Genomic DNA, 288,358 nt, shown 5'->3' on the forward strand with positions numbered 1-288,358 from the left:
TTCCATGCGCCTCCACTTTTCTATCAGAATGAATGACTGTGGTTCCAGGAACTCCTTGCAAAGGGATTTCACTCCTGGTTCTCCCCTCTGCAAATCTAATACTATGTACGTCCATTCAGAAACTTGCCAAAATATTTAGAAGGCTCATTTTCAGGCTTTTGTCAATTGCAGTGTTTTCACCAGCTGCCCACTGGAATTACCATGAGATGTTTGACTGCAAAGTACATTTCTATTGTAAAAGCCCACAAATCCCTTCAACAATACATCAAGCTGAATATTCACAACAGTTCAACAATATGCCTGAATTAAATTAAAAGGAAATTAAAAGCAAATGCTACTTTTTCTGTTGTGTTGGTGGAAAAGCTATCGCAATGCTTTTGTCTGGTATTGTTATTCCAATTAGATATTCCTCGCATGTACACAGAAGGAACTACTGCTGCTTGAATCTTGCAAAGAATATAATGTGCTGGAGTAACTTAATGGGTCAGACAGCATCTCCAGGGGACATGGATTTTTCGGATCGGGACCCTTCTTCAGACTGATTGCTTCCAGCTATCTCTCCCCTCCTCTTCCCCCCACCTCTTTTTCAGCTTTCTCTCCCCTACTACAATCAGTCTGAAGAAGGGTCCCGATTCATATCATGGGCTATTCATATCTTCCAGAAATGATCCCTACTACAGATATTCTTAGAATTTGCATACAAATAGCAATCTAAAAATGGAACATTAATCACTATTATTAAACTGTAAAACTGTACAAACTCTAAATTAGAAAAGCAATGAAATCAAGCATTTTCTGTGATGAAAATGTAGCATTTGAGACTACAGGGATGGAAATGTGGATATTTAGTTTAATTTAGTTTGGAAATACAACATGGAAACGGGCCCTTCGATGCACCGTGCACACCAACTACTGGTCACACATTCACACTAGTTCTATGTTACCCCACTTTCTCATCCATTCCCTACACATTAAGGGCAATTTATAGAGGCCAATTAACCTACAAAAACCTGCATGTCTTTGGGACGTGGGAGGAAACAGGAGCACCTGAAGGCAACACACATGGTCATAGGGCAAAGTGCTAACTCCACACAAACAGCACTGAGGTCTGGATCAGGCCTATGTCTCTGGCGCTATGAAGAGCAACTCTACCAGCTGTGCCACTGTGCCACCTTCCTAAAAAAATCTCTCAGCATTTTCCAGTGTAAACCTTGAGACTGTCTGCAACGTTCTATCATCCACATTTTTCCTGACTCCCAGGGAAGTTCCACAGAAATACTAATGTCAAGTGGGATTTCCTTGGGACTTCCATCAAAGCTGTGGGTGAAGATTGGGAGAAACTGAGAAAATTCCAAATTGGATGCATGAACAAATTCATTAATAGAGACTGATGTTGGTAAGGGAGAAAATTCTGTTCAGAATGATAGAAACCACTTAACCAACTGGCCTAAGCATGTCTTCCAAAGATGTTGTCTTACCCGCTGAGGTACCCCAGCACTTTGAGCTTTTTTTTAAACAAATAAAGGTTCCATTATAAAATGTTCGGAATTCATTCTTTTAAAAACAGAGACTGGCACGTGAAATCCTAACTGGGAGGAACTGGGGGCATTTTAGTGCAATTAAACAGTTGTACACAGGGCGGCAGTGCTTCCGGAGCTCACCGGAGTGTCGCTCCAGCACCTCTGCAAAAAAAACAACCAAAATAAACAGCAAGGAATTTAGCAGTGGAGAATTTAGCAGCGGCTGCATATTAAATAAAGGGGATTTTACGGAAGCGAAGGTGGGGGTAGATAAGATAATAATTTATGTAAATTCAACCTCCTTTATATATCTTATATATCTAAAAACTAAACAGGATTTATATTGGTCTACTAATCATGTAATACCCCACGTGTGAGGATATTGTGAGTATCGACACGTACACGTTCCTGTCCAAACATTTCTGCGAGAGAAACAGTACGAGGCAGAGTTGCCAACCTACCGCTTTTGATACTAATATTCTGCGATATTCGTGGCTTTAGCAATAGTTCATTAGACGTTCTTTATTCTTTATTCACACTTGATTACTTGGTTGAGTAGGTTCCAATTTAGTTGGCTAAAATGCAAAAAACCGTATTTGCTTTATTTTGGTAAATTCAGTTACTTTTATAACTGCAGCTTAGCAACACTGCTGAGCGTTGCGGGCCCTGCTGCCTGCTCTGACTCAGTCCCATTAGTAAGGCTACATCTGTGGTAAACCGAGCTACTTCGTAGATTATTCTCTAATACTAAAGTTAATTTTTCTCACTAACAGCCCTATGGCTTCTACACAAACAACGTTAACTTCTTTCTTTTGTAAACAAGCAGAGGAGTGTAACAAGAATAACGTACAAGAGGCTGATAATAGTAAAGGTGACAACAGCTGTGTTTTGCCTGCTTCTAGTTCAAATTTTCTAACCGGGTTCAAATGTAGTTCTGAAAGTGATGATTTTTTGAAGTATAACCAAATAACCATATAACAATTACAGTGCGGAAAACAGGCCATCTCGGCCCTTCAAGTCCGTGCCGAACACTTATTTTCCCCTAGTCCCATCTACCTGCACTCAGACCATAACCCTCCATTCCTTTCCCATCCATATACCTATCCAATTTATTTTTAAATGATAAAATCGAACCTGCCTCCACCACTTCCACTGGAAGCTCATTCCACACAGCTACCACTATCTGAGTAAAGAGGTTCCCCCTCATGTTACCCCTAAACTTCTGTCCCTTAATTCTCAAGTCATGTCCTCTTGTTTGAATCTTCCCTGCTCTCAATGGGAAAAGCTTATCCACGTCAACTCTGTCTATCCCTCTCATCATTTTAAAGACCTCTATCAAGTCCCCCCTTAACCAGCCTTAGCCTTAGTCAGGCTTGCATCCCTGTTCAGGTGTTTGGACTGAAGAAATGTGGAAGAAAAAGAAAGAAACTTATCCCTGGCTAAATATAAAGTACGTGCAAACATCAGCAATCTGACACATTACGTGTTGAAAATAATGCTAGTAAAGATGCTCTTGGAAAATTATGTGACACCATCATTGCTTCGCATCTAAAGGCAACTTGTTCAATTTTTTGTTCTGCATTATTATTTAGCTCAGAATGACAAATCATACTTTGATCACTTTGGCTTACAGGATCTTCAAAACAAAAATGATATTGACATTGGAATTGAACTGTATTCCCGCACTAGCGCTACAGAGATCATTAACCACATAGCCATTAATATGGAAAAGAAAATTTACCAGCATATCAAGCAGATAAATGGCAACATTTCTGTTCCTATTGTTGAAACAACAAGCCTGAGCATCAAGACGCCCTAATAGTTTGAAATGTGAAAGTGATAAGGAAGGTGATCCCCATTTCATGTTTCTACTGCCTGATCAGAAAGCTGCAACTATTGCTCAGCATCTGGTGTTGCTACAATTCTCAAGGAACATTACCCTGCTGTGATAATTTGGCACAGTCTTAATCACAGGTTAGAACTTGCAGAAGGTGATTCGGTGATTCATGGAATTAATCATTTTCAATCATTTATGGACAAATTGTACTCTGTTTACAGAAGATCACCTCTAAATCAAAAGGAAGTGTCTGAATATGCCTCTCAACTAGAACAAATTTGCAAAATAGGCCGTGTTCTGGGCACCAGGTGGGTAGCAAACTCGTTTCGAACAGTTTCAGCAGTGTGGCAAAATTATGAAGCACTGTGTCTTCATTTTGAAAAAGTAATGAAGGATGAAACAAGATCTGGGAGTGACAGAAAAACCTATGTCGGTCTGTTGACAAGACTCTCTTCAGAACAGTTTCTATTGGATTTAGCTCTAATGTATGATACGTTGCATGAACTAGGTTTATTGTCAGAGTGTTTACTGAAATGCACAACTATGATTGTTTATGCAGACAAACTGATCCAATGGAGCATAAGATCACAGCATGAACTGAAAGAGTAACCTGGTACAAAAACTTTAGAAGCTCAAGAAGCAGTTGAAAAGGGGAGTTTGGAGAAATTACCTTAACAAGCAACAATAAAATCGTCTCCATTAATTATCAGCCGTTTCTTAAAAACTGTCTTATAAACAATTTGTAGCACCGTATGTGTTCACGACAACATCCTTGAAAGTTTCTCATTCTTCGGAACCTCATAGTATGTATAAATTCCTGCTAAATGAATTGTGTGTCCATGATAGATGTTGTTGGCCTGCTGAAATACCACCTAATTACAGAGAAGCTGCAATATCATCGCTCTGTAAGTTTAAGCTTTCTTCTTCCTCTGTAATAAATGCCTTCAGAGATTATGTGGAGGATCGTGGATGCCACATCCCCCAAGATATACGCCCATTACTGAGCTGTTCACATTATTCCTATTAGTACTGCTGAGTGTGAGAGGGGATTCAGTCACATGATAATAACACCAACACACTCAAGAATTCTCATAAATCATCTATCAGCACTTATGTTTGTTAAACTACACGGACATCGTCTGGTTCAGTGGAATCCTGAGCCGTACGTCACATTGTGGCTGCGGTCCCACAGATCAGCTGAAGACACCAGGACAAGAGTTGCTTCAGACCCCCAAACACATATTATGCCTGACCCTTTGTGGGAATTATTGTGAAACCTCTCATTGGTGGCATTTGGTAAGTAGGTGATCCCTTGTAAATTGGTAAAATACATGATTTACGTCTTTTTCTTTACCTGCTTGATAATTATATTTCATGATGATTAGTGAGTGCAACCGTGCAATATTTTGTCATATTATTAAATTAAGTGTTATATGTTTTATTGTACTAGTTATACACTGGGATGTAGTGATAGGCTATAATCATGTTTGACTCTTGGGAGACTAGCTTGTTCTCCCCCCCCCCCCCCCCCCCCCCCCCCCCCCCCCCCAAAACCTAAAATGAAATGCGCCCCTGTTTAACAGCTCCGGCACCTAAAAAATCCCCACTGCAACACTGGTTGTACATCTAGTAAGATGGGAGTGTCCCTTGACTTCCACCATTGCCACAGACCACAAAAAGCTCATATAATGGGCGGCTGTGCCTAGCTCTTGTGAGAATGTGTGAGGCAATAGTAAAAAGAAATGACAATGCTATGAGGATGAATTGAAATATATTACCACTAGAAGAAGTCAAATGCGTCTAAAAATTCATGGAAAATTAGGAAGAGCACTAGACCAAATGGTTTTTCCTTAGTAAGGAATTAGTATAATTAATGGAAAACCCTTGTGCTGGCAGATCGTAATTAGAACATTTTGGAGTTTCATTGTTCTTTATTGATTACAGTTTAAAATGTTGATCAAAGTGCTTCTGAGCAAGAATTATCTTCATTATATAGTAAACTTGCATTCATTTTTGTCGTGGAAGGTCCTTTGAAACAAGTAAATGAGCCAAATGGAGGCCAAGTCATTCTGCTCCACAGCAGGGAATGTCCCTGCTGTCACCTCACATCTTTCACACAGGGTCTGATATTTTTCATTTGCTTCTGAGAAAGAAAAGATAACGGCAAAGATCGTGACTGGCACAAATTTGATTTTGCCTGTGTTAATGGAATTATTGAATGCAGTTTGCTGCTGATTTTTGTAAATACATCAAAATATCATCTGCTTTGTAAATTAATGTTTTTTCTAATTAAAGTGCTGTTTCCCCCCCATTGTTATGTAATAGACTGGATACCACAATATACCACAGAAGTAAGGCTCCCTATTGTTCTAGCATATTGGAGTGCTGACTGTTAATTGGTTCGCATCACAGCCTGTAGCCACAAAATAGATTTCTTATTTTAACCTTCTAACAACCAAGCAATAACATTCAATTCAAAATATCCATCCCCTTTCTTTTGTGCTGCAAGAACGATATTTACTGACTCCTATTCATACCAATTATTTGTTTTTTACGAATACATATGCTTGTGTGTGTGCGCGTGTGTGTACACACACACACACCAAACTTTTTTTCTCATATATTATATTGTTTACAGTGTACTATGTTTATATATTCTGTTTTGGCTGCTGCAAGTGAGAATTACATTGTTCTCTCTGTGACATATGACAATAAAACACTCTTGACTCTTTTGGAACAAGAGAATAAACCTGAAGTATGTTTCTGAATTTAAACTGATTTTCCAAAATGAGCTCAAAATATTGTGCAGTTTTTAAAAACATATTGGCCTTGCCTTGATTCCAAACAATTACTAAAATAAATGATATTTCTTTCCAATTCTTTGAAATAAACAAATGCCTCAAATCATTCAATTAGACATTTTCATTTCTACAACAAAGTATATTAAGCTATATCTCATGCTTATTTGATTCCATATTACTAGGGGGCAGTGTTGCTATACATGGAACAGTCTGAAAAATAAAATGTCCTTTAATAAGATTATTGAAGTAGCCAGTGAAACAAAAACAAAAGAAACACATAAGAAATGAGAGACAATTACATTTTTATACATCGATGGAAATTGTAACACAAAATATGTCAAAGTATCATGCATAGATGGAGAGATAATAGTTTGTTGGTGAAATCTCAGATATATTTGCTCAGCAGAACAAATCATTAATACTGCAAAGAGCCAGATACTTCAGGTAACTAGAGTTTAAAGTTCTTCACAACAATTCATGTTATGGTTAAAAACAGAACAATACATTTGGTAATAAGCACTATCAGAGGTGATGTCTTAACAACACCCCAGGTCCCAACACACTAATAATCCTTTGGCATTTTCACTAGAATATCCAACCTCTCTTTTCCATCTGTGAGAGCATTAACTCAATAAGCGAGTTCGGTATTCAGAAAAATGCTAGGAATCATGGGATTTGTCAAAGGTTACTCGCTATAAAGAAAAAGCGAACAAAGCGCAGGATGTATAAACTGTGTATAAATTCTTATCTTTATTCATGATTTATGTGTAAAAATATATTTAATCCAAGGAACAGTGGTGCCGGGTAGTGGGAGAGCGGGGTGTAACAGCGAGAGAGAGGGGGGCAGATGCGAGTGGGAGACATGGGGAGAGACTGGATGGCAGAGAGACATTCACAGCAGCTGCGCGCACACAGACCCGCACCTCAACCGCAGCCAGGATCGAACCCGTGCCCCAAACAGCCACTGGACTGTCCCCCATTCCCTGTCCCCGTCCCTGTCCACATTCCCCCAGAGCAGAGCCGAGCTGGAATGATTCCTAGCATTTAGCCGGCTGCAGGTTTGGGGCCGCCACCGCTCCGGGCTGGCCCTGGACTGCCGGCCAACCCAGCGGGACAGTCCAGGGCTGTCCTGTCTGGGGATGCCAGGGCCACTCTGGGCTCCTCCGGCCACCCCCGGACAGGGAGGGGACCCCCAGGACTGGATGGGGATGGCCCAGCAGCAACTCAACAGTGCCCGCAGTGCCTGAGACCCCGGGACCTGGGCCCGACTCTGACCACGGGCCAAACGCACGCTTGCACGCAGCACAGTACCATAGTTGCCGAGAATGTTTATAGCGAGTGACCTATGACCTGGGCATGTGCAGTCGGAGTACCGAACTCGCTCATATTAGCCCCCATTCAGTTCCCAATTTCCAGTAAGAAAATTATACATCAACACCCAAAGCAATGCTCACAACTGACTAGCGTAGAAGGTGACCCTAGTTTTGTCTTCAGAACCGGAGCAGACCAGCTGGCAGCAGTGACCTCTCCTTACCAGTTTACATCGTTATACCAATCCAATTAACTTACAGTACAAAGTTGGAGTGTGGGAAGAAACCGAAGAGTTTGGGGAAAACACATATAGGTCACAGAGAGTACGTCCAAACTCCGTACAGTCAGCACCCGTAGTCAGGATGGAACTCTGGTCTCTGGCGCTGTAAGTCAGCAACTCTACCGCTGTGTGCCACCGTGCCACCACATGGTGCCTGCCGTGGACCTTTTGCCTAAAGATAGGCAAACTGCTAACAAACTGTAGACAAGCCAAGGCTGTCTGGGTTAGCTGGAGTTAATGTGTGCCATCAACAGTCTCTTAAAGCACTTCATGGTATGGATGTCAGAGCCATTAGACAGTGGTCATTAAGGCATGAGACATTACATTTCCTTGGTACAGCGATGATAGTGTCAAGAGTCAAGAGTCAAGAGTCAATTTAATTGTCATCGGTGCAGAGAGTTACTGATGCTTGAGATGGACATGGTGATTCAAAGAGCCAGTTTTTTTACCATGTCTCCATGAGATCCTTTCACTAAATCAGTTGTGTGAGTATTTCTACTATAATGTTGCCATGTTTCACTTCAGATATCAGAGCAGCAAACGAGATATTTGGTCCTCAAAACAAAGTCCTTTACAGTATTGATGCAGTGGGCCGAAAGGCCATTTCTGAGCCATGCCATTCTGTGAACATTGAATACAACACATTTACGACTTTTACCAACTTGTACAGATATATCATATAAACATACTGTTGTGTTGCATTACAGTTTGGTTTGGGAACAGCTCTGCACAAGACCGCAAGGAATTGCAGACGTGCTGTAGATGTAGCCCAGTCCATACCCAGATCAGACTCCCCACCATCGGCTCCATCCGCACCATGCTTCCTCAGGAAAGCAGCCATCATAATTAATGACCTTTTCCATACATTCCCTCTTTTCTCCAGTCCCAGAAGGGCAGAAGATACAAACAATTTAAAGCATGTACCACCAGACTTAGGAATAGTTTCTTCCCCTCTGTTATCAGTCTTCTGATCGGTCCTCCGATAAGCAAGGATACAATCTTGATTTTCCGACCTACCTCATTGTGGACATTGGACTTTTTCTCTGGAACTGGTAGGTTTCAAGGCTGAGACTACCTTCTGCACTCTGGTATTTTTATCTTCGCTCATCCTGTGTATTTGTTAATGGTTTGATTGCATTCATGTATAGTATTATCTGATTTGATTGGATAGCATGCAAACATTATACATTATCTCAGTACACGTGACAATAATAAACCTAAACCAAATGCTCTGCCAGAATGAATACCAACTCCAATTTGCTTTCTGTATGTGTGTACCTACACCGTCTAATGTGGCGATACTTAGCTTTGGACAGAAGGCAATGGGTTTTTCTTTTTTATATTTGTACGGCTCTTGTGAACACAGCCAAAGGCAACTTTTAGATTGGATCAGTATGATCATCAACGAAAAGAGATATTGTTAAACTAGAAATCTGAAACAGAAAGAGAAAATCTCTCAAATATTTCCAATTTTGATATCAGTTATATTGTCTGCTGCACCATTTCAATTCAAAATGTAATTTTATCATTCAGTTGCATTTCTTTCACCCTGAAAAACAAAGTGGTGAATCTTTGTATGAATGGCAACATGGCATTTCTCTTCAACATAAAGCCAGAGGCTTGTTTAGAATCAATTCAGAATGTTTGTTGACATCCTTAAGTAACTTCATCTCTCCTGCTACAGGCTAGTTACCTTTTGCTCTATCTACCACATGCTTTTTTCACATAATAACCATAGCCAAGGGTGCCTGCAATGTTCTAACATTGATTTCTGCCACTTTCTGTTTAACTGCAACCTGCATTTGATGAGGATAAGTTATCAAATTAGACAAGGCCATTTGGAACAATAATAGCCACATACTGACAAATCAAATTTCAATCCAGCAAGAAATTCCTCATAATAAACAATTGCAGTTGAATCCATCCCATTGACATTCAAATATTACTTTAGCTTAGGACAATGGGTCTGGGTTTAAAGATTTTCTTCTTAGAAAGTAACACCAGGCCTACTGATCAGCCCTAAACACTGGAGAAAAAAGATGTATCCAAGGGGGATGTGAATTTATTACTATTGATGTTACACATATGGTGTTCCCTAATTTGTCAAGTCATCTTTTTCTCCGTAATTTTCAGAGCATTAAGAAACTCATAAACTAATAAAGGCTACTGCATGTGTAGCCCCATCACAATGTTAGCAGCAATGAATTCTCCAATTTCAAGTAATGTTCCACCCCACCCTGATGTGTACATACCATTTTTCAACCATCATCCCCTACTGTTTTCCCCTACTTTGTGTACTCCTCTCTCATCCACATGTACCTTATCTCCCTTTTATTTCCCTCCCTCTACCTCTCCCCCTGGTTGCATTCCCACCTGTACCTCTCCCCCTGGTTTTACATTTTGTTCTTCCTCTTCTCTCCTTATCTCCCCTTTTGTCTCCTTTTCACCTCTAGCCTTTGCCACTTACTCCACCCATCTGCCAGGCAAAAAATGCTCTCACCTCCACGCCACACTGATCACCTGTTCACACTAGTTCTACATTATCCCACTCTAGCATCCACTCCTTATACACTTGTGCCAATTCCCGGGGCCAATTAACCTACAAACCGGCATGTCTTTGGGATGTGGGAGGAAACTTGGGCACCCAAAGAAAACCCACAGTCCAATGTGTCAATGGTTATTTGATCTGTATTTTATGAGTGGTTACGATGAGGGATTACGTGAAAACCCTGTCCAGAGAGAGTGAACCCCCTTTGAGGTGCTGAATTGGTGGCAAGTTTCCTTAAATTCAACTTATCCTTGAATACTTTTTGGTATATAACTACCAAGTGTGATAGTTCTTCATGCTTTCATTAACTGGTGTAGTTCCCCCCCTGTTAGCAGAATTCCCTCACCTTAATGTGATGGTGGGAGCCAGACTCACCTACCTCCACTGTTGTTTTGGTGGTGTTCATCCTTTCGTTTCTGGTTCCTTGTCTGTCGGGGTGGTGATGTTGGGGGGTGGCGCATTTTCCATGGGGCCCGCTCTGGGCCGTCCGTTAAGACTTGCGGGGCTGGCATACGGGCCCCGAGCTTTCACCAGTACCATGAAGTAGACGCCTACTGGTGGATGCATGGAGGTACTGCTGTCTGGTTTTTGTGTGGTTTGCTCATTCCAGGTCCTGCCCTCATGAGGCCGAATCTCTTGGATTCTTTGTCCAGTTTTTAGGCTTCATTTGGTAACTTTGCCAGATAGCAGGATCTGTGGTTCTGAGGTCGGCGTTCTCACAGTCCTGTGAATTTTTTAGGTTGAGGGCAGGTTTTATGACTTCCTTCCAGAGGTTGCGAATCACATACTGTGTTGTACAGTAGGGTCAGGGTCTACCCTGCCCCTCTGGGATGAGCATGTGAATGATAGCAGACGTCAGGGGTATCAATATTGCAATTTTAAGTTTTGGGGTTTTAAATGCCCTGCTCAATGTACCCTCAGTAATGGTTGGCACTTTGAGCAAATGCAATTTTGGGGAGGCGTGATAAAATCCAACGCCTCAATGACTACCTGTCTTGGAGAGGTTTAAAGGACAGGTAAACTGGCTGCCAGATTAGGCTGTAACGGTCGTCTCGCTCATGGTGTAGCCACGTAGCGGTATCTCACACCCAGCAGCTCTTCCTGGTCCTGTACCTCAAGCATACTCCCGATGTTGTTCAGCCAGTGACCCCTTTTCTTGACCAGCCCAGCCCTGGTCGCCAACAATCCCCTCTAATGAGGGAGATGCGATGGCCAATGCTGTTAGTGCACTGGAGCGGGAGTGTTTGTGCTCCCTTGGCGAGCTTGCCCCAGCTCCCGAGGCAAGTCTCGCTGGAGTTTTTGCTCCATGACCCTTCCCTAAGGCTTGAAAACAGACACCTTCTCACTCTCGGGCGGTAGTTTGCAGTGCCGGCTCTGCTGAATGAGCCGGCCTGTCCGTCTTCCGTGTGCCTGTCTCCAGCCCGCTGCGATTGGTTACCAACTTTGCTCAGGCGGCTGCCTCTGTCGTTGTCGCGGCGAGTCTCCTTGTCGGAGTATTCAGGGATTACCGGTCGGTCTGAATCTTGATTTGCCTCCAGTCCGCTGCTGTTGGTCAGGCAGCGCTAGCGGACTGGGCTCGGCTCGGTATCCGTGATTGTGGACCGCAGCGTGTGCGGTCCAGGTGCCGCCTCTCACCCCCTCCACTGATGGGACGCTCCTTCCCTAGAGTCGAACGGGGGCGGTATTTCCCTGTGCTGCTTTGCTCTTTCCAGCTTTCAATCTGGTGCACAAAGAAGAGCAAAGTTTGTAAATTCGAACCTCTGGGTAAGTACATACCTGACGGTCCGTTCTTTCAAGCGTAGCGGGAGCGCCTGTACTCCCGTTCGTCGCTGTGCACTGTGTGCACACTCTAGTCGTGCATGCATGCTGGATGGGGTCTTCACGTAGTCACTCAAGTGACTCCGAAGTAAAATTCAGTTACACAACCCACATAAAGCACAAACGCCATATTTTGGCACAATTTACAAAGAAAAAAAGCCCAGGTAAGCCCCAGGCTGTTGCAGGCCTACGGCCCAATCTTCCTCTCCTCGTCTGACTGCCTCTGTGTCCCTGGGGGTGCCTCCTTGATGGCAGCTGACCTTGACGGCACTTGAGGAAATATCCCAGTCCTGATATTCCTTCAACCTTCTGATTGGGAAAGAACAAGCTCAACTTAAAGAGGAGTTTGTTCTCATATCCACTCCACCCTCAATGCCAGCTTGCAATTCCCCAATGCCCCAGCAGAGTCTGAAAAAGCATCCCGACCCGAAACATCGCCTGTCCATTCCCTCCGCTGATGCTGCTTGACCCGCTGTTACTTCAGCACTTTGTATTTTTCTCCACATTCCAACATATGCAGCTTTGTGTTGCCATTCCCCAACACCAATGAATGGCAGATGCTGGAATGGATCCAAACAGCTGGAATGCCAAACCGCCCCCAGGATAGGAATCCAGAAATCATCTGTTCTATACCATTGTGCAATAGACTTTTGTAACTATTTAATTTGTAATTCATTTAACATAGAACAGAGAACAGTACAGCGCAGGAACAGCCCTTTTAGCCCACAATGTCTGTGTCGAACATGATGCCTAAACCAACTCTTATCTGCCTGCACATACTCAATATCCCTCCATTCTCTGCATATCCATATGCCTATCCAAAGGTCTCTTAACTGCCACTATTGTACCTGCCTCCAGCTCCACCAACAGCAGCACAGGTTGTGGTAAAAACGCCTTGCAATCTCCTTTAAACTTTGCTACTCTTATCTTAAAGTTATGCTTCTAGTATTTAAGGAAGAACCAAAAATTATTTGAGATTTATTGAAGAGCAACATAAAAGGCAGCAATTGGCAATTAAAGGTTATGATAACAAATTATGTTTAAAGAAAGAAAGCGTAATTTTTGAAATAATTCGGGAAAAAATATTACTCCCAGTATTCAAAGTCAAATTACTTGAAAATTGCTTCGATACATCTTGAATTAATAAAAATACATTGAATAATTTAACGATTAAACCTATTTTCATTTTAAAAGGGTTGACTGGTCTTTACTGGTTTAGCTGCTATTCGTACAATCAATCAAAGATTAAGGTAAGCAACATAAATACGTCCATCCATTTCAAAATATGTGTGCAGGTCTTGTTTGCAACTGCTTGTGGTTTTTAGTTTAGTTTCATTTAGTTTATTGTCATGTGCACCGAGGTACAGTGAAAAGCTTTAGTTGCGTGCTAACCAGTCAACAGAAAGACAATACATGATTACAATCGAGCCATTCACAGTGTACAAATACATGATAAAGGTAATAACGTGAATAACAAGCTCCCAGCCTTCACCTGTTTAAGCAAAAGCAAGTAAAGGGCCTGTCCCACGGCGAAATTTTTCGGCGACTGCCGGCGTCATATCAGTGTCACCAAAAGATTTCAAAATCCAGCAGCGACAATAAAAATGTTGCGACATGTGAAAAAACACCGCGCGTCATACGTCATCACGCCGTGTCATGCCGCATCACGCCGTGTCATGCCGCATCATGCTGCAAATTTTCGGTGAACAGATACATCAGTCAATGATGCCGGTAGCTGCCAAAAAAATCGCCAAGTGGGACAGGCCCTTAGGTGCCTCTGAGCAAGCCTTGCTAAACCCAAAGATTTCGGGTCACTGCTTAAAGGGCCTGTCCCACTTTCACAACCTAATTCACGACCTTTTTTACTCGTGGACATTTTTCATCATGCTAGAAAAAAAGGCCCGATTTACTTGATGCCACGTGCACCTACGACTATGATCACGGCCTGCTACACCCTACCCACGACCTCCTACGACCTTGTGACGACCATGCTGAGAGTATGAGTCAAGGGCAAACTCGGCAGAGGTCGTGAATTAGGTCCTGAAAGTGGGACAGGCCCTTTAAGGTGAGAGGATCAAAATGTAAAGGAGATGTGTGGGGCAAGTTATTTTTTCCACAGGTAGTGGGGCCTAGGATGCTGGTAACATAGAAACAAGGTGCAGGAGTAGGCTATTCAGCCCTTCGAGCCAGCACTGCCATTCAATATGATTATGGCTGATCATCCAAAAATCAGTACCCCGTTCCTGCCTTTTCCCCATATCCCTTGATTCCGTTAGCCCTAAGAACTAAATCTAACTCTCTCTTGACAAAATCCAGATAATTCAACAGATTCACAACTCTCTGGGTGAAAAAGTTTTCCTCATCTCGGTCCTAAATGGCCTAGCCCTTATTCATAAACTGCGACCCCTGGTTCTGGACTCCCCCAACATCGGGAACATTTTTCCTGCATCTAACCTATCCAATCCCTTAAGAATTTTATATGCTTCTATATGATCCCCTTTCTTCCTTCTAAATTCCAGTCAACACAAGCCCAGTCAACCTATGCTGTCAAGAGTCAAGATTCAAGAGTGTTTTATTGTCACATGTCCCAGATAGAACAATGAATTTCTTACTTGCTGCAACACAACAGGATATGTAAACATAGTATGATATGATTAATGAGAGAGAGAAAAGAAAAGTTCAGTGTGCATATATACACATACTCACAATATATTTATATATATACTAGACCAAGTGGGACCTGTTGGGGAGGGGGGGGGGGGTGGCATCACACAGCAGGGCTGGGGGTATGGAGAGAAGGCAGGTACGGGATACTGAGTTGGATGATCAGCCATGATCATATTGAATGGCGGTGCAGGCTCGAAGGGCCGAATGGCCTACTCCTGCACCTAATTTCTATGTTTCTATGTTTCTATGGTCCCCGGACGCGGCGTCGGCTTTCACCCCAGAGACAAGCTCCCCCCGGAGCCAATCACCCGTTCCCCCAACATAACCCGTTCGCCCAAAGCAATATTCGTCCACTCACCCACAGCCCCCAACTGCGCAGGCACGGCTCATTTTCCCACATCCCCCAACACTCCCTCCCCCTCCTCTTCACCCTCCCTCTTCTCTCCCCTCACCTCCTCCACTCCCTCCTTCACCTCTCCCTCCCTCTCCTTTCCCCTACCCTAATTCACTCCCTCCCACCCTCCATAACACCTCTCCCCTCCCTACCCCCCTGACCCATTGGGCCCTGTTTCCCCAACACAACCAGTTTCCCCCAATGCAATCGATCCTTCCCACGTGGGGGGGGGGGGGGGGGCAAAAATCTCACTCACTCCTTACTCCCCTTGAAGATGCTGGTCCCATTGTCTTTCTGTCACCTCTCCCTCCCTCTCCTTTTCCTTACCCTCAGTCACTCCCTCCCTCACCTCTTTCGCACACCCCCACTAAAGACAATGTTTAAATAACATTTCTTCTCCTCACATCCCCCACTCCGTCAAATATCAAAGCTTGTGTATTGGCAGCAGAGATCACATTGTGATGTCATTTTCGGATTTTGGAATGTTCACTCCAGTGTGTGCCTGAGATCCCATTGTGATGTAATTTTCCATTTTCGGAATGTTCGCGGCAGATTATGTAAATGGCTCCCATTGTGAGTGGACGACTGTGAGATGCCATTGTGACATAATCACTGGAAGCTGCTAGAAAAGTCTCCCACTCGCAGGCAGTTATTATTTTCAAAGTTGGCTTTTTTTAAACATTAAATATCAATACGTGAAATATAACCAAATGTGAAGAAACTTGATACTAACGACCACAGGAAAAAGCTGAGTAAGATTCTGCAACATTATTTTGCACTATTGGGTACTGTTTTGGCGTAGTTCCTTGTCGAGGTAGGAGTTGATACGTGCCATAATCAACCTCTCAAAGCACTTCATCACCACAGACGTTAGTGCCACTGGTCGACAGTCATTGAGGCACGTCACCTTCTTCGGCTTGGGCACCGGTATTATTGATGCCCTTTTAAAGGATACATTCACATACACACATATTCAAAAAACAAACAAAATAGTGCAACAATAATAATAATAATAATAATAGTCCATTGTAGTGCAGAGCTTATATGAGGCTGTGGCGTTTAATAGCCTGATGGAACCTGGAATATGTCAGTCTCGCCATCCCGGGAATTAACCTGGTGAACCTTGGCTGCACTCCCTCAATAGTAAGAATGTCCTTCCTCAAATTAGGAGCCCTGTATAACTGCAGTAGGACCTCCCTGCTCCTATACTCAAATCCTCTCACTATGAAGGCCAACATGTCATTTGCTTTCTTCACTGCCTGCTGTACCCAACCTATCCAAGTCATCCTGCAGCCTCACAGCGTCCTCCTTGCAGCTCACACTGCCACCCAGCTTCGTGTCATCCGCAAACTTTTTACATTTAATTCCCTCGTCTAAATCGTTTATATTGTAAATAACTGTGGTCCCAGCACTGAGCCTTGCAGCATCCCACTAGTCACTGTCTGCAATACTGAAAAGGACCCATTAATTCCTACTCTTTGTTTCTTGTCTGCCAACCAGAGATCTATGTCAATACCCTACCCCCGATACCATGTGTTCTAATTTTTCACACTAATTGTGCACACTAAAGGCAAATACAAAAGCGGCGTGTAAGAGCCTTTTGGATATGTACATGGATATGCAGGGAATGGCGGGATATGGATCGCATGCAGGCAGAGGAGATTTGTTTAACCATTCAGCATGCACATTGTGGTTCATGTGCTGTATTCTTAATGTGTTATGGGTAGAGTTTCCTGGGATGCAACTCCAATGCCTCAGCCACCTGTTTTATTGTGTCCCAACAGGCCATAGAATTTAAAAAAAAATCAGGTTTCTGAAATGAAAAAAAAATGAAATGATTCAATTAATTGTCATTGTCAGTGTACAGTACAGAGACAACGAAATGCATTTTTAGCATCTCCCTTGAAAGGGAGACACAGGGCGTCGCGGTGTGCCCGCGCCTGCCGCCGTAATTACATTCCATTACACACAGGCAAAGGTGGGTGAAGTGTCTTGCCCAAGGTCACAACGACAGTATGCACTCCAAGCGGGATTTGAACCGGCTACCTTCCGGTCGCCAGCCGAACTCTTAACCCATTGTGCTATCTGTCGCCCCAACTCCCTTACAAGAATTATCTGTTGAACTCCCTTACAAGAATTATCTGCCCCCAAACCATAGAGATACACCACATAAATGCTGGCCTACTGTATTTGTTCACCAGGGTTGGGGGACTAGCACTGGGACCCAGCGCAGTCAAACCCGGGGTAGTGGGTGTCTGCAGCGTGGAAACTCCAGGCCCGGTGCTGAGTCCAGGCTGCAGGTAAGGCGACGGCTGCGGGCTGCTGGAGGGCGGTGGAGTGGCCAGGGTCAGTGGGCAAAGAGTAGGAGGTCCCGGTGGGCGGATGGTCGGTGAGGCAGCGAGGTTCGACTGGTCCGGTGAGGCAGCGAGGTGAGTAGCCCCCTAGATCTCGAGACCCTAAACTTAATCTTGTCTAGTTTATACGTAAACCTGGCCCTGATTGTCGGTACATATGATAATTACACTGATGACTCTTGACTATCATTGCGATTAGAGTTATCGCCACACATGAAGTAAAATACTATCTACCCTGTCTATTCCTCATAATTTTATAGACTTCTGTCAAATCTCCCCTAAACCTCCAACGCTCCAGAGAAAACAATCCAAGTCTGTCTAATCTCTTTTTATAGCGAATACACTCTAATCCAGGCAGATTTCTGGTAAACATCTCCAGAGCCTGCATGAAATGCTTTATAAATTGTACATTCAACCTTCACAATTCTCGTTCAAATGTTTGTTTCATCTGTCACCAGCTTTATATTTATTGGGAATGAAAGCAGGGCATCGATCAAGAGTCCCCACGTTTTTTGATGCACGTAAAGATAAGAGGCACCGGTCCATCTGGAGCGGAGTGCATGCTCTTTATCAGCGGCTGCAGCTCCGAGGCGAGGTGGGACCCAGCTGGCTGGCTGGCCATTCTCACTGGATTATCAACACCAACTGCCTGCCTCCAGCTTCCATTCCCACTGCTGCTGCTCCGATAACCCCGACGCGTCCGCCGGCGAGATAATGAACAGTCTCTCCACATGGGAAAAGGCAGGGAGGCATTCCCACGATCTGTGAAAAGGCGCTATCGCCATCTCGGTGATTGCTGCGATGTTATTGAAAATTCTGATTCACAACAGTAAACTGCCCAATTTCTCCGCAGGATACTGTTTGCTTTGCGGTTTAATTATTTGGCCATTGTGGTGTGAGCAGGTGGAGAGGCACCAAAGCGCTATCTTCCACCAGAATAAAAGACACCTCAAATGATTGCAGTGAGATTATGGATGCCTGTAGAAACAAGGAACTGCAGATGCTGGTTTATAAAAAAAGACACAGTGCTGGAGCACATGGACAGATCATGAATGGATGCATGTGTAGCACTGATAGAGGAATCGCTCTCTGTCGAGATGCGACTTAAAATAAATGCACCATCTCGGCCATCTACAAGGACCCCGGCGCTATCTGCGTGGGAGCTGGACTGAAACAATGATTAAATCAAAGCAATCTGTAAAGTGAATAAAGGCGTTTAATTACACCTATTACATCCATAATGAAAAAAAATAAACAACGTTTGATTAATTTCAATGGGACCAGCAAAGATCTGACGGCGTTACAAATTAAAAGGCTGCAAGATTACCAAATATTTATCTTGTTTGCAATTTAATGAAAATTAGAGGCAACCGTTCCCTGCGTGCAATCTACACTAGAAGCCACAAATTCCCAAGCTTCAAACTCTGGCAACACGCAGCGGTGTGACACAGCTGCAACTAACCGGCGACCCCATCTTTCAGAACAAAACATCTCTTTCTCAGATGGAAAGTGGCCTCGACCTTTTTCAGAACTGACCGCTTTTTCCTTTTACGGAAGACGCTCCATCCACCCCTGTGTGTGTTCAAATATAGAAACAAGGAACTGCATTTGCTACTTTACACAAAAGGACACAACGTTCTGAAGTAACTCAAAGAGACTGTGGAGAGTGAGGAATGATTCCATGTAGACACAAGGAAGTGCAGATGCTGGAATCGGGAGCAAAAAATAAACGGAGTGCTGGAGGAACTTAGCTGGTCAGGCAGCATATGTGGATGGAAAGTAATGATTTGGCGTTTTTGGTCGAGACCCTGCATCGGGACTGAGAATGACGATGATAATACCTAACTTTGAAACTGAAAGTTAGTGTGAAAGTATTTTGTTAAATTAGGGAAAACTTAACAAGGTGCGTTTGTAGCATTTGAACGACCACATTCACGCAATGCCATACCACTGGAATGCTGCGCGATTCGCGGTGATATTCTACATAGTCATTCCATATACATTGTTCAAGAACAACATAACGCTGCTCTTGCACAATGTGTATGGAATGACCATGTAGAACGTTCGTTTTGGAGGGTTGAACATTTGTATTTTAAAAGGGCGCAAAGTAAGGCCCACAATGCATTAAAATAAATAGCATATAGATATAATAAGGGCATCCAAGCATAGATCAAGAAATAACAGCAAGCGCATAAATTGCATGCCAGGAATGGGATGATAGAGCAGGAAGTTTTGATAGGCATAGGTGAAATGTCAAGTCAAATGAATAATATGCACGAGAGAGTGCATGGGGTATAATGTAACTTTAATTTTCTCAAGAAGAGGTCAAGAAGTCTTTAAATGCTGTCGTGGGAAAGCAGCAAACACATAAATCTATGAAGGCCCTTCTGCAGTTTCAGAAAGTGCAGAGCCATAGTGAAAGGAAATGTGTTAATTTGTGGAACAAATCTCTAGGATGGCGTGTTGCCTCCCTGGAGCCAGGGTTCAAGATATTCTGGAGCGGCTGCAGAACCCTCTCAAGGGGGAAGGCCAGCAATGGGAGGTTGTGGTGCATGTTGGCAAAGATGACATGGGTAGGAAAAGGGATGAGGTCCTCCATTTTAGTTTTCACAAGATACAAGATACAAGATACAATTTATTTGCCATTTGGACCCCTTGAGGTCCAAACGAAATGCCGTTTCTGCAGCCATACATTACAAACAAATAGACCCAAGACACAACATCATTTACATAAACATCCATCACATTGCTGTGATGGAAGGCCAAAAAAACTTATCTCTCCACTGCACTCTCCCCCCCCGATGTCAGAGTCAAAGTCAAAGCCCCCGGCTGGCGATGGCGATTGTCCCGCGGCCATTAAAGCCACGCCGAGTGATGCAAGGTCGCACACCGGGTTCTTGATGTTTGAGCCCCCGGCGGGCGCTCGCACAGTCCCGCGGCCATTCCAAGCCGCGCGGGGCGGTGCTGTAAGGCCCCGCTCCAGGAGCTCTTCGACCCCGCAACTCGGGCGGGAGAAGTCGCCGTTGCGGGAGCCCTACTGAAAAGCGGTCTCCCTCCAGGGACCCGCGGGCTCCCGGTGCCGCCGTCCACCAGACCCGCAGTTGCAGCCTCCGAATCTCCGGAGGTCGGGCCGCAGCAGCAGCAGCGCTCCACTACCGCTCCACCCACTCCAGACTCGGCCAGCTCCGCGACGGTGAGGTGAGTCGTCGGCACCAGAGCCCCTGGTCTTCTCCTGTTGGAGGCCGCTCCTCGTTGCAGCCCCAACGACAACGGAGACCCGACAAGGAAAAGATCGGGTCTCCCGTGCAGGGAGAGAATTAAAAGTTACCCCCTCCCTCCCACCCCACCCCACCCCACCCCACCCCCCCACACACACACCAACAAAAAAATACCAAAAACTACATAGAAACATAGACAAAAAATAATAAAAACGCAGACGGGCTGCAGAGGCCGCTGCTGACTAGAGTCGCGCCGCCTACAAGCGCATGGCTGTGTGTGTAAATACAAATAATAGCAAAACCCAATGTATCAACTCGAGGGATGTTCAAAGCCCCTCCCAGTCGTGTTTATGTTGGCGTTCGACTATTTATCTCTCATTAGAAACAATAGCAATTAACAGGATCGTCTGATACAATACGTGGTCTGAAGAAGGGTCTCAACCCGAAACGTCACCCATTCCAGAGATGCTGCCTGTCCCACGGAGTTACTCCAGCTTTTTGTGTCTATCTAGATGGCAACCTGGACGTGCTAATGCTCTCTACACCAAATCGTGGAAAAGCTATTATCCGAGTTCAATTAATTCGCTCGCGTTGAAAAATATAGGTTGTAAACAATGATTTGGATACCAAACCAATTCACCTGGTCAGGTCTCCAGCATCCATCGAGAAGCCAAGGAGTTACAATTTGTTTTGGCGAAGGCATTGGTTTTTATTATATTATGACCTAATCTCTGTTCGAAGGTCACTGTTATTTTGTGCTTTGCAGAGTGGGAAAGAGTTCTTCCACGGCGCCTTGTAGAAACGACTGCCTGTGCACCTCTCCCTCTGCCTCATTAGACCAAGTCCTGGTGCGCAGAGTATGGCTGAGTGGCGATAGATTTTGTGGACAAGTGACCCAATGTTGTTAAACAGGATAGACCCCTCCATTGACGAGAGCGCATCATAGAAACATAGAAATTAGGTGCAGGAGTAGGCCATTCGGCCCTTCGAGCCTGCACCGCCATTCAATATGATCATGGCTGATCATCCAACTCAGTATCCCGTACCTGCCTTCTCTCCATACCCTCTGATCTCCTTAGCCACAAGGGCCACATCTAACTCCCTCTTAAATATAGCCAATGAACTGGCCTCAACTACCCTCTGTGGCAGAGAGTTCCAGAGATTCACCACTCTCTGTGTGAACATTTTTTTTCTCATCTTGGTTTTAAAGGATTTCCCCCTTATCCTTAAGCTGTGACCCCTTGTCCTGGACTTCCCCAACATCAGGAACAATCTTCCTGCATCTAGCCTGTCCAACCCCTTAAGAATTTTGTAAGTTTCTATAAGATCCCCTCTCAATCTCCTAAATTCTAGAGAGTATAAATCAAGTCTATCCAGTCTTTCTTCATAAGACAGTCCTGACATCCCAGGAATCAGTCTGGTGAACCTTCTCTGCACTCCCTCTATGGCAAAAATGTCCTTCCTCAGATTTGGAGACCAAAACTGTACGCAATACTCCACATGACTTTGTGGTCACACCAAGACCCTGTACAACTGCAGTAGAATAGTAAGATTAAACGAGAACTTACCAGTTCGAAGTTTGATCATTATTTTATGAGGAATACGTTGAGGGAATACGTGAAGAACCCCGCCAGGACGCATGCGTGTCATTCTTCAGCGGTGTGAAATCACAGATAACTGTAATGACTTAAACATAGTAAGATTAGAGAAAGAAATACCAGTTGAGTATATGATCATGGGTGGGAGCGGAGGGCACTTATTCCCTCAACGTACTCCTCATAAAATAAAGATCAAACTTCGAACTGGTAAGTTCGCGTTTAATCTTACTATTTTACTTCGGAGTCACGTGAGTGACTGTGAAGATTTCAAAGCTCTGTGATTTCATGCCGTGGAAATGAGTCCATGCATCACATCTGCCTTAATGACTGTAGGAGGAATTGTGTCAACATAATTTAGACATGAATCTGACATTAAAATCCATGAAATTTATTAACACAAATTATAACCCCTATTTATGGGGTAAATTAAATTACAGAACTTAAAATTGTTTCTGCAAATGTTCCAGGTTTCATGACTGGTTTATTATAAAATAGTTGGAATGTTTTTTCCCCTGACCATCCTGCTGCCTTGAGGATTTGGTCCATTGGTACATCCAACTGCATAGCTGCCGATGTAGCTGCAGCCCTGGTGGAATGAGATTTAAAAATAGTAGTATCCACCCCAGCCTGTGTTAGAACCTGTTTCAGCCATCTTGAGATGGTCTGGACCGTCACTCTTTTGTGTGGTTGCTTATGGCTGACTAAAAGTGCCTTCTCATTGCCTCTGATGATTTTCGTTTTCTCCATGTATAACGACAAATGTTTTACTATACAGAGACGATCATCTGTTGGGTAAGACCTAAATTCTATATTGAGGCCCGCTGATCCCTGTCTGTTCTGCTTTACTAATTCATAAATATGAAACGTAATATTTTCAGATGAAGAAGTCATGTTGTCCAGTCTTAATTTATGTAATGACTGTACCCTTTGTGCCGTGACCAATGCCATTAGCATGACTGTTTTTAATGTCAGTCTATGTAGGGACAGAGCTGTTGCTGGAGACCAATTCCTGAGCATCTTCAGGACAATTCTCACATCTCATATTTGGGAGTACCTGGTTCTTGGGGGATTGTTATTAAAAATTCCCCTCATAAGTTTTGTGACCAGTGGGTGAGTTCCAACAGAGTGACGCTCTGTTCCTTGCCATAGATAAGTTGATAGGGCACTTCTGGCGCAGTTGATGGCACTATAACTGAGCCCCTCATCATAATGGAGGCCTGCCAGGTATTCCAGAACAGACGGGATGTTAATATCTCTGTAGGTGATGCTGTTTTTGTTACAATACATCTCCCACTTCCTGATATAGACCAGATACTGTTTTTTGGTGGACTGTCTTTGGGCCGCCAAAATCATATTCACTGTTCGGTCCGTCAGTCCCAGCTGTAGTAGAGGTATTTTTAAACTCTACAAATTAATAAATTCAAATAGTTATGGCATGGGTGGCTATCCCTTGTTACGGGATGAACCAACAAGTCTGGTCTATTCGGGATGGTGATACATGGTTCTAATACCATGTTCAGTATCACTGGGAACCATGGTTGAGTAGGCCAATCGGGTACTACCAAAATACCAGACGCAGAGTCCTGCTGTATTTTCCTTAATACCCGACTGATGAGGCAGAAAGGAGGGAATGCATAAATAAACAATTTCCCCCAATGCAGCGAAAATGCACCTGTCGCCGCTGCCCCAGGGTCTGGTTCCCATGAAACATAATTTGATAACTGGTGATTAAGCCTGGATGTGAATAGATCGATATCTGGTGTTCCATATTGTGCTGTAATATCAGCAAATACTTTTTTATTCAACATCCATTCGGTGCTTTCATTAAATTTGCGTGACCTGGTGTCTGCCACTAAATTTATTTTACCAGGTAGGTAAGTAGCTGATATCCAAATATCTCTCTGGATACACCACTGCCAAATTGTATTAGCCAGATTGTCACATGATGTTGATTTGTTTCCACCCATGTGGTTGATATATGCTACCACGGTGGTATTGTCAATCTGTAGTCTAACATGCTGGTGATATGACCCAATACAATATGACTTTAGGCCATATAATGCACCCAACATTTCCAGGTAGTTTATGCCCAGTGTGAGTAATAATGATGCCTCCTGAGCAGTCCATCTACCTCCACAGCTGGAGATGGAATTGGTGGCACCCCAACCAAGTGCACTGGCATCAGTTTGTAGCACCATAGAAGGGTTGCTGATAATGATTGGATTGAAACAAAGCCAAATGTTATCTATCCACCATTTTAGTTCCATTATAGCTTTGATTGGTAGCTTCATTGGTCTGTCAAAATGACCAGCATTGATTTTGAGTGCTTGTATTTTTGCTCTCTGTAAATTTTGGTAATGTAAAGGTCCAAATTGTGTGGCTGGAAAGGCAGCCACCATTTTGCCAATTACTTTTGCTACCAATCTGATGGATGGTTTACTGATGTCAATGAGGTTATTGCAAGCCTCTATTAAGTCTATAGCCTTTCCCTTTGGCAAAGTCACCGACATGTGAACTGAGTCAATGGTGAACCTCAAATAGTCCATTGTAGTGGAAGGCGTTAATTTAGATTTAATTGGATGGATAATAAACCCCAGTTTTTCAAATAACTGTTTTGTGGCTGTTACAGTTTGTTTGGCCAATTCCAAAGTTTTGCCCACAATAAGTATGTCATCTAGATATGCCATCATCATGTGTTTTTCGTTTCCGTAGAAACGCTAGGGCTGGTTTCAAATTTTTTGTGAACAATCTGGGGGCTGATGTTAATCCATTTGGCAGCGCTCTATACTGCCAGACTGTCCCATCCAGTTGAATTTTAAGAAACATCTGTGGTCACCTCGTATAGGCTCTGAATAGTAAGCATCTTTTAAATCGACGCTAGCCATGAAGTAACCTTTGGAAATCAATTGTTTAGCAGTAACAAAGGTTTCCATTTTAAAATGAATATATTGTACAAATGTATTCAATTTGGTCAGATCTATGATGATGCGACAACCACCATCTTTTTTGTTTTTGGTAAATATATTGGACACGAATTCTAGCGGTTCGTGTTGGAATTTTTCAATTACACCTTTTGCGTAAAGCCTCTCCAGTTCAGCATGCGCTTCTGATTTCTCTTTACCAGAAAGTACGAACATCCAGTTCGGTATATGTTGAACTGGAGGGCTGTACTTGTGTATAAATTCTATTGTATATCCTTGGATACTGCTTAAAATATAAGTATCGGTAGTTAACATTCTCCATGCATCCAGAAAGGAATGTAATTTCCCCCCTACCTCCATGCTCCCTGTATTTTGTAGGGAACCAGACCCACCTACCTCCATAGTTACCAGTGGCAGGTTTACTTATTTTTGTAAATCCTTCATTGATGTTGAGGCGGTGGTGTCTGGGTTTGTGGTTTGGTTGATGTTGGAGGTTCGCGTATCTTCCAAGAAGGCCGGCCTGGGCCATGGCCTAAAAGACTCATGTTTGGTGTACCGGACCTTCGAGCTTTCACCAGTCGGTCTTGCTCTACTGGTGGGTGCGTAGGGGTGCTGTCTATGGCTGTAGTGGGGTTTTGATGGAGTCCTTTTTATTATTTTGCTTCCTCATCAAGCTCCTTGACTTGTTTCGGTAGGTTGCCTCCAAATACTAGTATCGGTGGTTTTATGTTCCCAGGTTTGCACAGACCCGTGAATTTTGGATTTAATGTGGGTTGGATGGCACTCTTCCTGATGTTATTTATCTCATATTGAGTGTTGCAAAGTAGTGCCAGTGCATCTTGTTGGTCCTGGGACATGTCCTTGTTATCCACTTTGCGGGCAAATGCTGTTATCCCTGCTGTTAGAAGTTTCAGTACTTTTTGTAGTTTGACATCCATACTTGTGACTCCTATTCCAATATGTTTCCATATACAGGTATTTACTACTGGAACATTCAGGGATATGCAGTTGCCCGGTGCCAGGTGTCTTGATGCGGTGTCCAGTACAGCCTGTTCTTGTAACTGGTTGAGAGACATATAGTCTATACTGGCAGCTGGCTTTTGCTCCAGGTTTTGGCCAGTCTGGTCTGGCTGTTTGAAGTTGGACACCATGTCCAGTAGGTTCTCTTGTTCCTGCACCCCCTGCACACTTGACTTTTCTTCTGCGGACCCCTCTTCCAGATCAGCCCAGAACTGACCCGCAGTGCTCCCCTCTGATGAGGTAGAAGCACTGTGCAGCCCTTCAAGAGGTACTGCTGTGGGTTTATCATAGGGCCCACTGTGACCCGACTCCATCTCCTGGTGCCTGTTACATTGGAGCAAATGCTCCACACACCGCTCCATCCGGCTCCGGCGCTCTCGGTCGCTGGCTACCCGCGGTTGTTCAAAGTCGGACTCCTCTGAGTCCACGACTTTGTTTGTTTTCTGTCTTACCTTCCTGCCCGGCCGCGTGGATCTGGCCGGTGCAGAGGCGACATCGGGCACAGCTGATCCCATTATTGGTGATACAGGTTCCGCTGGCTGCTGCTGGCTGCCCGCTACTCTGCGGTTCTCCCTCACGAGCTTTGTCACAGCCCTTGTTTTCTTCGATTTGTCCATGTTCCCCACCTGTAAGTTGGTATAGGGAACAAAAAAGACTGCAGAGTAACTCTTACCCTCAAGTTCCGGCTTTTAAATTGCTGCTGCGGGGGAACGTCGTTCCACCGCGCCTGATGTTTCGCAATGTGTGTAGCGATATGGCACGCATGCGACCTGGCGGGGTTCTTCATGTAGTGACTCACATGACTCTGAAGTAAAATCTCCCTGCTCCTATACTCAAATCCTTTTGCTATGAAAGCTAACATACCATTCGCTTTCTTCACTGCCTGCTGCACCTGCATGCCTACTTTCAATGACTGGTGTACCATGACACCTAGGTCTCGCTGCATCTCCCCTTTTCCTAATCGGCCACCATTTAGATAATAGTCTGCTTTCCTGTTTTTGCCACCAAAATGGATAACCTCACATTTATCCACATTTGCCCCATCATCCAGCCTATCCAAGTCACCTTGCAGTCTCCTAGCATCCTCCTCACAGCTAACACTGCCCCCCAGCTTCGTGTCATCCGCAAACTTGGAGATATTGCCTTCAATTCCCTCATCCAGATCACTAATATATATTGTAAATAGCTGGGGTCCCAGCACTGAGCCTTGCGGTACCCCACTAGTCACTGCCCGCCATTGTGAAAAGGACTCGTTTACTCCTACTCTTTGCTTCCTGTTTGCCAGCCAGTTCTCTATCCACATCAATACTGAATCCCCAATGCCGTGTGCTTTAAGTTTGTATACTAATCACTTATGTGGGACCTTGTCGAAAGCCTTCTGGAAGTCTAAATACACCACATCCACTGGTTCTCCCCTATCCACGCTACTAGTTACATCCTCGAAAAATTCTATAAGATTCGTCAGACATGATTTACCTTTCGTAAATCCATGCTGACTTTGTCCAATGATTTCACCACTTTCCAAATGTGCTGCTATCCCACCTTTAATAACTGACTCTAGCAGTTTCGCCACTACCGATGTTAGACTAACTGGTCTGTAATTCCCCATTTTCTCTCTCCCTCTTCTTAAAAAGTGGAGTTACGTTTGCTACCCGCCAATCCTCAGGAACTACTCCAGAATCTAAAGAGTTTTGAAAGATTATCACTAATGCATCCACTATTTCTGGAGCTACTTCCTTAAGTACTCTGTGATGCAGCCTAAAATCATATAACCATATAACAATTACAGCACGGAAACAGGCCATCTCGGCCCGACAAGTCCGTGCCGAACATCTTTTTTCCCTTAGTCCCACCTGCCTGCACTCATACCATAACCCTCCATTCCCTTCTCATCCATATGTCTATCCAATTTATTTTTAAATGATACCAACGAACCTGCCTCCACCACTTCCACTGGAAGCCCATTCCACACCGCTACCACTCTCTGAGTAAAGAAGTTCCCCCTCATGTTACCCCTAAACTTCTGTCCCTTAATTCTGAAGTCATGTCCTCTTGTCTGAATCTTCCCTATTCTCAAAGGGAAAAGCTGATCCACATCAACTCTGTCTATTCCTCTCATCATTTTAAAGACCTCTATCAAGTCCCCCCTTAACGTTCTGCGCTCCAAAGAATAAAGCCCTAACTTGTTCAATCTTTCTCTGTAACTTAGTTGTTGAAACCCAGGCAACATTCTAGTAAATCTCCTCTGTACTCTCTTTATTTTGTTGACATCCTTCCTATAATTGGGCGACCAAAATTGTACACCATACTCCAGATTTGGTCTCACCAATGCCTTGTACAATTTTAACATTACATCCCAGCTTCTATACGCAATGCTCTGATTTGTAAAGGCTAGCATACCAAAAGCTTTTTTTACCACTCTATCTATATGAGATTCCACCTTCAAGGAACTATGCACGGTTATTCCCAGATCCTTCTGTTCAACTGTATTCTTCAATTCCCTACCATTTACCATGTACGTCCTATTTTGATTTGTCCTGCCAAGGTGTAGCACCTCACATTTATCAGCATTAAACTCCATCTGCCATCTTTCAGCCCATTCTTCCAAATGGCCTAAATCACTCTGTAGACCTTGGAACTCCTCTTCATTATCCACAACACCCCCTATCTTGGTATCATCTGCATACTTACTAATCCAATTTACCACACCTTCATCCAGATCATTGATGTACATGACAAATAACAAAGGACCCAACACAGATCCCTGAGGCACCCCACTAGTCACCTGCCTCCAACCCGACAAACAGCCATCCACCATTACCCTCTGGCTTCTCCCATTCAGCCACTGTTGAATCCATCTTGCTACTGCATTTATACCCAACAGTTGAACCTTCTTAACCAACCTTCCATGAGGAACCTTGTCAAATGCCTTACTAAAGTCCATATAGACAACATCCACTGCCTTACCCTCGTCAATTTCCCTAGTAACCTCTTCAAAAAATTCAAGAAGATTAGTCAAACATGACCTTCCAGGCACAAATCCATGCTGACTGTTCCTAATCAGACCCTGTTTATCCAGATGCTTATATATATTATCTCTAAGTATCTTTTCCATTAATTTGCCCACCACTGAAGTCAAACTAACAGGTCTATAATTGCTAGGTTTACTCTTAGAACCCTTTTTAAACAATGGAACAACATGCGCAGTACGCCAATCCTCGGGGACTATTCCCGTTTCTAATGACATTTGAAATATTTCTGTCATAGCCCCGGCTATTTCTACATTAACTTCCCCCAATGTCCTAGGGAATATCCTGTCAGGACCTGGAGACATATCCACTTTTATATTTTTCAAAAGTGTCAGTACTTCTTTTACTTTGAAACTCATAGTATCCATAGCTACTCTACTAGTTTCCCTTACCTCACATAATTCAATATCCTTCTCCTTGGTGAATACCGAAGAAAAGAAATTGTTCAATATCTCCCCCATCTCTTTTGGCTCTGCAGATAGCTGTCCACTCTGTCTCTCCAATTGACCAATTTTATCCCTCGTTATCCTTTTGCTATTAATATAGCTGTAGAAACCCTTTGGATTTACCTATCTGGCCCTGGGAGATTTATCGGCCTTTAATCCATTCAATTTACCCAACACCACTTCCCGACTAACCTGGATTTCACTTAATTCCTCCAACTCCTTTGACCCGCGGTCCCCTGCTATTTCCTGCTATTTATGTCTTCCTTAGTGAAGACGGAACCAAAGTAGTTATTCAATTGGTCTGCCATATCCTTGTTCCCTATGATCAACTCACCTGTTTCTGACTGCAAGGGACCTACATTTGTTTTAACTAATCTCTTTCTTTTCACATATCTATAAAAGCTTTTGCAGTCAGTTTTCATGTTCCCTGCCAGTTTTCTTTCATAATCTATTTTTCCTTTCCTAATTAAGCCCTTTGTCCTCCTCTGCTGGTCTCTGAATTTCTCCCAGTCCTCTGGTATGCTGCTTTTTCTGGCTAATTTGTACGCATCATCCTTCACTTTGATACTATCCCTGATTTCCCTTGTTATCCACGGATGCACTACCTTCCCTGATTTATTCTTTTGCCAAACTGGGATGAACAATTTTTGTAGTTCATCCATGCAGGCTTTAAATGTCTTCCTTTGCATATCCACCGTCAACCCTTTTAGAATTAATTGCTAGTCAATCTTGGCCAATTCACGTCTCATACCCTCAAAGTTACCTTTCTTTAAGTTCAGAACCATTGTTTCTGAATTAACAATGTCACTCTCCATCCTAATGAAGCACTCAACCATATTATGGTCACTCACTATAGTCATATCTCTACCTTCAATTATATTCCTCATTATCATTTTCGAATTGATTCCTTAATTCTCACAAGTTTCGTTTGATTATTTTCTGGTTTCCAAGGAAACTGTATTGTAATCAATTCCGTGCGGTTATTGTTTGCCGATATCCGCAAGTAGTTCGGACATCCCAACTTTATTTCATTAAGGACAAAGGATGCAGATTGATACACAATCTTTTCTTAGAAAAAAAACGGTTACTCCCTTTTAATCAGCGAATGCGTTGGTGATAGCTGGCTTTGACTCCTTGATCCCCGCCTGGACACACAAGTCCGACGTAGCTATAAATCCTCGTGTAGAAATATTTTAATATGCTGAAACCCGAATACTCACGGACGTGGAATGATTTGAGTCAAGTGGAGTAGCAGATTCTTGGTGGAGTTGATGGGGGTCCTAGATCCTACACTATCTGTACAAAGAGCAAAGACAAAGTAGCAGCTAGATCATAATCTCTGTCCCCTTGTTTCAGCCGAATAACCTGTGGGGCGGTGATCTGATTTCAAATGAATGGAAGGGTGTTTTAAATATTGTTTTACTACTGTAAGGCGAGGAGTGATCAGAATGAGTACAGCTGTATGGAAATAAAGCGCTGGTGGTGAGGCGGAGATGGCAAATTACTGGACATAGATAACGGAGCAAACTGGCCATTTCCCCAAACACCCCCGCTTACCGGTACAAATATTGATTCAAGCACGCAGATATTCAGCCCTTAAGATCCGACGTTTATGATATCAAAGTAAGCAAGTTCGTCATTTCTACAATCCTGTTATCCTTATTTGACCACGAATGATCGTATAGGAGCTGCATAAACACCTTTCCTAAACGATAACATCAAAGGGAAATATATGGCAGGTTAAAAAGCGGCGCGCGTCATTAATACTTACAGCGACACACTATGAACAACAATAAGCAGGCTACCCAGAACAGTGTCCTGATAAATCCAATTTATTTGACAACTAACTTAGATTGCGTTATACCATCCCACGAAAATGCGACGTGTGCATGACTTCATCAATGCGCTTGATTGAAAGTGTCGGTCTGAATGATATAATCCAAATGTTTTATAGTCTGGGCAGTATAACTGGAATACGAAAAGCGTCGTTGCTCTCTGTACATCGAACTTAAACACGGTCGAAATAATACATATATCTTTACTTTTTTGAGTTTGCATTTAAACAGTTTATTTAATCTATGGAAAATTCACTTTAAATAACTATATTTCTACAGCGTTGCCTGCTCTCAGCTTTACGAGTATGTCAGTGGAAAGACTTCAGATGTAAAAAGACTCTTTTATCATTCGGCACATTGTACAATTGTCAGTCCACTGCCTCCCGTAGACACATGTTGTATTCATTTTCTTGTTAAAAATGGGCTGCTAACAATGAGATATTCTGCAGATAGCCACAAAATGCTGGAGTAACTCTGCGGTACAGGCAGCATCTCTGGATACTCGGTGGTACAATCATACAATTTAACCGTACCGCTTGTTAACACATACAGGTACACCTCATTGTAAAGGACAGTTTACCAAACTAGACTAAGAATAAGCGAATTATTCCAGATGTCCAGAATTATTGTATAGTTGACCAGTAGTTTGATGTTTGGAAACATCTAAAATATATTTCTATCTAAAGAATAAGTGTTATTGCACACAGTCTGCTCCCAGCCGAATAGTATACTGCCGCATATTGTAACGCACCTGTACCAACAATTAAACAGCAGCCACAAGGAGCTTCATACGGTGAATTCTTATTATTAGACCGCAAAGCGCTGGAGTAACTCGGCGGGTCAGTTAAACACGTTCAACCTTAGTATAGAAATCCAGCAAATGTATATATTTCAAAGCAATTCTTAGACCGCCGAATCGTCCTAATCTAAAATGATCTGATGACACATCGTAGTTACAAGGCTTTAAGAGTTTGGTTCATTGATTGATCGAAAGATGGAAACAGGCCCACTCCGACCATCGATCAACCGTTCTCTCTAGGTCTCCGTTAACCCACTTTAGCATCCACTCCCTACGCACTAGGGGGAATTTACAGAGGTCACAACCTATAAATCCACACGTATTTGGGATGTGAGAGGAAACCGAAGCGCCCGGAGAAAACCCACGCGGTCACAGGGAGCATGTGCAAACTTCACACAGACAGCACCAGAGGTCAGGACCGAACCCGGGTCTCTGAAGCTGTGAGGCAGCGGATCTACCAATTCTCACCAAGGCGCAATAAAAAAAGGCGATATTTACAAAGAACGAAACGTGCATGTTGCTGTTAGCTGTGGCTGAAATGCGAGCAACCAACAGCGTCATGGCAACAACTCCCCATTTAGGCATTGTTAGTGAAGAGAATCAGGTAGGGTTCGGCCTGTGGCCCGGTTGCTGCTCGTCTGTGGCCCTGTTGCACGGCGTATCAATTTAGATACACTGACTGGGCAGGTGGACAACATGTTATGTCAACTCTGGCAAGTGAGAAAAAAGAGAACGCATAACTTCGTTAGGAGAGGGACGATCTTCCTTTTCGCTGCTCCTTTCTCTGCATGTGATGTTGGTGCCGACTGTCACCGCACCTCACGCCGCGGTCCACCCACTGTCTCCTCTCTCCTCCCTCCCTCCCTCCCTCCGTCCTCTGATTGGACTATCTCTATTCTAAACAAAAGACTCCACTGTGATAAAAGGCAGGCAGGCAGCCATGCCGAGGCCAGTCAGTGCTCCTCTCTGCTCACTGCTTTGAACGGATTGTCAGTGCTGACATGCAGCAAAATACCGGACTCGTCGCCTGAAATCTCTTCCTTGCACTCTCCAAATCCAGATTGACTCACCTTTGGAACAAAGTATCCTCGACAATTTAAAGATGCCAAGAGGGTTCTTAGTTAAGAGGAACATTAAATCGTCTCCAGTTTCTTATAGGATTCGGACTGAGGAGAGGGGGCCTCTGGCAATTGCTCCTGTAAGCGGGAATGTGGGGGAAACCGTACATTCACTTGCCCTGCCAGAGCCGAGCTCCCAGAGACACAGCACAGAGCAGTTTAAAGATAGGTTTACACGCGATAAAATGTTGGGAGCTGCCCACAGAATCGGCGCGCTAAAAGAGGAGCATGCTCCTGATTCTTTCTACACTACGTTTCCAGAATATAGCATCTCTGGTTGGGCTGATGTCTCTTACACGCCAATCAAACCTATCGACAAGAGACTTGACAACGATTTCTGTGACACATGTTTAAGTCCATCTGCGTCAGACGAACCATTCGGGGCCGCAACCCCGTTACTCTTGCTCCAGCCAGCGCTATCCCCTGCGACTGCCAACTGTGGAGGCCTGGCTCACCTCTGCTCGCCTTTCCACGGGAGTAAGCCGCGAGTGCCAGAATCCCGTCACCGCAAGCACAAGAGCAGCCCGAAGAAGCCCAAAGTAACCAGGAGACTGAATTTCGAAGACGAGGTGTGCACTTCCCCGGTCTTGGGTCTACGGATCAAGGTGGATCCCAGGGACTGCAAGCCGTCGTTTGCGCGGGTGAACAAGCCCCTTGGGGAATTCATCTGCCAATTGTGTAAAGAGCAATACTCGGACTCGTTCTCTCTGGCCCAGCACAAATGCTCCAGGATCGTCCGTGTGGAGTACCGCTGCCTTGAGTGTGATAAAATGTTCAGCTGTCCAGCTAACCTGGCCTCTCACCGGCGCTGGCATAAACCCCGCACTGATCCAAATCCTCAGTGGAGCAGCCAGAAGTTTTCGGTGGAGCCGGGTAGCAAGGAGAACTCGGGGGAGCCGGACTGCAGCACTGGGACCATGGACAGCGCCAGCAGCGTGGACTCAGCCAGGACCGCGGACAGCGCCAGCATCGTGGACTCAGCCAGGGCCATGGACTCAGCCAGGACCATGGATAGCGCCAAGGAGCCGGGAGCCTCTGTCCAGCGGTTGGACGGGCGTTTCCAATGCCGCTACTGCAGCAAGAGATTCCGCCGGCAGGCTTACCTGAGAAAGCACCTGAGCGCCCACGAAGCCGCCGGACCGAGCGTTCGCTGTCAGATGGAGTCGGCCCGGATCCCCTTCCCTTGCCGGCTGTGCGGACTGGACCTGCAGACGGCCGAGACCCGGGACAAGCACCTCCTCTGGCATGCGGTGAGCAGTGGAGCGTCGGCTGTGCTCGGGCCCGGCTGCGACGAGGAGCACTCCGATAAGGGCGACCTCAGAGCCTTGGTCTTTTGCTGCAAACACTGCCCGTCGACCTTTTTCAGCTCGCCCGGACTCACCAGGCATATCAACAAGTGGCACCCGTCAGAGAATAGGCAGGTCTTGCTTCTGCAGCTGCCTGCCTCGGCCGGCTGCTAATGTTACCGGAGCCTGCCTTCCCCATATTCCATGAATCAATTCATGACGAAGAATTCTCTTAAGGCCAATTTTTGCTCATTGAAATGTAATCTAAAGCAGCGATTTGATATTATGACAGTATTATTCCACTTAGTGAATCTCGAACTGTTCGTTGCATGTCAACCAATGCTGTTTAAATAACATTTCCAATTTTCTGAATACGTGTTATACTTTTTCCACTATTGGGCTTAGACATCAAACACTTGACAGAACATTATGTTGCTTTTATTTTACGGTTGACTGGATGAATGCTCCAATCATACAATCGATATTAACGGATAATGAGGAACAGCGGCGAAACATATTTCAGATAACTGGTAAAATATTTGGTCGAATCTGTAACATAATTTGATTCAACATTATCGTTGCGTTATTCCACGTTACGATAAATATTTCATATTACGGCATTTATTTAGACTTTAGCTCTTTTTCAGCTCTCTGAAACAACATACGTCTAAACAGTTAAGACTTTAAAGAACAAATCAGATTGTAATTTTCTCAGCTGGTAATTGCTAATTTATTTTAATTGGTTGTTTGTTGAACTCTGTAGAATATACATTGACGTCCGAGAAATAGATGATATTGTACCTGTTCTATAATCCTTGGAGTACTGTTACCTGAATTTGATTAACTACAAATTCCACGGACCGGTCCGAATATCAGATACCAAAGACGCGCTTTCATTTCATAAGGCCCTTTCATTGCGTTTTAGCCACAGCCACCGATGGGACCACCGCAGATGCCATACTCACCGATGGCCAGCTCACCCATGGCCAGGTCACCCAGTTCGACAGCACTGCAGTTTGCTCCTATTAACCTTCTTTTGCGTAAAAAAAAAAACGGCTTGCTTCAATATGATGTTCTTTCTAGTCTAATTTTAAATAAATAAATTATTTTTTGTTAAAGTTATGGTTCTTCATAGATTTATTATAGCTAATTTCAATTCTAAGGTGATTATTATATTTCTGTATGCACCGTAGTATGCACTTAACCTTGTGTTGTTAAAAAAATGTTTGTTTCAATATCAATAAAGGAAATGCTTGATATGTTATGCCAAATTGGTGTGTGAAGATCTTTGCGGTGAAGGTACTTATATCAGGCTGTTCGACGGTTAAATGAGGAATAGCCATACAGTTCCAAGTAGTGTTCTCAAGTAACAATGAACTCAGCGGCAGATGTTGCTAGTAATGGAAAGTTCTATCAAAGAGGCTTAAATAAGCTACTGCATTGCATCTTGATCATATAGCACTGGTTCTGGAGAGCACGTTATTCAGTCACACACTTGACTGTGATTGTATACGATGTCATGGCTTTGTAATGTCAGGGAGTGTGTACCACATCACACAGTATTCTGCTTCTGACCTGCTCGTGTGACCACAATATTTAGATACTGGTTCAGTTAAATTTTTCATCATTGTATTTCACAGATGTTGGTGGTATGGGATTCATAAGAGTAATGTAAGTAAAAGTTAACTGGAATTGCTTAGAACCTGTCTTATTGTTGATCATTTGTCTTTGGCTTGTGTGGCACCAATGTGAAATAACCTATTAACTCAAGTTTGAATGATGCCTAGTACTTGTGAATGAAGGCATTGTCTAAAAAATGCAAAGATGGAACTGACCACTATTCAGTAATCCATGAACATTGTCATACATTGCCATATGTTGGAAAAAGTCAGTGATTAATGGACCGAAGATGGACTAGTATATTGTCATGAGAAGTCCCTGCAGCAATGTCCTGGGTTGAAATGATTGGCCTTCGGCAGTTTTAATCAGTGTCCTTTGTACCAAGTTTGACTGGTCAATGGAGAGTTTCCTCAAAAGGCTTCTTTCCTTCTTTCGGCTTCAATTTTACTATGGATTTTTGATATTTCACTGTCAAAAGTCTGCCTTGATTATACTTCCATCATATACCACAATTCCGCTCTTTTCCCCATTCTCGGAGCAAGGTCACAATGAGATTTGAAGCAGAGTGGTCCTGACAGAGACCAAAGTGGAACAGAGAGAATGAAACAATAAAGAAATGATAATTGATACTGCAGTTAACAATCCCGTTCATCATTTTGCTGATGACTGAGAGGAAGGTATGGTAATTTGCCAGATCAGATTTATCACCCTCTTTTGTGGACCTGCTGGGCAATTTTCTTTTGCTGCGAAGTCCCTTGTATTATAACTAAACTTTGTCAGAAAATACCTCATTGTTTTAGTCCCATCTTCAGTACTGCAGATTTCAGGTACCTAATGTGCTCGGCTATAACTTGATTACACATGGAATGAGTCATATTAGCTGAAGACTGGTTCCTGTGGTAGTGACTAAGATAGATCATCCACTCAGACCTTCTAGTTCAATATGGTTATGATCACTTTCATTCCATCTTTTGCATTTGCATGCTGGATTCCACGACTGTTGAGGCTGCCAACATTATTGAAACAATTTTCTTGTATTGTTTAATTATTCACAACCATTCATGACTTCTTGCAACAAGACTGAAGATTTTCAATCTGACCTGTTCATGATTGCTATGATCCACTGACGGTATACTGTTACCACTCTCCAGCTTGCAGCCAAACTTGTTTTGATGCCACACTAAATTTTAGGAGTGATGTCCTCGGGGTAAGCATTGTGTACTACACTAATCACTGAACCAGGATGGGGCCCCTGATTTGATGTTAATGGTATAGTTAAGTGGTTCTATACAGTATATGCTGAGCCATGACGTTACAGGGATGCTCAGTGCTGAGCCATAGCGTTAGCACAGTGGTAGTACCTCGGAGTGCATAGGAACATGAATTTGGTGTGAAGATAGGACATTTCCACAACCATTATACATGTACTCTCCAGATTTATTTAATGGATTACATTTAAAGTTACCAGCTGCTGTGGTGGTATTTGAACATGGCTCCAGATATCACTTCCCCAGTTATTTTTTCTTCTTTATGCAGCCCATCATATCTGCATTTTATGCACATAACATGATGGTACACTATTCACTATTTTTCCCTGGAATACTCAGTAAAACTATTACAATTGACTTTTATAGTCCAACCCCCCAACTCGTAATAAATAATGTAATTTATTTAAGCACTCAAGCCCCAATATAGACCTTTGTGTCTCCGATCAGATACACACACATCATATGATGCTAGTATCTTCTATAGGTTAACAATGCTTTGTCAATACATTTAAATATGTGTATTATTTAGTATTTACAGCTTCAGGATTTAATATATAGATCAGTTTAATATTAGTTTTTCAAAAACACATACCATATTCCACTCCCCCTCCCCTCACCCCACCAGTCACATCTGTGGAGTCTTTTAAGTTCCTTGGAACCATCATCTCCAAGGACCTTAATTGGGGGGCTACCATCGACTCCACAGTCAAAAAGACACAACAGAGGATGTACTTCCTACGGCAGCTGAGTAAGCACAATCTGCCACAGGCAATGATGGTCCAATTCTACATGGCCATCGTAGAGTCTGCTCTCACCTTCTCCATCATGGTCTGGTTTGGCAGCCACCAAGCACGACACCTGGAGGCTGCAGCGAATCGTCCGATCAGCTGAGAAGGTTATTGGCTGCAACCTTCCGTCCATTGATGAACTGTACACTGCATCTCTGACCCCTCTCACCCTGGCCACAAACTCTTTGAATCACTTCCCTCTGGAAGGCAACTCCAGACAAAGCTGCCACAGCCAGACATAAAAACAGTTTTTATCCACGAGTAGTTGCTCTACTCAACAGCCAAAAATCTGTAGCCTCCCTTTGATCTGGTATTTTGTTGGTTCACGTGCTTGATCAATGGTGTTTTATCATTAATATTATTATTATTATTAATGTTTAGTGTTTTCTGAGTCATTCATAACTGTCACTATGTCATGTTGTTACTTGTGGGCAGAGCACCAAGGCAAATTCCTTGTATGTGAATACTTGGCCAATAAACACTTACTTTATTCCTTTAATTACTTTTAGTGTTTTTCAGTGATCAATTGCTTTACAGTGATCAATTAAACATTAATTTTTATCTCCCCAATGCTTTGCTTTTGCATGCAGCACGAGAACATATTTCTTTCAGTGCTTTTATTTTGCCATTGAAATAAAAGGAAGTAAATTAAAAATCTTTAATATTAAAATTTAAATATTTTAAATTTAACAATATAGTTTCATGTTCTTATTTGGTAACTATTCCTTTGTATTGTAATCTGCGACAAGATTATCATTTATATTCAGTAGTGGTCTATTAATGATGGCAATTGCAACTCTGAGAATGCTGTAATAGGAACAAGTTGCATTTGAAAACTGACCTATTTATTTTAGCTAAACTAAAATTCAGCACACTTTGTGTAAAATAAATACAATTATTTCATAATTCTGCCAAATCAAATTTCTGCTGATTCATTTATGCCAGGCTTCTAATCTCAAATAGAGGGAAAATATAGTCTACACAGTAGCAAGAAAACATTATAAAACAATACGATTGGGATACAATGAATAAGCAAGATATTCCCATATCTTACAAGAGATACTGAGGTGTGGTAGTTCACTACTGGAGGTCTGGTCCATTATTTCAGGGAAGAGTTGAATTCCACAAGGAATACATGTGCAAGTAATTGAATACTAGAGGACAAAGGTGAAGAGTTTAAACATGTGCAGGGCAAGTTTTGTTTTACACAGAGGGTGGTGAGAGCCTGGAATAAGCTCTCCGGGGAGATGGTAGAGGCAGATACGTTAGAAACATTTAAGAGACAATCGAATAGGGATATGGATATGCATTTTATGTGGATGGATAAGATTTGGTCTTGGAATCATGTTCGGCAGGGACATTGTAGGTCAAAGGACCTGCGTCTGTGTTGTACTTTTTTATGTTCTAATAATTCTGTGATTTAAAAAAAATATCAATCTCAATAATGGAAAACATGGAACTAACAGATTGTGTTAAAATATACTTGGTTCACTCATGTCCTTTAGAGGCATGTCATTCTTCCTCATGTTGGTCTAGAAGTGACTTAAGTCTTTCAAATATGGGGTTATGGGCAGAACGCAGGCGGATGGGGTTAGGAGGGAGAGTTAGATCAGCCATGATTGAATGGTGGAGTAGACTTGATGGGCTGAATGGCCTAATTCTGCTCCTAGTGCTTATGACCTTATATGGTTGATTCTTAACTGTCAGTTCAGTTCAATTCAGGGGCAATTTGGGGATTGACAATTAAGCTGACTCATGCAACCATGTTCACATCTTATAAATAAACAAACATACTCTCCTGTGGAATATACATGATTTATTGCCTATATTGAAGGTTTGATAAGGATAACCATACATACTATATTTAATTCTATAGAGTGGTGTAATTTATGTTATCAAGGATAATCGTGAACTGCAAGTTCTGAAAACCATTAAAAACATCTGCAATTAAATATTTTTCACATTTAGGTTTATGTATATTTATAAAGTATGTGCCATACATGATGTAAATGATTACACATTTGCAATTGTTTGTTTTGTGCTGAAGTAGAATCAAATTAGATTCAAAATGTAATATTTCAATACAAGTAGACTGTCAGTGATTCATACACATGAATAGTTTCTATTCCATTAATTTTCTTAAACTGCTTTATGTCACTTAAGCTATTTTAATAAACAATTGCTTAAAATAATTGAATTAGTGATGCTGTTAATATTGAAAGGTGAAAAATGGATATAATTAACTTTAATGCTTTACAACTGAGGATGTGGTTAATTAGTACATGGTTAAATTCAGGAGGTATATTACAGAACATAAAGACAGGGCAGTGTCATATCATTGGAAGGGAAAGGCGTTTAATTTCCAAAGATAATCTTTAAGACACTGAAAATTAGTGAATACTAATTTTATAGGTTTTCCTTTGATTCTAAGAATATTTACAGCTATAAACAATGAATAAATATTGAAATGCATTTAAGTTTATACCTTATGTTGAATCACAAATTTTCAAATCATGGGAATTTTCATTGCCCAGGAAATGGATGAAAATAGACTTGACAAATGTGTTGGTATAATAAAATAAAAACTCTATGATGATCAGTTACAAGCTCTGAGGGATCATTATTCAGTTGCTATTTTTGCCACAGTAGCGCCGTGCAGATTAGAGTTCTTGCAATTTCAATGTTTTGGAAGAAATGCGTTAGGACTACGATAAATGACCAGGTTAATTCCACAGATTATCAATATAATTTTATGTAGGAAGTGAATTTTAAGATTAATAAAATATGCTTAACATGGTCAAGTCTGAATTGTGTACGAATTCTTAAGACTGGAAAATGCTTTTGAATAGAATTTTTTAAGTTCGCAGTACTCTTGCCCAATATCAACTCTTTGGAGTATGAATTTGTATTGATATTAAAAAAAAAAAGCAATACACCAGGGCGAAGTGCAAAACCAAATGATCTCATGGGATAATTAAAAAAATACAAACCATATTTAAAACTAAACTACTTTAACAGATTTCATCATGAATTGCCAAATATGACAGCTATAGGTTTTGAATTAGGACATAATTAAACAAAACAATATGGAATAGTTAATTATATGGGCCATAGTTTTTTTTAACCATCAGCAATTAAGAGGAACCAATGAATAGGAGGACATTATACTGTGGTTCATCATACACAAGCTGGTCACTGATGTCCTGTTTTCAACACATTGGCTACATTTTAAAAAGTACTAAACCGTCTGCATTAAATAATACGTTATCAATGTAATACTTTTGAACTGCATTAATATTTCATTATTTTGAAAGAAGATGGATGTATAAAAAGTAGTAAACATAATGAATGATAATACTTTACATAGTTAAATGCATTCTATTTCATAATATAGGAGAACATTTACAGCCACTCAAAAATGAATTAGAACTTTAAAAAAAAAAAGATTTCTTCAAAACGTGTGGTAAGAATATTTTTTATTGCAATATTCAACAGCACATCTTTCTTCAGCCATTACAAATCTTATAGACAACTACATGGATGACATTACATAATATATATATTTTACCTTATGACCTATTTACACATGCAGTTAGTACTGATATCATGCTACATACTGTTAGTAGTAACATTCCAATTTACCTACAAAATTTGAATAATGGTTCCTCTTCGGAATATACATCAAAACAGCTGGAATGTGCATTAAAGTGCACCTCAGCAATTTAGCGTTGACTCAATTCAAGTCCAATTGATTATACAGACACTCTTGATGATCCCTTTTCTCTTCAGTGAACATCACAGAAAAATGAAAATAGAGTGCAAGTCCCAGCACATCTAAATACTTACAGAATTGTCAATGTTTGAATAATAGCTTTCACTTTGGAACTCATCTGGTTTCACTTTCTATAGTTTCCTGGTTGGAAGCCATGCACAAAGTAAATAGTGTAACTCAGCTGCATTTTCAGTGTATCAAGTGTGTATGTATGTCTATATATATATATATATACACACACACACACATAAGTGTATATATATATTATATATATACACAAATGTGTGTCTGTGTGTGTCTGTGCGCATGCACGCACACACGTGTGTGTGTGTGCGTGCACATATGATATGTCAGTGCTTCAAATAAAAAGCAAGTCTATACATTTCAGCATAAGAGGTTAATTTTCTTTATAAGCTTATCTTTATAGTTGAAATGCTGAGCGGCCATTTACATTCATTGGGAAAATTCATATCTTATAATTAAAAATGAAAATATTCTGTACATGTTCTGTGCCACAAGAGTGATTTGGTGAATATATTCTTAAACATAACTTTACATTTACGTACAAACTGAAAACTTACTTTACATTCTTGAATTGTGCACAAGAAATCTGAAATGTTTCTACTGTAAAATCAAAACTATGTACAAAGTAGATAATATACAAGTAAGCAAATATATCATAATTTCCAAATGACAATACCCAATAACTAATGGGCTATTCAGTTTAACTAGCCGAATACAACATGACAATAAATATACAGGTAAGTGAGCAAGTGGGTGCAGGGGAGCTGTACAGAAAAAGCATAGATTGCTAAAATATATATTTTGTTAAGCTAAAAATAGAACTCCAGTGTTCTTAATTAAAAAAAAATGTTTACAAAGAACAGGTTTCAAATGAATATGGAGTGGCAAATACACATCTAATAATTAGCAAGTGGCAAAACATTTGGTTTAAGCAGCAACATAACAGGAGAGAAAAAAAAACATTTACAAGGCTAATTTGAAGAGTGTAATTATTTGTGATGAAGTGGTCATTAGGATTTATTAGCTGAACCAGAAGAACGGCGCAATTTCATGGACATACGACTCTTGCTAGCACGAGGTGACATTGGAGAGGCTAAGTCGATCTCGTCCACCCCCTGTGCTGCAGGACTTTCGACCTGCTGATTCTCTGGGCATGAGCCTACAAAACAGTGGAAAAGAAAGTGATATTTGTATGCAAGATAATCTTGTGGCTCGTTCTTTGTAAATATATTAAATAAAACTTTTCATATAAGCTGTAGGAGACCAACAATGTTTTTTTCAGAAACTACGTTTTTTTAATAGTGAAAAGGACAGAATATATTTGGAAAATTACATTAAGTAGCCGATTTATACATTAAATTCTGTTATTAAAAGGAACAATGGTGATGCATGCTTCAAAGAAAAGTAGTGAAAATGTATTATAGTAAGTGAGGAATCGGGTAGCTTTCACCCCATACCCAGAAAAGTACAAGCGTAAGAGTATCATTCCATGTTAAGCAGTGATTATGCAATTTAAAATGGACCAGTCCTGGTCTAGTGAATATGACATTTTTCTGCAGGGCTCTGTAGTCAGCAGAATTCATTAATGATTAAAAATGAGACAATTGGGTCATCATGTCATAGAAACATGGAAAAATAGGTGCAGGAGTAGGCCATTCGGCCCTTCGAGCCAGCACCGCCAATCAATATGATCATGGCTGGTCATCTAAAATCAATAACCCGTTCCTGATTTTTCCCCATACTCCTTGATTCCTTTAGCCCTAAGAGCTAAGTCTCTCTTGAAATGTCATTGAAATTAAACCAAATAAAAATGCTTTCCCATTGTGGGTGGAAGGTAAAGTAAAATCTATTTATAACAATGTTGAAAATAACATACCACAAATACCAACTTGAAATTAAGAACAATCATTCAGTATGTTAAATTAGAACTACTAGTCTAGCACATTGACACTGAATTGAGACTTAATTCAAGTTTATAACATGACTGAGGCAAAATGGGAGCTTGATTAAATCTGCAGCTTAGCTGAATGTAAACTAAAAGGACAAATTAATTTGGACTGATGAGATGCATTTGAAAAATATAATAAATAATAACAAGACATATGTGCTTAGTTAATTAAACTTGGAGGGATATCCAATTTAGGATATAAAATTATTCTTGATGTAGAATACAATTGAAATACGTCTTCAACAAAAAGCAGTCACCTTAGCTGCACAACCTAATTTCAACCCGTACTTATTAAAAATGAAATTTTGATTTCAAAATATTTTAGCAAGAAAAATATTTAACATTGTTCTAGTCCAAATTGAAGCATTATTTGGACTGGAAATGTAATTCTAAGAAACATTCAAAATTCTATAAATATAATGAACACATTCTTTTGCACAAAAGTATTAAAATACATCAATTATTAAATGTTAATTGAGAAATTAAAAATGACATGTTGGAACAATTGAAAAAAAAATTTGCACAGCATACCATTCATAGCTAGCGTGAATGACCTTCCGTTTCAAGCCTTTGCCCTTTACCTTGATGAGCCCAATGTTTTCTAGTGGAGGTTTAGGAAGAAGAAGAAATATCACAGCATTTCTTTCTTTAAAATGAAGAAAATGAAGCAAAAAAAAGTGAAGGACAAGAATAGGAAAAAGGGAAAAAAGAGAACAGGTGAGAAGTGACACAAATACTAAAGTTGAAGGGTATTAATAATTAGAGCGAAGAACAGAGATAATGAGCGGAAATCCTGATGCCATACTTCAGTAGTTTGTACTTGAACACCTTTTAAACAGAAGTTAAGCTGTTAAATACTGTAGGAAACGAGGATATTGAGGAAACCATACACATTTTGAATACTGAACATTGAATAAAGAAATCCTACGAGGTACTCAACAGAAAAGCACTTTTAGACCTTAAAATCAAAGAAGAGCTATATGTGAATAATTTAGACTTAAAGAATAATTGTTGTGATTGCTGTAGGTGGAGGGGTGGTTTGCTGTCGTCAATTCAGTTATATTAAAATATCAAATACAAACAGGAGATCTCTCTGTGTGAAGTAAATAATACTGGAACAAGCATATATGTAAAACGTTTAGCACTACATGTGTCACACGACAATTGGTTGTATATTTATGGGAGCAAAGACACAAGTATAAAATTACATTAACTTCCCACCGGTCCAGAATTGCCTCATTATAATGCACCCCTTCAATCTGACTGCAAAGTTAATGGATGGGTGGGATCTCCAAAGACTGTGATTCACTGTTTGCCAGTTTTTATTAAATCAAAAATATAATATTATGTTTTACATTAAAATCCCTGCCCACTGCACTTTCCTTTCAAATACTGGGTATGAAGATACTCGGAGAGGCAGATAAAGCGATAGAGGCACAGAGGGAGAGATCACAGAATGATAAAACGTCATAGCACAGGTGGCAGGTATTTAGCTAACTGTTTTCAATGTCATTTGAGAGAAAAAGCTTTTTAGAATAGTTCCTAGCTTTCAATCACTAGCCCCAAAGATTATTGTGTCTCAATGCTCAAATAGTACATTTTGAATACAATGTTTATTTCTGCCCATTAAGTTCTGCAGCTCCATCAATTTCTAGGTATTTATCTACCTCAATATCCCTCTAATTCTTTTAACACCTACTATGTCCACACTTCCATTCAATGGGGTGGGAGATTGCAACCTTCACGAGGTCCACCCTGTATCAACGAATGCAATCAACCTGGCGTGCACAAACAGAAGATCAAACAGAACAAGTTGTCTTACAACTTTAGGCTGTGCACGCCATATGCAAGAAGAAGACTTCCATTTAGTGATCTATCTGCTCTTGGAAGTAAATAGCACGTTTATCCTGTCTCGGCCTGTCATAATTTTATACACCGCAATTAACTTTCACACACATTTGTTTTCAAGGAACAACCTGACCGAATGAATCTCTCCTCATAAAAAAAATGTCCACTTGTGTAACTTTTATGTAATTGCTTTGAATCCTCTCCAGTGCTATCATTTCCTTTCTGTAAAACTGACTAGAATTGTACTAGAATGGCCCACAGTTTTATACCATTCAGGGAAAAATAAAATATACTTTGGAGGCAAACCACCAATAGATATAAATCTGACAATAAAAGCTACTTCAAGTGCAATTAAAAAAATTGAGACATCAAAGTGACTATTGGCCCAGGAGAAATTAAGTTGGGGAACAAGAAAATGACAGAAAAAAAAAGTGCTGGGGTAACCCGCAGGTCAGGCAGCATCTTTAGAGAACATCGATATCTTGTTTCATACCGATTTTTTTTGTGTGGCGGCGATGGTATTCATTTCCTTTATTGTACTTGTGTAGTATTAATGGGATAGTTATCCATGTTTTCCAGAGATGCTGCCTGACCTCTTGAGTTACTCCAGCACTGCGTATTTTTTGTAAACCAGCATGGACTGGGGTATAGAGTGAAAGAGACTATGGACATCATTAATACTAAAATAAAATATATAGGGGGGAAGCAAATACAAAAAAAAATCAATATTAAGCAAAGTAATTGGGCTGAAGGCTGATAAGTCTCTTGGACAACGTTTATATTACACTTGTAGAGATAGCGTGTAAACAGGTCCTTTGGCCTACCGAGTCCGTGCCAACCAGCGATAACCCCATAAACTAGCACTATCCTACACACTAGGGACAATTTACAATTTTTACCAAACCCAATTAACCTACTAACCTGAACGTCTTTGCAGTGTGGAACAAAACCGGAACTCCTGGAGAAAACTGATGTGGTCACAGGGACAACGTAAAAATCCCATACAGATGGCACCCATAGTCAGGATCAAACCACGTCTCTGGCGCTGTTAGGTAGCAACTCTACAACTGTGTACCCTATTGCATCCTAGCATCATTAAAAAAAAGTTACAGAGAAAGTGGATGTTTTAACTTTAATCAAGGTGTATAAGATTATGAGAGGAATATATAGGGTAAATGCACAGAGTCTATTACCCAGAGTAAAGGGATCAAGAACCAGAGGAGGTTTAAGTTTAGGGGGTGGATTTAATAGGAACCCGAGGGGCATTTTTTTCTTTACGCATAGGGTGGTAGGTATATGGAACAAACTGTCGGAGGAGGAATTTGAGGCAGGTACTATCACAATGTTTAAGTGAATATGGTCCAAACACAGGCAGGTGGACTCCTGTACATGGGGCATGCTGGTCAGTGTGGGCAAGTTGGGCCGATAGGCCTGTTACCATTCTGCACTGTGCTAAATAAAAGTTGAAAACTAAAATAAATTTGTGTACTTGCTTTTTTCCACAAATTCCATGTGTGAATTTCAATTCATTTCTCAAATTTTGGGGTAGGTTTTTGTGAATTATGCAAGGGCAAACTTCTATTATTCATTGGCGTTAATGCAGGAGTCACCTATATTGGGGACCCAAGAACATTTCCTCCAAGATTCCTCTGTTCCAGACACTATTTAGTTCTGTTATTTATTGTGTATTCCCCTGCCTATTTTGTTCTTCCCAAATGCTGCACCTCACATTTCTCAAAATGAATTACATTTGTCATTTTATTCCCCCACTGACAGGTCCAGTGACATCTTCCTTTAACACGATCCAAAATACTGCCAGTTTGATATCATCTGCTCCTTATTCAAGTTGATGTAATTAATATTAAGATATGAGATACAAAAAATACTGCATACTGACTCACAGCGAGCAAACAGATTAGGAGAAAACAGTTTTGAAGATATCCATGCTATGTTGACTTACAAGCTGCAAAGAAATGCTTTGTGGCAAGATGTCTCATTACACAATTATATTATTAATTTAAATACATTCCTTGTAGTAACATCAAATAATTTTGTTTACAAATCCTAGTCATCTTAAATTAATGGAAGTTTGAATTGCAACATTCCCATTTCCTTGACTGACTTGAGTATTGTAATGCTACAAGGTAGAAGATAGAAAACAAATCAAACTGTACCATTTATTGAACTACAAATGTCAAGCAACAGTTAAGAAATAAATAATTTATTTAACACAAAATGGCCCACAGTGTCTTCAACAAGAGAATGCTTCATTCACTGTGCATGCAGCAAGCTCCATAAACAGCATTATTACAAAGACCAGGATCCTACTTGAACCGGCCCAGTGCTAGTTGCTTATGCTCACCCCAGCACATGCCTTGTTACTGAGCTTCCTTTGTGCGGGGTGAATGAGCTCGAGGCTTCACTGCTGCGTTAGTACTCTGAGGCATCGTAATACACGTGGCAACTCGGCTTCAACTGGCACATCTCAAAGCCCTGCCCAGGGACCATTATGATGGCCTTCTGACAACTCATGGTCATCAAAGGCATTTGAACTGATGTTTTAAATGTATTTGATAATTGCATCAGAATAAAAGGATGTACCTTTAGTAAGGAGAAGAGGAGGAATTTGAGGAATTTTATTGTCATCTGCTAACTTACTGGGCATGTCACCCTCATTCTCATCCAAATCATTAATATAAATAACGAACAACATTTCGTACCAATCTCTGTGACAATTATAGGCCTCCTGTCTGAAAAACAACTCTCCATCACCACTTTCTGTCTCCAACCTTCAAGCCAATATCATATTTAACTGACTAGCTTACCCTGCTCTCCCTTACTATATCTTGCCTTTCCAAATGCAGTAAATCTTGTCTTTCAGAATCCCCTCCAATGCCTTGGGCAGTACAGTAGTGCAGCGGTATAGTTGGTGCCTTACAGCACCAGAAACCAGAGTTCGATGCTGACTACGGGTGCTTGTCTGCATTCAGTTAGTCGGTTCTCCCTGTGACTGCGTGGGGTTTTCTCAAGAGTACTATGGTTTCCTCCCACACTCCAAAGACATACAGGTTTGTAGCTTAATTGACTTCTGTAAATTGTCCCTCATGCATCGGATAGTGCTAGTGTACAGGGCGATCGCTGGTCAGCGCGGACTCGGTGACCGTTTCCATGCAATATCTTTAAACTCTAAAGTCTAAAGAAAAGTCACCACCGAATTTAGGTTCACCAGTCTAGTTTGCAGATTGTTCCTTGCAGCCTTTCTTAGATGTGGTGTTAGCTCCCTCCAGACTTTTAGCATCTAATCGATGATACAAAATGATACAAATTTCTGTCAGGTGTCCTGCAAATCTTTCCCCTAATTTCCCCCAATGTCTTAGGATAGACCCGGCCTGGGTGAGAGTTCTAGATGGAGCAAAGGTTGTGAGACAGCTACAGACACACAAACATAGAAAGACACATTTCAGCTACAGTTACAAAAAATTGTGCTCTAGAAGTAGCTGCGCCTCTCACCACTCTAACCAGCAGCTACCTCAAAATAGCCATTCACAAAATAAAACAGGTCAAATCCAATCCAGTTAATCACTGCCAAAGCAGTAAATCTAACCCTCTTGAAACATCCAACGAATTGGCCTCCACTGCCTTCTATGGCAGAGAATTCCACAGATTCACAACTCTCTGGGTTTTTCCTTATCACGGTCCTAAATGGCCTACTCCTCATTCTTAATCTGTGACCCCTGGTTCTGGACTCCCCCAACATGGGGAACATTTTTCCTGCATCTAGCCTGTCCATTCCTTTAAGAATGTTATATGTTTCTATGAGATCTCCTATCATCTTTCTAAATTCCAGTGAATACAAGGCCAGTCGACCCATTCTTTCATCATATGTCAGTCAGAGCCGCCATCCCGGGAATTAACCTGGTGAACCTACACTGCGCTCCCTCAATATATAAGAGAGAGAAATATAAGAGAGAGAGAGAGAGAGAGAGAGAGAGAAAGAGAGAAAGAGAGAGAGAGAAAAAGAGAGAGAGAATGGGAGAGGGGGAGGGGAGAGGGAGAGAAAGAGCCTTCTGCTGCCCAGTAGCTACCCGCCAACCACCACCTCCACCGGTTGCTCCTGTGCCTATGGGCACAGATTAAAAATATCCGCTTTCCGCGAGACAGTGGGTGTGGGACTGATGATCGTGGGCACCGATTGGATGAGAGGGACGTCAGTCAGCAGGCAATGGTGGGGGTGGGGGGGGCAGGACATGATGATTCAGCGCGATGATTGGAGGAGGGAGGTGTCGGTCAAAGGTGGAAGTAGAGGGGTGGGACTGAGGATAGAGTGCGGTGATTGGAGGAGGGATACGTGCTTGTGGTGCAATGATCATAGAGCGGGGCTTTAATCAGCCCGTTCGCCGGGCCTTTCATCACCTGGCGCGGCTTAGAAATCGGCTGCGAGATTTTCCATTGCTCCGCGGTCAAATTGCTGCGTCGAGGCGATCGAGGCTCCCGTGGCCAGTTTTAAGTCGCGCCGGGCGATGAAAGGCCCCGCGAACCGGCTGATTGAAGCCCCACGATTTGGGGCGGACGAAGCTGCTGTTGCTGGAGTTCGGAGTCGGTCACCAACCAGATCAGCTCCCGATGGTATCGTCCACAGGGTCCACGGCCTAAGCCGTGTGTGTGTGTGTGTGTGTGTGTGTGTGTGTGTGTGTGTGTGTGTGTGTGTGTGTGTGTGTGTGTGTGTGCGTGTGCACGCTGCCCCCATGGTTTGATAGCGATTTCCGCCCTGCCTGTGCTGAAGGACACCGTGGCTGGCTGGCGGGTGGGCCGGCAGAAGGCGCTTAGGTGGTGGTCGGTTCCGCTGTCCGGTTCCGGCGGACGCTCGTAGCCACCCAGGTCGGCTGAGTGCCCCTGCAAATGGCTGCAGTTCCCAGGTCGGCTCGCTTGCCCCAGGTCCGGCTGCAGTTTCCAGGTTTGCTGCATGCCCCGGGAATGGCTGTAATTCCCAGGATGCCTGCGTGCCATGGGACTGGCTGTAGCACCCGGGTCGGCTCGCTTGCCCCAGATCTGGCTGTGACACCCAGGTCGGCTGCATGCCCCACAAATGGCTGCAATACCCAGGTGGGATCGCTTGCCCCAGGTCTGGGTATTGCGCCCAGGTCGGCACGCTTGCCCTAGGTCTGGTTGTTGCGCCCAGGTTGGCTGCGAGCCCCAGGAACGGCTGTAGCACCGAGGTCGGCTCTCTTGCTCCAGGTCTGGATGCAGTTCCCAGGTCGGCTGCGTGACCCGGGAATGACTGTAGCGCCCTGGTCGGCTGGCAGGACTGGCGGTAGCGCCCATGGCACCAGTATGCCCCGGGACTGGTTGCAGTTCCCAGGTCGCGAAAACGAATTTAAAAAAAAATGTCTGTAGGCCGGATGAGTTCGGGTTACCGGCCGGATCCGGGCCGTAGGTTGCCGACCCCTGTGTTAGGCCTTATTGTGTCCTCTCATGTTTTAAAAGCCTGAACCAACAAATGTCCTAGCAGGTTGGAATCACTGAAAAATCAACCACATTGATTGAACCAGAAATAAAAATAATAATGAATTAAGCTTCATTCTAATTTCTACCCTTTGACTAGTTGGAAAAAATGAGCAAATGTAATTTGGTAGAAATAAAGATAGTTGTTCCAATGGTGTTAGCACAGCTTAACTTAAAGACCATCCACAGTCAAGACTCCCACGACAAATTACTGTGTTTTTAGCTAATATACAGGGCAAGCATTGCTGCCAGTGTCAATAAAACATAGTCTGAACCACTAGCTTTAAGACAGAAAGCAGAACATTAAGTGTGGAAAAAAGTTGAAATTAAGAACTTTGATTTCACCTTTTCTGGCCACTGCCACCCAATTTCTCTGTCATTACCCTAGAGTTACCATTAAATTTAATTGCATTATATATTCAAACATATTGTCTAGGGTGGAAGGAAGATGAGAAGGAAATTGTTTAAAGAACTAATGAATTTTCGGCTGTAGTATCAACCACATATTTCGTTTTAAACCAATATGATTGCTTATTACCTATGCACAAAGTTAAAATAACCCTTTTACATTTTATGTCAAACACATGGTGTTTAAATTCACAAAGCAAACATTTGCAGAATATAGAAAGGGAAAATGTGATCCAAACAATATTTTTGCTGCAACACTCCAGTTCCTAGATACACAGATAGATTCAAGACATGATAGCATGCTTTTGATATTAGTTTTTCATCGGATTCATTCTGAGTAAGAACCGATGCACTTCTTTACATCCTTGCAACCAACACTAATATGACATGAAGATCAATTGACATACTGAGGAAAGGAGATAAATCATGTATGTGATACTTTGCACCTCAACAATAAACATTGCAATACGTTGCAAAAAAGTGAAGTAAGCTTCTGAGCACTTACAATACTTTGGTCATCTTGCTTAAATAGAATAAACAAAAGTGTTGCCAAGTCTATCATATTTAATTCTGTTTGGGATGATGCAAGTTGGAATCTTAGCGAGTCCCCAATGAAACCAGAACCAGGGGCCACAGTTTAAGACAAAGTTAAGGCAAACCATTTAGAACGGAGATGAGAAAACGCTTTTTCTCACAGAGAGTTGTGAGTGTGTGGAATTCTCTGCCTGTGTGGAGGCCGGTTCTCTGGATGCTTTCAAGAGAGAGCTGGAGAGGGCTCTTAAAGATAGCGGAGTCAGTGGATATGGGGAAAAGGCAGGAACGGGGTACAGATTGAGAATGATCACATGATCACATTGAATGGTGGAGCTGGATCGAAGGGCGGAATGGCCTACTCCTGCACCTATTGACTATCGAAACCATTTATATAAATTTTTCTTCCCTAAAATAGGGCCGAGATGGCCTGTTTCCGTGCTGTAATTGTTATATGGTTATTATATGGTTATAAAATAACCAACAGTGCATCTCAACAGTTTAGTTACAGCATTGAATCTGTATATAATTGCAAATTTTTCTGAATATTACTGTAATTTTAAAGTGTAATCATTTTGAAAATCATTAAAAAAAAGTCTAATCACTGCACTGAAATTTAATTGAAGTGCTGTTCTAACTTAATACTCGAGGTACAACAAATTGGCTTACTTTCCATGGTTACTAATAATTTATTAGCAATTAGGCAATATAATATTTGTTGAACCAGTACTAACATTTTATTTTCTAACCAATGTTAAAAAAGTATAATCTGCTTGTTTCAAATTGATGTCACAAAAATTGGTAGCAGAGTGGACAGTGAGCAAGAATAAGTAGGAACTAGATTAATTGGGCCGAGGAATGGAAAATGGAATTTAACTCTGACACTTATGAAGTGTTGCCTTTTGGTATGTGAAAGTAGGGCCTTAGAAAGTATTGCGAAATAGAGAAATCTGGGAGTGCATGAGCAAGGTTCCCTGTAGTGGAGACTCAGATAGACAGCATGATGAAAACAGCATTTCTTTGGAAAGGGATTGAATACAAAAGTTGTGACATCATGATATAGCTGTACAAATCAGTGGTGAGACTATATATGAAGTACCGTCCACAGTTCTAGTCACCAAGCTCTAGGAAGAATGTCATTAAGTTTGAAAAGCTGCAGAAAAGATTTACCAGGATGTTGCTAGGTGTTCAGACGAGCTATGGAAGAGGGTGGATAGGCTGAGACTTTTCTTTAGACGTAGGAGGTTGAGGGGTAACCTTATTGAATAATATAAAATCATGAGAGGAATGGATAAAGTGAATGCTCAGTCTTTTTCCAACGGCAGAGGACTATAAAAATAGGGGGCATAACCTTAAGGGTAGAGGGAAAAGGTTTAAGTGACCTCAGCGGCAACATTTTCACTCGGTGGATAGTTCATATCTGGTTACAATAACAAATTTTAAAAGGCATTGGGAGGATATATGGATAGGAAGGGTGTCATGAGCCATGTGCAGGAAAATAGAACTAACCCAGAATTTGTCCACTTGGTGACGTGGACAAATTGGACCGAGGGCCTGTTTCCATGCCATACTGCTCTATGACTTCCAAATTGAGTATATAGTTATGTGTGATTATGTACAATTAGGGACCACGTGATTTCTGTCTTTGGCTTCCGAGTGGTTCCTCAGTCATGTTTAAATTTATTTCAAAACCTTTTACAGAATAGATGCTTTTACTCGAAATTCATATAAAAACCAACAGGAGTGAGCTATTTTCTTAAATACATATTATGATCAAAGTAGAAAAATATATCACTTTGTTCCATTTACTCTCACTTTTGTACATTTATTGTAAAGGTATGTTATTGGATTAATTATGATAACTTGCTTTGAGAAATTATAACTTGTGAGAGCGAACTTAACTTATGGTTGTTTGTTCAGTCACTACTTTCTCTATATAATCAAATTCAGTAACTTGAAGAAATCTCCGTTAATTTATTAGCATTCATTACTTTAAGAAAATAAATTCAGAAAAAAGCACGTTTCTTTAAAATCATACATGTTAAAAGACAGCCGGACAATGATATATCCAATTTTTAAAAATTGCAGTTACAATCAGATTTTATAGCATCTAAACCTTAATGTCCATGTTGCATACCTACTGCTGACATGAGAGCCAAACAATACGTACATTTGTTAATGCTATTGCTTCAGATTCATGCAAGAAGGAAATAAAAGGGCACAGAGATGTTATTTGTCCAAATTAGCCTGGATTATTAAAGATATTTCAATGTTGAAAGGTTAGTTTGACGTGCAGGCCTGGTTAGTAAACTATAGTTGATGGAAATACTTAATAAAAGCACTTCGGGAAATCCATTTTAGTGTGAACAAAGCATTGAGAGAATCAATTTAAACCGTTAAGTATTCAGTGTTCTGGTAAGAAATCACCTGAACACAAACTCTCTCACTGAATCTTACCTTGGACTTACAGAACTGACAATTAATGATCTGAAGGGGAAAATAAAACAATAAAAATAATCACTTTGATACAAAGTTGATTTGCACAGGATAGGAAAGCTCCGAGTTTGCCATTTCTACAAATAACAATATAGGTTGAAAACACCTTTCGGTATCAATTCCACCAGTAAGTCAATGCTAAAAACAAAATTTATGAAGGACCACCAAATTCTTACTGTTGGGGAAAGTTTTAAAATAAAGTTTGTATTTTGTATTTCATATTTTGTGAAATACTAGCATCAACAATTTTAGTCTTGTTTTGAAGGGCACATACAAGTCTTACTCATCCAATTTAAAACAAAAATGCAACACCAGAAATCCCTTCTCATAAATGAAAAAACATATTTGAACATTCCTCAGAAGGACAATTTCTCTTGCCCACTAAAGTTCAGACATAGATTACTTGATAAACCCATAACAATAAACTCCAGTTGCTAATTCATCGGTCCTTTTTCAATCCAGACACTTAATATCACAATTCAGTAGAAATAAGTAACATATTTGAGAGGAATGCTTAAAATAAAGTAACACTATTATGTTCAGTAATCAAATGCTACAAATCAAATATATAATATTCAACTGGTATGGAAATTTAATTATGAATTCAAACTTGAGAAAAAGTATTTGCAATTACCTGAGTCAGATGGTGAATGATGACAGGGAGCCGGACAAAAAACCTGTGCAGCAAAATCCTCAAAAGTGGTTGGTTCTTGGTGGTGTTGTACAATTGTTTCCAGGTATCGAGCCCTCTCCTCATAGCTGACATTCAAATTAAGTGTAAACAATCTAATTAAATTAACCAGCATAACAAGTTTATGATGGCAAAGTAGTAAATATTGTTGTGTAAGAAAAAACTGCAGATGCTGATTTTAATCGAAGTTAGACACAAAATGCTGGAGTAACTCAGCGTGTGAGGCAGCTTCTCTGGAGAGAAGGAATGGCCGATGTTTCGGGTCGAGACCCTTCTTCAGACTCAATAGTTAATATTGTTATCATTCATGTCAACCAAAACATTTGTATTTTCCACATAAAAATAGTTTGCAAAGCATCTTGGCTTTGTACCTCGTGAGAGCTTGGTGTAAATATTTATAAAATTTAAGTGAATGCAAGAGAAAAATCAGACATCCATCCTCTATCCCTGAATTTTAAACAATTTAAAATGAAATGGCATTATTTATATGGGGGAAAGCTTTGGCAATATTCTCCTGATAACACATTTAATTTTCGACTGAAGAAAATGCGTGCTCATTCGTGGCAATTTCCAGTTCTCATACTAACTGTTACAGGTTTTCTAGTTCTTGTACCTATATTAACTATTTGGTCTGTAGTTAAGCATAAAAATTACTGAGCACCATAGAAAGTATTCTGATGGAATGCATTGCAGCCTGATATGGCAACTGTTGACTGCCTGTACAAGCAGAGTGGAGAGCCCAGTCCATCGTAGGCTCTTTGACAGTAAACAAATCTGAAATGTAATGTGCAATAAGCAACTTTATGCTGGTGATTCAGAAAAGAGAAATAGTGAATTTATAGTTATTAAAGTGAACAAAGTTAATAGAGCTCAAATTAATTTCATTTGAGGGAAAAATAAGATCCAAGATTTTGAACTTTACTCTCTCATTAATCTCAAAAGAAAACCACTTATTTTGAAAATAACAGATTTTGTAGGATCAGAAAAGAGCACTGACATTTCAAAAAAATGAGTAATATAACAGTGTTTCATGTTTTGAATTATCACAATAATTGATGACTTTGGGGAAGAATAAGATGCTAATAAGCATTAGATAAGAATTTTATATTAATCACAAATACAGAAAGCAACCAAACATCACATCACGTATAATCTAGGATTACACGCCTCAGCAACTGTTTACACTGGAACAAAATAAAGAGCAAGTTTGAATGAAATTAAAAGGCAATGGTAGATTAGTTTCCACTGTCACAGATATATACAGACTACAATTTGTCTACTGCCACAATAGATCAATGGAGGATGCGATCTTGCTGGCTCTCCACTCTGCACTGGACCACTTGGACAATAAAAGCACATACGGCAGGCTAGTGTTCATAGACTACAGCTCAGCGTTCAACACCATCTCCTCCTCCAACTTCGTTACCAAGAACAGGGAACTGACTCTGTCCATCCCACAACGTCCTGCGCAACTGGATCCTCCACTCCCTCATTAACTGAACACATTCAGTATGAATTGGCAACGCTTCTTGCTCGATAACCATCAGCACAGGGGCACCTCAAGACTGTGTGCTCAAACCTGCCTCACCCACTTACTCCAGCATTTTGTGTCTACCCTCATTCTACTCACTCTATACTCATGACTATGTAGCCGATACAGTTCCAACTTCATTTTTTAATTTGCCAATAACGCCACCGTTGTAGAAGAGAAATTACTAAGATCAGATACAATTGCTATATATAAAAGAGGTATTTAAACAAATTGCCAGGATATAGAAGGATACGTTCCTAATACAGGCAAATATAATTATTGTCGATGGGCAAAACGTTTAGCATACTGGCACCTCTAAAAAGTTAAAATTAGATTGTTGTACAGCAGCCAATAGCATCCTGTGAACTGTTATATGCGTATCGGCACTACTACAAAAGGAGCACATCAAGCAACATTGGCTTGCAAAGAACTGAAGATGTAAGTCTAAAAAGATTTGATGAGTATATGGCGACAAAGTATTTCCAATTCAAATCAGCAACTTTCAGATCAACTAAAATGTGGAAGATAAAATTACAAAGCACAATTGTCTGTAGATGTGCTGGCAAGGTGATCTGGTAGAGAACCGATCTCTTGGTTTTGGAGTTCGTTTTATATGGAATAGAAACAGGTATAGGGCAATTAGCACGTCATACTCCTCCATAATTCAATAAGATAATTGGTAATCTTTTACCTCAACACCATTTTGTTGCAATAACCCCATAGCCCTCAAATTCCTTATTATCCAATCTCTGTTTCAACATTAATATATACACCGGAGGAGCCTCCAAAGGTTCCTTGGGTAAATATTGCCAAAGATTCACTACCTTCTAGGTAAATAAAAGTCTTCTCAACTCAGTCTTGGGACTGAGTTTGAAATTGTTGACCTATGAGACACAGAAAACATCACCCTGGCACCAACCTAGTCTAGCCCTACAAGAATTTTGTTGTTTCTATAAGCATTGCTTATTGAAATACTGCTTTTCCAAACATAAGTATTGGCCCAGTCTTTTCAAACATTCCCAAAGGTAATGCTGTGATCCACCCACCCATCCCAGGAATCAATCTGATGAACCTTCATTGCACTACCTCCATCACAAGCACATAATTTCTGAGGGAGGCAGGGAGGAAGAGGGAGCAGGGTGTGAGGAAGGAGAAAGTTGAATGCTAATCATTTTCAGGGTATGGTCATTGGGGACATATGACAATAAAACACCCGTGACTTGCAGAACAGAAACAGGCCCTTCAGCCCACTAGTTTCAGGCTGATCTTTTGAATATTCGCAACATGGAAAGTGACTATCAATTACTTGTTCACAACTCCAATACTTCCATCAGGAGTATTTACCACAATTATTCAAATATTGATGTGGAACTGCCCATCATGAACCTGCTTTACTGGTAGCACAGCTGCTTGGCTTTACAATTTTTAACAGCACATCATATTAAAACCTTGACTATCTGCAACTAGCTGATGTGTGAATGACGAGCAATAGCCATTACAATGCAAACTAAAGCTAGCATGTGACGAGTGGCTTGGATCTTTTGAGCTTATCTTTTAATCCTTTATCTGTTTTTAATGTTCCTGCAACCATCCATTGAAGAAGTAAAACCCAAGTAGTATTAATAGCATTTTTATATCCTTTCATTCTCGTATTTATCTTGACTGATTTTCCTTAATGTTACTTGTTTTCACATTAATTTGCATGTGCTTTTTAAAAAATAAATGACGCAGATCAAATAACTAGAATAGCTTACGCATTTTATAGCTTTATTTAAATTAAGTTTTTCCCATTGTAGCTTTAGCTAATAGTGCCCTTTGTACAGCAGTGCCTCATACATAGGGAATAAGGTCTCTTGCATTATCAGAAACGATTTTTGTGTTTTCCAGAGGGAAATGAGGATTATTGAAGCTTCCACCTGCTGTGCTTTTCATTCTGTTGATGCAGACTACTGAGAGCCATCTCTCCAAGTACATTTGAGGTAAGTGTACAAAAAAAAGCTTGTCAGCACATTAGAAATGCAGTATCTCAGGGTTCCTGAAAATTCCCAAAGGAGTGATAATCTTTGTATACGATAGTGCACATGGCTTCCCACGTGAACACTCTTTTCAAGTACGAGGTTCCCAAGAACGATTTAATGGTCTGCAGGATAATATAAAAGCAAGCATTTCTGAAGTCCATCTGACCTCATGGGCAATTATCTTCACATATCAGGTAAAAATTTATAATTTTCGTATTTGGGAATGATCCATATTCCGTTGTGGAAATAGTGAAAATGGTTTCAGTTACAAAATATAAATTGTGCTAATTGCTACTTGATAAAAACATCCACCCATCCATAACTAAAACTCCGATCTTGTACTCTTCCGGTTTGCGGGGTTTTTCTATTTGCGCAAAACGGTACACGGTAGCGCTAGATTTTTCAGCAGGTTACTCACCATTCTCCTGTGCTGCGAGTGCAACAAGTTTAGTTCCGATCGGTGGTATATTGTAAAAGTTATCGAGCTTTAAAAATCTTTAAAAATGCACGTGCGCATTCTTTCAGGCAGCGCCAAGCAGCTTGGTCTCTTCTCCTGTTAGTCAATGCCACGGCCGAGATGGCGACGCCCCTTCCTGCCTGACTCACAAACCCCTCTCTCCCTTCCTCACACTAACTTGTCTATCGTCCCCCCCACCACATTCAGTGGAGGCCCTGGTCCTGTCTCTCTCTCCCTCATCACCCACCCCTCTCCTCCACCCGCCCTCTGTGGCAATGGCGGTCCCATCTACCCGTCCCCCCGGGTCCGTCTCCTCCACCGCCGCGGTAACTCACCCTCACGGCCTTCTCAGAGATCTTCTCCACCAGCTCATCGAAACTCGTGGTGCCCACCGTGTTGCACATCGAATCCATCCCCCCCCACCGCCCCGCGGCGGCAGCAGCAACAACAGCACGCAGGCAGGGCCGGGCCGTGCAGCAGCAGCGGGCGGGGGCCAAGCGGTGGCTGAGCCGGAGTGGGTAGAGGGCGGGAGGGAGGGAGAGTCGGGTTGCAGGGTGGCCGAGCAGTTTGAGTAACTCACACACACACACAATGCAAACTGGTCCAATCGTCCAGTCAACGGGATCAAAACCACAGCTTACAATGAATGACCTGTGGAGGAAGGAACTGCAGATGCTGCTTCTTATGGATGGAGGGTGGGAGTGACTGAGGGTAGGGGAATAGAGAGGGAGGGAGAAGAAGGGGTAGGGAGAAAAGGGGAAAGATCGGGGGGATTGAGGGAGAGGAAGGGGAAGGGAGGGAGAGGGGGAAAGTGTGGGAGGTAAGTAGAGTGAGGGGGAGGGAGAGGACGGGGGTAGTGGGGGAGGTAGGGAGTGGGGAATAGAGGGAGAGGGGGGCAGTGGGGGAGATCAGGAGGGATAGTGTGGGGGATAGGAGGTGAGAAGTGGGGGATAGAGGGATAGGAGGGGATAGGGAAGGGAGATGAGTTATGGAGGGAGGGATTGACTGAGGATAGGGGAAAGGAGAGGGAGGGAATGATTGGGGGAGGTGGAGGAGGAGAATGGAAAGAAAAGGGAGGGTGAAGAGGAGGGGGAGGGAGTGCTGGGGGATGAGCCGTGCCTGCACATTTGGGGGCTACGCGTGAGTGGTGCAATATTGCGTTGTGGGGAAGGGTTGCATTGGGAGAAAGGGTGAGTGGTGGAATATTGCATTGGGGAACGGGTTGCGTTGGGGACCAGGCCTCCCGTGTGACTTAGTCTAGTATGAATTAAATTGCAAGAGGTGAAATAGTCTGTAATTACTACTGCCAGTTCTTCTGCCTGAATCACTTCTAATTTTGCAAAATCAAGCTGGGCTACCTTGTATGAAGACCCACCTCCTTTTTGATATTGAGCGTGCAGTTTATGGGTGTCAGGTTTTGGATGCCACTGAACATTAATTCTTTATTATAACTCATCATGATACGCAAAGTGTTCCATCAACATTGTTAGTAAACAGGCTTAATTGTTGAATCTTGGTTTTTACCACATTCAATAGAATGAATGCTTTGATTCAGCAACGAAAGGAGACTGTGCTAATCCATGCACATAAAATACAACACATATACTGCTTATAATGTGGGTCAATTAAGAATTAAGCAGAGCACCTGGTACTTCTTTAACACAGTTCTTGGGTTGCCAGATGACCAAAAATGTATGACAGATGCTAAAGCACTGCAGTCACCGATTGTTAACAGTTGGTAGAATCAGCTTTAATGAGCACCTTGTATATATTTTTTCAAATGTGGCAATTATTGAGTAGTTGCCCGAGTAAAGCGCATCAGGTTTCAAGAGGCCTTTATCTGGTGGATGAATTGAGCACGAGAATTGTGGGAGAATCTTGAAACAGAGATACCCGTTTAAAATAAAGGCGTTGTAATTTAAGACAGACTCGAGATAATTTCTCTCAAAATATGATGAGTTTTTGGAATTCTCTCCCTCAAAGGATGGTGGAACCAGTCTAAATATTTTCATAAGACCTTTGGAAGCAACCACTATGCGAACAGGAAATGATCTTTAACAGTAAGACCACCTTACACACACACCTCTGTTTAAGCAGCAAAATAGCACAATCATGCTTCAAAATTCAGTCAATCCACATCAGAGGAAATCAACATTAATAGCTTATGTTCTAACATTCATGACATTGGGGCAGAATTCGATCATTCGGTCGATCGAGTCTGCTCCATCATTCGATCTTGGCTGATCTATTTTTTCCTTTCAACCCTATTCTCCTGCCTTCTGCCCGTAACCTTTGTCACCCTAACTATTCAAGAATTTATCAATCTCCTCTTTAACAATACCCAATGACGTAGCCTCCTGTGACGTTGCCATCTGTGGCAATGAATTCCACAGATTCACTACCTTATGGCTAAATAAATTCCTCTTCATCTCCATTCTAAAGATGCGTCCTTTTATTCTGAGGCTGTGCCCTCTGGTCCTAGATTCTCCCACTACTGGAGACATCTTCTCCACATCCACCCTATCAAGGCCTTTCATTATTCAATAGATTTCAATGATAGTACACTCCCACCCTTCTAAACTCCAATGACCACAGGTCCAGAGCCATCAAATTGTGAGCCTCAAAACTGCTCACAATATACCAAATGTCATCTGACCAGCACTTTATAAAACCTTAACATTACATCATTTATGTTATATTCTAGTCCTCTTGAAATGAATGCTATTACATTTGCCTTCCTTACTACTGACTCAACCTGCAAATTAACCTTTTGGGAATCCTGCACCTGCACTCTCACCTGCATTCAGAAAAATGTGGTTTATGGTCACTCTCTGCTTCCCATGCTCAGAATCATTATATGCTGTTTATCTTTGCCAAATTTCAATTCTCTGTTTGCTGCTATATTCTCAATAACATACTACCTACTTTCCGTTGAGCCCATTGTTCCTACACTGCAGGCTTCAATATAAGGGAAACAATCAGATATTGCATATGGAAACCTCTGGCCAGCACATTGGGTTGGAGTCCCCAAAATGTGTCCCTACTTAAATGTCATGTACCCCCCTGCAGGTACTGTTGAACATCAGCCAGTCTAGTACTTCTGACTCTTTCGGAACACTATACTACTCCCTTCCCATCACTGCACCATTCATTTAGTAGCAACATTCTATGCAGCTGTAAATGTTTAAGAGCTGGCTGTAAAAAATAACATTGGCTAAGGTACATGCTGACAACTACAGGAGGTTACAACACATCAGTATGGAATATCATGCTGAAATGAATGTCAGTTTCAGCACCAAATTACACATAGAAATCCTGCAGATTGTCAATCTTACATTTGAAGTCCTTGTTTTTCAAACCACATACACAAGGATTCCACGAACCGTTCCACAAAGTATAGTTTAAATGACTTTTTCTTCAAAGTGGACGACATCCCAAGGAAAACATTACCAGGATGCATCACAGCTTGGTTTGAGAACAGCTCCAACCAAGATCGCAAGAAATTGCAGCGAATTGTAGATACAGCTCAGGCCATCACACAAACCAAGCTCCCTTTGATTGACTTGATCAGCATAATTAATGATGAGTTGTACCCTGGCCACTCACTCTTCTCCCATCTCCCATCAGGCAAAAGGTATAGAAATGTGATAACGCACCCCTCCAGATTCAGGGACAATTTCTTTCCAGCTGTTATCAGGCAACTACCACAACCAGAGCAGTGCTCCCTCTTTGGTGACCTTCGGGCTATCCTTGATCGGACTTTGCTGGATTTACCTTGCACTTATTCCCTTATCGTGTATCTATACACTGTAAATGGCTCGATTGTATTGTCTTTCTGTTGACTGGATAGCACACAACAAAAGCTTTTCATGTTCCTCGCTACACATAACAAACTATACATTCCTTTATAACTGTGCCTTTTCAAGTGCAAGTTAGCTACAATGTCCCACATTCCTCTCTCAAAGCAGGGTTGAATCATCGACATAGCCTCTGATCTTATCTGACATTTTGAGGAAAAAAGTACAAATTGTCTCACTCCTAACAATGGATTGGGGAAGTTCCATAGATTTCTACTAAAGACGTATGCTTGTCAGCAAACAGCTCATAACAGTTGAGTGACACTTTTCAGTCTAAGAAACTTAAAACTGAAAAATTGCAAGCAATTTTCAACATCAATAAATATTATGCCAATATTCAAACTATCTGTATTCAAAGAAAAAAAGCACATCTGAAACTACACTAAATGAAAATATACCTGGATCACTGGAAAGCAACTATAAAAATAGTTAAACAAAACATTTTTAATACACCACATTGCACAATATTAAAAAGTAATATTGCTTAATCTTGCTCTTTAAAGAAGCCATCAAATTACAACAGAAACTGGTTCGAATTCTACCAATTCTGAAAGTTAGCCACAAGGTCTTCTCAAACAGCTATATAGCCTGAGAAGCTACCGTTCAAAATAATTCAAATGCAGTTAAATGGATCATTTCTGCCATTTGATTTGAGTTCAGTGAAACAATGGTAAGTTGCCAGGTTTCATTGTATGAATTAAGATGAGTTAAAGCCAAGGAAGGCAATGACCCAAGCTCCCTATCACGATAAACCATATGCCAAACCTTTCATCATTGATACTTTATCACAAGGAATCAGAGGCCATCGTTTGCTTGTGGAAATCCTACTTCACATACCCGCTGTGCACAAAGCTACTTGTCTGGGAATGTGTTTGACAATATTGCCTTTTCACAATCAGTATGAACAGATGGAGGTAACAAATGTGGCTTGGCAACTGAGAGTTATTAAAATTTAATAGCTTGCACATTAACAACAAAGATAGAAATTTATAGGAAGATAATGGCAGCTTACCCAGTTACCACTTCATTTGACAATGGAGAGTTCTGAAAGGGTGTGTGTGGGGGGGGCTGGGGGGAAAGGTAATCAGAGCTCATGAACGGAGAGGAGCTTTAAGAACCTTTTGCTTGACTAATACTAAACTGATTGCTCCAGTTCTTTTGTCACAATGTGATTTTAAATTCCTAACCTTAAATTAAAAGCTATGAAATTATGTGCCAGGGAACAAATTTTAAACTGGATAGGCAACAGGTCACAGATCAGTTTCCCATCATGCACTGTTATTTTCTTATACATTGACTTAAACAGCAATGCACAGGACCACATAATGTATATGGCACATAAATGAGCCATTTGAACCTATTCGTCCATGCTGGCATTTGTTCTTTGCTCAAGCATCCCCTTCAAGGCAGAATATTTTAAGGTGACACAATTTTGATAAGACGAATGGTGGCAAAAAATACAAACGCAATTGTGCAATTTAAACAGCATACAGGAACAGAGACATCGATGGGAGCTTCGAAAGAATCTTTGAAGTATCAGGGCAGATTAATAAGTAATTAAGAAAATACTTGAGATATTTCACTACAAAAATTAAGCCACAATGTACAAACTACTTTCCTAGTTTCAGGTTTAGTTTAGTCTAATAATGTTCGATTCTCTAAAGAGGTAGATGGGAGAGCAAGACCGCATTCTCGCTGATGAGAGGATCGTTCAGTTGCCTGATAACAGCTGGGAAGAAACTGCCCCCGAATCTCAAGGAATGTGTTTTGAAACTTTTGTACCTCTTGCCAGATGGGAGAAGGGAAAAGAGGAAGTAACTAGGGTGAGATTGGTCCTTGATTATCCTGGTGGCCTTGCTGAGGCAATGTGAAGTGTAGATGGAATTAATGGAAGGAGGCTGGTTTGTGCGATAGTATGCGCTACGCCCACTACTCTCTGCAATTTCTTGCAGTCTTGGATGGAGCTGTTCCCAAACCAGGCTGTGATGCATCCCAATAAAATACTTTCTACATTTGACCCATGAGAAAAGATAAAGCTGAATGGAGCTACACTAAGAATTGTGAAGAATGTCAGATGATCTCATTGAAATACACAAAGTTCGCATTGGGTTTGACTGACTAGGGTTACTAGAATAGGGGAACATTTAGAAACATAGAAATATAGAATATAGGTGCAGGAGTAGGCCATTCGGCCCTTCGAGCCTGCACCGCCATACAATATGATCATGGCTGATCATTCAAATCAATATCCCATACCTGCCTTCTCTCCATACCCCCTGATCCCTTTAACCACAAGGGCCACAGCTAACTCCTTCTTAAATCTAGCCAATGAACTGGCCTCAACTACCTTCTGTGGCAGAGATTTCCACAGATTCACCACTCTCTGTGTAAAAAATGATTTTCTCACCTCGGTCCTAAAAGACTTCCCTCTTATCCTTAAACTGTGACCCCTGGTTCTGGACTTCCCCTGCATCTAGCCTGTCCAACCCCTTAAGAATTTTGTAAGTTTCTATAAGATCCCCCCTCAATCTTCTAAATTCTATCGTGTACGAGCCAAATCTATCCAGTCTTTCTTCATATGAAAGTCCCGCCATCCCAGGAATCAATCTGGTGAACCTTCCCTGTACTCCCTCTATGGCAAGGGAGAAGGGAAAAGAGGAAGTAACTAGAGTGAGATTGGTCCTTGATTATCCTGGCAGTCTTGCAGAGGCAATGTGAAGTGTAGATGGGATTAATGGAAGGAAAATTTCCCTCTATTAGGACTGAGAATGAGAAGAAATCTTAACCTAGAGCTCCGTGAATCTTTATAATTCTCTACCAAAGAGGTCTGCGGTTGTTCTGTTGCCGTGTACATTTGCAACTAATTTTAAGATATTTTATTTCATATCTTAAGAGAATCCAGCAATGTACCGGAAACTGATCTCAGCTTATCCGCGACCTTACTGACTGGCAGAGCAGGGCCATGGTATCAAATGGCCTATTCCTGTTGCTTATTATCTCAAACCTATAACCCTCTTGATTCCAATCACAGCTGGATTATTGCATCCAACAAATTTTGAGCTTGTTTAAATTAGATTTTCAAGAAAGATTCCAGGAATGAATGAATAACATTGCCTGGACAGAATGGGTAATCTAGGTTTTTACAACGGTATGGCACATGAGATTTGAGAGATGCATGAAGTCAAAGGTTGTGAAGAATGAAACAGTTAGATTGTCTTGGATCTTGTCTAACTTCCTGAACCTCCTATTAGGGGGCTTGCTGTCTACAATAACCTGTTCAGAATTCAGAGGGCGCTGCCGATAACTAAAATGCATCGCACAAGATAGGCTTTGTACATTGATGCTTTGACCATTTGCCCCAGGAGAAGCCATTCAAATGACATGAATGGCCTAACATTGTTGTGGGGCCTGATAATCCATTCTGCATATTGGTGATCTGGCATAGGGCTCAGTGGTGGGTCCAGTGATGATAGAAACATAGAAAATAGGTGCAGGAGTAGGCCATTCGGCCCTTCGAGCCTGCACCGCCATTCAATATCATCATGGCTGATCATCCAACTCAGTATCCTGTACCTGCCTTCTCTCCATACCCCCTGATCTCTTTAGCCACAAGGGCAATGAGTCTTGCAATTTTACACTTAAGCATGCACACATGGAAGTAAAAGGCAGCGCAAGCTGAAACTTGGTCAACAGATTGCTTGCAGCTTTGTAAAACTTAACTTGCATTATTTTAAATATATCTAATAACTAAAATGGAGCCACAAAAGACTAGTTGCTGGAATCTTGAGCTAAAAACAAATTGCTGGAGGAACTCAGCAAATCAGACAGCATCTATAGAGAGAAATGGACAAGCGACGTTTCAGAACCCTTCTTCAAGACATCGAAATGTCATCTGCTCAGTTTCCTCCACAGGTGCTGCCTGACACTGAGTTTCGCCAGCTGTTTGTTTTTTGTCCAATAACTTAAATGCCAATTTAACAAAATTGATAAAAGAAGGCAACATGATGAAAATCTATTTTTATATGATGAGCAGCAAGGATTTAGAATGCAAAACAGAAAATGCCAATTCAGCAGGTCAGGCAGCATCTATGGAGGGAATGGGCAGACAACATGTCAAGTTCAGGTGTTTATTCAGACTGCGACACAAGTGTCCCCAACCAAAAATGTTGTCTATCCACTCCCACCAAAGACACTGCCTGATCCATTGAGTTCATCCAGCATTTAGTGTTTTGGTCAAGATTCCAGCATCCGCAGTTTCTTGCGTCTCATGGATTTAGAACGCCCTGTTTGGTACGACGATGGAGAGCTTCAATAAACCTTTCAAAATGATTTGAATAAATTGGTAAAAAATTGCAACAATATGGAAAATGATCTAGACATGGTTGAACACAATGTTCTTTTAAAGTGCTGAGGAGATAAGATAAGCTAAATTATCTCCTTAGTCATTTCATAAGAAATTATTTTAATTTTTAGTTATACTCTGATACAGAGATTGACCAATTAATTATGAAATTCCAACTTTTTTTTGTTTTATTTCAATCTTAGCATTTGGAAGGTTGCCAGTGAATGTTTATGGGGGAAAGTAACCATATTTCCTGAGGTCTTCAAAATTCACAATGCTATTCATATTTCTGAACAATTCAGGTTTTAAGAAATATATCAATTCTAATCTGCAAAAAACCCCCACAAACCAATTCAAAAAAACCCACAAACCAAGTTTATGCTTGTTCTTTTCCCAAGAACATTTTTTTTTGGTTCAGGAGAAGTTTTCTTCATCCTCTAGTGGATCAGCATTTTAATTGCATGATCATTAAATAAACTGGGAGTACAAGCTTCATTAGTTCTTTCCTCTCGACAAAAAAAATCAAAACATTTAAATGTCCAGATTATCACTGTCATGATACCCAACGAGAAGCCACAAATATATCAGAGCCAGATATCAATAATACCAGATTACTATTATTTTGATTGTCATGAAGATCTATCAATACAACATGTGTCAATCAATAATGAGCAAAACAAGACAAAAAACAAAGTTGCCCGCTTGTACATGTATGTCAGGCTGTTGTTCATTGACAGCACAGTGGTGTAGCTGCTATGGCTGCTATCTCATATTGCCAGAGATCCGGGTTAGATCCTGACCTCAGGAGCTATCGGTGTGGAGTTTGCACATTCTCCCTGTGAATACATGGGTTTCCTTTCACATTCTAAAAACGTTTACTGGTCTCTATAAAAAAAGTTGCTCCTAACGTGTAGATTGGATGACAAAGTGGGATAGCATAACATAGAACCAGTGTGAATGAGTGATTGATGGTCGGCGTGGATTTGGTGGGCTGATGGACCCGTTTCCATGCAGTATTTCTACAACCACAACAAAATTACGCGAACTCAGTTGAAATTCCCTGAGAGGTCACAGATGGCATTGCAAACTGAATGCGAATGAAATGACTTGCCAACCCAACCCTGGCTCCGACCATCTCCCTGGCTGTTTAGAACCCCAGCATCTGACTGCACTCCCGACTTGCAGGGTGCACCAGCAAATCCCTCTCACCTGCTGATTCTTGCTGTCGGTGGCTGCTATGGTCCGTTATACAAGGGTTTACTGTAAACAGACCATAGGAGTGGTGGCTGTTATTGCCCATGACTGCAGATGACAAAAGGACATCAAGTGCTGGAGTAATTCAGCGGGTCAGGATCGCTGGAGAACATGGATAGGTGACAATGGGACCCTTCCTGCGACTGATTTAGTCGGCTGAGTTACTCGAGCACTTTGTGTCATTTCACTTTGTGTCGTTTGTTAACAAGACCAATGAGCTGGTTATTGACTTTAGGAAGTGAAAGCTGGGGGCCCATACTCATGATTATAATCGGCAAGACAACGGCAGAGTCAACAGCTTCAAGCAGGGCTTGCACATCACCATGATCAGTCTAGGTGCAGCACCTTGATGTAATCACAAACAAAGCTCACCAACACCTCTACTTCCTCAGAACTATGAGAAGATTTGGCATGTCGCCAATTAAATGTTTCGAGAGGGTGGTTATGGTTCATTTCAATTCTAGCGTCTCAAACAGCCTTGATCCACTGCAATTCGCCGACTGTCACAACAGGTCCATCTCCCTGGCCTAACACTCATCCCTTAAACATCCAGATAATAAGGACAATTTATTGACTATAGCTTCATCTTCCAAACTACCTCCAAACCTCTGGACCTGGAACTCAGCACTTCTCTCCACAACTGTATACTTGAACTTCCTGACCCACAGACCAGTTACGAGGATAGACAAATATCCACCATAATAGCAAATCCTCTGAGTGCTATGGCTGGTGATGGAAGCAATAAGTAGCATCCAGCACCAATTATTTCAATTGTTTATTTTTGTACTACAAAATAGTTTTCTACTGTTCAATCCAAGGCATTCCAACGCAACATTGAACACACAATGGTCTATAAAATAGTGCTTGTAAAACACAACAAAACAATACTAAATACAGAATGTGAAATCTTTATACCTTCTTCACTGTAGGTTAAAATCCCTCAATTTTAAGTAGCTAATCTGAGTAAAGGAACACGTAATAATCACATCAACACTTCAACTGCTGGAAACACTCAACAACTCAAATAACTTGGGTCGATGTGAAATTGTAATTTTTTTCCCCCACAAGTGCAGTGTGAGCTGCTGAGTGTTATTTGTTAAAAGAGAATTGTTTTCACAATTCTAATACATTAAATTTTAGTTTTACCTTTGACCTGGAAAAACTGACTTGCTCGGTGAGCAAATTCTATTGAAACATCAGAAGCATAAAAAGAAATATCATTTTTTATATCTATCCGAGTTAAGAGGGCTTATGTAACAGAAAAGGCCAATTTGATGAAATAGTACAAAAAAAGGATACAAATTCTGATACAGTGGAATTAGTGATTTTAGTGCTCGACTTGCATTGATTGCTGTAGCTCGTACTAGACATGGTAAGACTTTTCCATCCACAATTGCTCCATCAAAAAGTGGGCCAAAAAATGGAACCTGTTTGAGAGATGAAAGTTTTATCATGTCACATAAAAATTCTAGCTTAAAACAACTACATTTAGTTTGCAAACAGCAAGTTATATATTTAATTGTAAACAACAAAATTTAAGCCGATTCAGATCCAAATATTTACGTAAACATGTCCCCATTTGCCCATTAATATTAAAGCAAAACACATGTAACTGCATGAGATAACATGTTTCCTGAAGTAATTTCTCTCCAGTGGAATCCACATACCACACTATTCAGACGCAATGCCTTAATATTTGGTAAATCAAATCAATCATAATGTGTCGTATAACTTTTGAGATTGCTATAGGTTTTAATTAGACAAAAATGCTAGAGAAACTTAGCGAGTGAGGCAGCATCTCCATAGTGTCTCCAGCATTTTTGTCTACCTGATTTTTCCAGCATCTACAGTTCTTTCTTAAACATAGATTTTAATTAGTTCTGTTATAAAAAGCAAACAATACAGAATGAGCTGTTTTGTTATTTCTGGGAACTACCTAAGGTGAAGCCGAGGAGGAAAATTGTACCCAAAATTGTTCTAGCTGTAATTCTTAAATATAACCTCGACTAAAAAGTGTGCAAATATAATGATATTATTAATTCCGTTCTAAGTAGGCATTTAATATATGAGTATTTTCTTACCTCAGGTTTCTTCATTACATGGATACTGAACATATAGTTTTTCATTGGATATATAACAATAAGGACATCACCAAACTCTGTTGGAATTATTCCTCTTCTGTAGTCTCTTGTATGTTCTGACCAAATTATATGTACTTCATCATTCCCTAGGTGTCTCAACTACTCAAAAAACATGAAGCAAAGCTATGGATAATTATTTATAATTATGTACAAATATCAATACCTTTGTCATAACATGGCGTCATTTCTATTTTTTCTGAACTCGGAAGGAGATGGCAATATGGTACTTAACTACTTGAATGGAAATACGTGGAAAATCTTCCTTACTTTCTTTCTATTGATTTTAACAAAGCTCTGTCTGACGATGCAAGAGCTAATGGGCACTTCACAAGATACAAATAGCCTGTCTCAGTTAAAGTACAATGCAGCTATTGAAGGCTGTGAAGGTGGGTGTGATGGGCATCTACTCTTGCAAAGGATTTACAGCACCATAGCCTTTTTGAATTCAGGAGCCATAAGTAGCCAAAATGTTGGATCAACTGAAGTTATATCCAACAGGCCACTTTAAAACACTTTAGGAGGTATAATCACAAGGAAACATTTTAAATCTTACCTGTGATTGAATATTCTATAAAGGTTTATCCACTATAACCATATAACAATTTCAGCATGGAAACAGGCTATCTCGGCCCTTCTAGTCCGTGCCGAACACTTACTCTCACCTAGTCCCATCTACCTGCACTCAGACCATAACCCTCCATTCCTTTCCCGTCCATATACCTATCCAATTTATTTTTAAATGATAAAATCAAACCTGCCTCCACCACTTCCACTGGAAGCTCATTCCACACAGCCACCACTCTCTGAGTGAAGAAGTTCCCCCTCATGTTACCCCTAAACGTTTGTCCCTTAATTCTCAAATCATGTCCTCTTGTTTGAATCTTCCCTACTCTCAATGGAAAAAGCTTATCCACGTCAACTCTGTCTATCCCTCTCATAATTTTAAAGACCTCTATCAATTCCCCCCTTAACCTTCTGCGCTCCAAAGAATAAAGACCTAACTTTTTCAACCTTTCTCTGTAACTTAGGTGCTGCAACCCAGGCAATATTCTAGTAAATACCCTCTGTACTCTCTCTATTTTGTTGACATCTTTTCTATAATTTGGCGACCAAAATTGTACACCATTCCTCAGAATTGGCCTCACCAATGCCTTGTACAATTTTAACATTGCATCCCAACTTCTATACTCAATTATCTGATTTATAAAGACTAGCACACCAAAAGCTTTCTTTACCACCCTATCTACATGAGATTCCACCTTCAGGGAACTATGCACTATGTGACTGGAAAAATGGCAATTCTAAAATACAATGCAAAACATTTCTACTGCAGCTGACAACCAATGATAAAGTAGTTGTGGAGGGAGCTCCTGGTTCACCCACCCCAAACCACTCATGCCCCAGGCAATTTCCCCCTACAACCGCGGAGATGTACCACCTGTCCCTATACCTCCTCCCTTGCATCCCTCCAAGGACCCCAGCAGTCTTACCACATGAGACAAAGGTTCGCAAGCACCTCCTCTGACCTCATCTTCGGCATCTGGTGTTCCCGATGTAGCCCCCTGTACATCAGTGACTGCTTTGCCGAACTTCTGTTCAGTCCGCCAAGGCCAATTGGATCTGTTAACCATGTTAACTCCCCTTCCTATACTGATATTTCTGTTCTGAGCCCCCTCCATTGCCAGAGTGAGGTCACACGCAAATTAGAGGAACAGCAACTCATATTCCGCTTGGGCAGCTTGCAACCCAACATTGAATTCAGGCAAGGATTGAATTCTCCAATTTTAAATAACTAACCCACAAACAGCCCCCTTCTAATAATTTTAATTGCAATCAAAATGGAATTTTATAGGTGCCACCGAAGATCCTGATCAAAATCGTGTACAAATAGCAGAAATGCCAGAATTATATTACAAAGCATGTATTTAGCATTTAATTTCTGATTATTTTTGAACATATTTTGCCTTAAGCATATGTGTATTCCAAAAAATCCAGTGCCTTTCATCCCTTTTTATGAAAAAATAACTAGATCTTAATTTTATTTGAGGGTTATGGGTGGCAACAAGTTGAAATGAATTTAGGACCAGCAAGTTACCTTTGCAGTTGCAGCATCTTGTTCCACAATGGGTAATAATGAAAATAACTCATCTTTGAAAATAAAACTTTTATGAAATCTCAGACTAGTAACAATCAAAATGAGGAATTTGAAAAATGTACTTTTTTTAAAAACAAACACTACAATGGAAACAAGGCAGCAACCATAAATAACCCATCAATTATGAAATCTGGCAATATACTAGTGATATCAATTTAAAAACTAGGTTCTTATAAATTAAGACGAGTTTAAGAAATAATACATAAATATATTTTTAATGTTAACGTACCTTTTTTGTTAAAGAATCATCTGAATCAGAAGGCATTCTTGTAGATACATGAAACATTGCTTCTACAGTCGAGGTAGCAAAATATGGAGTTGACAGCCCAGTGCTCTTATTTTTTTGTAGTCCACCCATGAAACCACAATGATTGGTAAGGTTAACCTTAAACAAGAAATTAAGACACGAGTAAAAATGATTAAGACTATGAAAATGCATTTTAGCTAGTTAAATGCTTCATGCACAGAATGTGAAAAGGAAGAACATATTAAGTTTAACAGTAAATATCCGTGCTAAAGATGATTAAGCTGCAAAATGTCACATCCTTAATAACATTTGTGACGCTGACCAATTAGGAATTTTGGTTGCACATATTATGTGCACTGGATATCCCATATTATGCAACTGGAAGCGAGTGGCATAAATAGGCATTTATGGAATTAAATTTTGGTAAGTGCTAGGAACACATTCTTTCACAGAAAATCATTAAAACCAAGTTAATAAGTTTGCATAACCAAATGCATCTCTCAATAATTCTAATTCAGCTCAGAACATAGGTTGCAGAACAATGTAGAAGCAGTCCTGCAAACCATTGGAAGTTAGTTTCTTGGAGACAAAACAGTAGTTGTATCTCGCCACCAATTGGTTGTTTACATTTCTTTTCTAATGCCATATGAATGTTCAAAACTATGGTATGGAGCACAGGGACTTGTGGATATCCTTGGAATTGTTAACAAGTGTTTTTGACCAGCATACCTTTACTCTGACGGTATGATGCCATTTCATTTGTCTGCACTGTGACACAGCGGGAGAGTTGCTGCTTTAGAGCGGCAGAGACTCGCGATTAATCCCAACTACCGGTGCTATCTGTACGGAGTTTGTACATTCTCCTAGTGACCATGTGGGTTTCCCCCGGTTTCCTCCCACACTCAAAAGACATACAGGTTTGTAGGTTAATTGACTTCGGTAAAGATTGTAAATTGTCCCTAGTGTGTAGGACTGTGCAAGTGTTTGGGGATTGCTGGTCGGTGCGGTCATGGTGGGCCAACCGGCCTGTTTCTGCACTGTATCTCTGAACTAAACTAAACCTTTGACGTTAGTCTCACCAGCCTGTAGTTCCCCTGGCATGTCCTTGCTGCCCTTCTTATATATTGGTACAACATTGGTAGTCTCCCAAAACCAGTGGTTAAAGATGATGCAAATATCTCTGCAAGGACCTCCAGAATTTCTTCCCTAGCTTCCCACTATCTAAGAATACACTTGGTCAAGGCCCTGAGGATTTATCCATCTAAATGAGCTCCAAATTCACCAATTCCTCCTCTTTGGTAAGACATCACAAATAATATGCCTCCATTTCTTGGCTTCCAAGATTTTACTGTCCGTAAAAACTGAAGACAAGTTTAATAACTCTCCCATCTCTAGTGGCTTGGCACAAAAATGACAATGATGATCATTATATTGGACAAATCTCACCACTGCAATGCAGGCTTACAAGCATCAACCAAAGCCAGCATCTAATTAAAGATGTCAATTAACCCAATGTTTATTTATGAAGAGAGAATAATACTTCAATGAAGCTAATGGCAAACATCTCAAGATAACATAAAATTATAGTCATCAAAGAGCAGTCAGTTTTGAGATTTATAAACATAGTATTATACAGCATTAGTTAATACCAAAACATTTTCAATGCGAAAAACATTAATTTGTAGTTTCATTAGGAGACCTTGAAAATGAATTTAGAAATGACATGACGTTTTACCTCCCAACCAAGACCTGCCACAAAATCTTCATAGGATTGGCTCCCTCCAGTATTTGTTAGAATGGAGTGCTTATCTTCCTGTCCTTCAGCAACATAAAACACTGCTATTTTGTGTGTTTCTCGACTGCAAGACAAAAGATGGTTTAAAAAAGTGAAAAATATCAATATAGAATGTTTATTTTGCTTTAATTTCTATGCTACTACACTGATGAATGTCAAGACTTACTAAATATTTCAAACTCTAACGTAAAAAAAGTTACTGAACTTATTCAATGACTTTGTTACAGTAACGCTTACATAAACAGATCAGAGCAAAAACACGAATATGACAGAGTTCCCTTGACATTGCCAACATAAAATGTCAACGTTTATTTAGCATCAACAAATAGTCTTTATACTAAAGAACAATTTGCAAGTGATCAAATAGATTAGTATATTTTTATTGACTTTCAGATTAGTGCTGAGTTACTTGAATATACTAGAACATACTAAGAGTCTGATGTATAATTGAGAATTTCAGGTCATCCATCTCAGCTCCTCCAAAAGGTTGCCATGATATCAGTTTCTGGCTGAATCAGTCCACTGAAGACTCAATGTTAACATCTTGTTATCATGCTCAAGCCCCACTTTAACACAATTCTGACACCGACTTCCTACACTCCAATTAGTGTAACTAAAAAGGCATAGAAGGTTCCAACAAATGACCAACAATGAGGGATGCTGTTATAGCACTGGAAGTACTGATGTAAGTATGTATGATTGGGTTCCTTATTCCAGCTCTACTTGGTTTTCATAACATATCTTCCTTAAAAATGGACAAATGAGTTGCATTCGCAATAGTTCAGCTATTTGGTGCCTAATAGCTGAGCCAGTAAAACCCCAAATTCAATTGTCGTATTTGTACTAGGTTAGTTAATTCAATTCAATTCTGGACACATAGCATTAAAATTGACTATCTTGCAGTTTAAAAAACTGGACTAATCATCCAGTGAAGTGACTTCACAGCCCAGCACACTCTCTGCTAATAAAGCTAAGTAGACTTGAGCTTTAATAGCCAACATGGTGAGAATGTGCTGCAATGTGATATTCTTTTGCCTCTTGCCTTTATGGAGAAAAAGCTCTTACATTCATGCTATACATTAATGAAACATACAAGAACAAAAGTGAAGGGTATCACAAATAAACATTCACCATTGCCTAGAGTCTAGATTTTTCAGTTCTCGCAAAAGCTTTTCATTTTTCTTCAGAAGATGGAAACTGGTCCTACAATTAAACAATATTAAAATTAGAATGGGCAACATAATTTGTTCCCCAATATAGACAAAGCTTACTGCAGTAAATCAAAACCAGAATACACTGAAATATTAATAAAAACATCAGCATAGAAAACATAATTTACAGCAAATTAATCCAATTTGTTTATTGTCCATTAATTTTTTCATAATTTAGAAAACTACAGGGACCATATAATAGTTGTTGTCAAAAACATAAGTACATTTTTTGTATATTTTATTTTATGAACATGATCTAACAAGGACACACTGCTTTAATACAATATGGAAATAGTTCAATAAAAAAAACTCAAAAATAAAGTTACACATTCTGAAATATCTTACCTTTTGTCCCAGGAATTCATGCCAAGAATATTTAACAGCATTCTGCAGTAGTAAAAGACAGACTGAGGTTCCTGTGGGCATGGTTCCTCCTGTTCTGTAGCTTTCATACTCAGGTCATTGCTGTGTCTCTCCACAAATTCCTCCTCTTCAGTGTACTGTTTTAGAATTGCATTGATTACATCATTCTCCTGTTTTTCTGAAATACAAACTGGAGGGGGAGCAGGGATATTGAGTTGCACACCAGCTCTCTGGAGGCATTCTGGACTAGTGGAACCCAGATACTGCAACATCTCATCCAAGGCATCTTCATCATCATGAATTGCATCCCAAGACGGCACAATTTCTCTGCACCTTCTTTTTGTTCGCGGTACGAGGTAGTCTTTTAAATCAACATCAGTAATTTCTGTTTCACTAAAGACAGGTTCAGACATTTGTTCCTCGTTATAAACATTTGTCAACTTGTGAGTTTGCCTTTGTTGACAGCAATGAGGCGGTCCATATAAAATTGCAGAATCCCAGGAGTACTTACCAGAAATATCACGCATCACAACTCTAACATTAGAGGTAGCTGTTGAAAGTCCAGCTGACATCCCTCCTCCTGGGATATTGCCCTCAATTGGGATTTCCAAGTATGAGATAAGAGTAGAACTGTTCAGCACAAAAAACTGAAGATTTGGATTCTCAAAAAGTTCAGGGGAAAGTTCAGTACAGTCAGTGAAGGGATTGTCATGGTTTTCACTTATCAAACTGGTCAGCATTGCTGGACCTCCACTCAACGGATAATGGCCAACATGATTTACCAAATGTATTATCACAGTTCGGGCAGCAACTGAAATCAAACCTTGCTGAATGCGACTCCTCACTGTAAAATAAGAGTGGAATGATTTGTAAAAGAACATTTTTGATTAATTGATAATTTGAATCACAGATAATAATTATAAATTAAAAAACTGTAGTTTAATCAATCATGTATGGTTCTTTCCTACACACGTATGGTTCAATTTAAACACATTCTCTCAAGATACAAAGATTGTGTGGTTTGCTTGAAACATGTTTGGGTTTCACTCTTAAATGGGAATTCCGTGCATTTCTCTGCACAAGTCCTCAAACTTATTAGCACATGTACAAATGCAAGTTCCAAACTTAATGGCTAAGCTTTGTTGACTCTTTCTGGGTTGTACTCCTGCACAGGACGTTACATCACTGATGATGTGTTCAGGAGCATCAATAGATGTATTTTTATCAATCAATCACATGGAGTCCAGTAGTAGAGCAGGAACTTGCTGAGATCGCCCATATGAAACTAGGTGATCTGCAAGTCACAGATTTTAAAGGGGATTGTAAAACCTTGAAAAAGAAAGGGGAAAATGGTTAAGTTCCTTTTTTAATCTAATTATTTGTCGCTGGTTTAATATTTTAACTTGAAAAAAATGTTTGCATTTTCATTGATTTTAAAGTAAAGTTTTTGAAAGGTTTCTTAATGTCAGGGACAATACAACGTACAAGTAATTGTACTGTACATTTAATTTATTATGTTACTAGACTCAGAGATAACAATGCAATTAGGATTAAAATTGAAAAATCGTCAATCCATCCAACAACATCTTGGTGAAACTATATTTTGTCTCAAACTAGAATCACTTCAGCTGCATCCAGCCTCTAATGAAACACAATTTCTGGCTTCATACCAATATGTTTTCCCAGATTTTACAGACGGTGATTCACTATTTAGTCACCACCTGTCTGAACTCAACAGAGGCGAATGAAAAATCCTGTTTGTCCATGGATGGATTCAAGTGGTAAGGACTCGAGTGACGACACTGATGACATTGATGTAATGGAGTGATGCAGACGTATCAGAACAAATGAAATTCAGTAATACCTTTGAAAACAGTAAAACCCTGCCTCCTGCTAAGCTGGCTATCACATATCTAATGCCAATTATCTCTAATATTCAGAAACTTATTAAAATGAATTAAGATTAAAATTTACAACATAAAATTAGCAATTAGCAAAAATCAAATAAATAACATTTTATTTTATTTTTTAGCTGACAACCCCTCAACCCAATGGTCTGTGCCAGACCAGAGAGCATATTCCACAGCATTGGCGTTGGAGAAATCTTAAAAATATTCTGCTTTGCTTCTTGACTCCATGGGGAGTACAGTATGGGACCAAGGAATTGCATGGAAGTGCCTAAACCTATTTGCAATTAGGCTGAGGAATGTCAGCATTTTTATGCAGAAATGTCTGCATTCTCCAACAAAGTCCAGGCCATTAAACTACAGAAAGTCACCCAAGACAATACAAATAGCTTGATTATATTGCTTTGGTTATTTTTAATGCTCTCTCTCAAAAATGTTCATCTACTTTGGAATTTTATTATGGCAGCTTTATAACATAACATTTTCCAGCCAACACTCTCGCTCCAGCTTGTTATGTTTTTTGGTTTCTGTTAAAGTCAATGTCAATTGAGCAATTTAATAAATGTTATACAGCAAAAGTTTGAAACTTTAAAAACATTATTTGAATATCAATCTATCAGATAGACTCATTGCCATTGTCAATGGCAGAGAGAACACTGAAGGATGGAATCTAAAGACACACGTATATTTGGTTCCACGGGCCACCAACACTGCATGTGCATACCTGGAACCCCCAGTTTGTTTCAGCACCGCAGTGGAACCAAGCATATGTATCAAATGCTCTAATAGTCATACAGCTTGTAAACGGGGCCATTGGCCCAGGTTTACCACGCTGACCAATATGCCCCATCTACACGAATCCCACCTGCCCTCGTTTGGCCCATATCCTAATGTTTCAGCTAAGCACAAGGCTGTTGAAAGAATACTGGCAGCAACCATTTCTTTATCAGCTCAAGGTTCGCTTAGAGAGCAGAGTGGAGAGAAAATGCTAAAGCTTGGTGGAATTGGGAGATTGCGAGGCTTTAGGTTCAGGAGATGACAGCAAGTTATTGGAAGGAAAGGAGATCTAGAAATGACAATCAAAGAGCAAGAATCATGGAATCAAGATGCTAACACGGATTACACAAAAGCAGTACTCAAATACACTGGCAACTAGTATTTAAAAGGTCTGTTAGTCAACAATAATGTCTCTTTTCAAGGTATAGTTGAGTGTTCATTTTGAGAGGCACGTGATCAAATGTTCAACTAACTTTTGCCAATGAATATCAAAATCAGCAAAACCATGGATTATGACCCTTTCAATTTCCTATACCAATGATAAGCAGTTATACTGGTAATTAAAAGCAGGATTAAATACAATTCCTTATCAGTGTAATAATACTATCATTAGTGTAATAGTGCAGATAATGCGAGGATTGTCTGTACTGAGTTCAGAGAGTACTGCGAATACAATCTGGAACAGGCAATCCTTCCATTATGGGGAGGTGGGGGGTAAGGGGAAAGAGGGGGATTGCGCTCCTCAACATGGTCTGTATTGTAATTTCCCATTTTGCGAAGCATGTTATTTCTGCATTCTTTGAGAAGCAAAATACTTTTTTTTAATAATTCTGGTTTGAGTGCAGCATAGGTTTACAAGGTTAATTCCCAGGATGACGGGACTGCCATATGCTGAGAGAATGGAGCGGCTGGGCTTGTATACTCCGGAGTTTAGAAGGATGAGAGGGAATCATATAAGATTATTAAGGGTTTTGATATGCTAGAGGCAGGAAAAATGCTCCCGATGTTGGGGGAGTCCAGAACCAGGGGCCACAGTTTAAGAATAAGAGGTAAGCAGTTTAGAACGGAGACGCAGAAACACCTCTTCACACAGAGAGTTGTGAGTGTGGAATTCTCTGCCTCAGAGGGCGATGGTGGCCAGTTCTCTGGATACTTTCAAGAGAGAGCTAGATAGGGTTCTTAAAGATAGCGGAATCAGGGGATATAGGGAGAAGGCAGGAATGGGGTACTGATTAGGGATGATCAGCCATGATCACATTGAATGGCAGTGCTGGCTCGAAGGGCCAAATGGCCTACTCCTGCTCCTATTGTCAATTGTCTATTGTCTATCTATTATCTAATTCTGTTTCTCAAATTTTTGAATAGTGATTAATGAATTCTGTAGCGGCAAACATCTGTGAGCCAAATGGCTGTAAACCTGAGGATCGCCCGAGTAATGAAATAAACTGTAACACACCTTTCCAGTGATTGTAAAATATAACACAAGAGGAAATTAAAAAGCATAAGACTGAGTGGAAAAAACTTGCAGTGAGTGAATGGTGGAATTCGGCCATTTACATAAAAAAACAAATACATTTTAAATACTTAAAGTCTAATATATCATTCAAAAGAAAATGAACTGATCTAAATATATTATGTTAATACGAGCAACTACATTTTCAATTTTGAAAAAAGTGGTTCAATTCCCAAGAGGCAAGGTTGCAATATAATTTTCAGAAACTTAGCTACTGAATCAATTCAGGCGGCACAATGGCACAGCTGCTTCTGCCTCATCGTGCCAGAGACTTGGGTTCAATCTAACCTTGGGTGCTATCTGTGTGGACATTCTGCTCTCCTCATAACCGCATGGGTTTCCTCTGGGTGCTCCGATTCCTGCCACATCCCAAAGATGTGTGGGTTTGTAGGTTGATTGGCCTCTGTAAATTGCCTCTAGGGAGTAGGGAGTGGATGTGAAAATGGGGTAACATAGAACTAGTGTGAACGGGTGATGAATGGTTGGCATAGATTTGTGAGCTCATGGGCCTGTTTCAATGCTGTAGCTTTCAATCAATTCTGTTAACTATTACAATAAAGTTAAATAGAAAGTTGAAGAAATGGAATTATATGAAAAAGTAATATTAAGGCTAAAAAGTCCAGGCAGTCAGCTTCTGTATTTAATTTTGGGGCTATAATACTGGATGCATTAGCAGAGCTTAGAACACCGATTACTTGGTTCACAAGACTAGCATTAAAGTCGAGGTTACTTTTCACACCTATTGTCTACAGATGCATGGGAAATTAATGTCAATGATTTTTGTCGGCATAAATACAGAATTTTGCCAAATCAAAAGATATGTATTTAATGGAGTGAATGTGCATAAATCTGGAAAGGGGAAAATTGAAGACGCAGAAAATAGTTCATCTGAAACTATTAGCAAGTACAGTTAATTTAAAAAAAAGATAACCACCTCTTGAAATAAAAAGCTATATCTGTAAAACTACGGCACATTTTGTGCGTTTTATTCTAAAATCAACACTGATGCATTGACCTGATGATGATTTTAAAAAAATGCCGAGTGGGGCTGGTGAGCAAGTTGACTTTTAAAGTCGAAACAACAAGGGTTTCAACTTAAACTTAACTTGTATATATAAATAATCATAATAGAAATTTCTAACTATTATGCCACTCTATCTCCTCTTAGTGTCAACTATTCCAATTGAAGCAGTCAAAACCATGCAAATTAACACTTTAATACTGAAGGTTAGACAAAGCAATGATGACATTCTGTGGAACAATAACTTTGGGACTTCTGACATCACTGACAGGGGACTGCTGGAGATGATGTGAGGAATTAAACACAAAACAGCCCACAGATTATTACATTTTTTCTGTAAAGTTAATCATCAAGCAAATTAGTTTGTTTGCAGCCCGACTCAACTGGCCTAATTCTGCTCCTATGTCTTATGGTCTAATAACTTGTGTGCATCTGAAACCCAATAAAAAAAATAAATTACTCGTTACCTTTATCTCAGAAACCCCCCCAATATATATATAGATGTATACTGTAGAAAAGGGCACTCCTTTTCCACTAGATTGAATAAATTCTATAGATAAGTTCAAAAGTAAATCATTTCATCACACCACTACGCCATCCATCTAAAATGCAGAGATGAAATATTTTAATGCTCTAATTATGTTTCCAACTGTATTTATTGAATTTCCAATAAATGACCTGAAAAGATAGGAATACCAGTAGGCAGCTCATGTCTTCAAACCTTCTTTTGATTGTAAGCTGCAGGTGATTCTCTTTATTTTTCTATCAGGGCATTGCTTTGGACATTTGCCAACTACCTTGCTTCATTGCTGTTGTAATTTCGTAATTACCTCTTATCCGATTGACAACCACCAATCAAGCTTGTTGAATTCAATGCTGAGCTTATTAGGAACAGCTATGTTTAGAATAGTTTGGCACTTCACCAAAGGTTGCAAACTGCTTGAAAATAATGAAACGTGCTTTGGACAATGCAGTGATGATTAGTAATTGTCTTCCTATGAAAAGCACCACATAGATCCCATAGGCAAGAAATATCACCTGCTGTTAGCACATAGCAAAAGGGTTCAGCATTTATCTAATCTGCAATATCATTTTGGTGCCCTCAAGGAAGCTCATTATGAATAGTGAATAGCAGTACATAAAGCCTATCAGATAGATATTGAACTCATCTGTTTTAATTCTGTTGTGTTTGCTTCTGGACATCAGGAGTTTATCTCCATCTTGGAAAAAGATCCTGTTATACACATATACATTATCCATTTAAAACAAAAACTCTAGTACGATTCAAAATTATATAATTTAGTCTATTGTAATAATAAACTTCACAATTTAAAAGTTACATTGAATATTTTTAAAATTTAAACCAACTGGGAATAATGGCAACAATGCGATTATGTGGTATTTGACAGACATTAAAGACAACATTTTTTAAAAATTACATTTTGATCAAGTGGTTCACAAATCAAAGATAAAATCTTCTGTTGAAGCCAAAGTTTGGTCAACTGATTCTCAAAATAATTGTAGTTTTTGAAAGAATTTAAAATGTGAAATCTGAAACGGCAATCTAGTGCCACATGTACATTTATTTTGGTCAGAATTTAGTATTTTAGAATATGGAAAACTACAAACAATGTTAATGCAAAATGTTAATGCGTTGCTTTAAGATTAACACAAACTGAAGGGCTATTTAACTCGTTTTAACCATTATATTTAAGAATATCTCTGGAAATATGTTTCTGTCAGAAAACCCAGTACCACTTACCTGGATTTTAAGTACAGAGAAGTGCAAGAGGACCTCTCTTTATAAACGTGCTGTTTAAACAAGAAGAACGTAGCATCATGAATACATTGTTCAGGTGTTTATTGCCATGTGTGTGATCTGTATGTTAACTCTGTTCAGCCACCCATGCTCCATATCCTTCTACAATTCTGCCTGATTTATATGTAATTTAACCCGTTTCTAAGCCTGCACTGTTATCTGTTACCACAGATGAACATTTCAATTCACAAGGGTTTTTAACATTTGTCATTTTAAATATTTACATTTAAGCTTTTAATATATTTTAGAGCATTAAATGAAAGTCTTCATTTAACATTAAAGTATTTATCAAACCCATTTAAAATGTATCTAACACTCTAATCTTTATTAAACCTATTTAAAATTCTTCCTTTTCCCGTTTGTCTGTGCGGAGGAACCTTTTAGTACTACCGGCTGCTCGGCAGGCTTGCATAACATCAACTCTAACTGTACTTCAACTGTAACTGCTCAGACACGAAGTCTCTGCAGAGGGTAGTGAGAGGAGCAGAGATGATCATTGGCGTCTCCCTACCCTCGGTTCAAGAACTGTTCCAGAGCCGCTGCCTGAAAAAAGCACTGAGCATAGCAAAACACAGACTGCACCCCCTCCACACACATCTAGATCTCCTGCCATCATGAAAGAGATACCGTAGCATCAAAGCCCGGACAACCAGACTGCTAAACAGCTTCCTTCCACAGGCTTTGAGGCTGCTAAACAGTCACTCCACCTGATTCTGCTGCTTTGCACTGACAATTTAATAACTGGCACTGAGTAATAACTCTGGCTCTGGCCACTGGACATTTTATGACTGTTTTTACTTGTATTTTACAAAACCTTACCTTACCTTAATGCATTGTGTCATGACACACTCTGATGCCCATTCTGAAGGGAATAAGGTGGTGGACGTGGTGCCAGTCAAGTTGGCTGTTTTGATCTTGCTAATATTGAAGTGCTCGTATTGTTGGAAATCCATTTATCCAATCAAAGGAGAGTTTGGAAATAGAAATATTAGAACAGGAGGCAGCCATTTATCCCCTCAAGCCTGTAATATTATTTTATGAGACTATTGTCTAAAATTCCTGACATTCTGTCCAAAGCAAACCACTTCAACAGTATGCTGGTTAAGCCTTGTTGAAAGCCTACCACGTGCGGAGGGTGCTTGATTGACATCCTCTGGAACTCTCTGCCGCAGAGGGTAGTCGAGGCCAGTTCATTGGCCATTTTTAAGAGGGAGTTAGATGTGGCCCTTGTAGCTAAGGGGATCAGAGGGTATGGAGAGAAGGCAGGTACGGGATACTGAGTTGGATGATCAGCCATGATCATATTGAATGGCGGTGCAGGCTCGAAGGGCAGAATGGCCTACTCCTGCACCTAATTTCTATGTTTCTAGAGTGGAAAGAGATGGGGAAATCCAATTTGGATCTTTCATCCTTGAAGGGAAATAATCTGTGGAAATCAGTATTGCAGATTTCAAGGTAGCTTTTCAGATGTCACTCCTTCACTGTTAAGGGCCTGTCCCACTTTCACAACCTAATTTACAACCTTTTTTACTCGTGGACATTTTTCATCAGGCTCGAAAAACAACCTGACCTACTTGATGCCACGAGTACCTACGACTAGAATCACGGCCTGTTACGACCTCCTATGACCCCGTGCCGACCATGCTGCGAGTATGAGTCAAGGGCAAACTCAGCGTAGGTCGTGAAAGTGGGACAGGCCCTTTACATGTTGCTTTCTTTTTAAGTAGATAGCATTTAAATCCATGACATATTTCAATCTATTTACACTTTGAATTTAGAAATAAGAAACCAGAACAATCTTTTTACGTCACCTACTCAGCAGACATTGTGGGCTGTGCTAGTCTTCTCGTGCTGTACTATTCCAAATCCTAAAGCTTCTTAATTGCACCTATCATATCTGCCTCCATCACCACCTTGGAAACATGCTCCAGATACCCACCACCCCTGTGTTAAAAAAAATAAAAACTTGCCCTGACCATTTCCTTTTGGTTTTTGACTTTTCCTCCCTAGGAAAAAGGTTCTGTCTGTCTCCCCTATCGGTGCCAGACATAATGTTATTTACTTCTATCAGATCTCTCCTCAGCCTCTGACAGTCCAGAGAAAACAATCCTATATTATACAATTTCTCTTTACAGCCAATATTCTCTAATCCAAGCATCGTTCTGATAAAACTCCTCTGTAACCTTTCCAAAGCCTCCACATCCTTCCTGTAATGGACAAGCGAAACTGAACACAATACTCCAAATATCGCAATACTCTAAATGTTGCCTAAATAAAGTCCTACAAAGCTGCAAAATGACTTCCTTACTCATATTTTCAATGCCCCAACTGACATCACGCTGCCTTCCATTTATAACTCACATTGCCTTGGCAAGGTCAGCAGCATAATCAAGGACGAGTCGAACCCTGGCCACTCCCTCTTCTCCCCTTTCCCATCTGGCAAAAGGTATGGAAGTGTGAAAATGCACACCACCAGATTCAGGGACAGTTTCTTCCCAGCTGTTATCAGGCAACTGAATCATCCTGCCACAAGCAGAGAATAGTGCTGAACTACTATCTACCTCTTTGGTGACCCTCAGACTATCCTTGATCGGACATTGCTGGCTGTACCTTGGACTAAATGTTATTCCCTTATCATGTATCTATACACTGTATATGGATTGATTGTAATCATGTATTGTCTTTCTGCTGACTGGTTAGGACGCAACAAAAGCTTTTCACTGTACCTCGGTACATGTGACAATAAACTAAACTGAAACTGAAGGCAAGCATACCATATGCCTTCTCTACCAGTTTATTAATTTGTTTTAGTTTTTAGAGATACAGCGTGGAAACAGGCCCTTCAACCGGAGTTTGCGCTGAACAGCGATCACCCCTACATGCGAGGGGCAATTTACAGAAGGCAATTAACCCCCAGGAGCACCCGAAGGAAACCCAACACGGGTAATGCACAAACTCTGTACAATCAGTGCCCAAAGTTAGAATCAAACCCAGGTTTCTGGCACTGTAACTCTACCGCTGCGCCACCCTATATGTAATATAATATATTCTATGGTGCACTTTGAGTTGTCTTCCACATTTCTTTTTTTCATGCTTCTATCGAAACCGAGTGAATTAGAAAATACACATAAACTGAATTGCATTTTCTGTGAATTTCAGCCATACTTTGGATGAGACTGAACTTCTCTTCACTCTCCATGATCTCAACACCCTGCTGTTACTTCAAATGTTTCTATGCAATTCTGAAATTTACCATTTTTGTTTTATTTTGGTACATACCCTCTGTGACAGTTTGGAGTTTTGATGAGCGTTCAGAGTCGGGAGAATGCAAAGGTTCTGGTTCCTTCAAGCTTTCCAAATGTAAAAATGGATCATATTCAACAGAGGCCAGATCTGACAAGTTCAGAGGGAAGTATCGAGGATTATTTAAGTAATGAGCTCCATACACACAGCTATGCAGCACCTAATGATAAAAAACAAGAATAATTTAACAATAAGATTAACAATTATCATTGAAAATGAAACAAGTGAATTCTAACATAGAATATAAAAAAAGCTAATTATACGGAAAAAGTAAATAATTTTATTTTTTAAACAGTTAGACAGGTCCTTCTAAAAAACAGTTAGACAGGAACATAGATAGGACAAGTTAGAGGGATATGGACCAAGTGGGACTAGTGTAGCCGGGACATGTTGGCCGGTGTGGGCAAGTTGTGCCAAAGGGCATGTTTCCACTCTGTATCACTATGACTAAGGAAGAATGATAATTCTGTAAGAATGATAAAGGCTGTAATGATAGCCAGCAAACAAAGATCTTTATTCACATATAACAAAATTGGGAAATTTGAAGTGTAAAGAAAGTTATCTCTTGCTTTGCAATGTGCCTGACTTATTGAAAATTAACTGACTCACAACAACATCGACTGCCATTTTTAAGAGAGGCAAAGCTGAGTAATTTTAAATTAAAAAATGTAATAGTCAAGCTAAAAGGAGGAAAATGGATTGTAAAATAATGGATTTGTGCAAAATCAGTAACACACTTCAGGAAAGAAAACTATTTTATAAAAAAATAAATAATTTTTCCATCAAAAGAACAAGACTTAACTACTTATTGGATCTGTCTGATAATTTTTTGTAATTCGTGCACAAGAACAGCTGGATCCATCTGTACTTCACTCATTTGCAGTCTCTCCTCATTTAGATTTCAATCTGTCTTTTGGTTCCTTTTACTGAAGTGCATGATCTGATACTTCCCCACAATAAACTCTTGGAAATTAAAACCTCATGGTGGAGACAGAGCCTGATTTGTTGACCATCACCAGTCCATTATCAACATCCACATAACTGGTCAACCAAGATGGTTGAAACAACTAATTTAATGACTGGCACGAGTGCTCATCAGATCTTGAAGTATGTGAACATATTGGTAGTTAGGGAGAAAGAATGGAAGAGAGGACGGCAGGTTAGGTCATAAGGTCTTAAGGGATAGGAGTAGAATTAGGCAATTCAGCCCATCAAGTCTATTACACCATTCAATCATGACTGATTTATCTCTCCCTCCTAACCCCCTTCTCCCCATAACCTCTGACACCTGTTCACAGATCATAGCATTGATGTGGCTTGTTATGATCCATATGCCCTAAATGTTTGTCCTATTGTATTTTGCTATAATCTCGCAAATTGTTCCTTGATTCAAAAAAATTCACCACAAAGCCACAAATTCACCTCATAGCTGAACTAAGTACAATTTTTTACAATAAATAAAATATTGCTGAAACAGTATAAATTAATTAATAAATATATAACACATATTATAAAGATGTTTACCTTGTAAATGCAACTGAGAATAGATTTGTCTGAATTGTCTTTATCTTGCCCCGCAGCTTGGACAACTTGCAGCAATGTTTTTAAAGGCAGCACCATACACCAGTCCAAAAGGCATAGTAATAAGGATACTACCAGCTGTTCAAGATAACAACAGAAAATTAACAGAAGCTATATTTTACAAATGTACCAATTTCCCACCCATATTGCTCACATTCACACAACATGCTCTTACCCTTTTATCTTGTTCATGTGGGGATACTTCTGTACTCGGCAGAAGGTGCGTGATTGTTGCCATCAAAATCTAGTTGAAGAAGAAAAACAAAGTTCATACTGAAACTAAATTTTCTCCTGCAATGCAAAGTGAGGACAAGATTTCCAGAAACAAAGAAAATAAAGTGATTGGAATCCAATTCTAATTCATAAGAATTTAACAAAAAGGTCTCACTTAGGAAAAGGGAGGAAGAGAGAAAAAACATTAAGTGTGTGCAGCAGCCTACTACAGTTGAGCTGGATCCAGCTGACGTCACACTTTCCTTGGACAGATGAGGATGTCAATCAAGCACCCTCCGCACGTGGTAGGCTTTCAACAAGGCTTAACCAGCATACTGTTAAAGTGGTTTGCTTTGGACAGAATGTCAGGAATTCTAGACAATAGTCTCATAAAATAATATTCCAGGCTTGAGGGGATAAATGGCCTCCTTCTGTACTAATATTTCTATTTCCAAACTCTCCTTTTGATTGGATAAATGGATTTCCAACAATTCAATATTAGCAAGATCAAAACAGCCAACTTGACTGGTACCACGTCCACCACCTTATTCCCTTCAGAATGGGCATCAGAGTGTGTCATGACACAATGCATTAAGGTAATTTTGTAAAACTTCTTTCACAGCAACTAAACCTATATCCCAAGAAGGTAATTATAACTCACAAATTCTCCAAGCCCCACACAATCTTGAATCATAAATATAGAGCTGTTTGCTCCTAGCTTCTAGCCAACATAATTGGGCCTGTGACCCAACATGAAAGTGTTGTAACACAGGAGACTGCAAATGCTGGAATCTACAGCAAAAAAACAAACTGTTTGAGGAATTCAGCGGGTCAGGCAGTATCTGTGGAGGGAAATGGAAAGTCAATGTTTCTGGTTGAGACATTTCACCTGGACCTCAAGAGCTGAGGAGAGATAACTAGTGTACAGATATGAGGAGGTGGGGTGGGGGGGGGAAGATAATAAATGGAGCAGGAGCTGACAAGCAGTAAATGGATCCAAGTGAGGAGGGATTCATTGATAGGTGGAGTGCTCAGAAATGCTGGCCATATCCCATGAAGGAATAAAAGATTAGATCCATAAACTGAGGCTGGGAGGAGATAAGTGAAGAAAATAAAGTGCTGCAGATTATAAAAAATCTGATAAGAAAGGAAGAGTGGAACATATAAGGGAGGGTTGATGGGGACCCAATGGGAGGAGTATATGGGTGATGGGAAGATGAGGTAGTTGAGGAAGCGATAGATAATGGGCGATAGTGTGCTTGAGGGGTAGGATGGTTGGAAAGAAGAGCATGTATGAGGGCGTGAGTAAATCAGAAGGAAAATAAGAAAAAGAGAGGGAGCAAGTTACCCGGTGTTCATGCTCTTGGGTTGGAGACTGCTCAGGCGGAATACAAGATGCAGTTCCTCTAGTTTGTACTTGGCCTCACTAACAGTAGAGGGGGCCAAGGTCAGACAGACTAATATGTCAATTGAAATTCAAATGGCTTTCAACCTGGAGCACCGGATGGCACACAGAATGCACGTGCTTGTCAAAGAGGTCACCTATTATGACCAAACTAGAGACGACCATGTCCAGAGCAGCAAATGCAACTGATGAAGCTGAAGATGAGGTGCATGCAAATCTCAATCTCACATGGAAGAGAGGGAAAGAGAGAGCGTGAGAGAGAGAGAGAAGACATTTCAGATGCCCTTGAGTAGAAAGCCACGGCAGATGTGGCAGAGGTAGAGAAATTAAGAGAAAGTGATGGCGTCCCTACAAGGGACAGGGTGGGTGAAGGCGCAGTCCTGGTGTCCTTCAACTGCTCAACATTGTGGCTCACATTAATCTTCTCATGGGGAATAAATACTGGCCTTATCACCTGAAGGAATAAAAGGTTAGATCCATAAGCTAGCACACATAAACATCATGTAACCTGTTGAAATCAAAGGACATAAGCACCAAGCAGAACGAAAACAAGAACACTAGAACAGAAGCAACACAATTAGGAGTAATGAAACCTGTGAATCACAACTCTAAGAGAAAATAATTAGAATTGGAGTGCTCATCAGAGGACGTCAATAATTATATTGCATGCATTCCTGTTTGTCAAAAAAGTATCATAAGTAGTTAGTTACTGGAGTAAGTCAATGATGAAACCACACCAGTATCCAAAAGTCAGGTATCATTTGTACTTTGTCGGTTATTATTTCCCAAGTATAATATGAAAAAAGTAGAATTTAAAAAATCACAAAAATGATCAAGGGGTGATAGTGCACACATGACTGGAAATGCAAATACACTTGTGCGAGATGATTAAGGACGTTGTTCGAGGAAGTCAAACAGGACTTTATTGACCAAGAAACTAAAATCACAGAATAACAGGGGATCATTTTATGATGTATAGGCAAATCTAGTTTCTTTGCCAAACTCACAAGATGAATTTTGTAGTCAACAGACAGCTGACAATGCCCACCACCTACAAACAGCTGAATCGTCAGTGACCCTTTCATCATGATGCATAAACACCGGAGAAGTTTTTGTGTCAAGACAATGTGCGTGATAAAGTAAAAGTAGGATCATATGGCAGAACTGAAATTACACTTGACATAAAATGAGAAGATCGTTTGACCGGCAACTAAATCATTCCCCAGAATTACCTTGAACATTCAAAAACAAAATATTAGAAGCTAAAAATGAACGTTTGAGACTTTAGATCTATGTTAAAAATAAAGTACATTCAAACAAGTCACTAAAGATTTAAAAAAATGATTTAAAGAATTCAAAATTGAAAAAAACAACCTGAAAATCTTTTGGGCCTGAGCTATGCCGGTCTCTTTGTAGGGTACGTCGAACAATCCTTGTTCGAGACGTACCGCGGCCCTATCTTCGCTACATTGACGACTGCATTGGTGCTACCTCCTGCACCCATGCAGAACACACGGACTTCATCCATTTCACCACGAACTTCCATTCGGCACTCAAATTCACTTGGACCATTTCTGATATCTCCCTACCGTTTCTTGACCTCACTATCTCATCGCAGGTAACTGGCTACTGACCGATATCTACTACAAACCCACTGACTCCCATGGCTTCTTCCCACTCTGCTTCCTGCAAGGATTCTATCCCCGACTCCCAATTCCTCCGTCTGCGCCACATCTGCACCCAGGATGAGGTGTTCCAAACCAGGGCATCGGAGATGTCCTCATTCATTAGGGAACGGGGGTTCCCCTCTTCGACTACAGATGAGGCTCTCACCAGGGTCTCTTCTATATCCCGTAGCTCCGTTCTCACTCCCCATCCCCCCACTCGTAACAAGGACAGTCCCCCTTGTCCTCACCTTTCACCCTACCAGCCGCCACATACAACAGATAATCCTCCGACATTTTCGCCACCTCCAACGGGATCTCACCACTGGCCACATCTTTCCATCTCCACCCCTTTTGGCTTTGCGCAGAGACCGCTCCCTCTGCAACTCCCTGGTCAATTTTCTTCCCACCCAAACCACCCCCTCCCCTGGTACTTTCCCTTGCAACCGTAGGAAATGCTACACTTGTCGCTTTACCTCCCCCCTCGACTCCATCCAAGGACCCAAGCAGACTTTCCAGGTGAGGCAGAGATTAACATTAACAAACCCGATCTCCCAGTGGCTCAGCACTTCAACTCCCCCTCCCAATCCGTATCCGACCTTTCTGTCCTGGACCTCCTCCATGGCCAGAGTGAGTCCCACCGCAAATCGTAGGAGCAGCACCTCATATTTTGCTTGGGTAGTTTACACCCCAGCGGTATGAACATTGACTTCTCCAATTTCAGGTAGTCCTTGCTTTCTCCCTCCTTCCCCTCCCCTTCCCAGCCCACTGTCTCCGCCTCTTCCTTTCTTCTTGCTACCCCCCCACCCCCACATCAATCTGAAGAAGGGACTTGACCCAAAATGTAACCTATTCCTTCGCCCCATAGATGCTGCCTCACCCGCTGATTTCTCCAGCATTTTTGTCTACCTTCGATTTTTCCAGCATCTACGGTTCTTTCTTAAAACAACTGAAAATCCTAAACTCCTATACAAGGATGTATGGCCAGCCAATATAGATGCACTTTTTAAGATTTAAGTTGCTCTATTGTCAATATCTAAGGGCTATGCATTTTTTCAACACCTGCTTCCTTCCACAACCCATTATTTTATGCAATCAGAGCGAGCCATATCTTTTGAAGTCTACAAATGCGAATTTGTCCTAACAAACATATAAACTCACTCTCCTCCTATAAAACCCTTATTATGTTTTATTATCTGAAGAAACTTTTGACTACCCTCTAAAATCTTTTATTTCAGTATCAATTTTTGTCTGTTTATGTATCCTTGAAATATCATCTTTAAACATGTTCTTGATAAAAGCATCATAAACATAAAAATTATTATCCGTCAGCAAATAAAATTCTCCATGTAATGCAAATGTATAAACGGCTTGAAATAAACAATTGGCTGCAGTCTTGAGTTGAGAACTGTTATACAAAATAACTTTTCCCCCAATCAATAGATTAAATACATGTTTACCTCAAGAATTTTTTTTGGAGAATCTGATGAGTAATTCTGAAGCTTGTCCACATAATTGATTAATAGATGCAAAATATCACAAGCCACTTGTGCAACAGCTTTGTTTGGGAACTGCAAATACATGATAACAAATTTATGATCCTTAACATCGTTCACTTTTTTCCAAAGTTGATCTGTAGTACAATCATGGAAAAATGCCTTACCTTTAACGTTACACAAATTACATTTAAAGCATCTTTGATCTGAGGATGTTGAGTACCATGTACCAACTCTTCACAAAGCCAAATACCAAGGCTGCAAAGTGCAACACATCTGCAAAAAAAGATTGTAATGTTCATTATAATTATGTATTTAACCTAAAATGAAATGTACAGTGCCCTCAATAATGTTTGGGACAAAGACCAATCATTTATTTATTTGCCTCTGTACTCCACAATTTGAGATTTGTAATAGAAAATACACACGTGGTTAAAGTGCACATTGTCAGATTTTAATAAAGGCTATTTTTATACATTTTGGTTTCACTATGTAGAAATTACAGCTGTGTTTATACATAGTACCCCCATTTCAGGGCACCATAATGTTTGGGACACACGGCTTCATAGCTGTTTGTAATTGCTCAAGTGTGTTTAAATGCCTCTTTAATGCAGGTATAAGAGAGCTCTCAGCACCTAGTCTTTCCTCCAGTCTTTTTTTTATCACCTTTGGAAACTTTTATTGTTGTTTATCAACATGAGGACCAAAGTTGTGCCTATGAAAGTCAAATAAGCCATTATGAGACTGAGAAACAAGAATGAAACCATTAAGAGACATCAGCCAAACAGGCTTACCAAAAGCATCATTAAGAAGAAAGAGAGCACTGGTGAGCAAACCACTGGTTAGCCACAAAAACAGGTTACAATTTGCCAAGAAGTACTTATAAGTGCAACCACAGTTCTGGAAAAAGGTCTTATGGACAGAGGAGACGATGGGGTAATCTACACGTACTGTGTGATAACATAATTTCAATTCAAACACTCTACTAACCACTACTGTCTGTGAGATTAGGCCAGATTCTGTTCTACCCTAACATCACTTGCTACTGTAAATGAGCGAGAGAATTCCCGGGATGGCGGGACTGTCATATGCTGAGGGAATGGAGCAGCTGGGCTTATACACTCTGGAGTTTAGAAGGATGAGAGGGTATCTCATTGAAACATATAAGATTGTTAAGGGTTTGGACATGCTAGAGGCAGGAAACATGTTCCCAATTGGGGATGATCAGCCATGATCACATTGAATGACAATGCTGGCTCGAAGGGCCGAATGGCCTACTCCTGCACCTATTGTTTATTGTCTATTGTTAAAACCAATTTTCAAAATCTTTAAACATTTATAGCTTAAGAATGAGATGCCTCATATAAAATTTGTTTTCCATTGCTACAAAGATTAACAAGATTAACATATTTATTAGATCTTTAAAAGGATGCTCCCATTTAAAGTATAAGGACTTACTTTTTGTGGCAATTTTAGAACCTAACAACATTTTACTATTTCAGATTTCAAATGGTAAGACAGGCATTGAGGTGTTGTTTCAACGAAGGGATGGCACAAGCCAGATAGCAATTTTGGATTGTTATATTTAACTGCAGCTTTTCCTAGCCTGACATGGTGCTACTAAATAAACAGAGAGTTCAAGAAGATGATCCATTACTTTGTCATAAATTTTGGCCCATCATACTTTAATATCATCTGGTTACTTGATCATATTTGGAAATGTATTCTTTGTGCTGCAACTCATTTACAGCAAAACTATACGAGTTTATTGCCATATGAAATAAAGTATGGTGAGTCTATCTTCGGTTTAAACAAGCATCTGCAGTTCCTTCCTACACAAAGTATGGTGAGGTACAGGAACAATGAAAAGCATGCTGTTACACGCATGGAGACTCAAAGAACACAGAACATAATTATACATAAACATCAATTATAATATAATACAATGGGAGAACCCTTGCAATACTGCACAGGGGCTTCACTCGCAAGCTTTGAAGAGCAGATATGGATGGGTAGTAAGCACTCACTTTGTAAGCAACCCAGTTATCTCCTAAATTAATTTAAAATAATGATTTATGAGCGAACTGGACATACTGTTGGTAGAATTTTCATTTTACTTAAGAGTTTTCACTTCTGCTCCGACCAGAGTGGCTTACATGATAAAGTAAAGGTAGCATCACATAAAAAGACTTCTGGTCATACATAATCAAGTTATTGTACATGCTTACTGTACATTTGACAAATGGACCTAGAGCCCAAATTAACTAAAATACATGGTCCATTGTATATTTTGGTGTAGCTGTACTGATTAGGAGGAATTTTATTCAATGACCATTTCTGATGTGAATTGACTTGGATAGTACTACATGTTAATCATGGAAAGTCTGAAATTATGTATTCTGCGTCTCATCTCTTGCAGTAATCACCACCAGAAAAACGGAATGATATTGATTGGAAGACGTATTATCAATTGTCATAATTTGGAAATCCTTACCGAGCTGGCCCAGAAGGTTCTTCCCTTGCAGACTTTAAAATACTCTTAATTACAAGTTCCTTTGAAAACAAATAGAGAACGTATCATGAGATTTCCACAGTATTATGAAATCTGAAGTCAGAAAGTAATTGTATTTATTGGATAATAAATGTTCAACACAAAAGTTTTACATTGGCATACTCATTTAGTTTTCAGATACTCAATACAATTCTTTACATAAAATAGGAACAAATCGATATTGCCCTTTAAAAAAAAGTTAGGAACTTAAAAGGGTATGTATCGTTGAAACAAGCAGATAACCTATTTGAGAAGCTAAAAAAGAAAAAAGTCTTGTACCAGACATCTTACCTTAACATCATTACATTTTGTGGATAAAATATCAGTATGACAAGGTTGCAAAGTAGGGAGGTCATCATATAAATTTTGGAAACAGACCAAGGAACCCAGAAGAATTTGAGCTTCAACTCTTGGTGCCTGAAATTAAACAAGGGTAAATGTCAAAGTTACAATCAAATGATTGTTATTTCACCATAATTTTAAAGGACAAATGGACAAACCAAGTGATCAATTTGAATTAAAGTGTAATAAAGGTCTAATTTTCAATTGAACATCCCATGTTAATTTATTAAATGAATGGATTATCAGAAATGTTTGAATTATTTACTGCATACTTTAGGTTGGTGTATTAACCCAGTCATTATCAGCAGAGAGGGTTTTTACTTTTTATACATTTAGTACTGAAATGCAGAAATGAAATAATCGTTAAAAAGCAGTAAGATTTGTTCCCCACTCCTTCTACCTCTCCTCAAATTATCTTAAATGACAGTATTTGGCATATCACCTCAAGTTGACATTTTTTCATGATCAACTGATAAAGAATAGATTATCTGATTACTTGATCAATCCTGGAGTGGTTCATAGTCAAACTTGAAACTTTGTCAAAACTCATTTATACAATAATACACAATGCAGAAATATCCAATGGCCATTGCTCCGTGTTTATTAATAAGAACAAACTAGTTATTCCTTGCAAAGGCTAAGAAAAATAATAGCAGGTGTAGCGGCAGATTTTTATATCGTTCAAGAGATTACTCCCTCTAGCCACTTAAGAGACTACATGGCTTTAGGAGAATGTCATAATACGCATGTGAGCTCTCCGTGAGACCTTCAGCTTCTGAACAACTTCATAACACAGTCTTTTGATTAATAGTTTCTTTATTGTTGAAGTAAAACAAAAAGATATTCATCCGACCTTCTTATCTGACTCGTACACTTTAATCTTCGTCAAACTCCAGCATATTGCTTTTAAACGTTAGAAAACTCTTCGTGTCTCGGCAAAACTCTACATGGTCGAAGGGTGTTCCTTCTGCCATGCAGCTCCGAGCTAAACTAAAACTAAGCTTCTGCGCAAGAAACCCAACACCAAACACGCTCTTGACTACGTAATAAATACCACCCACATGATAACGGGCAGTCTAAAATTTAAAGACAAATGCCATAATTAATGACACACAAAATAAGCCAAATGGCCACTACAGCAGTGGTTGTATAATCAACAGTGCTGAGATAAGCCTACTTAATACAGATCAGAGAACAAAATCAGATATATTCTATGGCTCAATACATTAGATCGTTGACTTGCACTGAGCTTTCAGACATCAATCGTAACTAAATAGTCAAAAACACATTTGTTTTTTTCGTTTGTATTTGTTGAATGCAAGAAACTGTAAGGAAACCCAATTTAGTGATATTTAGACAAGTACAATGATCAGTCCTTGAACAAATGTCTCAGAAAGAAAAACATATGAGTCAATGAAACTATTGGCAATAATAAGTGATAAATCCAGAATTAAATTTCCTTTGAGCATTAAAACATTTGGAACACATTTGAATGTTTCCAATTTCAAAAAGGAATTTGATTATTAGTATGCTTCAAAAATGTTTGACTGAAATCTAATTAAAAGTCACAATGTATAACATGAGAAAATCATCCACATAAAACATTCCTACAAAATCTTTATCAAATAATATTTATATTTTTAAAGATTTGCTTTAGAAATACAATAATAGTTGGTATTTTTATGAAAATGGCAATGTTTCACATAGCAATTTCTATTTACATTCCAATATAAAATGAAACAAACAAGCCAGGATTACAAAATCCCATCCCCAGCCTTCGTTTACATCCACAAAAAAATGGTAATATGCTTGTTGACCTACATTAAGCGAAGAAGAGAAGGTCACTTTGCTGGCAGCAACTATAAAGTCCCAAATTAGCATGGTAGCACCGGGCAAACCAATTGAAAAAAACCGTGGCGAACAATGCTTGATGATGGTATTCACAATATCCTAAAGAGATTTTTTAAAGAAAATGTAAAGACAATTAAATTAGACATAACAAATTTTCCAAAACTGTAGAAATCAAATACCTGATCTACATATTACACATTTGAGCACCAACTACTTAAAATACAAAAAGGCAAGCATTAAGGATTTTTCATGTTTGCATAGTTCCGGCTTGATATTCACATTGAGGTATTGTGCAGGAAAATGGCCTTCTGTGCCATTATGGAATCACGTTGGGGGTGCAACAGCAACGGGTGGAAGAGAAGCTCTCCAGTAAAAAAAACCCAAGCAGTTGACCAAGCCTCAAGCCAGACTAAACTGGAACTGTCAAAGGTTGAATGTTTTAAACATGATCAAGGACTCCAAAACTCAACAACTTAAAAGATGTCAGAATGTATCAATGTTAAAATTTGCAGGTTATACTAAAACCTAATAGCTTAAAGTTAGCATCATTTTCCAAATATATATTTCAGTACCAAAGGCATTTAAAACAGAAAAGTGCTCACCTGATCAGGATTTAAGAGTCCACTGTGCATAATATTATAGAAGTGAACCAAGAAATCAGAATTGGGTGAAACATCTTGACGGCGTTTCATAATTTTGCAGATGAGCTTATATGCATGAAGCTTTCCTTGTTTGTATTTTTCTGGTAATGTTGTTGCCTAAATATGAAGCAACTTCACATTAAATATGGGGTTGAAGAAAACATTATATTCTAGTCCATTATATGTACCAATTGAAACCAGCTTAAATGTTCAGGGGGAAAAATGGAGTTTGGATGGGGAAGGGGGTGTCAAATGCTCCTGTCACCTTTAAATACATAATTATTCCCTGTGGATAATTTAATAAAGGCTGGTTTAAATATATAGTAATTAAAGTATTAGTCAAAAATTATAAAATTTTATTAAGTTATACACAAAAATATTTTCTCACCATTGGCTATACAGTTATGTTAGCAACTTGCTATTCATTTTAACACAATTTTGTAGAACTTCCATGAAAAATGTGGACTCGGGAATTTGCCACTGCACCCGCATACACACCTTTCCATATACTAATTGAAAAGGCAGCAAAGTATTGTGAAGTAAATAAATAAACAATTTTTAAAAGGTACTTTCCATGTCTTGACATTACAATTTACGGAGTTCATTGGGCTTCCCCAGAGAAAAGCCTAAACAAAATTTCTCCCAACATTCTATGCCATTAATTTTACTATTAATGTAGATCTTGGTAACGAACCCAATTTACTGTCTTATTCTAATTGTAAAATTGACTTAATCAATGCACACATCTCGGGGAAAAAAAGTTTTTTTGTCAGCACTTTTTTTCCTTGCTCAACTGTTAACAAATACAAGAATTAATTTCTGAATCGAAGGATACAAAACACAGACAATTGCATCTCTAATGGATTTTCCTGCCCCTTTAATTCCTTAATGGGAATAGAAATTTGTAGTATCATCAAACACACAAAACCAGTTTTGAACTCTGATCGTAAAAAAACCCGACTTCACAGCCAGTGGATCAAATGTTGTGCTTTCAAAATGGAACACAAAATATAAATATAAATATACTATAATAGCGGGGCAGATAGTATTTGTGGAAAGAGAATCATTTTTGAGGAAATTTTAGCAAAGGCACTGAGAAAGAGTCAAAAACATCGAGAGAATGTTTTATATTGATTTGGGGTCCCAGGTGTTACCTCAATTTAAAATGTATCTGAAAAAGTGACCATTAACAAAAAAACATGAAGGTTCTGCCAACCACCACCCAAATGTCTTGAGTTAGAGAGAGTAACAATAATTACAGGCTGGACACTAAAGAACCTCTTTGTCAGTACTATTCTAACAAAAACAATCTTTTGGGTCTGCCCGAGATGCGGTTAGTTTAACATCTCACCACTGCAGACCAAACGTTGTGGAATGGGAATCATCGGTGGTAAAGTCAACCTTTAAAAACTCGGTTTCTGAAGTTACTGATGACTAAATGTATTTTTTGATGGAAATTGGAATAATAAACAATTAACCCATTTTTAAAGAAGTTTATTTTACCTTGAAAAGCCATGGAGTTAGAATTCTGAGAGGTGGTATCAAAACTGAAGGCGGTGGGGAGGTTTGATTGTCTATTGTAATTCCAAGATTATCTCTCACCTTTAAATATACAAAATTGTTTATTAATAAAATTAAAGTGTGGCATAAAAGAACATTTCACATTATACGACGTTCCAGATGAATATTTCAGGCAAAACAGGATTTATTACCTGAATGCACACTGGCTAAATTCGACACCTTTTATAAACCAAACTGAAATTTAAGATCGGTTTGTTAGCATGTTGTGGTACAACACAGTCATTTACATTGTATAAAATTAGCATCACTGTATACTGCACATGGCCACTTGAAATAAAAGAATTGCTAGGGGAGAAAAGACCACCTAAAGTGCTTACCATCGTGATAGTTTACGATACAATACAATTTTATTTATCCTAGGAGGGAAATTGATCTGCCAACAGTCATAAAACACAAAATACATGAGATTAAAGTGATGAGTGGAAAGTATTGGGAATGTGCAAAGATTGGGGTGGGGGAGGGGAGTCAGTTTATTCCATGAGCCATGGGGGAGGAGTTGTTCAGTCTGAGAGCCACAGGGAAGCAGGATCTCCTGTGGCGTTCTGTACTGCATCTTGGTGGAACCAGTCTGTTGCTAAAGGTACTCCTCTGATTGCCCAGTGTGTCATGGAGAGGGTGAGCTGTATTGTCCAAGATGCTCCACAGTTTGAGGAGCACTCACCCCTACAAGATCACCTTCCATGAATCCAACTCCACCCACAGGATGGAGCCAGCCTTCTTGATGAGTTTGTTAATCCTATTGGCATTGGTGGCCTTTGCCCTGCTGCACTCTCCTGTCTTCGCCCTGCTGCCCTATGATTAAATTGTTTAATCATAATCATGAAGTCAACAATTCAAAGCATTCAGCCAAAGAATTGATCTAAAACAAACTCAGATGTTACATGGATTGTAAAGGTTTAGAGGGATTTGGGCCAAACAGGCAAATGGGACTCTCAGGTAGGCAACTTTGTTGCTATGGACAAGGTAGCCTGATTCCATGCCATGTAATTTTATGATAGCATCATCAGAATGCATAACATAAAACTGTTCAGTCATCTTTTACAGTCAATCAAAATATGTTAAATGTTCATTCGGTTATCACCAAATTCAGTGCATATACTCTTGTCAAATCCAGCAGCAGATACATCCTGATTAAAAGAACAGCCAGTAAAAGTTTCAAAATGTCAGAACATCTCTGACTTCTTAAAAATGAAAAAAACTATAGCCCAGCTTCAGTCAAAATATTATGTACAGAACACAATTATGGAGAAACAACAACTGCTGAACAATCCGCTACGAACATAAGCAGACATCTCAGCATCCACCTTCTCAAAAACTAAACACAAACAGAGCTGCCAAGTATTGTCAGAGCATTTCAGTATTCTAGTACCTGAAAATCAGTATTTGCTGAGGAAATCAGTATTTTTACGCGGTGCCATTTTGCTGACATTTTTTTTATTTTTTATGTGCGGTCATACCCATGTAAGAGTACAAGAATGCACAACTTTGCTACCAATTGACACGTCTTCTACGCACCTTACTTGACAGTGCATTCATTGCCATCTCTTTGGAGACTGCTGTTTGAATGGCTGCTTCCTGCTTTTAGTACCAGATGATGATGTAGAAGCCATTTTGGAAGCCTCCCTCTCCCTCCCCCTCCTTCCTCTCTCTCCCTCCCTCTCTCCTTCCTTTTTTCTCCCTCCCTCTCTTATTCCTCCCACCCTATCTCCCTCTCTCCTTCATCTTCCCCCTCTCTCCACCCCTCCCTCTCTCCTCCTTGAGCCCACCGTTCTGTAAAATCAAGGCCAATCCCAATGTAACTGCAATCCCACTGGTAACCTTTCACCAATAGGCTTATCCAGAATTCTACCACTGCCTGAATTTCCCCGAACAGTCTGTGACCCATAACGCTATGTGTAAAGCCCATAGCTTGGGCTTTACACATAGTTGGGACGACAGATGGCACAATGGGCTAAGTGTTTGGCTGGCGACCGGAAGGTAGCCGGTTCGAATCCCGCTTGGAGTGCATACTGTCGTTGTGTCCTTGGGGCAAGACACTTCACCCACCTTTGCCTGTGTGTAAATGTAATGTAATTATGTGAAGCACTTTGGGGTCAATGCAAGTTGACTAAAAATGTGCTATATAAATAAGATTATTATTATTATTATTATTATTATTATAGCACTCCAGCCGGTAGCACTATATTTACACCCCATAGCGCTATAGCCGACAGCTCTTCGTTCAAATTCCCACGCGTTAAACTGACAGCGCTCTGGTTAAACCTGGAGAGGGACAGGCAGATCAAAGCTTATAAAAATAATCATCCAGATCTTGAAATTTAAAATACTAATAGACTTAACTGCTATAATTTTTAGAGGTACAGTATGACTTTTTATATCCTTGCATTTTTTAAGCAGCAAGATCTTAAGTCAATTTCACCGGGTTATTACTTTTCCACTGGCGAGTGGTATATTAATGATCAAGAAGGAGCTGCAGATGCTGGAGAATCGAAGGTAGACAAAAATGCTGGAGAAACTCAGCGGGTGCAGCAGCATCTATGGAGCGAAGGAAATAGGCAACGTTTCGGGCCAAAACCCTTCTTCAGACTATTAATGAAGTCCGGCCGATTAAAAAATGAAAAATCCGTATTTAACAACGCAAAATTGTACATTAGTATTCTTATTGCATTTCTGTACAAAATAAGGAAAATCCGTACTACTTGGCAGCTCTGCACAAACACAAACTGCCTGTGAAATCACTTTAGTGTGCAGCAATGTATTTGCACAAGTTAGACATAACATCAAGGAAAATGTATGTGGGAAATGATTCCATATTAGCACAAATGATTTACAAGCAAAACTGAGTAACCTTACCTTTGCCAAATTTTGCCAGAGTTCACACAAATAATCAAAGACTTGTGCATGAATTTCAGGATCCTTAATACAGTTTACATCACCCAAAATGCCAAGCATTCGTCTCCACATAACTGTGGCAACATCTTCATGCCATCCTTTGAGACTACCCCCTGCCATCACACTGCAATCTTCATTTGGAAACTCGCTATTTTCTGTTCAATATAAAACTTAATATTACAAGCAGACAATGAGCACTAAAATTATAGTTAAGAGTTTAAATTCAACTTCTGAACATATTTACAATAAAGACCACAATTTAACATTAAAAATAATCACTCTACTGAAATAATGGTACAAGAAGACTAGTGGCCATTCATTTTTTAGTCAATATTCAATTGTATTATTGCTTCACAATTCCATTATAGTCCAGAAATCTTATAAATATTTGCTGCTTGAAACCTCCAGCAATTAGGCCTGTAACAAATCCCCAAATTTTGTGAAAATATTGTAAAATCCTGTAAACCTTGAAGAACAAAATGCTCTGAAAATTTTAAAGCTTGTTTACTCTAATGCTGGCTGGAGGTTGCAGCAGTAATTACTCAGCATCACAGTTAGGAGCTGTGAGGAGGGAGTGGTTGTGGGGAAGGATCTGGAATCCCATAAATTTCAACTGCAATTGTGTGATAAAGATTACATAATACAGCTGAATTCAAGTTACATTTAAAAATATATATATTTTTCAATAAGCTCTACAACTACCAAAGGCTTTCAAGAGTGTTTTGGGAGCAAGATCTCTCAATACCACTGCACTCTTACAAGTCAAGAAATTCCTTCTCATCTCAGTCTTAAATCTATACCCAGTTATTCTTGATCTCCAGCCAGGAAAATATCTTTCAGCTGCCATTATTTAAGCCCAGACAGCATTGGCCTATAAACTCTCTTGTATAAGACATTTCCTTCCTTCAAGAACCAATCTAGTAATTTTGCTGAACCTTTTCTAAGGCAAATGCATACTTCCTAAAGTGTGGAGAAACTTCAAATTCCTGGGCGTGCACATCTCTGAAGATCTTTCCTGGTCCGAGAACACTAACGCAATTATCAAAAAAGCTCATCAGCGCCTCTGCTTCCTGAGAAGGTTACGGAGAGTCGGTTTGTCAAGGAAGACTCTCTCTAACTTCTACAAGTGCACAGTAGAGAGCATGCTGACCGGTTGCATCGTGGCTTGGTTTGGCAATTTGAGCGCCTTGGAGAGGAAAAGACCACAAAAAGTAGTAAACACTGCCCAGTCCATCATCGGCTCTGACCTTCCTTCCATCGAGGGAATTTATCGCAGTCGCTGCCTCAAAAAGGCTGGCAGTATCATCAAAGACTCACACCGTCCTGGCCACACACTCATCTCCCTGCTACCTTCAGGTAGAAGGTACAGGAGCCTGAAGACTGCAACAACCAGGTTCAGGAATAGCTACTTCCCCACAGCCATCAGGCTATTAAACCTGGCTCAGACAAAACTCTGATTATTAATAACCACTTTCTGCTATTTCCACTTTATCAGTTTATTTATTCATGTGTGTATATATTTATATCATGGTACAGGTGCACAACCTTTTATCCGAAGAACCAAATAACGAAAACCTCCGAATAGCGACATTTTTTCAGTCCTTGAAGAAAGGTCCTTGAAAACGTTCACCGAGGGCGGCCCGCAGAGGTGACAGCGGAACCTCCGGTCGGTCCTCGAAGAAAGGGGAACTAAATCCCCATTCATAAAAGAGAAGGTGAGGGTATATTGCGCGAGGGTTAATAATTGACAATATGCTGCTACCTGCCCGCTGAGTTAAAAAAGTTCCCACGGTAGACTCACGATACACAGTGTATCATGAGTCTTGCATGAGAACTTTTTAACTCAGCGGGCAGGCAGCAGCAGATTGTCGCTCCCTTAAGTTTCACCCCACCTACACCCCTCTGCTTCCCGGCCATGTGTGTGACCACTTCCCTCCCCTCTCCAGCTCCCCGCCCATTGCACCAGCGCGGGGGTTTTGCACTGTCTTCACGTCGGAGCTAGTGCCAGTCACCGGAGACGTCAGGACCAACGGGACACCAGCCCCCAGGCCCACTGCAAGCACGGAGATCCCAGAGACCCACAGCCAGCAGCAGCCCAGCCCCGTTCCAATTCCAGAGGAACACGCTCCCCGTAGGGACCGAAGCTGATGGTGTGCAAGGTGCGTCTTGGTCTTGAGGTTGCGGATGAGGGGGCGCAGCTCGGGCTGTGACGTCTCCGGCCACCCCCCTGTACAGGAGCTGAGACTGGGAACTGTGGGGTTGTTTGCAGTTGCAGAGGGAGGGGGCAAGGGCGGTACAGTTCCCAGTCTCAGCTCCATTCCAGGGGGGTGACCGGAGACGTCAGGACCAACGGGACACCGACTGCAAGCACGGAGATCCCAGAGACTCACAGCCAGCAGCAACTCTAGCCCAGCCCCGCTCCAACTCCAGAGGAACCCGGGTTGCGGATGAGGGGCCGCAGCTCGGGCTGTGGGCGAACTGCCACTTGTCGCTGTAGCGGCGCATCGGGGAGCGGGTTCCTGTTGGTCCTGACGTCTCCGGCCATCCCCCTGGACAGGAGCTGAGAGACGTCAGGACCACCAGAAGCCGCTCCCCGATGCGCCGCTACAGCTACAAGTGGCAGTTCGCCCACAGCCCGAGCTGCGCCCCCTCATCGGGACACCGACCCCCAGGCCCACTGCAAGCACGGAGATCCCAGAGACTCACAGCCAGCAACAACTCTAGTCCAGCCCCGCTCCAACTCCAGAGGAACCCGGGTTGCGGATGAGAGGGCGCAGCTCGGGCTGTGGGCGAACTGCCACTTGTCGCCGTAGCGGCCCATCGGGCAGCGGATTCCTCTGGAGTTGGAGGGACAGGGAGACACAGCGGCTTTTGAGAATGGTGGGCAATCACTTCCAAAGTTCTGCCCACACAGTCAGTACACCTCTCCTACACTTGTCTCCCGCACTAAGATTATCTCGCAGAGAATGATCCCAGCTTAACCCTCCCTATTCTCTCCTATTCTGCAAGAAAAAACTACATTGAAGACTCAAACTCGCGATCGAGTAACTGCCGGGATCGAGGCGCAAACTCGCGACCTTGCGGATATGAGCCGAGCACTCTACCACTGAGCCAGCCGTTAAAATCTACGCTAAAAATCTTCCATTCCGAAAGCCGAAAAATTCTGAATTACGAAAACTGTCTGGTCCCAAGGCTTTCGGATAAAAGGTTGTGCACCTGTATATGGACACATTTATCTGTTTTGTAGTAAATGCCTACTATTTTCTGTGTGCTTAAGCAAAGCAAGAATTTCATTGTCCTATACAGGGATACATGACAATAAACTCACTTGAACTTGAGGTCATAATTATACAGAGTAACTCAAATGTGGTGTCATATGTAACACGTTTAACAGATGAAACATATGTATTGCTTAAAAGTTAATTAACTGTGTAATACCCAAGTCGTCAGGAGTCTGCAAAACTGAATGATGTAATTTTTCATCCAGTGGCAAATCTTTTTGATCTAAAGGATCCGCATTCAAAGTGGTCGGAGAAGGTGTCTGGGATCTTGAGCAGGCATTTGAATGGGTTGGAGAAGCACTCTCAGAGCCTGAAAGAATAATAGTTAATAAATGAGCAGACAACATCAGAAGAGAAAATCTAATTTTGAATTTAGGCAGATTGTCAGCAGTTCATTAGTACCCATAAAGCATGAATAATATTCACCTTCCAAAGTCTAAAACCATACAAGTGAAAATTAGGTTCAACTATGATTTATACATATAAACTGGAACAATGATGAAAACAATCAGGCCCTCCGTTTCAAATTTTATTTTATCAATAAGAATTATCCTAACATAATACTTTCATCTCATTTTACTTCATTTTAACGAAATGCATTGTATAAATATGAACGCATCACAAAAATCGTTGTTTTCTGTTAGCAAAGCAAACTGAACTAATTGTGCATAAATATGCGCCAGTTTATTTTGAGTCATATTAATCAGTTTGTTTATTTGGAAAATATTCCCAAAATACAGGCACTCCCCGACTTACATAATTAGCGATTTACGTAAAAAATTCACAATAGGTGGTCCCATTTCCTGACTAACCTGTGTTATTGCAATGGAAGGAATGTTGAGGACTTATTGTCCGCTTCATAGCTTTGATCGGGCTCGCTGCTCTTCCAGCAACGAGGGAGGGGGTGGAAAGCAACTCCCGGTCGAGTTGCCGACATCTTCTACAGGGTGCGACAGCTAGCCCTTCTTCACCTGCTGCCACACTGTCCAGTTAACACGGCTGTTGCTGTGGGTCGCCTTATAACCCCAAGACGATAGAGCATTCTCCAGGTCTCCACCTCCGACTGGATGCACTCAGGCACTGTGGGTCTCTCTCCCCTCTCACCAGCTGCTGCTTCTTCTTGTTGGCCATTGCTTTGTCCACTCTGCTGCTCCCCTTCCTTCTCCTTCTCCCTCAAGGGACAAAACAATGGCCGACATGAAGGAGCTGCAGCTGTGAGAAATAAGGGAACCTCATGGTGACTGAATGCATCCTGTCAGTGCGGCAGCCTGGGGAAAGCGCTGTCGGCCAGGCCATACAAGGCAAGCCCCAACAACAGTCACGCCCACTGGACGGTGCAGCAGTTGGTGAAGAAGGGCTTGCTGCAGATGAGCGGCACCAGCATGTAGTTTTAAGGTAAAATGACACAAAGTGCTGGAGTAACTCAGCAAACTGAATTAGTCTGAAGGAAAGACCCGACGTGAAACGTCACCTCTCCATATTCTCCAGAGATGCTGCCTGACCTGCTGAGTTACTCCAACACGTAGTCATTTTGTGTATTAACCAGCGTCTGCAGTTCTTTGTTTCTACCTAGTTTTAAAGTGATTCTGACATGTAAAATCTGACTTGTGAAAATTTACAGAATGTAACCCTTACACGTTGGGGATTGTCCGTATATTGCATTTGCCGTTTTATTACACAAATAGAAAAAGGAGATATTTTATAACAAAATAGTAAAAATGCCATGGTAACACATTAAAATTAAAATGCGCCTATATGTAAGACAATGGATAAAACTGATTAAAATGTAATGTGAGCTTGGTATAAAATTATTCCACAATCAAAAGTCAATGCCTCTTCATAAAAATAAAGGTGTATAGACATTTAACAGACTATCCCCAAAACCCAATTAGGTCAACAAGAAAGTGAAAATCCAATTTTATAAACTACATTCCCATAATAACACTCAGTTACTCAAGTTCATGTACATACCAAAGGATCAACAATGGAATCCAATAATCTTTCATTTTGTAACAAACAAAAATATATTTTCCTACTTGACACCAAATGTGCCCTCTTCCCACCCCCCCCCACAAGTAACGAGTTTACCAACGTCTCTAACAAAACAAGCCTGTACAGTGATAGTTATTATTGCTTACTTCGTGCATTGATATGAGAGGTCAACTGAGTTATAAAATCTCTCTAAATTTCATTGCCTGTTTTCCACTGGAATAATTTTATTAGTAATTCACCATAGAAAGCATTTTATCAGGGCATCACAGCTTGGTTTGGGAATTAGTCCATCCAAGACTGCAAAAAATTACAGTGAATTGTGGACGCAGCCCAGATCGTCACACAAACCAACCTCCCTTCTATTGACTCCATTTATACCTCACACTGCCTCGGCAAGGCCAGCAGCATAATCAAGGACAAGTTGCACCCTGGCCACTCCCTCTTCTGCACTCTCCCATTGGGCAAAAGGTATAGAAGTGTGAAAACGCACCTCCAGATTCAGCGACAGTTTCTTCCCAGCTGTTATCAGGCAACTGAACCATCCTACCACATCTAGAGAACAGTGCTGAACTACTACCTACCTCATTGGTGACCCTCTGACTATCCCTGATTGGACTTTGCTGGCTTAACCTGGCACTAAACGTTACTCCTGAGTCAGCGCGATCAAGGGACCAATTGAGGTTACTCGCGCTGACACAGGAGTAAGCTTCACCACCCACTGTCATGTTATCCATCGCCCGCTGACCCGCTCCGCTCTATGATCTTTGCTCTGGAGCTGGTCCCCTCACTGTACGGTTTACATTGGAAGACACGGACCGGGCAGTGAATGCCATGCAGTGTCACCCAGCGCAGCAAGTGAGGCCATGTCCTGTTCCCGGTGGCAGTCAGAATTTAAGGAACGGCAGCCGCTTGCAGCCACCCGAACTACTGCCCTCCCCGGCCACAATGCGATGGCTCTGTGCCCGGAGCGCCGCTGCAGCAGTGAGTTAGTTGCTGGCATGATCTCCGACCTCCTCCTGCTCAACGCTCCTGCCCATGCTGACCCAGGCCAGACTCCCCACATGGTGGGAAAGGAACTCCCCCCCCTCCCCCCCCAGCGCTGCTGTCCTTTTACAGCCGCTTCCCATCAGTTGCCAGCAATGAGGGATAGACTTGGGTGTCCCTCAGTATAGCAACATCGTTCTTGATGTTGCTGTACTGAGGGATAGCCAAGTCTATCTTTCTTGGCTAACAACCTAACCTTCGGCCTCCAAGACGCAGGTAAATTTTCATGCCTTATTTTTGGGTAAAAAAAATAGCGTCTTCGTTGCCGGGAAATACGGTAGTGCACAGTGCCCTCCATAATGTTTGGGACAAAGGCCCATCATTTATTTATTTGCCCCTGTACTCCATAATTTGAAAGTTGTAATAGAAAAAAAAATCACATGTGGTTAAAGTGCGCATTGTTAGATTTTATTAAAGGGTATATTTATACATTTTGGTTTCACCATCTAGAAATTACAGCTGTGTTTATACATAGTCCCCACATTTCAGGGTACCATAATGTTTGGGCCACATGCTTCACAGGTGTTTGTAATTGCTCAGGTGTGTTGAAATGCCTCCTTAATACAGGTATAAGAGAGCTCTCAGCACCTAGTCTTTCCTCCAGTCTTTCCATCACCTTTGGAAACTTTTATTGCTGTTTATCAACATGAGGACCAAAGTTGTGCCAATGAAAGCGAAATAAGTCATTGAGACTGAGAAACAAGAATAAAACTGTTGGAGACATCAGCCAAACCTTAGGCTTATCAAAATCAACAGTTTGGAACATCATTAAGAAGAAAGAGAGCACGGGTGAGCTTACTAATCGCAAAGGGACTGGCATGTCAAGGAAGACCTCCACAGCTGATTACAGAAGATTCCTCTCTATAATAAAGAAAAAAAACCCAAACACCTGTCCGACAGATCAGAAACACTCTTCAGGAGTCAGGTGTGGATTTGTCAATGACCACTGTCCGCAGAAGACTTCATGAACAGAAATACAGAGGCAACACTGCAAGATGCAAACCACTGGTTAGCCGTAAAAACAGGATGACTGGGTTACAGTTTGCCAAGAAGTACTTAAAAGAGCAACCACAGTTCTGGAAAAAGGTGTTGTGGGCAGATGAGATGAAGATTAACTGAAGTCAGAATGATGGCAAGAGCAAAGTATGGAGGAGAGAATGAACTGCATACCACCTTATCTGTGAAACATGGTGGGGGTGTTATGGCCTGGGCATTTATGGCTGCTGAAGGTACTGGCTCACTTATCTTCATTAATGATCCAACTGCTGATGATAGTAGCATAATGAATTCTGAAGTGTATAGATGCATCCTATCTGCCCAAGTTCAAACAAATGCCTCAATACTCATTGGCTGGCAGTTCATACTACAGCAAGACAACGATCCCAAACATACTGTTAATGCAACAAAGGAGTTTTTCAAAGCTAAAAAATGGTCAATTCTTGAGTGGCCATGTCAATCACCCGATCTGAACCCAATTGAGCATGCCCAATTATATATGCTAAAGAGAAAACTGAAGGGGACTAGCCCCCAAAACAAACATAAGCTAAAGATGGCTGCAATACAGGCTTGGCAGAGCATCATAGAAACATAGAAATTAGGTGCTGGAGCCTGCACCGCCGTTCAATGTGATCATGGCTGATCATCCAACTCAGTATCCTGTACCTGCCTTCTCTCCATACCCCCTGATCCCTTTAGCCACAAGGGCCACATCTAACTCCCTCTTAAATATAGCCAATGAACTGGCCTCAACTACCTTCTGTGGCAGAGAATTCCAGAGATTCCCACACTCTGTGTGAAAAATGTTTTTCTCATCTCGGTCCTAAAAGATTTCCCCCTTATCCTTAAACTGTGACCCCTTGTTCTGGACTTCCCCAACATCGGGAACAATCTTCCTGCATCTAGCCTGTCCAACCCCTTAAGAATTTTGTAAGTTTCTATAAGATCCCCCCTCAATCTTCTAAATTCTAGCGAGTATAAGCTGAGTATCCAGTGTTTCTTCATATGAAAGTCCTGACATCCCAGGAATCAGTCTGGTGAACCTTCTCTGTACTCCCTCTATGGCAAGAATGTCTTTTCTCAGATTAGACCAAAACTGTACGCAATACTCCAGGTGTGGTCTCACCAACTGCAGTAGAACCTCCCTGCTCCTATACTCAAATCCTTTTGCTATGAATGCTAACATACCATTTCGCTTTCTTCACTGCCTGCTGCAGCTGCATGCCTACTTTCAATGACGGGTGTACCATGACACCCAGGTCTCGTTGCATCTCCCCTTTTCCTAATCGGCCACCATTCAGATTAGTCTACTTTCCTGTTTTTTCCACCAAAGTGGATAACCTCACATTTATCCACATTATACTGCATCTGCCATGCATTTTCCCACTCACCCAGCCTATCCAAGTCACCTTGCAGCCTCCTAGCATCCTCCTCACAGCTAACGCTGCCCCCCAGCTTCGTGTCTTCCGCAAAGTTGGAGATGTTGCATTCAATTCCCTCGTCCAAATCATTAATAGAGAAGACACCCTGGGTGATTTCCATGAATCGCAGACTTCAAGCAGTCATTGCATGCAAAGGATATGCAACAAAATACTAAACATAACTACTTTCATTTATGTGACATTGCTGTGTCCTAAACATTATGGGAGTTCTCCCAGCCATGGGTACCATGTAATCTCGTGGTACCTGCTCCATGGTCAGATAATCGTCGACTAAACAGTCTCCCCCACCTGGTTTGCGAGGTGAGGAGGTGGCTATGGACACCCAGCAGTACCAAAAACAAGACCTGTCAATGGGCGGATGAGTTTCTAGCGAGCCAACAGCCATCCACACATCAGTAGAAGTTGCGAAGGTACACAAAAATGCTGGAGAAACTCAGCGGGTGCAGCAGCATCTATGGAGCGAAGGAGATGGGTAACGTTTCGGGCCAAAACCCTTCTTCAGACGTTGCGTATCTTCAGACGTTACGTAGAAGTTGCGATCCTGTCGTACATAGCATTGTAAGGAGTGAAGAAAACCATGAAATGTAATTCTTCCCTCTCCTTGCTTCTCAAAAGAGAAGCTGTTACCAGAATTGTTACCAGAAATGGGGGAACTATGTATAAACACTGCAGTAATCTCTACACGGTGAAACCAAAATGTATAAAAATACCCTTTATTAAAATCTGACAATGTGCACTTTAACGAAATGTGATTTTTTTTTCTATTACAAATCTCAAATTGTAGAGTACAGAGGTAAATAAATAAATGATGGATCTTTGCTCCAAACATTATGGAGGGCACTGTAGGTGAAAGAGGAGGGGGAGGAAAGAAATAGATTTGAGTCTAGGGGAGGGGGTGTAAGTTACCAGAATCCAACACACCCTGTAGTGCTGCTCTCACCCCTCCTCACCCCAGATGGAACAGACAGAGTTCCCAATTCTCACTTTTCACCCCACCAGCCTCCAAATGCAACACATCATGCTCTGACATTTTCGTCACCTTCACTGTGATCCCACCAGTCACATCTTCCCATCTCACCCCTATTCTTCCATAGAGACCGCTCCTTCTGCAACTCCTTGGTTCACTCATCCCACCCAAACTACCTCACACACCCCTCAGTACTTTCCCCAGCAATCGCAATCGATTTAACACCTAACTTCCGTCCAGGGACCCCAACAGTCCTTCAAAATAGGATAGAGGTTCACACACACTTCATCCACTGCACCTCGCTGGTCCCAATGTGGCCACAAACATTGACCAAGCATAGACTCTGCAACTGTTTTGCCGAACACTTGCGTTCAGTCTGCCAAGGCTTACTGGATCTCACGGTTGCTAACCACTCCCCTTCCCATTCTGACATTTCTGCCCCTCCATTGTCAGAGTGCCTTTCCTCACCCCCCATCTACATTCCTTCTCCTAGCTTCACAATTTGCAGTTCTTCAATCATTTTGTCTCACACCTGTCTTTTCATCTTTGGCCTTTGTCAACCATCTGTCTTTAAAAACACCCCCTTGCTTGTATCCACCTATTACGTTCCTCTCTTCCAGCTTTCTCCTCCCCTCCCCCTTACAATCAGTCTGAAGAAAGGTTCCGGCCTGAAATATCACCAATCCATGTTCTCCAGAGATGCAGCCTGACATGGTCAATGTACACCTGTACTTTGGGTCTTGGCTCGTTAAGATTATGAATGCTCTTCAAACTGATACCCAGAGAACTATTGGAATAGTAGTTAATGTCAAGAGTGACTTTTAAACTTCCTCAACAGCACAACATACCTGTGATTGTAACTGTGTCAGCAGAAGCTGTCTGTAGATTGAGACTGCTAGTTTCAGAATTAATGTGCATGGCAGTTAAACTTGCCAATTCTTGTTCTTCAGCACTTTGTCGCTGTAGTCCTGCATCTGCTTCAGTGTACAAAGCAGAAATGGTTTCACTGCCAAAGCTAAAGCCTATAACAGAACCAAAATATGTCTGTTATGTGCCTCTTTTCATTAGAAAAAAAAATCTTGGGTAGCATGACTGAGAAAGCTTTTGCATTTGACGTATTTGCCAGCGAGTTCATTTTCAAGCATGAAGTGCAGACCCACACAGGTTTCAACTTGGTCTACACTGGCAATTTTTGAGCATTAACTGCGTCTCCAGTAACATTTGTTAGTGTGTGCAAACTAGTAACTGGGAGAGGTGAGATACATTAAACAATTATTCCATAATCCAAATGGCAGCCTTTCATACACTTCTGTTCCACTATCTTATCTAGTACAAGTAAATACACAAGTGCCAAAAGACAGCTGACAATGCTAAGATGTGACAAAAGATTTTGTTTAAGAAACTTTGTTATTGCATTTTGCACTATATTGAAAGAGACTTTGGAGAAGCTTATCCCAATTTTAACGTACCTTTATATTACCCCAAGCATAAGGGCGCGTAAAATTCACCTTGCTTCAAATCTTGGTCAGTGGTCTATCTGAAGTTGCCTGCTGATTTTGTGCCTCATTTTGTATGCATTTGTTTTTAAACCTTATGATCTGGTCTCTTTTGTCAAAGAGTGTGCTTGCTTTTCTCATTTTCATAACATAACTTCCATTTTTCTGACATAAAAGTTTGGTGTGATTTTCTATTCCTTGTGGAACTGTGGCATGCATTTTAGATATTTAGCCAATGCAGAATGGATAATTTAGTCATAAAGAATAAACACTGGGTCAGCCTGAAAATGCAGACCAACTAACAAACATATGATTTTTTTTCATGACTCGTTATTATGCAGAAAATATAGAATTCAAATATGGATATGATCTGAGAAACACTGATTACATTCTTTCTGCCCATGTAAAAATTCTCAAGTCACCGGTGCAACAACACAAGCCCTACAAGGCTGCGAATCACTGAATAATATGGCAAAGAACAATCCACAACCAAGCGTTTGCATGAAGTAGGGGTCAACATGGACCTACATCAATTTACATCAGGGTAATATGTCAATTTCAAGATTGATGTGAACAGCCTAACTCACTGGAGTATGCAGTGGATACTTTGAGCAGTTACTTTGAGTAGTAATATAGACTTGGAATTTGTAATCAATGGCAAAATAATAACATTAACAACAGTCCTTAAAGAAAGCTACCGATGAACGTTGAATCCTCTCTATGGCATAGACCTATTAGTTTCCAGTGTTGGATGTTGTTAAGTATCAATTCTAACAGTGTGTGCGCAAGAGTGATTCTAACAATGTTTGGAAGAGTGATTCTAACAGTGTACAACAGAGATTCCATGAAGTAAACTAAGAAACCAAGGAATGAAAACAATTCTCCAATGCAACCACGAGGGGGGAAAAAAGATTTCAGATATAATTAATGAAATGCAAAATGAAGATTATAACATGCGAGTAGGTGGGTTCTGAAATGTCAACTTAAAAATGAAATCAATTATATTTTGGTATATTTATGAAAGAATTACACCAACGTAAAATTAGATTGCTTTCATAGCTATAGAGCTTGTAATAGTCATAGAGCGATACAGTGTGGAAACAGGCACTTTGGCCCAACTTGCCCACAAGCTACACTAGTCCTACCTGCTTGCATTTGGTCCATATTCTTCCAAACCTGTCCTATCCATGTACCTGTCTAACTGTTTGTTAAATGTTGGGATAGTCCCTGCCTCAACTACCTCCTCCGATAGCTTGTTCAATACACCTCCCACCGTTTATGTAAAGTAGCTGTTGTTAAGTAATAATTGTGGTGTAACACGCTATTAAAAACCCACTCAGACCTAATTCAACATTGTAGGCCTGGGGAAGTCCACTCAGATGGGACATCAGGGTCATCTACAGGCAGGGTCTACATCTGTCAGTTTAACAAATCAGGAAGGTCCTTTGGCACTTCCATCCTATCAGGACGGCTTTCCCCCTCTCAAAATATTCTAGTTTAAAATAGGTTATTAGTTTACTAACACTACGAACTCCGACTAAACTCCAAACTACGAATTGCCTGGGTTGTACTAAGGACTTTTGTGAAATTCCCTGCCACAGAGGGCAGTGGAGGCTAAGTCACTGGATGGATTTAAGAGAGTTAGATTCCTCTAGGGGCTAATGGAATCAAGGGATATGGGGAGAAGGCAGGCACGGGTTATTGATTGGGGCCGATCAGCCATGATCACAATGAATGGCAGTGCTGGCTTGAAGGACCGAATGGCCTCCTCCTGCACTTATTTTCTATGTTTCTATGACTTTGGGCATTTTGTTTTTACATTACATTGTTTCTTTTTGTTTATTGAACTTTTTATTTTTTATTATCTATTGAGTACTGTGTTTATATACCCATTGTGACACTGCTACAAATAAGAATTTTGTTCTGTTTCAGTACATGTTACAAAAATACTCATGACTCTAAATATTTGTTCCGTCAAATTAACTGACCTTTAGAGATTGTGATGGAGTAGGCAGCAGGCTGGTGTTCTTGAGCGGGCAAGGAATCACAGAGAATGACATATTACTATGAATATGTATGCTCTGGAAATTTCTGTCAGTTTCAAGTCAATAGATTGTCATTGCTGACAATGTCATCCTCATTTTAACAAATAAATCAGAACCAGGAATATTTTATCCACTGTTTTTGAAATGGAAAACCATCACTGCCTAGACACTAAAACATGATACCAAGTAAAATAAAAGTACTGGAAACGGTCAGCAAGTGCTTCAAACATTTTCTCTTTTTCTTTCTGATTTCCAGCATCTGCAGTGTATTGATTTTCAAGGTGCCGAATGAAGCCATTCCTAATCTGTTTTAAAAAGTGTTTACTACAATTTCATTATGCTCTTGTATCAGCATTTCATAAAGGCCTTTTTGACTGATCTAGCAACCCAAAGAAAGTAAATATCGCCATGGTTTAAACATTATGTGAGTTTCACATCACAAATATTCCATAACATCTAGCAACACAAAAACTGGAATATCTGAATAGGCAGACGAGATCACAAAATTCATCCGTTTGTGCTAAATGCCCAAATTTATCTCAAAAGTGAAAAAGTATTCACAATATAAATCTCCAGTTTGCACTAATGCTGTGATCAAAGGAGAAATATGCAAATTGGGGAATAACAATGAATAAACACTATCTGAAAATATAAAAAGAAAATACAATTAAAACACTTACTCTCAAATTTTTGCCCGTCATATTGAAAAGCATTGAAAGAATCTGAATGGCTGTCAGAACTGACAAGATCGCTGCTTCCAGCACTGGCTGGGGAAGTCCACTCAGATGGGACGCCAGGGTCATCTACAGGCCGTGTTTGATTCTGTCTGTTCAACAAATCAGGAAGGTCCTTTGGCACTTCCAAACTACCAGGACTGCTTCCCCTTCTCAAAATATTCTAATTAAAAACAAATGGTTATTAACATAAAAATGATTGATGAAATACAATAAGTGACTGTAGCAGTCAGCAATGGCTTCTGAAGTACCACATATTGCATATGTAATGAAGGCAGATTTCACTTTAGTGGTCTAATTCATAACATTCAATTTGTTATTTACATTATTCAGAATGTTCAGTTGGACTAATTTATCTTTACAAGATATCAAACATGCCCGAGGTCTACCAAAGAATTTTATTTCCCCACTATGTGCACAGTTTATATATTGAGAATACCTTTAAATGATCCGAAGTTCATTCAACATAATCATACAGATTATTTCACCATCCAAAATATGTTTGTAAAAATCAAGACAAATGGGATGAAAAAGTGCTTTAAAAGTTATTGGTAATTGTTAAAAATAAAAATGTAATGTAATAAAGTAAATCAACTTACCACTGCATTACCACTCCTTAATCTTTCTGCTATAAACTCATCCATTAGATCACTAATGTTGGGATTGCTACTATTTCCAATATCAGTGCTGAAAGGCCGAGGTTTTTGATTAGGGTCCTCCTTGTTGACTGAAAAGAAATGAAGTTTTTATAAAAAAAAATAAAATTCATAATCATAAAACACAATTTATAAATTAAAGAAATAAAAAGGAATTTAGCATTGCAAGGGTTACTTGCCACATCATGCAGCATCCCAAGAAATGTCCTATCCTTACCATGTGCAATTAGAGGTAATCACGTTAGCATTAGCATAATTTAGATCAAAATTAGTAAAGGTTAACAATTTTTAATCTTTGATGGATGAGAAATTACAAGCTAAACTGTCATCAACATTTTTTTTTCCCAACTTGCAATGTTAATTCAAAAATATTTTTCTATAATCTTGCTTCAAAACGTGAAAAGATAAAAAACATTTATTTTAAGTTCATTTCCATGAAAGCCAAAATATGTAATATTTCTCTACAATGTCTCTATCTTAAGACTGTTGAAAGCTTGTGTACCAGTACACAAAGGCTGCCCCCTAGTGCCAAAAACATGAAGTGCATTAAACATTATTGCATTTTACCACAACCAGCTGCAATTAAATTTAATTTCAAAGATTAACAACTGAAAACCTGCACACACAAAATAAATGAAACATTAGTATTAATTTTATGAGGGGTAAAATGCTTGCCAGGATATATCAGCTGATCAAAAGCGCATGCAAAACCAATTAAGAGCCGTGTTCATCCCCAAGCTATTTGATTGCTGAAAGCCTTTCAGTTGCATCAAGCCAAACAGGTGCCTCTTTGTGCTCTGCACACTGTTAGTGCTCACCTGCAACTTTCCTTCCAAAATATCCCAAAACATGACTGTACAGATCCCTCAGTGGAGCCTCTGATGGTACTTTTCTCTGTCTCTGTGGGGAAACATTTGCCTTCGACTTTGAAAAAGCGTGTACAACAGTTCTATAAACACCACCCAAGGAACTTTGCTGCTGCACTGATTCCTGTAAGCTGCAGGACCTGATTGTCTCATGACCAGCCACCTGACTACCACCTGTACTCCCCTTCAGTGCAGGGACACTTGCAGCGGTGATCAATGTTGGCTTCCGGTTCTTGCATTCATTATGTGAAACTCTAGTGTCTAGAAGCTTATAGACACCAGGTTTCACCGAATCAGTTGGTGCCGATGAACCACTGCTGAAACCACTAAGTCTTCGAAGCCTGAACTTCCAGTGAGCTTCCTTACTGTCCAATGGGCTGTGAAATTGCACGGACTCAGTTGATGGGCTAAAACTAACATGCATACTGCCATTCTTTTTCGTATTTGCTATGCTTAAGAACTGTGTTTCTGGTAAGGTTGCAGTGATTTCTTGGTTAGCTGTAGAGGTTTGTGCACTTAAAGCTGCAAGTGAGTCAGTAATTGTGGTACCATGTGGAACTTTATTTGAAAACATGCTATGAGCATCAGTAATCTCATTGGTAACTTCAGCAACATTTGAAGTTTGACAATTGATATCAGCTAGCGGTTTCCTTTTACTATGACCTAATTTATTGAAAGTCTGCATGGATCTATGATGATCGGTTGATAACACCACATTTCCACGTTCTACCTCAGTTGCCTTCTGGCGAATAAAGATTTTTCTCCTCTGTTTGCCTTCTGGATTTTCCGACTCCATCTTTGATGAAATTTCCTGGTCAAAGCTTTCAATTTGTTTGCAATTATGGTGTTCATTATCAGTCTTTGGTACCTTATTTTCTCCAGCAGAAAATGGAGCAATACTCACAAAATCCTCCTCTGAAAGAAAGTTTTCAGCATTTTCAAAGTCTTGCATTTTTACCTGCGTGTCAGTCTCCCCTCCCATCATATCCTGGCCATAAGCATTGTACTTTCTTACCAGCTCCTCACCATTCAAATCCATCTCACCTACTGTTAACTCATTATCTTCATTTAAAGCAGCACTAGTATTGTCCTTCCCTAATTTCCCTTTGATACGCTCAGACTCTTGAATAGTCTCATTAAAATATTTCCGTATGGAGGACATCAAGTCTGGCTCACTGTCATCTATGGTAGGCTGACTGTACTCATAATACGCCGCTACAGTTTCTACATGTACCAGATGACAAAGATGATCATAAATACTATCACCAACTTCGAAAGAGCCTTCTGTACTCTGTGCATCTGTAAAGTGACCATCAACGGATCTAGATAATGAGAATATCTCAGTGGAACTTTGCAAACTTGAAGGAACTGATGAACTTTCAATGACAGGAACTGCACCTTTAGCTCTTTCAGCTATGAATGGTTCCATTATGTCTGATGTGCTGCTGCTTCGTGGCATTGCCTGCTCTTCACGTGCAGTGCTGAATACTTCAGAGGGATTTTCTTCACTCTGAGAATAATGTCTTATTCGAGTAGGGCGTGCCAAAATTTGGACATCATCAAGATCTTGAAAACAAACCAAAATTAACAGTTATAATCTAGAGAGATTGGACTTTCCCCACAAAAAGATTTTAAAGGCTTCCCTTGCACGTGTCCAAGCCAGCTCAGGACAGAACATTTAAAATTAGCAATGGACATGAAGGTGACCATTTAGATCAACACCTGACCACTGCCAGTCATTTATTTGTAAAATATAAAATGCTCTCACAAATATCCAACTGTTAGTGTTTTGAGCTACATTTGCCAAATTATATTGTGGATATCTATTTTATTTAGTCAATTTCCCATCATCAGAGTGATTTGGCTAAATGAAAGAGCATTGTTTAATCATGCAAGCCTTTTCCTTCCCGAACTCATTACTTGCGAGAAACTTATAATGGATCGCGACAGTTAAGAAAACAAGCACAAAAAATAAGTTATTTCACATAATGTGAATTTTACAACTTGCAAAATCTCTAGGACCTGCAATATCCAAATCCCCAAAATTACTTTTGATAAAATTATACATCAACTGCATAATGCTTAGCAAAGTTAATTCATGTTTTAATTATGAAGGAATGTACAATCTCAAACACACGCCTTTTCCAATTTTCAGTTCTAAAGGGTTCTGTCCAAAATGTTTTCTCACAGATGTCAGCTAACCTACAGTATTTACAATGTGTATTTATTCCACATTCATTTGCAATTGTACTTAATTGTTTGTTAATTCCACAGGCATTCATATATATCCTGTAATTTTGCTAAGTTCTAGAACTATTTTGCAACAAACCAAGCTATAAATTGTACTATATTTTGCAAGTCCTATTAATTGTTATGCAGTTAGAATTGCCAAGCAGTAACAAGACAAATGGTAAACAGGCAGAGGAAGTAAGCAGAGCTGGAACTACCTGGAAGATCATCAAAAAAGGGGGTGAGGACTAAGTCAAGCAGGTAAGGATTGGAAGAATGGAGCAGAACAGGTGCACTTTTAGCATTGCGCATAGAGGCCGATGGACAAACACAATCATCAATGGATCGGCTTCCGATGGCTTTAAAAAAAAGTTAAAAATTAAGAGAATAGGACGGAATAAAAGCCAAGAATAGTAGTAGTAATGAAAAAAGGACAAAGACAAAACTAGGACACAAAAAACAGCAAGCATAACAGCAGAAGACAATTCTGTGAGTGTATCATGAACTATGATTTTAGATAGTCTAACATAGCATTTCAAATTAGTAAAAGGATAAATTGTATTTGATCTTTTTCCAATTGTTGTGCAAAAGATGTCAATTACAGATGAGCATAGTATGCTTAAAATGTATGCAACCATTTTGGATGGCAATAAATTTTAGTTACGGTTTAACTAGATTACACAAAAAAAAAAAATCACAAGGATTTTACCTCACGTTGCACAGTATGTAGCTGTTCTACATTCATTTTACACGTGGAAATGAAATAATACAATGAAAACTGTAAAAGCGATAATAGAACAATGACGGTACATTGCATAGAATGAATTTCAGGTTCAGAAAACAAAAAAGCACAATTTTAGAGTTTTAGCTTTAAAGCTTTAAAATGAAACACAAGCTACAAATCTGATTGCAGGGAAGGAGCTTTCAACTAACCCAAGTGGAGATAACCACCACCTACATTTTTAGCCATGGATTTTCCAAGATATTAGATAAATGGCACACTATTTAATTTATATTACGTACTCTTTACAAGAAATAAGAAACCATTATCTGAAACTTAAACCACATAAGTAACATCTCATACTCGAGGTCCATCATGGTGCTAGTCCAACAAGCAAAGTATTCAAGAGCAAATTCGATAGAAATGCCTTAATCTTGTTTGTCATGAGGAGTGGAGCTTGGTAACTATGAGGAGCAGCCAGCAAGTTACTAGGTTATAGATTTACACCAGAATTCCAAACATAACAGTGTATTCATGGATGAAATGTGGGCAATTCTGCACAAATGAATTGGCATTCTTCATAAATACAAGTTACAAGCCAAATCTTTTCTCTCTTCAGCAAAGTAAAATATTGAAAACTTAAATGAACAAAGGCCAAACAAAACAATGCATGGGGGTTAATTTCGCCAGGGATGGAATTGTGATGCACGGAAGTAATGGGATCATATCATCATCAAATAGAGTCCCTTGACATTAACAATGACTTGCTTCCAACTCCAGCTCTGTAGATTACAAGATGCATAAGAAGTGGTGCTCAACTGGACAAATGGATAGTTTGGAAAATGGAGCAATCCTTCCACCAATAACTCTGGGGTTCTGTGTACTCAACAAATGAACTTCTTTCCAAATGCTTCTTTTGCATTTCAAGCAGTCATAGGTCAGGACTGCCAGGAGTTACTAAGGACATTATTCTTTGTCAACACTTTGAAAGCATTCCTACCAGTAAACAAATAATTTTTGCAAAGACCTGGGCAGCATGGTAGCGCAGCAGCAGAGTGCTTTATAGCTACTGCTACATTACAGCGTCAGAGTCAGATTTGATCCTGACCACTCAAATCCGTGTGACCGCGTGGGTTTTCACCGGGTGGTCCAGTTTCCTCCCACAATCTAAAGATGTACAGGTTTGTCGGTTAATTGGGTTCGGTAAAGATTGTAAATTGCCCTTGTATGTAGGATAGCATTAGTGTACGGGGATCGCTGGTCGGTGCGGACTCAGTGGGTCAAAGGGCCGGTTTCCATGCTGTATCTCTAAACTAAACTAAGCAAAAGCTAAACAAGGATGGAAATATTTCTCGGGTGCATTGAGGTGCTTGCTTGTAATACAAGGTTATCTGGGGCAAATGCTCTATTACACATTGCTCTAGTCTCTAAGAGATTAAATGAACAGAGCTACTGGAGAAGATGCCAAAAATATCGGTTTTATAAAATGGTACCAGAATAGAGATATTATATCAACATTGAAACAGATTAACTATTTCATCCAAAAATATGAAGACAAAGTTGAATTGATAAGAGGTTGATTTTGGTAATTAAACATATTTTCCATTGATGCAAAGAATTATCGATGATCAGTGCAAGAGGGACACGACTGGCAGCTCAATGTTCTGGGGTTTCAATGTTTTAGACGTGATCGAGAGGGAGGCAAAAGAGGTGGAGGCGTTGCACTACTAATCTTGGAGACTGTCACTGTGGCATTCAGAGTGGATACACTGGAGAGTTTGTCTGCTGAAATGATATGGGTGGAGCTTAGAAATAAGAAAGGTGCATGCACTGTAATGGGATTGTACTACAGAGCCCCCAATTACAAACGGGAGATAGAACAGACATGTGGATAGATTATTAAAAGATGCCAAAGCCAGAGTTGACTTAGGAGTGACTTTAATTTCACCAATACTGACTGGAACGTGTTTAATGCCCAAGGCTTAAACAGGAAGAATTTCAGAGATGTATCGAAGAGGGTTTCTTGAAACAGTATATGGATAGTCCAACCCAAGAAGGAAACAAACTGGACCTTGTGTTGAGAAATGAGGCTGACCAGATGAATGGTGTTTCAGAGAAAGAGCATTTTGGGGATGGCGATCACAGCTCCATAAGTATTAAGAAGAGTCTTGACCCAAAATGTCATCCATTCCTTCTCTCCAGAGATGCTGCCTGTCCCGCTGAGTTACTTCAGCTTTTTGTATCTCTCTCCATAAGTGCAAAGATTGTTTTGAAAAGGGAGAAAGCTGGATATTGCAGGGAAGTGTTGTGAGCAATTTTGGGCACCATAGTTGAGGAAGGATGTGCTGGCTCTGGAAAGGATCCAGAGGTTTACAAGAATGATCCCAGGAATGAATAGGTGAACATATGATTAGCATTAGACGGTACTGGGCCTACACTCGCTAAAGTTTAGAAGAATGACGGGGGACCTCAGTGAAACGTACAGAAAAGTGAAAGGCTTGGATAGAGTGGATGTGGAGAGGATGTTTCCACTACTGGGAGAGTCTAAGACTAGACGTGATAGCCTCATAATTAAAGGGCATTCTTTTAGGAAGGAGATAAAGTGGAATTTCTTTAGTCAGAGGGTGGTGAATCTGTGGAATTCTTTCCCACAGAAGGCGATGGAGGCAGAGATATAGATTCTTGATTAGTACAGGTGTCAGAGATTATGGGGAGAAGGCAGGAGAATGAGGTTAGGAGGGAGAGATAGATCAGCCATGATTGAATGGTGGTGTAGACTTGATGGGCCGAATTGTCTAATCTGCTTCTATCATTTATGATCTTATGAAGTACCAAATTGAAGTAAGGCAAACTACCATTTTATTAGGCAGGAGCTCGGGAGGGTACACTGGGAGTAGTTGTTATTGGGTAGGTCTACAACTGATATGTGCATCATTTAATGAACAGTTGAACAAAGTTCAGAACCAGCATGTTCCAAAGAGGAGGAGGGATAAGGAGGGTAAAGTAAGGGAACCTTGGATGACCAAACAGGGTGCAAATATGTTTCAAAGAGAAAGGCATTCAAGATTTACGAGGATGGAATCAGACTGGACCTTTGCGGAATATAGAGAAAGGAACTCAATCGGGTGATTGAAGGGCACGATATGGCTTTGGTGAGACTGATTAAAGAAAACGGATGTGTCGGTATTGCAGTTGAGCAAAGGGGACTACAGAGGCATGAGGGAGGAGCTGGCCAAAGTTGACTGGAAAGGGACCCTAGCAGAGATGATGGTAGAACAGCATAGGGAGGAATTTCTGGGAATTTCGGAAGATGCAGGATCCTTTCATTCCAAAGAGGAAGAAAGGTTCTCAGGGGAGTAAAGGGTGACCTTGGCTGACAAGAAAAGTCAAGGACAGGATAATACTAAAAGAGAAGGCATATAACATTGCAAAGATTAGTGGAAAGCCAGAGGATTCGGAAACTTTTAAAGAACAACAGAAGTTTACTAAAAAGACAATACGGGGAGAAAAGATTAAATAAGAAGTAAGCTAGTTAATAATATAAAAGAGGATTGAGTATAGGAGCAGAGAGGTTCTACTGCAGTTGTACAGGGTCTTGGTGAGACCACACCTGGAGTATTGCGTACAGTTTTGGTCTCCAAATCTGAGGAAGGACATTATTGCCATAGAGGGAGTGCAGAGACGGTTCACCAGACTGATTCCTGGGATGTCAGGACTGTCTTATGAAGAAAGACTGGATAGACTTGGTTTATACTCTCTAGAATTTAGAAGATTGAGAGGGGATCTTATAGAAACTTACAAAATTCTTAAGGGGTTGGACAGGCTAGATGCAGGAAGATTGTTCCCGATGTTAGGGAAGTCCAGGACAAGGGGTCACAGCTTAAGATAAAGGGGAAATCCTTTAAAACCGAGATGAGAAGAACTTTTTTCACGCAGAGAGTGGTGAATCTCTGGAACTCTCTGCCACAGAGGGTAGTTGAGGCCACTTCATTGACTATATTTAAGAGGGAGTTAGATGTGGCCCTTGTGGCTAAGGGGATCAGGGGGTATGGAGAGAAGGCAGGTACGGGATACTGAGTTGGATGATCAGCCATGATCATATTGAATGGCGGTGCAGGCTCGAAGGGCCGAATGGCCTACTCCTGCACCTAATTTCTATGTTTCTATGTTTCTAGGATAGCAAGAGTTATATATTCAGTTATATAGAGTAAGAATGAGGCAAGAGTGGACATTGGACCAGTGGAAAATAATGCAGAAGTGGTAATGGGGAATAAAGAAATGGCAGAGGAGTTGAATAACGTTTTTGCATCAGTCTTCACAGTGGAAGATACCAGCAACGTGCCTGAAGGTGGGTAAGATGGTCAGAAGCTTGTTACTAGGATGGAAAAAAATCAAATATTCAAGGGTATCGCTTTAAGGTGAGAGTGGAAAAGTTTAAAGGAGATTTGCAAGTCAATCTTTTGTTTAAGCAGTGGGTGGCGAGTGCCTGGAACACGTTGCCAGGGGTTGTTGGTCGAGTCATATACGATAGTGACATTTAAGAAACTTTTGGATAGGCATATGTACAGTGCATTCAGAGGGTATTCAGACCCCTTCACTTTTTCCACATTTTAAGTTACAGCCTTATTTTAAAATGGATCTCAGCAGACAAGGATCTCTCTGTACTTTGCTCCGTTCATCTTTCCCTCGATCCTGTCTAGCCTCCCAGTTGCTGCCGCTGAAAAACGTCCTCACAACATGATGCTGCCACCACCATGCTTCACCGTAGTATGGTATTGGCCAGGTGCCTGGTTTCCTCCAGACATGACACTTGGCATTCAGGCGAAAAAGAATCTTGGTTTCATCAGACTAGAGAATCTTCTTCAGGTGCCTTTTGGCAATCTCCAAGCAGGCTGTCGTATGCTTTTTACTGAGGAGTGGCTTCCGTCTGGCGACTCTACCATAAAGGCTTGATTGGTGGAGTGTTGCAGACATAGTTGGCCTTCTGGAAGTTTCTCCCATCTCCACAGAGGAACTCTGGAGCTCTGTCAGAGTGACCATCAGGGTTCTTAGTCACCTCCCTGACCAAGGCCATTCTTCCCCGAATGCTCAGATTGGCCGGGCGGCCAGCTCTATGAAGAGTCCTGGTGGTTTCAAAGTTCTTCCATTTAAGAATGGCGGTGGCCACTGTACTCTTCAGGACCTGCAAAGCTGCAGAAATTGTTTTATACCCTTCCCCAGATCTGTGTATCGACACAATCCCGTCGTCTTCATGGCTTGGTTTTTGCTCTGACATGCACTGTCAACTGCGGGACCTTATATAGAAAGGTGTGTGACTTTCCAAATCATGTCCAATCAATTTATTTACCACTGATGCTCCAATCAAGTTGTAGAAATAATAATCAATGGAAACAGGATGCAACAAAGCTCAATTTTCAGTATCGTTGCAAAGGGTCTGAATACTTATGTAAATCTGATATTTCAGTTATTTCTTTTTAATTACTTTGCAAAAATTTCTAAACACATGTTTTCGCTTTTATATTATGAGGTATTGTGTGTAGATTGATGATAAGTTAAAATTAAGTTAATCCATTTTAGAATAAGGCTGTAACGTAACAAAATGTGGAAAAAGTGAAGGGATCTGAATACTTTCTGAATGCACTGTATATGCAGAGACTGGAGGGATATGGGTTATGGGTTATGTGCAGGTAGATAAGAGGTCTTGCAGACATTGTGGGGCAATGGACCTCATCTTGTACTGTTCTGTTCTGTGTTTCAAAAGGAGAAAATGAGAGCAGAGGAATTCAAGTTGGAATGGCTAAGCATAGTGAAAGAGGAATCCTTTGATTTTTAACTCTTGTCTCCAAAAAAGATGAGGCTGTGACTGAGCAAATAATTTGAACAGTATTACAACTGTAGCTAATAGAGAACAGATCAGATCAACCGCATATAAGAAAGTGCCATTGCCTGTAATTGCGGGTTAGAGCTTTCACTAGCAGCAGCCACAGAAGTGGTACTGGAAAGCAAAAGGGAATTAGGAAGAAGTGAAGAAATGGGCGAGAGATGACCGGAATTATAATTGAGAAAATGGGAATAGAAAGGCTGCATTATATGGCAAATCTGCAAATGTTAACAAAAAACCCCAATATTTTGTGAAATAAACGGAACAGATTAAATTTCTCTTGCTAAATTACCCACCCCTATCTCGAATTAAAACATTAAAGGAGTTAACAGGGAATAAACCTTCAGCTCTAAGAAATACATTTCAGAAATTAAACCTTAGCATAACAAGTTAAATGTCCCAATTTAAAATTTGTTATTATAAAAATATATGAAATAATTGACACATTAGAGTAAACTATCATACCATTTTAGTCTGTCCTATGCATTTGTTGTATACAACAATCAACAATATACAAACAAGAAATAATAAAGAGTAATAAATAATGAAGAAGAATTCCATTAGCAGACTAAGCATCAATGAAAATGTGTTTTTATGAATTAAGATAAGACTTGTTGATAGGTATTTCCTTCTAACTTACCAATAGATTTTTGTCGTACTATGCTTCTTGCCTTTTCTGTTCCTGGGGATCCAGCAGTGGTCGCACTTCGTTGCCTCATTTGACCTTGTCCAGGTTGATCACGGCTCCAACCTCTTGAAAATGATTTATCAACAGCAGTCCTCTGACATCCATGATTACCACCTTAATTAGAACAAGCAGCCCAGATTGTAACCTTTTTTTAATTAAATAATTCATTAATTAATGATTAATAAAGAGAAATTAGCTCATACACAAATGGACAAAATATAGATTTAAATTATAACCAGCCTCATCATCTCTATCCCACTATCAATGCTATATTTGGTAAATATTAACAAATAAAACAGGTTGCTCATCTTCACATCAATATTTTATTAACAGAATCATAGGCATTTTACATTTAAATTTTATTATTTTAAAGGTTATTATAATTGTAAAATCGGGCCTGTTATTTCACGTTCACCATTACGCCACAAACTTAAGTTGTTTTGGGATTTCTACATACATACAAAGTAAAGAAATGGAAAGTGCATCAGAGATTGTTCTCCACTGAAGACTTTGATCTTTAGTAGCCTTCTCAACTGGGATCAAAGGAAATTATCCCAAAACAATGAGAACTTTACATTTAGCAATTAGTCTCACCAAAATATTCCAAAATTGAAATGTTTGGTTCAGGAGGTATTAATGTATTCGAATGGCATTCCAAACCAGAGTAAAAAATAAATGGATTTTTAAATAACCAATATTTTAATTGTACTCAAGATATTTCAGTTTTAACTTATGTGCTCAATTTTAATATTGCTAGAACCCTGCTCTAACCCCTGCTCTAACCCCACACCTTTATTGGTTAGGGAATGCCAGGATTTAGTCTCAGGTTACATTTCCCATTAGAATGGGGCATCACATGGCAGGAACTTGTAGGAGATGGTTTTATTATGTTCCTGTTACCTTAATCTTTTTAGGTAATAGTGATTACTTGTTTTGGATATGCTATCAAATCAGCTTAGGCTGTGCTATCGTGCATTTTAATGATGCTAATCTCTGCAACCACACCACTGTTGATAGTTGAAAAGCTTTTAGTTCAGAAAGCAAGTCATTTGATGTAAGATAACACAGCCTGCAATCTGCTTTTGTAGCCATTATATTTGGCTGAGTGATTATTTCTGTTCAATGGAGATTTTTCCCCACAGATGCTGATGGTGGGAAAGTTACTGAATATCCAATGCCAATGTGTACGAAAGAACCGCAGATGCTGGTTTAAATCGAAGGTAGATACAATATCCAATGCCAATGTCCTGCCTCACTCTGGTTGGCAATGATCATTGCCAGCATTTATGTGTGCACGTGCACTAACAGGGATTAAAAACCTGTCCCAACTTTTATTTCCTAAAGGATCGTGTAACACAAATTTCTGATTGATGTGTTCCCCAAAATGATAGTATGTTATTGAATCAGCAAAATCACAAGATGGCAAATGCAAGAAAAAAAGACAAAATGTCAATGTCACATTTTATTACTAAAGGTAAAAACGTTTAGCAAAAGCAGTTGTGCATGTTTTCAACAGGTTTATTCCACTTTACATGTAGGACACATAGTGATGACATCTTTAAGTCTGTCAGGTTATCTATCTCCAGCCTAGGTTGTCAGAGGGAGTCCAGTCAATGAACAATAGTTTCTCCTGCTTAAACTAATGAACGGTACTTTAGAGACACTTTCAAATGAAAATGTGATTGCAAGAAACCAAGCAAAATGGTTACACATTGGCTGTGAGATGTTTCCCATTGCTATCTTTTATGATCAATTACTGCCAATGAAGTGTGGTTGGCCCAAATTATTACTATAATGCTCATGTGTATCCTTTATAAAATTGGAGAATAGAGGAAAGTATTTTAAAGGAAGAACTTTCAATGTCCAAGCACAAGAACCAAAAGACATGATGAATCCTGATGCCAGGAGATGTAATTAACAACCAAATGTCTTTAAAGACAAATAGTTAATGGACAGACAGCAACAAGAACATTTCTGCAGTGTTTTTTTCATAATCATGCAAATTTTCAAACTTAGAAAGACACTGTTTTATTTCATGAACAACCCCAGGAGATTTAAGGATTTAACTAATGTTGGCATTTCTTAAAACACATTCAAACAATACTTGATTGTCAACTATACCTTTTCCCTTGTGTTTTTTCTGTTTTTGTTCACTCAGTTTATCTAATGGAAGATCATGCAAGTCTAGGTTGTACAAGTTCCGGGCTAACACTTTGGTCAAGGTTTCCATTGTCATTGCCCATTCAGTGATTAGTTCCTCCCAGCAAGTGAGTGATGACAAAACAATCAATAATTCATCCCATAGCTCCCGGGAAACGTACACATCCAAGTTTGCTTTGATCCAGGCTACTATAAGAGTCTAGACAAAAAAGACAAATGATATTAAATTAGCAAATAACTGCAGATCCATCCACATTTTGTGTAACGCAGGTAAGTATAGATGTACATTAAATTTTTTATCTTTGAGTATTATTTGGAGTGCTCATATTACTTTGGTTTAATTCCAGAAAATAACAGGTTAACAAGTGGAGATCTTTTAAAGAAAAGCATGCAGCCATATAAATATTAAAAGTCTGATCTTGGATATGGATGTGTTTGTTCGTGTGTGTGTTTGTCTGTTTGTGTATAATCACATCTTCACGCAAAAACGACGTGCTAATGGTAAAATGTTAATATATTCCGGTTGAGATTTTTCCCCTGGATTCCGAAATCGCCTTATCTGAAAATGTCATCCTTTATTTCTCAAGTTATTAATGAAAATGTTCAAAAATACGATAAAACTTTGAAATCAAAACAACTGTCTTTCGCTGATGACGTCACAATTGGTCTGCTCCGTGCGCCATCTTTGTTGCGCTGCGAGTGATGTCATCCCCCCCGATCCTCCTGTACCCGAGTTCCCGAAGATGAAGTCGGGCCATCCAATGAAGACCAAAGATCATTACTGAAGACTGCGGCGGCGCAACTCGCGGTCCTTTGGTCGACACTCGCTCACTTGTGCCCCGGCTCGTGTCTGGTCCTAGGCTCCCTCTCTGCAACCCCTCTCTCTTGAGTGGTGAGTATTGGGATCTATGGGTGAGTGCTTGAGTGGTGCCCTCTCCCGCTCTGCCCTCTCTGTGCCTCTGCCATCTCTCTCTCTCTACCCCCTCCCTCTCTAGCCGCACCTGCGAGTTGGGTGCTATGCGTGAGTGGATAGGGCGGGGGATGGGGTAAAAGCAAATTAATAATATTAATATAATATCAAGGGGGGTGGTTAGTGTCTGTGGGTGGGGTAGTTAGTGTGTGTGGGAGGGGTGGTTAGTGTGTGTGTGGGAGGGATGGTTAGTGTGCGTGTGTGTGGGAGGGGTGGTTAGTGTGTGTGTGACACAGCAGGCCGTCCCCCCCTCTCTCCTCCCCCTCACTCTCTCCCGTCCCCCCCTCCCTCTCCTCTCCCTCCTCTCTTCCCCCCCCCCCCCTCTACCCCACCCCACTCTCCCCCCCACCCCACCCCCCCTCTCTCCCCCCCACCCCCCCCCCCCCTCTCTTCTCGGCTCTCTCCCCCTCTCTCTGTGTCTTTGCCCCTCTCTCTTTCTGCCCTCTCTCTGTACCCCCCTCCCTCTCTAGACGCGCCTGCGAGTTGGGGGCTATGCGTGATTGGATAGGGCGAGGATGGGGTAAAAGGAGCGAATGAATAATATTAATATATAATATCAAGGGGGGTGTTTAGTGTGTGTGGGGGGGGGTGGTTAGTGTGTGTGTGACGCCGCAGCCCCCCCCCGTTGAGGGGACGGGACCCAATGTGTCCCACTTGGTCTAATGACATAAAACAGACTATTTGATAGTGTTCTGCCATTCAATAAGATAATGGATGAACTACCATTTTCCTGCCCTAAAATTTCTTGATTTCTTTAATGTCTGGAAATCTATCAAAGATTGAGCCTTCCAAACCCCGTGGAGTAGAGAAATCCAAGGATTCACTACCCTCTGAATGAAGAAAAATCTCATAATTTCAGCTCGAAGTTGCTCATCCCTCATTTTATGAACCGTGATCTTTTAAGACTCTTCCTCTCCTGTAATCTCCTAGTTCTTCCAAAGCTTCTTTCGAACAACCATTGAACACAACAAGCTCCATCTCTGAACTACAAACTACCTTAATTGCAATAGGTCCTTGGGAGGCATAGTTTGAGTCTTTGCACCATAGGTCCACTACCAATTTTCCAGCAACTGGTGGTCCTGCAGCTCTGTTAATCCAGTCAAAATTACGAAAGCGCACTTAAAATCCCCCCCCCGGATGTTTGTTCCCCCACTCCCCTGAAAATGTGGTGGCAGGTCCAGGTGAAGCAGCTGATCTCGACCTGCGGCCGATCGAATATCAACGCTGGGGTTCTGGAACTCCGGCCCGAGGTGGCAGATTTGTTCCCATAGCCAACTTCCGCTGCCGATCGCATGTCAAATTGATCCCTGCAGACTGGGGTCTGAAACTCTAGAGTGGCCAGAGCTGGCTGATCCATCCCCATACCCGACTTCTGAGGCCGAATTTGCAGGTTGATATCTCAGCTCCGTGGTGGCCTACGTGGACCGTTCCAGTACCATTCGACACCTTTCGGAGACCGACCTCTGTTGTTCCACCAAAATGAATAATCCAACAAGGCTCTGGAACCAAGTGTGCTGGAAAATCAGTGGTGGACCTGTATATTGTTTGTTTTTATATATTTAACTTATTTTTGTTATTTAATATGGTGTCTACTGGGTACTACGTTTACATATCTGCTATGGTATCTACATTTCGTTTGAACCTCATGTGAGGTTCAAATGACAAATAAAGGTATTGTATTGTATTGTATTGTATTGTATTGGTGCTGCAAATAAGAATTTATTTGTTCCATTTCGGGACATAGAACAATAAAACAATCTTGATCTACCTTGCTGGGTTCTCTTGACCATTTTAGGGCTAATCCACTTAATCTCTCCTGATAAAAGAGTTTCTGGGATAGTGGAACTTTCAGGTAAATGTTTCTGCACACCAGAGAGAGCAAGTACATTCAATAAGGAGATCAAAATAATGCACACTATCGATGTGATCTCACCAAGGCACGATGCACTGTAGCTAGGCATCTCCATCCTTGTATTGAATTCCCCTAGCCATTAAGGCCAATAATCCTGACTATGGGTGCTGTCTGTGCAGGGTTTGTATGTTCTGTGTGACCACGTAGGTTTTTTCCGGGTGCTCCGGTTTCCTTCCACATTCCAAAACATGCAGGTTTGTAGGTTAATTGGCTTCTTTAAATTGCTGCTATTGTGCAGGACACGAAAGTGGGATAACAGAGCTAGTATGTGATTATTGGTCGGATGGGCTCGGTGGGCCGAAGTGCTTGTTTCCATGCTGCATCTCTAAAATAAATTCCTAATCTTTCTTCTTGTCAATCCATGCTCTCATCCCCAATTCCACCTTGTCTCACTTTGTTCATAAAACTCCAATGCACGACCTGAGCAAAAACCTTCTGACCATCCAAATATATCGCCAGGGACCGCCATGATGTGAACATCACAAGGGCCACGATCGATGCAGATGACTGCTGGACAGATCATCGCCTCATCCGCTCCATGATGTCCATCAAAATCAAGAGGAAGAGGAGGATTCAAACGAAGAGGATCCGGCCAAGGCTGAACCTTGAAAGCCTGGAGGAAACTGCCACCCAGCAGCGACTTCAGGCTTCTCTTGGGGAAGCCTCCAACAGGAATCTCCTGATGACATTGAAGGGCACTGGAGCCAAATCCACCATCCTGGATATCTGTAAAAACATCCACCATCCTTGATACCTGTAAAAACATCCTTGTGTGCAAGTCCAGAAAACACCAGGACTAGTTTGACGAGAATGACACAGAGATAGAACAGCTCATCTCCAAGAATGCATACAGATGCATGGCAGATGAAGTTTAATGCGGGTAAATGTGAGGTTATCCACTTTGGTAGCAAAAACAGGAAGGCAGATTATTATCTAAATGGCATCAAGTTGGGAAAAGGGGAAGTACAACGGGATCTGGGGGCCTTGTACATCAGTCTATGAAAGTAAGCATGCAGGTACAGCAGGCAGTGAAGAAAGCGAATGGCATGTTGGCCTTTATAACAAGAGGAATCGAATATAGGAACAAAGAGGTTCTTCTGCAGTTGTATAGAGCCCTAGTGAGACCACACCTGGAGTATTGTGTGCTGTTTTTGTTCCCCTAATTTGAGGAAGGACATTCTTGTTATTGAGAGTGCAGCGTAGGTTTACATGGTTAATTCCCGGGATGGCGGGTCTGTCATATGCTGAGAGTATGGAGCAGCTGGGCTTGTACACGCTGGAGTTTAGAAGGATGAGAGGGGATCTCAATGAAACATATAAGATTGTTAAGGGCTTGGCCACTCTTGAGGCAGGAAACATGTTCCCGATGTTGGGGAGTCCAGAACCAGGGGCCACAGTTTAAGAATAAGGAGTAAGCCATTTAGAACGGAGACGAGGAAACACTTTTTCTCACAGAGAGTGGCGAGTCTGTGAAATTCTCTGCCTCAGAGGGCAGTGGAGGCAGGTTCTCTGGATGCTTTTAAGAGAGAGCTAGATAGGGCTCTTAAAAATAGCGGAGTCAGGGGATTTGGGGAGAAGGCAGGAACGGGGTACTGATTGGGGATGATCAGCCATGATCACATTGAATGGCGGTGCTGGCTCGAAGGGCCGAATGGTCTACTCCTGCACCTATTGTCTATAAAAGGAAAGCCTTTCGTGCCTGGCAAAATGATGCAACCTGCATGGCCAAAAGAGCAGCTCACTCCAGAGCCAAGGCGGACGTCCAGAGCTGGGTCAGGGAGCTTAAGAACTCTTGTTGGACAGATAAGGCTCCTGAAATCCAGAGAATGGCAGACTCAGGTGACACCAGAGGCTTCTGTCTATGGTCCATTGAGTCCATTAACGCCCGATGGAAAGAGCACTTCCTGGAACTCAACAGTGACAGCACAACTGAACCAGACATTATCCACTGCATCCCTTAGAGTCCCATCAGAGAAGACATGGAAGAACCTCCCACTATGACAGAGGTTCAAGATGCCATCACGAGTCTTAAGAACAACAAGGCCACCGGTCCAGAAGGTACAGGATACCGAGTTGGATGATCAGCCATGACCATATTGAATGGCGGTGCAGCCTCGAAGGGCCGAATGGCCTACTCCTGCACCTATTTTCTATGTTTCTATGTAACCCAGCTGAGATCTTAAAGGAAGTTGGACTGGAGCTCCTGTATCACATCCACGCCCTACTCCTCAAGGTCTGAGAAAAAGAAGAACTTCCCTCAGAACTCAGGGATGCTCTAATAGTGACCATTTTTAAGAATGGGGACAAGGCTGAATGTGGAAACTACAGGGTCATCTCACTCCTGTCAACAACAGGCAAAGTCCTTGTTCATGTCCTCGCAAACCGACTTCTACCACTGTCTGCGGAGGTACTCCCAGAATCACAGTGTGGCTTCTGCCCATCCAGTGGTACAGCAGACATGATATTCACAGCACGCCAACTCCAGGAAAAATGCCGTGAACAAAGGCAGCCTTTGTACATGGTCTTCATGGACCTGACAAAGGCTTTTGGAAGACTGTCAGGCACTTTGGAGCATACTATCAAGGTACGGTTGTCACGACAAGTACATCAGAATATTGAGGCTTCCAAATGATGGCAGTGCTCAGCATCTGTGGCTTTGAGTCCGAGCCATTCACTGTGTAAACGGGGGTCAATCAGGGATGCATCATTGCACCCACCCTGTTTGTCGTCTTCATTGCTGCCATACTTCACCTCATCGCTGAAGAGCTGCCACAGGGGATCCCAATCCTCTACAGAACTGACGGTGGGCTCTTCAACCTTAGTAGGCTGAAGGCCAAGAGCAAAGTCAGTAACGCCACCATCATGGAGCTTCAGTACGCGGATGACTGCGCCATTGCAGCACACTCTGTAGAAGACCTCCAGGGCATCCTGAATGCATTTGCCAAGGCATACAGAGACATGGGCCTAGCCTTAAATAGCAAGAAGACCCAGGTCCTACATCAACCTCCACCCAACCAGCCGTCTACCCAGCCCACTATAAAAGTGGACGACACCACTCTTGAAAACATTGACTACTTCCCCGCCTGTGTTGTGCCAGCGGAGCCTACGCCAGACTCAGGAAGAGTCTTTCAAACAAAACTGCTGGTCTACAGAGCAGTTGTCCTCTCCACCCTGTTGTATGGAGCCGAGTCATGGACTACAAACAGCATGCACCTGAGAGCCCTGGAACAATACCATCAAAATCTTTACGAAAGACTCTGAGGATTAGCTGGGAGGACAAACGCACTAACATCAGTGTTTTGGAGGAAGCCAACATGACCAACATCACAATAATGCAGCACCAACTTCGATGGACTGGCCATGTCATCCGCATGTTCAACACACGTCTCCCTAAACAAATTCTATACTCTCAATTGAAGGAAGGTCGGCGAGACCCCGGCAGGCCAAGGAAATGTTTCAAGGACAACATCAAGAACAGTCTGAAGAACTTCCATATCACATTGAGCAATTGGGAGCACATTGCACTGGACAGGCGTTCCTGGAGGAAATCCGTGCAGGAAGGTGCTGCACGTCACGAAATGGAACTACGCCGTGTAGCAGAGACAAAGTGACAGCACAGTAAGGAAAGAGAGAAGGGGGCTCGACGACTGCCAACCACCGCCCGTCTCCACTGCCCACGTTGCACCAAGGTGTGTGGATCGCTGATCGGCCTCTACAGATATCTGCAGACCCACAAGTAGACAACCATATGGCGAGGAGAGGACAGTCATACTCGTTTCGAGTGACCGCCGATGATGATGATGATGATGATATCACTACTGGTTTTCACCTAATCAACTCCTCTTGATACATCCCCAGAGAACTCTAATAGATTGGTTAAACACGACTACGCTTCCATATATCCAATCTGACTGTTTAATTATAACAGCCTTACTCCAAGAGCCTTACTGCGTGACCCTTTAGTACAGCTTCTAATATTTTCCAACTATGGACGCAGACTAACGGGTAAAATGATCCATGGTCTCTGTGTCTCCTTTTTTAAACAATGATGCCAACATTCGCTAGTATAACTTACAGAATTTATTGTATTTTGGAAGATGAAAATCAGATCATTCCTGTCTATCACCATTTCTTTCAAAACCCTGGGATGTAGATCAAAGGTTCCTTGGGATTTATCATTTTACGGGGTCATTAATTTATCTAGTAGTATCTCTTGGCTGTTATTAATTTCCTCTTCTTCCACGTTTATACTGAGCCCTTGCTTCTCCAGTATTTCTAAGAGGTTTTGCTCATGTTGATTTAGCTTCACAACATTCTGAACGAGATCTCATCTCCATCTCAAATACAATCCAGGATTAATGTTTTACATTGTCAATCTAATTTAATGTGCCTGACAAATTAGTAAATCAAAGCCCTTTAGCGTGACTGCACTGACCTCGCATACAACTCTAATTTCCTCATTTAAATCATGTCCTCCATCATTTCTGGATGATGGAGGACATATTCCTCCATATACACAGTGTATGGTGGAATATTTGGCAAAATAAAACTGCTGCACAAAACTCAAAAGATCTGCGGAGAGACTTGATACTTCAAGAAGAGTCCTGCACATCCCAATGCAGAACCTCAACCTGAATTAGCAAATATCTTTCTGCCTCTGCAGATGATGTTTAACTGCTGAGTTCCTCCAGCAGTTTATTCATTCCTCCATCTTTGCTACTGTTCAGAGGCTTATGAACGTTTCAATGTTTTCCGACACCTGCTCCTTCGTGGCTCCACCCAAATCGATCCAAATTCCATACCACAATCTTCTGAGATAAAATTATTTCTAACTACTTTATCACCCCATTTCCTTTTATTTTTTTACTGTTCTTAATCTCAATTAATCTGGAATATTTAACAGATCCAAATTTGAACTTAAGAGGAAATAAAGAGAAAATGTTATTGTCATCCAAGCAAATACAAACCCCTATTAACAGAATCACTGAAGTACTCTCTTTACAAATAAAGCTATCTCAATCAGCAACCAAAATATCACACTTTATTTCAATCCAATAGTGCACAAAATTAAACCACCTTAAAGTTGTTAAGCATAGTATACTTCAAAAAAATTGATCTAGATACATGCTTTACCCGAAAGAGTGGTGTAGCAAGTCGTCCCGCTAACAGAGAATGTTTTCTTCCTTGAGACAGTGGCAGAGTTTGTTGTGGTCGCTTCATAACACATTCTGTAATCCTCAACAAAATTAACAACAGTTGCTCCCTGCAATGATATAAGTTTAAATTAAGTTCTGCACTGTGGCATCTCAGGTTCAACTTTCACTTTCCAGCAGTTTCTATTGTAGATCCAAGATACTAGTTAATAAAAAGTCACGTGATGCAATTTACTTGCAAAATTTAGGTCTCCACACATTTCAACTTGATATCAAATTAGTCGCAGAATAACATCAAATTTCATTTGTTGCTTATTGGTGGAATAATAGCTTTAGATCTGATTAAACTAATAAAAGAGGCACTATGTTTAGAGTTCAATAAGCACAAAAATACTTTATATTATGACATATACAAGAGCTAATCCACAACTACCTTGCAGTAAACACAATACTGCCAATTAAGCTGCACCATGAGACATGAGCACTTTTTAGAAGATGCTGGATTATACAGAATTTGCAAAGACACATATTTTGCACATATTATTTCATGAAACATATTTTGCAAAGCAAACACACTAAATTATGTAAACAAAAATAAAAAAGCTGCAGACACAAGAAATATGAAACAAAATAGGAAATACTGTATCAATCCAGAAAATCAAGCAGCATGTATGGAAAGAGAAATAGTTAACATTTCAGCTATGTAAACCTCCATTGGAAATGTAAAATAGAGAGATGCAGGTAGACTATCAGTAAGAGTGAACATGGGGCAGGGTGGTGCAAAACATGGTGTGCGTCTGTGAGAAGATAAATTGAAATGGCATAGTGGGGACAATTACCAATACATTAAGCTAAAAAAGCCCATGTTGAGTTTTAATAGTGCGACTAATTTGTTATATATTATACTAATACATTACACTAACATTTATAATAAGCATATTTTAATTAAGACATTTCCATTCAAAATTAGAATATAAAGACGTGGTTTATTAAGTTCTGATTTTCACTTGCCATGTTCTCCATACAATACAATACGGTTTATTTGTCACATTGCACATAAAGTGCAAGTGAAATGGATATGTCAGCAGCGGTACAATGATAAAGAGCACACACAAAAACACAATAAAAATTTAACATAAACATCCACCACAGCATTCATCACTATGGTGGAAGGCACACAATTTGGCCAGTCCTCCTCCATTTTCAACCCGTGGTCGGGACCTCAACCCTCCGCAGCCGCCGCTGCGGGCGTCCAGATGGTAAGGACAAGGTACGAGTCCAGGTAAGTCCAGAGTCGGCTCTTCCCCACCGGAGACCGCGGCTTTAAGTTGGTGTAGGCCGCAGGCCGGCGGCCGAAGATTTAAAGTTCCCTCCACGCCGCAGCCAGAAGCACCGCAGACTGCAGGGCCGGCGGTCGAAGCTCCCCTCCAGGGGTGATGTTAAGTCCATACCGCGCCCGCGGTAGAAGATGGCCGCGGTGGAAGCTTCTTCTTACCCCGGGTCCCCCCCGAGGGATCCCGGGCTGTAGACGCCGCGCCAGCTGGAGCTGTGCAGACCGCGGCTTCAGGCTGCCGGCTGCTGCGGGCCAGCGAAACGGAGCACTCCCCTCCAGCGAGCCCCAGCAAGGGCTCGCCCGCTCCGCGTTGACAGTCCACGCTGCACCCGCCGCCGGAGTCCCGAGCGCGTCTCCGGGAAAGGCCGCGCCGATCCTCGCTGTTAGGCCACGGGGGAGGCGACCTGGAAAAAGTCGCCTCTCCTTGGAGGAGGCGACCAAAACGGTTTCCCCCTCACCCCCCACACCACCCCCAACACAAAACACACAAAGAAACATTAAAACACACTTTAAAACATACTAACAAAAAAAAAAAAGTTGAAAATAACTAACGCGCTGCTGACAGGGCTGCCACCATTGCAGCGCCCCCACCGACCACCGACTATCATAATGGCATACTCTGTCAATAAGAATGGGCATGTACATTTGACTTCACACCAACGTTGAGATGAGGCACTTTTGAATAAAAGTATTAAAAAAAACTGGATGCTTTCATGTTTTGGCACCATATTGTTTATATTAATCCTCGACACACCAGCTTTGCAATTTAAATTTAGATTTATTATTGTCACGTGTACTGAGGTACAGTGATAAGCTTTGCGTGATGTCCAATCGTTAGATAATATGAATTGGAAAGTACACTAGGTTGACTCCCATTGCTATCTAGAATCTACTACAAACCCACTGACTCCCATGGCTATCTGGACTGCACTTCTTCCCACCGTGCTTCCGGTAAGGACTATCCCCCTACTCCCAATTCCTCCGTTTACGCCGCATCTGCACCCAGGATGAAATGTTCCAAACCAGGGCATCGGAGATTTCCTCATTCTTTAGGGAACGGGGGTTCCCCTCTTCGACTATAGATGAGGCTCTCACCAGGGTCTCTTCTATATCCCGTAGCTCTGCTTTCACTCCCCATCCCCCCCACTCCTAACAAGGGCAGAGTCCCCCTTGTCCTCACCTTCCACCCTACCAGCCGTCACATACAACAGATAATCCTCCGACATTTTCGCCACCTCTGTCAATTCGTCCCATCATACCCAAACCACCCCCTCCCTGGTACTTTCCCTTGCAACCGCAGGAAATGGTATACTTGTCGCTTTACCTCCCCCTTTGACTATCCAAGCAGTCTTTCCAGGTGCGGCAGAGGATCACATGCACCTCCTCCAACCTCATCTATTGCATCCGCTGGTCTAGGTGTCAGCTGCTCTACATCAGTGAGACCAAGTGTAGGCTTGGCGATCGCTTCGTCCAACATCTCTGCTCAGTTCACAATAACTGATCTCCCAGTGGCTCAGCACTTCAACTTCAACTTCCCCTCCCATTCCGAATCCGAACTTTCTGTCCTAGGCCTCCTCCATGGCCAGAGTGAGTCCCACTGCAAATTGGAGGAGCAGCACCTCATTTAGCTTGGGTAGTTTACACCCCAGCGGTATGAACATTGACCTACAATTTCGGGTAGTCCTTGCTTTCTCCCACTTTCACCTCCCCTTCCCAGCTCTCCCACAGCCCACTGTCTCCGCCTCTTCATTTCTTCTTCCCGCGCCCCCCACCCTCACATCAGTCTGAAGAAGGGTCTTGACCCGAAGCGTCACCTATTCCTTCGCTCCATAGATGCTGCCTCACCCGCTGAGTTTTTCCAGCATTTTTGTCTACCTAGGTTGTGGTAGGGTATGCCAGGATCATTTTATTTATTCTGAAGGGATTTTTTTGATCATCTCACTGACAAAGGACTTTCAAACAATTTAATTGAGAAGGAAGTTTAATTTTGTTTTGATGCCGTGTTGATTTACAGATGGTTTCAATAATTGTTCATTGATTTGGTGACATTTGTCAGGGTTACCATAGAGAATGAAGGTGCACATGGCACAATCAGTCAACATCTGTCCTTTTTCACAATGTCCAACCAGAAGCAGGGACCATCACTCCAATATTAATTATTTTAAATACAGATCTGACAGTCACAACATAATGCTTTTTATCCACATAACATAGAACAGTACATCCCAATACATAGCCCCTTCAGACCACAATGTTTGCACTGAAAATAATGCCTAGTTAAATTGATCTCATCTGCCTGTACATGATCCATATCCCTTCTATTCCCCGCACTTCCACGTGCCCATCTAAAAGCCTTTTAAACACCACTATTTTATCTGCCTCCACCAATGACAATGGCTCCACTACTCCTCCATTCCATGACTGACTAACATTTCCAAAAAATGGAAAGCAGACAATATCTGATTTGAACTTTAGCAGCAAGTACTTTCAGAAATGGCATTTAGGGCCAAAATCATGAGCAAATATTTTATAAATGGCATTTTAGCCAGATTAATTAAAGCTCGGATTAAATTGGTTGTTAATTTTTCATAAACATCTGAGAATGTAATGCCTGAAGTGTCAAACCACAAACGAACATCCAAACATTAGTCAGAGCAAATTTTGGAGCTATAATTGGATTTTTAGTTTTTGGATTTCCGTTTCACACTCTACACCAAAATACAATTTGGGAAGAAAGATGTGGTGAAGGTTTCTTGGAGTGAGCTCCAAATTCATACTAATCTCTGGATGGAAAATAAAATCACCCAACCCATTCTTCTCTCCTGGATTTGGATTCCATAGCAAATTGAAATAGATTCTTCTGATATATACCTCAATGAAGAGTCCCCCAGCTAAATCTGCTCCAAAGAAAATAAATCCAGCTAATCCAATATTTCTTCACAGCTAAAATATTCTCATTACAAAGAATTGTTGCATTATCTGCATTCAAGTCTCCATAATCCAGTTGCATAGATAGCATAAATAAACTCAACTTCATGGCTACTTAAATGAAGACACTTCATTTAAGAATCCTACCACAGCAACGATGATCTACTTTGTTTTTGGTTGCGCTATGTACTTTGGTTTTGCATCATTTTGGTCTAGTTACCTAGTTACTGATTATTAATTTATTGCATTATTGATTATTATATATTTATTTGTGCTATTGTATTAATGTGCAACAAGTAAGAATTGCCGTAAGACAATTAAACATTCTTGACTCCCTTAAGAAGTTCATGAATGTAGTTTGTGGTTGTGCATAATTTGAAAATTAAGAATACACCAAAACTCTATTCCAGTGCTATTGAATGGCATACATAAATTGGTACTGTAGTTCTGGATGGAAAAAAGGTACATATAGTTTGCCTTGTATCATCTTAGAATCACATTGCATATTAATGACTTGGTTGATGGAATTGATGTGGCCAGGTTTGCGGATGATACAATGACAGATGGAGGGATAGGTACAAGTGCACAACCTTTTATCCGAAAGCCTTGGGACCAGACACTTTTCGTAATTCGGAATTTGTCGGCCTTCGGAATGGAAATTTTTTAGCGTAGATTTTAACGGCTGGTTGAGTGGTAGAGTGCTCGGCTCATATCCGCAAGGTCGCGAGTTTGCGCCTTGATCCCGGCAGTTCCTCGGTCGCGAGTTTGAGTCTTCAATGTAGTTTTTTCTTGCAGAATAAATGTCTGTATGAAATGCAGTGTGTTGAATGAATTCCTGAATTTGTAAATGTGACCGCAGCATTGAATCACCTCTCGCACTCATGTCACCCTAGCGGGGCTACATGCCCTTAGGCGGCCTAAGGCGACATTTTCACACTCTTATATCCGTGTGCAGCAGAGGCGACGTGCGTTTGGCACCAAAATGGGAGCTTTGGCATGCCATGTTTAGCGCCAAATGTGAGCTTTGGTGTGCAGACGACATCCTGGAAAAAATGTCCGGTTCCTTCCAGGTAGGCGATATACCCTCCCGGGCAATATACCCTCCACTTCTCTTTTATGAAGGGGATTTAGTTCCCCTTTCTTCCAGGACCGACCGGAGGTTCCGCTGTCACCTCTGCGGGCCAACCTCGGTGAACGCTCACTCAACTTTGTCTTGGGATTCCTACTCTCCCGCGCAATATACCCTCACCTTCTCTTTTATGAATGGGGATTTAGTTCCCCTTTCTTCGAGGACCGACAGGAGGTTCCGCTGTCACCTCTGCGGGCCGCCCTCGGTGAACGTCCTGTCTCCCTGTCCCTGGGATAGCAGGGTGTGATCAAACAGCACAATACCCCCCATCTCCTCCAACTCCAGAGGAATCCGCTCGGCGATGGGCCGCTACAGCGACAAGTGGCAGTTCGCCCACAGCCCGAGCTGCGTGACCCCAAGAACAAGACGTACCTTGCACACCATCAGCTTCTGCCCATACGGGGAACGTGTTCCTCTGGAGTTGGAGTGGAGCTGGGCTGGAGTTGCTGATCTGGGATCAACGTGCTTGCAGTGGGCCTGGGGGTCAGTGTCCCGATGAGGAGGCACAGCTCGGGCTGTGGGCGAACTGTCACTTGTCGCCGTAGCGGCCCATCGGGGAGCGGCTTCTGGTGGTCCTGATGTCTCCGGCCAGTTTGCAGTTTTCCTCTGGAGTTGGAACGGGGCTGGGCTGCTGCTGGCTGTGGGTCTCTGGGATCTCCGTGCTTGCAGTGGGCCTGGGGGTCGGTGTCCCGTTGGTCCTGACGTCTCCAGTGGCAAGCATTGTATGCTGGCATCGCCGACGTGAAGACAGTGCAAAGCCCCCGCGCCGATGCAATGGGCGGGGAGCTGGAGAGGGGAGGGAAGGGGTCACACACATGGCCGGGAAGCAGAGGGGTGTAGGTGGGGTGAAACTGAAGGGAGCGACAATCTGCTGCTCCCTACCCGCTGAGTTAATAAGTTCCCACGCAAGACTCACGATACACTGTGTATCGTGAGTCTACCGTGGGAACTTTTTAACTCAGCGGGCAGGCAGCAGCATATTGTCAATTATTAGCCCTCCCGCGCAATATACCCTCACCTTCTCTTTTATGAATGGGGATTTAGTTCCCCTTTCTTCGAGGACCGACCGGAGGTTCCGCTGTCACCTCTGGGGTCTGCCCTCGGTGAACGTTTTCAAGGACCTTTCTTCAAGGACCGAAAAAATGTCTGCTATTCGGAGGTTTTCGTTATTTGGATCTTCGGATAAAAGGTTGTGCATCTGTAGTGTAGAAGAAGCAGGGAGTCTGCAGAAAGACTTGGACAGGTTGCGAGAGTGGGCAAAGAAGTTGCAAATGGAATACAGTGTAGCAAACTGTGTGGTCATGCACTTTGGTAGTAGGAATAAAGGCGTAAACTATTTTTGAGATGGGGAGAGGATTCAGAAATCGGAGGTGTAAAGGGTCTTAGGAGTGCTGGTGCAGGATTCCGAAAAGGTTAATTTGTTGGTTGTATCGGTAGTAAGGAAGGCAACTGCAATGTTAGCATTCATTTTGAGACGACTAGAATATAAAAGTAGGGATGTAATGCTGAGGTTTTATAAGGCGCTAGTCAGACTGTATTTGGAATCTTGGGAGCAGTTTTGGGACCCATATCTGAGTCCCAAATGTGGTGTTGGAGGGGGTCCAGAGGAGGTCCATGAAAATGATCTTGGGGATGATTGGGTTAATGTATGTTAAGCATTTAGCAGCTCAGGGCCTCTACTTACTGGAGTTTAGAAAGATGAGGGGGATCTCATTGAAACTTACTGAATAGTGAATGGCCTGGATAGAGTGGATGTGGAGAAGATATTTCCACTAGTGGGAGAGTCTAGGACCAGAGGGCACAGAATAAAGTGACGTACCATCAAAATGGTGGTGAGGAGAAATTTCTTTAGCCAGAGGCTGGTGAATTTGTGGAATTCATTCCCACAGGCCGGAGGCCAAGTCATTGGGTATTTTTAAAGCGGAGTTTCACAGGTACTTGATTAGTAAAGGCGTCAAAGGTTGCAAAGAGAAGGCAGGAAAATGGGGTTGAGAGGGAAAAATAGATCATCCATGGTTGAATGGTGGAGTAGACTCAATGGGCCGAATGGCCTAATTCTGCTCCTATGACTATATTTAACAATGTAATTTACCAAAATAAAGCTTTTATAAAAATACAATAAACAGTCACGTTTTTGCTGGGTTGCAATGAATAAATAAACCTTTGATCTTACCAGGTTTTTTTGTTCATTATGGTATGGACAACCATGTATCTGTAAATGTTGAGAACACGTTTACACATATCTACATGTTCATCCAAAAGGGCCCCAATTTCATTGGCAGGTTCTAGTAGCAAAATATTTGCAGAGTTGGTTATAAAAACCTGTAATTAAATGGAAAATAATGTAAAATAAAACATAGATAACATAAGATATAGGATATAACAGAAAATAATCCAAGATTAAAAACAGAGGCACCAAATTAATGCGAGTGAAAAATAAACTCAGAAATAGAATCCTTAGTGCAATGGATGTTAACAACACAAACCTGCAATGATGCTTGAACTCCTGCATACACATTTCTCTTTTCTTCTTCCAATTCAAGTGTTTTATTAATTGCATTCAGGTAGGATGAATTCCTTGTCCAGCTGGGATTCCTAACATGGCCTAGTACTTTGGTTATTTTATCCTAAGAGACAAAAAAAAAAGTAAAACAAGTCCAATTTGATGATTTGAAAACAATTTTTGGTATTAATATTGATTGCCATAAGCTGGTCAGTTCTATTCCAATGGTCTTGCCCTCTCTGAGTCTACTCTCCTGATCCAATCTGTCTCAGTAAAGCCACAACACCAGCTCAAAATACTGTAGTCCCTTCATCAAAAATTTAGGAAATTTGTCAGCAAATTGAAGAACGTCAATTAGGGGCCGTAATTGTATTAATAGGATTACAGAATACAAATAAACCAATATTGTTTACATGCAAAGGCTCCGCGTTAACTGTTATGTTAAACACCGTCCTGAGCATTCTATCACTCCAGAATTTTTTTTTTAAATATTGCGATAAGAACAACAATCACCAATCCATTTTAGTTCAAATGTGTTTCTGGCATTTTGAAGATGAGCATTCTCTTACATTATTCAAGTTGAAGATAAGTAGCAAGAATATTATGTACAATCTCAGTCAGGTCAGCAACATTCATAGAAGGAAAAATATTGGGATCCAATTCCATAACTCCCTGAATGTGGCAACACAAGTCGATAACGTGGTAAAGAAGGCATATGGTATTGGTCGGGGCATCGAGTATAAGAGTCAGAAGGTCACGAGGCAATTTGTAGATTGGTTAGGCTGCGTTTGGAGCATTCCGTGCAATTCTGATTACCCCTTTACAGGAAGGATGTGGAGGCTTTGTAAAAGGGTGTTGAGGGGGTTTACCTGCCTGCTGCCTGGATTAGGGGGTATAAGCTACATGGAGAGGTTGATCAGACTTCTCTGATTTCTCTGCAAATTTTCTCTGAAAAGCCGGAGGTTGAGGTTGAACCCCAATAGAAATATATAACATTATGATATGCATATATATCGTAGACAGTCAGTACCGTTTTCCCTGGATGGAAAAATCATATATATTGGAGGGCATAGCTTTAAGGTGAGAGGGGCAAAGATTAAAGGAGATGCATGGGGCAAATTTCTTTTTTTTTTAAATTTGTCGAGGATGATGAATGCCTGGAACACACTGCCAGAGGTGGGGAACAAGCTGCCAGAGGTAGTGGTGTTGGTAGATACCATAGTGGCATTGGTAGCTGCTTACTGCAGGGAAACGGGTTTTTTATCCCCAATTCTGTTTAATTCGAAGACAGCTTTTTTTGTGCTTGAAATCTTTTTTTTTGCTCAACACGTCCGCTCAGTCTGCCTAAACCTACAAGACCTCCCGGTTGCTAAACACTTTAATTCCCCCTCCTATTTCCATACTGACCTTTCCGTCCTGGGCCTCCGCCACTGTCAGACAGAGGCCCAATGCAAATTGGAGAACAGCACCTCACTTTTCTCGGGCAGCTTACAACCCAGCGGTATGAATATTGACTTCTCTAACTTCAAGGAACCCTTGCTTTCCCTCTCTCTCCATCCCTCCCCATCCTAGTTCTCTAACTAGTCTGACTGTCCTCCTGATTAAATGTTATCTTTGTATGCTTCGTTGTCACCTTCCCCTAGCGAACAATGGTTTATTCTACATTTTCCTTGATGTTCGCCTCCTTTGATGTCGTGTTCACACCTTGCCCAGCCATATCTCTGTGTCTCCCTCTCCCCTGACTCTCAGTCTGAAGAAGGATCTCAACCCGAAATGTCACCCATTCCTTCTATTCAGACATGCTGCCTGTCCCGCTGAGTTACTCCAGCATTTTATGTCTATCTGAAGAGATACTATTATTTTTTTGAAATTGTGCAATTTGAAATTTCATTGATTTTGAAATTTAGTTCAGAGGTAGCTCTGCTATTTGCATTTTCAAAACAAAGGCATACAACGCAAGCAATGTATTAGGGAAATCTATTTGAATTATGGAGGCTAAGATTATTATAATGTAATTTCAATCATAATCTTGAGAACCACATAAGTTACAAGCAGAAAAAAAAGCTGTCTTCGAATTAAACAGAATTGGGGATAAAGATCCCGTTTCCCTGCAGTAAGCAGTCATCATTGTCTTATTGGAACTGACAGTGCTGTGAGAGGACCGTCTGGAGAAGGCCCACGAGAGGAAGAAGACAAAGTACGAAGAGCTAGTCATAGACTGCCCATCGAGGTTGGCTGCAGAGGTTTTGCAGGGCATTCACCCTACAAAGCCTTGAGTGTACTGGGCATCAACGGAATGGAGAGGAGAAGAGCCATCAAGAACACCACAGAGGTAGCGGAGAAAGCCTCGAGATGGCTCTGGATCAGGAGAGGAAGTCCATGGGGAAGAGCGAATGCCACCTGAACACAAGTCGTGGTCTGATCAACTCGTGGCTGGGTCACCTGGGTGAGGGTGTACGATGTTGAAAGACCCGAAACACCCATTGACCCCAGGATACATCATTGATGATGTGTTCAGGAGCATCAATAGATGTATTTTTATCAATAAGAACACAGCTGTTTACTTAACAGCAGGTGACCATTGAAACAGACAAGCAGTTGCTTCCATCGAACAATACTTGTGCAACAATTCTCTGTTACGTAATGTAACATACAAGCATATTTTTAGCTTGCAGTAACAAAAATAAATTATTGCTACTGAAAAGACCTTTATTCCTGAAAAATCCTACAGGAACTTCTTTCCCCAACTGACATAATTGTCTTTATATTGCACTTTCAAAAGCACAAGGTTTCTTAGAAATGGAACCATCGCGTTATCGCAGAAGTGCCTATATCACTTAAATAGAAAGCTGGCAAAAATCAAAATGAATCAGTCAAGTGCAAAAAAGCACATCACTATCCATATTATGGTATTTTGCAAAAATCTATAAAAGTTATCCCCAGTCACCTGGTTAATAATTATTTCTTGATCTACAGCAATAAAAACAAACATCTCTTCTTTGCAGTAGCTTACTGGGTGTAAATTGGTCAATGCAATTCCCTCATTGTAACGTTGGTTCAATTCTTCAAGATTCAAGAGAGTTTATTGTCATGTGTCCCAGATAGGACAATGAAATTCTTGCTTTGCTTCAGCACAACAAAATATAGTAGCCTACTATATCCTGTTGTGCTGAAGCAAAGCAAGAATACAGAACAGATCAGTGTGCCCATATACCATTATATAAATATATACACACATGAATAAATAAAACATATAAAGTGCAAATAAACAGATAATGGGCTATTAATGTTCAGAGTTTTGTTTGAGTTGAGTTTAATAGCCTGATGGCTGTGGGGAAGTAGCTATTCCTGAACCTGGACGTTGCAGTCTTCAGGCTCCTGTACCTTCTACCTGAAAGTAGCGGGGAGATGTGTGGCCAGGATGGTGTGGGTCCTTGATGATGCTGCCAGCCTTTGAGGCAGCGACTGCGATAGATCCCCTCGATGGTAGGGAGGTCAGAGCTGATGATGGACTGGGCAGTGTTTACTACTTTTTGAAGTATTTTCCGCTCCTGGGCGCTCAAGTTGCCGAACCAAACCACGATGCAACCGGTCAGCATGCTCTCTACTGTGCACCTGTAGAAGTTAGTAAGAGAGTCCTCCTTGACATACCCACTCTCCGTAATCTTCTCAGGAAGTAGAGGCGCTGATGTGCTTTCTTTATAATTGCATCAGTGTTCTCAGGCCAGGAGAGATCTTCAGAGATGTGCACGCCCAGAAATTTCAAGCTCTTGACCCTTTCCACCATCGACCTGATATAAACGTGACTGTGGGTCCCCATCCTACCTCTTCCAAAGTCCACAATCAGTTCCTTGGTTTTGCTGGTGTTGAGGGCCAGGTTATTGCGCTGGCACCATTTGGTCAGTCAGTCGATCTCTCTTCTATTCTCTGACGTGCCCATCAGTGATACGTCCCACAACAGTGGTGTCGTCAGCAAACTTGATGGAGTTTGCACTATGACCAGCTAAGTAGTCATGAATATAGAGCGAGTACAGCAGGGGTCTGAGCACGCAGCCTTGAGGTGCTCCCATGCTGATTGTTATCGAGGCTGACACCTTTCCACCAATTCGAACAGTCTGTGGTCTGTGAATGAGGAAGTCGAGGATCCAATTGCAGAGGGATGAGCAGTGACCCAGTTCTGTGAGTTTGGTAACCAGCTTGGAGGGGATGATTGTATTAAATGCGGAGCTGTAATCAATGAATAACAGCCTGACATATGAGATTTTGCTGTCCAAGTGGTCCAGAGCAGAGTGGAGGGCCAGCGAGATCGCATCCACCGTTGATCTGTTGTGGCAGTAGGCGAACTGCAGTGGGTCCAGGTTTTTGTCAAGGTAGGAGTTGATTTGCGCCATGATCAACCTCTCAAAGCACTTCATCACCACCGACGTTAGTGCCATAGGTCGATAGTCATTGAGGCATGTCACCTTGCTCTCCTTGGGCACCGGTATGATTGATGCCCTTTTAAACAGGTGGGAATCGCAGGCCTCAGAAATGAGAGGTTGAAAATGTCTGTAAAAACTCCAGCCAGTTCGTCCGCACTGGTTTTTAGAACACAACTGGGTATACTATCAGGTCCAGGCGCTTTTCGAGGGTTCACCCCTCTGAAGGATTTTCTGACGTCGGCCTCTGTGACTGACTGAAATACCATCACAGCGAATGGGGGCTCGAGAAGGCACATCAGTGTTCTCCCTATCAAAGCTTGCGCAACGCATCGAGCTCGTCAGGGAGTGATGCTACGCCGACATTCGAGCTACCTCCTGATTTTGCCTTGTAGGAGGTGATTGGCTGTAATATTCTCACACTGAGACCACAAAAGGAACTACAGGTAGTTCTGCTATAACGCGCGTATCCATATTGTGAATTGGGTATAATGCAATTGATGAATCAGGGAACATTTGAGGGAAAATGTTTCTATGTAGCCGTCCCTCAGTAATTAGACATCACAGTCTCTTAAGAACATTATCGGTTTTATTTTTGAAAGACAGCTTTTTTCTGCTTATACATTTTCTGATATTAAAAGGTTCACATTATTTTTGAAAATCCAGCAGAGGACAAAAAGCTTTGGTATTGTTTAAAATTCTCCAGCTCTAACCAGTTTTCCCATTGACACAACTCATTTTCTAACATCATTTTCTAGAAAAAGAGCATCATAGAAACACTATCGGGAACTCAAAGCAAATATACACAACTCTTTCAAAATGCAGGAAGGCAGATTTTTAATAAAAGTATCGGGTAAAATTAATAGACATTGAAGTGAAAGAGAATTTATATATTACCATTTAAATTACACTATAACATTCCAGTTAAAATCAACCTGAATATGATTTAATGTAAATAAGCAATACCTCTTCCTGCTCCTTTTTTTCCGGTGGGTAAGAGCTTCTATTTTCTTCAGAATTAACTAAGTTTATGACACTTGTTGAAGGGGAATAACTCAAGTCTTCAGCCTCTTTCATAAATACAGGCTTTTCCTCTTGCTGAATCCATTCCTGATAAACTTTAACAACTCTTCTCATGGCTGCAGCTTCACAGATAGGCAGCAGAAAAGCCTAAGTGTGTGATAAAATTGAAAAAGTTAATTGTTTTACTGCTCAGGAGGAAATAGAAAGTAAATAGCTTTGCAGTCTGTTTTCAAAAGTCTAACGTGTTGTTACACATGATCAATCAATCAGGTTTCAAACGGCATTTATCACCTTCTACTGTTTAAACCTACATATTCGGGTAGAGATTTACCGCCTGGAGACCGAAATCGCCTTCTCTGAAAATGTTGTGCTTTATTTCTTGAGTTATTAATGAAAATGTTCACAAATCAGATAAAACTTTTAAATCAAAAAGCCTGTTTTTCGCTGATGATGTCACAATGGATCTGCCTGCCTATCATCTGCTCGCGTAGGTGGGAGGAGGGTGTACGGAACTTTTGCATTTTTCAGCTATAATTGTGCAATATGGTGCATACTGAAGAGAGTCTTTTATCTTACACTTGAATGCAATATATATGCTTTAAATTGGATTGAAGCGTTTTTGAAAGGGCGGAGGCTGAAAGGGGGACCGCTGATCACTGGCCTTGGGGGTACCCGGTGAGGGAGTGGAGCACCCGAATGGGGAGAGGGTGTGGAAGAAGGGTGTCCCCCTCCCAGGGTAGGAACTTTTTGAAACTCTGTGCGTGTGTGTGTGTGTGGGGGGGGGGGGGGGGGGGGGGGTGGTGGTGGTGGTGGTGGTGGTGGTGTGTGTGTGTGACGCCGCAGGCCGCCCCGCAACGCAACCGTGCGTTGAGGGGACGGGACCCAACGGATCCCACTTGGTCTAGTTAAACTTAAATCTTGAGAAAGTTATGTTTTGCAATTCATAAATGAAATAAGAATTAGTCTTGGCATCTTGTTCGGCACAGATATTGTAGGCTGATGTACCCATTTATGCCAGTCTGAAGAAGGGTCTCGACCTGACATGTGAATCATTCCTTCTATCCAGATGCTGCCTGTCCCGCTGAGTTACTCCAGCATTTTGTGTCTATCTATGCTCTGTACTGTTCAATGCTCTATATGTCCATTACAAGTTTTTGTTTTGATACTATTGCTGAGTTCACATTAAAAAGGATCTGTCAACGTACACGGGAGATACTTCTGCATCTGAGAAACTTGGCAGAATTAGATATTTTTATTTCACTAAGCTTTTTAAAGAAAATGAATAGAAGTACGAGCCAAAATTTACCAAACCATGCAAATATATTGGAAATTACCTGTCGAAAAACTTCGATAATAAAATTCACATTCTCCCGCGAGGAATAAAAAACTTTCCGCACTATTTCCATATCTGTTAGATGCTCTTCATCAACACTACATAGACTAGATGAACTGGGTTCACGCTCAGTTAAGGTACTGGTGTTTGAATGTGACTGTTCCAATTCTGTGCTGCCATCTCCAGAGTCTGCACGACAAGAGCCCTCCTCCCGAGCAACCAAACCAGCAGCTGCTCTCTAGAGAATAAAATAATTTCATTTAATAAAATTCCAGTTCATTAATCATTAACAAGAATCAAAATAATATTTACTAATTCAAAGCAATTAGTTAACATTTTGTTTACAGACCTGAATGTTCTTTGGTACATTTTCACCTTCAATTCCAGGAATCTGAAGGCCTGGATTAGCTTTTGGTTCAAACCAGAAAGAGACCAACCATCGGATGACAGAAACACGAGCTGACAAAAATGCATCTTTTGTACAATATGTTACTTCATTAGTTTCTGGGTCTTTCTTTGTTATCACATAATATGGCTTGGATCGTAATTGTGGAACATCTGAAAAAACGTAATTATAACAAAATATTAGTTCAGTGCTAGACAGAATAGAAAAAAGAACCCCAAATGAAACTTTGCCACTACATTTCCTCTTCCCTGAATATTGCAAAATAATGCATTCATTCCTTTAAGCATGTTCCAGTCCTCCAATTGATCTACCCAGTGCAGCTTCGCAGTAAAGTACCAGATTTCCATTATCATGCATGTTAAAAGTAGTTCCTAAATTTTCCTCACCATATTTTCCTCACTAAACATTCTATAGTTGAATAACATCTTGAAGTTTCAGACAGCTTTAAGATGATTAAGGAATTTGCCTAAAAAAAAAATCAATCAGTATTTTAAGTGTGAATGTCAGTTTTGAAAGACAACTCCTATTGTTACCCACAAGTGGAAAAAAATGCCCAGGATTTCAGGTAGCTTATGCACGTTAATTATCTTCCTTTTCACTTTTGACTTGTTCTCTAACATTTATTCTCTCACTTCAGTCTTTCACTTCAGATATAAGATTTTCTCAGTATTTGTTTAAAAAAAATTGCCACGAGGCTTGATATATTGCCATCTTTTCATTTAATACTGCTTAAATATAGCGGTCAGGGGATATGGGGAGAAGGCAGGAACGGGGTACTGATTGGGGATAATCAGCCATGATCACATTGAACTGTCTTGATCACATCAAACGAAGGGCCGAATGGCCTACTCCTGCACCTATTGTCTATTAATCCCCCCCTCATCAGCTTCACATTTTGTTCCGATTATTTTTTTTTCCATTCATGGTAAATTCCTTTCATTCTAATACAAACTGAATTTTAAAAATACCCTACAAATTTTGCATATTTGATTTATATTCACTTATCAGATTGACAATGACATAGAAAATATTGAATCCCTGAAATGGACAACTTGGACCTTCCAGTATTTTGCCTTAAGCAAGTCATGCTGGCATATGCCATAATATTTTTGACAGGGAAACATGATTTGATACAATTGTACATATGCTGCTGTCTTTATACTTGATTTGAGCAGTAGCAATTTAATGACTTAAAGTAGGAATCTTGCAGAAAAGATTTATCCTTCCTTATTCCAGTTATAGTCATAACATTTAAAATAGAAGTGAATCGGCTGTTACTTAATTTCACTGCCATCTTTCCTTCTCCCTACAAATTTGCTGATATAAAATGCAATATTCAATTTACTTTTTAATTTAATTACTTCAATGCCCCTTCCAAAGTTATCTTAGATTTAAAATTGCCTGCGTCAACACCCAACACAAAACATAAAAGATAAATACTACAGTGCCAATGTAAACCCATGCTAAATAAATAATACTGTAATTAGGCTCTGATGGGGAGAAACGTGTCAGTACATGTACCACGTCACGGAAAGTTCATGGCACACCTTTGTTCCCGTACATGTGGTTTATTTAGAAAAAACAACTAAAGAAAAGTTTATATTAGAAGACATACAAATTCCTTAGATATCACCTACTTGTTTTCAACAAATACCACACAAGAGCCAAAATAATCTACTTTACAGTGGACAATGCAAGTGACAAATTTCTGCATTGCAGGATTCAAATTCTCTTTAAAGTTTGAAAAAAAGAGGATGCCAGGGTCCCAGAATTCAGTTAAGGTTTTTAAGCAAACTTTAATTCAAATAAATTCATAACTCTATTAAAGGTAATGGCATCCCAATTTATAGATAAACTACTTTCCATCAGTTAAAGCAAGTTGTGAATTATAATCCTTACTGCCTTTAAAAGGAACAAGCTAAAAGAGAAAATGGTTATAACTGCTGGTTCATATATAAAGGCAAAATCAATCTCAGCAGTAACTCTCATTAAGCAAATGTTTTCTATTTAATGGAAGTAAACCATGTCCATATGCTATGCATAATCTTAAAGTAACAATATCATACAAGATGGAAGAAAACTAAATCTGACAAAACTAAAGACAAAATATAATTAATATTGCTTGAAAATATTCTCTGTTAAATATCACAATCTAGGGCAGTAATCACCACACAAGCCTAGTTCATGCAGATATAGTCTGACAAATAAACGAGAGAAAAAAAACTTTTTTTTTACCAAGAATTGGATTAAATAAACTGGTCTCTCTTGAAAAATTTGGAAAAATGTGAGGCAGATAGTACTTCATGAAATTTGCAAATAAGAATGCAAACCCTTTCTCCTGATTTCCTTTGTCTTTCCATTCTAATCCCTTTGCCTGTAAAGAAATACACAAGATACACCATTTCTTTAATTTTGTTGATATTCATTAATGTAAAGCACACAGAAGATAAAAAGCAGGAGAACCTTAAAACTACATCAATGCTATCAAACAAATACCATTTTCATCACAGACCTGACTAGAAATTCCGTAAGAGATGGGCAGCACATATGATTAAGTCAATATAATGGCTCGAGATGCACATTGATTTCAGCACATTTCATCCTAAATTTGTCAACCAACAGTAACATTTCAGAAGTTGCATATATGTGGCCTTTGTTTAGTTTTTTTTTGTTTTTTTAAAGCCTGGAGCATGGCAATTCCTCTAGACTTAATATTTCACCGTTGAGAGTATCTGCTATTTGTTGTTGAGAAAACTCTTAAAATAATTTATACGTGTTATAATATCACAATCTAGATGGAAGGACACTAGGCACTTAAAAGCCTTTGGACTGGATTCTGGGTTCACAACACTGCTAACTTGAAAGAAAGCAGCCCACAATGATCTAATAATTTCTTCCAAATGCTAGATGGTGACAAGCATGGTTCCATGGACTTCACAGGTTATCTCGCAATTGTAATGCCAAACCGTTTCAACTGCCAAATCGGGAAAGGGAAGACAAATTAAAATTTGCTAAAGGGATTTTATGGAAAGTATGAACAATGGCACATATAAACAGGACAGAAACGAATATGATTTATAATATATGAAATTTATAATTTGAAATATTTATTTAAAAGAGTTGCAAATCATAATAATGATTTTGTTAAAGATTGGAATTTTCCCAGCAGTATTTACTATTATCATTTAGACATCATGCAAGCACATGATGAAGAATATTTTATACCAAGCTTATTTTAAGTATTTATCAGTGTAGTGGAAAGGCAGAATACCGAAACGGACAGAGGATAACAGCAACTTAATGTTTTTGCATTCAAATATGCATGCGTGGTGATTCTAAAGTTGTTGACAGTTTTATCTGTAGTGAGGGCGAATACTATTAGTTTTGTTGTAAATACATAAAATCCAGGCATCAAATTTTATTTTTGAATATTTGTAAATAAATATTTTAATAATATTTTTTAGTTATGCTAATACAGTAAACCTTGTTTTAATGGTCCCTCTATAATCGATTTTGGTTATAGCGGACGGACGTGCCGACACCACCCTGGCCTGCACCGCTACCCCTACCCACGTTGAGTCGCAGGGTACACGAGCATGCCCTTCCTCACCCACCGCATGGCCCAATTGATGCGGCGGTTGTTGCGGCCTAGGTTCTAGCTCCTGGGGACAGCGCTTTATTCAGGCTGCTGCCACTTACAGGATACGCTCGGTCAGTGTGAGGCTCCCTCCCCTCTCACCAGCTGCCGTTTCTTTGTGTTGGCCTGTCACATTTAAAAACCACCACATCTGCACTGCTTCATGCTAGATTCCACATATTTGGGATATGTAAATATACTGAAATAAAAACTTTTCAAGAATTGGGGGAGAGGGTTAGAACACTTGCCATAAGTTGCAAAACTTGAATAAGTTGTGTAAATTTTGCACTTGGATAACTGATAGTATCCAAAGTAGATGCACCAGGTCCAAATATTTCTTCTCTTGACACTTCTACTTTTGGAAGTGAAGAATGCTGTGGTGGATGTTTGTGTTAAATTTTATTGTGTATTGTGTGTTCTTTTTGATTGTACCACTGCTGGCAAGTTCATTTCACTGCATTTTATTGTGTATGTGATGAATAAAAACTGATTGATTGAATGATTGAAATAAAAATATAGCTAGAAATCATAATGCACACACCATTCCTTCCCTAACCTTGCTACAAAAATCTACGAAAGAATAAAGAGGAAAACTTTAAAGAGGAAAACCAAAAATGAAAACAAATGCAGGTAATATTGATAATTGACAAAAGGAAATCCAGGAGTTAGTGTAGTAGTAGAGACAATATGCATTTGGCCCCTAACGGTTAGTCAGGTTAGTACAATAAAGTGTCTACCTGGATTACCATATATTTTAGCAGAGCGTCGAGAAAGTAGCTTGTAAGATCATCTTGTCCTTTATCTCCTGATTGTGGGGGTACAAGAGGAGTGATTTCTTCTGGTGTGACTTGCGCTGTCAGGCAAATATAAAAGTACAACACTAAGTTCAAGTTCAAGTGAGTTTATTGTCATGCTTTGTAATAATGTGCCACAAATGTTTCTATAGTATATTTAAATGTAACGAAATAACAACATTTTAGAACCAGTAAATCTAACCTCAAAACATGCTTAATGTCAGTGTTTTTATTGACCATCATTACTTACTAACCACAATAAGTACACCACACTAATTACTGGATAATTATTTGGTTACATACCACATTCAATAAATAAGTAGTTTGTGGTATGTATAAATTTTCCTCTACAATCTTGATGGGGCATTTGGCTTTGGTTCAGAGTGCTCATGAAACAGCTTTTTTTTTTAAATCCGGTGCAGTTGCATTATGATCAACAATGTACATCAACAATGTAATGTATTCAAAGATCTTTCATGAGACTATTTAAGAAAATGACAGTAAGTGATTGTATAGAGATTTAAAAATATATATTTTTACCAATTTTAGGGCATAACTTGAAGGGGACACGGGGGGGGGGGGGGTGAACCATGAGGTTTAGGCAGATAGGCAGATAGCTGATAGGCAGAAAACATTTTCTTTTAAAAGGTAATTGCTATATTGAAATGTAGATTCAGTTGACAAGACCAAAATAAAATTATTAAATTTATGTGCTACTGGATCTTACAATATCCTGTATCACTTTTGCTGGTGATTGAGACTAGATTGTGGTGCAATTAGCCGAATTGGATTTGTCCCTTTTTTTGCTCATCTTGGGAATTTTCCACAAAGCTTGGTTGATGCAACTATACTGAAATGCACAGCAAATAGCTGTTCTGGAACGCTAGTCGACAGCACTAGAGCCAAGATGTTTAAGGTCTCATATATTAGGCTCTATCCTGTGCTCTTGGATGTTTCGTTAAATCACAAGAGGCATACAGCACGGAAATAGCCCCTTCGGCCCACCTTGTCTATGACGATTAAGTTGCACCATCTACGCTCGTCTCATCTGCCCGCGTTTGACTCGTGTATCCTCTAAACCTTTCCTATCCATGTACCTGTCCAAATGTCTTTTAAATGTTGTTATCGTTTCTGCTTCAACTACCTCCTCCGGCAGCTCATTCCATACACCCACCACCCACTAATCATGCCTTGTACGTTCTCATCCAAATCACCACAAACAGCAATGGGCCAAGCAACAGTCCTTGATGCACACCACCAGTCACAGACCTCCAGTCTGAAAAACAACCTTCCACCTCACCACTGCTTCCTTCCATGAAGCCAATTTTCTATCCAATTGTCTAGCTCTCCCTGGATCCCATGCAAACTAACCTCCCAGAGCAGCCTAACATGCGGAACCTTGTCAAATCAAATTAACATAGACATCTACAGCTCTGCTTTAGCTATATCTTCAAAAAACTTGACTATCCATAATCGGGCCCTTGCCTATCTCAACGCATGGATATCTTATCCTCAAGAAGCCAACCAGTGGCTGAAGATTGAATTTTGTAATACTGGACCATGGAGACCATGGAAGGAAGTGGAGTTGCAACATCTATTCAAAACCTCTAATGATGTTGGCAAATTTATCACTGCAGTCATTATGTTGCCCATTACTCTCCGCTTGTCTTACCTTCGCATCTAAACTTTGATCACGAGTCAATATGGATGCATTTCACCTATCCCCCTCACAAATCAATACAGCAGACTGTAAATAGCTGATGCCCAAGCAGTGATTCTTAATATATTCCTACTCCATTTTCTAAACATAAACCAAGCTATGTTACTACCTCAACCCCAATTTCAAAAGGCTTATTTTTATGTAATATTATGTGTTGCCTTAAAACTTTTAAATATCCAAACATACAACGTCTAATGGGTTTCACCTATCATTCGTATAATTACAAGCTCAAAAACACAACTGCTCTTTCATAGATCGTTGTCAAATCCCAGATAAATATTTATTAAATGCCCATTTACTGTGTCTCTAAAATAATAGATTCTAGCAGTCAGACTGACTGACCTTTAGTTTTTGTTTTTTTCTGTCCTTTCTTTCCAATGGTCAACAACTGCTCTAAATTCCAACCAGATCTGGAAGATCAAAATCAATGCACCCATTGCACCTATAGCCACATCCATAAAGACCAGTTCAGGAAAGATATTGTTGAGTTTGAAAGAGTTCAGAGAAGATTTACGAGGATGTTGCCAGGACTAGAGAGTCTGATCTCTAGGGAGAGGTTGAGTAGGCTGGGTCTATATTCCTTGGAGTGCAGAAGGATGAGGGGTGATCTTAGGTGTATAAATCATGAGAGGAATAAATCGAGTAGATGTACAGAATCTCTTGCCCAGAGTGGGGGGGAATCGAGGACCAGAGGACATACGTTCAAGGTGAGGGGTAAAAGATTTAATAGGAATCTAAGGGGTAACTTTTTCACACAAAGCGTGGTGGTGTATGGAACAAGCTGCCAGAGGAGGCGGTTGAGGCTGGGACTATCCCAACATTTAAGAAACAGTTAGACAGGTACATGGATAGGACATGTTTGGAGGGATATGGACCAAATGCAGGTAGATGGGACTAATGTAGCTGGGATATGTTGGCCGGTGTGGGCAAGTTGGGCCTGTTTCCACACTGTATCACTCTATGACTGTATTTAATGATGTTTTTAAAACCAACTTAATGTTTCTTGTTCATTTCCTCATTCTACCAAATTTCTCATTCAAAATTTATAAGCATCTTAATTAACTTACCACTTATTTAAAACTAGATTATCTACATTGTTTAAGTTATACATTGACCGTTGAATATAATTCATAATCATGTTGCCATTCAGAAAACATGTTTCCATTTTACTGGGAACAGTTAAAGTAGATCAATTTAGTCCAGCCATTGGCAAATCAAATAGGTTTGACCAAATTGTTATATTCAAAGACAATGTGGAACTCTTTAAGGCCAATAAATGAGCATTTAAGCAGGAGCGACATGAGAATAAGTAGAATGAAATGAGTAACAGGTTGGAGAAGGACAGGAGTAGACACAAGTGAACAAGGTCTGGGTGGAACAATTTCCACAGTACAGTTTCTGCACGTGTGTGTAAATATCTGTGGATTTTTTTTTCTAAAAGGGTACCAGGCGTAGACTATTTTCTAAATGGGGAGAAAATCCAGAAATCGGAGGTGCAAAGGGAATTGGGAATGCTGGGTGCAGGATTCCTAAAAAGTTAACCTGCAAGTCAAATCAGTAGTAAAGAATGCAAACGCAATGCTAGCATTTATTTCAAGAGGGTTAGAATACAAAAACATGCTTGGTCAAGCCGCATTTGGAATATTGCAAGCAATTTTCACAAGTTAACGGAGCAGAATTAGGCCATTCGGCCATCGAGTCTATTCCACCATGGCTGATCTCTGCCTCCTCCCATTTTCCTGCATTCGCCCCATAACCCTTGACACCTATGCCTTTAATTATTCTGTAAGCTTCAATGAGGTTCCCCCTCAATCTTCTAAACTCCAGCGAGTAGAGGTCCAGTTCTGTCAAACGCTCATCATATGCTAATCCACTAATTCCTAGAATCATTCTTGTAAACGTCTTCTGGACCCTCTCCAAAGCTAGCAGCGCCTGACCAGCGCCTTATAAAGCCTCAGCTGGCCCTGGAGAGGGTCCAGAGGTTTACCAATAACAATCCCAGTAATGAGTGGGTTAACATATGATGAGCGTTTGACGGCACTGGGCCTGCACGCGCTGGCGTTTAGAAGAATGAGGGGGGACCTCATTGAAACGTACCAAATAGTGAAAGGCTTCGATAAAATGGATGTGGAGAAGATGTTTCCACTTGTGGGAGAGTCTAGGACCAGAGGTCATAGCCTCAGAACTAAAGGACGTTTGTTTAGGAAGGAGGTGTTTTCTTTAGTCAGAATCTGTGGTATTCTTTGCCACAGAAGGCTGTGGAGGCGGTCAATGGATATTTTTACAACAGAGATAGATTAGTACAGGTGTCAGGGGTTATGGGGAGAAGGCAGGAGAATGGGGTTAGGAGGGAGAGATATATCAGCCATGTTTGAATGGTGGAGTAGAATTGATGGGCCAAAAGGCTTAATTCTGCTCCTATCACATGACCTTATGAAGAACCAGAAAATGCCAGAATCATTCAGTCGATTAAGCAGAAACAAAGTTTACATTTCAGGTAAATGATCCTTCATCAGAACTGAAAAAGTGTGAAAACAAGTGTGTTTTAAGTCACAGAAGGATGTCTGTGTTTGGCTGCAGATCTAAATTGTCAATGTAACCCTTGAAATATAGGCAATGGGAAACGGAAAAAGAAAGAATAATTTGAAATATCCAAAAAAAATCTTGTCTTTCAATATGCAATTTTCTGTGATTTTCCCGCATCACCAATTGGAGCCCAACTTAACACTGGAAAATGAGGCCAAGTGTGAATCCATAAGCCTTTTACTTCATAGTCAGATCTGTTTGGAAAATTACTCTAGCTTTAAATTCATAACTGCAGTACTTATCTTTGTAATTGTTCTTTATAATAGCTCAATTTAGAAAAGGCAAAAGACCCCAACAGGCACCAACGTACTACATTCTTACTTTCTTGAAGATGAAGTGGAGAGTTAATGAGATTGTCTAGCGTTCGAGGCCCATGCTCAGATTGCAGAGCTGGAAAGCCAGGAATAAGACAGGCATAAATCAGTAGCTGTTCTTCAGTGCAATTGTGTTGGAGTGCTTGCATCCACAACAAAAAGAGGCGTACACCTTCCCTTCGAATCTGAAATGGATTGAAAGAACATAGTCTATAACCCATAAAATTCTGATCATAATGAAATGTTTAAAGAAATCTAAACCAAATGTTGCTCGTGGGACTTGAAATGTCTTAATTTATAATACACATTAAGAGGACTTATGTTCTTGAGAAGTGCCATGATTTTACAACATAGTAAAATGCAAGTTTCAAAAAAATCTGTATTCCACGAAAACAGCAATCCAATCTCTGAAGACAGAAGTAACTTCAGAATAACAATCTTTATGGCAAAATGGTCATTATTTTCATCCCCCATTACTAAAATCAAAAGGACAAACATGGGATAAATATACATGTGCCAACCACATTGGGTTTCAGGCCATTTCCAATCACATCTTAAAAAAACAACAAAAACATGCAAAACCTTCAGGGAGTTCCCAACATGAAGGAGTTTCTTTAAAATCAAGCCTGCAAAACAAAAGAATAGCAACATTTGCAACAAAGAAAAGAAAATACACTCCAAACACAGCACAGTTTAAGGGCAAATTGTCCAAGCTCTCGGTCAGACTTGATAAATGCTTGTAATCAAGTCCTTGGCATTTACTCTTTTAGTCTTGGTGACCTTTGTACCCTGTGACATTATTTTTATTGTCAAAAGGAAAAGGAAAGATCACCACATACAAAAAACCCGAGTCTTAAAATTCCTGCTTTCTATTGAGTAGCTGATTAATTTAAATATCACTTTTTGAATTGCTCCAGTTACTTTATCGCAATACAGCTGCTTTAAGCATTTGATCCAAAGATGTCTGAAAAATGAAAATTCTAGAAATATAGTAAATGAACAAAATAGATTTACAGCAAGAAATGTTCCTTCATCAATCGCTACAAAAACTCAAATACACATATTAACAACTCCATACATTTGATCTGATTAGTCATCAACAGTATTAACGAATTACCTAAAAAATAATCTTAGCCAGAAATTTTCATTGTGACGAAATGAAGGAATGCAATTTGCGCTTACAGTATTGACATTATTTAGGGATATGTACGAATTATGGGCCTGTCCCACTTAGGCGATTTTTCAGGCAACTGCCGGCGACTGTCAAGTTGCTGGTATTCGCCAGAAAAATCGGCGACTGTCAGAGTGGAACACACACACATCGCTTCCTTCACCAGCCCGTTATGCAGGCGGGGACAGGGCAAGCGGGGGGGGGGGGGGGGGGGGGGGGGGGAGGGGGGGGGGGGAGGGGGGAAGGGAGGAGGGGGGGGAGGAGGGGGGGGGGGGGGGGGGGGGGGGGGGGGGGGGGGGGGGGGGGGGGGGGGGGGGGGGGGGGGGGGGGGACACACACCACGACCCAAGTCCTTTAGATGCGGGGGGGGGGGGGGGGGGGGGGGGGGGGGGTTGGTGGGGGGGGGGGGGGGGGGGGGGGGGGGGAAAGGAATGGAGACAACTTTTAAGAAGCCAGAGATACACGGCAGACATTAATATAACCGTTCGGCAAACATTAACATATCCTTGGTTCTGAAAACTTCGGCATAAATCTTTGTCTCCCCCAATAAGCCAATGAAATTCACCGGTCAGCACCAGCTACAACCTACGACAACCTTCGACCTGGCGACCAACCAACGGCACGAGGTTTCTCGCTTCTCTTCATGGCGGCTTCATTCTGGTCGCCACTAATTTTTCAACATGTTGAAAATTTCACGGCGACCATAATGAAGCCGACTAGTTTCCAGAATGTGGGAACTCTTCACGACCATGAAGGCGACTACCGCATAGTCTCCTGCAGTTGCCTAAAACGTCGCCTAAGTGGGACAAGCCCATTAGACTATTGCAAAAGACTTAAAAAATATTTATCTTTTCCACATAGTAAATGCTCATGCAAATAAGTCATCAAGGAACTGTCAGGTCACCTATACTGTGGAACTGCCATCTGGTCTGAATTCTTTCTGGAAGATGTTGCAAAATTTTCTGCAAAACAAGAGTTCAATTTGGATCAAGGTTTGCTCTTTCCAGAAAAAAAACTGTTCCTAGAAACATTACTAGCAAGTTACTACTAGAAACATACAGTCTTACCAACAAAAACTACAGAAATGTGAATGTCAAGTTTTTGATTAATTTAACATAAAACTATAATCGAGGACTTAAAATGAAGCAGCAAGCAACAGGTAGATTCAATAGTGCAAATCTCAAAACAGAAACTGTGGTTAGGCAGTTTATTAAAAACTATGAATTTGCTGTTTTGTGGAAAATATTTATAATTACATAGTAAAAGCACATAGAAACAGCACTCAAAAAAAAATATAATCTTAAACTCTGGGGACTCAATTCAAATTTGTCCAGATTATACAGAGGGTCCTTCTGAGCAACTGTTATCTGTAAAATCATAATGTAACGTTGGTTTAAGAGCCCAAACCATTTATATGGCAACAATTAGCAACATTACTCGGAGCCCACAAATGATTACTACTTTTAACATTTCCATCATTAATGAGTGAAACTTCTGAAGTTAGGCTTCCGGCGCTTTTTTTAAAGACCATCGCTACATTTGGTGCATAGCCCTCACGAATATATTTAATGGTTACACTGAACACTTCAACTTGAATATTGTTAATGAAGGCAAGCAGGAGACTCAGCTAATTAAAAAAAACCCCCAAAAAAACACCCCTGAGCGTTTCAAGCAAGAAAATAAATCCAACATGCCACAAATGTTGAAATGTTACTACTTAGTCACATCTCAATATTGGTTATAAATATTACAGGCATCTTTCATACACGTTATTTAAACACAGTAATCTGAGGATACATTATAAATACATTTAAAAAAAATATCTAATGATGCTGGCTCCATTTAAGTTTCCAGCACACTTTAAGGTGCAGATGTGGTTTCAAGTCTCATTGTACAGACTTGAGCACAAAGTCTAAGCTAATGGTCTAAAAGAAATAATAAAAGAATGCAACACCTTTAAAAGTGTAATCTTTTAAATGAGAACTTAGACTAAATGTCCCATCTTGCAAATATAAACAATTCCCTGGCACCGTTACCAACAGCTAATGATTACCTTTAGCATTTTAAGCCGTTTCTTATTTCCAAATAAATCTCGCAAAAGAAGAAAACCATACGATTACCCCGTTGTCATCACAGTATTGCGTGTGTAGTTTGCCATGTACAAACCAGCTACATTTTATACTTTATGCTCATAACTAGTTTGAATGTACTTCAGTGAGTTCAAATGGACTAAAACTTACCAAGATCATAAGAGAATAGCTACATATGCTTGTTGCTTATTACTCAAAATTTCCAAACATTTAATTTAATTTCTAACAAGAAAAGTTAAGATGCATTCAAGGTTACCAAGGTTAAAATAAAAGGATATCTCAGAAGCATTTTATGTAGCATCTGCATCAATAGCTAAAGGAAAATAAACACAGCGGAAACATAAATGCAAAATGCTGGAGGCCAGCGAGCGGTAGGTGAGATATGTTCAGACGGAGAGCACTGCCTGAGGTGAGCAGGCCGGCAAGGGCCACATCTAACTCCCTCTTAAATATAGCCTATGAACCGGCCTCAACTACCTTCTGTGGCAGAGAATTCCACAGATTCACCACACTCTGTGTAAAAAATGATGTTGTCATCTCGGTACTAAAAGACTTCCCCCTTATCCTTAAACTGTGACCCCTTGTTCTGGACTTCCCCAAAATCTGGAATAATCTTCCTGCATCTAGCCTGTCCAACCCCTTAAGAATTTTGTAAGTTTCTATGAGATCCCCCCTCAATCTTCTAAATTCTAGCGGGTACAAGCCGAGTCTATCCAGTCTTTCTTCATATGAAAGTCCTGCCATCCCAGGAATCAGCCTGGTGAACCTTCCCCGTTCTCCCTCTATGGCAAGAACGTATTTCCTCAGAATACGAGACCAAAACTCTACGCAATACTTCAGGTGTGGTATCACCAAGACCCTGTACAAATGCAGTAGAACTTCCCTGCTCTTATACTCAAATCCTTTTGCTATGAATGCTAACATACCATTCGCTTTCTTCACTGCTGCTGCACCTGCATGCCTACTTTCAATGACTGGTGTACAATGACACCCAGGTCTTGTTGCATCTCCCCTTTTCCTAATCGGCCACCATTCAGATAATAGTCTACTTTCCTGTTTTTGACACCAAAGTGGATAACCTTACATTTATCCACATTCTACTGCATCTGCCATGCATTTGCCCACTCACCCAACCTATCCAAGTCACCTTGCAGCCTCCTAGCATCCTCCTCACAGCTAACACTGCCCCCCAGCTACGTGTCATCCGCAAACTTGGAGATGTTGCATTCAATTCCCTCATCCAGATCATTAATATATATTGTAAATAGCTGGGGTTCCAGCACTGAGCCTTGCGGTACCCCACTAGTCACTGCCTGCCATTGTGAAAAGGACCCGTTTACTCCTACTCTTTGCTTCCTGTCTGCCAGCCAGTTCTCTATCCACATCAATATTGAATCCCCAATACTGTGTGCTTTAAGTTTGCATACTAATCTCTTATGTGGGACCTTGTCAAAAGCCTTCTGAAAGTCCAGATATAGCACATCCACTGGTTCTCCCTTATCCACTCTACTAGTTACATCCTCGAAAAATTCTATAAGATTCGTCAGCTATGATTTACCTTTCATAAATCCATGCTGACTGTCCAATGAATTCACCACTTTCCAAATGTGCTGCTATCCCATCTTTAATAACTGATTCTAGCATTTTCCCCCCTACCGATTTTAGACTAACTGGTCTGTAATTCCCCATTTTCTCTCTCCCTTCCTTTTTAAAAAGTAGGTTTACATTAGCTACCCTCCAATGCTCAGGAACTACTCCAGAATCTAAAGAGTTTTGAAAAATTATCACTAATGCACCCACTATTTCTGGGGCTACTTCCTTAAGTACTCTGGGATGCAGCTTATCTGGCCCTGGGGATTTACCGGCCTTTAATCCATTCATTTTACCTACCACCACTTCCCAGCTAACCTGGATTTCACTCAGTTCCTCCATCTCATTTGACCCCCGGTCCCCTGCTATTTCCGGCAGATTAGTTATGTCTTCGTTAGTGAAGACAGAACCAAAGTAGTTATTCAATTGGTCTGCCATGTACTTGTTCCCCATGATCAATTAGCCTGTTTCTGACTGCAAGGGACCTACATTTGTTTTAACTAATCTTTTTCTCTTCACATATCTATAAAAGCTTTTGCAGTCAGTTTTTATGTTCCCTGCTAGTTTTCTTTCATAATCTATTTTCCCTTTCCTAATTAAGCCCTTTGATCTCCTCTGCTGGACTGAATGTCTCCCAGTCCCCTGGTAGGCTGCTTTTTCTGGCTAATTTGTATGCTTCATCTTTTGTTTTGATACTTTCCCTGATTTCTCTTGTTATCCACGGATGCACTACCTACCCTGATTTATTTGTTTGCCAAACTGGGATGAACAATTGTTGTAGTTCAGCCATGCAGTCTTTAAATGCCTTCCATTACATATCCACCGTCAACCCTTTAAGAATTAATTGCCAGTCTATCTTGGCCAATTCACGTCTCATACCCTCAAAGTTACCTTTCTTTAAGTTCAGGACCCTTGTTTCTGAATTAACAATGTCACTCTCTATCCTAATGAAGAACTCAACCATATTATGGTCACTCTTGCCCAAGGGGCCACGCACAACAAGAGTGCTAACTAACCCTTCCTCATTACTCAATACCCAGTCTAGAATAGCCTGCTCTCTTGTTGGTTCCTCTACATGTTGGTTTAGAAAACCATCCCGCATACATTCCAAGAAATCCTCTTCCTTAACACCCCTGCCAATTTGATTCACCCAATCTATACGTAGATTGAAGTCACCCATTATAACTGTTTTACCTTTGTTGCACGGAGTTCTAATTTCCTGTTTGATGCCATCCCCAACTCCACTACTACTGTTAGGTGGCCGTGTACACAACTCCCACTAGCGTTTTCTGCCCCTTAATGTTTTGCAGCTCTACCCATATCGATTCCACATCCTCCAAGCTTATGTCCTTCCTTTCTATTGTTTTAATCTCCTCTATAACCAGCAACGCTACCCCATTAAATTATAATGAGGTTGAGGTAAGGGATCGAGAAGTTGCACTTTTGAGGTAATGGTTTGAAGTTGTAAATTTAACCCTGTGTACTGTAATATTTGTAAAAGGCCTTGCAGAGAGATTGAAAATCCATCTCCCAGAGATAGCAGGAAAAGGGGAGGCTGTAATGTAGAATGAAGCTGTATCTTGGCACAAAACACTTATCAATTAAGTTGACAGATTTACAACCCATGCATGCTTGGAATTGGGAGGTGTGTGTGGGTTTTGAATTTAACTTAGAAGCTGTGTAATTCGGCGAACTCATATAATTTATGTTTTAAATACATAGGGTAATAGTATTTTAAACTGTGTAAAATTGTAGTGAAACCATTTATGAAATGTATTGTGTCTAAGTAGGATTGTAAACATTAGACCTTGTTTAGATTTGTAGAAATATCTTTCTTCTTGGTATGGAAAGTGTGTTTTGTTTGTATGACTTTTTGCGTGATCATTTATATTACATATGTATCTTATATTTTGAGGTCTTTGATAATTGAGCCTATTGGGGTTTTGCTTCGTTGAAATAAAATAATTCTAAACAGAGTTAAACCACAGGCAAACGAAGGTTGTAAAATGAGGCCAGAGAACGGAGAATCATGTGCCTGCTGTTGTAAATCACCAGAAGGACTCAGATGATTGGTTACTAGTTTGTCATACCCTCTGTATCAGAAATGTCTAATACCTATATAAATGCCATGATTTGTATCAGTCACTATCTGCGTTGGAAAGTTCAGAGACTAGTCACAGCTGAATAAAGAATCGATTTCAACAGCTACAAGCGTTTGAGTCAAGTATTCTTGACTTTAGATTGACAAAAGAACTCTGTTTAACATTAACACTCCTGCCCTCCCCGCAACTTTAACCCTGGCCAGACTCCTCACATGCTGTGAAAGGAACTGTCCCCCCCCAATTGGTCCCTTGAACTAGTATTGTCATTCAATAAGATCACAACTGATTCAACTTGTCCCGGTGTGCTCCCATTTTTCCCACCTGCCGTAACCCTCCACCCCCCACCCATTCAGATATTCAGAATGAAGGAATTTTGGATACCTTGGGCAAATTGAATTGTTTCTTTATTTTTATTTTTTTGAGTGTGAGAAATTCTATGTCCCGCCAGCAATTCTTTCAAAATTTAGCACCTCAAAATGGGGGTGCGTCATCATTGCTGGGAAATACGGTAATTTATTAAGACATATGGTATTGAAGACTTTGTAAAAGTCGACTGACAGCCTACGGAGAGGAGAACAATTTGCACATGCGCCGTTTAAGATTTTTTTAAAGCCGAATGACTGCCTACCAGGGCACATCCCTGGTGTGTGTGGGCGGGGGTGTTTGTGCATGAGTGTGGGCGGGGGGTGGGGGGGAAGGAGTGGGCTCGGAGAAAAGATGGGGAAGAGCCATGGGGGAGAGGGGGGCATCACAGGGGAGGGTCCAGCGAGGAGGACCAGAGGGGTAGTGGCTGGAATTGGCAGTGTGATGGGGACTCACAACGTGCGCTGGTCTTTCTCCTCCGCCGGGATCAGAGTCTCCGCTTTCCGTTTGGCGACATCTCCGACTCCGGGCGGGCATGGGTCTCCCACGCTGGGCTGCTGCTTGAGGCGGGGCTGGGCTGCTTCGGGTCCCTCCGCAAGTCCGGATGGAAACCTCTGCTGGCCACCCTCAGTTCCAGTAAATACGCGATGGAGCAGGAAGGGTCAGACCGTCCCGGGGAGTTACAAGGGAAAAGACTAATCCACGCGACGCCGACTGGCAGAAGAGATCGATCTGCGCAAGCGCAGTTTTTAAGATTTTTAAACCTCGCTAACTATTATGATTCAACTGATCGGAATGAAACTTGGCGCACTCGCAGCACAGAACGGCGAGTGAACTGCGGAAAAATCGTAGCGTTATTGCAAACCATTTTTGCGCAAATAGAAAGACCGCCAAACTTGAAGATAACAAGGTCAGAGTGTTAGTTATGTATAGTTAGATATTGGGCCCCGTTCCCCCGCAATATTCCACCACTCACACATAGCCCCAACTGCGCAGGCGCGGCTTATTTCCCCTCACCCCCAACATTCCACCCCTCCGCCACCCTCCCTCTTTTCTCCTCTCTCCTCCTCCACTCCCTCCCACACTTCTCCTTTCCCCTACCTTCACACTTCTCCTTTCCCTTACCTACCCCTAAAACTCATTGGCCGGCAGTTCATTATAATGCAAGACAATGATCCCAAACATACTGCTAAAGCAACAAAGGAGTTTTTCAAAGCTAAAAAATGATCAATTCATGAGTGCCCGTCAATCACCCGATCTGAACCCAACTGAGCATGCTTTTTATACGCTGAAGAGAAACTGAAGGGGACTAGCCCCCAAAACAAGCATAAGCTGAAAATGGCTACAATACAGGCCTGGCATAGCATCACCAGAGAAGACACCCAGCAACTGGTGATGTCCATGAATCTCAGACTTCAAGCAGTCATTGCATGCAAAGGATATGCAACCAAATACTAAACATGACTACTTTCATTTACATGGCTTTGCTGTGTCCCAAACATTATGGTGCCTTGAAATGGGGGGGGAGGGGGGCTATGTATATACACTGTTGTAATATCTAGATGGTAAAATCAAAATGTATAAAAATTGCCTTTATTAAAATCTGACAATGTGCACTTTAGCCACATCTGGGTCTTTCTATTATAAATCTCAAATTGTGGAGTACAGAGGCAAATAAATAAATGATGGCTTGGTTTATGCTCTATTCTCAGCTCACATTGATTTGATTCAACACTTCTAAGGAACTTTTTGCTTCTGCCATGGCACTGAACTCCTTTTCTTTCCTCCTAATCGTGTTCTGTCAATGACATCTTGCCCCCAACACTTTTTTGCCCATTCTTTTGTCATAATTTGCAACGATATCTCTAAGCTCTGCACATAATACCGTGGGAAATTAACTAGGTGAAGAATAGTATCATGAATCTTTTAACAAAGTCAACAAAATTAAATAACACGACAAGCACTTGAATGCCTATTTTAAGTGAATAAAAAGAAAAGATTACAAAACAACTGTGGCACAATATTGAAAAAGGAAAAAATGGTAGAAAGAACATCAGTATGATTGACCATTATAGACAATAACAAAACATTGTTTGTTTCAAGATGTCAAATAAATAAACCCTTTTATAAAATAAAACATTAACATTCAACAATTTCTAATACTCTTACCTCAAAAATAAAAAGAATAGAATCCAATTCTTCCCTCTGTGATTTGTGACCTGAAACAACATCAAATACATCAAATTACATGCAAAATATTATGGAAGCGAAGATTTACTAGCTACTAAATATTTCATCCTGGCACCATCCAACTGTGCAATATAAAACCCTAAATTACGGCACAAAGATTTGTCCTTGGGGAAAATCAGGCTTTTTTTTGTAGTTTAAAATCCTCATTAAATCTGCTAACCACTGTCAAAATGGCACGTTTGTTTGGGGCACAAGATTTATTCCGTAAATATTCCCAGAATACAATATATGCCTCTATAGATATATTCATTTTGAGAAGCACTCATGCAAACCCCAATTATGCCATTTAAAAAAAACAGGACTTATCGAGTGCAATAGCTACTTGAAACTAACAGCAATAAGTACACAGCTTCATTAAGAAAAATTGCAAGAACGGACAACCCGAGTATACAGTGTCAGATGAAATAGTTAATTGGAGTGTTGAGCGAAGAACTTTAACGTGTACAAAATTGAATTATTGTCCAAAACATGAGTAGATTCCATTCTTTCCTCAAGTGACTCAATTAGTCAAAGTGAGAACCTTTTTAATGACTGAAGAAGGGTTTCGGCCCAAAACGTCGCCTATTTTCTTCGCTCCATAGATGCTGCTGCACCCGCTGAGTTTCTCCAACAATTTTGTGTACCTTCGATCTTCCAGCATCTGCAATTCCTTCTTGAACACCTTTTTAAATTACAATTGGTGCCCAGAGTTTGATGATGTCGGGAGAGGGCCCATTCTTGCAATTTTCTTTCACACATTGCAGTCCTCCAATATTGCCACATTGAAATGTCTTAACACCACAATAATATTTCCATTGTTTAAAAAACTACAATAGGGCAATATAGGTAGCAACACAAAGCAATTATTATTATTATTATTATTATTATATAAAAAAGCAAAAATACTCAGTAAGTTTATTTTATTTCTCAAATTAACCAAGTTAATTACCAAGGTTATCAACTCAAAATATTAAATTCTCAATCAATTTATGTCATCTGCCCTTTATAGCATTTTCTTTTGATTTATGCTTGAAGCATGCAAGATACTTCTTAACTTAGTTCTAAAAATACGCACTCAGTGCGAGATCGATTGTGATATCAAAATAAAATCTTAAAGGGTTAAACATTAGCTTCCACATTGCAACACATTTCCTAAGAGACAGCAGTGGAAGAAAAGTAAATTCTAATCAGATGTTATTTTCTGTTTTATTAAATTTTCCTGCAATTATTTTACGCTTGGAGCATGTTATTCACAAAAATAAGATTCTTAATCCATATCACACATTTCCAAATCACAACCCTCTTTTCAAGTATGGACATAGGATGAAATACTAGTTAATACATTCAATTTCACAAACTTTTCTAAATTTGTGAAAGCATCCAAAATTTAAGCAAGAATACTTATGCAAGATCCATCTTTTCTATCGGAATGCAAGACCCAGGGCGGACCGTGGCAGAACGCAAGACCTGGACCGCGGCCTGCAAGGGGTTGCCACCAAGCCAGAGCACGTTCTAAGGGTCCGGTAGACCTCGACTTGGAAGGGGAAGCCCGACGAACCACCACGGCTCCTACCCTGGAAGACCAGAGACTGGGAAGATGGAGATGACGACAATGGCTGCGACGGGAGGAGAGGCTGGTAGGAGAAGGGAAGGAAACGTGGTTGGATCTACCACACCCTCGAGGTCAGCTGTAGGAGACAACAGTGGACGGGTGAGGAAAGGGAAGTTGGTTCGCTGGTTGATCCACACCTCCAAGGAAGGCGAGGGCTGGAGGCCCGCAGCAGCCTGCGGCTTGCCTGGAACAGGACTGCTCATAACTGGAGTGTGGACTGGACTTGCAAAAGTGGCATTAAAACATGGCGCCTCTTGCACGCGGCTCAGTGGACTATTTTACTGCAACTGCTTATTGAGAATGGTATGGCAATATTTCACTGTTTGTAAGAAAATAATTTCACTGTGCACTTGTACTTTACATATGTGACAATAAAGCACAATTGGATCATAGGGGATGAGAGGTGGGGGGAGAGAGGGGAAAGAGTGGGGAAGGGGGAGAAAAGTGGAAGAGTGGGAAGGGAGGAGGAGGAGAGGGGTTGGGTCTGTGTGAAAAATGTTTTTCTCATCTCGGTTTTAAAGGATTTCCCCCTTATCCTTAAGCTGTGACCCCTTGTTCTGGACTTCCCCAACATCTGGAACAATCTTCCTGCATCTAGCCTGTCCAACCCCCTTAAGAATTTTGCAAGTTTCTATAAGATACCCCCTCAATCTTCTGAAATCTAGCGAGTGCAAGCCAAGCCTATCCAGTCTTTATTCATGTGAAAGTCCTGACATCCCAGGAATCAGTCTGGTGAACCTTCTCTGTACTCCCTCTATGGCAAGAATGTCTTTGAGCATTGGGCATTGTGACATCACACAATGGAACGTTCATCAGGTGCTGGGGCTCCTGCAAAGGCATATGTAAATGGATCCATTCCGATTGGACATATGTGAGCATCGGGCATTGTGACATCACACAATGGATCGTTCGCCATGGGCTGGGGCTGATTCTATGGGTGAGAAGCCAGTATTTTTTGAAATATGGGGGGGGGGGGGGGGGGGGGCGGCATAACACTCACAGTAACCACCCCCCAAAAACACAGGTGGGGGGGGGGGAGGGGGGTGTGAGAAGAGGGGAGGGAGGGGAGAGGAGGAGGAGAAAACGGGACAGATTTGGGAGAGAAAGGAGAGCGGGGGGTAGGGGGTGAGAGAGGGGGGATGGGGAGAGAGAGATGTGGGGGAGGGGGGGGGGGGGGGGAGGGAGGGGAAGAGGGAGGGAGGGGGAAAAGGGTGGGGGAGGGAGAGAGGGGGGGAAAGAGTGGGGAGGGAGAGTGGAGGGGGGGGGGAGAGAAATGGAAGGGGAGGGAGGAGGAGAGGGGTAGGGGAGTGATGGAAGACAGACAGAGGGATAGGGGGGAAGGGGGCAGGGGGAGAGAGAGAGGGGGTGGGGGGGGGGGAGAGAGGGATGGGAGAGGGAGAGGGGTGAGGAGAGGGAGGGGTGAGGAGAGGGAGGGGGTAGGAGAGAAGGGGAGAGAAGTGGAAGAGTGGGGAGGGAGGGACGGTAGCGGGAGTGGTGGAAGAGGGACGGGGGAGTGGTGGAAGAGGTTCATAGGGGTAGGGCGAAGGGGGCGGGGGGAGAGAGGGAAGGGGGTGGGGTAGAGAGGGAAGGGGGGAGAGGGAGAGGTGAGGAGAGGGAAACATAGAAATTATGTGCAGGAGTAGGCCATTCGGCCCTTCGAGCCTGCACCGCCATTCAATATGATCATGGCTGATCATCCAACTCAGTATCCCGTACCTGCCTTCTCTCCATATCCCCTGATCCCTTTAGCCACAAGGGCCACATCTAACTCCCTCTTAAGTTCCGATTGGACATATGTGAACATTGGGCATTGTGATATCACACAATGGAACGTTCACCAGGGGCTGGGGCTGGTGCTGCTTCTATGGGTGAGAAGCCAGTTTATTTTTGAAATATTGGGGGGGGGGGGGGGGGGAGGAGGATTTGATTAAAAACGTGTACTTAAACACGATGAAATGTAATGAGGAGCGGATACTTAGAAAGAAAAGTGAAGTCTCTACCAAAATGGAAAAGATGTCGGCGATGCTGCGTCTGGTTTCGGAGTTGCAGTGAATCAAAGGAAGAAATGCAACCGGCAGCCGTCCATGTAAATGGATCCATTCCGATTGGACATCTGCGAGCATTGGACATTGTGATTGGACATCTGCGAGCATTGGGCATTGTGACATCACACGATGGAAACGAATCAAAAGGTAGAAAGGCAGCCGGACGGACGGCAGGCGACAGGCACACACTTTTATATATTAGTTAGAAGATAGATATATAGACGATAGACAATAGGTGCAGAAATAGGCCAATTCAGCCCTTCGAGCCAGCACCGCCATTCAGTGATCATGGCTGGTCATCTTCAATCAGTGCCCCGTTCCTGCCTTCTCCCCACTGCCTTCTGAGACAGAGAGTTCCACAGATTCACAACCTTCTGTGTAAACTGAAATTTACTTGACTGAATTTGGGGAAGATAATATAGTCTTTCCAGATGATCCAAGGCAATTTAGAGCCACTGAAATACCTTGAATATAATCACCACTTTGAACTAGGAAACAGAGCAACCAATTTGCACAAAGTAAGCTGATACCACTGTAATAACTGGAAAATTAATTTAATAAGTACAGATTATAATATGATAGTATCTACTGCAATAAGCAAAAGGATTTGAGTATAGGAGTAGGGAGGTTCCACTGCAGTTGTACAGGGTCTTGGTGAGACCACACCTGGAGTATTACGTACAGTTTTGGTCTCCAAATCTGAGGAAGGACATTATTGCCATAGAGGGAGTGCAGAGAAGGTTCACCAGACTGATTCCTGGGATGTCAGGACTGTCTTATGAAGAAAGACTCGATAGACTTGGTTTATACTCTCTAGAATTTAGGAGATTGAGAGGGGATCTTATAGAAACTTACAAAATCCTTAAGGGGTTGGACAGGCTAGATGCAGGAAGATTGCTCCCGATGTTGGGGAAGTCCAGGACAAGGGGTCACAGCTTAAGGATAAGGGGGAAATCCTTTAAAACCGAGATGAGAAGAACTTTTTTCACACAGAGAGAGGGTAGTCGAGGCCAGTTCATTGGCTATATTTAAGAGGGAGTTAGATGTGGCCCTTGTGGCTAAGGGGATCAGAGGGTATGGAGAGAAGGCAGGTACAGGATACTGTGTTGGATGATCAGCCATGATCATATTGAATGGCGGTGCAGGCTCGAAGGGCCTACTCCTGCACCTAATTTCTATGTTTCTATGTTTAATAAGAAATATGTGAGAGCACCACTATTTTTCTTGGAAAGACATTTTATGCCTCAGTTTCAATCACCCAAGAGTGGCTGGGATCTTTGTTTAACACCTTGTCTGAAAGACAGCACCTTCGCCAAGCAGTACTTCCACAATACTGGGTTGGAGATTTGGACTAGATCTCGTCAGGTCTATGGAGTGTGATTTGAATCAAAAACACCTGTTTCACAAGAAATGCTGTTATGAAATGAGGCACACCAGACAAAAGCCAAGTCTGAACAAAGGACTCTGGGACAGCCAGAACTTAAATGTGGATAAGAAGGATTTTTTCCATTAAGGACTGATGGAAAATTTGAAGATATAGCAAAATAATCATGAAATAATTTCAAGAGCTCAAATATGCACATCGAAAGGTGAGATCTTCACTAATCATTGCACAATGTTCAATTCCATTTGTAAGTTTTCAGCAAATGCAGCATCCATCCCGACATGGAGACAACTTCCAAATATAGGCCGATAAGAGATAAGTGAGTCACATGGCAGTAATGCCAGGCAATGCATGTCTCCAACAAAAAAGGAGATAACTACCTACCCTCAACATTCATTGGCATTACAATCAGGGTTCCATCGCCCTGGCAAGGCTCATCTTTGACCAGAAACTCAACTAGACCATCCATAATTATGACAGATTCGATTCTAGATGTCCTTGGTGAGCAACTCCCCTCCTAACACCCAAACAACTTTCACCTTTTACTAGGCTTAAGGTTGCAGTGGATGAGTGCAGTGCCAACAACTCTCGAGAAGCTCAAGGACAAAGCACTCTGCCTGATTTATTCTATACCCTCCAGACTCAATAGTTATAGCATGTAAGATATGTAAAATGCACTGTGCAGGCTATTCTGACCAAGCTGCACACCTTTCTGACAAGGTAAAATAGTGCTGATCCTTCATAGTTTGCTGGGTCAAAATGTAGGAAATCCCTTCCCACAGTACTGTCGGAGTACACTTAGTAGAAGGACTGCACCAGATCAAGGCAACGCATCACCAGCTTCTCTAGGGAAGTAAGAGATGGCAATAAAGTCTGGCCTTTTCATAGAAGCCCAGATGCAAAAAATGAATTGTAAAAAAAAAAAAAAAAAAAAAAAAAAAAAAAAATGGGTATTACAGTATGATCCACCTAGTGTTCTGAATTAACTGAGTAACACATCTCAGGTAAAACAAAAATACATTTCCCCAAAAATCAACTAATGATGATAGATTAAAATTGCCCGATAGTCATGGTGACTTCTTTGCAAGAGACAGAAAATGAATGTCCGATAATCTACAAAATAATTAAGCACACTATACAACAGAATTGTATTTCATTATTTTCAAAATAATCAAGCAACTACAATCCATGTTAAACATAAAATTCCTCTAGATAATGTGGACCATTATGCAACCAAATTTATGTAAAGCAAATGAATCAAAACTTAAATGAACAGTTTCACACTTTATTCTCAGAGTATTGATTAGTTCCACAAATTAGTAATTTTCATGCAACCAAAAGTAAACTTTATGCTTACCTTTTTGCTTTAGGCTGGCTTCGATCGTCACAAAATTTTCAAAAAAAACATAATATATGTGTGAATATGTTTGATCAAAGAATGGCTTCAAATCATTTAGCTCAGAGTTTTCTGCAAGTAAAAAGAGTTAGGGAATTAATATTTCAAATATATTTCATCAACTTTCATATTGTTCTGATACACTTTACCTGAAGTCAACCAAAGCTACTCTACAACCCTGACAAACAATGAAGTTTGAGGTCAGAATCTGGCAAACTCTTGAGCCAAGAGTACTTATTCTACCTCATTTGCAAATGCAAATATGTCACATAGTAGTGCTAATATACTTAATGCCAATTCATTATTGCAAAATAATCAGCATCGCAAAGATTTGGAAGTACAAGAAATATCTCTGATCTTTTTAGATCATAAATAACCATTCTATAGTTGCAAGTTGCTAAAGATGTAGACCACAACCATTCCATTCCTTTAAAATTGTAAACCTATTTTTGCTCACAATTGTCCTGCAGCTACATGCCAAATATCGTTGTTGCTGTGCTTACAAGCTGTATACTTATCCCATGAAGTTTTCTTCGACTGGCTTTACATTTGCCTGCAAAATTACTTTCCCTCTTATATTTTTTACTGGACACCATGTGGCTTCTAACTGATAGTATTTAATGCCAGTGCTAGCTTGCACGTGGAAAACATACGATTTAGCAAGTTAAAATAACTTGCAATTACACTATAGTTTTGTTCTTCATCTTTCCAGTTCTGAAGAAGGGCTTCAGACATGGAAAATTAAGAGTTCCTTTCCACAGCTACTGTGCGACTTGCTAAATATTTACTGCATTTTCTGTTTTTAATAACAGATTTATAGCAGGTGCTTTGATTTTCTAGTTATTTTTAAGCTGCAGAGGAAGGGAATAATTAGGACAAAGGGTCATTGACTTAAAACACTTCTCTCTCCCTACTGTATATTTCAGAATTTTGTTTTTAAGATATTAAAAGCTAAGAATTGCTTAACTATGGTTTAATATAAATTAGCAAATAGATGAATCATGGGTGAATTTGGATCTTGTAGGGATCTGTATAGTTCTAGAGCAATGCCACAAAGACATTTCATGAAGTATAAAATATTTATCAGAAATGACCCCCCCCCCCCCCTCCCTTTCATGCGCACACATCCTAAATTTGAGTGCCCATTAAGCTACCAACCCACACATCTTAAGGATGCATTTGTTGATACGTTAATGGGCACTATAAAATTATCCCTAGTGTGTAGGTGAATGGTAGATGAAAATGCAGGGAGAATAAAAACATGATTAATATAATAGCATAAATGGGTGGTTGTGGGCTGAAGGGCATGTATCTCTTTTTTGATGTTGAGAACGATATTAGAACTATGAAGCAATATTTAGCAAAGAAGATTAAACAGGATGGGGCCTTTTACCCTCTGGGGGTCGTAGGAACAAGGTGATCTGATAGAGGTATTTAATAAGCTTAAAATATTTCAATAGGATAGAGCTCGAGGAGTTGTTTCTACTCGTGGACGAGACCAGAACCAAGCAAGTTAAAACAGAATATGTCGTTATCACTTTTTTTGCCTAAAGCAGCTTAAATTTAGAAAACTTTCACATTTTCAAAATTTCAGATTTACCAATACACTGACAAGGCAAGGGAAAATAGGGGCAGGTTAGCAAAAAATGCAAAATGTAATGTGTTTCTTTCGATACATGAAAAGGACAAAGCTAACATGGATCTCCTATGAGAAATTGCAGTAGGGAACAAAAAAAAGTGGAAGAGAAGTTAAATGAACATTTTATGACCCTCTTCATAAAAGACAGAAAATAGTTTAGAAATAGCGGAAAATGCAGCACTCGAAGAAATTAGCATTAGTAATAATAAGTTAATATTGGATAAATTAATGGAATAAAAGGCAATGAACTCCAGTACCCGATGCCAGCATCTCAAGTATCTGCAATGGCTCCCACAGATTGGGAGAGAGCAAATATAAACCCCCACACTCAATCAGTAGGAAGATAGAAAGCAGGAATCTATAGACCAGATAATTCAACATCAGTATTAGAGAAAATGTTGCAATATATTCTTGCCGCAATAAATCAACATATATTTATGAAAACAAAATTAGATATGACAAATCTGTTGAAAGCTTTTAGTGAAGTTGCAATAAGCAGAACAAATAATGGTGAACTAGCTGGAATGTCATATCTGATCTTTCAAAGATTTTTGATAATATGCCCAGGAAACGTTTCAATTAATTTAAAGCATACAGTATTGGGGATAATGTACTTATGTCTCAGACCATATTAATTTCCAGAAAAAGGTGCTAATAAATGCGTAATTTTCAGGTTGGGAGGTCGTGTCATTTGGAGTTTCCACAGGGATTGGGGCAATGGGTCCAAATCTTAACGGTCTACATCAATGTTTTGGCAAGGGGATCAAATACAATTTATCCAGGTTTGTTTGATATGGAATTAGGTGACAATTTCATGTGTTTGGAGGTCACAGAAAGGATTCAGGGTGATTCCATGGTTAAATGAATAAGGACATGGGAGACAGATTATGATGTAAAAACATGTAAGATAGAAAGGAAGAGTATTTTATAAGATACAAGATTGTATGCTTTTGGGAATCCAAGGAACCTGGGTTTTATTGTACCCAATTAGGAAGTCAAACAATTCATTAGCTTTCATTACAAGTGTATTTGAGTGCAATAGTGCAGATGTCTTGCTCTCTGGTGAGTCTGATTGTGGAATATTGGATATATATCAGATCTCCCTATTATCAGAAAGGTAACACCTGCCAATCGTGGCAATGCAGCAATGGTTCCCTACATTCACTACTGGAACAAGGGCCTTGGCCTATGTTTATGAAGGAACTGCAGATGCGGGTTTAAACCAAAGATAGACATGTTGGAGTAACTCAGCGAGACAGCCAGCATCTCTGGAGAGAAGGAATATATGACATTTTGGGCCCTTCTTCAGACTGTCAGGGGTTTGGGAGATAGATAGATAAGGGAGTGTGAAGGTGTGAAAACAGGGCAAAGGGAATAGAAAATATAGAATAGATCATTGTTAGCTGGGAGAAGGCAACAACAAAGCAAACAGAGATAAAAAGTAGTCGGAGACAGCAAGACTGGTCAGAGAACTGGGAAGGAAGGAGAGAGTGAAAGCAAGGGTTACTTGAAGCTAGAGAAGTCAATGTTCATACTGCTGGGGTGTAAGCTGCCCAAGTGAAAAATGAGGTGATGTTCCTCCAATTTGTGCTGGGCCTCACTCTGACAATGGAGGAGACCCAGGGCTATGTTTACTGGAATCGAAAATAATGAGAGGTTATCAATGTACAAGATTCCTACATGGTTTAACCAGGTAGATTAGAGTTCATGTCTCTCCTGACTCGGGTATAGAGAACCTAGAAGTACGGATGGCTTCTTCTTCTGTCGTATGTCTTTTAGACCTGCAGCTCCGTTGAGGCGAGCCAGGCCAACGTGTCATTGTCCAGGTCAATCGGACCTTGTTCACCATTCGGTGGCCGGTGTTTGGGGCAACTGGTGACGATGTGCTCCACTGTCTGTGTTGGGTCCCCACACTCGCAGGAGGTGCTGTCGACGCGGCCCCACCCTTTCATCGCTACGCCATAGCGTCCGATGCCTGTCCTCAAGCGGTTGCGGGTTGTCCACTGCTTTCGGGGCAGGTCCTGGCCAGTGACGTCCATGGGGTCATCGATGTAATGGTGTAGCCTAGATGGTTCCGCTGACTTCCACTGGTCTCTCCATCTCGTCTTGACCCAGGCGGCCTTAGAAACGTCAGCCGGTGTTGTGCAGAGCAGCTCTTGGGCTTGCGTGGCAAACGGTTGCCGTGACTTGAGGCGCACTCGTCATGGTGTCTCTGTGACGATCTGATGGAGGAGGTGGGATTCACTGGTCTGCGCCTTTCAAGAGAGGGTCAGCGTGGCTGCTTCTCGTCTGATGTTGGCTGGGGCGATGCCAGTGAGGACAGGCAGTTGGTTTACTGGGGTAGCTAGTAGGCATCCGGAGACAGTCCGCAGGGTGCTGTTGAGGGCAGCATCCAGCTTCTTGGCGTGAGGGCAACAGCACCAGACTGGGGCGCAGTGCTTGGCGGCTGAGAACATCAGGGCCACTGTGGACATGCACAATGTCTTCGTCATGGCTCCCCATGGTCATCTCGTAGGGGGCGCTGCTCTGGCAGCAGCCATGTCAGCAGCGCGTCAGTTTTTTCAACCTTTTTAAATTTTTTTTAGTATGTTTTAAAGTATGTATTTTGTGTTTCTTTGTGTGTTTTGTGTGGGGGGGGGGGGGGGGGGGTAAGGGGGAAAAACCGCTTCGGTCGCCTACTTCACGGAGAGGCGAGTTTTTCCAGGTCGCCTCCCCCGTGGCCTAACATCAAAGTTCGGCGCGGCCTTTCCCGGAGACATGCCGGGGCTTCAGCGGCGGGCGCAGCGTGGACTCTCGGCGTGGAGCGGGTGACCCCTCGCTAGGGCTCGCTGGAGGGGAGCGCTCCGTTTCGCTGGCCCGGGGCAGTCGGCAGCCTGAAGCCGCAGCCTGAAGTCGCGGTCTGCAGAGCTCCAGCTGGTGCGGCGTCTACAGCCCGGGATCCCTCGTGGGGGACCCAGGGGAAGAAGAAGGCATCACTGCCGGGGGTCCGGCATGGACTTACCATCACCCCTGGAGGGGAGCTTCTACCGCCGGCCCTGCGGTCTGCGGTGCTTCTGGCTGCGGCGGAGACTTTAAATCTCGACCGATCAGCCTACACCATCTACGCCTACACCATGGAGGAGGACTGGCCAAATTTTGTGCCTTCCACCACAGTGCTGAATGCTGTGGTGGATGTTTGTGTTACAGGTGTATTGTGGTTGCGTGTTCCTTATTATTGTACTGCTGCTGACAACCCAAATTTCCACCGACCCTGGTTGTGTGGCAATAAATTATATCTTATCTTATGTGGTGCCGGCTAGGCTGCGTATCAGTGCGGCACGGGCGCTTGTCTTTGCCTTGGCACCTTCCAGGTGTTGTTTGAATGACAACGTTCTGTCGGGCTTCACACCGAGGTACGCGGGGACGGGCTGGGACCGTAACCGGGCATTATCCACCATGACGTTCATCTCGCAGTTCGCCTCCCTGTTGCTGAGGAGGAACATTGAAGATGTTGTCTTACCCATGCTGAGCTTAAGGCGCCAGTTCCTCAGGTATGAAGACAGGATGTTCATGTCTTCAGAGAGGCCCTCTTCTGCTGCTTCCCAGGATGGCTTACTGAGTAGGATGGCCAGGTCATCAGCATAGCCATACTTATTTGACTGGGTTGCAGGCAGCTCATGGATGTAGATGTTGAACAGCATTGGTGCCAGCACTGAGCCCTGTGGGACGCCGTTCTTAAGTTTCCTCACCCTGCTGCATTGCGCATTGCTGGTGTGTAGCCTGAAGCTGCAGTTGCTCAGCATCTCCATGATGAAGCTCACCACGTGCTTGTCTGGGATGGTTTCCAGAAGCTTCATGTGCAGTCCACGCAGCCAGACAGTATCTTATGTAGCTGTGAGGTCCAAGAAGACAGCGCCAGCATTCTCCCCTGGCTGGAAGCTGTCCTCTATGTCTTGGCACAGGAGGGTCACCTGGTACCTACCGCTTCGGAAGCCAGCCTGTTCTTTAGGCAGCTGGGGGTCGATCACTGGATTGAGACGTGTGTGGAGGAGACGTTCAAACACACAGCAGTGAGATGGGTCGGTATCCTTTGGGGTCATCGCAAGGCTAGTTTGGCTTCGGCAGAGCGATCGCCTTAGCACGGCGCCAGATCTTTGGCTGCTTCAGGCAGCGGAAACACATGGAGAAGAAGGAGCACAGCCAGTCAGTTGCCTTCTTGCCTTGATAGAAACATAGAAAATAGGTGCATGAGTAGGCCATTCGGCCCTTCGAGCCTGCACCGCCATCGAATATGATCATGGCTGATCATCCAACTCAGTATCCTGTACCTGCCTTCTCTCCATCCCTTTGGTGTTTTATATATTCCGGGTGGATGCCGTTGGTGCCTTACCGGTATTCAGCCGTCGGATGGCCTGCTCGATTTCCTGTGTTGTGAAATCGTGGGATAGGTTGGAGTCGCAGCTCGAGGCCCTGTGTAGCTCATGGACTCTCGCCAATGTTGTTCTGGTGAGGTCCTTGTCTGCGTTGGGGAAGTGGACGTTGCTCAGCAGTAGCGACGCGATGGAATTTGCAGTGATGGGACACTGTGCTGGGATTGTCGGACTGCCCATCAGTTTATTCATGGTCTGCCACGCCCGACGGCTGGAGTGTGTGAAATCAATTGATTCCACTGTCTCCGCCCATCTTTGCCTGCGTTTCTCATTTAGTCTGCAGATTAGGTCGTTCGCTGCTTTGTCCCCGTCTTCGCTGGTTTGTGATCCTGTGTGGGCGCGAAGTAGGTCTTCACATTCGTCATCCCAGCAGGGAACATAGGCTTTACGAACACCGCGGGGGATGTTCTTCTTGGCGGCGGCCAGCTGCATCTTGCAGTACGAGTTGTAGGCATTGTTCAGGTTGGTGGGGCGTGGGTGTGGGAGGCCAGCGGCTGCCTTATTCACTTGGTGCGTGAAGCCTACCCAGTTTGCTTTTCGGAAGTACCACCTCTTGATGTCTTTCCCTTCCACGGGCTGGACCAGAGATGGAATGGTTATGAGCGATGGTCGATGGTGTGACCGGGGAAACCTGTCCAGGATGCGTCTTACTGGGAGCGGTTCGTTGTTGCAACATTTTGCAAAGGCCAGGTCCGGGTTGGTGGTGCTGTTCCAGCGTGCAGAGTAAAAAGTGTGTGACTCCTTTAGGTCGCATAGGAGCGTTGCATCGGCAGTCGAGGCACATTCTGCCAGGAAGTCGCCGTCAGTGTTGGAGCTGCTGTATGCCCAGTCTGTATGATGGCTGTTGAAGTCACCAGCATACACGGCAGGGGCTGGAACATCTGGCAGAGAAGTTGGGACCAACCTGCTCAGAGGCAGCTTGTAAATGTTGACGATGGTAGTGTCTTGCACTTTGGTTGCGATCCATTCTACCTCTGCGGACTGTGCTATGGCTGACCAGGCCATGTCGATTTGAATGAACGTAGCTATGCCATGATGTTTGTTGGCGGTGTGACCGGCCAGGGTATACCCAGGAAGTTTCAGGAAGTTCTTGTTTTCGGTGTGAGTATGGATGGCTGCCTAAACAAAAAAAAGGGCTAGCAAGAAATTTCTCACTCAGATAGCACCTCTTCCGAACTATCCACAATGTAGACTGTAGGGACATTTGCTGAATTTATTCAAGACAGAGATTGATTTATTTATACATTTAGAAAATCTGGGGAAATCGGGCTTGTGTAGAAAAGTAGCACCAGATAAAATATAGCCACATTCTCATTTAAATGTGGAACAGCAACACTCCATTTGGCTGCTCTTGTTTTTATTTCACGTGTTTCAATATTAATGATAGCTGTACAGGTTATGTTATTAATCTTTGATTCTTCTTTTGCATCTAATTTTGTCCTCAATCATCTCGATTTCATGCCACTGTTATACTGATTGGCCTGGTTACAGATGTATCACCTTCTTGAATAAGGATACATTTCCATTCCTTTATCTCTTTGGCTTGTGCCAATGAGATTCAAATAAACCATTATGAGTGAGCAAAAAGAACAAAACTGTCAGAGACATCAGCCAAACCCTAGGCTTAGAATTTTTAGAAAGGGAAGAATGTCAATGTAACCATGCTTTTACCCCACTAAGGTGGAATAAAAGACAGCCTGTTATATCTATGCTGGCGCTCAGAATTAATCAATCCCATTCAATGACTCTCCCGTAACTTATTCTCTATCCTAAGCATTAAAGACCGCTGAAGCTCGCATCACATATAGTGCCCTCCATAATGTTTGGGACAAAGACCCATCATTTATTTATTTGATCCTGTACTACACAATTTGAGATTTGTAATAGAAAAAAAAATCACATGTGGTTAAAGTGCACATTGTCAGATTTTATTAAAGGCCATTTTTATACATTTTGATTTCACCATGTAGAATTTACAGCTGTGTTTATACATAGTTCCCTCATTTCAGGGCACCATAATGTTTGGGACACATGGCTTCACAGGTGTTTGTAATTGCTCAGGTGTGTTTAATTGCCTCCTGAATGCAGGCATAAGAGAGTTCTCAGCACCTAGTCTTTCCTCCAGTCTTTGGAAACATTTATTGCTGTTTATCAAGATGAGGATCAAAGTTGTGCCAATGAGATTCAAAGAAACCATTATGAGACTGAGAAACAAGAATACAACTGTTAAAGACATCAGCCAAACCCTAGGCTTACCAAAATCAACTGTTTGGAACATCATTAAGAAGAAAAAGAGCACTGATGAGCTTACTAATCGCAAAGGGACTGGCAGGCCAAGGAAGACCTCCGCAGTTGATGATGGAGAATTCTCTCTATAATAAAGAAAAATCCCCAAACACTTTTCAGGAGTCAGGTGTGGAATTGTCAATGACCACTGTCCACAGAAGACTTCATGAACAGAAATACAGAGGCTACACTACAAGATGCAAACCACTGGTTAGCTGCAAAAATGTGATGGCCAGGTTAGTTTGCCAAGAAGTACTTAAAAGAGCAACCACAGTTCTGGAAAAAGGTCTTGTGGATAGATGAGACAAAGATTGACTTATATCAGAATGATGACAAGAGCAAAGTATGGAGGAGAGAAGGAACTGCCCAAGATCCAAAGCATATCACCTCATCAGTTAAACATGGTGGTGGGGATGTTATGGCTTGGACATGTATGGCTGCTGAAGGTACTGGCTCACATATCTTCATTGATGATACAACTACTGATGGTAGTAGCATAATGAATTCAGAAGTATATAAACACATCCCATCTGCTCAAGTTCAAACATATGCCTCAATACTAATTGGCCGGCAGTCCATTCTACAGCAAGACAATGATCCCAAACATACTACTAAAGTTTTTCAAAGATAAAAAATGGTCAATTCTTGAGTGGCCAAGTCAATCACCCGATCTGAACCCAATTGAGCATGCCTTTTATACGCTGAAGAGAAAACTGAAGAGGACTAGCCCCCAAAACAAGCATAAGCTAAAGGTGGCTGCAATACAGGCCTGGCATAGCATCACTAGAGAAGACACCCAGCAACTGGTCATGTTCATGAATTGCAGACTTCAAGCAGTCATTGCATGCAAAAGGATATGCAACACAATACTAAACATGACTACTTTCATTTACATGACATTGCTGTGTCCCAAACATTATGGTGCCCTGAAATCGGGGAGCTATGTACAAACACTGCTGTAATTTCTAAAATGTATAAAAATTGCCTTTATTAAAATCTGACAATGTGCACTTTAACCACATGTGATTTTTTTCTATTACAAATCTCAAATTGTGGAGGACAGAGGCAAATAAATAAATGATGGGTCTTTGACCCAAACATTATGGAGGGCATTGTATGCTCTAGTTACTGGGATGAATGCAGCTAAAACGTCAGGGCACTGATATGATAGGTGATTGTACTGTTGGATTCAGATTTTGAAACTACAATTCTATGTTGATATTTTAATTGAAATTAAAAGTTTATCTTTTGAGGTGTTTTATTGGAATGTAGAAAATGTAGCACACAAACTTTGAACAATAAGCCTCACAAGCCACTAGATGATATCAAAATGGATTTTAAAATAAAAGCCAGCCGAAGGATAAGCCTTGGTTAGGAAGCAAAGGACAACACTTTTCCCTCAAACCTATACAGTGGGATCTATTATATGAACCAAAGAGAGCAGTTTGATTTTCAGTTTAACATCTATCCAAAAATAACTCTTAGAAAAACAAGGAACAACACATGCTAGTTTACAAAAACAAGTGCTGGAGTAAGTCAGCAGGTCAGGTGCTGACTTTGTGGACGTCGTTGGAGTGCAACTTGAAATCTACACCATTTAATTCAAAAGATGCAAGTGCTATCATTGAACCACAAGTGACACATTTTGCAATGCAGTAATGTATTTTAAGTTATATATTGGAAAATAAACAAACTTAACTCCACGGTTCAAAAACATTTTTTGAAATAATAATTATGAATGATATTGTATTTATTAGACTTGCATTTCTAAAAAACAATAGCACAGCATTGATCCACTCCATATACAGGTATTCCTTAAGTGTTTTGTTTTGCAATTAATACGAATATTGTAGTAACTGGAATTTTATTTTGAAGTAGTAATGATAAGTAAAAATATTAATTCAGAAAATATTTACATTTGTTCAGGAAGAAAAAAAACACACATTTACTTCAGAAAATTAACCGAATCATAAAGGGTTTGTGTTAGTATCGTGTAAACCTAACTATTTCCTGTTTGGAGCAGATTAGATCATTAAACTAGTTAAATTGAATAGAGTGGTCAAATGTTTACTTTTCCAATGAACTTTCAAAATATACTGCAATATTTCTTGAAATTGAAAGCACATATACTCCAAACAATATGTTAAAACACAAATCAAAAAATTATTCCCATATATAGTCACAATTATTGTTTTCCAGAAATTAGACATATTACGTCAAAAGAGAGAAAAAACAAACATTGGCCACCTAAATCAGTGGATCTTTGGAAAGATCTGGCCATCTAATCTCTGGAAAGGATGGTAGATTTACATTTTAGATATCCATCTCTGACAGTAATGATTCGGGAAACATCGAGGATATTTTGCCAGGAATAGACTCAACTACAAATTAGCCTAAAGAAAACAAAAGCCTGATCAACCCATAAACGGGGGGCGACCAGAAACTACGTTCAGTTGAACACGATTCTGCACTTCCACCAGGCAGCCCGGCTGTCAGATACCAACCTATGACAACCCTCAGATGCTTCAATCTCGTCAGGACATCTTTCTTTGGATCCAAGACTTTCTGTGTCGATTTCTTCACATCGCCGTGAGTTTTTTTGGAAAACATCCCGCTCCCTCGAGTTAAGCACTGGGCGCGCTGCGTTCTTTCACTGCTCGAAACTTTTTATGCAAAATGAAGATCGGAATGACGGCCTGAAAAGCTCCTCATAACCGAAGCGCTGTGTGAAAAAGGCCAGCCCCATGCAGGCGGCAGCCCCGAGCGAACACTGCCCACTTAACAACCGTCAACCGCCAACATGGCCGACCTCAGCAGGACAAACAAGCGGCACGCTTCATCGAAACCAGAGAATTTCGAGCGGCCTGCAAACCCACCGGCATCCCATCACCGGCCTCCCGACCGCAACATAAACCCATGACAGGCAGTAACTCCAAAACATGAGCTTAGTGCAGCTGAAGTGATTCACAAAACCCAGCCTTGGCTCTAGCGTAGCGACTGCTCGGCTGCTGTTTAATCAGGGCTGCTCTGCCGCTGTTTGCGGGCGCCGGTCGCAGAGGTTTTCGGGAGGTGTAGTTCGTATTATCCAATCGCTCACGACGGCAGCCGGCGGTTGGACTACAACACCCACGGTGCCACAAACGCGCCTATTAGCGCGCTTCCATTCGATCCCCGTAAGCCTCGCCCCACCGCTCTCCTATTGGTGGCAATAGGACCGGGGCTCCTTTGTCCAGGCCTGTGAATGGTCAGTCGGACTGTCCATCAGCCGAGTCGCACTACCGCCCCCTTCCGCTATTATCGAATTGGGGGAAAATGTGATTTTGCGGCGCTGTGGACGTTCCTTGTCGTTAAACCGAACCGCGGTGTTTGTGTTTTGATTTTTTTTTTTTAATTTGCCGCCGATATGCCTGTTCATTCACGAGAAAAGAAAGAAAACAATCACGAAGACATGGATGTCGACTACCCGGAGAATGAAGGCAGTAGTACGGATGAGGAAGATACGGAGAGCTCCTCTGTGTCAGAGGATGGGGACAGTTCAGGTGGGTGTAGGCCAAAAATCTCCACACATGCGGGGCTGACTGGCCAGCTCCGGCCGACAGAAGTCGTGGTTCTCCAATACCTCCACTCCTCTTCATCCACGCAACGTGTGTCCGTGTTTAGAAACCCGCTTTGACAACTGTTATCTTCTGTTTATGACATGTGTCCCATCTTCTCTTCCTGCCTGACCCCCCCCCATCCACCTTTCCACTCCACCCTCCCTTGCCACTGCATTCTACCCCTCCACCACCCCAGTTTTACCTTGCCTGAAGCTGAGAGTCATTCAGTATGGAATCAGGCCCTTCGGCCCAACCCTGTCCATCCATGTCCCATTTGCCTGCCACCACCAGAGACTGGCGGTGTTATCTGCGGAATTTGTACATTCTCCCATTGACAATGTGGGTCTTTTCAGGGTGCTCCGGTCCCCCCCCACATTCCAAAGGCACGCAGGTTTGTAGGTTAATTTACTTTTGTGAACTGCCTTCTGGTGTGTACGACAAAGAACTGGTGTACAGGTGATCAATGGTCGGCATGAACTCGGTAAGCTGAAGGGCCTGTTTCTACGCTGTATCTCTAAACTAAACTAAAATCCCCCTATACCTTTCCTTTACATGTACCTGTCCGTGTACCTTTTAAATACTGTTATAGTACCATGTCTCAACTACCTCCTCTTGCAGCTCATTCCATATACCCACCAGCCTCGAGTGAATAAATTGGCCCTTGTGTTCCTATTACACCTATATCTTCTAATTCTTTTTTCCCTTCATCTGGGGGGGAAAGAAGACTGCATTCACCCTAGATATTCCTGTCATGATTGCCTACTGTTCACCCCTTCCCGGCATCAGATCCTCCATAACCCACTCTCGTCTGCTCCTTATTTCTCCTCTTGAACTCCAATAAATTTGTATGTTGTTCAACCCCTGCCCTGTTCGCAGCTATAAAATGTTTTTTAGCAGTTTTGGGAATTTCCTGGAATCGGGGAAAACAGGAAAAAATGATTGGCATGCAATTTCAGATGATTTGCTAGGTTAAACTGGATTTAAGATTTTTAGGTTTAATTGGGGAAAAGGTATGTGAAAGAATTGGGGAAAGAAAATTGTGTATAAAATCATGAGAGGAATAGATCGGGTAGATGCACAGAATCTCTTGCCCAGAAAAGGGTAATCGAGGACCAGTGGACATAGGTTCAAGGTGAAGGGGAAAATATTTAATAGGAATCTGAGGGGTAACTTTATCACACAAAGGGTGATGGGTGTATGGAACAAGCTGCCAGGGGAGGTAGCTGAGGCTGGGACCATCCCAACGTTTAAGAAACGGGTGTATCGATAGGACAAGTTTGGAGGGATATGGACCAACCGCAGGCAGGTGGGACTAATGTAGCTGGGACGTGTGTGTGCAAGGTGAGCCGAAGTGCCTGTTTCCTCACTGTATCACTATGACTCTAGGTAATAGCATTTGTAGCGTGGAGTTGAGAAACTATGTTGCATAAGAAGATACAGAAAACACTGGGGAATGGAATTATCCAGTACTTGGTGTACTAGGTTAATTAAAGATGGACAATGTTTAAATTAGTGACAGAGTTATACAGTGTGGAAACAGGCCTTTGGCCCAACTTGCCCACACCGACCAACATAGTGTTTGGCCCATTATCCTCTAAACCTATCGTATCCATGTACCTGTCTAAATGTCTCTTAAATGTTATGTTATGACAATACGTGCCACTGCCAGCTCGTTCCATATAGTCACCACCTTTGTGTAATAAAAAAGGTTACCTCTCAGGTTCTTTCCTTCTTCACCTTAAATGTATGTCCTCTGGTTGTCAATTCCCCTATTCTGGGCATTTACCCAATCTATTCCTCATGAGCTTGTACACCTTTTTAAGTTCATCCCTCATCCTCCTGTGCTCCAAGGAATTAGGTCCTAACCTGCTCAACCTCTGCCCATAGCTCAGGCCATCGAGCAACATCCTTGTAAATCTTCAGGCCTGGCAACATCCTTGTAAATCTTCTCCACATGCTTTCCAGCTTGACAACATCTTTTCTATAGCATGGTGATCAAAACTGATCAAAATACTCTGTGTCTTATACAACTATAACATGACCTCCGAACTTATATACTCAATACTCTGATGAACACCAATGTTCTGTAAGCTTTCTTGACTATCCTATCTACCTGTGATGCCACTTTCAAGGAACTATGTACCCGTACACCTAGATCCCTCTGCTCTACAGCACTCCCAATGTCTTGCCATTCACTGTATAGGTCCTGCCCTTGTTAGGCTTACCAAAACGCAACACCTCGCATTTCTCTGTATTAAATTCCATCAACCATTTCTTAGCCCACCTGCCCAACTGATCAAGATTTTGCTGCAATTTTTGACAACCCTTCACTATCTACAATACCTCCCACATTAGTGCCATCTGCAAACTTGCTAAAAGTGCCTTGTACGTTCTCATCCAGATCATTGATATAGGTGACAAACAGCAATGGGCCCTGACTAAACCCTGAGGCATACCACTAGTCACAGGCTTCTGGTCCAAAAAACAACCTTCCATTATTATCCTGTTTCCTTCCATGAAACCAATTTTCTATCCAGACAGCTATCCCTCCTTTGATCCCATGCGATCTGACCTTCCAGAACAGCTTACCATGCGGATCTTCGTCAAATGCCTTCCTGAAATCCATATGTACAACGCTACTGCTTTGCCATCATCAACCTTTATGATCACATCTTCATAAAACTCAATCAGATTTGTGAGACACGATCTCCCACATACAAAATCATGCTGACTATCTCTAATCAATCCTTGTCTGTCAAAATGCATGTTTAACCCTCAGAATACTCATATTTGGGGTGGCACAGTGGTATAGTCTTACAGTGCCAGAGACCAGGGTTCGATATTCTAATAAAGGAAATTCTAATCCTGACTACATATGCTGTCTGTACAGAGCATGTACGATCTTCCTGTGACTGTGTGTGTTTTCTCTGGGTGCTCTTGGTTTCCTCCAGCACTCAAAGACATGTTTGTACGTTAATTGGCTCTGGTAAAAATGGTAAATTGTCCCTAGTGTATAAGTGTATAGCTAATCAGTGTGAAGTTGATGGGCCGAAGAGCCTGTTTCCGCATTGTATCTCTGAAGTCTAATACACTACCGCCGATCACAGATGTTAAGCTCGCTGGCCTGGAGTTTCCCTGCGGCCCTTCTCAAATAGAGGCACAAAATTTGCCACCCTCCAGTCTAACGGCACCTCACTCATATTTAATGATGACTTAAATCTCAGCCAGGGCACCTGCAATTTCCTCTCTAGTTTCCCACAGTGTCTAATCAAGCCCAAGAGATTTGTCTACTTGCGTACGCGTTAGGACCTTCAGCACCTCCTCAACTGGAATACTGACTACCCCCAAGACACTTCCATTGACTGCCCCAAGTTTCCCAGTACTTGGTAAAAACAGAGGGGAAATACTCATTGAGGATCTTGCCTTTTCCTGTGGCTCCACACAGAGTTGACCCCTTTGACTCCTGAGGAGTTCCATTGTATCTCTGCTTACCCTTTTTCCTTTGTGTACATAAAATCACTGTTATCTGCCAGAGCTATCTCCTGTACCCTTTTTGCCCTCCTGATTTCCTTTTTACCATGCCCCTCAGTTCCTAAAACTCCTCCAGGGATACACCTGATCCCAGCTGCCGTACCTGCCCTATGCCTCCTTCCCATTCTTGACCAGAGCCTCAATTTCTCTTATCATTCAAGCTTCCCGATGTCCATTGCCCTTCACTCTAACAGAAACATGCATGTCCTGGACTCTTGTCAGCATACTTTTAAAACATCCCACTTTCCTGACATTCCATTTCATTCAAAGAACCTGCTCCAATCAACTAGTGTGAGTCCCTGTCCAATACTTTCCACGTTGCCCTTGCCCCAATTTAGAATTTTACAATTTAGAAAGTCTAACTTAGATTCTGAACTGTGCAGGAATGAACTGCAAATGCTGCTTTAAACCAAAGATAGATACAAAATGCTAGAGTAACTCAGCAGGCCAGGCAGCATCAGATGCTGCCTGTTCCGCTGAGTTACTTTAGCATTTTGTGTCTTATCGTCGAATTTTAACTGTGGGCCTGCCCTATCTCCATCCATAACTACCTTAAACATAATAGAACAGTAGTTGCTGGTCCCAAAATGCGCATCAATGAACATTTTGGTCTCTTGCCCCACCCAATTTTCCAAGACTAGATAAAAGTCTTGCACTCTCCCTTGTAGGGCCCTCAACATTTTGCTGGAAGAAACATTCCTGAACAAATTCTGCCCCATCTAAACCTTTTGCACTATGACATTCCCAGTCAATATTGGGAAAATTAAAATCCCCTACCACGGCAACCTTATTAGTCCTGCAGCTAGCTACCTGCCAACTCCTGTCATATTTGTTCTAATTCCCATTGACTATTTGATGACCTGTAGTACACTCCCAACACGGTAATCATTCCTTTCTTGTTTCTCAAGCTCCATTCATGTAGCCTCACCAGATATTGATTAATGACCATTAGTTATTGATTATGAGGGTGCAAACCTATTTTTATTTAACTGTGTGCAGTTCCAGCAAACGTCAAGCACATCTTGGTCAGTTGTAAGACCAGCCTAACACAAGGCAGATACACCAGGCGACACAACCAGGTGCTGAGGTGTTTGGCAGCTGAACTCGAGTGCAAGAGAGTTACCACCAACGCCATGCCTATCAATGCCCAGATAACATTCCTGCAAATACCATCCTTCATCCGAGAAGGAGAGAAACGGAGGACTAACCCCTCGCCTCTCAACTCGTGCCCACTGAATGCAGCCAGGGACTGGGAAATGCGTGTTGACCTAGGCTTGAGGCTTTCGTTCCCAGTTGAAATTGCAGCTACCAACCTGCGACCAGACCTCGTTCTCTGGTCCAACTCCTGTCAGCGTGTTTTCATCATTGAGCTGACGGTCCCCTGGGAGGAGGCTGTGGACGAGGCTTATGAAAGATAAAGGCTTCGATGTTCAAACCTTGCAGCAGAGGAGAGAGGTTGGAATGTAAGGGTGTGTCCAGTGGAGATGGGGTGCATGGGCTTTGTAGCCATTTCCACCGCAAGGCTCCTGAGGGAAGTAGGAGTCAGAGGGCAGGCACAAAGGAGGGTAATAAAAGAACTTGCCAATGCCGCCGAATGGAGCAATCACTGGCTGTGGCTGAAGAGAAAAGAAGCTGTCTGACCATCTAGAGGCTACCCATAAGACACACGCCCAGGTCTGATCACCCTGCGGTGGACCTGCCTCGACTGAGGGTGTCTTATGATATAAGGCCGAAACACCCAGTGACGGTGAGGTACACAACTGAAGATGTGTCTGATTGGTAGCAAAATCACCTAGTGGTCATCCCCAAGAATGTCAATTGTAGTGAAAAGTCTTAGGGATTGTAACATCTAATCCTACTAATCAATCTTAAACTGAAGTCACAATGAGATGATGGGGGTGGGGGGGACATGAATGATTAAAAACTGTGTTAATGTTTGCAAATTAATCATGGGTCTGTTTTCTGAGTATTTGCAAAGTCACCAGAGGTTGCTGTTTAGGTCTCCTAAGTGGGACAGAGGCTCAAGGAGCTCGACTCGAAATGTCACCCGTTCCTTCTCTCTCCAGAGATGCTGTCTGTCCAGCTGAGCTACTCCAGCATTTTGTGTCTACCTTCAATTTAAACCAGCATCTGCAGTTCTTTCCTACACATTTTTATTTTAATATTATGCCTGGATATTAGTACAATGATGGAGATCCATGTAAGACAATAAAATAGGAAGAGGAATGGATATGAACATTTTAACATGGGTTCTGTCAAAGGATGCAGTGTACTTCAATGCAGAAAGAGATTGCTATTTGTTTAACAAATCAATTGGATCTGCTATGGCAGATGGCACTAAAGTGGGTGGTGTGGGTAGATAGTGAACATAGTTGCCAGAAGTTGCAGCAGAATTTTGATCGGTTGAGCAGGATAGGTCTTTATTTCTTAAAGAGCAGGAAGATGATTGGTGATCTTATAGAGATGTACAGGATCATGAGAGAAATAGATCAGGTAAATGCACAGAGTCTTTTGCCCAGAGTAGGGAAATCGAGAACCAGAGTACATGGGTTTAAGGTGAGAGGGGAAAGATAGGAACCTGAGGGGTGACTTTTTTACAAAAAGGGTAGTGGGTATAAGGAATGAGCTGCCAGAGGAGGTAATTGAGTCACCTGTCATAACATTTAAGAGACATCTGGACATGTACATGTTGCAAATAGATGTGAAGGCTGGAAGATTTCATCAATATACGTGAAGATAAACACAAAATGCTGGAGTAACTCAGTAGATCAGGCAGCATCTCTGGAGAAAAGGAATAGGTGGCACAAAATGCTGGAGCACCTCAGCGGGTCAGGTAGCATCTTTGGAGAATTAGACCTTTCCTCCAAAAATGCTGCCTGACCCGCTGAGGTACTCCCGCATTTTGTCTATCTTCGATGTAAACCAGCATCTGCAGTTCCTTCCAACACATCAATATATGTGAATTGATCTTAAGGTAAAATAATGCAAAATCATGAAGTTATTAATAAAATCATATAGTATTGGTGTGATCACTTGATTGTATGCCATAGGTAGAGGGATATTTGGATTTAATAGGAAAGGTCTTTATAGTTTACCAGATGTGCGGTGGAACTTTTTGACTTAAAAGCCGAATAATTTCATCATTGGCAGCACAAGAGATGGAGGTTGACTTGAAATTCGCTTTGTGTTATATGTTTTTCACTATTACAAAGCTATAAACAGCCTTGAAGTGCAATGAATCAATGGAATGTTTTTTGACATAGACTGGAAAAGAGTGAAGTCTTTATCATTGTCTGTTTGAAAATAGTTTTGAACCTATTAGACTTTTTTTAATATACATTTAAAGATCTATTTCTAGGAGAGCATTTTTATTCATGTTTTGCCAAAGCTCCATCATTCGCAAATGCTGCTGACTACATAAAGCAAAATGACCAAGCTGCAGTGAAGAGTAACATTAACAAATTCACATTAAAAAATCAGAGTATGTGAAATGATTGTAAATTATGTTCAAATTTCCAAGAGCAATTGCCAATTTAATGTCAGTTAGGAGAAGCTCCCCACATTAGTGCTTGGTGTAGATTGTGTTTATTTATTTAATGTTTGCTCCTTAATTTGAGAGGATAATCTTTCAGATTGGTTTGAATTCTGGTCCTGTAGGTGATAATCACTGCCTATCGTCATTCCTTTAAACATCTGTTTCAAAGATAGTAAAATTAATATCTTACAGAAATGGACGACGAAGATTGTGAAAGGAGAAGAACAGAGTGTTTAGATGAAATGTCCAATTTGGAGAAACAGTTTACAGATCTAAAAGAACAGTAAGCCAGATTTATATTTTTCAGTTTATAGTTTTTGAATTATGGGTATAGGTAAAAATGTTCAAGTTATTTAGTATTGTTTCTTGTCAAATATTTGGAACTGGTTAATTGTATTCCTACCCTAGCAATGTTTCCAATGTAGTGAAACAAAACCATTACGAAGAGCCGGAAAATCCTTCCACTGTTGTTTTGTTATTTATTCATTGTTTTTGTGAATACCACTTAAGAATTATGAATGGTACCATAATTGTTGATTGAAAAACAAACTTTTATGGTTAACAGTTTGTAAAATGCATCATATGAAAGCCTTAGAAAACTATCTTTGCCATCAAAAAAACCCAGAATATAATAAAGGACATCTCCCACCCCGGACACTCCCTGTTTGAACTGTTGCCGTCAGGCAGACGGTACAGATCCACAAGGACAAGGACAAATAGACTAAAAAACAGTTTTTACCCCACTGCTATAAAAGCACTAAATGTGGCCGCCAAGGAACGCAGGGGCGATACAGACTAAGGGACTGTGGTAACGGTGAAATCGACAGAAGGATGGAGGGTTGGGTGTGTATGCGTGCTTTGTCTGTGATTTTTATTTATTTGCTTATCTTTATTATTTTACCGTGGATGTTTCGTTAGCTTTAGAAATGTTTGAATGCTGCACTGACTGGCTGACATTTTAAATTTCGTTGTACATGGCCCATGTTACAATGACAATAAAGAAACTATTCTATTCTATTCTAGTTAATGCAATCTGATATCCTATAATTAGTCGCTTCAAGTATAATAAGTCAACAGGTTGCTAGATCCTCATTTAGAGTCAAGTTCGCTGCCCCAGCCTAAAAAGTGTCAAATTGAATTGCCAGATAATCCTTACCTCGTCTTAAAGGAAATACATGTGTATTCATCTTTGTAAATCCTAGTTAAAGTTTTTCCATTTTAACTACTGTGCAGAAATGGTTTTGAAATGGTCAGATTGCAGATTTTTCTAGATTTAACATGAAGACATTTTGTGGCATTGATATCGTGGCCCTTGAAATCGACATGACATTGAAATTGACAAGCAATGGCTTTGACACTTGTGCAATGATGGACACAAAGTGCTAGAGTAACTCAGCAGACCAGGCACTATCTCTAGAGAGCACAGAGAGGTGGTGCCGACACACCCCTGGCCTGGACTACACCCCGCCCGCTTCCAGCTGGCACCACCTTCCCAGTCACTACCAAGCTGGGCTGATGATGCCATCCCTGGCACACGCTGTTTTCCAGGCTGGGCTACCGACACCAACCTGACCGCTTCCAGGTAGCTGCTACTGACCTGCACCGCCAGGCCGAGCTGCCGACACCATCCCTGCAATGCCTCCCTAACTGCTTCCAGACCGTGCCTGCTGCTGACGCTACGTGTACTCTAGTTGTCTGAGGGCAAGAGGCCTCATCCCACCTGGGTTCCAGGCTTAGTTCCCGACCAAGAGTGAAGAAGGGTCCAGAGCTGAAAAGTTGGCCATCCATGTTCTCCAGTGATGCTGCCTGACCTGCTGAATTACTCAAGCACTTTCTGTTCATTTTTGTTTTAACCGTAATCTGTAGTTCTTTGTTTCAACTTCTCATACATACACTTGCTCTGCTCTTGCATACATACTCGTCACCTGCTCTTCAAGTACAATTGACTCTTCTCTTGATCCATTCTAGCTTTACCTTGTTAGCTTGAGAATTTCAGTTTGCTTAGTGATTCAGGTGTGATCCTTAGTTATGATTTTGTAATTTCTCTATTCTAAATGTTCTCTATATTAGGGGCAAAAACAAGAGTAGATATTTACGGTGAGAGGTATAAGAACCTGAACCTGAGGGGCAACTTTTTCACTCGTGGGGGTCATTTGTAATTGGCTGTCTGGGAAGGTAGCTGAGGCAGGTACAATAACAGCATTTAAAAGGCACTTGGACAGGTACATGGATAGGAAGGGTTTAGAGGGTGATGGGCCAAGCAGGGGCAGATGTGACTAGCTTAGATGCGACATTTTGGTCGTCATGGATGAGTTGGTCCAATGGGCCTGTTTCCCTGCTGTATGACTATCGCTGTGAAGGTCCTACCTTAGTTTGACTTTGCAAAATGTAACACGTCGCACTTGAGATGCACAACCCTGCATTAAACTCCATTAGTCATTCCTCAGTCCACTTGCCTAGCTGATCAAGAGTCTGCTGTAATTTTTGATAACCATATTCACTATCAATTGTAGTACCCACTTTAGTGTAATTTACAAATTTACTAATTTACTAATCATGCCTTGTCCATTTGCATCCAATTAGTACTGTGCCCAGTTTCTATCCCTGAAGATCACCACTTGTCACAGGACTTCAGTCTGAAAGACCACCCTTCCACCACCAACATCTGCTTCTTTCCATGAAGCCAATTTTGTATCCAGTTAGGTAGCTCTCTCTAGAGCGATTGGATAGTCTTATGCGCCATAAATTTCTATGATTTAGTTGAATCGAAAGTATATTTCCCAAGGAGCCATGTTGCTTCTTTTTTTTCCATACTTGTTTTTTGGCGACTTTTGCAATTGGATGCAGATTTGAAAAATGAATTACTAGCACTCAGATCTATCCTAATGCCGCACCTTTTTATATTTGAAGTGACGTTTAAAAAAAATGTCCTGCATGCTGCTGGCCGTTGACCTGTAGCAGAATATTTAATGTCATACTTTTAGTATAGTTCAGAACTAATTCATGACGACCACACTTTTACCACTATGACCAAACTGTAAATTCTAGTCGATTTTTCTTAAGTCATGTACATTACAATAAAAGTTGTGCTAAACTATTCATGATAATCTTAATTTGGTTCTGCCAATATTTCCTTTAAATTGATGAGAATTGCCAAATTTTAGTGCATATTTGAATTAGCTAAAGCCAACTATTAATGTTATATCAACTAATTAGTGTTTTTATTTCCAGGTTATACAGGGAAAGATTAAGCCAAGTGGAAGCAAAGCTTGAGGAAGTTATAGCAGGAAAAGCTCCTGAATATTTGGAACCTTTAGCAACTTTGCAAGAGAATATGCAAATCCGAACAAAAGTTGCAGGTAAATATTAAAAGAGATACTAAGAAAATAGATAAAAAATTAAGTTTGATTTAGTAATTTTTGAGTGAATGTTGTTGATTTGATGCATATCAAAAACTGAAGGCTGATTCGCATCCTGTAATTTTGGTAATATTTTCAAGTGCTTTACAAGAATAACCATTTATGGATTTGGCATTTGAGATTTCATAACTTGTACTTTATACAAACATAAATTGATTCAATTTTATGTCCACGTTGGATTGGGTTCTTTGGTATACGTGGATTGAGCCTTGTTGGCCAATGAACGGTTTTATTGTGAACCAGCAGCATATGTGCTGTAAATGCAAGAATATTCGGGACTTTGAATACATATCCAAATTTCCGACTTATGAGCACACAAAGTGGAGAAGCAGTACGTGTGTCTTTGGAAACCTTAAGTACATGTATCAGTTTAAATGATGGAAGAGTACACCATCCACCAACCCTGTTAGGCATTTCCTGTTCTATCTGTGGTAGATTCTGTATCCTGCACTGGCCTAGGCAGCCACCTAAGCCATCTGCGATCTTGGGTGCCTGCCTAGGGGAAAAATCCTGATTAGAGATAAATAAATTTGGCTCAATAATAATCGTAATATTTTAGAAAGTTTCAGTTCTACACTTGCTACTGTTTAGGATTTTGAATTTGGATACATTTTCATTGAGATTTTTATTTATGGTATTTCAATAAACTCTACTTAAAGAACCCTGTTGTAGCAAATGTTTGTGCCATTGCCTGTGCATAAATAATTGGTTCAAGGTTACAAGGTCAGTTTATTGTCACATGTACCAGTTAAGGTACAGAGACATTTGAGTTACCATACAGCCATACTAAGTGAAAAGCAACAAGACACATAACCACATAAAAGTTAACATAGACATCCATCACAGAGGATATTCCACATTCCTCACCTAAAGTTCAAACTTCTTCCTCTTGTTCTCCTGCGGTCGGGGCAGTCAAACCATCCGCAGTTGGGGCTATCAAAGCCCCCACAGCTGATGATCGAAGCCTCCGCGTCGGTGTGATCGAAACTTCCTCATCGTAGGTAAGAATGTTAGGTTTTGTTTATCAGGGAAGACAATTTGAACTGGTATCCTAAATGTTAAGTTGGAATTTCATATCCAGCATAAATAAAATTGTTGACTGCTTCGAGGCCTATATGCACAATATGTGTCTGAATTACTCAGGCTGACAGAACTTTAATTGACAAAATATTACGTCAGGAATAAGGTTTTGAAATTGCCATAGTGATTAATGTGAGGTCTTTAGCAACAGCCTGAGATGGGGGCAGTAGTATAATTAATCATCTCTTCCTCCACTTCCACCTACACCACCAGTTTTCATGCTTTATTACAGCCATATCTCAAATTTTCCTCTCCTCCCGTGCCTGACTCCAACGGTGTAATGCTGTATTCTCAGCAAAACTTGGCTATTCAACATTGAAACCTGTGGCAAACTGAGTGAATAGCGTTAGCTTTATAAATCGAGGGTGGCACAGCTGGTAGAGCTGCTCCCTTCCAACACTAGATGTCTTTGTCAGGCCCTAACCTTGGATGCTGTCTGTGTGGAGTTTGCCTGTTCTCTCTGTGACCGTGTGGGTTTCCGCTGGGTGCTCTGGTTTTCTACATCCCAAAAATATATGTCGGTTAGTTAATTAGCTACTGTAATTTGCCTGTAGTTTGTTGGGAGTAGATGCGAGTGTGAACAGGTGATCGATAGTCGGCATGGCCTTGGTGGGTTGTAGGACCTGTTTTCATGCTGCATATCTAAAAAAGAAAACTCTTTTGCTTAATTATTCTTGTAGATGTGAGAAAAGTGGAATATGCTGAGTTAGCCAATCTCTGTCTCCTGGGAACCCTGTTCATGGCTGCAGTTCCAACTTGTTAGCTGCCCACGTTACAAAATAGAATTTTATTGTGACCTGAGAGGATCTGTAAATGTTAATTTAGTAATTTTATATATGGTTATGAATCCTCTCAATATTACATCTCCGAATACAGATTTTAAAAATTCTCTTTTAAGGGGCCTTCTCTTCTATTTCTACTTTCCACTTTCTCTCTTCCTTTTTTATTTTTTATATACACACTTCACGTTTTTCTACTCTCTACCATCTATTTTTCCACTTTTTCCTCTTTCTATTGTTTTCTTTTTCTTGTCTTGCTTACTTCCTTCTCATAACATAAAACTAGAGGTTGTACATAGAATGGATTACGGTATTACATAGTTGGCACCTAAAATTAGGTTCCACTGTACTGTTTTGTGCTGTATTAACTTCTAATAAAATAAACAAAAAAAAACAAAAAAAAAATATTACATCTGAAAAGGTGATTTTGTGGTTGCAGGTATCTATAGGGAGCTCTGTTTAAAAACCGTAAAGAACCAATATGAATGCGAGGTGCAGGCTGCATTCCAACACTGGGAGGTAAGCAGTAGTTAACAGTGGTGGACACTCCTGCCATTGTAGCGGGTTACTTGGTGATGGGAAGGTTCTTATCTGGTAATTATGCACTTATAAGCCCGTGTCTCTTGACAACAGGTATTAATGTACCCAATCCAGAGTGCTTCTGAATGGCATTTAATGTAGAGGAGTACTAATTAATTCAAGATTATGGAACCAGGAGCTGATTTCTTCACCATGTTTGATCCAATGCCATTGTGTCAATAGTGAGTACATTAGAGTAATTTCCCCTGACTAAATACCACTGTCTCCCCCTCTCTGTGTCACCGGTGAGGCAGAAGTCTGAAACACAGGCAGATGGCCATACTCACAGAATCACATCATCTGACGTTGCATAAGATTTCTTTTTAGATATTGTTGCAGAGATTTTTGTCAGCATTTTCAGGACTGGGTGGGCCTTTTGTTATTTCCTGATTCAGCATCTGGTGGTTTGAATTGCAGAGCTGCTAGATGTACATTAATCTCATTTAGCATAAAAATAATGGCATATGATGTGATAGTATGAAAACAGCACGATCGCCAGTAAGACAGGAAACACAGACTAAACCATAGTCAATTTTCTTAAGTGATGAATATAAGTAAGCCGTGGTGATTGTAGATCAATTAATTAGGCATTCTGATTTTGTTGCTTTTACTGAGAATTTTGTATGAAATTTGTCTGCCACCAGCTATTGTACTTTTTGGGGGTTAATGGTTCAGCAATGAAACACCACCATATCCAACAGCAGGAGTGAGGTGGGTGAAATTGAGGTGCCAGCCTGGTGCAGTCAAGTCATGTTGCTGAAGTACTTGTAACTGTCTTCAGCCAGACCTCCTGATGCTGCACAAATCTGTGATAGCTGACACATGATATTAAATGGTCACAGACATAATAGAGTGGTAAAGAAGGCTTATAGTATGCTTGCCTTCATCGGTCTGGGCATTATCAGAGCCAGGAGGTCATGTTGCAGCTTTATAGGACCAAAGTCTGCATTTGGCTGCATTTGGAGTATTTTGTGCAGCTTTAGTCACCCCACTACAGGAGGTTTTGGAGAGGGTAGAGAAGAAGTTTACAGAATGCTGCCTAGATTAAAGGGTGTTACCTGCAAAGAGAGATTGGCCAAACTTGGATTGTTTACTCTGGAGCCTCAGAGGCTGAGGGGAGACCTTATGGAAGTACATAGAATCACGCGCGACATAGGTAGGGTAGAGAGTCAGAATCTTTTCCCCTACGTCTGGGAACTGGGAACTTAATATTCAGGGTTATACATCCTATAGAAAGGACAGGCAGGTGGGCAGAGGAGGGGGGGTAGCTCTTCTGGTGAGGAATGGAATTCAGTCCCTTGCGAGGGAAGACATAGGGACTGACGAGGTAGAGTCACTGTGGATTGAGTTGAGGAATTGCAAAGGCAAGAAGACACTAATTGTTGTTATCTACAGACTGCCAAAGAGTAGCCCGAATAGTTTGCAGGGTGACCTGGACAGGTTGAGTGAGTGGGCAGATGCTTGGCAGATGCAGTATAATATAGATAAATGTGAGGTTATCCACTTTGGCGGCAAAAACAAGGGGGCAGATTATTATCTCAATGGGGTTAGGTTAGGTAAGGGGGAGATGCAGCGAGACCTGGGCGTCCTTGTACATTAATGGAGATCAAGGGAAAGCTAGTCACAACTTTCATAAGAAATCCTGGATTTCATAGGAGGCACAAAACACTGCAGATGCTGGAATCTGGAGCAATAAACAAACCACTGAAGGAACAGAGGTGAGGTGTGATGGGGAAAGAGCTAGCATCTGATAAGTGAATCCAGGTAAAGAGGGTGGATTTGTGTATGGACCTGTGGGGAAGAGAGGGATGTGAATCTTGAGTGGAAGATGGAAAGGAGCAGTACAGGATTGTGGAACGATAAAGTTGGAGACCATGGAGGGAAGATTACTGAAGTGATGAGATATGTGATGGCATGGGAGGCACAGGCCGGGTATTGGTCAGTGGCTGCTATCAGGTGTCAAAACTAGTCGCCTAGCCTTGGCAAGTGAAGGTCAGTCCTTTGTATGAGGTCGTATGTCATAGCTACTCATAGAAAGCTATGTCCAATTGTCTTTAGTATCTTCAACAGTGATCTTCCCTCATCCGTTAGTTTGTTAATTGACAGCTTTATTTTGAGTTGAGAAGTGACAAATCTCAATTGTAGAACATGAATGTCAGAATCATTGCCTCAAAGAAAGCAACCCCTTCCTCTTGGCAATCAATGTCATTGTCATTTGTAGTGACCCTGTCAGCTAGATTATGTGAGATTGGTGATGGAGTGGTGATATCATTAACCTGAAATTAAAATGGAACAACTCCATAATATCATAGTCACTGAAATGGCTGAGAGAATTAATATTTTGGACTAAAAGGCTTGCTGCTTGCTTTATTACACTTGAAAAACATGTCAGGCTATGATTAAATACTTTCTACTTATCTAAAGGAATATGGATCCAGCATCAGGGGAGTTTAACATTTTCTAGTTCAAAGCGGTCCACTTGATGGACGTGTCATCCCAAGTAAATTCTCCACTCGTATACAATATTATCTAGTGGATGCAATGCACCATCTAGTCAAGACTTTTGTTGGCATCACTTCTAAAATCAGTAGTACAGGTGCACAACCTTTTATCCGAAAGCCTTGGGACCAGACACTTTTCGTAATTCGGAATTTTTCGGCTTTCGGATTGGAAGATTTTTAGCGCAGATTTTAACGGCTGGCTCAGTGGTAGAGTGCTCGGCTCATATCCGCAAGGTTGCGAATATGCGCCTCGATCCCGGCAGTTACTCGATCGTGAGTTTGAGTCTTCAATGTAGTTTTTTCTTGCAGAATAGGAGAGAATAGGGAGGGTTAGGCTGGGATCATTCTCTGCGAGATAATCTTAGTGCGGGAGACAAGTATAGGAGAGGTGTACTGACTGTGTGGGCAGAACTTTGGAAGTGATTGCCCACCATTCTCAAAAGCCGCTGTGTCTCCCTGTCCCTCCAACTCCAGAGGAATCCGCTCCCCGATGGACCGCTACGGCGACAAGTGGCAGTTCGCCCACAGCCCGAGCTGCGCCACCCCAAGAACAAGACGTACCTTGCACACCATCAGCTTCTGCCCCTACGGGGAGCGTGTTCCTCTGGAGTTGGAGCGGGGCTGGGCTGGAGTTGCTGATCTGGGATCTCCGTGCTTGCAGTGGGCCTGGGGGTCGGTGTCCCGATGAGGGGGCGCAGCTCGGGCTGTGGGCGAACTGCCACTTGTCGCCGTAGCGGCCCATCGGGGAGCGGCTTCTGGTGGTCCTGACGTCTTCGGCCACCCCCCTGTACAGGAGCTGAGACTGGGAACTGTACCGCCCTTGCAGGTGAGCAGGAGAGTGGGGTTGTTTGCAGTTGCAGAGGGAGGGGGCAAGGGCGGTACAGTTCACAGTCTCAGCTCCTGTCCAGGGGGATGGCCGGAGACGTCAGGACCAACAAGAACCTGCTCCCCGATGGGCCGCTACAGCGACAAGTGGCAGTTCGCCCACAGCCCGAGCTGCGCCCCCTCATCCGCAACCTGGGTTCCCCTGGAGTTGGAACGGGGCTGGGTTAGAGTTGTTGCTGGCTGTGAGTCTCCGGGATCTCCGTGCTTGCAGTCGGTGTCCCGTTGGTCCTGACTTCTCCGGCCACCCCCCTGGACAGGAGCCAAGACTGTGAACTGTACCGCCCTTGCCCCCTCCCTCTGCAACTGCAAACAACCCCACTCTCCTGCTCACCTGCAAGGGCGGTACAGTTCCCAGTCTCAGCTCCTGTACAGGGGGGGTGGCCGGAGACGTCACAGCCCGAGCTGCGCCCCCTCATCTGCAACCCCAAGAACAAGACGCACCTTGCACACCATCAGGTTCTGTCCCTACGGGAAGCGTGTTCCTGTGGAGTTGGAACGGGGCTGGGCTGCTGCTGGCTGTGGGTCTCTGGGATCTCCGTGCTTGCAGTGGGCCTGGGGGTCGGTGTCCCGTTGGTCCTGACGTCTCCGGTGACTGGCATTGACGTGAAGACAGTGCAAAGCCCCCGCGCCGGTGCAATGGGCGGGGAACTGGAGAGGGGAGGGAAGGGGTCACACACATGGCCGGGAAGCAGAGGGGTGTAGGTGGGGTGAAACTGAAGGGAGCGACAATCTGCTGCTGCCTGCCAGCTGAGTTAAAATGTTCCCACGCAAGACTCACGATACACTGTGTATCGTGAGTCTACCGTGGGAACTTTTTAACTCAGCGGGCAGGCAGCAGCAGATTGTCAATTATTAACCCTCCCGCGCAATATACCCTCACCTTCTCTTTTATGAATGGGGATTTAGTTCCCCTTTCTTCGAGGACCGACCGGAGGTTCCGCTGTCACCTCTGCAGGCTGCCCTCGGTAAACGTCTTCAAGGACCTTTCTTCAAGGACTGAAAAAATGTCCGCTATTCGGAGCTTTTCGTTATTTGGATCTTCGGATAAAAGGTTGTGCACCTGTACTAGCAGTAGGATAGAAATGATTAGCAAGTACATAGGAATACATTGTCAGGGTTCTCTCAATTCCATACATATCTAGGCCTTTATTCATGTTTGGTCACAAAATGTAAAACTTGCATTTTCTTGCTTGATAATAATGCGTAGTGCTTTAATAACATGGATTGCCATCACTGAATATCAGCAATAAGTGCCAGCCTCTGTCATGCATATTCTGAAAATGAATCAAGAGAGAAGAGATATGCATTAAATACAGCCATTGGAATTATCACAAATATATTTTGTTGTTTACTAGAGTGAGAAGTTACTTCTGTATGATACTGTCCAGAGTGAACTGGAGGAGAGAATTCGGCGACTTGATGAAGATCGACACAATATTGATATCACATCGGGTATGTCGGCTTTCAATTTACACTAAATTTACTTAACATATGTTTTAGTACTTAGTTTGTAATCTTTAAGTCAAGGCATTTGAAGTGCTCATCGAAATATAATTTTAAGAATGATGATATTTCTGCTTCCATATGCCTTCATGCTCTGAATTCCAGGCCCTGCTATTTTTTGGGGGGGCAGAGATTGTTTTCTGAGTGTTTGCCACTCGATTCATAACCTAAAATCATAGTTGTTGACTTTGCTGCTAAGAAAAATAAGGCTTCTTCACCCTCTCATAATTTCATACATCTCAATTTAGATTTCTCCATAGTTTTGTTCTAAAGAAAACTACCATAGCCTTGCCAGACTGTTCTGGCAACAGTCTCATTAATCTTTTCTGTATTGTTCTCATTCTATCACATTCTTTCAATAATTACAAACAGTTCCGTTTTGGGACATGTGACAATAAAACGCTTTTGACTAATGTGGTGGCCAGACTTGTACACAATATAAAGCTGTGGCCCAACCACAGCTGTACACAATTCTAGCATGAACACCACCCTTCCCCCAGCTTTATCATTCTGTACCTCAACCACTCCAAAGATGTACGGGATTGTAGGTTAATTGGCTTGGTATAAATGTAAATTGTTCCTAGTGTGTAGGATAGTGTTAATGTGCAGGGATCGTTGGCCGGCGCAGACTCATTGGGTTGAAGGGCCTGTTTCCACGCTGTATCTCTAAACCAAAAGTAAACAGTAAAGACAGATGTCCCACTAGCTGCTTTGGCTATCTTTCTGCCTTTTATCATAATGTGTTCTAAATCCCTCTTTCAGTTTGTGTTATCCTACCATCCTGCTCAAATACATATGCCATCTCTCATGCAACTTTCTTTCTCACATTGTCACCTTGCCGATTTTAGTATAATTTGCAAACTTCTTCACCATAGCTCGAACATTGAAGTCCATATGTGTAGGAAGGAACAGCAGATGCTGGTTTACACCGAAGATAGACACAAAATGCTGGAGTAACTCAGCGGGACAGGCAGCATCTCTGGATCGAGGATGGGTGATGTTTTGGGTTGAGGCCTTTCAGTCCTTAACATTGATTAAGCATCACTAAAAGCAAAGTCCATCACTCCTTGCTGGAGTCCCAATGCATGCTTTGTCCTGTATATAAATCTTTGTTTTTGCCCTCAAAACTAATTTTACTTTTTTGATCATTTTAATCATTCAACTTTTGGTCCCGTAGGAGAAAACGTTCGAATACACAATATTGTAGTGCGTGGGTCTCAGAATGAGGCAAGTAGTCCGCAGTTTGAGAAGCACTATACTTTATTTCCTCCCGGTTCAAGGGAAGACGAAACCAGGGGAAGATGGCACCCAAACCCTGCCTTTTATACCCTCCGGCTAAGGACCGCCTCCGGACTGCACCACTCCTGTGCCGAGGGGTTCGGCAGTATAATGGGACGACCCTTAGGAGCCGCCACAGGACCCCCCCCCCAGAACCAGAGGCACAAAACGCACCGGCGGGCGCACGACCCGGCCGGCCCGCGTGCGGAAGTCAGCAGACCCCGGGGCTTGCGGGGGCGTAGGTGGAGGGACAGGTCGAGGGGCCGGCGGGAGGACAGGTGGAGTGACAGGTGGAGGGAGTCGTGAGGGGGGACGCCCTCGGGGCCGAGGTTGAGCAACCAGCACCGGCTGGTCAATGTCCAGGTGCGCCGGCTTCAAACGGTCAATCGACACGGCCTCCGGCCGGCCCCCCATGTCCAGGACAAAAGTCGACTGCCCGTGTTCCAGCACCCGGAACGGGCCCTCGTACGGCCTCTGAAGTGGCGTCCGGTGGGCATCACGGCGCAGGAAGACGTATGGGCAGACCGTGAGGGCCATTGGCACGTGTGGTCGAAATGTCCCATGGCGGGATGTCGGGACGGGTGCGAGCCTGCCAACTCGCTCGCGAAGGCGTTGAAGGGCGGAGGAGGGCGTTTCCTGATGCTCCGGCGCCGACGGCACGAACTCCCCGGGCACTGTGAGTGTTGACCCGTACACCAGCTCCGCCGATGATGAGGCCAAGTCCTCTTTGGGAGCGGTCCGGATGCCCAGCATGACCCACGGCAACTCGTCCATCCAGTCCGGGCCGGTGAGCCGTGCCTTCAATGCCGCCTTCAGCTGCCGGTGGAACCTCTCCACCAGACCGTTAGCCTGCGGGTGGTAAGCCGTGGTGTGGTGCAGCTGCACCCCCAGCAAGCGAGCCATGGCTGACCACAGCTCGGAGGTGAACTGTGGCCCCCGGTCGGAGGAGATGTGCGCCGGCACCCCGAAGCGAGCAATCCAGTGCGCGGACAACGCACGAGCACACGTAGCCGATGAGGTGTCAGCCAACGGAATGGCCTCCGGCCACCGCGTGAAGCGGTCCACCATGGTCAAAAGGTGGGTGATGCCCCGGGACGGTGGAAGGGGCCCCACAATGTCCACGTGGAGATGGTCGAACCGCCGGTGAGGTAGACCGAACTCCTGGAGAGGTGCGCGGACATGGCGCTGGATCTTTGCTGTCTGGCACGGGATGCAGGTGCGAGCCCAATGGGCAACTTGCTTGCGCAGACCGTGCCACATGAAGCGAGCTGCCACCAGTGCCGTTGTCGCCCGGATTGATGGGTGAGCCAGTCCGTGGATGACCTCGAACACTCTCCGGCGCCAGGTGGCAGGGACGATGGGGCGCGGCTGACCGGACGACACATCGCACAGGATTGTCATACCCCCAGGACCGAGAGGGACATCCTCAAGACGGAGTCCGGAGATGGCAGTCCGGTAGGTGGGCACCTCGTCGTCCGTGAGCTGTGCCGCCGCCAGAGCAGAATAGTGCAATCCGGGCGCCACCTCGAACACGGCATTTATAGCAGGGCGGGACAATGCGTCGGCCACCCGGTTCTCTTTCCCCTTGACGTAGCGGATGGCTGTGGTGTACTCGGAGATGTAAGCCAACTGCCGCTGCTGACGTGCGGACCAGGGGTCGGAAACCTTCTGCAGGGCGAAAGTGAGCGGCTTATGGTCGGCGTAGGCGGTGAACGGGCGGCCCTCCAGGAAGTAACGAAAATGGCGCACAGCCAGGTACAGAGCCAGGAGCTCACGATCGAACGCACTGTACTTGGTCTGCGCGCGGTTGAGGTGCCGACTGAAGAAGGCCAGAGGCCGCCAAACTCCGCCCGTCAGCTGCTCCAGCACAGCACCAACTGCCGACTCCGAGGCGTCCACAGTGAGAGCAGTCGGGGCATCTTCCCGCGGGTGCACCAGCAGCACGGCCCGAGCAAGGGCCTCCTTCGCGCCGTCGAAAGCTGCCTCCGCCTCGTGGGTCCACTCAACGCTCTTCTGCTGCCCACCCGCCAGAAGTTGATACAGGGGCCGCATGATGTGGGCCGCGGATGGCACGAAACGATGGTAGAATGCCACCATGCCGACAAATTCCTGCAGGCCGCGCACCGTGCGTGGGCGGGGAAACCGACGGACTGCGTCAACCCTGTCAGGTAGGGGAACTGCGCCTAGCGCAGTCACGCGGTGGCCGAGAAAGTCAATTTCGTTGACCCCAAAACGGCACTTGTCCAGGTTGATGGCCAAACCATGCTCGCTGAGCCGCTGACAGAGCTGTCGAAGGTGAGCGCAGTGTTCCTGCTGCGAGCGGCTGGCCACCAGGATGTCGTCCAGGTACACGAACACGAATTCGAGGTCCCGACAAACCCCGTCCATGAGGCGCTGAAAGGCCTGTGCAGCGTTCTTGAGGCCGAACGGCATCCGAGTAAACTCGTAAAGCCCGAATGGCGTGATGATAGCCGTCTTGGGTACGTCATCCGGGTGAACCGGGATCTGGTTATAACCCCGCACCAGATCCACTTTAGAAAAAAATGTGGCCCCAGCCAAATGGGCCGTGAAGTCCTGGATGTGGGGTACGGGGTATCGATCCGCTGTTGTTGCAGCGTTCAGCCGTCGGTAATCCCCACAAGGTCGCCAGCCCCCGCTTGACTTAGGGACCATGTGGAGTGGGGACGCCCAAGGGCTGCTCGAAGGGTGGACGATCCCCAAGGCCTCCATCGTGCGGAATTCCCGCCGTGCCAGACGCAGTTTATCTGGTGGCAGTCGTCGTGCTCGTGCATGGAGGGGTGGGCCGGTAGTCGGGATATAATGTGCAACTCCGTGGCTGGGGGTTGCTGAATGAAACTGCGGAGTGAGAATGTCCGGGAACGCAGCCAAGATTCGTGCGTATCGGGAGTCCACGGACGCCAGTGGCCGCCCCACCGATTGACCCAAGCGCAATGTGATCGGCTCCATTGTAGTGGCGTTGACCAAACGCTGACGCCCGACGTCCACCATGAGGGAATGCGTCCGGAGAAAATCGGCCCCGAGCAATGGTTGGGAGACGTCGGCAACGGTAAAGTTCCATGAAAAATGGCAGGAGCCGAGCACGATGGGAACCATGCGCAGTCCATATGTGCGGATGGGGCTGCCGTTCGCCGCGGTGAGGACGGGCCCCCGCTTACCGGAACGAATGTCGGCCAGCGAAGGGGGCAGGACGCTGAGCTCCGCACCTGTATCCACGAGGAAGCGAGTCCCGGAGCGCCGATCCCAAGCGAAAAGGCGGTGAATTTGGCCGGCCACCGCGGGGACTATTGGCAGCCGGCCCAGGCGTTTCCCGGGAACGTGCATGGCTGGCGGCATTGTCGTGCTGCAGCACCCCAGCGCTGATGGAAATAGCACCAGCTCCTTGTGTTCGTGCTATTTTGAGCTTGCCTGCCCCTGCTGGTGGTGCCTGCAGCTTGCTGGCGCTGGACTGCAGGTGCAGTACCACTCACTGCCGCTGGGGGTAATCGAACGGGCCGTCGGGCTGGAGCTGTCACTCCTTCCACAGCTCCCCCGCCCCACCGGAGGAAATCGGGAGCTGCTGGGCTGACGTCATCGGTGTGCCTGCCGACGGCCAGCGCGTTGACGTCACCGGCATGCCTGCCGACGGCCAGCGCGTTGACGTCATCCCGGCGCGTCGACCTCAGCGCGACCTCGTCTCTGCTGACGCCCAGCGCGCTGACGTCATCAGGGCGCGCCATCCACATGGCGTCGGCGCGCCTCCCGAGGGCCCGAAGATCAGCAAACGAGGCGTCGGTGAGTTGCAATCGAATGTAGGCCGGCAGCAGATGCAGGTAAGTATATTCAAACAACAGGCATGGCGTGTGCCCGTCTAATAACGCCACCATTTCCTTTAGGAGGGTAGATGGCCGCCGGTCGCCCAGGCCACCCATATGCAGGATCCTACCTGCCCGCTCCATCCTACTTAGTCCATAAATTTGGAGCAGGAGCTGTTTCAGGCCGAGGTATTTGTCATTGTCCGGGGGGGCTGCGAGGAAGTCCGATACTTCTTCCACCGCATCCTGGCCGAGGGCTCCCACCAGGTAATAGAAGCGGGTGGCATCGACCGTGATGCCCCGCAGGTTGAACTGGGCCTCCGCCTGCTGGAACCAGATGAGCGGCCGTGTGGTCCAGAAGCTGGGCAGTTTTACGGAGACCGCGTCCAGAGACAGGGTCGGGCTGGCGTGTGAGGAGGTAGGGCTTTGTTCTGTCTCCATCATGATGCCAATGGAGCGTCGGGGGTCACCAATGTAGTGCGTGGGTCTCAGAATGAGGCAAGTAGTCCGCAGTTTGAGAAGCACTATACTTTATTTCCTCCCGGTTCAGGGGAAGACGAAACCAGGGGAAGATGGCACCCAAACCCTGCCTTTTATACCCTCCGGCTAAGGACCGCCTCCGGACTGCACCACTCCTGTGCCGAGGGGTTCGGCAGTATAATGGGACGACCCTTAGGAGCCGCCACAATATTAACATTTCTTCTACAAGCAAATTTTTGCGATATTTAAAATCAGCCATTGTATATGTATTATGAACAATGGGCTGATGCAGGTGATAAAGGCTGAATGTGGAGAGAATTGGCATATTTGTGTGGAAAAATAAAAATAAATTTCAACTTTTGTGAAACTTAGCTAAGTGGGAGGTGGAAATGCCATGAGAGAGGGGAGGATGGGTCTTGCAAGATGCTATATGCCATGCTAGGTGCAGGCGCCCAGCTGGTGGCAGTGCAGTGGCAGGACAGTTGACCTTACAGGCTTTCTGTCAACAAAGTGATCTCTTACAAACATGAGCAAGGGGAACAAGAGCCTGTTGTCAGAGGCACTAAAAGAAGCAAGAAAAGGAAGATTAGCAGGATTCCGTTTGCCACCAGCCCAGTGAGGAGTAAGATTATGATGCACTTGATTAGACATACAGTATGTTTTTTTTTAAATGGCTAATTCCCTGATTAAATACCCTCTACATTATATCTTGTCTTTCAGAGTTATGGAATGATGAACAACAGTCGAGGAAAAGCAAGAGGAAAGATCCATTTAGTCCAGACAAAAAGAAAAAGCCTGTAGTTGTCTCTGATATCCTTTTAATTATTTTTATTCGTCTTCACAACAGATCATGTACAACAGAAAAGTAATTGGTAAATGGGTATATAAAAGTAATCTTCACTGATTTGTACCCCTTTAAAAGGGAACTAATAATTTTGCAGAGCTTATTTTAAATTGGATGCATGTAATTTAGAATGCTTATGCTTATTGTATAATATAATTATTTTTGGTATTGGAAATCTATATACATAACTAAAACTCTCATCTTTGCTCTTCTGGTTTGCGCGGTTTTTCTATTTGCGCCAAAACGATACGCAATAGCGCTACGATTTTTGTCAGCTCACTCACCATTCCCCTGTGCTGCGAGTGCCAATCATAAAAGTTCCAATTGGTAGTGTGTGGGTAAAAGTTAGCGAATTTTCAAAATCGTAAAACCTGCGCGTGAGCAGATCGATTTCCTTTCTTGCCAGTCAGCGGCGCACGGATTGGTCTCTTCTCCTGGATGGCCCGCCCCTTCCTTCGCCATCGCGTCTTTACTGGAGCTGAGGGACGCTGCCGGTGGAGGTCTCCAACCGGACACAATTTTTGGAGGGACCGAAAGCAGCCCAGTCCGGAGTCGGAGATGTCGCCAAATGAGGAGAATCTGATCCCGACGGGGGAGGCCATCCAGCGTCCGCTGTGAGTCCCAAACGCACTGCCATCGCAATGCCACGCAGCTCCAGCCCCTTCCCCTCTGGTCCCCCTTGCTGGCTCCTGTCCCCCTCCTCTGTGATACCCCATCCCCCATGGCTCTTTCCCCCGTCTTTTCTTCAAGCTCACCCCCCCCCACCCACGCGCGGCTGGTGCTTCTGGGCCATGCCGAGGATCCGAGGCCTGGCTCTAAGGGTGCCGACGGCTAATGCTCCTCCGGGGCATGCAAGAAGGGAGAGGAGCGGCAACCTCGAGATCCTGGGAAGGTGAGGAGGGAGTGTGGGGGAGGAGAGGGGATAGTGGGAGGGGAGTAGGGAAGGGAGAGGAGTTATGGAGGGAGAGAGTGAAGGAGGATAGGGAAAAGGAGAGGTGAGGGGGAGGTTGGGGAGGGTAGGAGGAGAGGAAGTGAAGGAGGGAAAAGAAGAGGGGTGAGGTGGGGGAGGAGGGGGAATAGAGGAGGTCGCAGTGGGGGAGGTAGGGAGTGGGGAATAGAGGGAGAGGAGGGCAGTGGGGGAGGTGAGGAGGGATAGGGAGAGATGAGTAGGGGATAGAGGGATAGGAGGGGGTTAGGGAGCGTAAAGGAGTTATGGAGGGAGTGACTGAGGGTAGGGTCGCCTCCAAACACCTCCAGTTTAAATTCCGTTTGGAATATTTTGGAGGACCAAGAACCAAGGGTAAAGGAGAGAGGTGAGGGAGGGACTGTTGGGGGGGGGGTGTGTAGGAGGAGAGGGGAAAGAAGAAGGAGGGGGAAGAGGAAGGGAAGAGAGTGCTTGGGATGAGGGGGAATGAGCTGCGCCTGTGCAGTGGGGGGGCTATGGGCGAGTGGTGAAATATTGTGTTGGGGGACCAAGCCTCCTGTGTGACAGGGACCCAAAGGGTCCCACAGTACAGTGCCAATTAAAAATATCTTTATGTTTAAAATGGTCATCTTAAAAGATGACTTTTTCTAAGAAGTGTTTTTGAAATAAACTGAAGGTTGACGAGGGAAAGGCTGTAGACGTATTTGTGGACACATTGAACAAAGTGTACGGTCATGCACTTTGGTAGAAGGAATAATGACGTAAACTATTTTTTAAATGGGGGGGGGGTGGGGTGGGGTGGAAGGAGGATTCAGAAATTGGAGGTGAAAAGGGAAAAGGGAGTGCTGGTGTAGGATTCCCAAAGGTTAATGTACAGGTTGGGTTGGAGGTACAAAGGCAACACAATGTTGGCATTCATTTTGAGGGGACAACAATTAAAAGCAAGGATGTATTGCTGAGACTTTAGGTGCTGCTGAGGCCACATTTGGAATATTGTGATCTGTTTTGGGCCCCATATCTGATAAAGGATGTGCTGGCTTTGAGGAGGGTCCAAATGGGGTTTTGTAGAATGATCCTAGGGATGATTGGGTTAACATATCAGGGGCGTTTGAAGGCTCTGGGCCTGCACTCACTGGAGCTTACAAGGATGAGGGGGGATTGTGTTGAACCGAAGTCTAGAACCAAAGGGCAAAGCCTCAGAATAAAAGGACATACCTTCACAATGGAGTTGAGGAGGAATTCCTTTGGCCAGAGAGTTGTGAATCATTGCTATGAGTGGCTTGGAGGCCAAGACATTGGGTGTTTTTTAAAGTATAGATTGATATTTCTAGTATGGGTGTCAAGGGTAATGGGGAGCTGGTAGGAGAATGGGGTTGAAAGGGAAAAATAGCTCATCCATGGTTGTATTCGACAGGCTGCATGACCTAATTGTGCACCTATGTCTTAAGGTCTTCGCTAAGACCTTTAATAAGATTCCGCGTGATAGGCTGCTCTGGAAAGTTAGATAGAATGGCATCCACGGAGAGCAAGCTGCCTCGATACAAAAAAGGCTTTATAAAAGTAAGCAGAGGGTGGTGGAAGGTTGTTTTTTTTGGATTGGAGGCCTGTGGCTAGTGTGCCTCGGGTTGGTGCTGTTTATGGTTTATATTAATGACTAGACTAAGTGAGACCCATTGGGTCCCAGCATTACATGGTGGCCAGTGGGGGGAGGGGGGGGGTGGCTTTCTGGAGCGCTAGTATGGGTGTTGTGCACTGTTGGGACTGGTTTCCAGAGGGCTAGTATGGACATTGTGAGCTGAATGGATTCTTGGGCTGGCAGCTCAGTCACTCAAGCCTGTTGTGCTGGCAGCTCACTCACGGCTGCTGGGCTCACAGTTGACTCACGGCTATTCCTTGAAATTCCATTTCAAGCAGGGTGGAAGGGCACCAAATTCAAGTGCAGTATCATACCATTTCAAGCAGGGTGCAAGGCCACTAAAGACAGCGAGTCGTGACCTCTCCCTCCGCCATCTTGCAGAGACTGAGCCATGCCCACATTTTCTGGTTTTATAGTCCCTCCCACCAGAAAGGGCGTGGCCTTCATGGCATGATTGACAGGAGAATCAACATTTTTAAAATACTAATAACTCTTTTATTTTTCATCCATGGGAAAAATCTTCGGCACCTGATGAGCGGAAGGGTCTCCGAGTAAGATGACCAAAAATCACAGCCGTACGTCGTAGCGTTTTTTCTAAAATCAATATAAACCGCAAACAGGAAATGGTCAAGATTAGACTTTTAATTATATAGAAGGCAAGGCAGCTCTAATTAAGCAAGGCAGCTCGCTTTAGCACTTTCAAAACCAAAGGCAAGGCAGCTCTAATTTGGCAAGGCAGCTCTAATTTGGCAAGGCAGCTTGCTTTAGCACTTTCAAAACGAAAGGCAAGGCAGCTTGCTTTAGCACTTTCAAAACGAAAGGCAAGGCAGCTTGCTTTATGCCCCTGTCCCACTTAGGAAACCTGAACAGAAACTTCTGGTGACTTTGCCGCGACCCAAGGTTTCCATGAGATTTTGGTCACCCACCTGGAAAGCCTTGACCGAAGCATCTACCGACCAAAGATCCTATAGGATCTTTGATACCGACCACACACACACACATAAACACATCTCGAAGGTTGGGGCCAGGGACAGCGGAGGAGTGTTGTCTGCGCAATGAAGAGGAAGGTAAACGGCTGCCACAGAGCACGGTAAGTCCTTTAGAGAGGGGGGGAGAGAAGTGGGGAGGGAGAAGGAGTGGAGACAATTTTAAGAAGTTTAATGAAGTTAGCAGGCATTTACCTTCCGTTGGGTCCTTCTAGGTCGTGAAGCTCCAATGAGCCAATCAAAATGGTCAGTCAGCGAAGGAGATGGCCTTCGACTGCCTGTAAGTAAATAGCGACCCCACTCCACTGGCTTTGACTAAATGGGCTTCAATTAAAAATAGCTTGCCGTTTTGATTTTATTTAAATAATCAAAGGAACATAGAAGAAGCCTCGACCATGTGGAAACCACTTTCGACCATTAGGGAGAGTGACCAAAACCTCTGGGAACCTCATAGAAACCTTGGGTGGGGCGCAAGGTCACCAGAGGTTTCCGTTCAGGTTTCCTAAGTAGGACAGGAGCATTAGCATTTTCAAAACCAAAGGCAAGACAGCTTGCTTAGCACTTTCAAAACCAAAGGCAACACAGCTTGCTTTAGCACTTTCAAAACCAAAGGCAAGACAGCTTGCTTTAGCACTTTCAAAACCAAAGGCAACACAGCTTTAGCACTTTCAAACCAAAACACACTTTTGCATTTTCAAACTACATTTTCAAACCACATTAAGGGCACTGACAGGTCAGTAAAACCACTCACAGTTTAGTAGACATGTGTTCAGTGTTATTCACAGCTCAGACTGAGAATTGCGACCTCTCGCTCCCCCATCTTGCAGAGAACTGAGGCACCTCCACATTTCCGGGTTTTATAGTCCCTCCGGAAGAGGCGTGGCCTTCAGGAGAGAGAATCTCAAAATTTTGTAAACATTAATTGCTCTTTTATTTTTAATCGATGGGAAAAATCCTCTTGTCCTGAGTAAGATGGCCAAAAATCACAGCCGTAAGTGGCAGCATTTTTTCTAAAATCAATATAAAGAACAGGAAGCGGTCAAGATCAGACTTTTAGTAATATAAATATAGATTCGAATGTGCAAGGCATGATTAGTAAATTTGCTCATGATGATAATGTAGGTGGTATAGACAATGAACAGGGTTATCAAAAAGTACAGCAAGCTCTTGATCAGCTGGACAAGTGGGCTGAAGAATAGGTTATGCAATTCAATACAAATAAGTGTGAGGTGTTACATTTTGCTCCCCATTGGGTTGCAACCTTGTCGTGGTCGGGGAGCTTGTGTGTCTCAGTGATCCCCAGAGCTATGCCGGCGGGAGATTCGTCTGCTGTTAGGGTCTCCATTGCTGGACAGGTCGAAGGGTAGAGGCGAGACGAAGAACGATCCACTGATTCTCCAGGTTGGTGGTTGAGCACAGGGCTAACAACCTGTCTCGTAAAACAAATATGTTACGGAAACAGCAACTGAAGGTATCAACACTACTGAGTGGAGGACCCTCGTTGCTGCCCTACCTGCCAGGAAGCATAATAGGCAGTAAGTAAGTTACATTTTGGGAAATGAAACCAGGACCTTCACAGTGAATGGCAGGGTGAGTGTTGTAGAGCAGAGGGACCTAGGGGTACAGGTGCACATTTCCCTAAAACGTAGCGTCACAGGTAGATTGGGTGGTAAAGAGGATGTTTGGTACATTGGCTGTCGTCAGTCAGAGTATTGAGTATAGAAGTTGGGATGTTCTGCCATAGTTGTACAAGACATTGGTGAGGCTGCAAGTGGAGTATTGTGTTCAGTTTTTGTCATCCTGCTATAGAATGGATGTCATTAAGCTAGAAAAAGCTCAGAAGATTTACGACGCTGCTGCCAGTGTTCGAGGGCCTGAACTATAGCTATTGGGCAAGATAGGACTTTATTTGGAGCACAGGAGGCAAAGGGGTGATCTTATAAAGGTGTGTAAAATCATTGGTGGAAACGATAGGGTGAATGCACAGAGTCTTTTACCCAGTGTAGGGGAATGAAGAACAGAGGACATAGGTTTAAGGTGAGAGGGTAAAGATATACCAGAAACCTGAGGGGGCAACCTTTTCACTCTGGGTGGTGGGTAAATGGATTGAGCTACCAGAGGAGTGAGTTAAGGCAGGTACAATAATAACATTTGAAAGACACTTCTGCAGGTTCATGGATAGGAAAGGTTTACAGGGATATGGACAAAATCCAGGCAAATGGGATACCTTAGATGGGGCATCTTGGTTGGCATGGAAGAGTTGGGCCGAAAGGCCCGTATCCATGCTGTATGAAATTATATATACTTTGAAAGATGCCTTATTCCAAGTATTTGGTAATTGTTTGATTCTGGACTATACATATTTTGTAGAGAATTTAATTAATTTTTAGATTCTGGAGATTTCCTTAACTGGCAAACGTCCTTATGTTGTTTACATGTTACAAGACCTTGATATACTTGAAGACTGGACAACAATTAGGAAGGTATGTTGCATTAGCTGATGTATCCTTAATACACTTTTTTTACCTTGAGAAATATTAACCTCTGCTTCTAAATACCAGAGCAATAAATTAAACAAATTATTTTACAGAATCTGTGTTGCTGTTTTAGCTCATGCCTAGGTGATTTAACTGTAACAAATTGTGTGTTTGAAGGCATTCAGGGCAAAATATTATCATGTGTACTCTATATAAATGTTCTATAATTAATTAAATATGCCAGTTACAAAATCATGGAATTGCAATACCCTTCAAAATATGTCTGCCTTCTCCCCATATCCTTCGATTCCACTAGCTACTAGAGCTCTATCTAACTCTCTCTTAAATCCATCGTGATTTGGTCTCCACTGCCCTTTGTGATAGGAAATTCCACAAATTCACAACTCTCTGGGTGAAAACGTTTTTTCTCACCTCAGTCTTAAATGGCCTCCCCTTTATTCTAAGACTGTAGCCCCTGGGTCTGGACTCGCCCAACATTGGGAACATTTTCCTGCATCTGGCTTGTCCAGTCCTTTTATAGGTTTCTATAAGATATCCCCTCATCCTTCTAAACTCCAGTGAATACAAGCCTAATCTTTTCAATCTTTCCTCGTATGACAGTCCCGCCATCCCAGGGATCAATCTTGTGAACCCACGCTGCACTGCCTAAATCACAAGGATGTCCTTCCTCAAATTAGGAGACCAAAACTGTACGCAATACTCCAGATGTGGTCTTACCAGAGCCCTATACAACTGCAGAAGAACCTCTCTATTCCTATACTGAAATCCTCTTGTCATGAAGGCCAGCATTCCATTAGCTTTCTTCACTACCTGCTGTACCTGCATGCCAACTTTCAGTGACTGGTGTACAAAGACACCCAGGTCTCGCTGTACCTCCCCCTTACCTAACCTAACCCCATTGAGATAATAATCTGCCTCCTTGTTTTTGACACCAGAGTGGATAACCTCACATTTATCTATGTTATACTGCATCTGCCAAGCATCTGCCCACTCACTCAAACTGTCCAGGTCACCCTGCAACCTCCTAACATCCTCTTCACACTGCCACCCAGCTTTGTGTCATCCGCAAACTTGCTACTGTTGCTCCTAATTCCCTCTTCCAAATCATTAATATACATGGTAAACAGTTGCGGCCTTGCGGCACTCCACTCGCCACTGCCTGCCATTCTGAAAAGGACCCATTCGCTCCTACTCTTTGCTTCCTGTCTGTCAACCAATGTTCTATCCATGTCAACACCCTACCCCCAATACCATGTGCTCTAATTTTAGTCACCAGTCTCCCGTGCGGGACCTTATCAAAGGCTTTCTGAAAGTCTACATCCACTGGCTCCCCTTCATCCATTTTACTTGTCACATCCTCAAAAAATTCCAGAAGATTAGTCAAGCATGATTTTCCTTTCATAAATCCATGCTGACTTGGACTAATCCTTTTACTGCTATCCAAATGCCCCATTATTACCTCTTTAATAATTGACTCCAGCATCTTTCCCACCACTGAAGTCAGGCTAACTGGTCTGTAATTCCCTGTTTTACTTCGGAGTCACGTGAGTGACTACGTGAAGAAGCCCGCCACGACGCATGCGTGTCATATCGCTTTCACGCTTGCGAAACGACAGGCGGGGTGGAGCGTTCCCCCGCAGCGGTAAGTTTGAAACCGCGACCTGCAGGTAAGTGATTTACTCTGCGGTAGTGTTTGTCCCCGCGCTGTTTTTTACACAGGGGGGGAAGCTGGACAAAATAGTGTCCACAAGTGCTGCGAGTGAAGCTGGCTGGGGAGGACCGCGAAGTTGCGGGAGCCAGCAGCAGCTGAAGGCACAAGCCCCGTAAGGGATCAGCTGTGCCGATTTCTGATCCCTTGAACACCACGGCCGGGCGGGAGACTATTCAGAATGGGGCCATCGACTTTTGACAAGTCGATAACGGCAGGAGGCGGGGTGGAACGACGTTCCCCCATAGCGACAATTTAAACCAGGACCTGCAGGTAAGAACTGCGGTCTTTTTGTGTTTTCCCATGCTGATTACAGGTGGAGAAGACAAGGTCTGCGACAAAGCTGGTGAGGGAGGACCGCGGAGCAGCGGGCAGCCAGCAGCAGCCAGCGGCAGTCGGATCACCGATAATGGGATCAGCTGTGCCCGATGTCGCCTCCGCACCGGCCAGATCCACGCGGCCGGGCGGTAAGGCTAGACACAAAAACAAACAAGGTCGTGGACTCAGAGGAGTCTGACTTTGAACAACCGCGGGCGGCCAGCGCCGAGAGCGCTGGAGCTGGATGGAGCGGTGTATGGAGCATTTGCTCCAACGTGACAGACTCCGGGAGATGGAGTCTGGTCACTGTGGGCCCTATGATAAACCCACAGCAGTACCTCTTGAAGGGCTGCACAGTGCTTCTACCTCATCAGAGGGGAGCACTGCGGGTCAGTTCTGGGCTGACCTGGAAGAGGGGTCCGCAGAAGGAAAGCCAAGTGTGCAAGGGGTGCAGGAACGAGAGAACCTACTGGACTAATAAAAGGGACTCCAACAAAACCCACTACAGCCAAAGACAGCACCCCTACGCACCCACCAGCAGAACTGGTGAAAGCTCGAAAACATGAGTTTTTTAGGCCATGGCCCAGGCCGGCCTTCTTGGAAGATGCGGGGACCTCCAACGCCAACCAAACCGAAAATCCAGACACCAGCACAACAACAGCAGCGAAAAACCCGCCACTGGTAACTATGGAGGTAGGTGGGTCTGGTTCCCTACAAAATACAGGGAGCATGGAGGTTGGGGGGAGATTACACTCTTTTCTGAATGCATGGAGCATGTTAACAACCGATACTTACATCTTAAGCAGTATCCAGGGATATACAATAGAGTTTTTACACAAGTACAGCCCTCCAGTTCAACATATACCGAACCGATTCTTTCTGATAAAGAAAAATCAAAAGCGCAAGCTGAACTGGAGCGGCTTTACGTAAAAGGTGTAATTGAGAAAACTCAACACGAACCATTAGAATTCGTGTCCAATATATTTACCAAAAACAAAAAAGATGGTGGTTGTCGCATCATCATAGATCTGACAAAATTGAATACATTTGTACGATATATTCACTTCAAAATGGAAACCTTTGTTACTGCTAAACAATTAATTTCCAAAGGTTACTTCATGGCCAGCATCGATTTAAAAGATGCTTACTATTCAGTGCCTATACGAGGTGACCACAGATGTTACTGCCAAATGGGTTATCATCAGCCCCAGGCTGTTCACAAACATTTTGAAACCAGCCCTAGTGTTTCTACGGAAACGGAAACACATGGTCATGGCATATTTAGATGACATACTCATTGTGGGCAAAACTTTGGAATTGGCCAAACAAACTGTAACAGCCACAAAACAGTTATTTGAAAAACTGGGATTTATTATCCATCCAGTTAAATCGAAACTAACGCCTTCCACTACTATGGACTATTTAGGGTTCACCATTGACTCAGTTCACATGTCGGTGACTCTGCCCAAGGGAAAGGCTAGAGATTTAATAGAGGCTTGCAATAACCTCATTGACATCAGCAAACCATCCATCAGATTGGTAGCAAAAGTAATTGGCAAAATGGTGGCTGCATTTCCAGCCACACAATTTGGACCTCTACATTACCAAAACTTACAGAGAGCAAAAATACAAGCACTCTAAATTAACCACATGGGTGGAAGCAAATCGACATCATGTGACAATCTGGCTAATACAATTTGGCAATGGTGTATCCAGAGAGATATTTGGATATCAGCCACTTACCTACCAGGAAGACTAAATTTAGTGGCAGACACCAGGTCACGCAAATTTAATGAAAACACCGAATGGATGTTGAATAAAAAAGTATTTGTGATATTACAGCAAAGTATGGAACACCAGATATCGATCTATTCGCATCCGGAGTTAACCACCAGTTATCAAATTATGTTTCATGGGAACCACACCCTAGGGCTGCGGCGACAGATGCATTTTCGCTGCATTGGGGGAAATTGTTTATTTACGCATTCCTTCCTTTCTGCCTCATCAGTCGGGTATTAAGGAAAATACAACAAGACTCTGCGTCTGGTATTTTGGTAGTACCCGATTGGCCTACTCATCCATGGTTCCCAGTGGTATTAAACATGGTATTAGAACCATGTATCACCATCCCACATAGACCAGATTTATTGCTACATCCCGTAACAAGGGATAGCCACCCATGCCATAAACATTTGAACTTATTCATTTGTAGAGTTTAAAAACACCTCTACTACAACTGGGACTGACGGACCGAACAGTGAACAAGATCTCGGCGGCCCAAAGACAGTCAACCAAAAAACAGTATCTGGTCTATATCAGGAAGTGGGAGATGTACTGCCATAAAAACAACATCACCTACAGAGACATGAACATCCCGTCTGTTCTGGAATATCTGGCAGGCCTCCACTATGATGAGGGGCTCAGTTACAGTGCCATCAACTGCGCCAGAAGTGCCCTATCGACTTACCTATGGCAGGGGACAGAGCGTCACACTGTTGGGACTCACCCACTGGTAACAAAACTTATGAGGGGAATTTGTAATACCAATCCCCCAAGAACCAGGTACTCCCAAATATGGGATGTAAGTATTGTCCTGAAGATGCTCAGGAATTGGTCTCCAGCAACAGCTCTGTCCCTACACAGACTGACATTAAAAACAGTCATGCTAATGGCATTGGTCACGGCACAGAGGGTACAGTCACTGCATAAACTAAGACTGGACGACATGACTTCCTCAACAGAAAATATTACGTTTCATATCTATGAGTTAGTAAAGCAGAACAGACAGGGATCAGCAGGCCTCAATATACAATTTAGGTCATACCCAACAGATGACTGTCTGTGTATAGTAACAGTGAAAGTCTGTGAAAGTCGTTATACATGGAGAAAACGAAAATCCTAAGAGGCAATGAGAAGGCACTTTTTGGTCAGCCACAAGCAACCACACAAAAGAGTGACTGTCCAGACCATCTCAAGATGGCTGAAACGGGTGCTAACACAGGCTACGGTGGATACTAATATTTTAAATCTCATTCCACCAGGGCTGCAGCTACATCGGCAGCGATACAGTTGGATGTACCAATGGACCAAATCCTCAAGGCAGCAGGATGGTCTGGGGAAAAAACTTTCGAATTATTTTACAACAAACCAGTAATGAAACCTGGAACGTTTGCAGAAACAATTTTAAGTTCTGTAAATTAATTTAAACCGATAAAAAGGGGTTATAATTTTATGTTAATAAATTTTATGATTTCAATGTCGAATTCATGTCCAAATTATGTTAACACAATTCCTCCTACAGTCATCAAGGCAGACGTGATGCATGGACTCGTTTCCACGGCATGAATTCACAGAGCTTTAAAATCTTCACGTAGTCACTCACATGACTCCGAAGTAAAATAGTAAGATTAAACGAGAACTTACCAGTTTCAAGTTTGAACTGTATTTTATGAGGAGTTACGATGAGGGATTACGTGCCCTCCGCTCCCACCCTTGATCATATACTTAACTGGTATCTCTTCTCTAATCTTACTATGTTTAGTCATTACAGTTATCTGTGATTTCACACCGCTGCTCTGAAGAATGACACGCATGCGTCGTGGCGGGCTTCTTCACGTAATCCCTCATCGTAACTCCTCATAAAATACAGATCAGACTTCAAACTGGTAAGATCTCGTTTAATCTTACTATTTTCTCTCTTGCTCCTTTCTTGAAAAGTGGGATAACATTAGCTATCCTCCAATCCACAGGAACTGATCCTGAATCTATTGAACATTGGAAAATGATCACCAATGCGTCCACTATTTCTGGAGCCACCTCCCTGAGGACCCTGGGATGCAGTCCATCAGGCCCAGGGGTTTTATCATTTTTCAGTTCCATTAGCCTACCCAATACTATTTCTCGCCTAATGAAAATTTCTTTCAGTTCCTTGACCCCTTAGATCCTCTGTCCTCCAGTACTTCTGGGAGATTGTTTGTGTCTTCCTTAGAGAAGACAAATCCGAAGTACCTTTTCAACTCTTCTGCCATTTCCTTGTTCCCCCTAATAATTTCACCCGTGCCTGCCTTCAAGGGACCCACCTTTGACTTTGCTATTCTTTTTCCCTTAACATATCTAAAGAAGCTTTTACTGTCCTTCTTTACATTCCTGGCCAGCTTCCCCTCGTACTTCATCTTTTCAGCCCGTATTGCTCATTTTGTTTCCTTCTGTTGTCCTAGGAAAGTTTCCCAATCTTCTGGCTTCTGGTTACTCTTTGCTGTGTTATACATCTTTTATTTTAGTTTATTCTATCCCTGACTTCTCTCGTTAGCCACGGTTGCCTCCTACTCCCCTTAGAATTTTTCTTCCTTTTTGGAATGAAATGATCCTGAGTCTTCCGGATTATGCCTAGAAATTCCTGCCATTGCTGTTCCACCGTCATTCCTGCTAGTATCCCTTTCCAGTCTACTTTGGCCAGCTCCTCTCTCATGCCTTCATAATCCCCTTTGTTCAACTACGTCACTGCCACTTCCGATTTAACCTCCTTCTCAAATTGCAGATTAAATCATATTATGATCACTACCTCCAAGCGGTTCCTTTACCTCTAGTTCTCTTATCAAATTTGGTTCATTGGACAACACTAAATCCAGAATTGCCTTTTCTCTGGTTGGCTCCATTACAAGCTGCTCTAAGAATCCATCCCGGAGGCACTCTACAAACTCTTTCTTGGGGTCCTGAACCAACCTGATTTTCCCAGTCTACCTGCATATTTAAATCCCCCATCACCATAGTGGCATTACCTTTGTTACTCCTGCTGCAACTTACACCCTACATCCGGGCTACTATTTGGGGGTCTGTAGAGAACACCAATTAGTGTCTTCTTGCCTTTGCAATTCCTCAACTCGATCCAGTGACTCTACCTCGTCAGTCTCTATGTCTTCCTTCGCGAGGGACTGAATTCCATTCCTCACCAGAAGAGCTACTGTAGCTGCCAACGATGATAAACTAATCATCAACATTTTGTAAATTAGATATAACATGCCATTGTTACATTTATTCCATGTTTTTCATTTATTACTTGTAGTTGATATTGTCATGGCCGAAACCAAGATAACCAAGATAAGGCTATCCTTATTTTTTGTATCATTTTAGCAGGTGTACGGTGATATCCAGGAGTTATTTTGCCCGGTAATTTGGGAACGGCTCAGATCCTAAATTTCAAAGATGATGTAATCCAGGACAATCATTTGACATGCTGATGTTTAGCTTTTGTCACATCTCACATCCTCTAACAATTTGATTTAGTCAAACTGTGTCAACGATTTTATTCAATCACTGAAGTAAAAGTGTCTATCTCTGAAGATGACCATTGAGTTCATGATGTGACGTGACAGCAAAGCAAGATGCTGTTGTGCGTCACCTACTCATTAGGTCCTATGTCTCCCATGCCCTGATGTTACATTAATGTATCCTTGTTTGTGACCTTGATTTGAATGGTTGGAAAAATGGGCTGCATAAACTGAGCACTCCCTTGCATCAGGACAGGCTCTTGACCTGATATATCTACCATTCCTTTGCCTTCACAAATGCTGCCTGACCTGCTGTGCTCCTGCAGTGGTTTGTCACTTTTCTTGTGGTTTGTTAGTTTCCTCTGTGTGAATGTTATCAAATCACAGCAACTCTGTTCTCCATCACAGAACTCCACAAGGAGTCCAGTATTGTAAATACTGCATTTTGAACAGGGAAATCGCATATCTGTTGCGATTTCTCACAAAATTTGACTTTGCGTACACACAATCTTTTCTCTTTCTGTGTTTACCGTGGAGGCATTTTTCAAGTTGTTTTCCATTTGTTCTCCTTCTGCTATTATAACACATTATTAAGTTAAAACCTTTACATTATGGGTGAATTAGCTTCTTTTCCTCAGTAAAATTTGGTTATCCTTTCTCAAATGATACATGATTTCTGGCATTCAGATCTGATTTGCGATCCTAGAAATCCTGAATGGTGTCAGGTTAGGAAAAGGGGAAGTTCAACGAGACCTGGGTGGCCTGGTACATCAGTCACTGAAAGTAAGCATTCAGGTACAACAGGCAGAGAAGAAAGCTAATGGCATGTTGGCCTTGATAACGAGAGTAGTTGAGTACAGGAGCAAAGAGGTCCTTCTGCAGTTGTACAGGGCCCTGGTGAGACCACACCTGGAGTATTGTGTGCAGTTTTGGTCTCCTTATTTGAGGAAGGCCATTCTTCCTATTGAGGGAGTGCAGTGTAGGTTCACGAGGTTAATTCACAGGATGGCAGGACTGTCACATGATGAAAGAATGGGTCGACTGGGCTTGTATTCACTGAAATTTAGAAGGATGAGAGGGTATCATAGAAACATTTGAAATTATTAAGGGATTGAACACGCTAGATGCAGGAAACATGTTCCCGATGTTGGGAGTGTCCAGAACCAGGGGCCACAGTTTAAGAATAAGGGATAGGCCATTTAGAACTGAGATGAGGACAAACCTTTTCACACAGAGTTGTGAATTTGCGGAATTCTCTGCCTCAGAAGGCAGTGGAAGCCGATTCACTGGATGCATTCAAAAGAGAGTTAGATAGCTCTCAGGGCTAGCGGAATCAAGAGGTATGAGGAGAAGGCAGGAACGGGTTACTGATTGTGGATGACCAGCCATGATCACATTGTATGGCGGTACTAGCTTGAAGGGCCGAATGACCTACTCCTGCACCTATTGTCTATGTATCTGTTTAAATCGTACAAATAAAATATATTATCTTGATTTTTGCTTTCTCAGGCAATGGCGACGCTTGGGCCACACAGAGTAAAGACAGATGGTGAGTGGAAGTTTGAAATCTTCAATGGGCATTGTTATGTCTTATTATGATCATGAAAATGTAATTACTTTATTTTTATTTAAACTTCAGCATCCACCAAGACAGAAAAACAGCTTCACAGTGCCAGATCAGAAGATGGCAGGTTATTTTATGATGGGGAGTGGTACAGCCGTGGACAAACTATATGTATTGACAAGAAAGATGAATATCCAATAAGGCAAATATTTTTTTTCCTTAAATTATTAAAGTATTATTGATTTACAGATCAATTAAATTATTATTTACACAATTCAGGGAATAGGAATGTGGTGCTGTCTTAAAGAACACAAAGTTAAAGGAATGTTTCTATGCAAATATTTCAGTTTTTATCGTTTTATTTTGAGTTGATAATTTTTTATGTTTTGGTTGATGTCACAGGCTTACCCCAGATTTAGTGTTGTTCAAATTAACAACGTGGAAGAATTATGGTTGTACACTCAAAATTAAATTTCTTTATGGTGCTTCTGAATTCTAATCTCAGTTACAATTGCACACGGAAATCCTATATAGAAAGCCAGGAGCATGCCTCCATATGGTAGATGGAGTAAGATGTGGTTTAATAATGCTTTACTGGTTTACCAAAGATAAAACTGCTGAAAGTCCTCAAACAACTTTTTTTTTTGTTCATCAAATTGCTGTTTCCGGTGGTTATGGTATAGTAAGCAAAGTTGATAATCTTAAATTCAGGAAGAAAACAAAGAATTTTAACCCAACTTCATTTTACCCTTGCTTTCCTGGCAGTATTATATTTTCCTCTGGAAGTAGATGTTAGGATTGTGTTGAATAATATGCAATAGGTGCAGGAGGAGGCCATTCGGCCCTTCGAACCAGCACCTCTTCAATGTGAACATGGCTGATTATCCACAATCAGTACCCCTTTCCTGCCTTCTCCCCATATCCCTTGACTCATCTATTTTTAAGAGTTCTATCTAACTCTCTTGAAAGCATCCAGATAATCAGCTTCCACAGTCTTCTGAGGCAGAGAATTCCACAGATTCACAACTCTCTGGGTGAAAAAGTTTTACTTCATCTCCGTTCTAAATGGCCTACCCCTTATTCTTAAACTGGGGTTCCTGGTTCTGGATTCCCCCAACATCGGGAACATGTTTCCTGCCGCTAGCTTGTCCAATCCGTTCATAATCTTATGTTTCAATAAGATGCCCTCTCATCCTTCTAAATTCCAGTGTATACAAGCCCAGTCGCTCCATTCTTTCAACATATGACAGTCCCACCATCCCGGGAATTAACCTTGTGAACCTACGCTGCACTTCCTCAATAGGAAGAATGTCCTTCCTCAAATTAGGAGACCAAAACTGCACACAATACTCCAGGTGTGGTCTCACCATGGCCCTGTACAACTACAGAAGGACCTCTTTGCTCCTATACTCAACTCCTCTTGTAATGAAGGCCAACATGCCATTAGCTTTCTTCACTGCCTGCTGTACCTGCATGCTTACTTTCAGTGACTGATGTACAAGGACACCCAGATCTTGTGTACTTCCCCTTTTCCTAACTTGACACCATTCAGATAATAATCTACCTTCCTGCTCTTGCCACCAAAGTGGATAACCTCACATTTATCCACATTAAAGTGCATCTGCCATTCATCTGCCCACCAACCTAACCTCTCCAAGTCACCCTGCATCCTCATAGCATCCTCCTCACAGTTCACACTGCCACCTTGCTTTATGTTATCTGCAAATTTGATAATGTTACTTTTAATCCCTTCATCTAAATCATTAATTTATATTGTAAATAGCTGCAGTCCCAGCACCGAAGCTTGTGGTACCTCACGAGTCACTGCCTGCCATTCTGAGAAGGACCCGTTAATCCCTACTCTTTGTTTCCTGTCTGCCAACCAATTTTCTATCCATGTCAATACCCTACCCTGAATACAATGTGCTCTAATTTTGCCCACTAATCTCCAATGTGGGACCTTATCAAAGGCATTCTGAATGTCCAGGTACACTACATCCACTGGCTCTCCCTTGTCCATTTACTCAGCTACATCCTCAAAAAATTCCAGAAGATTAGTCAAGCATGATTTCCTCTTTGTAAATCCATGCTGACTCGGACCGATCCTGTTACTGCTTTCCAAATGTGCTGCTATTTCATCTTTTATAATTGACTCCAGCATCTTCCACACCACCATCTCAGGCTAACTGGTCTATGATTCCCTATTTTCTCTCTCCCTCCTTTCTTATAAAGTGGGATAACATTAGTTACCCTCCAATTCTCAGGAACTGATCCTGAATCTATAAAACATTGGAAAATGGTCACTAATGCATTCACGATTTCTGGACACTTCCTGAAGTACCCTGGGATGCAGACCATCAGGCCCTGGGGATTTATCAGCCTTCAATCCCATCAGTCTACCCAACATCATTTCTTGCCTAATGTGAAGTTCCTCCGTCACCCTAGGTCCTCTGGCCACTAGTACATCTGGGATATTGTTTGCGTCTTCCTTAGTGAAGCCAGATCCAAAGTACCTGTTCAACTCATCTGCCATTTCCTTTTTCCCCATAATAAATTCACCTGTTTCTGTCTTTAAGAGACCCACATTTGTCTTAACTAATGTTTTCCTCTTCGCACACCTAAAGAAGCTTTTACTATCCTCCTTTATATTCTTGGCTAGCTTACCTTTGTATCTCATCTTTTCTCCCCGTATTGCCTTTTCAGTTATCTTCTATTGCTCTTTAAAAGTTTCCCAATCCTCTGGCTTCCCGCTCATCTTTGCTATGTCATACTTCTTCTCTTTTTTTTATACTGTCCTTGTCAGCCACTGTTGCCTCTTACTCCCCTTAGAATCTTTATTCCTCTTTGGAATGAACTGATCCTGCACCTTCTGTATTATTCCCAGAAATACCTGCCATTGTTGTTCCACTGTCATCCCTGCTAGGGTATCTCTCCAATCAACTTTGGCAAGCTCCTCCCTCATGCCACCATACTCCCCTTTGCGCAACTGTAACACATTCCCAATTTTCCTTTCTTCCTCTCAAATTGTCGATTAAAACAACATATTATGGTCAATACCTCCAAATAGCTTCTTTACCTTGAGTTCCCTCATCAAATCTGGTTCATTACACAACACTAAATCCAAAATTGCCTTCTCCCTGGTAGGCTCCAGTACAAGCTGCTCCACAAACATTGTGTTTGAGGCACTCCACAAACTCCCTTTCGTAGGGTCCAGTACCAACCTGATTTTCCCAGTCTACCTGCATGTTGAAATCTCCTGTAGCATTACCTTTGCTACATGTCAATTTTAACTCTCGATTCAAATTGCACCCTATCTCCAGGCTGCTGTTTGGGGGCCTGTAGATAACTCCCATTAGGGACTTTTTACCCTTACAATTCCTCAGTTCTATCCATACTACATCTCCTGATTCTATGTCACCCCTCGCAAGGGACTGAATTTCATTCCTTACCAACAGAGCTACCCCACCCCCTCTTCCCACCAGTCTGTCTTTTCGATAGGACGTATATTCCTGAATATTCAGTTCCCAGCCCTGGTCCTCTTGCAGCTATGTTTCTGTAATTCCCACAACATCATACTTGCCAATTTCTAACTGAGGCTCAAGCTTATCCACTTTATTTCTTATAACTCCAGTATTATTGTAGGTTTCCTAATTAAATCATCCAAGTCATTTCAATTTGTGGATTTTTGTTACCAATACAAGAGGTTGTCAATTTTTGGCTTTTAAAAAAATAGTTGCATTTACTTAATCTGTGGGAAATTCTCCGTGCACTTGTCCTCCAAAAACAAACTGAAAAGGCCTAGGATTATATTGTCAAATATTGTGAAACCCATCTGTTCTGCCACAAATGTTGTTTTATCTAATTTAACTGACGTCTGGCTTGGGGACATCAAAGTAACTTAGCAAGGCTGGTGAGAATGTAAAAGCCAGTAATTTTAATTGGACTGCATATCTCCGTTTTTAGCGGCAAAGTGAATTTAACAAATATGTACTGTCTCCCAGGGCGTAGAAAAATCTGGCAGTTGAAACCGGGCGAGAATTGAAAAACCTATAGTTAACCCCTATTCCAGCACTGCAGGTGGAGCAAGAAGAACGGAAATCCACTTCTATTAGAGCCCTCAAGCAAACCTGCCTTAAACACTCCCTCTCTCTTTCACTCTCTTACATTTTAATTAAATGCTATTTTTTTTTCTCTCCCTTGATGGATGGGAGGATATGAAAATCTTAATGTCAGGTGGCAAATTAAAAAAAATTGTTAGAACATCCCAATTCCGGGCATTTCTGGGTTTCCTCGTCACTAATGTGGGTACGACTAGTGGCATTATCTGTTGAGACAAACTCAAAACAGGTAAAAGTTGCTGCTTTGCTAACTTGTACAAGGTAAAAAAAATCTGCATCCTTTATGTTTCAGAGCAGTTTGAAAATGATATCTTGTATTCACTTTTCAAACTTTTATGTGGGTAATATTAATTTTCCAAAAGTAAGATGTCAAATGTTTTTAAATGGGATGGATGAGCTGCAGAAACGTTTAAGTACTTGCAATCTGATTACCTAACTTCGTACAGGGTTGCGTATAATAATTATGTCTATATTGCATATAATTTCCAAATTTCATTAGGATATAGATAAAATAATTGTTGGGGCCAAGCAAATGTTGCTGCGCATTTATTTCCTGAGAGAGGCATGAGATGGTGCAAACTGCCTAATTTATCTATGCCCGGGTCATAGAAACATAGAAAATAAGTGCAGGAGTAGGCCATTCGGCCCTTCAAGCCTGCACCGCCATTTGATATGATCATGGCTGATCATCCAACTCGGTATCCCATCCCTGCCTTCTCTCCATACCCCCTGATCCTTTTAGCCACAAGGGCCACATCTAACTCCCTCTTAAATATAGCCAATGAACTGGCCTCAACTACCTTCTGTGGCAGAGAATTCCACAGATTCACCACTCTCTGTGTAAAAAATGATTTACTCATCTCGGTCCTAAAAGTCTTCCCTCTTATCCTTAAACTGTGACCCCTAGTTCTGGACTTCCCCAACATTGGGAATAATATTCCTGCATCTAGCCTGTCCAACCCCTTAAGAATTTTTTAAGTTTCTATAAGATCCACCCCTCAGTCTTCTGAATTCCAACGTGTACAAGCCGAGTCTATCCAGTCTTTCCTCGTATGAAAGTCCTGCCATCCCAGGAATCAGTCTGGTGAACCTTCTCTGTACTCCCTCTATGGCAAGAATGTCTTTCCTCAGATTAGGAGACCAAAACTGTACGCAATACTCCAGGTGTGGTCTCAACTGCAGTAGAACCTCCCTGCTCTTATACTCAAATCCTTTTGCTATGAATGCTAACATACCATTTGCTTTCTTCACTGCCTGCTGCACCTGCATTCCTACTTTCAATGACTGGTGTACCATGATACCCAGGTCTTGTTGCATCTCCCCTTTTCCTAATCGGCCACCATCCAGATAATAGTCGACTTTCCTGTTTTTGCCACCAAAGTGGATATCCTCACATTTATCCACATTATACTGCATCTGCCATGCCTTTGCCCACTCACCCAACCTATCCAAGTCACCTTGCAGCCTCCTAGCATCCTCCTCACAGCTAACACTGCCCCCCAGCTTCGTGTCATCCACAAACTTGGAGATGTTGCATTCAATTCCCTCATCCAGATCATTAATATATATTGTAAATAGCTGGGATCCCAGCACTGAGCCTTGCGGTACCCCACTAGTCACTGCCTGCCATTCTGAAAATAACCCGTTTACTCCTACTCTTTGCTTCCTGTCTGCCAGCCAGTTCTCTATCCACATCAATACTGAACCCCCAATACCGTGTGCTTTAAGTTTGTATACTAATCTCTTATGTAGGACCTTGTCGAAAGCCTTCTGAAAGTCCAGATATAACACATCCACTGGTTCTTCCTTATCCACTCTACTAGTTACATCCTCGAAAAATTCTATAAGATTCGTCAGACATGATTTACCTTTCATAAATCCATGCTGACTTTGTCCAATGAACTCACCACTTGCCAAATGTGCTGCTATCCCATCTTTAATAACTGACTCCAGAATTTTCCCCACCACCGATGTTAGACTAACTGGTCTGTAATTCCCCATTTTCTCTCTCCCTCCCTTTTTAAAAAGTGGGGTTGCATTAGCTACCCTCCAGTCCTCAGGAACTACTTCAGAATCTAAAGAGTTTTGAAAAATTATCACTAATGCATCCACTATTTCTGCGGCTACTTCCTTAAGTACTCTGGGATGCAACTTATCCGGCCCTGGGGATTTATCGGCCTTTAATCCATTCACTTTACCTAACACCACTTCCCGGCTAACCTGGATTTCACTCAGTTCCTGCATCTCATTTAACCCCTGGTACCTTGCTATTTCCGGCAGATTATTTATGTCTTCTTTAGTGAAGACAGAACCAAAGTAATTATTCAATTGGTCTGCCATGTCCTTGTTCCCCATGATCAATTCGCCTGTTTCTGACTGCAAGGGACCTACATTTGTTTTAACTAATCTTTTCCTCTTGACATATCTATAAAAACGTTTGCAGTCAGTTTTTATGTTCCCTGCCAGTTTTCTTTCATAATCTATTTTCCCTTTCCTAATTAAGCCTTTTGTCCTCCTCTGCTGGACTCTGAATTTCTCCCAGTCCTCTGGTAGGCTGTTTGTTCTGGCTAATTTGTAGGCTTCCTCTTTTGTTTTGATACTATCCCTGATTTCCCTTGTTATCCACGGATGCACTACCTTCCCTGATTTATTATTTTGCCAAACTGGGATGAACACTTGTTGTAGTTCATCCATGCAGTTTTTAAATGCCTTGCATTGCATATCCACCGTCAACCCTTTAAGAATCATTGGCCAGTCTATCTTGGCCAATTCACGTCTCATACCCTCAAAGTCACCTTTCTTTAAGTTCAGGACCCTTGTTTCTGAATTAACAATGTCACTCTCCATCCTAATGAAGAACTCAACCATATTATGGTCACTCTTGCCCAAGGGGCCACGCACAACAAGACTGCTAACTAACTCTTCCTCATTACTCAATACCCAGTCTAGAATAGCCTGCTCTCTCGTTGGTTCTTCTACATGTTGGTTTAGAAAACTATCCCGCATACATTCCAAGAAATCCTCTTCCTCAGCACCCCTGCCAATTTGATTCACCCAATACAAGATACAAGATACATTTAATTGCATTTAATTGCAAGATACAAGATACATTTAATTACAATCTATATGTAGATTGAAGTCACCCATTATAATGGTTTTACCTTTGTTGCACGCATTTCTAATTTCCTGTTTGATACCATCCCCAACTCCACTACTACTGTTAGGTGGCCGATACACCACTCCCACTAGCGTTTTCTGCCCCTTAGTGTTTCGCAGCTCTACCCATATCGATTCGACATCCTCCAAGCTAATGTCTTTCCTTTCCATTGCGTTAACCTCCTCTCTAACCAGCAACGCTACCCCACCTCCTTTTCCTTTCTGTCTATCCCTCCTGAATATTGAATATCCCTGGATGTTCAGCTCCCAGCCTTGGTCACCCCGGAGCCATGTCTCCGTGATCCCAACTATATCATATTCATTAATAACTATCTGCACATTCAACTCATCCACCTTATTACGAATGCTCCTTGCATTAAGATACAAAAGCTTCAGGCTTGTCTTTACAACACTCTCACCCCTTATACAATTATTGTTGAAAAGTGGCCCTTTTTGATTTTTGCCCTGGTTTTGTCTGCCTGCCACTTTTACTTTTCACCTTGCCACCTATTGCTTCTACCCTCATTTTACACCACACTGCATCTCTGCTCTTGTACCCATCCCCCTGCCACATTAGTTTAAATCCTCCCCGACAGCACTAGCAAACACTCCCCCAAGGACATTGGTTCCATTCCAGCCCAGGTGCAGACCGTCCTGTTTGTACTGGTCCCACCTCCCCCAGAACTGGTTCCAATGCCCTAAAAATTTGAATCCCTCCCCCTTGCACCATTTTTCAAGCCACGTATTCATCTGCAATATCCTCCTATTTCTACTCTGACTGGCCCATGGTACTGGTAGTAATCCAGAGATTATTACCTTTGAGGTCCTACTTTTAAGTTTATCTCCTAGCTCCCTAAATTCACCTTGTAGGACCTCATCCATTTTTTTTTAACATATATCGTTGGTGCCAATATGCACCACGACAACTGGCTGTTCACCCTCCCCCTCCAGAATGTTCTGCAGCCGTTCAGTGACATCCCTGACCCTTGCACCAGGGAGGCAACATACCATCCTGGAGTCTCGTTTGCGGCCGTAGAAACGCCTATCCCCCTCACAATTGAATCCCCTATTACTATTGCCCTTCCACTCTTTTTCCCCCCTCCTGTGTCGCAGAGCCACCCATGGTGCCATGAACTTGGCTGCTGCTGTCTTCCCCTGATGAGCCATCTCCCCCAACAGTATCCAAAATGGTATACCTGTTTAGGAGGGAGATGACCGCAGGGGACTCCTGCACTACCTGCCTACTGCTTTCCTGGCTATTTGCCACCCGTTCCCTTTCTGTCCTCTTACCTTTTAACTGCGGTGTGACCAACTCGCTGTACGTGTTATCCACGACTTTCTCAGCATCGTGGATGCTCCAGTATGAATCCAGCCGCAGCTCCAATCGTTCAATGCGGTCTGCCAGGAGCTGCAGCTGGCCACACTTCCTGCAAACGTAGTCACCAGGGACACTGACCATATCCCTGATCTCCCACATGTTGCAGGCTGAGCAAACCACGGGGCCAATCTCCACTGACATAGCTTACTCCCAAATTAACTATATTAAATATTTAAAAAAACTTTATCCTTTGAACTGTACCTTTACTAATAAATACTGTACCATTAACTCCCAGAGTCCTTAATTCCCAGAACCCTTAACCTGAAAGCAGAAATGTAAACCTGGGGTTGCACCCAATCAGCTGCTTCCTCTGGTCCTCCTCCACCAATCAGAGGCTTCCACCAGACCCCTTCTTTGGAAGTGAGATGGAAAGTTGCAGATTTTGGTAACTCCTCCTCTCACCAACGGCTCCCCGGGCCTCTGTAAAAGCAAGCCCCGCGCTGGATTTTATACTCACAGCCCAGGTAACTCCTCCTCTCACCAACGGCTCCCCGGGCCTCTGTAAAAGCAAGCCCCACGCTGGATTTTATACTCACAGCCCAGGTAACTCCTCCTCTCACCAACGGCTCCCCGGGCCTCTGTAAAAGCAAGCCCCACGCTGGATTTTATACTCACAGCCCAGGTAACTCCTCCTCACACCAACGGCTCCCCGGGCCTCTATAAAAGCAAGCCCCGCATTGGATTTTATACTCACAGCCCAGGGTTCTTCCCTTCCCCCTTTTCTTCACTTTTGTGGGTTTGCAAATTTTTCAATAACTTCTCCGGTGTACCGAGATTGGGAATTCAGGATGACGAATTCCATAAATGAACATTTTAGCACAAAGCATTGGAACAAAGGAAAAAACATTAGTTTGTTTGCTGAAGGGCAGTAATTCTAGCAACACTAATTAGTTTGTGAGATTGTTCTCCCATATTCCACTTCTATTGATTTAGCTATTTGGCAAGATTGGTTTCATTTGAACATCTTGGTCACTGTTTTCTCCCAAGTGGCTTATTCAGGATAATTCTTCTTTAATATAAAGGATAACAACAACAGCTCTGAAATTTTGATGTGACTATCACTCAGTGAATATTTCAACAAAAAGGGAAATTTAATATGAGTGCATTATTTTTGTCTTTGGTATGCTGCCATGTAATCTGAAGGCCTGGGATCAATTATAGACAAAAATGTTGGAGAAACTCAGCGGGTGAGGCAGCAATTATGGAGCGAAGGAATAGGCGATGTTTCGGGTTGAGACCCTTCTTCAGCCTGGAATCAATTGATCATATTAGATTTTTTTTAATCTGTAAGAATATATTCCCAATTAAGAAAATAATCTAAATGTCTTTTTTTTTAGTGCCACAATAACAACCATCAACAATGATGAAGTTTGGTTTAAGAGAACAGACAGCAGCAAGTCAAAACTATACATTTCTCAGCTACAGAAAGGAAAATATACCATCAAGCATATGTAGCTTCATAATTTTTATGTCAGATCTTTTTTTAATGAACTTTTTGTATCTACAACAATGAAGATGCTTTGACATCTCAACTATTAATAACAATGCAGTTAATTCAATTTATTGAAATATTTGGCTATTAAATGTGTTTAGTCTTATCTGGCTTGGAAATGTTACTTGAATGGAAATACTTTATATATTGTCACTTTACTAGTTTACTATATTTTTCATTGTGCATTTTCTACTTTACTCATTATGAAAACTAAGATTTTTTTTGTTTATGAACTGTATGCCATGGAAGTCGATTCCTCTCTGTTACTGTTTTCCTCAAATGGGTGAATGGATTTTGTCGATATTGTGATCTTTGTCTCAGGTGCTTGATTAAAGCCATGTCTAATATAAATAAACTGCCCATATAATGTACAACCACGTTGACTTCTTAAATTTAAACCAGCCAACATTGTGTCTCCTGCACTATATTGTGAACTTCGGAAACGCCATCACATCCACACGAATGCAGTATTGAATGCTGCCAGATAAAATATTTGTTACTCTTCTTCAATGTTTTTGTTTAGTAATCCGTGCCATTACTTTGGTGCCCATCATGGTTGTTTCAATGGAATGGAACAAAATATATACCTAGTATAATTGTGAAAATACTGTAATATTCACAGTGTAGAATGTTTTTTAAAGTTGATCAATTCATTTTCAGTCTTACTTTAAATCTTAAGCATTGCAAATGTAAATACAAGTAGGCCATTGTGCTGTCATCTAAAAATGCGGACTATAAATTACTGCCTTGATAAGAATATTAAAATGACAGGGGCACTTTGCTAATGCGAATATTGGTTGATTGCATTATATTTTTGAACCGGTAACGCGGCTGTATTTAACGGTGAAGGAAGGAAGTGCAGATGCTGGTTTAAACCGAAGATCGACACAAAAAGCTGGAGTACAGTGCCCTCCATAATGTTTGGGACAAAGACCCATCATTTATTTATTTGCCTCTGTACTCCACAATTTGAGATTTGTAATAGAAAAAAATCACATTCCCAAACGAAAAATTAGGTGCTGTTCCTCCAATTTGCGCTGGGCCTCACTCTAACAATGGAGGAGGCCTAGGACTATGTTTACTGGAATCGAAAATAATGAGAGGTTAACAATGTACAAGATTCCGATATGGTTTAACCAGGTAGATTGGAGTTCATGTCCTGACTCGGATACACAGAATCTGGAAGTAGGGATGGCATGTCTAAACAAAGAAAGGGCTAGCAAGAAATGCCTTCACTCGGATCGCAGCTCTTCCGAACTCTCCACAAATGTAGGCTGTTGGGACACAGTTGCTGAATTTATTCAAGACAGAGATTGATTGATTTATACATTAAGAAAATCAGGGAAAATGGGCTGGTGGAGTAGTAGCACCAGATAAAATATAGCCACATTCTCATTTAAATGTGGAACAGCAACACTCCATTTGGCTGCTTTTGTTTTTATTTCATGTGTTTCAATATTAATGATAGCTGTACAGGTTATGTTATTAATCTTTGATTCTTCTTCTGCATCTAATTTTGTCCTCAATCATCTCGATTTCATGCCACTGTTATACTGATTGGCCTGGTTACAGATTTATCACCTTGAATAAGGATACATTTCCATTCCTTCATCTCTTTGGCACCATGCTAAGGTGGAATAAAAGACAGCAACCAGTGCATTCTCATCTTTACATATGACATAGGAAGCCAATCGGCCTGTTGTATCCATGCTGGCTCTCAGAATTAATCAATCCCATTCAATGACTTTCCCATAACTGATTATCCTAAGCATTAAAGATCGCTAAAGCTCGTATCACATATAGTGCCCTCCATAATGTTTGGGACAAAGACCCATCATTTATTTATTTGCCTTTGTACTTCACAGTTGAATTGAGATTTGTAATAGAAAAAAAATCACATGTGGTTAAAGTGCACATTATCAGATTTTATTAAAGGCCATTGTTATACATTTTGGTTTCACATTGGGGAAATGACAGCTGTCCCCACATTTCAGGGCACCATAATGTTTGGGACACATGGCTTCACGGGTGTTTGTAATTGCTCAGGTGTGTTTAATTGCCTCCTTAATGCAGATATAAGAGAACTCTCAGCACCTAGTCTTTCCTCCAGTCTTTCCATCACCTTTGGAAACTTTTATTGCTGTTTATCAACATGAGGTTGTGTCAATGAAAGTCAAAGAGGCCATTATGAGACTGAGAAACAAGAATAAGACTGTTGGAGACATCAGCGAAACCGTAGGCTTACCCAAATCAACTGTTTGGAACATCATTAAGAAGAAAGAAAGCACTGGTGAGCTTACTAATCGCAAAGGGACTGGCAAACCAAGGAAGCCCCCCACGGCTGATGACAGAAGAATTCTCTCTATCATAAAGAAAAATCCCCAAACACCTGTCCGACAGATCAGAAACACTCTCCAGGAGTCAGGTGTGGAATTGTCAATGACCACTGTCTGCAGAAGACTTCATGAACAGAAATAAAGAGGCTACATTGCAAGATGCAAACCACTGGTTAGCTGCAAAAATAGGATGGCCAGGTGACAGTTTGTCAAGAAGTACTTAAAAGATCACTTATCAGAGTGATGGCAAGTATGAAGGAGAGAAGGAACTGCCCTGTGAAATACGGTGGCGGGGTGTTACGGCTTGGGCATGTATGACTCCTGAAGGTACTGGCTACGGGGGGGTGGGGGAGAAGACAATGTATAAACACAGCTGTAATTTCTACATGGTGAAACCAAAATGTACAAGAATGGCCTTCATTAAAATCTGATAATGTGCACTTTAACCACATGTGATTTTTTTTTTCTCTATTACAAATCTCAAATTATGGAGTACAGAGGCAAATAAATAAATTGCGGGTTTTTGCCCCAAACATTATGGAGGGCACTGTAACTGCGGGACAGGCAGCATCTCTGGAGAGAAGGAATAGGTGATGTTTCGGGACCCTTCTTCAGACTTCAGCTTTTGGTCTCTATCGCTTTTATTTAAGGGTTGTCATTTTGATGAATTTAAACGTATTTGTATAAAAACAGTGAAATTGGATTAAATGAGTTTTCCAGGGTATAGCTTCATATATGTAACTACTTCTGTTCAATGAGTAAACACGGTACACAGTGTTACCAATTTTGCTGGATGGTAGCTCTGGAACATCTGGTACATTTAGAATGACTACAAATGTAATATGTTGAGAATAGCCTGGATATTGGAATAGAACAGTCAAAGATAAGATGTAGCATATTCCAAATTTCTCCCAATCCTATACATTTAATTTGATAAGCTTCAGGCCAAGATAATTCTTGTTTGCTTACAAAATCTTATCTTTATAAATCTACCTTGGTTGCTAATGAATGCTACCTTTTGGATATGTATGGAAGTACAAAGAAAATGCATCAGCTAATTGTCAATCACTCTTGAATAGTAATTTCATTTTCTTTTAGGCAAGGTGTTGTCTTGCTGGTTTGAGAAGCACCTGGATTTGTATTGTGGGGGAAGTTTGATCTTAAGTGATGACCTGTCATGAATTTACAATTTGTAAACATTCCTTTGTGTGTCTGCCTGTTGGGAGGGAAATTATTTTGCATGAAATTGTGTTTTTAAAAAAGATTGCAACTGACATGAACAGACATTTTGTTATAAATTATGTGATCCATGCTAATAAAAGCAATTTCTAAGGTTGTCCTTTTTTGTTTTCAACGCCTTTGTGCAAAGGCAGAAATCTTTTTAAAGGCACCTTTCAGAATCTAGTCTTTGGTTACTAATAGTAACCAAAATCTGATGCTTATCCCAATATGCATCAAATCACTCCTATGCTTACTGACCTGCACTCACATATATGTTAAGCAAATGGTTTTAAGGGGTATCCTTAGAGAGAAGAGAGATGCTTAAGGGCCTGTCCCACTTGGACGACCTAATCCACGAGTTTAGAAGACCTTAGACGAGTTGAAATAAATGTCACGGTCGTCAAAGACCTACGACTATGTCTACAACATCCTACGACTATGTCTACGACCTCGTACGACTATGTCTATGACCCCCCTCGACCTCGGTCTTCCACACCTAAGACCAACTACGACTAGCTATGAGTGGAAAATGATCACATAATAAAATGATGTCATGTTTGCATTTTTTTTCTCGGGCCAGTTACCGACCTATGACTACCCACGACTACGACTACCTTCACGATCTACCTACGAGTAAAAAGTATCAATTTTTTTCATGCCGTCCTTTTATTTACTCGTGGACATTTTTTATCAGGCTGGTAAAAACGCAGCAACCTATCTGAGGCCACGAGTACGCGGAGACCACTCATGAGCATGAGGAAGAGTTACGAGGACCTACGACCTCGTGGTGACCATGCTGCGCGTATGAGTCAAGGGCAAATTCGGCAGAGGTCGCCAATTAGGTCGTGAAAGTGGGACAGGCCCTTAAGACTGAGTTCTAGAGAGTAAGAATATGATCAATTAATTTCATGAATCTGAAAGCACAGCCATGAATGGTAGACCTTTTTTTAAATCATTATAAAATATACATATTGCTAGCAATTGTCCCCTATCGTTTTTGTGAATGATGATAAGCTCGGAGTCATCTCCATCACACTCACAAACTTGATAATCTCCATCACGGTGCGTCATATCCGTCACGTGAGTATTTTATGCTCATAATATGTAAAATAATACAACATTGACTATAATTATCAATAGTCATTATGAAATGATGAAAAACTGGGACAAAAATTTGATTTTATATTCTTAAATCAGTTATATTTTAGTGTTCATCATAAAAATGCGACGGATATGACTGAATACAATGGTCAAAGAAGAGGAAAAAATGAATTAAATTCTCTAAAAGATTGCGCCAAATATATTTTTCCCATAGTAGAAATGTCCATCTATGTGAAACACCATTCAAAGTTGAAAAAATTTAAGTTTTATAATCGAATTTCCAGAAACTTAAAAGTAGACACTTGCTGAAGAATCACCCTCATCTTGAACAGCTCCAGTCCATAGAGTTAAAGTATAACTGCAATGCTGTTGAACAGGCTGCTTAAGCAACATTGATTCATTATTTAGATGCTATAAATGGATGCAAATGGGGCAATTTTTGTGGAGGCAGTGAATAGAGTGTGGCATGGAGTGCCAGTCCTAAAGGCGTTTGTACTCGATTCATTTATGTTCTTAAGTATTCAAACTGCATTCGACCAAGCAAGTAGAAAATATACACCTCTCTCGCTGGTCCAGTTAATTCTGTCTAATGCTGAGTCCTCAGAAATTAAAAATGGTGCACCAACAAAGTTAATGCCATGTATGTTGGAGGAAGTGTTTGACTGTTGCCATTGGGTGTTTGACTGTTCCCATTGGGAACTTAACTAATTTCAGCACATATGTGACTTTTGTCCAGTTTCTGCTGCCATTTGCAAAATTTGCTTAATTTTAAGAGTTCTGCATGGAATGGAAGATTGCGTAATCATTAGTTACAAGATACAAGATACAAGATACATTTAATTGTCATTTGGACCCCTTGAGGTCCAAACGAAATGCCGTTTCTGCAGCCATACATTACAAACAAATAGACCCAAGACACAACAACACAACATAATTTACATAAACATCCATCACATCATTGTGATGGAAGGCCAAAAACACTTATCTCTCCACTGCACTCTCCCCCCCCCCCCCCCCCGATGTCAGTCAAAGTCAAAGCCCCCGGCTGGCGATGGCGATTGTCCCGCGGCCATTAAAGCCACGCCGGGTGATGCGAGGTCGCACACCGGGTCTTGGTGTTAGAGCCCCCGGCGTGCGCTCGCAGAGTCCCGAGGCCATTCCAAGCCTCGCGGGGTGGTGCTGTAAAGGCCCCACTCCAGGAGCTCTTCGACCCCGCAACTCGGACGGGGGAAGTCGCCGTTGCGAGAGCCCTGAAAGGCGGTCTCCCTCCAGGGAGCCGCGGGCTCCCGGTGCCACCGTCCACAGACCTGCAGTTGGAGCCTCCGACTCTCCGGTAGCAGCAGCAGCAGCAGCAGCAGCAGCGCTCCTCCACCGCTCCACCCGCTCCGGACTCGGCCAGCCCCGCGACGGCGACGGTGAGTCGTAGCACCAGAGTCCCTGGCTTCTTCCTGTTGGAGGCCGCTCCTCGTTGCGGCCCCAACGACAACGGAAACCCGACGAGAAAAGGTCGGGTCTCCAGTGCAGGGAGAGATTTAAAAAGTTTCCCCCTCCCTCCCAACCCAGCCCCACCCCCCCACACACACACACCCCAACAAAAAATAACAAAAACTACATTAAAACACAGACAAAAAATAATAAACCGCGGTTAACGTTCTCCACTTCTGATTTTCCTTAGGAATTGTGGTTCATGGTAATTAGAAGGCCGGAATTGGATGAATGCAGTTACACTGGAGCCTGAGGCACTTGTATACATTGGATGTGGCAATGGAGGGGATGAAAAAAACACAACGTTCGATCAAGATATTGTTTAACCAGACGTCAGTGTTGATCAGTAAGCAGTGGGATGGCTTGAATAGCTTTTGAAAAGCACTCAGTGCAATTACAGCTGCAAGTCTTTTGGGGTATGTGAGGTAAGGGAAACAAGTAGAATAGCTATGGAAACTATGAGATTCAAAGAAGAGGCAGTACTGACACTTTTGAGAAATGGAAAAGTGGATAAGTCTCCAGGTCCGGCCAGGATATTCCCTAGGACATTGAGGGAAGTTAGTGTAGAAATAGCAGTGCCGGAGGATTGGTGTACTGCGCATGTTGTTCCATTATTTAAAAAGGGGTCTAAGAGTAAACCTAGCAATTATAGACCTGTTAGTTTGACGTCAGTGGTGGGCAAATTAATGGAAAGGATACTTAGAGATAATATATATAAGCATCTGGATAAAGGGTCTGATCAGGAACAGTCAACATGGATTTGTGCCTGGAAGGTCATGTTTGACTAATCTTCTTGATTTTTTTTAAGAGGTTACTCGGGAAATTGATGAGGGTAAAGCAGTGGATGTTGTATATATGGTCTTCAGTAAGGCCTTTGACAAGGTTCCTCATGGAAGGTTGGTTAAGAAGGTTCAATTGTTGGGTATTAATGGTGGAGTAGCAAGATGGATTCAACAGTGGCTGAATGGGAGATGCCAGAGAGTAATGGTGGATGGTTGTTTGTCAGGTTGGAGGCCAGTGACTAGTGGGGTGCCACAGGGATCTGTGTTGGGTCCACTGTTGTTTGTCATGTACATCAATGATCTGGATGATGGTGTGGTAAATTGGATCAGTAAGTATGCAGATGATACTAAGGTAGGTGGGGTTGTGGATAATGAAGTAGATTTCCAAAGTCTACAGAGAGATTTATGCCGGTTGGAAGAGTGGGCTGAAAGATGGCAGATGGAGTTTAATGCTGATAAGTGTGAGGTGCTACATCTTGGCAGGACAAATCAAAATAGGACGTACATGGTAAATGGTAGGGAATTGAAGAATGCAGGTGAACAGAGGGATCTAGGAATAACTGTGCTCAGTTCCCTGAAAGTGAAATCTCATGTAGATAGGGTGGTAAAGAAAGCTTTTGGTGTGCTGGCCTTTATAAATCAGAGCATTGAGTATAGAAGTTCGGATGTAATATTAAAATTGTACAAGGCATTGGTGAGGCCAATTCTGGAGTATGGTGTACAATTTTGGTCGCCTAATTATAGGAAGGATGTAAACAAAATAGAGAGAGTACAGAGGAGATTTATGAGAATGTTGCCTGGGTTTCAGCAACTAAGTTACAGAGAAAGGTTGAACAAGTTAGGGCTTTATTCTTTGGAGCGCAGAAGGTTAAGGGGGGACTTGATAGAGGTCTTTAAAATGATGAGAGGGATGGACAGAGTTGACGTGGATAAGCTTTTGGCTCCATCCATCTTCCCATCAACTCTGACCAGCTTCCCTGTTCCTGCTGAAGAAAAGCATCCCCACAGCATGATGCTGCCACCACCATGTTTCAAAGTGGGGATGGTGTGTTCAGGGTGATGTGCAGTGTTAGTTTTCCACCACACATAGCGTTTTGCATTTAGGCCAAAAACTTCAATTTTGGTCTCATCTGACCAGAGCACCTTCCTCCACATGTTTGCTGTGTCCCCCACATGGCTTGTGGCAAACTGCAAACGGAACTTCTTATGGCTTCTTTTTCAACAATGGCTTTCTTCTTGCCACTCTTCCTTAAAGGCCCGATTTGTGGAGTGCACGACTAATAGTTGTCCTGTGGACAGATTCTCCCACCTGAGCTCTGCAGCTCCTCCAGAGTTACCATGGGCCTCTTGGCTGCTTCTCTGATCAATGCTTTCCTTGCCCGGCCTGTCAGTTTAGGTGGACGGCCATGTCTTGGTAGGATTGCAGTTGTGCCATACTCTTTCCAGTTTCGGATGATGGATTGAACAGTGCTCCGTGAGATGTTCGAAGCTTGGGATATTTTTTTATAACCTAACCCTGCTTTAAACTTCTCCACAACTTTATCCCTGACCTGTCTGGTGTATTCCTTGGGCTTCATGATGCTGTTTCTTCACTAATGTTCTCTAACAAACCTCTGAGGCCATCACAGAACAGCTGTATTTATACTGAGATTAGATTACACACAAGTGGACTCTATTTACTAATTAGGTGACTTCTGAAGGCAATTGGTTGCACTGGATTTTATTTAGGGGTATCAGAGTAAAGGGGGCTGAATACTTTTGCACGCCACACTTTTCAGTTTTTTATTTGTAAAAAAAATTTGAAAACCATGTATCATTTTCCTTCCACTTCACAATTATGCTCCACTTTGTGTTGGTCTATCACATAAAATCCCAATAAAATACATTTACGTTTGCGGTTGTAACGTGACAAAATGTGGAAAAGTTCAAGGGGTATGAAAACTTTTGCAAGCCACTGTATGTTTACCCTTAACAAGACATTCTTTGTCACTGCAAATTAAATACATAAAAATGCCCTTTAGGCAATAACTGAGGGAAGTCCACTTTTGTGTGCTAGCTACTTTTGCAGCTGTATTTATTTTCTTGTCATGGTTATCATTGCCAGTCTTTTATGTTAATTGAGTAATTGGTTGTCAAAACTAAAGTATCATATTGGAGACTGTGGTCATGTTATTTTAATGGGTTCCAATAAGCAAATTAAATGTTGGTGTTTGTTATTTAACTAACTAATATTGGAAACTATGCCTGACTTATGAAAGTGCAAATCCGTCATAAACCTTATGGTGGCAGTAAACTGATGAAGATGTTAGTGACAAGATAACTTGTATTGATTTCATTTGGAATAATTAAAATGCAGATTTTGCAGTAAATTTGTTTAAACAAAAAATGAGAAAGAATAATGCAATATCAATCGATTAAGTTGGGGGAAGAAAGATGCTGCCTAGCTAATTCTCAAGACTTCGAAACAAGTCTACAAACAAATATAACACAATGAACTGCATATGCTGGATTACAAGAAAAAGCCACAAAGTGCTGGAGTAACTCAGCGGGTCAGGATGCATCTCTGGAGAACATGGGTGGGTGACATTTCGGGTTGGACCCTTCTTCAGCCTAACCTGAAACATTGCCTATCCATGTTCTCCAGAGATGTTGCCTGACCCAGTGAGTTACACAAGCACTTTGTTTATTTTTTCATAAATAAGAACAGAAGACTGGGATAATGTTATGCATACACTATTGTGGAACTCATTGGTTGATTGTACTTTTCAAAAGACGCTCTGAATTAATGATGGCAGATATATAAGAGTAGGAATTAACGGGTCCTTTCAAAATGGCAGGCTGTGACTAGTGGGGTGCCGCAAGGCTCGGTGCTGGGACCCCAGTTATTTACAATATATATTAACAATTTAGACGAGGGAATTAAATGTGACTTCCCCAACTTTGCGGATGACACAAAGCTGGGTGGTAGTGTGAGCTGCGATGAGGATGCTATGAGACTGCAGGGCGACTTGGATAGGATGAGCTGATGCATGGCAGATACAGTATAAATGTGAGGTTATCCAGTTTAGTAGCAAGAACAGGAAGGCAGATTATTATCTGAATTGTGTCAGATTAGGAAAAGGGGAGGTGGAATGAGACCGAGGTGGGCTTGTACATCAGTCACTGAAAGCAAGCATGCAGGTACAGCAGGCAATGAAGAAAGCCAATGGCACATTGGCTTTCAATGCAAGAGGATTTGAGTTTAGGAGCAAGGAGGTCCAACTGCAGTTGTACGGGGCCCTCGTGAGACTGCACCTGTAGTATTCTGTGCAATTTTGGTCTCCTAATTTGTGGAATGACACAATTTCTATTAAGCGAGTGCAGCGTAGGTTCACCAGATTAATTCCTGGGATGCTGGGACTGACATATGATGAAAGAATGGGTCGACGGGTTTTATTCACTGGAATTTAGGATGAGAGGGGATCTTCTAGAAGCATATAACATTTTGAAAGGATTGGGCAGGCTAGATGCAGGAAAAATGATCCCAATGTTGGGGGAGTCCAGCACCAGTAGTCACAGTTTAAGAATAAGGGGCAGGCCATTTAGGACTGAGATGAGGAAAAACTTCTTCACCCGGAGAGTTGTGACTCTGTGGAATTCTCTGCCACAGAAGGTAGCGGAGGCCAATTCACTGGATGTTTTCAAGAGAGAGTTAGATTTAGTTCTTAGGGCTAAAGGTATCAAGAGATATGGACAAAAAGCAGGAACGGTTACTGATTTTAGATGATCAGCTTTGATCATATTGAATGGCGGTGCTGCTCAAAGGGCCAAATGGCTGACTCCTGCACCTATTTTTCTATGTATCTATGTTTCTATATTTACAAATGTGCCCATGTGAAAAATTATGAACACCAAGGAACCTGGATAGGTACGTGACTGTTAATAGGTACATGACTGTTTAGACACGTATTTCCATCTTAAGTGCTCCAAAGATCACCTAGAACTTTTATAGTACTTCTAATTTTGAACATTATAGCTCCATGGAAATTACATTCTCTTGGTGATTAAGATAGATCAAGTTAAATCTAAAGTAGGTTATTAATTAATTTGTTATAAAGAGTAACCAAAGCAACATAATCCAGTTTAATTCACGTTTGCCCACATTCTGTCAATCCAAATCTTCTGTTTCAGGCATTTTGTACACAAAGTAACTATATGTGGGTAAACATGAACTAAAAATGGTTAATGTTGGTGGATGTGTACTCAGGATATAATGGCAATCTGAGGAAAAATGTTGAAAGCTTCTTTTGTGTCAACTATTTAATATTTTCTATTTGGCGTTATCCTTCCAAAGAATGATTGTTTAGGAAATATTAGCTGCTCTACTCTGTGTATCATTTAACATTTTACAATGTTTGTTTTCCATTGAATATGAAAATAATAATGTCTGAAGTGTACCACAATATTACCATGTACACTATTCAATCCTAATTAATTCAATTAATAGCCATATGTTTTCTCAAAATGGGCTTGATAATACTATGAATGTACGGGTATGCATTTAAGCATAAATTATGAACTTCATAGAATACAAAATATTCTCCAAAGTATATGGTATTTTCACTATTGACCCCACATTTCACTTTTAGTATTTACATGCCATTATTCAGAAGTAGTGGGAAAAAATTATATGAACTGCTTTCCCATCAATGAAGAGTGAAGATCCATTATGATTTTATAATCACTACTGGTTTGTGGAGGGAATACTGCATTTCATTGTTCTTTTGACATTGTTATAATTTGGATTGCAGTAACTAAAAGACCATTAGTAGACAAGTCCACGAAGAGACCAGAACCTTCTGGCTTGGTTCCTCCACCCAGAGTAGACACCTGCACCCCATCCATGCTTGAACTTATATGAGTCTAATGTGAAGGGACCCTCTTGCTGACCCTTTGCACTGAGTCCCCATTGCCTCATCTTTACCATGGAGTACCTATTGCCTTGTCTTACCATGGACATCCAGTCCCATTACACTTCCATTCCTCACGGGAAACTTGTCAAGCATCTCCAGTTCTTATTTGAGCAGAGACTCAATTAGTTTCCCTCTATTAACACTCTCCTCTGCCTGGCAGAACCTGTCTTCCTTCAACAACTTTTCTTTTGACTCCTCTGACTATCTTCAAATCATAGATGTAGCCATGGACACTTACTTGCATGGTCCCCAGCTATGCCTGCCTTTTCGTCGGTTACGTCAATCTGTTCTTGTTCCAAATGTACACTGGCACTATCGCTCAAATCTTTCTCCACTACATTGAATAAGGTTACTACACTAGGTTGAATAAGTTAGGTCTTTATTCTCTGGAGCGCAGAAGGTTAAGGGGGGATTTGATAGAGGTCTTTAAAATGATGAGAGGGATAGACAGAGTTGATGTGGACAAACTTTTCCTTTTGAGAATAGGGAAGATTCAAACAAGAGGACATGACTCCAGAATTAAGGGACAGAAGTTTAGGGGTAATATGAGGGGGAACTTCTTTACTCAGAGAGTGGTAGCGGTGTGGAATGAGCTTCCAGTGGAAGTGGTGGAGGCAGGTTCATTGGTATCATTTAAAAATAAATTGGATAGGCATATGGATGAGAAGGGAATGGAGGGTTATGGTATGAGTGCAGGCAGGTGGGACTAAGGGAAAAAAAAAGTTGTTCGGCATGGACTTGTAGGGCCAAGATGGCCTGTTTCCGTGCTGTAATTGTTATATGGTTATATGGTTACATCGATGACTGTATCGGGGATGCCTCTTGCACCCATGTGATTTCATCAACGTTATCGCTAACTTTCTCCTTGTCCTCAAGTTCACTTGGACTATCTTTGACACTTCTCTCACCTTTCTCGATATCTCTGTGTCCATTACAGGAGATAGACTATCGACTGACATCGACTACAAACTCATCGACTCCAACAGTTATCTGGACTACATCTCCCCCCCACTCTGTCTCTTATAAGAATGTCATCCCTTCCTCTCAATTTATTCGTCCAAGCTGCATCTGCTTCCAAGATGAGGCTTTCAACCCTAGGACGTTCAAGATGCTCTCTTTCTTCAGTAAACGTGGTCTCCCCCCCTCCCCCCCCCATGTTGTTGTGAGTGGATATCTCACCTATGTCTTCTCTTTGTCCTGGAGTTCTGCTTTCGCTCACCCTACCCCCAGATAGAACAAGGTTCTCAGCCTAATAAGGTTGAGGGAAGGACGTGGTTCTCTCATTTGTTCTTTTCACCCCACCAGCCTCCATATCCAACACATTATTCTCCAACATTTCCTTCATCTTCAATGTGATCCCACCACCAGTTGCATCTTCCTATCCCTGGCTTTTTTTGCTTTGCATTCCCTCCACAACCTCTTGTTCACTCATCCCTTTTCACCTTCACTCATTGGTCAGGACATTGAGTATAAGGGTCAGGAAGTCATAATTCATCTTTATAGTACTTTCTTAGGCTGCATTTGGAGTACTGCTTGCAGTTCTTGATGCCCCAATACAGGAAGGGTGTGGAGCCTTTGGAACGGTTGGACAGGAAGTTTAGCAGAATGATACATGGTTTAGGGGCTATTAGCTACAGGGAGATGTTGGGCATATTTGGATTGTTTTCTCTGGAACACCAAAGATCGAGGAGAGACTGAAAGAAGCATAAAATTATCTGAAGCATAGATAGGGCATACAGTCAGAATTTTTTTTCAAAGGATGAAAAAATATCAAATACAGGTGCACAACCTTTTATCCGAAGATCCAAATAACGAAAACCTCCGAATAATGGACATTTTTTTCGGTCCTTGAAGAAAGGTCCTTGAAAACGTTCACCGAGGGCGGCCCGCAGAGGTGACAGCGGAACCTCCGGTCGGTCCTCGAAGAAAGGGGAACTAAATCCCCATTCATAAAAGAGAAGGTGAGAGTATATTGCGCGGGAGGGTTAATAATTGACAATATGCTGCTACCTGCCCGCTGAGTTAAAAAGTTCCCACGATAGACTCACGATACACAGTGTATCGTGAGTCTTGCGTGGGAACTTTTTAACTCAGCGTGCAGGCAGCAGCAGATTGTCACTCCCTTCAGTTTCACCCCACCTACACCCCTCTGCTTCCCGGCCATGTGTGTGACCCCTTCCCTCCCCAGCTCCCCGCTCATTGCACCGGCGCGGGGGCTTTGCACTGTCTTCACGTCGGCAATGCTAGCAGCGCAGTCCTAGTTCACCGGAGACATCAGGACCAACGGGACACCGACCCCCAGGCCCACTGCAAGCACGGAGATCCCAGAGACCCACAGCCAGCAGCAGCCCAGCCCCGTTCCAACTCCAGAGGAAAACTGCAATCTGGCCGGAGACGTCAGGACCACCAGAAGCCGCTCCCCGAGCTGCGCCCCCTCATCAGGATACCGACCCCCATGCCCACTGCCAGCACGGAGATCCCAGAGACCCACAGCCAACAGCAGCCCAGCCCAGCCCAGCTCCAACTACAGAGGAACCTGGGTTGCGGGTGACGGGGCGCAGCTCGGGACGTCGTAGGGGCCCATCGGGGAGCGGGTTCCTGTTGGTCCTGACGTCTCCGGCCACCTGCTATCCTCCGGGAACTGTACCGCCCTTGCAGGAGAGTGGGGTTGTTTGCAGTTGCAGAGGGAGGGGGCAAGGGCGGTACAGTTCCCAGTCTCAGCTCCAGTCCAGGGGGGTGGCCGGAGACGTCAGGACCAATGGGACAGCGACCCCCAGGCCCACTGAAAGCACGGAGACCCCAGAGACCCACAGCCAGCAGCAACTCCAGCCCAGCCCCGCTCCAACTCCAGAGGAACATGTAGGGGCAGAAGCGGATGGTGTGCAAGGTACGTCTCGTTCTTGGGGTGGCGCAGCTCGGGTTGTGGGTAAACTGCCACTTGTCGCCGTAGCGGCCCATCGGAGAGAGGATTCCTCTGGAGTTGGAGGGGGAGGGGGGGGCGTGGGTATTGTGCTGTTTGATCGCCCCCTACTATCCCAGGGACAGGGAGACACAGCGGCTTTTTAAGACTGGTGGCAATCACTTCCAAAGTTATGCCCACACAGTCAGTACACCTCTCCTACACTGCATTTCATACAAACATTTATTCTGCAAAAAAAACCCTACATTGAAGACTCAAACTCGCGACTGAGTAACTGCCGGGATCAAGGCACAAACTCGTGACCTTGCGGATATGAGCCGAGCACTCTACCACTGAGCCAGCCATTAAAATCTACGCTAAAAAATTTCCATTCCGAAGACCGACAAATTCTGAATTACGAAAAGTGTCTGGTCCCAAGGCTTTCGGATAAAAGGTTGTGCACCTGTACAAAGATGTATACAGTAGCTTTAAGGTTAGCGTTAAAAGGAGATGTACTGAGCATTTTTTTTACACAGGGGGAAAGAAGATGATAAAAGAAATTGGCCATACTGCCTGTTCAGCTTGCTCCTACTTTCAGTGAGATCCTTATTGATTTTGTGTCTCAATTCTATGTTGTCCACTGATCACAGCGTCCTCTGATTCCTCTGGAATCCATGAATTCAAGTCTTGAAGATGTGCAAAGACAGAGTATTCAGTTTTTCTGAGGGATTGATTGTAAGATACAGCATAGAAACAGGCCCTTCACCCCAATGAGTCCAGGCTGAACACCGACCATACATTCACACTATCTTATCCCACTTTCCCATCCACTCCCTACACACTCGGACCAATTTTACAGAGGCTGATTACGCTACAAATCCACACATCTTAGTGATGTGGGAAGAAACCAGAGTACCTGGTGGAAACCCATGTGGTCGCAGAAAGAACGTGTAAACTCCACACAGGATCGAACACAGGTCTCTTGGCCCTGTGAGACAGCAGCTCTCAACGGAGGAAATTTCTCCCATTTCAGTTATAAATTACCAGCCCCTTATCCTGACGGTTAGAAAGACACAGCATGGAAGCAGGCCCTTCAGCACATTCAGTCTGTGCTGGCTGTTAACCACCCATTTACACAAAGCCAACATCAAATTCTATTTTTTTTATTTCCCACAATTTCTCATCATCGCCCCTCAGGCTCTGCCATTCACCTACACCCTAGGGTCAATTTACAGAGGTCAGTTAAACGACACATTTTGGTAATATGGGAGGAAACCACAGCATCTTGAGGGACCCAACGCAGGCACAGGGAGAATGTGAAAAATCCACACACAGAGCACAGTGGTCAGGATTAAACCTGGATCTTTGGTGCTGTGAGGCAACAGGTCACTCGACGCACCACCGTGCAACTAATATCTGGGCAATATCTTCACAGCATTTACCATCTCAAACTCACTAGCTTAGAATTTAATGTTTGATGTAGTTTTGAGATACAGCACAGAAACAGGTCCTTCAGCCCACTGAGGCCTTGCCTACCATCGATCACCCTTTCACATAATTCTATGATATCTTTTCGGATCCACTCCTAACACACTTGGGGCAATTTGCTCGGGGTAAATTAATCTACAAACTTACATGTTTATGGGATGTGGGAGGAAACTGGAGCATCCGGAAGAAACCCCACGCGGTCATGGTCACTTGAGTAGGAGCCATCTTGGGGAACGGCTGCTGACCAGCAGCCATCCGTTTAATTCACTTTTTTTTTGCAGTTTTAGTGAGTCCTGTGCCCTGTTTGTGGGAGATAGACTTTTTAATGTGGGGGGTAGGGGGTAACAATATTTCTAGGTCCCTACCTGGTCGGTGAGGCAGCTTTTTCTCCGGGCTGCCCCGTCGACCCGTCCTCGTGGCCTACCAGCGGGCGTGGAGCGCCGTTTCCTGGCGGGGACCGCCCAGCACCTCGGCTTCGGTGGTGACACAGCCCTGGAGCGCTATCGTGGAGCGGAGCGGGCGATGCCTTGCCTGGGTCGCCGCGCTGGATCGACGTGCTGGAGCTCCGGTGAGCTGTGACCGCCGAGATCAACACCTCCGGGCTGCGGGTCGGCGGAGCGGAGCGGGCGGCGCCGACTTTAACATCGGGCCAGAACGGCCAGGAACATCGGGTCTCCGTGGAGGCAATAGCGGAGGCCTCAATAGGCCTGACTTTGGGAGAACTGGGGATGGGGACTGGACATTGTGCCTTCCCCCACAGTGGTATCCATTGTGGGGAGATGATTTTTTGTGTGTAATGTGAATATGTTAGCTTGTGTCCAAGATGGCTGTCGGAAGGGTGAGTGGACACTGGCCGCTTTAGCTGCCGCTGCTCTCTTTTCACATTGTGTTTTTGATTTTTTGTCTTTGGAGCGAATTCTGTCTTTAATTTGTGTATTGGTAATGTCCTTTTATTTATTTTACTCTCTTGTTAATTTCTGTAAGGTGTCCTTGAGACTTTGAAAGGCGCCCGCAAATAAAATGTATTATTCTTATTATTATTATGGGTGAATGTCCACACAGACAGCACCTGAGGTTAAGATGAACCTGGGTCTCTGGCGCTGTGAGGCAGAAGCTCCATCAGCTGCATCACTGTGGTGTCCTATGTTTCATTGTTTCAATTAGATCACCTACTTACAAAAAACTAGAAACTAAAAGTGCAGAAGACAGATGTTAGCAAACAGAATATTTTCTGTTTGAGACAGAATTCCAGGACAGGAATCTAAGAAATATTGCCACATGTGTAATCCTACCAAAGCCTGTTACATTAGCTACATCTTACATTAGTAAGATTTCCATTCTTTTATACTTGAACACTTTACAGAGAAGGCCAATATGACATGTGCCTTCCCAACACAGTCCTGTACCTATTTGTTACCATCTTTGTTTCTTCTGCACCAAGTTTTAGCTATTTCCAGATGTTCATAAGAAATTCTGCTTTGCCATTCTTCCAACCAAAGTACTTAAATAGAACTGTTGCTGGAACTATTCCAGTTTCAGAGGAACTTTGCTTGATTATTACTAATGCATCAATTATCTCTGCAGCTGTTTATTATATAAAACTGGGATACAGGCCATCAGGTCCAATGAATTTGTGTGGTTTGCATCATGGAGCCATTTTCCTTGCTACTCTCATGCTTCGGGCTCTTCATATGCATCCAATTTTGGTGTATAAATGTATCATGATTTCTCCTCGGACATCTCCAATATATTCTCTATTTCTCCTGCACAGATGCAGCCTGCCTGACCTGCTGAATATTTCCAGCCTGCCTGACCTGCTGAATATTTCCAGCCTTTTTCATTTTTTATTTCTGTTTTGAAACCCTCAACAGCAGAAGGATCTTGGGGTCTAAGTCCATAACTTCCTATAGGTGGCAACACAAGTAGATAGTGGTAAAGAAGGCATATAGTATGTTTGGCGCCATCTGTCAGGGCTTCAAGTATAAGAGTCAGGAAGTAATGTCGCAATGTTATGGGAGTTTGGTTATGCCGCATTTGGAGTATTATGTGCAGTTTTGGCCACTCCATTATGAGTAGGATGTGGAGGCTTTGGAAAGGGTCATAAGATCATGTGATAGGAGCAGAATTAGACCATTCAGCCCATCAAATCTACGCCACCATTCAATCATGGCTGATCTCTCCCTCCTAACCCCATTCTCCTGCCTTCTCCCCGTAACATTTGACACCCATTCTAATGAAGAATCTTTCTGTCTCTGCCTTAATTATATCCACTAACTTTGCCTCCACAGCCTTCTATGGCAAAGAAGGTGCGGTAGAGGTTCACCAGAATGATGCCTGATTTAGAGGGTGTTAACAGTAAGAGAGGTTGTTTAGATTAAATTAAATTTAGATTGTTTTCCCTGGAAGTGCAGAATATTTTTATGATCCTCTTATGGACTATAGTGGACAGCAACTTTGGGTGTACCATGCTATTAATTTTACATTTTGCAAGCGTACTGCAGCCAAAAATACCCTGCAGCATGGAGAACTTGTACAATGGATTGTGTTTTCTTTATAATTCATACCCGATTCAAAGCCAGTTCCAAAGGAAGCCCATTGTAGAAAATTGCTTCCAGGTTTTTTTGCTCAGAATTTCTCACATAGATATACTTACATCTGTAATCCAAATTAACATGCAAAATTGTTGCCAGTTATCCTTATTGCTCAGTTTGTCAATCCGTTTTTGTCATTAACTGACTACATAACTTAAAAGGAAATATCCTGCATTTGATTTGTATATTAATTGGGCTGGAATACATAGAAAATCTGGTGTAAACAAGAGATTTCTTGGCAAAATCTCAGTATGACATTAATGTCAACGCTTCTCTAAAGGATTACAAATGGCCATTAATCATCTCCTATATTGTTGTGATAATGATTAATGAAAAGCAAAAGGAATAATAGCTCGGTGCAACCAATAAATGGTCACAATTATAGAAAAGAGAATAAACAGTAAGTTTTCACTGTGATATTTCTCTGCAAGGGAGCATCAAGGCCACCTGTAGCTGACATGATCAGTGTATTATTTCCTGTTATGTCCTGGGCACAATCTCAGTTTAACATCACATCAGGGGAGTTTTTGTTCAAGGTTGCAGTTACTTTTCTCCTGCAGTGTTATACATTGGAACCCTCATTCACTGTGCTGTGCTGACCATGTTAGTGGATTTGAATGGGCCACCACAGAAGCCTTTCATTGCATACATGCACAGGAACTCCTGGGTGGCCTTTTGTCTGGCTGAGAGGTCTTATTAATGGACTGCGGAGTTAGAATGATTGCAGTACATGAACTCAGTGACCAAAGAAAAGGGAAACAAAGAGCTTCTAGTGGTTTAATCGAGGTCAAGCTTGTACAAAGTGAGCGCTGGCATATTAGCGTCAAAGCTAAATATATATGTGACAGAAGCAAGCATTTTAAATTAAAAGTACACCAAGAAATTTTAGATACGAAAAAGTAAATTGATAAACATTGAATATAGATAAGGGCGGCACACAAACAGGCCCTTTTCGCCCACAGTGCCTGTGCCGAACATGATGCCAATGTAAACTAATCTCATCTGCCTGCACATGATCCATATCTCTCCATTCCCTGTGGGGGGAAAAGGGAAATCAATTTTTTGTATTGACTTGATTCATTTAATCTAAACCTTCACTGATACTAATTTGACAATACAATCACAAGGTTTCATTAAAAATCTTACAAAAGTTATTCACCCATTATCTGTCTCAGAACCAGAAAATTTGTTGAAGCCGTTTGTGGATTTACTCCTCCACCCTCTGCCGTAACGGATACATTTTTACATATTCCTGTAGAGTTTTTCCTCCTCCCCTTTTTTTTTTGAAAATTAGAAAATTTGGTTATTAATTTCCCTGCTTTTTTAGTAAGAAACATAAAAATAAAAAAAATCAAGCTGCTGCATGAGTCACAGTGCCATCTCACAGATGTCCAATCTGCGTGTTGGGGGAACAGACCCAGCGGGTCTGCACTTGGTCTAGTATAAGTATATAAGCAGACTACAGACATTGGACTTTGTCTGTGGAACTGATATGCTACAATGCTGAGAACTATATTCTGCACTCAGAATCTTTCCCTCTGCTCTATCTATTGTACCTGAGTTTGACTCGATTTCATTTATGTTTAGATTTACACATAGGAATTTATCTATCTAAAGCATTTAACTGAACTGTTGAGAAAGCATGCAAAACAATTCATCCCACTGTACCTTGGTACATGTGACAATAATATACCTACACTTAAACATAATTAAGTTTAGAGATGCTAAGTGGAAACAGTCCCTTTGGCCCATTAAGTTTGCGCCGACCAACATTTATTTACCCATGCACTAGTTCTATGTTATCCTAGTTTAACATCCTACACACTGGGGTCAATTTACATAAGCTAATTAACCAAATCTGTACGTTTTTGGAATGTGGAAGGAAACTGGAGCACCCGGAGAAAATCCACGCGGTCACAGGGAGAATGTACAAACTTTGTACAGACAACATCCATAGTTAGGATTGAACCAGGGTCTGTTTTGCTGTAAGGCAGAAAATCTCTCTCTGCAACACCCAGTCGCCACTGTGCCGCCCACATCTAAACCCAAATTGGACGTTAAGATTTTTTGGTCTTTTTCAATTTGATTTTGACGTGAATCTTCTTGAATGTGTTTCCTGCTGTTGAACTCTTGAACCTTTACAGGTGTACAGTTGAGAGCATTTTGACTGGTTGCATCATGGCCTGATTCGATAACTTGAATGCCCAGCAATGAAAGCCAATACAGAGAGTGTTGGACACATCTGGTCTGTCTTAGGTACTGACCTCACCGCTTTCAAAGGGATCTATAGAAGTTGCTACCTCAGAGAGACAGCCATTATCATGAAGATACCCACACCATTCTGGCCATGCTCGTATTTCATTCCTACCATTGGAAAAAAGGCGTAGGAGTCTAAAAACTGTGACCACATTCAAGAAAAGCTTCTTACCAACAACCACTGGGTTCTTGAACATCACATAACACTAACCTCAACTATGAATGAATAATTTTTTTTTGCATTAGCATTGGGTTCGTTAATATATGATATTTTGTTTATTATATATTGTCAATGTGTATTGTGTTTACAGGTCTGTTTACTGTTGCAAGTAAGATTTTTATTATTCTATTGTTGGTACATATAATTAAACATTCTTGACTCTAAACTTTGTTTTTCTTTCCATAGATGCTGCCTAACTAACCTGAGAGTATTTCCAGTACTTTTGCTTTTTAATTTTCAAATTTCCAGCATCTGCAATTTTTTTAATACTTTCCAGGGCCATTATAGTGTTTCACCATGGAAGGAAATTAATTTTCAATCATGTTGTATTAAATTAAACAACTCCAAGCAGTTGGCTTACTAGGTCAGTGTATCAATGCTAAGACAATGCATTCCAGGTGTAAATCACTGTATACTTGGTTCATGTGAGGCACACCATTCAATATGGAGATGCAAGCTCTTGACGCTAGAAAAGTTATATAATTACAGAAAGAGGGAGTTTTAATTGGAGACATTAATTCTCTTTCCATCTCCACTTGCTTTAAATGGATGTTGAAGTCTAAATTATATTCCCTTTTTCTGCCAACCAAACCAGACTATTATGGTCAATTGAACTTCAGATTTCCACCCAACGATATATCAAAAGAGAAATATACCAGGCCATGTAAATATTCCATCTGATAAAAAGGGTTGTGATTTTAGAATTCAAAGTGCAGCATGCACATATCTGGAATTCAAGCCTATTGTTAAATAAAAATAAATAATCTGCACTTGATTGTGTCACTAAGGAATAGTCTGCCTGTGAGCTCAATATAAAAATCTTATGGCACTAGCTGAGGGACTGTCGAGTGTTTTCAAAGCCTCAGATGATATTCAGATTCAGATTCAATTTTAATTGTCTCAGATGAGACAACAAAATGCATTCATCCCTCAACCAAGCTTGCAAAACAGATTTACATTGTGGCTGTTGCAAAACCTGTTTACATTCATGTGCAATGGTGGCGATAATAATAATAAATAATATTAATAACAATGACAACAACAATAGGGTGAAAGCACAGAGTCTTTTACCCAGAGTAGGGGAATCAAGAACCAAAGGAGAAAGGTTTAATGTGAGAAAGGGAAAACGTAATAGGATCCCGAGGAGCAACTTTTTCACACAGTATATGGTCCACCATATGGAATGAACGGCAGAGGAGGTAGTTGAGGCAGGTAGTATAACAGCATTTAAAGTACCTTGAACAGGTACATGGATAAGAACGGTTTCGGGGGATATGGGCCAAACACAGGCAGTTAGGGCTAGTAAAGGGCTTTCTTCCATGCTGGATGAAGCACTTTCTTCCATGCTGTTTAACTCAATGATTCTGTTTAGACGAATTAGCTGTATACAGAATTAGCTGGAGAAATTGTAGATGGAGTTTAATGTGAGCAAGTGTGAAGTATTGCACTTTAGGAAGTCAAATGTAAGGGGAAGTTACAGGTATACCTCGCTTAACACATTCAAGTCAAATGATCCCAAGTGGCACAAGTGACATGTGAAGAGACAAGAGGGAACTCCGGACTAAGCAAGAGTCTTGAAGCAATGACACAAATACCTGTAGATTGTGACAGGTTGCATGCTATAAAGGGCTACAAAGGCTTGCATACTATAAAGGGCTACAAAGTGAAGGTGGGCAGTATCGCCGGAAACAATGGGTCCCTCTCTGATGAACTCAATGCATTCTACAATCACTTTGAACAGAAAGTCGGTGTTGGAATGCAACTTGCTCCACCAGTTTGGATGTGCCTGTACCAACGGTTACTGAGGCAGGCATAAGATCGGCCTTCCTGAGAGTGAATCCGTGGAAAGCGATGGGGTCCCTGGCTGTTTCCTCAGAACCTGTGCAAATCAGTTGGCAGTGGAATTCAAGGACATCATTAACCTCTCAACTCCATTCTGAGATCCTAACCGGCTTCAAAAAGACCACGATCATCCCAGTGTGGAAGGAAATACAGTGCTGTAGTGGCTGCGTGAGAGAGCCCGGAATGAAGGCGAGGAGCCAGGCAAATTCTGTAGAGGCTTTAATGAGCACAGCACACTACTCTCCACTTCAGTGAGAGACTGAAGACTGGTCTCGCGCCAAAATTCCCTGCTCTTATCTTCGTAGCTGGGAGCCTCCCCAGGACCAGTCCATCAAGTGCTGAGGAGGATGAACCAGGGAGTAGCCTACTCCCCAGGAACCGCCACAGGACCCCCACCCCCTCCCCAAGAACTGGAGGCACGAAACGGACAGGGGGACGTACAGGACGACCAGCCCGTGTGCGCACCACGGCATGCGCAGGAACCGGAGACACACTGCCAGGCAAAGGTGGCGGTGCGGGCACTTGGGGAAAGGGCCGGAACGGAGGGCGACCCTGAGGGCAAGGCCGCGCAAGTAGCACCGGCTGGCTGATGTCCACGTGCGCCGGCTTCAGCCGCGCAACGGAAACCGTCTCACGATGACCCCCCATGTCCAAAACAAAAGTGGAAGGGCCAAACTCGAGGACCTTATATGGTCCTTCGTACATCCGCTGAAAGGGCATCTGGTGCGCGTCCCAACACAAGAAAACAAATGGGCAGTCCTGGAGAGCGGAAGGAATGTGCAGCCTGAACTGTGGTGAGAAGTCGGCACCGGTGCCAGCATGCCCACCGTGTCTAAAAGACATTGTAGGGCGGCTGATGGCTGCTCCGCATGGCCTTGTGCTGATGGGATAAACTCACCGACCACTGTCAGCGGGGCCCCATACACCAACTCAGCCGAGGAGGTGGCCAAGTCCTCTTTGGGTGCGGTGCGGAAACCCAGCAAAACCCAAGCCAATGCGTCGACCCATTCCCAGTCTGTGAGCCGAGCCTTCAGGGCATCCTTGAGCTGGCGGTGGAAACGCTCCACCAGGCCGTTCGCCTGCGGATGATACGCCGTGGTGCGGTGCAGGTTAACCCCGAGAAGACGGGCCATGGCCGACCGCAGTTCAGATGTGAACTGAGGCCCCCGGTCGGACGTAATGTCCAGCGGCACTCCGAATCGAGCAATCCAGCGTGCTGCCAAAGCACGGGCACACGTGCTCGCAGAGGTGTCTGCCAATGGAACCGCTTCCAGCCACCACGTCAAACGGCCGACCACGGTCATGAGGTGGGTGAAGCCCCGAGACAGCGGCAGCGGCCCCACGATGTCCACGTGGATATGGTCAAACCGCTGCCGAGGGACGCAGAACTCCTGGAGCTGTGCCCACACATGCTTCTGTACCTTGGCAGTTTGGCATGGGATGCAGGTACATGCCCAATGCCCGACCTGTTTGCGCAACATGAAACGGGAAGCCATGAGGGCAGTCGTCGCCCGAGTGGAAGGGTGGGCCAGCCCGTGAAGCACCTCGAACACTCTACGCCGCCAGGCGACGGGGACGATGGGCTGGGGCTGATCAGTCGAGATGTCGCACAGCAGCCTCGCACCTCAGGGGCCACATGGAACGTCCTCCAACTGCAGACCCAAAACTGCGGTACGATAGGGTAGCTGGGCAGCAGCCAGGGTTGGGTAGCCAATGCCATCGGACACCTGCAAAATGGCGTTGACCGCAGGGCGAGACAAGGCGTTGGCTTCTCTGTTGTCTTTGTCGTCGATGAAATGAATGGAGGTAGTGTATTGAGAGACGAACGCCAACTGCCCCTGCTGGCGAGCAGACCACGGGTCAGAAAACTTGGCGAACGCAAAGGTGAGGGGCTTGAGGTCCGTGTAAGCCGTAAATGCCCGCCCCTCCAAAAAATAACGGAAGTGGCGCATGCTGAGGTAGAGGGCGAGGAGCTCGCGGTCAAAGGCACTGTAGTGTTGCTGTGCGCCGCTGAGGTGCCTGCTGAAGAAGACCAAAGGCCGCCAACGCCATCATCCCGCCGAATTCCTGGAGGCCCCTCATGGTGGCCAGTTGTGGAAACTGGTGCACAGCATCTACCTTGGCCGGGAGCGGCACCGCACCCTGCGAGTTACGTGGTGGCCCAGGAAATCAATGGACGTCACACTGGAACGGCATTTGGATATATTGATATCCCGCCCATGATCACTGATACGCTGGCATAGCTGGCGGTGATGGGTACAATGCTCTTGGACGTGAATTTGATTGTAGCCACGCACCACATCGACCTTGGAGAACACTGCAGCCCCGACCAGGTGCCCATTGAAATCCTGAATGTGGGGGACCGGATACCTGTCAGCGATGGTGGCATCATTAAGCCGACGATAGTCTCCCGCAAGGGCGCCAGCCACCGTCCGCCTTGGCAGGGACGCCCACGGGCTGTCTGAGCGGCGCACGATACCCAGCGACTCCATGGCGGAACGCCTCCCGAGCTAGACGGAGCTTGTCCCGTGGAAGAAGCCAGTGGAATACTTCAGAAAGGATGCAGACCCCTTCACTTTTTCCACATTTTGTTACATTACAGCCTTATTTTAAAAGTAATAAATTAAATTCTTTTTTTTATCATCAATCTACACAAAATACCCCAGGAAGAAGAAGTGAAAACAGATGTTTAGAAATGTTTACAAAGTAATTAAAAATAAATAACTGAAATATCACATTTACATAAGTATTCAGCCCCTTTGCTATAACACTCAAAATTGTGGTAAATTAAATTGATTGGACATGATTTGGAAGGGCACACACCTGTCCCACAGTTGACAGTGCATGTCAGAGCAAAAACCAAGCCATGAAGACACAGGAATTGTCCGTAATCTCCGAGACAGGATTGTGTCGAGACACAGATCTGGGGAAGGGTATAAAACAATTTCTGCAGCATTGCAGGTCCCGAAGAGCACAGTAGTCTCCGTCATTCCTAAATGGAAGAACTTTGGAACCACCAGGACTCTTCATAGAGCTGGTTGCCCGGCCAAACAGAGCTCCAGAGTTCCTCTGTGGAGATGGGAGAAACTTCCAGAAGACAACTATATCAACAGCACCCCACCAATCAGGCCTTTATGGTAGAGTGGCCACTCCTCAGTAAAAGGCACATGACAGCCTGCTTGGAATTTGCCAAAAGGCATGAGAAACAAGATTCTCTGGTCTGATGTAACCAAGATTGAACTCTTTGGCCTGAATGCCAAGCATTACGTCTGGAGGAAACCAGGCATCGCTCATCACCTGGCCAATACCATACCTACGGTGAAGCATGGTGGTGGCTGCATCATGCTGTAGAAATATTTTTCAGCAGCTGGAACTGGGAGACTAGTCAGGATCGAGGGAAAGATGAACAGAGCAAAGTACAGAGAGATCCTTGATGCAAACCTGCTCCAGAGCATTCAGGACCTCAGACGGGGGCAGAGGTTCACCTTCCAACAGGACAACGACCATAAGCACACAGCCAAGACAATGCAGGAGTGGCTTTGTGACAAGTCTGTGAACTTCCTTGAGTGACTTGCACCCGATCGAACATCCCTGGAGGGACCTGAAAATAACTGTGCATCGACGCTTCCCACCAAACCTGACAGAGCTTGAGAGAATCTGCAGAGAAGAATGGGAGAAATTACCCAAATACAGGTGTGCCAAGCATGTAGCGTCATACCCAAGAAGACTTGAGGCTGTAATCGCTGCCAAAGGTGCCTCAACAAAGTAAAGGGTCTGAATACTTATGTAAATGTGATATTTCAGTTATTTCTTTTAAATTACTTTACAAACATTTCTAAACACCTGTTTTCGCTTTTTTATTATGGGGTATTGTGTGTAGATTGATGATTAAAACAAATAATTTAGTCAATTTTAGAATAAGGCTACAATGTAACAAAATGTGGAAAAAGTGAAGGGGTCTGAATACTTCCTGATTGCACTGTAAAATAGCGTGCCTTAATGACTACCATCCAATGCCTCTCACATCCACCATCATGAAGTGCTTCAAGAGGCTGGTGTTGGCGCAAATTAACTCCAGCCTTGATCCACTGCAGTTTCCTTACCATCACAACTGGTCCACAGCAGATGTTAACACCCTGATCCTAAACTCATCTCTGGAACACCTAGATAGCAAGGACTACTGCATTAGACTCCGATTTATCGACTATAGATCTGCCTTCAACACCGTAATCCCATCCAAACTCATCTCCAAACTCCAGGACCTATGATTCAGTTCCCCTCTGCCACTGGATCCTCAGGTATCTGGCCCACAGACTTCTATCAGTGAGGATCAGTGATAACACCCCCTCCACACCAGTGCAATGCAAGGTTGCGTTCTCAGTCCACTACTATACTCCCTTTACACTCACCACTGTACGACCAAAATCAGCTCTAATTCCATCTACAAGTTTGCTGATGACACCACTGTGGTGGGCCGAACCATGACTAATGGAGAGACTGAATGCAAGAAGGAGAATGAGAACGAAGTGACATGGTGTCAGGACAATAGCCTCTCCCTCAATGTCAACAAGACAAAGGAATTAATTATTCTATTTAGGAAGTATGGTGCACCCCAATCAGCATCAATGGTACAGATGTGGAAATGGTTGAGAGCTTCAAGTTACTTTGCATTAATATTATCAATAATCTGTCCTAGACCAACCACCATTGAAGCCACACCAATGCCTCTACTTCCTGAGGAGACTGAAGAAATATGGCATTCTCCAGTGACTCTTGCAAAGTTCTACAGATTTACCATAGAAAGCATACTGTCAGGTTGCATCACAGCTTGGTTTGGGACCAGCTGTGCCCAAGACCACAAGAAATTGGAAAGAATCAATCACACAGACCAGGTTTCCAACTGTTATTCCACCTCGACCTCCCCGACCGTGGTGAGCCCTGTCAACCAACCTCAGTCAGGTGAACGACAACAAACAGAGATAACAGCAGTCACCCGCAGCATGCGCCCTTTTTAGGGCGGGCACCTACGGATGTCGAACCGGATGGCATCATCCTACTGCAGACTTCTGCTAACTCAAACGCATGAAGAAGACCTCAACTTCACGATTCCTCAGAAAAGCAGCCAACATAATCAGTGAGTTGACTTAGCCCAGTCATTGCTTCTTCTCCCTGCTCCCTTCCAGCAGAAGGTACAGAAACTTGAAAGCGTCCACCACCAGAATGAGGAACAGTTTCTTCCCCTTCCGGGCGGTCCTTCCATAATCTAGTGTACTGTACGATTCACCTCTACCACATTGAGGGCATTAAACTTTGTCTAAGGAACTGATGCACTGCAACGCGCTACAATCCTGAGAATTATATGCTGCACTCTGTATCTTCCTCTTTGTTCTATCTATTGTACGAGTTCAAACTTATTGTACCCATGTATGGTATATTCTGATCTATTTGGGGAGTATGCAAAATAAAACTTTTCACTGTACCTCAGTACATGTGACAATAATAAATCTAGCCCTACATATAAACCCAAGATCTGCAGGGAATGGTTGGAAATGGATCCCTTGCAGGCAGAGGAGATTCGTTTAACTTTATGTTCAGCACAGACATCGTGGGCCGAATGTCCCGTTTCTGTGCTATATGTTCTACATCCAGGTGAGCTTCAGCGCACGTTGGTAACAGGCCCATCTGAGGCTCTACTGTATCAAGGAGAACACTGTAATCAGCAGCCAGTGGCATTATATACTAAACCTTTAGGCCCGTATTCTACTAATTTTTAAAAACCCAACAGCAGGTTTAACACTGCTATTTAGACTCGACGGCAGGTTTAAATCTCTGATATTTAGACTAAGGTCTAAATTGTCTTTCTACTAATCGCCAAAGCTTAGACTGACCTTAGACTATAGTCGAACTTGCCACAAAATTTAGACTCAGCAGGGGGCAGGTTTAAGGAAGGTTTAAGCTCGCTACGGAGAGAAAAAAATGACCGTTCATGTTGAATTCTATAGTGTGTGTGTCTTTTTATTTTTTTATTTTATATTGATATATGGTAATCAACATTTTCTCAGAAAAAAATACTTTTAATGTCAGTTAAACAGAAGAACGGATAGGAAAATTTTTAAAAGATAAATTATTTAATTGTCTATGTAGGAACTTTCCAACTAATGCATGGTGATGATGCAGGTTTATCACAGCCATCTATGTCACGTACAGTCCAGGAGGTGTCATCCCACATAGCCCAATGGAAAATAACCTATATCTCCTTCCCATCAACTCCCCAGCAAGTTCATGACACACAAGATGCTTTCTACCAGTATTGCCGAATTCCTGGCATGATGGGGGCAATTGATTGCACACATGTCCCAATCAGAAGTCCAGGTGGGGACCTCGCTCAGATGTTTGTCAATTGGAAGGGCAGATATTCTGTGAATGTACAGGTAAATGTAAATGTTAAAATCAATTTATTTCTGAGAAATATTGAATGAAATCTTTTCGAAGATTTCTGAATTCATGGTTTTACGTGAGAAAATGTAGATGTCCAAAACAAAATAAATGTCATAGCACCTTTTTTTCCTCGATAATTGTAATTTTATCGGCTAGTAAGTCAGGAGAAATTCTTTCTCGCTGGCGTCCCAGTTTCCTTTCACTGTTTCTTTTTGTCAGCCATGTTGAAGTTGTCGTCTGCTCGTGCTTCTGCTATTGCATTGCACATGTGCAGTGCAAGCAGACATCATCACCATGGCAACTAAAACGCAGTCTAACTTTAGACTCAGCTAAAACCAAAATCTAAAGTTAGACTCGCCTTAGACTTTAGTCTAACTAAACCTCGCTACCAGAATACCAAATTTTTCTTAAACCGAGCGTTGGGTTTAGTTAGACCGAGCGGCAGGTTTAAGGTGAGTTTAAGGAAAGTCTAACTTTGCAATTAGTAGAATACAGGCCTTAGTGTTTCTGAACAATGTGGAAGCATAGTGGTATACACGAGTCATAGTGATACAGTGTGGAAACAGGCCCTTCAGCCCAACTTGCTCACACCAGCCAACATGTCCCAGCTACACTTGTCTTACCTGCCTGCGTTTGTTCCATATCCCCCCAAACCTGTCCTATCCATGTACCTGTTTAACTGTTTCTTAAAATGCTGGAGTAATTGGCAGCATCTCTGGAGAGAAGGAATGGGCGACCTATGTCCTCTGGTCAAGAAGAAGGTAGAGCCTGGGGAGTCACCACTATTGACTACAGACCTAATAAAATCTCTTGGCATCAGGTCAAACATTGGAAAGAAAACCTCATCCTGAGGAATGCCACCTTCCATCCCCCCTCAACTCATGGATCAGTGGTCCTACACTGGGCAGAAGTACATAATTATTCTGGGTAGGGGACGCCAATGTCCATCACCAAACAAGAGTTGGTAGGTAGCACCACCACTGACCAGGCCATCCAAGGCCTGAAGAGCATGGATACAATTCTGGGTCTGCTGCACTTAGGGAGGAAACAGACAGAAGGGAGAAGCGTACCAGCCCTCATCCTCAGCACTTTACCTGCTACAGATAGAAACGTACTTGACAATACTGGTAGAAGTGAACACCATGCAGGCCTTGAAGAGACAACTCCATTCCCCAATATCCCTTGACCCAGGCAATTCTCTGCTATCCATCCAAAGTTACTATTTTCTGTGGAAGGTGCTGCTGAGAATTTAGTAATGGTACTTAGCAGTGTTCTCAGGATACTTTACAGTTAAGCAGATGAGTCAAATTAATGATGATTAGCAGCCAATTAGTGTGATTCACAATGCTACATCTGAAGCAAACCTTTTTTAAGAAATGATCACAGAACCAAACTATATTTCCAATTAAAATAAATGCAATAACATAGCCACTGAGTGTTGCTATTTTGATTATCATATGCAATGAGAGTGTTCCATTGTGACACACAATGAATGGGAACAGAGCTAAGGCCACTACTTCAGATGGTTAGATTATATTATTTAGATGATATCAAAAGTAACTATCACAAAACAGAGAGTGTCGAGTGTACGATTTTAGTAAGGTTAAGAACAAATGTTAAAAAAAAGGCACAATCATTGGGATGGTTCCAGCAATGAAGGGTTGAAATGATGTGATTATTATAATTATATTATTTTCATTGAATCATGGAGGTGACCTTCAATCCTTGAGCTTACGAAGTGCCTCGATAGTCAGTGAGAGAACATTTTAAATAATTGCAGAGATACGTAATGTCAAAATAGCACAAAATGAATTCTGTAGAACACAAAGTGCTGGAGGAACTCAGTGGGTCAGGCAGCATCTCTGGAGAACATAGATAGGTGATGTTTCAGGTTAGGGGCCTGCTGAGTTACTCCAGCACTTTGAGTTCTGCACAAGATTCCAGCATCTGCAGTTCCTTGTGTCCAGCACAATTTGAAGCTAGTCCTTAAAAGAGAAGATTAACACAAAACCTAGTTGTAACAAGGCTAGCTGTTGAAACAACCCATTTGAAGGAATATATTTAACTATCTTAAAGATTTGCCAAGTGACAGGCAAGTAAAAATAAAACAGAATTAAACTATATATCTTACGAGACTAAGTGGGACCCGTTGGGTCCCAGCATCACACAGGAGGGCTGGTCATCCAACGCAACATTCCACCTCTCCACCAGTTCTAAAATTGGTGGCCAGTTGGGGGGGGGGGGGGGGGGGGGGGGGGGTTTCTGGCGCGCTAGTATGGGTGTTGTGGGCTGCAGGGACTGGTTTCCAGAGGGCTAGTATGCAAATTGTGTGCCAAATGGATTCTTGGGCTGGCGTCTCAGTCAATCAAGCCTGTTGTGCTGGCAACTCACTCACTCACGGCTGGTGGGCTGGAAGTTGACTCACGGCTAATCCTTGAAATTCTATTTCAAGCAGGGTATAAGGCCACCAAATTCAAGTGCAGTTTCTTACCACTTCTAGTGGGGTGCAAGGCCACCAAATTCAAGTGCAGTTTCATACCATTTGAAGTAGGGTGCAAAGCCACTAAAGACAGCGAGTCGTGACCTCTCCCTCCTCCATCTTGCAGAGACTGAGCCACACCCACATTTCCGGGTTTTATAACCCACCCCCACCAGAAAAGGTGTGGCTTTCATGGAGTGATTGACAGGAGAGAGATTCTCAACATTTATAAAAAAACTAATAACACTTTTATTTTTCATTGATGGGAAGAATTCTCTGCACCTGCTCAGCAGAGGGCGACTGAGTAAGATGGCCAAAAATCACAGCCGTAAGTGGTAGGGTTTTATCTAAAATCAATATACAGTGCAAACAGGAAGTGCATTTACAGTAGTGCCTTTTAACTTCAAGCCAAAGCACCCAAGCCACCATTTCCAGTAAGTAGTGCATTTCAACTTCATGCCACCATTTGCAGTAAATAGTGCCTTTCAACTTCAAACCAAAGCTCCCAAGCCACCATTTGCAGTAAGTAGTGCCTTTCAACTTCAAGCCAAAACAACCAAGCCACCATTTGCAGTAAGTAGTGCATTTCAACTTCATGCCACCATTTGCAGTAAGTGGTGTCTTTCAACTTCAAGCCACACCCAAGCTACCATTTGCAGTAAGTAGTGCCTTTCAACTTCATGCCACCATTTGCAGTAAGTAGTGCCTTTCAATTTCAAGACACACCCAAGCCAAGCCAACCAGGGGAGGGGAGTGGAGTGGAGGGCGCTAGTTTCTGGAGCGCTAGTATGAACCAATAGACATTTTTTTTGCAAGCTTTAGAACCAATAGACATTTTTTTGCAAGCTTTAGAACCAATAGACATTTTTTTGCAAGCTTTAGAACCAATAGACATTTTTTGCAAGCTTTTGAACCAATAGACATTTTTGCAAGCTTTAGAACCAATAGACATGTTTTGCAAGCTTTAGAACCAATAGACATTTGTTTGCAAGCTTTAGAACCAATAGACATTTTTTTGCAAGCTTTAGAACCAATAGACATTTTTTGCAAGCTTTAGAACCAATAGACATTTTTTTGCAAGCTTTAGAACCAATAGACAATTTTTGCAAGCTTTAGAACCAATAGACACATTTTTTGCAAGCTTTAGAACCAATAGACATTTTTTGCAAGCTTTAGAACCAATAGACATTTTTTGCAAGCTTTAGAACCAATAGACACACTTTTTGCAAGCTTTAGAACCAATAGACACATTTTTTGCAAGCTTTAGAACCAATAGACATTTTTTGCAAGCTTTAGAACCAATATACATTTTTGCAAGCTTTAGAACCAATAGAGACACTTTTTGCAAGCTTTAGAACCAATAGACATTTTTTGCAAGCTTTAGAACCAATAGAGACACCTTTTGCAAGCTTTAGAACCAATAGAGACACTTTTTGCAAGCTTTAGAACCAATAGAGACACTTTTTGCAAGCTTTAGAACCAATAGACATTTTTTGCAAGCTTTAGAACCAATAGACATTTTTTTGCAAGCTTTAGAACCAATAGACATTTTTTGCAAGCTTTAGAACCAATAGACATTTTTTTGCAAGCTTTTGAACCAATAGACATTTTTTTTTGCAAGCTTTAGAACCAATAGACATTTTTTTGCAAGCTTTAGAACCAATAGACATTTTTTTTAGCAAGCTTTAGCAAGCTTTAGAACCAATTCCCTCCCCCCTGCCACCAGCGGGGGCAGCAGAGAGAATGGGGAATTTTGTAAAGACATTAACATCTCTGTCATTTTTAATCGACGGGAAAAATCCTCGGCACACATGTGGCGGAGAGGGGCTCTGAGCAAGGTGGCCAGAAATGACGGCCGTAAGTGGCGGCGTTTCGCTCGGAAATCGCAGCACACATGGCCAAAACCAGTCAAGAACAGACTTTTCGTAATATAGATTACAAATAAAACACAAGCACATACTTAGTCAAGTAGCAATTACTGTACTCTAATTTATCTAATTCTGAAATTTTAAGAATTTATGGGTAAAGTAGTGCAAGTAAATCCATGGAAAAGATTGTGGTCTACAGGATATACTGTAATTCATCTCTATTCCGTGATTGTTTAAAATTAGGTCATTTTTTATATGGCAGGCTGACCAACATTCATCTCATGTCATTCCACCCAAGATTTCATTTTCTTACAAGAAAATAAAGTTGGTCATTCTTATGTATGTCCCGACTCAAAAAATCACCTGTCGACGTCCTCCAGAGATGCTGCCTGACCCGTAAAAGTCCTTATTATGTTGTGCAATGTTTCTGAAAATTGGAGTCCGTGAGAAAAGGTGAAATGGATTTGGGTAACCAAAATATATTAGAAAAAACATTTAAAAGTCATGGAAATTAATTAAACACTATTAAGACTGGGTAAAATAAAGAAACGCACCGGTCATCTACATTTACAATCCAGGTTAGTGACTCTATTTACAGTAAATCAATGTGGTTGTGTTTATGTGCCTGGCATTAAACTGAGGGGCCAGGTGTGAAGTGTTCATTGTACCTGAGCTCTGCCCCTGGATTCAGTGCTGAGTTCAGCACCCGTGTGAGGTGTTAGATTTGGTGGCATCTGCCCTCTGGTTAACACCTAATTTCCATGCTGCAATGCATGGAAGTCAGAAATGAGCTGAAGCTGGCATACTCGAATAGCCAGCTACTGTGAACTGGCCCAACCTCTTCTGCCATTCCACAAACTTAGAGCTCTTGGTGAGAAGTCTTATGAAAGATCTCTGACCCAAGTCATGTTCCTGCTCCATTGATGCTTTCTAGCTTTCTGAGTTTTCTGCTTATATTTATGGACCTCTTGCTTTGATTACACCCTTTTCCTTTGTGAGTTTTGGGTTTCTGTTTGGACCTGAGCTCCACATTTTACTTCACAAGTGCAGCCTTTTCATCTCTGAATGTGACTGCATCAGCTCCATCACTTCTGAACTCCTCATTCATGTTGATTGCATGGATTTCTAGCTATTGCCTCCTCTTTATATTCTACAAACTCACAGTCCCATTCATTTTGAATAGAGTTGCTAATCTGGATTATAAGTGTAGACAACTGGTGCTTTTCATTCTTTAGTTTACCCAATCTTAATAGTGTTTAATTAATTTCCATGATTTTTAAATAAATGTTTTGTTTTACTTTTAACAACATTAACACCATTTAAAAGACATTTTGACAAATATGTGGATAGGACAAATGTAGAGGGATATGGGTGAAAAGTGGGCAGGTGGACCAGTGTAGATGGGGCATCTAGGTCAGCTTGGGTAAGCTGGGCCGAGGGGCCCTGTTTCTATGCTGTATGACTCCATTCTCAGCGACAGCTGTGATCCCTCCTGTAGGCAACATCCACCTCCCCCACAATTTCCCTTCCACTACTATATTCTCCATCCACCTAATATACCCGAATACCACTTTATGTAACTCAATTGGCCAGGCAACACCTCTGGAGAACATGGATAGGCGACCTTTTGGTTGGGACCCTTGTGCAGACACTTCAGATGCTGCCTGACGCACTGAGTTATTCCAGCAGTTTGTGACGAGGGTCTGTCTGCCTGATCCATTGAGTTACTTCAGTACTTTGTTTCTTTTTATATATAGCTGCATCTGCAGAAACACCTTCACCTCACTCGTTATCATTCAAACTATCCCTAAATGTTTCACATCTCCCTTCTTTAAAACCGTTTATTTAAACCAAGCTTTTGTTCACTGCTTCTTAATCCTTTCTTTTATGACTTGGCATTCATAGTGCTCATAAGTGAGGCTGGACCAATGCTCAATATTAAACAGCCATTTAGATGCGTTATTGCTATTATTTTAGTGTTGATTTTCATTAATTAAATAGTCAATACTTGTTTAAATGGGTTTAATCTGGTAACTAAAGATTGATTGCAAAGTAAAAATTGGTCTAAAATTGATACAGTGCATATTGTACTTAATTTACATATAACATGATATGGGACTTTATAGCACCTCCAATTCATTTAAATTAAAACCATCAAGGAATCGCAGATTAATAAATAGCATTAGGATTCGTGAACTAATGTGGATATGAGGAGAAAATCGTTTAATATATTTTGATTTAAAATATGATTTATGTGCAATTCTATGCACACATCTTTGAAAAACCAATAACATCTTATTTCTTCATGAGACTTCATGTAAAAGCTGAGTTATTATGATTATGAATTATTTATGAATTATTTAATGCTTAAATTGTAATCACCAGCAATGAACACCTGTCAGCTGATTATTACAGCATCAAATCTTTATGATTTTCAAGCATTTTTATATTTTTGTAAAATGTAAGGCTGTATGAAAAAAAATCAATGCTCCTTTTAGCAAACTTTTTCTTTTAGGACGAAAGAATCTGCCCATGAATAATTATAACAACACATGATTACAATAATCATATGTTTCAGCCATTGTTTATAATTTAAGTAAATAGATTGCGCACTTGAAAGAATTCACTGTACTAAACAAACGTTGCTTCTTAAGATCCCAGATTCAGGCTTTTTCCGAGACCATTGAAAAAAAGGAACGCTCCACTAATTTCCTGTGCTTTGTAGTTTATGTTTAAACCTTGATAAGACCATAGCTATTAGCCAGGAATCCGGGAACAAGTCATGCTGAAAACATATTTGTTTGTAAAGCTAGGCGACAGTCTGAATGCACGTACCATTGGCTAATTAGTGACCTAATGGGCTGGAGACATTTGAAAAGATGCTAAGTATTTCTTTAGAAGAGAAATATCTACCCTTTCTCTTACAATATAATTGTTGTAAGATTCATGTTGTAATGATAAATGTGGCTTTGATATCTGAACTGTATCTGGTGACTGTATCTGGTGAACTTGAAAGGATTTGCTGGAAGCATACATTGTTGCAATGGTAAATCATACAACTACAAAATCAAAGAGACATGCAGAAGGAAAGATGGCCACTCAGTCGATCATGTGTGTGCCAACTCTTTGATAGTCATATCCTATTAATGCTATTTTCCTGCACCCTTCATATAATCCCATGATTTCTGATGATCTTTTCAATAATTTAACCAGAGAATGACCATAGATGGTGCTGAATTTCATTGTTCTATCTTTGACATATGACAATAAAACACTCTTGACTCTTGACTTGAATCTCTGGAATTCTCTGCCCAGGAGGCTTGTGGAACTGAAATCATTGATGGCGGAATCAAGCAACTGCATTGCTGGTTTACCATAAAAACGCAAAGTGCTGGAGTACTTGAATGGTGATTCAGGCTATAGGTGCAAAGTGGCCTACACCTGCTTCTAGTTTATTGTGTTCTAAACAGCAGTATACTTAAATTCTAGACTTTATTTGCATTCATTCTCCACTCTTCAGGCTGGCTAGTCAGATGATGCCTTATGGGCCTGTCCCACTTGGCAATTTTTTAGGCAACTGCCGGCGACTGTCATAGTCGAACAATCGGCGACAACCTACGTCATCCTGACGACAACCTATGACAGCACCTACATCAGGAGAAGTCAAACTACGCTCATTGGCTCCAAACCCACTGTCGGCGAAAAATTTTCAACATGTTGAAAATTTAGCGCCGACCAGAAAGACGCTACAACTTTTTGCGCAACTACGGAGACTCCCGGCGACCACGGGCGAACATGTGGCGACAAACTAGTTGCCAAAAAAATCGCCAAAGTGGGACAGGCCCATTTAGTTATGAGGAAAGACTGGAGAAGCTAGGTCTATTTTCTATGGGATGGAGGAGGTTAAAAGGGGACATGTTTGAGGTATGTAAAAGTATATAGATTTGGGCAGAGTGCAGGAATCTATTTCTCTTACCAGAGGTGAACAAAGCTAGAGGATATAGATTTGGGATAAAGGGTAAGAGATTTAGAAGTGTTTGAGGGGGACCTTTTTCAGTCGGAGAATGGTAAGTACTTGGAATGTACAGCCTGAGGGAGGGATGGAAGCAGAGTCACTGGCAGCATTCATGAAGTGTCTTGACTAGCACTTGGATTGCCTAGGCATAGTAGGCTCTGGCTTAAATGTTGGGAATTGTGATTAATACGGATAGGTACACACTGCTCAGCATGAATGTGGTAGGCCGAATGGACTGTTTCCATGCTGTACGACTATGTTTAAAAAAAATGCTAGAAATACTCATCAATATGCACAGTAGAGATAAGCGGAGTCCGAATAGAATTGAGTAAGTGATAGGCAACTGGAAGGCTGCGGTTGTGTTTGGTGTTTTCCTTTCTCACTTGGACATACAGCCCAACTCCACCGTGAATTTGGAGCTTTCTGCTTGCTGAAGATCTACCTAATCATTATAATTTCCCACGTTGCTGTTTCCACCTCTTCCCATCCCACCAGATAGTATTCTCCTTCTCCTCACCTTCCAATGTTCCCCAGTCTCCTCCTTGTATAAATCATCCTTCTCCATGACGTCACTTATAGTGCACCTTCCTCTGTCAACTTTCCAGGGGAATGTTTTTTTTCCACAACACAGTTGTCCAATCCTCATCAGCACAAACATACTTGCCTGTCATTAGTGCATTCAAATGAGAAGCAATGCTGTTGTAATACTGTAAGTAAAAACATTAGTATTATATCCAGATATTGATATTGGTAAAGTGATGCTGTTAATCTTGGCCAGATTGGAGAGGCTAGGACTTTAAAATGGGATAAAAGCTTCAGGGCTGCTGGGAGATTTGGTCAATTTGGAATTGCTCTCTGTAGACCTGAGACAAGCTGTGGAGTGGTGCCAGTGTGTCTGCAGCCTAGATACAATTTGCAAGAAAAGAATAAGAACATCTGCAGACCCTGTCAATTAGGCGCAAAATGCATAGAATGGATTGGATGGCTGCAAACCAGATTACACCTTGTAAATAATTGTAAATAATTGTAAATAATGTTGCTGAGTCCTACTTTGCCGAGTGTTGATTGGATGAGGTATTGAGCCTTGTCTGGGTTTCTTGCAGATCAGGGTAAATGTTTCTAAGTTGGCTTCCTTGAGAAGTCTGATTTGAATACAATGCTGTATTATTGGGTTTGGGAAATGTCTGTTATGTATGGGGTTAATCGATATCTGTAATTGGATTATTAAGAGACCACCCCCGTGTGGCTCGGCCCCTCGGGGTCCCGGGACATATAAAAGTCCGCTACCATGAGGTCCAGCGTCGATCTTCTGGGAGAGCACTTGGGAGTGAGTGACTTTCTGGAGTGTCTCTGTTTGAGCGAGGCCTAGAGGGCTTGAACAGGCAGATATGAGGATCGAAACCGCGGTGAGATAGGTACAATAGTTGAACTATAATTGCATTTTGTTAAAATAAAGATTAGTTGTTCAAGTGCTTGATTCAGTGTTTTTACTGAAACTAGACTGGGGGGAAGCTTGGAAACGAGCAATTTACATCGGGGGCTCATCCAGGATCTCAAAAGACCCCCAAACACAAGTTTGCAATCAAGGGTGTTGAGCTGTTTCGATCACGAGTGCAGAAATCGGGCCCAGTGCGGTTTTCGCATTGATTTTCGGCACTTCATTAGTCGGAGCAGATCGATCATTCACGGGCTTGGGAAAGGGTCTAATCGAGATCATTAGAACAGATTCTAGCAAGCACGGGGGGGATGATCAGCACTCCTTTGGGTTAGGGGCCCATAAAACCAGGGTGGGGTTAGAGGTCCTGCTGGGGTTGGGTTACAGTCTCTTTCCTGGGTTAGAGGCCCAAAACTTTGGTTGTACCCTGTAGTTGGCAGACTGTAGCTGCTTTAACGAGAGCCAAACGTGCTTCATCGGGCGAGGAGTGGCCCAGAGTTAGATTTGGTATCCATTTGATGGGCTATTAAAATACAGGTCTGACCTTCGATCGGATCTTTGCTGGGAGCGCAAATTTTAAAGGTGCGCTCTGAAAGTCGGCATCGATAACTCACAGCGCGAAGCGGCTAGGCGCTGAATCCTCGGTGGCCACCAGAGAGGAGTGTCTGCGTGAAGGTATCTGAGTCTCTCCCTGAAGTGACGGATGAAGAACCTCAAAAAGGTACTAGGCTTGGACGGATAGATATGCCCGAATACTCAGTCCGTTCAAGAATTCAACTGGGCAATTTTCATTTGATTCGAGAGCCCGCGTAGTAGAAGAGATACGCACTAAAATTAGGCAAAGCCAAATTTCCAAATACTGAATTTCATATTGATGGCCTGCTAGTAAGGTGGAATTTGAATTCCTGTATATAGAACTTCGTAGTTGGTGCATGTCCACGATCGATTTATAGCTGATCAACAGTGAATAATAACCCCCTGGTCAATTGTTGACTAGTATCTGATAGCGAAGAGTACCTGAGAGACGGGAACCTAGTTACTTGATGAAAAGTAATCCGAATAGCGAAGGGTACCCCTAATTATGTCGAACTTAGAGTGGAGGGATAGAGGTCCCCCTATAGAATCAGAATCAGATTTTATTCGGCAAGTATGTTTTAGCAACATACGAGGAATTTCACTGGCCAGGTCAGTCATACAATTAAAAGCAACAGATTCAAAAACATATTTAACATGAACATCCACCACAGTGACTCCTACACATTTCTCACTGTGATGGAAGGCGAAATAAAGGTCAAGTCTCTTCCTTTATTCTTCCTTGGTCAGTGGCCTCGAGCCCTCTGTTGACGGGATGGTCTTAACTCCCGTAACCGGAGGCATTCAGGCCCACTGCGTCAAGGCGTTCAGCTCCTACAATGGGGAGATGTCAGCTCCCCCGCTCCGGGCGATCTGACCTCGTGTCGGGGCTGGTCGAACCTTCTGCGGCGTTGGAGCTCCCGACTTGCCTCTCCCGAGACTTCGAGCCCTCGTTGGTAAATCCACGGTGGTCGCGGTGGGAGAGATCCCAGGCAAAGGATCTGCTCTGATGGTAAGTCCGCGCCCTGCAGTGGGGCTCACAGTCCGAGGAGGCTCCCAACTCCAGCATTGGTAGGCCGCAGAGCCTGGAGAATGTGATCCGAAAAATGATCACATCTCCGGGAAGGTAAGGACTTGAAAAAACGTTTCCCCCGATCCCCTCCCCCTGCCCCCCACATTAAACAAACTGAAGAACATAAAAACAAACATTAAACAGACGGTAAAAATAACAAAAAGTTGAAAAAACGAACAGACTGCCGGCTGGGCTGGCCATGTCCCCGGCGCCCCTGGTGGTTCCTATAGAGGTCCAGTCTTAGCAGAGGGATAGTAACATTCGGGAGGAAAAGTAATCATTTAAGGAGTAGTACCCCTCAGCAAAGAGTAAACTAGGAAGGGGAAAATCTTTGGTATCAGAGGGAGAGGTTCACTGCGTGATAACGGTGTGACGCGGCATCGAGATCGAGTGTTCGTGAACTGTACGCTAGTGCTTTAAAATCATTTTGTAAATTGTAAAAATCCAGCTTTGCGTATTGTCATAGGATCCAGATTTTGTAGATATTCTGTGTATGTAAATAAACTTAGAGTGTATTAAGAATTAAAAGTTTTAGATTGTGTTACATCCGCGGACCGTCATTTGTGTTACTGCTTCTGCGAGTGGTTACGAATTTAGATTTAGAAACTCGAAGTAAGAGTGTGTTTGAGTTAAATATTTGTAATTATTTTAGAGCGCGGTGTTGTAAGAATCTGAATCGGGGTGGTTCGATCAGCAGTTGTACTCCTTCGATTGCTGCATCGGGGGAGGAGTCATCCCACTGATTGTTTGCGCCACGAGGAAGATTAATTAAAGTAGGGTTAACTGGATGCTTATAGTTTATATTGGGGTGTGTCTTCGGTTATTGATAATCGGGCGAATATTTTCGTTCTTAATTATAGTTTTGTTAGCTTGGTTTGGATTTGTCTGTCTGTGCAAACTTAAAGTGGATTGAGTGAGAGAAAGATTGCTGCATGAGAGACTGTGATTGAGAGTTAGGCTTAGATCGAGACCCTTTGTTTGAAAGTTTGGAATTGAATGCAGTGATTGTGATTTAACTGATAAGAGTTGGGAGAGAGACTGAATACGAGCGAGTGGTTTGAATAATTGAATCGGAGTGATTGAATAGGAGTGACTAGGTAACAGTTAAACGGAAGCGATTGCTAGAGTAAGTGTGAATCGGAAAGACCGTTGACCATTGTGTGGGAGAGATTCCATTGACCTTGGAGTCTGAGAGGAAGGAGTGATTGGAAGAGGTGTTAGTGTCTGGAACCTTTATTTTGCAATTTGTCTTGTGAACATTGTTCCGAGAATGCGGAATGTCTCTGAGAAGGACCGATCAAACAGATTATAAAGCCCGATAAGGATAATTTGCGAGGAGCTTCCACGTGAAGCGGATAGACAAAGAGGATTATCTGAGGAATTAAATGCAATTTTGAACGACAAAGTTTGGCCGGTGGGTGGACTAAAATCTGTAATTGGAATAAACTATATAGAAACGATCGTTAAAATATATGGGAATAGTGAAGAAGGAAATTAGTTAATTAGGATGTGGAGAATGTTTTTCACTATAAGGAAAATAAATAAATAAATTGTTTTGCTGTCCACCATAAGAATGGCAGCTTGTAAATTGGGAATAGGAGGAGAACACGATATAACTGATCCTTCTCGGGACATTCCAGAGCAGGGACAGGGAGAACTAGTAAGCCAACAGCAGGAGCAGGAGCAGGAGCATGAGAGTGTCATCTTTTGAAAGGGAGACTACTGAGACAGCTCTTAAAGGGGAGGTGCCGATGAAACCTAAATCTGTTAAATTCGGTAGGAGTGAAATGGAAATTGATTGTTTAAATTTGAACAGCTGGTAATTCCACAAGAATTGGAAGGGAATTATATTATCGGCTACAATGCTGTGGAATGAAAAGAATGAGGTGGACACTGAAATTTGAAATAGTAAATTGAAGGCTGAGACTGAATTTGGTTCAATTAAAACATTTTTCATGGTTTGTTTTAAATTAGAGTCACGCCTGTAGGGAAATATGGACTGAAACTAAGCTGAAATTTATATGATTACCCGTCATCAGATATACATATTAGAACATCATGTGAGTGTGAAGAAGGCTAATTAGTGTTGATCCTAGAATAATAAGGAGTATATTAGGGAACAGAATAGGAATAGGGATACAGTAATAGGGTAATATAATATGTTCAAATAGGAATAGTATTGCAGAACTATAGAGATTGTATGGGAAAGCATGAGTGCATGATGGTAACTTGCTTTGTCTCAAGTTTTTCAGGAATTTTTAGGTTTTAGGTTCGACTGTGTAAAAAATGTTAGAAGAATGGGCAGCAACACGGATGGAGCGAATTCGCGCGCCATGAAAACTCGTGAGGTGAAGACTCATCAGATGGAAATTGTGAAGTTATGCCCATGAAAAGCTCGGGACGCTTGAAAAGATTCTTGGGAAGAAACCATCATCATCTTATGGTTGCTGATAGGTGGAAAATGTAATAACCCACTATTGTATATCTGGTTAGCTGAGTTATTCAACTATTTCTATGTTGGTTATCATAAATGATAGGTTTATCATATATGATAAAAAGGAAGGAATGTTAATCCTGGCCAGATTGGAGAGGCTGGGACTTAAAAATGGGGTAAAATCTTCAGGGCTGCTGGGAGATTTGGCCAATTTGGAATTACTCTCTGCAGAGCTGGGACAAGCTATGGAGTGGTGCCAGTGTGTCTAGAGCCTAGATACAATTTGCAAGAAAATAATCAGAACATCTGCAGACCCTGTCAATTAGGTGCAAAATGCATAGAATAGGTTGGATGGTTGCAAACCAGACACACATCTTGTAAATAATTGTAAATAATGTTGCAGAGTCCTACTTTGCCGAGTGTTGATTGGATGAGATATTGAGCCTTGTCTGGGTTTCTTGCAGATCAGGGTAAATGTTTCTATCTTGAGAAGTCCGGTTTGAATACAATGTATTGAGCTGCTGTATTATTGGGTTAGGGAAATGTATATTATGTATGGGGTTCATCAATATCTGTAAATGGATTATTAAGAGACCACCCCCATGTGGTTCGGCCCCGGGACATATAAAAGTCCGCTACCATGAGGTCCAGCGTCGATCGACTGCGAGAGCGCTTGGGACAACGTGACTCTGTTTGAGCGAGGCCTAGAGGGCTTGATCAGGCAGATATGATGATCAAACCCGTGGTGGGTTAGGTACAGGAGTTGAACTGTAATTGCGCTTTTGTTAGTTGTTCAAGTGCTCGATTCAGTGTTTTTACTGAAACTAGACTGGGGGAAAGGCTTAGAAACGCGCAATTTACAATGCCCAATGTAAGTAATGTTTTATTTACACATATCATATACATAATCTACCAATTTCCCTGATTATATTAACCACTGTCACCTCCCACACTTTCCTTAGTTTGATCTACAATTGTTCCCACTGGTATTTTAGATTAGTTAACCCAGTTTGAGGGAATGATGCTTGTGTTTACTTCAATCAGTTGAATCTTCTGGTATGGGATTTCTTGTAAAATTTTGAAATAAATAGTCCTGTGAGAGATTTGGGTCACTCCCAAGATAGATGTCCATTGATCCTCCGTCTGTATGATCGTGCAGCCAGTAAATTTTTGAGATCACAAAAATCTCATATTCATTTGGAATACTTGTATTTTTCAAGGTTTAAGAACAAGAGACCAATGAAAGAGATGGTGTAAGATCTCCGAGAGCCAAAATGTCCTTCTAGGATTGCAAAGTAATTGGCGGCTCCCTGAAGGTCTAATTTCCAGAACTGTCCTTTTGAACATAATCTTTCCCTTCAGAAATAGAGATTTTGCATTATAAATGTATGAGCTATTAACATAAATTAAAATGCATATCCGATCAATTTTCTATTAACAATAATAGCTTAAGTGTGCAATTTTACAGCATACTGATGCGAACACAACAGAAGAACTGTGAATAACTCAGACAGAACAGCACTTTGTGAGGACACTGTGATAGCAAAAACTAACATTTGCTATTTTATGTTATATATTCATTAAATTATTCCAAATATTTTCAAATTATCAAAACGCTTAAGATTAAATTGAAATGACATGTTCACACTCCATTCAGTTTTTGATATGGTCCCCAGAAGTTCTCCAAGGTTGAGTTATAGGATGCCCCATGTCTATAATATAATTTAGAGCTCAAAGTCAGTGTTTACAAACACTCCAAACATTATTCCGTGTAGTTTATTGTGCTAGTACATGATAGTTCTGTTTCATTAACATACCACTTTTTCATGATCAGTCCTGTTTGGAAGTGATGATTTATTCAGAGTTAATTTCTCTCCGTTGCTCATTATTGGTGACAGCTGAGTAACCTCCATAATAATACCACTTAGGCAAAGCAATATAAGTGCAAAATCTCCATATAAACTTTAAATAGATGCAACATTCATGGCTCATCATATTTTGTTGTCTTACAAGTAATCCCTTGTCCCCTGTATGCTCACAGTGAAAGCCTTGGCAATATAAGCAATGTGTGAGAGCAGTAAATATATCCAAGCACTAATTATTTCTGATGTCAAAGGGCAACCACTGAGTCTTTCTATGAGGAGATTATATTTTTAATGCGCTAACTTTTCTGTTACAATTAAGGTCTCTCTCTGGCATGTGAAATGTCTTTCTTTGGTTAGGCATGACCATTTCCCCATAATAATGAAACATGTCTTGCACAATAAATGGACCAACCTGTTTAACTGGCATCGCTTTGCACAGAAACACAGTTGTGATTTATGATTAGTTTAGGTTGATTTACTGTAGTTAATTACAGACGAGATTATGGACTGTTCAATATTTATAGATGCTTGATTTTGGGATGCAATGTGAATACTCAGCAGGGAGAAATACTTGGTTAAGTGGTTTGGACAAAGAATGGCAGAGTGATTCTTCTTGGTTTAGTGGAAGGAATAATGGGCTGAATGTTATCAATTAGTTTTGAAATGAAATTTTGAAATGGCTCCATATGTCTATGTGCCTTTTATTGAGTTGACATCCATTTTTTTTGACTACATGAGTTAATTGATTAATAAACAACACTGCATATTTTATGCTCTTGTTAGCCCAAAATCGTCCCAGAGAACTTTTACAAAGGCCTAAATAAACAAAATTATGATATCAAAATGACTGAAGCATTGATCAAAGAGGCAGGTTTAATGGGCATTTTTTTAATGGGAAAAATATGAGAGATCTGCTTTTAAAGCACCTTTATCATTCCATTCAGCTGTGCGTCAGGTATAGTTTATTTCTGAGCTATAGTCATTGTTTATAACTCTACACAAAAAACAAAAGCAAATTATCACACATCCAATACCCAGAAATATAATAACAAAAAATCTGTATCCAAGACATTGATCAAACAATAAATATTGGCTAGAGTATCTGGGATTTTTGAACTACTACCAGAGGAACCATACATCCAGTTAATAGTGTAGACAAACCGAGATACAATGAAAAGCTTGCTCCGCATGCTATCCAATCAAAACATACTGTACGGGTACAATAGATCCTCTTCTGGAATGGCACGCAGGGACGCCATGTTCCAGTGCCATCTTGCAATTTCCAAGTCTCTGACATATCCAGCCTTGGCCTAAAGATGCGTAAGGCAATTTTTTAGGCGACTGCTGGCGACAAGGCAGTCGACACACGGTCGCTGGGGTGTCGCCTGTATGGTCGAGACTAGTCTCCTCAGTCGCCCAAAGAGTCGTAGCGTTTTTCTGGTTGCTGCTGGATTTTGAAATGTTAAAACCTTTTCGGTGACAGTCGCCGACCGTGAGCTTGTCGTTGCTTGTCTTCTCCTGACGTAGGTGCTGTCGTAGGTTGTCGCCAGGTGACGTAGGTTGTTGCCAGGATGACGTAGGTTGTCGCCAGGTGACGTAGGTTGTCGCCGGCGCTGAATTTAGTGAATTCCATTGGCGACCACCTACGTCAACTGGCGACAGGTACCGGCGACTGAATTGTCTTCAGTTGTCGCCGACAGGGTCGTTGTTTGTTGTAGCTTGTTGCGGGTGGACGTAGGTTGACTTCGGTTGTCATAGGTTGTCGCCACTGTGGCCATAGATTGTCGTAGGTATGGTTGTAGGTAGATGGCCTAATGGGTTGCCAGGTGTCGTTAGCTTGACGACGTTGACTAGGTGGAAGGTTGTTGATACTTGTTGTAGACATTGCTACGACTATGACAGTCACCTAAAAAATTGCCTATGTGGGACTGGCCCTTCACAGTTCTTATATTCTCACTTTTTTAGGTCCGATTTCCTGGAGGTACCGGATCGATGGTGTGGGGGTTGGCCTGACCCATCGGTCAGGCAATGCCATCGGATCCTTCCACTGCCATTGTGTGCAGCTGCCACAGTCTGCCTGTGATCTGCTCGCTTACCCGGCTGCAAAAATACTATCCGTCGCCACCGGCAGCCATCCTTCTGCTTCCGTGCGCCATGGTCACCTTGTTCTGATTCCTGAGACAATCACAGAACATTTTGCCTGAAAGTACCTCTGGCAGTCTGACTGGGGTGTGAAATGGGACAATCCTAGGAATGGGATTTCAGAGCCGTCAGCTGCGGCAATGCAGATAAATATCTGTTAAAAATTCTAAAATGTCATGATATCAGCTGAAGGATACAAAGGTTTGGCAGTTGATACTATTAGATTTAACAGTGCCTTCTTTACAGATGTGGGTACTCTGATTAAACTCCCCAAACATTTCCTTTCACCCCTCACATCAGCGAATAATATATACGCACTCCTGTACTTTACATGTTAGTTGTCCTTGTGGTAGTAGAAATCCTATGATGGAATATACAGGCCAGCACAGTCACACAGCTGGGTAGAACTGCCGCTTCATCACATCTTCAGAGAACCTTTTGTTGATACTGCCCTGGGTGCTGTTCGTTTGGAGTTGTGCAAGCTCTCCCTGTGACCCGCATAAGCTTAATCTGTGTGGTCACCATTTTGCCCACCACATCCCAATACGTGTGGGTTTGTAGGTCACGTGCCCCCTGTTTAATGGCCCCTTGTGTATAGTGAGGGGATGTATGAAAGTGAGGTAACATAGAACAATTGTGGAATAGGTGATCCTATGGTCACGTGTAGACTTGGTCGGGCAAAGGGCCTGTTTTCCAAGT

General features: G+C 42.1%; 3 protein-coding genes across 7 annotated transcripts; 2 read left to right on the top strand and 1 right to left on the bottom strand.

Moving 5' to 3' along the window:
- Positions 1 to 33,353: 33,353 nt before the first annotated feature.
- LOC129700233 (insulinoma-associated protein 1b) lies at positions 33,354 to 36,904 on the top strand. Its single transcript, XM_055640530.1, has one exon. It carries the CDS (start codon positions 33,499 to 33,501, stop codon positions 34,972 to 34,974), a length of 1,476 nt encoding a protein of 491 aa, XP_055496505.1. The 5' UTR covers positions 33,354 to 33,498; the 3' UTR covers positions 34,975 to 36,904.
- A 5,033-nt stretch (positions 36,905 to 41,937) lies between these two features.
- ralgapa1 (Ral GTPase activating protein catalytic subunit alpha 1) lies at positions 41,938 to 190,421 on the bottom strand. Of its 5 annotated transcripts, XM_055640525.1 has the most exons (42): positions 189,802 to 190,421; positions 178,925 to 179,035; positions 172,467 to 172,516; positions 165,057 to 165,114; positions 163,564 to 163,607; positions 162,989 to 163,166; positions 158,314 to 158,420; positions 156,166 to 156,304; positions 153,874 to 154,082; positions 153,526 to 153,762; positions 152,135 to 152,338; positions 146,734 to 146,874; positions 146,421 to 146,569; positions 138,838 to 138,967; positions 130,784 to 131,021; positions 128,615 to 128,776; positions 121,591 to 121,731; positions 120,542 to 120,709; positions 118,221 to 118,348; positions 117,568 to 117,784; positions 114,195 to 114,368; positions 107,063 to 107,215; positions 103,586 to 103,779; positions 100,655 to 100,753; positions 99,113 to 99,268; positions 98,481 to 98,609; positions 96,609 to 96,734; positions 96,261 to 96,319; positions 93,934 to 94,042; positions 93,731 to 93,841; positions 89,164 to 89,232; positions 88,932 to 89,066; positions 87,384 to 87,567; positions 77,050 to 77,911; positions 76,625 to 76,696; positions 75,434 to 75,557; positions 73,681 to 73,836; positions 71,237 to 71,395; positions 70,455 to 70,582; positions 55,640 to 55,764; positions 44,752 to 44,821; positions 41,938 to 43,431 (listed from the first exon to the last, which is right to left on the bottom strand). In XM_055640525.1, the coding sequence occupies exons 1-42, from the start codon at positions 189,905 to 189,907 to the stop codon at positions 43,341 to 43,343; spliced, it is 6,402 nt and encodes a 2,133-aa protein (XP_055496500.1). In that variant the 5' UTR covers positions 189,908 to 190,421; the 3' UTR covers positions 41,938 to 43,340. The 5 variants fall into 5 exon arrangements, with proteins under 5 accessions (XP_055496500.1, XP_055496501.1, XP_055496504.1 ...); XM_055640526.1 differs by lacking the exon at positions 121,591 to 121,731; XM_055640529.1 differs by lacking the exon at positions 114,195 to 114,368.
- Positions 190,422 to 190,569: 148 nt separating this feature from the next.
- Positions 190,570 to 240,533, top strand: brms1la (BRMS1 like transcriptional repressor a). The gene is made up of 10 exons (XM_055640531.1): positions 190,570 to 190,836; positions 198,152 to 198,242; positions 201,191 to 201,318; positions 203,677 to 203,756; positions 208,558 to 208,654; positions 214,996 to 215,085; positions 221,085 to 221,149; positions 229,967 to 230,006; positions 230,097 to 230,223; positions 240,011 to 240,533. Exons 1-10 carry the CDS (start codon positions 190,701 to 190,703, stop codon positions 240,126 to 240,128), a joined length of 972 nt encoding a protein of 323 aa, XP_055496506.1. The 5' UTR covers positions 190,570 to 190,700; the 3' UTR covers positions 240,129 to 240,533.
- Positions 240,534 to 288,358: the final 47,825 nt, after the last annotated feature.

The sequence above is a fragment of the Leucoraja erinacea genome, chromosome 9 (assembly GCF_028641065.1).
Source record: "Leucoraja erinacea ecotype New England chromosome 9, Leri_hhj_1, whole genome shotgun sequence".
NCBI classification, from domain to species: domain Eukaryota; kingdom Metazoa; phylum Chordata; class Chondrichthyes; order Rajiformes; family Rajidae; genus Leucoraja; species Leucoraja erinaceus.

What these genes read in the sequence shown, in the direction of transcription:
- LOC129700233 (XM_055640530.1), top strand. Translation starts at nt 33,499, where the DNA reads ATGCCAAGAGGGTTCTTAGTTAAGAGGAACATTAAATCGTCTCCAGTT.
- ralgapa1 (XM_055640525.1), bottom strand. Translation starts at nt 189,907, where the DNA reads ATGTTTTCCAAAAAAACTCACGGCGATGTGAAGAAATCGACACAGAAA. An exon ending in TTTATTTAATCCAATTCTTG is followed by an intron (nt 154,083 to 156,165) that starts GTAAAAAAAAAG and finishes ACGTTTTTTCAG; the next exon opens with ATGTTCCACAATTACGATCC. An exon ending in TGGCAGGTCTTGGTTGGGAG is followed by an intron (nt 73,837 to 75,433) that starts GTAAAACGTCAT and finishes TTCTTGTTTAAG; the next exon opens with GTTAACCTTACCAATCATTG.
- brms1la (XM_055640531.1), top strand. Translation starts at nt 190,701, where the DNA reads ATGCCTGTTCATTCACGAGAAAAGAAAGAAAACAATCACGAAGACATG. An exon ending in TTTACAGATCTAAAAGAACA is followed by an intron (nt 198,243 to 201,190) that starts GTAAGCCAGATT and finishes TTTTATTTCCAG; the next exon opens with GTTATACAGGGAAAGATTAA. An exon ending in AAAGCCTGTAGTTGTCTCTG is followed by an intron (nt 215,086 to 221,084) that starts ATATCCTTTTAA and finishes TAACTGGCAAAC; the next exon opens with GTCCTTATGTTGTTTACATG.